The 288,358-nt window shown below is 36.5% G+C and overlaps 7 protein-coding genes and 3 long non-coding RNA genes across 12 annotated transcripts in view; 2 read left to right on the forward strand and 8 right to left on the reverse strand.

The window, feature by feature from the left end:
* Window positions 1-8,898: 8,898 nt before the first annotated feature.
* LOC137404584 (uncharacterized) lies at window positions 8,899-14,934 on the reverse strand. The gene is made up of 3 exons (XR_010979711.1): window positions 14,822-14,934; window positions 10,087-10,230; window positions 8,899-9,696 (listed from the first exon to the last, which is right to left on the reverse strand). It is a non-coding gene; the product is annotated as an uncharacterized lncRNA (long non-coding RNA).
* A 6,692-nt stretch (window positions 14,935-21,626) lies between these two features.
* LOC137404585 (uncharacterized) lies at window positions 21,627-26,036 on the reverse strand. Its single transcript, XR_010979712.1, has 3 exons — window positions 25,920-26,036; window positions 21,963-22,037; window positions 21,627-21,734 (listed from the first exon to the last, which is right to left on the reverse strand). It is a non-coding gene; the product is annotated as an uncharacterized lncRNA (long non-coding RNA).
* Window positions 26,037-29,924: 3,888 nt separating this feature from the next.
* Window positions 29,925-33,065, reverse strand: LOC137404882 (uncharacterized). Its single transcript, XR_010979743.1, has 3 exons — window positions 32,967-33,065; window positions 30,440-30,509; window positions 29,925-30,022 (listed from the first exon to the last, which is right to left on the reverse strand). It is a non-coding gene; the product is annotated as an uncharacterized lncRNA (long non-coding RNA).
* A 24,457-nt stretch (window positions 33,066-57,522) lies between these two features.
* On the forward strand, window positions 57,523-76,739 carry LOC137404348 (peptidyl-prolyl cis-trans isomerase-like). The gene is made up of 5 exons (XM_068090542.1): window positions 57,523-57,650; window positions 58,323-58,447; window positions 61,256-61,417; window positions 71,825-72,013; window positions 76,390-76,739. Exons 2-5 carry the CDS (start codon window positions 58,327-58,329, stop codon window positions 76,488-76,490), a joined length of 573 nt encoding a protein of 190 aa, XP_067946643.1. The 5' UTR covers window positions 57,523-57,650; window positions 58,323-58,326; the 3' UTR covers window positions 76,491-76,739.
* A 369-nt stretch (window positions 76,740-77,108) lies between these two features.
* Window positions 77,109-107,349, reverse strand: LOC137404346 (microtubule-associated tyrosine carboxypeptidase 1-like). Its single transcript, XM_068090541.1, has 13 exons — window positions 107,316-107,349; window positions 104,574-104,680; window positions 103,935-104,052; window positions 98,639-98,742; window positions 96,512-96,647; window positions 94,776-94,926; window positions 93,453-93,621; window positions 92,393-92,560; window positions 83,971-84,192; window positions 82,541-82,692; window positions 81,653-81,820; window positions 78,500-78,675; window positions 77,109-77,301 (listed from the first exon to the last, which is right to left on the reverse strand). Exons 2-13 carry the CDS (start codon window positions 104,644-104,646, stop codon window positions 77,109-77,111), a joined length of 1,830 nt encoding a protein of 609 aa, XP_067946642.1. The 5' UTR covers window positions 104,647-104,680; window positions 107,316-107,349.
* Window positions 107,350-123,912: 16,563 nt separating this feature from the next.
* Window positions 123,913-209,788, forward strand: LOC137403720 (pleckstrin homology domain-containing family G member 5-like). Of its 3 annotated transcripts, XM_068089735.1 has the most exons (20): window positions 123,913-124,010; window positions 125,143-125,243; window positions 126,641-126,780; window positions 129,274-129,518; window positions 149,795-149,986; window positions 152,962-152,982; window positions 156,678-156,815; window positions 161,640-161,795; window positions 164,365-164,460; window positions 170,311-170,508; window positions 172,774-172,884; window positions 177,463-177,612; window positions 178,216-178,359; window positions 183,040-183,286; window positions 186,112-186,218; window positions 189,053-189,277; window positions 193,890-194,110; window positions 194,929-195,040; window positions 198,639-198,910; window positions 209,193-209,788. In XM_068089735.1, exons 1-20 carry the CDS (start codon window positions 123,984-123,986, stop codon window positions 209,206-209,208), a joined length of 2,919 nt encoding a protein of 972 aa, XP_067945836.1. In that variant the 5' UTR covers window positions 123,913-123,983; the 3' UTR covers window positions 209,209-209,788. The 3 variants fall into 3 exon arrangements, with proteins under 3 accessions (XP_067945836.1, XP_067945837.1, XP_067945838.1); XM_068089736.1 differs by lacking the exon at window positions 152,962-152,982; XM_068089737.1 differs by lacking the exons at window positions 123,913-124,010; window positions 126,641-126,780.
* A 26,209-nt stretch (window positions 209,789-235,997) lies between these two features.
* On the reverse strand, window positions 235,998-240,872 carry LOC137404986 (integumentary mucin A.1-like; the record flags this gene model as incomplete). The annotated part of the gene is given in 4 exon segments (XM_068091214.1): window positions 235,998-236,137; window positions 239,352-239,461; window positions 240,247-240,613; window positions 240,734-240,872. Coding segments are annotated over 4 exon segments (756 nt in total), but the record flags the coding sequence as incomplete, so codon positions are not given.
* Window positions 240,873-244,329: 3,457 nt separating this feature from the next.
* Window positions 244,330-262,557, reverse strand: LOC137404192 (fibrillin-1-like). Its single transcript, XM_068090355.1, has 18 exons — window positions 262,428-262,557; window positions 259,453-259,608; window positions 259,153-259,301; window positions 258,729-258,895; window positions 258,416-258,599; window positions 258,026-258,248; window positions 256,175-256,366; window positions 255,918-256,002; window positions 255,518-255,725; window positions 255,214-255,419; window positions 254,012-254,539; window positions 253,424-253,540; window positions 253,198-253,322; window positions 253,014-253,078; window positions 252,634-252,866; window positions 252,354-252,466; window positions 247,360-247,562; window positions 244,330-244,887 (listed from the first exon to the last, which is right to left on the reverse strand). The coding sequence occupies exons 1-18, from the start codon at window positions 262,485-262,487 to the stop codon at window positions 244,851-244,853; spliced, it is 3,051 nt and encodes a 1,016-aa protein (XP_067946456.1). The 5' UTR covers window positions 262,488-262,557; the 3' UTR covers window positions 244,330-244,850.
* A 1,532-nt stretch (window positions 262,558-264,089) lies between these two features.
* LOC137404987 (mucin-like protein) lies at window positions 264,090-280,570 on the reverse strand. The gene is made up of 11 exons (XM_068091215.1): window positions 280,453-280,570; window positions 279,946-280,067; window positions 279,263-279,380; window positions 278,518-278,727; window positions 278,275-278,415; window positions 277,782-277,963; window positions 274,510-274,629; window positions 274,081-274,321; window positions 273,712-273,863; window positions 264,470-264,609; window positions 264,090-264,333 (listed from the first exon to the last, which is right to left on the reverse strand). The coding sequence occupies exons 1-11, from the start codon at window positions 280,568-280,570 to the stop codon at window positions 264,090-264,092; spliced, it is 1,788 nt and encodes a 595-aa protein (XP_067947316.1).
* Window positions 280,571-285,024: 4,454 nt separating this feature from the next.
* Window positions 285,025-288,358, reverse strand: part of LOC137404988 (mucin-2-like) — a 32,972-nt gene continuing 29,638 nt past the window's right edge. The window contains exons 7-9 of the mRNA XM_068091216.1: window positions 286,029-286,287; window positions 285,158-285,370; window positions 285,025-285,048 (exon numbers count right to left, since the gene is read on the reverse strand). Coding sequence (XP_067947317.1) covers window positions 285,025-285,048; window positions 285,158-285,370; window positions 286,029-286,287 — 496 coding nt within the window. The remainder of the gene's footprint in view (window positions 285,049-285,157; window positions 285,371-286,028; window positions 286,288-288,358) is intronic.

Raw genomic sequence — 288,358 nt, forward strand, 5'->3', positions numbered from 1 at the left:
TCTCATAAAATATTTGAAATCTAAAAGCTAAAGAAGATCTCAAACAAGATTGGTAACTAACAGCATGTGCCATAAGTTAGATTGGTAACTAACAGCATGTGCCATAAGTTAAATTTAATTTTAGTCTAGTTTTTGAAATATACAGCAATTGCCATCTTCTTAAATAAAAAAGCCATAAAACACGATAAGGACAATATTGGTCATGCAAGAGTATCATACGATATGATAGAAATAATGTTGGTCATGTGTGAGTATCGTACGATATGATAGAAATAATGTTGGTCATGTGTGAGCATCTTAAAGTCTGTGTGTATTTAATTCAGTCTGTCCAGCTATAGCTATTGAAATATTGGAATAAAGAATCCGTACCGCAGAAGATTTGATCTCAGAAGCTCTGATTCACCAGGCAAATGCCTTACCAGTTTGGCTACACGAGATTGATGGTTCCATTGAGCAATATATGTCCCTTGCTGTGAGAGCAAGTGGTTAGCTCTTATTAGTAAGCTTACTCAAATTATCCATTGGCAATGTGCCACGTTAATGGCAAGTGGCAGGCAACTCTCATTACCTTTCATGGTTTATAAGCTGATTATTGATACCCATGCAATGCCAAGCATTCCCCTAGTCATAAGATATGATAGAGATAATGTTAGTCATGTGTGAGTATCATACGATATGATAGAGACAATGTTGGTCATGTGTGAGTATCATACGATATGATAGAGATAATGTTAGTCATGTATGAGTATCATACGATATGATAGAGATAATGTCGGTCAAGTGTGAGTATCATACGATATGATAGAGATAATGTTAGTCATGTGTGAGTATCATACGATATGTTATAATAGAGTTGTAAGTCTCTAAAACTAAAGCACCTTTCAAAGTACTTCTCAGGGACTCAAAATAGCTCATGTAGAACTACAGATGTCTTCTAAACAAAAACAAGAACTGGAAATAAGAAGAATGGGATGAAAGAAATCCACCTAACACTGGAAACTTTGATTAAAATTAGGAAACCAATCTTTTGCAAAATTTAAATTTATAGTTCTTTACAACAAGAGGTAAACTTGCCTTGAGGAACTTCAGTCTTGAATACTGCTTCAGCTCTTACCATAATCAATCTACCGGTTTCAGGTTATTCCTTATGAATACATAAAGAGCACCTCAGGAAGTCATCAGGAAAATCTTTAGGAATCCGTTAAGTGCACTTGATATGATTCAGATTCGATGAGACTTGCATCATATGGTACTATATATAACACTGTACATAACGCAAGCACTGTATACAACACCATATATAAAACTTACCACTTTAGGGTCCAAAGTCACCCTAAAAATCTTTTATTTTTGAGCTTGTGGGGAATAAGTTCTACAATCTCACCGCAGTAACCAGCTGTAGCGACCAGCCGTAGTGACCAGCCGTAGTGACCAGCCGTAGTGACTAGCTATAATGAACAGCTGTAGTGACCAGCCGTAATGACCAGCCGTAATGACCAGCCATAGTCACCAGTCGCAGTGACTATGGCTGGTCGCAGTGACCAGCTGTAGTGACCAGTCGCAGTGACTATGGCTGGTCGCAGTGACCAGCTGTAGTGATCAGCCGTAGTGACCAGCCGTAGTGACCAGCCGTAGTGACTAGCCATAGTGACCAGCCGTAGTGACTAGTTGTAGTGACCAGTCGTACTGACCAGCTGTAGTGACCAGCCGTAGTGACAAGCCGTAGGGACCAGCTGTGGGGACCAGCCGTAGTGACCAGCCGTAGTAACAAGTCTTAGTGACTAGCCATAGTGACCAGCCGTAGTGACCAGCTGTAGTGACCAGTCGCAGTGACTATGGCTAGTCACAGTGACCAGCTGTAGTGACCAGCCGTAGTGACCAGCCGTAGTGACTAGCCATAGTGACCAGCCGTAGTGACTAGTTGTAGTGACCAGTCGTACTGACCAGCTGTAGTGACCAGCCGTAGTGACAAGCCGTAGGGACCAGCTGTGGGGACCAGCCGTAGTGACCAGCCGTAGTAACAAGTCTTAGTGACTAGCCATAGTGACCAGCCGTAGTGACCAGCTGTAGTGACCAGTCGCAGTGACTATGGCTAGTCACAGTGACCAGCTGTAGTGACCAGCTGTAGTGACAAGCCGTAGTGACCAGCCGTAGTGACTAGTTGTAGTGACCAGTCGTACTGACCAGCTGTAGTGACCAGCCGTAGTGACAAGCCGTAGTGACTAGTTGTAGTGACCAGCTAAATTTGAGACAACTAAAAATGTCTTTAAAATCAAAACCGGAGCAATTGAACTAAGCTGGAGTGAAAGGCCTAAGTTTGTTCGTCTTCCAGTCATGTGTTTTACAGACGCTGCTATGTACTGAAACACCCCATGTGTTTCACAGACGCTGTTATGTACTGAGACACCTCATGTGTTTCACAGACACTGCTATGTACTGAGACACTCCATGTGTTTCACAGACGCTGTTATGTACTGAAACACCCCATGTGTTTCACAGACACTGCTATGTACTGAGACACCTCATGTGTTTCACAGACACTGCTATGTACTGAGACACTGCATGTGTTTCACAGACACTGCTATGTACTGAGACACTCCATGTGTTTCACAGACGCTGTTATGTACTGAGACACCCCATGTGTTTCACAGACACTGCTATGTACTGAGACACCTCATGTGTTTCACAGACACTGCTATGTACTGAGACACTCCATGTGTTTCACAGACGCTGCTATGTACTGAGACACCTCATGTGTTTCACAGATGCTGCTATGTACTGAGACATCACATGTGTTTCACAGACGATACTATGTACTGAGACACCCCATGTGTTTCACTCAAACTGCTATGTACTGAGACACCTCATGTGTTTCACAGACACTGCTATGTACTGAGACACCTCATGTGTTTCACTGACACTGCTATGCGCAAAGATTGTCCATGTGTTTAAACTCTAGCAAATACATAGGAAAAGCTTACACCTATAACAAGCTTTTAAGAGGTTTCTATTTGTATATGTAAACTAGTGCTTCCACATGTGGTTTGAATTACAAGCTCTGCCAGGATGGTAAGACGTCCATCAGATTGTAAAAGTCGTAAATCGTGTGACAGGTTGTTCAAAGATGATGTTATCGAGTAAGATTCATTCTTGGCAAAATATGCGATAGTTCTGTGATAGCATGTAGTATTGCTTTGTAAAAGCGGAAAGGATTGTTCTACGGCTAATTTCATATATAGGATTGTTCATAAACTTAATTTCACCTTTGACACAGGAAGCTGCTAAAAAGGTTTCTGATTAGCTAAACTTTGAATTGCGGATTTAGTAATTTAATAGTAAAAACTTTGGGCCTGTCTGGTTATAATGTATATAGATAATATATATTCAGGTAGGTGTGACTCATTGTAAAGGAGTATTAATAGCTTCGACTGGTCAAGTTTTACGTACGATACCGTACGCAAAACTTGAAATTAGAGCACGAGCTTACAGTTTTAAATATCATTTGAAACAGCTCTTAAATGTAACTATTAATATAAATTAGAAAATCTAATATAATATATATCTAATATAAATCTAATATGCGCGTCACACTATAGCTACAAAAAAAGTTGAATCTTCAAATTTCGTCACAATTCACACTATTGCAAGCAACCTAAGACATGACATGTCACTATAAACTGATCATCTCTACTGGCATAATAATGATATGACTAATTCTGCACCTCTATAGGAGTAAAAGTAAAGATGCTGACATGACTTCAGTTAGAGAGCCTTCAAGTAAACAATTTTTGGCACAACTCAAGGACATATGCTGGGGATCAAGTTCATACAGACTTATAGGTTGACTTGCAACAAAATTCACATTACAGTTATTTGGTATCAAAAGGTTTACCATGTCTTACTCTGTTGTGTTGTAGGTGCAAAATATGTGGAAATGTGATAACAAGTGCTTAAATGCTCCAAATCAAGCAGTTAACAAAACGGCCGCAAGTTGGAATCCCTTTATTTTGATGACGTACTCAACTCGATGTAGTTATTGTTTGGACACGTGATGTTATCACGTGAAATTAAAGGCCAATAGAAGGCTCAATATAAAACGTTTTGTAGCACTAGTTTATGACAAACACTTCGAGTTTTACAGAAAAGCCCGTATCAAATATAGATGCTCGCTACTTTACAGTTTCATTTCAGCTTGGTCTAATCATCTAGTCATAATCTGATCATGTGACCCATATTGTCTGCCAAATGGCGCGAACAACTTCTGCAGCATTTTTGAACCATCACAGGTGACCAACTGGCTCCTCATCTTCATCAGAAGATGATATGCACCCCTTCGAGCTAAGGTTGAAAAATTGAACTAATCTTTCGGCTAGGTTTTGAGAAATCGGTGCTCAAAGTGACAGCAATAAAATGATGATGAAATAGAAATATTTCATAAGACATGGTGAACCTTTTGATACCGAATAACTGTAATGTGAATTTTGCTGCAAGTCAATCTTTAAGGAACTACTGAGACCCTCAATTGCTTGATATTATGTGAGATAACATATTTGGTGTAGCGGAAATGTGTAGGCTTGCCTAGCTTAAGCCTAGCTTATGGAGATATAGATAACGTATAGATAATGTATTGTGGCCCTGATAGGACACTGCTGACTAAGGACCTGCACCACTCAACTGGCTCTGTGTTGACACGAAAGTAACAGCGATTACTACATACCATGAATCCCAAAAAGGTAGCCAACTGAACGCTCCATTAAAGTATGTTCTAGTTTGTTGCTATGGAAACCATCCAAATGCAATAAAGTGTGTAAGCCTAATGGTATTGCTCGTAGATAAAGAATTTCATTATTACTAACATTTCAGCTACACAACAAATAGTAACCTATTCATACAGTATGTACAAAATAGAGATAACCTATTCATACAGTATGTACAAAATAGAGATAACCTAGTCATACAGTATGTACAAAGATAGAGATAACCTAGTCATACAGTATGTACAAAGATAGAGATAACCTAGTCATACAGTATGTACAAAATAGAGATAACCTATTCATACAGTATGTACAAAATAGAGATAACCTATTCATACAGTATGTACAAAGATAGAGATAACCTATTCATACAGTATGTACAAAATAGGGATAACCTAGTCATACAGTATGTACAAAGTAGAGATAACCTATTCATACAGTATGTACAAAATAGAGATAACCTATTCATACAGTATGTACAAAGATAGAGATAACCTATTCATACAGTATGTACAAAATAGAGATAACCTATTCATACAGTATGTACAAAGTAGAGATAACCTATTCATACAGTATGTACAAAGTAGAGATAACCTATTCATACAGTATGTACAAAATAGAGATAACCTATTCATACAGTATGTACAAAGTAGAGATAACCTATTCATACAGTATGTACAAAATAGAGATAACCTATTCATACAGTATGTACAAAATAGAGATAACCTAGTCATACAGTATGTACAAAGATAGAGATAACCTAGTCATACAGTATGTACAAAATAGAGATAACCTAGTCATACAGTATGTACAAAGTAGAGATAACCTATTCATACAGTATGTACAAAATAGAGATAACCTAGTCATACAGTATGTACAAAGTAGAGATAACCTAATCATAGAGTATACACCAGATAAAGATAACCTAGCCATAGAGTATACACCAGATGAAGGCAACCTAGCCATACAGTATGTACAAAATAGAGATAACCTAGCCTCAGAGTATACACCAGATAAAGATAACTTAGCCATAGAGTATGTACAAAATAGAGATAACCTAGCCTCAGAGTATACACCAGATAAAGATAACCTAGTCATAGAGTAAACACCAGATACAGATAACCTAGTCATAGAGTTTAACCAGATAAAGATAGCCTAGACATAGAGTATGTACAAAACAGAGATAACCAAGCCTCAGAGTATACACCAGATAAAGATAACCTAGCCATAAATTATGTACTCATAGTATATAAGTACATCAAATACAGAAGTACATTGTAGTATGTTATTGTAGTTCTGTATACTTGATGTTTAAACATAACTTATATATGTATATATATACACTCATACCGGTATATGTATGTATATATATACACTTATACATATGTATACATGCTACAGACAGTACCGTTTTGGTTATTTCTGCCTCATCAAATCAATGCAGATCAGAGTTGGTAAGGGAGACAAACCCCAATGCCAATGAGAGTCAACTTTCTCCTATGAAACAACTAAGTTGCCTCATAGACTTAAAGGTTGACTTGCAAAAAAATTCACATTACAGTTATTTGGTATCAAAAGATTTACCATGTTTTACTCCGCTGTGTTGTAGGGGCAAAATATGTGGAAATGTGATTCCAAGCTCTCAAAAGCTCAAAAACGAACAGTTAATAGCAACCATTACGAAAACGCCGTAGATTGGAATCCATTTCCAAAACGGCTCAAATTGGACGTAGTTGAATACGATGGCTTCTGGTTACACATTCATGCAACTTCATTCGCTGAAATATTTTCACAAATATGCTTCACGGATTCAATAAAACCATGTCTATTGTCCTTACGCGTCTATTTCATCGTCAGCGTAATGCGGTCACTTTCAGCACTGATATCTCAAAACCTACCATAAAAATTTGTTTAATTTTTAACCTTAGCTCGTAGGAGTGCATATCATATTTTAATAAAAATGACAATCCTGTTGGCCACCTTTGATAGTCGAAAAATGCTGCAGAAATTATTCGCGCTGTTTGGCAGGAAGTATGGGTCACATGATCAGATTACGACTAGAAGATTAGACCAAGCTGAAACGAAACTGTAAAGTAGCGAGCATCTAGATTTGATAAGGGCTTTCCGGTAGAACCCGAAGTGTTTGTCATAAACTAGTCCTACGAGACGTTTTATATTGAGCTTTTTATTGGCCTTTCAATTCATGTGACAACATAACGTGTCAAAACAACACCACAATGTTTGAGAACGTCATCAAAATAAAGAAATTCCAAAGTACGACGTTTTCGGGATGGCTGCGATTAACTGTCTGTATTTGAGATTTTTAGAATTTGCAATCACATTTCCACATATTTTGCACCTACAACACAGCAGAGTGAACATAGTGAACGTTTTGATACCAAATAACTGTAATGCGAATTTTGTTGCAAGTCAACCTTTAAAGAAAAGTTAATCTATATTTATATTTTTTAAAGATTGTCTTTGTATTCGTCGTTGTGTTTGTCCAGCTATAGTTATTAAAATCTTGGAATTTAAAATTTCGCATTATGATGCAATCAAAAGATTTCAATCCACGCGCTCTAATAATCAGCTAGATAAGGCATAAGGATCAAAAACGTTATCATATACCGCATAGCGTATGCACACACTAAATGATGTATTATTTTAGCATTGCGCCCATGCATTACAAACCTGCTGTTATGAAACATTCTTTGTCTAACTATAGAAAACACGATACTTTTTTGTTTAGGCAAATTTTTCTGCTGAATGATATCAACAATAATTTCTCTCGAAATTAAAATTTGACGATTTGTGTACTGATTATATACGTTATTAAGAGATATACGTTGCTCGCCATGGCCAGTTCAGCGTTATCTGCTGTCATATACAGTATATGACAGAATGCACGGTACATGAATGACGGTACATGAATTACATGACGGTACATGAATGCACGGTACATGAATGCACGGTACATGAATGACGGTACATGAATTACATGACGGTACATGAATGACGGTACATGAATGACGGTACATGAATTACATGACGGTACATGAATGACGGTACATGAATTACATGACGGTACATGAATTACATGACGGTACATGAATTACATGACGGTACATGAATGACGGTACATGAATGACGGTACATGAATGACGGTACATGAATGACGGTACATGAATGACGGTACATGAATACGGTACATGAATGACGGTACATGAATGACGGTACATGAATGCGTATAACGTATGCACACACTGAATTACGTATTATTTGAAACTCTATGAATTCTATTAACTCTATAAAACATGATGTTTTTTCGTGTTTTATAGAACTTCCATTTTCGGTTTTTTGTAAGGTTCTATTACTATATCTGGAGTCAAGGCCAATTCTTCTCACACGGACAATTATATTATTACCGTGGGAAGAGCCTCCGCATTCTCTCTCCGTTCGATCAAACAAAAACATTATGATATCTCATTTTTACATTTGTACCAGTATCGAGAGGTACCAGTATCGTTGTGTTCAAAGTTTTGATGAATAGCTTCTGGTGGAACAGTAACCTTTTTTACACACACACACTTCTATGCAGGAATTGTTATTATTAATTTAACATATTCAGGATTTTTATTCTGTTTCTCAATTCGTATTAATTGTACCATTACAGAATCGTCTTCTATTGTAATCATAGCAAAACAGACACAATTTAGCTATTACTTGCTAATTATTTCACATTTACATCTAAACCATTTTATAGTTGTTTTATTTTTTAACATTTGTTTGACTTGCAAGAAAAACTTTCCTCATGATGAAAAGGACATGATCTATGCATAAAACATGAGCCAGTGCTCGGATGCTAATACAATGTCTCATAGCATTATATATAAAAAGTATATAACAAATTAAACTACTAAATGCCTTCGAACTGCACAAATTGTATGCATATATAAAGTAATCTATAAATCTTAATTACAATATACTTGAACATCCAATTTGTTTGTAATTCAAAAAATAAATTAGCCAGATGCTTTGATGATCCTAATATAATATCTAATAGCATTATAGTATATACAAATTATATAATAAATTGAACCACTACATGCTTGCAAACTGTACAATTTGTATGCATATATAAAGAGAAGTCTTAAAGATAAATACTAACTTAAACCGGCTATAGACAATTTATGTCACAGCAACATAACAGTTCACTGTCCTCCAAATAATATGTTTTTTGTAGCATTATGCCTGATGTTCACTTTATGTAAATCTAGGTTTCTTAAGTTGGCAAAGTGGTGCTGTCTTAAATCAAAGTATGTTTCAACAACTAAAGCTAGTAGTGAGAAGGGATGATTATCAATTCCTACAGAAGTGTCAACACAATGTTGCTTTAATTCAAATATATCATAGCGTGCAATCTCTTCTTTTACACACTTCAGAATCTTGGGATATTTCAAACATTGATTTGCTGATGTAGCCGCCTTCAGATACTTTTCGGTGCAAAGAACAGTTGTTACAACACTATCAGAAGGAGAAACCAAGCCACCGTTGTTTTTAACTCTTAACAGAACATGAATATCATCATATTTGCTAACTTCCTTAGACCGAATTAGGGAGGGCCTACATGGCTCACAACGTCCCATTTTAAGCAGTTTTCTGACAAGCCAACCAGATAAATATACAGCATTGTTACCAAGAACAGGATGTGATGTAATGTTTAGCATTCCTTCGGGAAGCATAGTTTGTCTGTCAATAACATCTTCAACATAATCTTCACTACCAACAGTTGGTGGCACATAGGTAGTAGAAGCTTGTAACAATGCAGTGTCATCCTTAGATCTGACATTACCAGTAGCTCCTGGTGTAACACCACATCTTGTAACCAAGCGCCTAAAGATATGCTGGAAATGCTCTGCTGATGGGTTGTTGTTCCAGCCTCCTAAAATAATAACAGTTATCCTTTGTTGCATTTGGAAATAAAATGGAAATGGTGCTAAAATAGGGACTGAATAATAATGATTTTTAAAAGAAAATTATTAGGCAGTTGAGGTATCAGCCAAAATGTCTCCATTACAATCAAACATAGCAAGAAAATAGATGGCACTATATGAATTGATTATATTTAGGTTTTGGCGCCCATTATCTTGAAGCTTGGTGATATCATTTTTTGTATCATCCTTGATTTGGCCCACTTGATCTATTTTGCTTGAAAGCAGTGTGTGGTCTGAAAAGCGATATCCAACAGGTGAAATCACATACTGCAAAGCACAGGATGTGGGTTGTCAGCTATACTTGAACGAAATGAATTAACAAGCACTGTACTACATACCACACAGCATTAAAGAACAACTCTAGATGGTATTGTAAGAACTTGGACATCAGCAGGTAATCTAAATGACGGGGCATCAGTAGCTTTTCAACTAAACCGAGCACTACATCAACAACACACACCAATCCAGTAATGCAAACATGCCTACAAACAAACCACCAAAATATGTCAATACATAAACATTGTTCATTTTTTTACTGTAGAGGAGAGCTGGGATACATGGGCCAATAAAAGTGCCGTTTTTTTGTTTTCTAAGCCACATACAAATTATTGCTCTCAGTTACTTCCAACCCATATAAAAACAATGTATAGACCTGCTCTAACATAATATGCTCTTGAAATTACCAACACCTTAACATGGCGGCGGTAATTAGAGTTATATGATGTTGGCCCATGTATCCTTCAGCTTGGGATACTTGGGCCGGGGTGAAGGATACACGGGCCAAGAAGAAAGTATCAATTAAAACAGTATCGTGAGGTTTTAATAAACTTTTATTACCAACATCTATCAGAAACAACAAAAGGAATAAATTTAAGTTCCATAAATCATGAAAAACCCCAAAAACAAGCTAATAGTGTGCTACTGAGTTAGTTCATTTGACATTTAATGCGAGTTCAATCCCAAAGTTCAGGGTGTTTTGCAGACGAGCGGTGCCTCCGCTCTGGGTGGGGTGTGGGAGAACCATCAGAACTTGGTTACAATCGACAGTGGAAATGTCAGGCTGTGGTGGACTCACCCACACATCACCAGACCTTCGGCAGAAATCTACAGATAGAGTTGTTTCGTCAGAGTCTTTAGCTAGAACTTTTCCAACGTACAACACCTTAGTCCTCTTCGTCGTAAACTCCACCAGGCAAAAGTCTTCAACCGCCACTTCCACATCTCCCGACTCAATGCAACTTGGCTTATCAGCATCACTCAGTGGCTCAGAGGAATTGCTGTCCAGTTGTACCACCACATCTGAGTCACTAGACTCACTTGATTCAACCGCTGCTAATCGCCGGCAAACTGTCGATTTCTTGGCTCGTTTAGGTTTAGGCTGAGGTTTTCTTCTTTCAATTTCAGGTGTTCGTGTTAGATATCCTGTCACCGCTTTCTTTCATCGTGTCATCACACTTGAATTTGATTGAGCCCTAGCTAATGTTGGAAATGGTCGACATTCAGATGGCTGGACTGTGAAAGCTGTCGTTGATGGGTTGCCTGAAGTTGAAGGATTGTCTGCCGCTGACTGACGAGAGATGAAAGCGATAGGCTCATCTGTAACTGGCTCGGTGGTGGTTGTCGGCTCGGCAGTGGTTGTCGGCTCAGCGGTGGAAGTTGACTCGGTGGTGGTTGTCTGTCCAGTGTTGACCATCGGCCTTTCTGAAACAGTTGCTGGTAAATACCAATCATCTGTAAATATGTTTCTGTCATATGGCCATATTCCTGCCGATTGAAATCCAGATATGATATTTTCTGGAGTGCAGGCTCTCAGATAACTTTTAGTTATGAGCTCTGGCATTTGGTAAATGGTAATAGGCTTTCCTGGATTCTACAACATTCATGAATTTGAAAAATTCGAATAGCATCTTTCCATAGGACCGAAGACGGTCTTGTCCAGGGGCTGGGTTTTGTTGCTCGCGTGGGCCAGAAGAGTTACGATGTGTATGCCACACTCCTTGGCTTTCTTCAGCCCTTCATATGCTACATGACTTTCGTGATTGTCCATGATTAAGACAATAGGTTTTTCAGCTGATGATTGAGTACGCTGCACTATGTGGTCTATGGTTTTTGCGAATAACTCTCTACACATCCATGCCGAGCCAGTGCTAGGGTTTGTGAGGACCAGAGTGTTTTCTATTCGGCATCCTGCCTGAAAGCCAGGTTGGTTTTTTTCCTCGGCATTATTAACACCGGCGGAAGAGCCACACCTGTAGCTGACATTATTGCAGCACAAGTAACTAGCACTCCTTGATCCGTGCTCATTATCTGGCCAACTTGTTTGTGGCCTCGTGGAGAGATAACCTTTGGCAGGCGAGTAACAGTGTTAAAACCTGTTTCATCCAGGTTATAAATTCTGCCCTCGGTGAATCCAGTTGCCTTCAAGGCACACTCAAGCTCATCAAAGAAATGAGCGATATTTGGCCGGTTGAACACTGTGGCCCTCGCAATGCTTGTGGCTTCTGGGACTTTAATGGAGATTTGAGAATTTCTCTTCATGAAACCCTGAAGCCATGATTTGCCTGCTGACTCAAGAATTACCCACTGACTATGCATACTAATGTTGTTCGCTTTAGCTAAATCATATGAATACTGCCCAGCTTCCACTGTAGTTAGACCATAGAATCGTTTGGAAAAGTCACAGAGGTAGGCAGTTAACTCGGTCTCCTGCTCTGTAGTAAAACCTTGGCAGTTGCGGTAGCTTGGTTCGAGGGAAGCATCTTCGTCCGCTGAATGTTTTTTCAGATACCTGCTGAGAGTGTTTCGAGGGACATTGTACAGGCCTGCTGCTTGACGCACAGATTGATGATCCTTCTTCACAGCTTCTACAGCCTTCAGCATGACATCATGTGACACCACCTCTCTGCTAGTCCTTCTTTTGTAATTCTGCGGCATTCTGAATACCTGAAAAAATATTTCTATTTTGTAACATAACATCAAAAAAACATAACATGATTCTTAAATATCAAGGATAACTGGTAAGCGGCCAATATCCGTTCTAAAACACTAAATTTGCATTTAGTAACTATTTTAAATGTATAAGGATACATGGGCCAGTGGGCCATGTATCCCTGGCCCATGTATCCCTGGCCCATGTATCCCTGGTCCATGTAACCTACAGACACATGTTTCACAAAAATTACCCAGCACAAAATTTAAGTTGAAATTTCAGATTAACCTTTAGCTGCTATAAAGTCAATCAGTCAAAGCACAAAATAGCACAGGATTTAAATTGATTATCACAATTACTTACCAAGTGGCTTAACTCACAGAATCATCAAACAATGGAAAATTTCTACAAGCATACAAACATGTGTCAGACTTCACAATTCTCATTGTTCAAAATGGCTGAAAGTATGTCAAGGACAAGACAAAGGTCACAGTTCTTTCATATGGAAATCCAGAAAAGAAAATACAACTCCTTCAGTTGAAAAATTGATGTGGCCCATGTATCCCTCTGGCCCATGTATCCCAACTCTCCCCTACATGAGGGATGCTCAAATAGCGGCCTGTGGTGGCCCACTATCAAATTTAACGTGGCCCACCTTACAAGATATAAAAAAAATTACTTTTTGCACATATTTGGAATGCAACCCAGTTTAGGCTGGTTTGTAAAGCTTTATGTAGAGTATTTCTCTATACAAATGGCGCGCATAATCTGTACTCCATAATCACTAAAGACAATTAAACATAATTTGTTATTGACACGTGGATGTAATGTAAAGTAATATAATATATATAGTTACAAAAATACAATAATGTTTTTAAACTCATATACAACTTCAGTTCATATAATCATACATCTTGTGGCCTTCCAAAATTCTCAAATATTAAATATTGGCCCTCAATTAAAGACATGTGGGCACCCCTGCTGTACATCAATATAAGGTAAGGCAGGCTTATAACAATTATGCACTAATATCGCATCAGACTACATGATGCAGCTGCTAGTATAGAAAACTAAAAAGCAGAACAATCCACACACAAAGATCATAAACTAAAAAAGGGAACAATAAATGAACAATATTTAACCATAGAAATAAACTGAGATATTGTGAATAAATAACAGACTATATCAAGTCACCAAACAATAGATCATTACCAGAATAATACGTGTGAACTTCTGATTCAATCCAAAATTTGAATTAGTATTTCAGTCTAGTATTTCGACCATAGCGGAGAGATAGGAAGCGAATAGCAAAACAAGCAACAATTTCAACAACAAAAACATAGTGCCGCCTAGTCTATATATATATATATTTCTCAAAATCTGTGTGTCCGTCAAAAATCCGGCTATAGATCTTAAAATCTTGGAATAAATATTCCGTACCGAAGAGAACTCGAACTCGGACCGAGCCATTCACCAGTCTGACGCCTTGACCGCAAGACTACAGAAGTCGAAATGCTAGCCTGCCAATTAGTCATTATATCAGAGCAAAACCTAACTGCTTTGCGTGTGATGCGGGTCATAGCATAACGTCACGAGAAGCTGTTCGCTCACATTATTAAACTGGCTAATAGCAAAACTCTCACTACTTCTCATTTTCTCATGATATGTAGTTTGAAAGTTGGAATGGCAAATGTTGTTATATGTTAAATACAAATCAATTTTCTGTCCAAATACTTTTCTATTACACGGGCAAATACTTTTCTATTACGCCGAGTGGCACAGCTAGTCTGTATAAAGGTGTATCATCCATTGTTCTCAAACTCATAAGATATGTCTTTGTGTCTAGCCAAAACGGAGTTAGACTTTCCATACTAGACAACCGTATAGGCCGTTTATAGCCACGAACTGCAACTGACCGACTATTGAGTATATCAAATAGTCTATCAACTTTCTGCAGAAACACAACAAAAAACCACATTTACTAGCATTGGCTAAATTTTAATAGATCTACAACTTATATAAGTTAACCTACATTATTCCAACTGTGATCACACTGCCATGCATGACATCAAAATTTCCAATAACAAGTCTTTGCAATATCAAATTGCAGTTACACATGGGAAAATAGATTCACACGCACTAACCTGAATGAACTCAACTGTGGCATCACAGTCTTGAAACTGGCAGATTTAACTCTTTCACGGTAATTAGAGAATCAGCCACTGATGCAGATAACACCTGGGTAGCAAGAGCAACCTATAAAAGTTATAAACATGCAGATAGGCACACTAGCTAAGCTAATTTGGCTAACCAGCTGCTAGCAAGCTTCTTCTAAACAGCTACTGCTGTACTAGTGCTACTAATGCAAGAATAAAACCCTAAACTCACTTGTGAAATGATATATCATTAACCCTCCATGTTTTAAGGTTGTCGTAGTGGTAGCAATTAATGGCAAAACACTGATTTCCAGCTGCCCAGCAGATAAATGAGTTTTTTTGGATAACTATGATCCACCATTTCATTAACTAAAGCCGGAAGCCCATGTAGCAGTAATCAAGATGGCGCTCAAATTGTCGCACGTAAGTTCATTGGTTTAGATAGGCCAATGTCATTCCAGGGGTAGTATAATTCAGTGCTACGAACTACCCTACAGGATGAAAATATTCGCGGAGTTGCGTGCAAATCTGCAAATCAAGTTTCGTGCAAATCGCCTTTTTCATGCATATTCGCTGACTAATTTGTTCGCGGATGAACGCAATCACTCTCTATTAAGAGTTAACTCTATTGCAGCTAGCAATAGAGTTAACCCTTTGCATGTTTAGGTTGTTTAGATATTTAGGCATGCACCTATACACACCACCGCGTCTTTAGGTTTCCATTTAGTTGCCAACTGCGAGTCGATTATGCTAAGCTATAAATTTCTTGCTGCGTCCAGAGGTTTTCACGAATATTCATCACTTTGGAGGCTTTTGATCAACCAACAACTTGTGGTAAGTAATGAGTTTTTTCAAAACCATTTATTAAATTAATAATCGAATTTTACTTTGGTTTTTTGGTAAAACGCAATATGTATTTCACTGATTAGTAAGCATCCAAACTATGGTAGAAGTGGTTTAATGCTATACACTATGTTTCCAGGACTCACATAATTAGCATGATTCAAATATTTCAAATGATTCGCAAGTTGAGTTACTTTGCAATCAAGCAAACGAGCACACAAACTAACAACTACATGTATGTAGAAGAAAAATATTAAAAGCTAACAGAAACAAAACAATCGAACGTCGTCCCCTACCTCACAACAGCAGTTATGCTTCGCAATTTGGCTTCCCTAGTTAATGCATATTGTTCATATTTGAGGAATATGTTGAATCTTGTTTACAAAACTATCTGTCAGTAAAACAATTCTCACTAGGAGTAGGCTATACAGGCAGAGTTTCTTTTAAGACTATATTCTATTTGACGCAACGTGTGCCAATTTCCTTTGTTTCTGATTTATATTATTCTGCTGTTTTAAAGCACATAAATTACATAATTTTTTTATTATATATTTCAATACATCAGACTCTTGGCTTTCGAATGAGCCTATATTCAACACACAAAGAATAACAGAACTATGAAAAACGGGGTGTCAAAAGTACGTCCTGAAAAAAACACTTGGTTCAGGTACTCAAAATGCGGCGTCACAATTCTCATTTAGCCTTAGGCCGTCGATCCCTTTCGTTTTTCTGTGACAATCGGTGCTGTTAAACCCGGAGAGCGCTAATAATAAACTAAGATTCTAGATAATCAACAATGCCCGGGATCGTGCTAACGCCCGACCAATACAAACACATGTTCTGGGTTAATTAATTATGCTTCAATAAATGCACTGTCGTTAATAAAGGTAATGAAATCACATCTTTTAAATTATGACCTGCGGTTGCGTGGCCCTAGGACTAAATGTCAATCGCACTTTCGCGAGATCACGCAATGCTTGAAATTGATTAGTCTCAGTCGTCACCCTTAACATCGCATTAAAAATAAAGAGCTAGTGCATAATATCATCGGTAAAATATAATATGGTTTTTGGAGTCTGAAGTACTTATCATAGAAATAATATGTACATGGAGAACTAATGACACTGATTCCTTTGCCATCTTCATTCGTTCTCTGGAGTTGTCCTACCTTCGCCTGCCACTAGCGTCATTATCGTCACTTTTGTAGTTGATAAGTAAGTGGTAAGAGCACACAACAACGAATATGAGAATTGTGACGTCACAATTTTCGAGACTATGCCAATAAACTTTTTCGCGGTAGAGCTCTGGGGAAATCCTATAAACACCAACCAATGTCTGTCTCACCATGGCAAACAATAGTTCATTCGAAAGCCAAGACTCTGATGTATTGAAATATACAAAAAAAAACTATGTAATTTATGTGCTTTCACATATTGAAAACCAGCAAAGTTTATTGACATTCAATTTATAATTTTGTCTTTCTCAAAGTAATCCAATAAAAAAGAGAAGCATTCAAAAAGCGCGCATCCACTGCCTTCACTACAAATTTTAAGTATTTTACTGCATTGTGCATATAAAATATTATGTAGATGACAGTGAGAATGTGCAGTCCCACTATTTAGGCTAAGAGCCTAAAAGGCTAACAAGCTAACAGCAATCTGCTATAAATCAAAAATAAGCTTCCACAAGGTTAAAATAAAAAACTGTATGTGATTTTCATTCAAACTTTAGGGAACAAGTTGAACTCAAATTGTGGATAAAAAAGAAGATAATTCTTCTAGCCTGATTATATTACTAGAAATTCCCCTGTCATACCCTGTCATACAGCCCACGACCAAAGTGATATTGGAAAAAAGAAAGGGTACTTCTGGTTGAGAAATGCAATACCGGTATTAGCAGTTAAATGGCACTGCATTGCAATAGGAGAACTGCAATGGTAGCTGTAATGTACTGGGTGTGGGTGTTATTATGTACAACAAACAGTAATAATGAAAGGAAAAGATTCTATGTTTATATCTCTCCCCTGCAATAGGAGAAATGCAATATTAGAAGAAAAATGGCAAGCTGCTGTTTAATATACATAGTTTGAAAGTTGGTTGTGTTGAATGTAGAATGGTTTTGACAGCGATCTGTGATCTGTGTCATGATCACAGAAACCATGGTTAAGTCGAGTGTGTGAGATTTAGAGTTATCTACACTAGCAGAAGGAGAAAATTATCAGTTATTTTGCAAAAAAATGTCATTCCAGCTTAATTACAGCAGATTTTATGGTCAATAAACTGAATGCATGTTTACCATTAGTGCGAAAACATAGTTATGAGAAAACTGGTGTTAAAGTTTGAGAAACAAAAGCCCATTAATGAAATGTTAACACTTTTATTTACATTTCAAAACACCATAGCAACCAATAAAAAGAAGTTGTGATATTTATCTAGATTTCTGAATTTATATCCAAAAAATTATGCTGAGTTTAAAAATCTAAACAGATTTTAGTTGGTTGTCATAGAAATAGCTGTATATCTATAAGAAAATGTAGGCCTATTACTTAATTTTGCAGATATTAAAAACGGCTTGGCAGTACCGCGATATTGGGCACAGCCGTAATATCATCAACAAAATCTTTAGAAAAATAATAACAGTAACATATTGCACACCATCGACCACTATATATTTCGATCTTGTAAATTTGAATGATTATTCTTATAATTAAATCTTATAATAATCTTATAAAATCGAATAATGAAATCGACTAATAAAATAGAAAAAAAAAGAAACGGTTCTTTCAGTACTTCTACATTAATTCCAGAAACCTTTGGCAATTGGACAATGCCATAGACTGGTGAAATATGCACGTTTTTCTCATGAAATGCGCACGGCTTAATAGTTCTACTCTCGGTCGCACAGCTTTGTTGGCGTTTTGTTTGCCGGTTTTAATTTTGATTAAAAAAGGCTTGTCAGGTTTTAATGGTGATTTTAGGTCAAATTAATCTGTCTAGTCATGTATTATCCGATCAGATGGGTAAGTTTTAGGGTATTATCTCAACTTTTCAAAGACTTGGTAACATATTTAAATAGGTTTGTATGTGTTTTGTATCATTATTATACTTAAATGACTATACAAAAATGGTTAAATTTTTTGATTGTATTTCGGTACAAAGGTTTGGTTACAGCCGTTGATGGATAATTTTTGGGAGTTGTATGCACATATGCATTTATCATAAAGCTCATAAACACTCGCTTTGCTCGTGTTTGGTTGTGGGATAAATCAATATAGATATTTCTCAAGGATTTTTACAGATATTTATATAGAGATATTTTTATGTATAAATATATTATAATTACTGTACTTGTCGAACTATTAGTGGCTACTTTTTTCTGATGATTTGAGCCGATTGTAGATGCAGATTATATAAGGGTGCGGCTATTCTGTGGCTTTTTCTTTCATCGTTAGGGCGCATTACCGGAATCACCGAGTAGTGCGCCTTTAGCAGTTAAAGAAAATACGAAACCATGCCTCACGGTACTGTTCCATTAGGCACTAGGTTAAAAAAGCGTCGGTTAATATGAAATAGTACCGTTAGGCACTGTTCCGTTTTAAACAGGAAAGTTGCTGCCGTGTTAAAAAGCACCATTCTAAGTTCTGCGGCCTATACAAAAGGTGCGGCTTATGTATTGTTTTATTATCATTTTTTTGGAAAATAAAGCAGATGCAGCTTATATAGGGGTGCGGTTTGTAGTCCGAAAAGTATGGTAACTACAAACTTTAGTGTACAAATACAATATTTCAAATACAAATAAAATTTTACAAACAATGAATGAAGTAAATATAAACAGTTTAGTCTATATGGCGGTTGTCTGCCAATAAAATTAAACTGATACTCTTGATAAGTAAATACTAGCGTGTAATGGTGCTCTCTGACTGGTTATTTTAGTAATAGCAGCGCTATATCGCTGTCACTGTCTTGGGTAGATATTAAATGCGATTCTCTCACTACTACATGGCTGGTAAAACAGTTATCATCAGAAACCTCCTCGTGGCTTATTATTGCACCGTTCTGCCGGTTGACCAAAATTTTGTGACCGTAAAGGCGTTCTTGTTCCTTTTTTAAAACAGATATATTCTCCTTGTTAGCAGCTGCGGTCACTTCTTCCTCAATTTCAAGACGTCCCCGAATGATTGGTGATTTTCTAGGAATGACATCCACCACCCTTGCAGTAGTGGTGCCTCTGTGAATGATGAAAAAGCTGCTAACTCTACTTATTTCACGGGGTGGATGACCAACCGTTGTACAGACTGCGTTTATTAGCTTTACTGTAAATGGGTCGTGTAGATTATTGGGCTCTCTGTCAGACTAAAACGAATAACAATGCGGTAGGGATGGAAAAAATAAATATTGCACTTTACCATTTAGTAAAATTCAATTGATCCCACGACCAAACATGAGCGAAGCGAGCCTTTGGGAGCTTTATGAAAAATGCATATGTGCACACGACTCCCAAAAAGTATCCATCATCGGCCATACCCAAACTCTTGTACCGAACTCCCATCAAAAAATTTAACCATTTTTCTGTGGAGTCGTCTAAGTATAATAATGATACTAAACACATATAAACCTATTTAAATATGCTACCAAGTCTTTGAAAAGTGTCGACAATATCCTAAAACTTACCCATCTGATTGAATTAACATAACTAGAAAGATTAATTTGGCCTAAAATTTCCATTAAAACCTGACAAGCCTTTTTAACCAAAATTAAGATCAGCCAACAAAATGCCCGTAAAGCCGTACGACAGATAGTGGAACCATAAAGCCATGCGCATTTCACGAGAAAAACGTGCACATTTCACCAGTCTATAGCCGAAATTACCGCTGGAATATCGATTGATGCTTTCTCTCTCTCTCGGAAGAGTATAGGTAGCTCATATTGGAAAAAGTTTGTTTCCTGTTACAACGGTAAAATATTGAGAATAGTAACCTTAAGATCTTGAGATTAGATTTTACTGAACTATACTTTTCCCTATTACTAAGGAAACTGAAAAATTTGCGCACCCTCAGTAAAATCCAATTTCAAGATTTTAAAGTTACTATTCATTGGCTCACACAAACCAACTCTCAATATTTTACCAGGAAACGAACTTAACTGTAACAGGAAACGAACTTTTTTCAATATGAACTATACCCTTCCCTCTCACGAGTTCGAAACATTAATGACTTAGGCCCTACTTGTTAACAACTTCGCTAGGGGGCGCACCACTCGATTAGCTATCAATGACCAAATCCTACAATGCAAAAGAGAGGAGACTAGTCTGCGCAACCTTTAACAGAACACTGCACTTATCTAACAAACTATTTTTATTATTTTCTATATGAACTTTTTCTAAACACTTTATGTCTCCTTTTCTATATTTCTATTATTATAAAGTTCCTTGCTATTAGTTCGTATACTTTACATATACTTATATAAGGCCTACATATAAATCTATTTACAACATTATTCTATATCAAAAACCATCATTCCATTGCTATTACTTTATATACAACTTTACATTCCCCATATACTTTCCATTCACAACATTCCTAACATTTTTCTATACTTACACTTCTAAAATAAAAATTTTTTACCTTTATATATCTGTTTATATTACACTACCAAATACAACTGTAATATCAACAATTAACCAATTACTCATATACCTGGTTTTAACCCAACTTTACCTCCAAAATAAGTTGTTAGTTGCATATTTTTTGGAGTTGTGCTCCCTCAAATTAATTTTATTTAACTCTCATTTACACTACACTCTGTCAATTCCTGCGGACAACTACATTTTCAACAACCAGCACTACCATTTCTTTTTTCCATTTTCACTTTGGTCGTGGCCTGTATGACAGGAGAATTTCTAGTTTAGTAAATGGTGTTGAAAAAATTCATTAGTTACCACAAGTTGTTGGCTCATCAAAGGCCTCCAAAGCGATGAATATTCATGAAAACCTCTGGACGCAGCAAGAAGTTTATACCGGAAGCTTAGCACAATCAACTCGTAGTTGTCAGCTAAATACCTAAAAACATAAACATGCGTTGTATGCAGTAAGAAATTTATACCAGTTTAGCATGATCGACTCTTAGTTGGCAACTGCCGGTAAATGGAAACCTAAAAATGTGGTGTACGTATGCGGAGGGTTAACTCTGTTGCTAGCCACAATAGAATTAACTCTTCATAGAGAGTGATTACGTCCATTCCCGAACAAATTCATCCTGTAGGGAATATATATTTGACCTGCACTCACCCTAGTCAGTCTAGCTTTGCTCTGAAGAACATCTTCAGTCCATCCTCACCCTGTATATGGACCATGTAATGAGCACTGTAACGAAAACCATAAACTTTATCCAAGCTTAAGGGTTAAATCACCGGCAGTTTCTGTCCTTCATGCAGGAGATAGATTCAGGGTTTGCCAACCTTCCGTATTATACTGATGTGCATTGGCTGTTCTCAACAGGATTTTTGAGCAACGAAATCTGTCAGTTTGTTGACAGTAAAGGAAAAGACTCCACCGTTCTGGCTGACATAGCAGGTCATTTTAACGCCTCAAGTTTGCAGCTCTAGGAATCTGACCGCATGATTACTGACATGTATGAAAAATGCCTTCACTTGAAATGCCGCCACAGTGAAGGCATTTCAAGTGAAACTGCTTTTATGGGAGTGACTGACAAATGCAACTTGTCTCACTTTACCTGTTGCTAAGTATTTTTGAATAAAGTCAGCACAATTGTGTTTCCTTAAGCGGACTTTGCCGACAAACGCGCTACATTCGCGCGACGTTTCAGTGACTTTGAAGCACAAAAAAGAGTTTTGAATCGTTTCGCAACTCATTTTCCGTCAATTTTGAAACTGTACCTGCACAGATTCATATGAAACTGTACCTGCACAGATTCAGATGGAACTGTACCTGCACAGATTCAGATGGAACTGTACCTGCACAGATTCAGATGGAACTGTACCTGCACAGATTCAGATGGAACTGTACCTGCACAGATTCAGATGAAACTGTACCTGCACAGATTCAGATGGAACTGTACCTGCACAGATTCAGATGGAACTGTACCTGCACAGATTTAGATGGAACTGTACCTGCACAGATTCAGATGAAACTCTACCTGCACAGATTCATATGAAACTGTACCTGCACAGATTCAGATGGAACTCTACCTGCACAGATTCATATGAAACTGTACCTGCACAGATTCAGATGGAACTCTACCTGCACAGATTCATATGAAACTGTACCTGCACAGATTCAGACGGAACTGTACCTGCACAGATTCAGATGGAACTCTACCTGCACAGATTCAGATGGAACTGTACCTGCACGGATTCAGATGGAACTGTACCTGCACAGATTCAGATGGAACTGTACCTGCACAGATTCAGACGGAACTCTACCTGCACAGATTCAGATGGAACTCTACCTGCACAGATTCATATGAAACTGTACCTGCACAGATTCAGACGGAACTGTACCTGCACAGATTCAGATAGAACTCTACCTGCACAGATTCAGATGGAACTGTACCTGCACAGATTCAGATGGAACTGCACCTGCACAGATTCAGATGGAACTGTACCTGCACAGATTCAGATGAAACTGTACCTGCACAGATTCAGATGGAACTGTACCTGCACAGATTCAGATGGAACTGTACCTGCACGGATTCAGATGGAACTGATTGAGCTTTAGTGTACTAAAAAACTGAAGGCAATGTACGACACCGCAGGGTTCGTTCATTCAGTCCGCACAGTTCAGTCAGTCCATCCCTACATCAATGCCTCAGTTTTGTCATCATGGTGTCACCTGGTGCATGTTTGAGAGCACATCTCTGCGTGAGAAGCTCTTCTCACTGACGAAGATCAACAAAAAGCCCACAGAAATCGTCTGACTGACACCCGCTGACGAGCACTTGCTGATGAGCACCCGCTGATGAGCACTCACTGACGAGCACCCGCTGTCCATACTGAGAACTTCTCTAACGTAAAGCTTTACACCAAATGTAAATGAACTGGGTTGTCAAGAAAATATGTTAGGTATCCGGCTGCAGTCAGAGCTTATAATCAGATCAGAGACATAGGAGCAAAGAAAAACTGACTTATTTACATTATTATTGCTGATAAGCACGCATTTTATTTCTAGGTTTTGTGGAATGTTCATATTTTCAACTTGTATAACTTGGACAGGAGATATTTTTAAAGAGAGCAAATCTTATGGGATATTTAAGTTTTTTTTTATATAAATTGATATTGGAGCAAAGGATGCATTTAACAGAATATTTCTAAGAAGAGCAAAAAATTAAATATAAGTAGCTTAAGGTTAAAATTTGTTTTAGAATAATATTCCTGTCTGTTTTGACTTCCTATTCATGTTCCAAAATTATTTAGTTTTAGTGTGTAAATAAATGTTCATCCTGTTCGGCCTGCGACCTAGATTGTGTTGGGAAATTTGGCCCCTTGTACAATCTACATCCCTGATCTAGAGCCAGCTCGCATGCTCCTATTTCAAAGATCGCTAATAGAAGCAACAATCCGAACGCATTTGGCCTGCAAACAATGCTAATACATGTATTTATGTTTTAAAAGTTTTGATATTTGTTTTAAAATGTTAATTTTGAAATCGCTCTTATAATCGCTTTTCTCTTATGTCAAGAATTATACACCAGCAATCGCTTTTAAGAGGTCTCCTTCGATAACAAGCTGCTCAAGTGTGAGAGCTTTCCATCTTTACTTCCTACTTCTTTACTTCATAAATCGAGCAGGCAGGTTTGAAAGACGTGAAACATTCTAAAATCTTTTACGATTTTTTTATTTTGGTTTCCTTGTGTAGGCGTATTGTAAACATTGATTGTTTAGGTATATAAAAGTATGACTATTTCGATACAACGAAAATGATAAGAACTAGCGAATGACATGAGCTACGACACCAACTTACCGAGATATAGTCCCTGATAGCCAAAAGACTGTTAAACAGTCTTGGTCGATCTACATTAAAAAATTATCTCCAAAATGTCGGATGGTAGCTTAATACTTTTAGAAATCTAGTCATTACTTAACCTACCGCTATTTTAGTTGATAAGCTAAGAGTATTTGGCCATTAAATGGTGAGTAGTAATACAAAAATAAAATTTTTCTTACACCGTGTGCAATCAGTCGAACTAGCTAATCATACCCATAGACACACTGAGTTATACTACCCCTGGAATGGCCAAGGTCATTTATCAGTGAAACAATTTGAGCGCTATCTTGAACCATGCTACATGGTCACGCCCCCTTTATAGTAACCTAGCAACATTGTGCAACATTTAATCTCAATGAGCTTGTGGGTGCTTTTATCCATCCCCAACCTTAATCAACCTATATATCAGAGTCAAGATAAAGATCTACATATTCATTCAACCTATATATCAAAGTCAAGCTAGCTAAGCGAAGCTAAAGTGAATCTACAGATTCATAGACTATAAGTTTTTGTTGTTGATGGCTATTGGCATGGTTTCAACAAAAGGCAGACAACTCTATATGGGCTCTATATAATTTGAATTTATCAACATATGTTTCCACTGGGTATCATTGACATCGCTCGCCTTACCAGCCCAGTGAATTTTAACTGTGAAACTTATTGACTATCTAATAAGAGATCACAATAGTTGTTTACATCCCCAAGAGCAGAAAAATGGCCAAAATTGTTCCGATATCAGGTCACCAAACAATATATCACTGCCAGAATATTACGTGTGCAACTCTGATTCAATCCAAAATTTGAATTAGTATTTCAGTCTATTTCGACCATAGCAAAGAGAACGGAAGCGAATAGCAACATTTTCAACAACAAAAATGTAGTAGCACCTAGTGTTGTATAAAAGTGTATCATCCATTGTTCTCAAACTCATAAGATATGTCTTTGTGTCTAGTAAAAACAGAGTTAGACTTTCCATACTAGACAACCGTATAGGCCGTTTATAGCCACGAACTGCAACTGACCGACTATTGAGTATATCAAATAGTCTATCAACTTTCTGCAGAAACACAACAAAAAACCACATTTAATAGCATTGGCCAAATTTTAATTTAGATCTACCACTTATATAAGTTAACCTACATTATTCCAACAATGATCACACTGCCATGCATGACATTAAAATTTCCAATGACAAGTATTTGCAGTATTAAATTGCAGTTACACATGGGAAAATAGACTAACCTGAATGAACTCAACTGTGGCATCACAGTCTTGAAACTTGCAGATTTAACTCTCTCAGGGTAATTAGAGAATCAGCCACTGATGCAGATAACACCTGGGTAGCAAGAGCAATCTATAAAAGTTATAAGCATACAGATAAGCACACTAGCTAAGCTAAATTGGCTAAACCCATATTGGTGAATTAGCCTGCCTTGGCATGCCTACAATGATGTATGAGAACAGTGACTGTTGCTATTTGAATTTAGCAGCACCAGTACTGACCTACTTTGTCTCCAACACCAGCCAAGATGAATCAACCAGCAGCACAAATTAATTCTAGTAAAACAGTCAACGATAGTGATGTGTATAATAATAAAATCAGGTAAAGGTTCACTAAAGGCTGGCTGTGAGTAGTAACAGAAGCAAGCTACTAACCAGCTATTAGCAAGCTACTACTAACCAGTTGCTAGCAAGCTACCACTAACCAGTTGCTAGCAAGCTACCACTAACCAGTTGCTAGCAAGCTACCACTAACCAGTTGCTAGCAAGCTACCACTAACCAGTTGCTAGCAAGCTACCACTAACCAGTTGCTAGCAAGATACTAACCAGCTACTACTATAATCCTATAACACAATTCAATGCAACACTGCATACAAATACAACATAATACAGTTATTATAGTACAATACACCAGAATATAATGTAACAACACAATAATACAGTATAGCCTAAGTTCTGCATGACACAGTATAATAGTTTAAAACTAACCAAACCATCAGTTTGGTTAGTTTTAAATTAATAACAGTATAATAATTTAAAACTAACCAAACCATCAGGTAAATAATAATCATACAGTTGCATGAAGGTTATACACTTTGTGTTGAAATTTGTTTGACGTTTCAAACATCAATACAGTCTCCAATTTTGTAAATAGGCAAATTAAGTTTTAATAATGATCAACAGAGGCATGCTATACTATTAAACAAATTGTCCAATATTACTGGTTTATAAAAAAAATATAGAATAGTTATTCTATTTATGAAGCCCAATAGTATACGTAGCTTAAGCAGTGCTACCGTCTTAGCCTAAAAAATTAAACAAAGTGAATTAAGCCATGGAGTGTATGAAACACCGAGTGTCTATACCTATGACAGAAAATATTGTTGTATAACCAATATGCAAAATATGGACTGAGATGTTTGACAATGTTTCTTTGTCACCACCTATCACTCATTGACCCAGCTGACTACAGTAAACACCAACAAACAATACTCAATCAAGAAGCTCCTTTGTTTTAGAAAATGCATAATTAAGTGAAGAAAACGCAAGATTTTCATTTTTCAATGAAGATCTCTAATTAGATCTATTAATTATTAAATGCATTGAGATTCAATCATTAAATTCATGCAAAGACTAAATGCATTTAATCTTTGATTGAAGAATCGCTTGAATGGATTACAGAGGTTACGCCTACAAGAGGATTCGGCTACAAGGTTTTGCCTACAATGCTGGAGGTTACGTCTACACTTCCTGGAGGTTACGTTTACACTTCCTGGAGATTACGTCTACAGTTATGGAGATGGTGCCTACCATTGATTGTTGAAGAGAAAATGGTAAGAAATAATGCAATAGTAGCGTTTTCACTTAACATTGATTGAAAAATATACTATACTACGGATTAAAGTCATCTATTAATCAAAACGAAAATTGTGGAAATGTAAAATAAAAACAATTTATTATCTCCGTTCCTTTCCTATTGCCGCTGCTACTATTACTACTGGTGGCTCCTCGGAACCACAAAAATGCTAAGATGTGTGCTTAAAATTCCAAAGCTTTGGTAGTCCTACCATTTTATATGTAAGTAGCATTGTATGCAACATCTAAATTACAAGTCCCAGGTAGCGAATTTCAGAGATTTTCACTCTTTTCCGTTTATATTTTGTGGTTGCCATTCCCTTCTGTTGGGTGTTGTTGTTGAGACGCCATCTTTAGCTAGCTGGCCGTTGACTTGCAAAGAAGCTGCTCTGCGGCGGGTTTTGTTTTTAGTCCTGCAGGGTTGCTCACCTCACTCTCCATGCACACTGGAGTGCAGATGGAAGAGCCAGTTTAGACGCTTTGTCATACATAAAAAACAGTATGACAAAGTTTAACTCATGTCTTTCAATGGTTCAAAAAATTTCTCATAGTTGAATAAAACTAACTCTGCCTCCATACAAAAATTTCAGTGCAACATTTTGAGCTCACTCTAGCAAAGTAGTATATTTTTATGTAAGGGTCCCAAACTGTGCAGTCCAAACCATACTCAGGACCTGGTTTAACTCGTGAAGTAACAGCTATCTTTCTTGTCTTTTGATCTGCATCTCTGAGAACCCTCGTAAGCATGCTAATTACTTTCTTTCCCTTCGATTCAATTTTACAAATATGTTTATTAAATTTCAGATCATTCTGCAACTCTACCCCAGAATAAGGATTAGAAGTCACGCTTTGAAGACAATGATCAAAATTATTTGTATTTTTCAGCAGAGAAGACTTGCCAACGGAGAGATGGTGACACTTTTGTGCATTAAATTTCATGTGCCAAAGTTTAGCCTAAGAGTCAAGAGAGTATAAATCTTGTTGCACCATGGTGGCTTTGTCTCGTATAGCTAGAGCATCATCAGCAAAATGTCTATACAAATGGGAATTAATGTTGTCAACAAAGTCATTGATAAAAGTAAAAGCACAAAAATCATATTGAATATCTTTATCAAGATGTTATATTTATTAAGATGTGTACTTATGTAAGAATGAACAGAATGAAAAATATGCTCAAACAGCTTACAGCAAACGCTACTCAAGGACACATGTCTATAGTTACTCAAGGACACATGTCTATAGTTACTCAAGGACACAGGTCTATAGTTACTCAAGGACACAGGTCTATAGTTACTCAATGACACAGGTCTATAGTTACTCAAGGACACAGGTCTATAGTTACTCAAGGACACATGTCTATAGTTACTCAAGGACACAGGTCTATAGTTACTCAAGGACACAGGTCTATAGTTACTCAAGGACACAGGTCTATAGTTACTCAATGACACAGGTCTATAGTTACTCAAGGACACAGGTCTATAGTTACTCAAGGACACAGGTCTATAGTTACTCAATGACACAGGTCTATAGTTACTCAAGGACACAGGTCTATAGTTACTCAAGGACACAGGTCTATAGTTACTCAAGGACACAGGTCTATAGTTACTCAAGGACACGGGTCTATAGTTACTCAAGGACACGGGTCTATAGTTACTCAAGAACACGGGTCTATAGCTACTCAAGGACACGGGTCTATAGCTACTCAAGGACACGGGTCTATAGCTACTCAAAGACACGGGTCTATAGTTACTCAAGGACACAGGTCTATAGTTAACTAGATCATGTTTAGAACCATTTTTATATATTAGAACAACGTTGGCATGTTTCCACTATAATGAGAGTCTTGCAGTTTTTATGGAGACCAAAAACAAAAATCAACCAAAAGACATGCAGTTGTTACCAACAAGGTGACTACATGCTTTTAGCGGGCTTGAAGTTTTCAAGTCACCTTCATTGTAATCTCTCCACAGCTGCATCAGCTTTCCCTGAAGCGTTGCGGATGACTTTTTTACCCTTTTTGTAAGTTTTTTTTAGCAAAAATGAGTGTCATTTATCAGTGTCAATTTCGATTCTCTGTACAGTTCTGTAATTAGTTGATACAAGTTTGGGGCACCATTTCTAAATGCCCTGGTGTTGAATCGTTGGTGCCAACCTTCCACATCGTTGTCTGTTCTTGTAGGCCTCATAAACTGAGACCATGAAGTGGGTGGCCATTTAGTCGATGTGATCAAGGTGGATCTGATATATTCAGCTAAAGCTGTCAGTCTATCATCGGTTTGTGCCTATCTGATTTAACATTCCTCAATATGTTGAGCAGGCAGCATAGGTAAGGCTAACAATCTTTTGATAATTTTTTCTATCTTACTGTCATTTTTTAACAGAGTCACCAAGCCTAGTGCCTGTATTTTTCTGTAGACAGCTTGGATCCAGTAGAAGTGACATCCATGTACGAGTACGCCATAAATGTCTTTGACGGCTTTCCATAAACCTGTTGAACAAGTAAATAATTAGTTTTTGTTGTCGTATTGCAAAAACATCAGTCTTGTTTATTAAAGCCAAAAGGTTTGTTCATTTTCATTTTGCTTGCAGCTTCTTGAAAATTCACAATAATATTATGCTGTGTTTTCCGCCGCACTTGCTTGTCAAAATAACCTTCGATATTGCGTTATATGTGTTCCTAATTTTTCCACAAGCAAACCCTGTCAAGCTCTGTTGGAATATGAATAATGATAATATTCACAGGTACAGTGAATGTACATATTTCAGGCTTTATAGCACATCTTAATGAAATAGATATTCATCTATTTATAGACCAGATCATATTATTAGATTAGATTATACTAGATCAGCAGACCAGAAATAGTAGGTGACATATAATAGATGTACTAGTTATTGAAGTACTGACCTTTCTCGCAATCTGCCACAACCTCTTTCACGTTACAGGCACCTAGAACATCCTGCACTTCTTGTAATACCTGATAGAATATACGATTCAATTGCTGGAAATCATACAACATTACAATGTAACACAACCGTGACATATACGATAGTAAAACTTCATTGCTCTTTAAAAACAAAATAATTTACTGTGTCTAATTTACGCTTTAATGAATGCGATGTTTCTAAAACTCAGGTTATGCAAGTGTGGATGTACATGTAGAGGGGATGAAAACATGTTGCAAAAATTTAAATATATGTAATTAGTTGACATTTAAATAAAAATCCCTGCTTTTTTATCACTTTGCTAACAATAACTATTTAAAAAGTTTTTCGAAAAATTTATGGTCATCTAACACATACAACCTGCATGCAACCTGTTGCACTCACGAAAATATGTAAAGCGATTGCATTTGCTTTTCATTTTGATAAAACCAATTTTTCTACTGTTTTTATCAATGAAAAAACTCAGAAGCTTTGGATTGTTGTGGAGAGTTTGTTCTTTATTCCTGGGTTAAGCAGAATAGTCAATCAATCATACCAAGTTGTGGTATGTTAAAGGGTTTTTAGGAAGAGCGTGCCTTCCAAAAAATGCTCTTCTTAAAAACCGTGTCTAGCAAATATGACTCATTGTTTACCTAGCAGTAATACAAACTTGGAATATTTTAGACTATATCTACCCTCTTGTAGTCTGAAGTTTTCCTGCGTGACTGCGAAGAGCAAAGGAATCGATTTTATTGCATCTCCTTTTTGCGCATATCCGTGGATGCTGAATAGTTGGTAAAACGGATCTTTTACTGCCTTGAAAGTCCCATCCAAATACCAGGTTTTGCATTGTTGTAGAAGTTTGATTTGGATTTCCGTTGCGAAAATCAACGGAATTTGGCCATCATTACAAATATCAGCAATCAAGTAATACTGTGGCAATGAACAGCGAGATAGCTAAAAATATTGGCATAGTACATTAAGGTTACATTGTAAATAGCGGCATATTCATGGCTGAATTGAAATGCAAAAATAGGTACATTGGATTTCATTGTTACCCAATAGATTATATGTTCTTGACTGATTATTATGCAATGCGAATAATTCTTCCTTTACCGTCGTAAAATTTGCTACCGGCTTGACTAGACACATTAGTGCAAGAGAACCTGAAAATGCAATCCTATTGGGGGAGTTATCCCAAATTATTAGGCCAAAAGATTCCTTTCAAAGTTGTTTGTTCATTGCAGTAGTTACCAGCACACAGCTTTGGAGAAAATTCGAATTTGTGGGAGACAATAATAATGACAATAATAATAATGGTGTTGTTTCCTATGAAGGATGCAACTTAAATTGCGCTTCTTCAAGAATCGTACAGCATTTTTTCAAGTAAAGAATTTTAGCTTTTCAAATGAGCTTTTATGATGACCCGACCAGTTCAACCAAGGAAACAGTCGTAGCGATGTGAAGAAAAACAAGGGCTTGTTTTTTGTTTACAGTATTAAATCAGTCTTAACCTAGCAAAAAATTTGATGCTCATCTTGAATAAAGCAATATATGGAGCCTTATAGTGCCCCGTGTTCATGTTCTCAAACCGAGTTGTTGAACTTGGGTTGCTGTTCAAAGAACTCGGGCTGGGTTTTGATGAACTCGAGCTGTGTCGCGCAAAACTAACACGGGTTTGTAAAAAAAAAGCAATAGTGAGTAATTGGGGTGTTTCATTTACAGAACCGCATTTGTGCATGTTATATTTAATCATAATTTAATAATAATAATTTAATAATTCAAATATACAGTATATATTTAAATTATATTTATTGGCGATATTTGCGCGTAAATATTTATATAAATAATTGAATTGTAGAAAAACAATTGTAAAATGTAAAAAGTGAACTAAAACAATCTATGAAGGGGCCGAGCCTCTTCTTTTTGAAATTTAAAAAAAGAGACTTCTCTTTCTAGAACCTGACAAGAAACTGAATGAACACCGGAAATGAACAAACATAAAAAGTATATCAAGGACGTTTAATGATGCACCCAAAAAGAATTCCATATAAAATATAGCTAGGGAAAATCATTAAAAAAGAGATGATGAGATCAATTGAGTTGTTTAGAGCGAGTTGGATCATTGCCAATTCGGAAACAGTAACTCGGGTCTTTCAACTTGCTTTTGAGCAATTTTCCCCGGTTTGCAGAAGCCGAGTTCTTCAAAATTGGTTTATAACTTGTGCGTTGTAAACTCGAGTTCCTGGTGAAAGCAATAAGTTTTAGTTTTACAGTACATACATAATTTAATTTCTTTTAGCCAACGGGTGCCTGTCGGTGTATCATTGTTAATATAATGTTAATATATCTACGGTTATGCTATCGTGATACCAGTATATTGCACCTTATTTTTACAAACTCGAGTTTGTAAATATAACTCGGTTTATGCAAACCCAGGGCACTCTAATCCGCCATAGCAATAAGCTTTTATTGTATTTACTCTACTCTAATGGCAAAAAATAACTTACTTCAAACTGTAAGTCGGACTGGTGTTGTGGACGGAGTTTCTGACGGTGGTAATTTACTGCTCTCGCTATATTCTCCGGGTTTGGTAGCTGTTGAGGTTCAGTGTCATCCGATAAATTTATCAGCTCATCTTTGACCACTTTCTTGGCACTAGCATGGAGTTCATTTATACCTCGTTTCTTAGCCTACCGAGCATCATTTTATGCAATATGTAGCACGCACATAACTAGCTCGACTCTCTCAACAAGCTGTTTGAGAATTGTCTGTTAGAATTTTGCTGTTGTTGAACACACAACTCCTTCATAAAGCTAGTCAAAACAGGCTAAACTTGGGTTCATTAGTTCTCCAGTTCACTAAATTAGTTCATACAACGATTAGCGGTGTTTTCAGTTCACAAAATATAAAGCTAAATTTTATCTTTATATTATTGTTTGAGCATTTTAGAATATGTATCTGTATTATTTGTTTTGTATCTTGCAAAAATCACTAAAATGTTATTACGATAGGTCGCTTTTTAGTTTCATAATATGTTATTCTTTTTTGCAGATAAAGATGTGTTCTCAGTAATGGCTATTTCATTTTTTCCGAAACTGCTGTTAACCTGAACTAGTAACTGCGCAATAATTGCTATTATGTAATTATACAGTATTAAAAAAAGCTCGGTGATTAAAATAATAATAAAAAGATGATATAGATAATAACGAATATGCTCAATACAGAAATAAAACTGTACCTTAGTACAACTCTTGTTATGGCGATAGAAGGGTCACAGGGTCTCATTGTGTCGACTGTTTGCCACGAAATTCGCACCTTCTTGGATAACTGTCGAAGGACAGCTCCTTCGGCTGCCATCGCCGATAGATCTTCGTTAGCCCTTGTCTGGTCATTGCGAAGCGATGACCAGACATTCTGTGCTGCTCACAAGAAAATCCTTACCTCTCCGACTCCCTTCTGTTACGACTTGAAAATTTTCTCTACAAAATTGAAAGTGAGCTATAGTAGTTTTTATCATTAAGGTTAATTTAACTGATGAATTCACATTATTTGGCACCTGATGAATATATATACATTTATATATAATGTATACGACACGTCATGCCTAGCGTTTACTTACTGTTCACTCATAATGATATCTTCTTGAATTTCTGGCACAGGTGTGGTTGTGGTACCAGTAAGTAATGATCTGCAAACATTAAATTGATTAACTGCTGTTTTGAACAAAAAGTGAAAAAATACTAGATAAAACTGAAATATGACAATGCATATGTAAAATGTTAAATGGCACTCGCTACCAATTCTCAATATGAATATGTGGTCTTTGGAAGCTTCTTTCTGCCAAAAAACTGTCCATGGTACTTTCTAGGCCATCTGATTCTCCTAAATGCGCCCTACATTATCATCGGTTAATAGATTTGACATAAATACTGTATTCATTGTCATTTGTAGTTTCACCAGTGTGGGCACAAATTTATGCTTGCAGATACGCGATGCTTTTAAGAGTTGCTGTATTAAGTCAAGTACAGGCATATAAAAAACTAGTCAAGTACATGTATATATAAATAATATTTCATAAATGTTCCAGGAATTAATCTCTCCTACCAAAGATGGTTGTAAGATAGAAACTAAAAAATGTTTTTATACCTCTCAGAGATATCTTGATGGATGCTATGTGCTCTATCTTGCTCCATCCGGGATGGAGCAAAATAGAAACGTTGCATCTGGGACGTTGTCAATGAGCGGTGCAGCAGTGGCTATCATTCCAGCGACAGGTGACTCTGCCAAAGGTATGGGTATACAATTTTTCTTTCTGCAGTATAAAATTATATTCTCAATGCGGGTGATTGACATAATAAACAAAAAGTAGTGCGTTATCATTACAGCGACATAAATATTGAATGAAAAAGATTGGGAACTCCTGATATAAACCATAGTATTCTCAACAACATAACAGCGCTACTCTAAACAGACATCACCCATGACAGTGATGGTGTACGAGTGCTTGGTAATTTTATCTCTTTAACATCGGTATAGAGCTACTAATATTATTTGAGCATTACACAGCTTGCAGGAAAATAGTGACCACTTTGGGCCTGCCTTTCCGTTATGCGAAATCAACAGAAGTAATCTGCTCGTGTTTACTCATCAATCTTCATTGCGTGTCATTTTCATCCAAACTGCTTCATCCACACATCCTTGGATTACGGTCGCAACTAATACACTTCGCATGATTTGTTTTTAAATATACTGCTGGCTCATTGAATGGAGGTTTTACTCCATTTCGTATAATATCGTCAAACCGTATTCGTACATGAATTGTCAATAGCAAATTTTGACAAAAATATAACAGATTTTTATTTGAGTTATTACGCTTCATTTTTTTCATGCAATTACAAAATAATTTAATCACTAACGATCACACTGCATCAACACAAGTCTGAAAAAATCTAATCATTAGTATTCCAAATTGCTTGTCAAGGTGTATCGAACTTACTTGGTATATACTTTGATGCAGCTTATGCTAGGTGCTCTCCCCTTGTCACTGCAGGGCGGGTTGTCTAATTTCCTGTCATCAAAAATATGTTTGATGTACATCATGTAAATAAATTGACATTCCCAATTATAGAAAATGTTTTGGTGATCCCACCACTATACAACTCCTCTATAAATGTAATATTTTTGAAAAAATGATATTCCATAAATCTCTGTATTCAAATAATCAATCACCAAGTAGGTAGGATTATTGGCTAATTTTTTTGCACTGCGGATGTATATTGCTTTACTGGAAATACATGTACATACATATATTCACTTTTAAGATCATGTAAATTACAAAACAGTCATACATAGGTTTAGATAATCAGTAGATGGTTTGTTGGCTTGGGAGTTACCCACCCCCTGATCTAGCCTATGATTTCATGATTATCATGATATAGTATCGTCACACTCACTATCAAACGGCAGTAAACCACACTGACAATTTTTTTTGCTGTGCTTTCACTTTTAACATATTACACAACCAATCTTTAGAGAACCAGCTGAGCAACTCATACTCTAGTACTTATACTCTACCGTTAAGGTTCTGTTGAGAGAATTTTGTCAAATTTATATTTACCAAAGATACCAACTTTACAAATTGTTTTTATTACATATACTTATACATAACTTATTGATTTATGGTGAGCCAAAACACTTACAATACATGTTTATAATTGCTGCCATTTTTCTCCTCATCACTCTGTGCAAATCCTCTTATCCCGTGCTCAGTGTTGGGCTCCTGATGTATCGATCTAGAGAAAGTGAATTACATGATGATACTTTCCTAAATTCTCAAAAAGATTGCTTTATCATGTCCTCCTACATTTGTAGAACATCGAAAGAGCAGTCGATTGAGAAAGAATGAAAACAGCCAGATGAGAGTAACACCCGTTAACTTCGAAAACGGAAATGACGTCACGAATGAATGTACTAGTGGCGTCTTATTCGGTAAATTAAAAAAACCAAAAGCGACATCACGATTGAGTGTACTAGTGACGTCATATCCGGTAACTTCGAAAACGGAAATGACATCACGAATGGTTAAACTAGTGACGTTATACCCGGTTTTTTTTAAAACAGAAATGACGTCACCAATGGTCGTACTAGTGACGCCATGTCCCGTAACTTCGAAAACGGAAATGACGTCACGAATGAGTATACTATTGACGTCATATCCGGTAATTTCGGAAACAGAAATGACGTCACAAATGAGTATACTAGTGATGTCATATCCGGTAATTTTGAAAACGGAAATGACGTCACTAATGGTTAAACTAGTGACGTCATATCTGGTAATTTTGAAAACGGATATGACATCACGAATGGTCGTACTAGTGACGTCATGTCCCATAATTTCGGCTCATCGTAATGGCTCATTAAAGGCTCATCGTATTTAACGTTGGCTGTATTTCGGGAGTAGTTTTTTTCCAATTTTCCCACTTTCAAACACAATTTTATTTCCATTGCAATTGAGTGACGTGAATATGGCGCCACACAACTACTTGAATAGTCCAATTTTCAATTCCTATCAAATTTATCATCATTTAGCAAAATATTTGGATAATAAATTCTGGCATTATAGTATTTCCCAGTAGCTCCCATTTTTTTCAGGTTGTTCCCGGTTTTTATCAGTTTTCTCAGGAAAAATGCCAACCCTGGTTTAAAATAAATTCCAGTTAAGCCTCCTATAACATAGAGAATTTATGTAAAGTTTTTGCTTTTTACTACATAAAAATTTCAGTTAAGGTAAAGCGTGAAGTTCCCATTTAGCGTAAATTAAATGGGAACAGATTAATTTGTATTTGATCACTTTATGTAGGAAATTTTATTTGAGATACAAGAACGTTGACATACAAGCTCAGCTCTAGTACACATTAAAGTTAATATAATAATTATAGTTGTAGTTAATAGTTGTATAGTTAATAGGTCTATGTCCATCAGTGAGAAAATGGCGAAACCTGGTTCAGGGTACGATAAAGACGGATTGCCCTGCCAGATCAACGAGAAGAATAGTCAGAATCGTGCTCTTCAAAATTTACGGATGAAATATTGCAGCCCATAATCCAAACAACAGTTTCAGTGAGCACCGGGGACCTATGATATCATTATCAACATCTGCATCTTCTTACCGTACAGTATCTACAAATGTGTTTTTTTTGTTTGTTGCACATATGCGAAATCGATTACCTTGAAATAGAATATGCATGTTAGGCCAGCGTAACTGATACAAGGTCTGTGTTATATTCACATTGTCTTAGATATCAAGAAGAAGGGCTTGTTTGCTACCGTACTCATAGAAAAGCTCAAAATGTGATAATATATTTTAACATATGTACAGTAGAAAAATATGAACAATATTAAACATACCACGCTGATGGCTTCCGGTGCTAATCGACCATGATGGAAACAGAAAAAAGCACCTTTTTATCATACAAATGAGATGTTACAAAATATAAACAGAAAACAACACCCGTTGACGCAAGCAGATTTTAAACTTCATCATGACAGTATAGAACAAGTTTATACACCTTCATACATACGCCATAACCTAAGTCTTGCATAATGTACATGTATGTAAATAAAAACCTGACCTAAAAGATCACACCTTCTACGTCGACATTCATGATCCACAGCACCAGCGAAAGGGTCCAAATCTGTGCATTTTATAGGTGGATAAGGCGCCTTTCCTAGTAGATGAATAAATAAAGTGGCAATCTCGAGTGACCACACCAGGCCACCGTTTGCTGATGTGCTCGAGGCAAGGGTAAACATCATTTTCTCGCAAACGGTAATTCGGGCCCAGGATCCAGTCTGGAGTTAGTCTAACTCCAGTCTGGAGTTAGCTGTAAACATAAAACGAAATCCAAACATGTCGAAAAAAGATTCACATCTACTATATAAGCGCTTTAACATAAAATTTCCCTACGCAGGCAGTATACTCTGTTTATCGATATAATACTCTGAGCCATAATCGAACTAAAATAACTAAAGGTATAGACAGCTACGCGTACAGTACATACAAGCAAATGTACATTTATACGCTAAATATCAAGGCGTTGTTATGACGATGAACCTCAAATAGTTACTAGTATGTAAATACAAGTGTAAATACGTTAAAATATGCAAGACGATCAATTAACTCCAACTGGTTTAAACCAGTGGAACCGCGATTCTTGAACATAATCCGTTCTGGAAGATTGTTTGAGATCCGAAACAATTATTCCCATTAGAATAAATGTAAGTAAATTTTAATTCATGCCAAGACGAAAAAACAAATTCGGCAAAGCATTTTTTCAACATTTTACATCATAAACTGTACTGTGTAGTACATACTATAAATATAAACGAGTAGATACAGATCGATAGTGAAAAAAGAAACAGAAAAGTAAAAATTTCGTGTTTTACTCTTAAAACATCGAAAACATTCTAGGTTAAGATACGATACCAAAATTTGCGGGAAATTGATAATGAAACAGCAAAAATGCAATTGACCAGTTACATCAGAAATCATGTGAAAACAAAATATGAACAACAATGGCACTTTTATTTCACATCTTTAAAAGAGAATCTTCTAAAACAATTTAGGGTAACTCGACTGGAGGAGTCGTCTCTCTAGCAAATCTCTTCGGTAGAGACACGTCATCCCAGACAGTTTGTTCTTTTTTGTAAAGAACTTATGAAGCGTAACTTGCTTCGCCCTGTGTAAAAGAATGATCCCGTGCTGTTTCCACAGCTGTTCCGAACGTTTAATTCTAATGCGCATGCTCCGGTTTGGTCCAGAACCGAATTTATGTTCGAGATCCGAAACAAACAAATCTCAATAACTTTGGTCGAACACCGAACTGGTCGACAACCGAAGCATTCGAAAACCGAAGTTCCACTGTATATACACTCCGCTAAAATCACAGAAATATAACGTAAAAATATTCTGCTCACCAGGCTAACCTATTGGCAACAACTTCCTCCATTTCGATGGCTGAGTCGACTTCTAGTCATCTCTCGATATCTGTAAAGACTAAAGAGAAAAACGCGAAATATCAAGTTGAAAAGGGAATTTGAAAAATGAAGGGGTTTTAAACCGCATATTGTTCTTGTAATCGCTTACCTCTTAGGAGTAAACAAATACATATACACAGGCGATCGCTTTCAAAAGGTTCCCTTTGACGACTAGACTCTCCCGCCGGAGAGCTTTCCATCCTTTCTTCCCTATAAAGAGAGCAAAAAGGTTTGAGGTTAGAAGATATTGTTAAAGGTATTGCACGGCCAGAAGAATATGAAATGGTTCCAAACAGAAGCGACAATCAGAACGCAACTGGCCGAGAAAATGATGCTAATATTTCTGTTTTAAAAATGTCAATATTTGTTTTAAAATTTTAATTTTTGATGCCGCTTGTCCCACGACCAAACGAGCGGATGCGAAGTTTGAGAGTGTTTATGATAAATGCATGTGCACACAACTTACGAAAATTATTCATCAACAATGAGACGAGCCCTTGTCTTGAAATGGCATCAACAAATTTAACCTTCGTTTTGTAGAGCCGTTAAAGTATAATAACGATACAAAACACATATAAACCTATTTAAATATATTACTAAGTCTTTGTATACCGTCGGCATTATCTTAAAACTTACCCATCTGATCTGATTATACACAAGTAGACAAATTAATTTGGCTGAAATTCTTCACAAAACGCTTGACAAGCTTGGTTTAATAAAAGTTAAGACAGGAAATTGAAATGCCGAGCAACAGAGAATAGAATGATTAAGTCATGCGCATTTCACGAAAAAATAACGTGCACATTTCACCAGTCTATAGCATTGTCGAATTGCCGAAGGTTTCTGTAATTAACGTAGGAGTACTGAAATCATTTCATGAAAGATTCGTTTTTGCCGATTTCAAAGTAACTGACATTTTAGACACTCTTGAGTGCTTTGGTATTCTAACTGATGTCCAACGCAGTGTATGTAAAGGAAATGACAATGATTTTTTTTTCTAACGATCCTTATGAGGTTATTACAATATTTAATTATAAGTTTGGATGACTACAGAACTACAGATTTTCTAAAAATCTATATAAATATCACAACTTCTTGATATTGCTAGCTATGACGTTTTGAAATGTAAACAAAATTGTGCATTGGTTTTATATTATTACTATACCCTACCGGATGCAAATATTCGTTGGTTATAAAAATTCGCGATTTCGCGAACAGTCAATTCCGCGAGTTATTAAATTCCGTGAATAATTAGTTCTATTTTTAATCACAAGGGAGAATAACTATTGCATCAAATTAAAAACTAGCTGCTAGGCTAGTTTTTAATATAAATACTAACCGTAATTGAGTTCTAAACATTTTTTAAATCATTGCCTGGGCTTTGAGCTAACACCAATGCCAATGCATCACATTTCTTTACAAAATTATTCAAGGTTGTCACAAGATATGTAGAATGGCGTCATCGCAAAAATAGCCGCTAGGCAGAAGTACTAAACGTAGCCGAGTTCCAAAACTTCTTTAAAATCATCGCTGGGCTTCGAGTTTTATTGCCATTGCATCAAACTTTACAAAATTATTCAAGGTGTTCACAAGTTATTCGGCATGGCTTCGTCATCACAAAAAATTTCTCCTAGTCTTTTTACATTGAAATCAACTCCATCAATCTCTAATACCGAAGTTGAGGACGATCATGATTCTGATCTGGACATTATGGTATGTATTTGATTTGCAGTGCAGATACGTTTTTCCATAATTAACTGCATTAGTTAATTCTTTTGTTTAAAAACTGATCGCTTTCATTAAATACTTCAGCTATTGTTTTTGCACGTCTGCACTACAGCACGTTTTTGCACTTATTAATATGTTTTCTTTTTTGTGTTTACTGCAGATTGAGAATGAAACAACCTACTCCGATTACAAAAGCTAGAGACAAGTAGTAATATTCATCAAGGCAAGAATATTGGCAGAGAAGCAACCAGTGAACCTAGACCCCTTCATCGACAACAACTCCTTGATATCGCTGCAGCAAACATGATTAAATTACATATTTTATTTCATGTATAGATATATTATAATTTATTACAAACTTGAGTGTACAAATAAAATATTTCAAATACAAATAAAATTTTACAAACGATAAATGGAGTAAATATAAACAGTTTAGTCTATATGGCGGTTGTCTAGAGCAATAAAATTAAACTGATACTCTTGATAAGTGAATACTAGCGTGTAATGGTGCTCTATGACTAGTTATTTTGGTAATAGCAGCTCTGTCGCGGTCACCGTCTTGGGTAGATGTCAAAGGCGATTCTCTTGCTACTACATGACTAGTAAGGAAGTAATCATCAGAACTCTCCTCGTGGCTTACTTTTGCAAAGTTTTGCCGGTTGGCCAAAGATTTGTGCTCGTAAAGGTGTTTTTGTTCCTTTGCTAAAACAGATATATTTTCCTTGTAAGTAGCTGCGGTCGCTTCTACCTCAATTTCCAGACCTCCCTGAATGATTGGTGATCTTCTAAGAATGACATATACCACCCTTGCCGTCATTGTGCTTGCGAGTATGATGAAAAATCTCTCTCTCTCACACTAAAACAAATAGTGAAGCGGTAGGGATGGAAAAAATAAATATTGCGTTTTACCGAAGAACCAAAGTAAAATTCAACTAATTTAGTAAATGGTTTTGAAAAAACTCATTACTTACCACAAATTGTTGGTTCATCAAAGGCCTGCAAATCTATGAATATTCGTAAAAACCTCTGAACGCAGCAAAAAATTTATAGCTTATCACTATCCACCCGTAGTTGTAAGCTAAATAGAAAGCGAAACACGCAATGCGCGCATGCGTAGGGTTAACTCTATTGGTCGACGTAATAGAGTTAACTCTTCATAGAGAGTGACAGTTTTCAGCCGCGAATAAAATTAATCTGCGAATATGCGTGAAATGACAATTTTCGCGAAATATAACTCCGCGAATAAATTCATCCTGTACGGTATTAGTAATATTGTTTATTTTAATAATATCAGTGCATTTCACTTCTAATATTGGCCAATATTGCATTTCTCCTATTGCAGGGGGAGAGATATAAACATATAATCTTTTCCTTTCATTATTGCTGTATGTTGTACATAATAACACCCAGTACATTACAGCTACCATTGCAGTTATCCTATTGCACTGCAGTGCCATTTGACTGCTAATATTGCATTTCTCAACCATCAGTACCCTTTCTTTTTCCAATATCACTTTGTCGTGGGCTGTATGACAGTGGAATTTCTAGTATTATTATTATGTCACTCGATTTTGAACATATATATATATATACCTGATATATATACCTGTGGCATTTGATATATTTACATTATAAAATTTATAAATTTCCAGATTTATAGCGTATTATGTTTGATAGCATGATTGCGGAAATCTGAACTCAGTTTACAACAAATCGATGCCAGTACCTCCAGCGTTCTATTGCGCAAAAAAGCCAGTTTTAACTGCAAACTGTAGCGAGTGTATCGATGAGTGCGACGAACTTTAACACGACATCGTTAAGAATCGTTATACGGCCGTACCTCTACATAGGAGCCTAAGCGTTCCGAGACTGAGCTCGTATGTCAATATACTCGTTTCCTAAGGCACTATTTATTATATAAAACAACTAAATACGAATTGATCCGTTACTACACTATGAAAAAATCCCATATGAAACAAGATATTACGGTGGAAAAAACGTTCTTTATTTGCTGTAATTTAGTGCTTACGCTAAAAAAGTAACAAAAACGTACTTGGTCACTAAAATATAAAATAAAAAACATTATTATGCACATTATTGCAAGATTTTACTTTAGAGACAGACATAGTGGCCAACCGCGGTCTGATAAAGACACAGCGACGCATTCGGTACACTAAACTTTTGTGACGCTCAGTAAGAGAAACTTTGAATTTAACCCGAAATAATTCAGCTCACTAAACACACCCTTAAAGCTAAGTTTTAATCTTTTACTAGACTTACTGTAACTAAATTTTCTATTGTTTGACGGTATTAATACATGTAGATATAAGGTAAGGCGACTGCCTAGCCAGTAGACTGCTAGCAGCTACTGGCAGCTCATTACTCCGAAATGATGAGTCGTAAAAAGTCAACCATTGGACGAAGCATAACATCGCTCAAGGTAACACATACTTGGACCATATAACAGTGGCCATCTAGAGCCAGCTCCTATCTCAAAGATTACTCGTATCTCGAGAAGACAATTTGCTCAAAAGTCAGCTCGTATCTCAAGTTTCTCGCAAGTTGTGGCACTCGAATGTAGAAGTCTGACTGTAAAATGAAAATATGCTTTCGTATTTAAAACAAAATAAAAACTTGAAAGCTTCGACAAGTTGATAGGCGAGCTATAAGATCGTCGTAAGTTAATCATGAGCGATAGATATCAACTGGTAGAGAGAGACGTGCAGCGGTTTTAGCGTGTGTATTCATTTAAAGATCTACGACGAGTCGGCGATAAGATACATTTTTCAATTCGAACGTCACCTCTAATAAAATGCCACTCTAAGGGAAGGGTTGAAAAATTGAGCGCCACAGCATTCTCATAAAGGGTTTACGGTAATTCGCTCGAAAACGCGACATAACGAATGAATGTTTTCAAAAGCTCGATTACTTTACCGCGCAAGGCCAGTATACGTACATGTATTCCTACATACATTCCGTGAAACCGATAATCCGATGTGGACGATATACCCTCTCAATAGCGGATATACACGGCCGCTTTCCGATGAGTCTCGTACGCTATACAATAAACTACCTGATGACAGTAACTTAAAAACGGCTTATAACTTGCGAATCATAGCGAGCTTTTCGATCAACTTGTCATGTCCGTGGACTGACACGAGACAAAACAACTTCCTCCATTCCGATGGCCGAGTCGACTTGTAATAATTTCTCGATATCTGTAAAGAGCAAAATGTGAAAATCAATGGACAGCATATTGTTCTTGTAATCGCTTACCTCTTAGGAGTAAACAAATACATATACACAGGCGATCGCTTTCAAAAGGTTCCCTTCGACAACTAGACTCTCCCGCCGGAGAGCTTTCCATCCTTTCTTCCCTATAAAGAGAGCAAAAAGGTTTGAGGTTAGAAGATATTGTTAAAAGTATTGCACAGCCAGAAGAATATGAAATGGTTCCAAACAGAAGCGACAATCAGAACGCAACTGGCCAAGAAAATGATGCTAATATTTCTGTTTTAAAAATGTTAATATTTGTTTTAAAATTTTAATTTTTGATGCCACTTGTATTGGAATTACTGTTTATGTCACTCAATTTTGAACATATATATATATATACTTGTAGCATTTGATTGATTATTATCATTATATAACTTATAACTATATTATAAACATAACTATATTATAAACTCGCAGGTTTATACCATATTATTTTATAGCGTCATCGCGATTATATCTACTCGGCTTACTATGTATCGACGCTAATAACTCTCCTCTTAGACATAAAAAACCAGTTTTGGCTGCAAACTGTGGCAAACATATCAGAGACTGCGAGGAGCTTTAATGAAACATGCATGTAGTTCTATAATAAAACGAAACCTTCAAATTTAGAATGAAATAAAAGATCGAAAGCTTCAGCGAATTTCAAAGCAGGCTGTAAGATCAGGGTAGGTTAATTGCAAGCAACAGTAAGCAACTGATAGAGACATTTCTCAACTTTTAAAATTGTCAAGTTTTTTATTTGCTTTCTGCATGTATCATAAACATGGTTTGCTCCAGTCCCAGGGTTGATACCCTGAAAGAAACACCCACCTGGCTAGGCCCATATTTGGATATTGTACCCCCAATCACCTGGTTGGTCAATTTGAAATACACCTCCAAAACACTGGGAGTTCCCTAAGGGGCGCCCAGGTTCCACGCCCCGCTAAACATGCAATGTGCTTAAAAAACTACAAAAATAATTTCCACTAGGTCTATAGCATATGTATACCCTATGTATCTAGGGGAACAGCTAATCAGGCCAATCCACTGAATTATACTACCACTGGAATGACATTGGCCTATCTAAACAAATGAACTTCCGTGCGACAATTTGAGCGCCATCTTGAACACTACTACATGGGCTTCCAGCTTTAGTTAGTGAAATGGTGGATCATAGTTATCCCAAGAAAAAAACTCATTTATCTGCTGGGTAGCTGGAAATCAGTGTTTTGCCATTAATTGCTACCACTACGACAACCCTGAAACACGAAGATTAATGATAGGCCTATATAATTTCACAAGTGAGTTTAGCGTTTTTTTCCTGCATCAGTAGCACTAGTACAGCAGTAGCTGTTTAGAATAAGCTTGCTAGTAGCTGGTTAGAAGCTTGCCAGTAGCTGGTTGGAAGCTTGCTGGCAGCTGGTTAGTAGAAGCTTGCTAGCAGCTGGTTAGTAGTAGCTTGCTAGCAGCTGGTTAGTAGTAGCTTGCTAGCTCTTTGGTTAGTAGTAGCTTGCTAGCAGCTGGTTAGTAGTAGCTTGCTAGCTCTTTGGTTAGTAGTCGCTTGCTAGTAGTAGCTAGTTAGTATCTTGTCAGTAGCTGGTTAATAGCTTGCTAACAGCTGGTTAGCCAATTTAGCTTAGCTAGTGTGCTTATCTGTATGCTTATAACTTTTATTGGTTGCTCTTGCTACCCAGATGTTATCTGCATCAGTGGCTGATTCTGTAATTACCCTGAAAACTTGAGTTATATTTACCACAGTTTCAAGACTGATGCCACAGTTGACTTCATTCAGGTTCGTGCTAGTCTATTTTCCCATTTTTGCAATATCAAATTGCGAGTGTAACTGCAATTTGATATTGCAAACTTGTTATTGGAAATTTTGATGCCATGCATGGCAGTGTGATCACAGTTGGAATAATGTAGGTTAACTTATATAAGTTGTAGATATTAAAGTTCGGCCAATGTTAGTAATTGTGGTTTCTTGTGTTTCTGCAGACAGAAAGTTGATAGACTACCGGTATTTGATATACTCAATAGTCGGTCAGTTGCAGGCCGTGGCTATAAACGGCCTATACGGTTGTCTAGTATGGAGTGTCTAACTCTGTTTTTACTAGACCCAAAGACATATCTTATGAGTTTGAGAACAATGGATGATACACCTTTATACAACACTAAGCGGTACTACATTTTTTGGTTGAAATTGTTGCTTGTTTTACTGTTCGCTTCCGTTCTCTTCGCTATGGTCGAAATAGACTAAAATACCAATTCAAATGTTGGATTGAATCAGAACTGCACACGTGATATTCTGGTAATGATCTATTGTTTAGTGACCTGTTATAGTCTGTTTTTCCCCAATATTTCAGTTTGTTTTTAAGGTTAAATATTCTTCATTTATTGTTCCCTTTTCTAGTTTATGATCTTTGTGTGTGTATTGTTCTGCTTTTTAGTTTTCTAGACTAGCAGCTGCATCATGTAGTGTGGTGCGATTATTAGTACATAATTGTTATAAGCCTGCATTAACTTATATTGATGTACAGCAGGGGTGCCCAAATGTTTTTATTTGAGGTCCAGTATTTAAAATTTGAGGATTTTGGTAGGCCAGAAGATGTATGATGATATGAACTGAAGTTGTATATGAGTTTAAGAACATTATTGTATTTCTATAACTATTTATATTATATTACTTTAAATTACATCCATGTGCCAATAACAAATTGTTTAGCTGTCTTTAGTGAATATGAAATACATAATTTGTATAGAGAAATACTCTACATAAAGCTTTACAAACCAGCCTAAACTGGGTTGCATTCCAAATATGTGCAAAAAGTAATTTTTTTGGAGTCCTTGTAAAATGGGCTACATTAAATTTGATAGTGGGCCACCACAGGCCGATATTTGATCATCCTACATGTACAGTAAAAAATGAACAATGTTTATGTATTGAGATATTTTGGTGGTTTGTTTGTAGGCATGTTAGCATTAGTGAATTGGTGTGTGCTGTTGATGTAGTGCTCGCATTAGCTAAAAAAATACTGAAGCCTAGTCATTTAGATTACCTGCTGATGTACAAGTTCTCACAAGACCATCTAAAGTTATTCTTTAATGCTGTGCGGAGGTGTGGTACGTAGTACAGTGCTTGTTAATTCATCTCATTCAAGTATAGCTGAAAATGCACATATTATGCTTTGCAGGATGTGATTTCACCTGCTGGATATAGCTTTTCAAACCACACGCTGATTTCAAGCAAAATAGATCAAGTGGGCCAAATCAAGGATGATACAAAAATGATATCAATAAGCTTCAAGATAATGGGCACCAAAACCTAAATATAATCGATTCATATAATGCCATCTATTTTCTTGGTATGTTTGATTGTAATGGAGACATTTTGGCTGATACATTAACTGCCTAACAATTTTCTTTTAAAATCATTGTTCAGTCCATATTTTAGCACAATTTCCATTTTATTTCCAATTGCAACAAAGGATAACTGCTATTATTTCAGGAGGCTAGAACAACAACTTATCAGTAGAGCAGTTCCAGCATATTTTTAGGCGCTTGGTTACAAGATGTGGTGCTACACCAGGATCTACTGGTAATGTCAGATCTATGGATGACACTGCATTGTTACATTTGGTAGTGAAGATTATGTTGAAGATGTTATTGACAGACAAACTATGCTTCCCGAAGGAATGCTAAACATTACATCACATCCCGTTCTTGGTAACATTGCTGTATATTTATCTGGTTGGCTTGTCAGAAAACTGCTTAAAATGGGACGTTGTGAGCCATGTAGACCCTCCCTAATTCGGTCTAAGGAAGTTAGCAAATATGATGATATTCATGTTCTGTTAAGAGTTAAGAAAATCGGTGGCTTGATTTCTCCTTCTGATGGTGTTGTAACAACTGTTCTTTGCACCGAAAAGTATCTGATGGCGGCTACATCAGCAAATCAACGTTTGAAATATTCCAAGATTCTGAAGTGTGTAAAAGAAGAGATTACACGCTATGATATATTTGAATTAAATCAACATTGTACTGACACTTCTGTAGGAATTGATAATCATCACATCTCACTACTAGCTTTAGTGGTTGAAACATACTTTGATTTAAGACAGCACCACTTTGCCAACTTAAGAAACCTAGATTTACATAAAGTGAGCATCAGACATAATGCTACAAAAAACATATTATTTAGAGGACAGTGAACTGTTATGTCACTGTGACATAAGTTGTCTATAGCCGGTTTAAGTTTTAAGTATTTTTAAGACTTCTCTTTATATATGCATACAAATTGTACGGTTTGCAGGCATGTAGTAGTTCAATTTATTATATAGTTTATATATACTATAATGCTATTAGACGTTATATTAGGATCATCAGAGCATCTGGCTCATTAATTCTTATGCATAGATCACTTTTTTCTGAATCACAAACAAATTTGATAGTCAAGTATAATGTAATTAAGATTTATAGTTTGCTTTATATATGCATACAATTTGTACTGTTTGAAGGCATTTAGTTGTTTAATTTATTATATATTTTTTATATATAGTGCTATGAGACATTGTATTAGCATCCAAGCATCTTGCTCATTTTCTATGCATAAATTATTTATTTCCTAAATCACAAATAACTTTTGTGGTCAAGCATACCGTAGTTAAGATTAATAGTTTGCTTTTGGTCTATTTCAACGAATAACACATATAAATAATGTATAACACAAATCAAGATATATTGAGTGTTGGGACCTACTGGTGCAATAGCTAAAGCTAATCTAGGTTCGAGGTCAATCCAACCACTTTTCAAACAAAGCAATGTAGGTTGCAAGATTTTAGTCAAATGTATACAACGGTTTTGGCAAGTTTCCTGCTCTTGGTGATGTAAACAACTATTGTGATCTCTTATTAGATAGTCAATAAGTTTTAAAGCTAAAGTTCACTGAGCTGGTGAGGCGAGCAATGCCAATGATACCCTTAAATCCAGTGGAAACATCTGTTGATAAGAAATGCAAATTATATAGAGCCCAAATAGAGTTGTCTGCCTATTGTTGAAACCATGCCAATAGCCATCTACAACAAAAAACTTAGGTATCTGTAATTGTGCCTGAGTAAAACCTAGCAAAATCCTTTTACCATATATCATCATATGGCAATGGATGACGTCTTTTAATTATTTTACTTATTTACCAATGAATTCCATATAGTTTTGTGCTCATTTCGTTTGAAATGAAGGACCAAATATTGTAAATGACGCCATCTTTTTGATGTAGTCCGGGTGAGCCTTGTCTTAAATTGCTTCATGTTGTTTAATTAACGAAATAAAAAGATCATCCCATTTCTTTTTTAACTTTGCTCACACACGTAAGGAAAAATGTGACGCATGCTCGCTAGAATTTTAACCAGCCAATAAGAGCAGGGGATCGGCCACGAAATTTCAAGCAGGACCGAAATGGTTCCTTTCGGCCAAAAACGTCTTCGGCCGAACAGTTTACAACCTACACCGACGTCGTATTGCGTCGTTTAGTTCGTTTTGGCTCTCGTGTGGCCACCTCTTAACAGAGCACGATCATTAAACCCTGCCCATATGATAGCCGTCGCCCATCCTTGGGGGGCCTGTATATCATTGCTCTGATGATCCTAATATAATAGCTAATAGCATTATAGTATATATAAATTATATAACAAATTGAACTACTACATGCCAGCAAACTGTACAATTTGTATGCATATATAAAGAGAAGTCTTAATAATAAATAATAACTTAAACCGGCTATAGACAACTTATGTCACAGCGACATAACAGTTCACTGTCCTCTAAATAATATGTTTTTGTAGCATTATGTCTGATGTTCACTTTATGTAAATCTAGGTTTCTTAAGTTGGCAAAGTGGTGCTGTCTTAATTCAAAGTATGTTTCAACCACTAAAGCTAGTAGTGAGAAGTGATGATGATCAATTCCTACAGAAATGTCAGTACAATGTTGCTTTAATTCAAATATATCATAGCGTGCAATCTCTTCTTTTACACACTTCAAAATCTTGGAATATTTCAAACATTGATTTGCTGATGTAGCCGCCGTCAGATACTTTTCGGTGCATAGAACAGTTGTTACAACACATGAATATCATCATATTTGCTAACTTCCTTAGACTGAATTAGGGAGAGTCTACGTGGCTCACAACGCAACTTTTTAAGCAGTTTTCTGACAAGCCAAACAGATAGATATACAGCAATGTTACCAAGAACGGGATGTGATGTAATGTTTAGCATTCCTTCGGGAAGCATAGTTTGTCCGTCAATAACATCTTCAACATAATCTTCACTACCAACACTTGGTGGCACATAGGTAGTAGAAGCTTATAACAATGCAGTGTCATCCATAGATCTGACATTACCAGTAGCTCCTGGTGTAACACCACATCTTGTAACCAAGCGCCTAAAGATATGCTGGAACTGCTGTACTGATGGGTTGTTGTTCCAGCCTCCCAAAATAATAACAGTTATCCTTTGATGCAATTGGGAATAAAATGGAAATGGTGCTAAAATATAGGCTGAATAATAGTGATTTATCAGTTTTATCGATCATAGACTCATTGAAGTGGGTTACATAAAATTTCATTTTTGCTGGGAATCTCCTGCCGCCTGGAAACAGTCCACCAAATATGCCATCTTTCTGGCTCTTTCTCTATACTCGGAAACCTGATGATAAGAAAACTAGGTAATCAAATTATTAAACAAACATACAGATTAGGATTTGTGGTCTTATAGTCAGTTATAATCAGGGGAAACTTTTATTGACAAAGAAAAAAACTGAAAGATTGACTTTCAACCTTTTAGAAAAATGTACCAGATGCTCAGAATGTTTTCTGCGTTTCAAAGCGTTAACAGCAGTTTGCTCTAGTGATAATGATAAGGATTGCAGTTACTAACAGAGTTTGTTCCATGTAACTGGCACTCCTGATCTATGAGAACAGTGACTTCTGTTATTTGAATTTAGCAGCACCAGTACTGACGTACTTTGTCTCCAACACCAGCCAAATGGAATCAACCAGCAGCCCAAATTAATTATAGTAAAAACAGTGAACGATAGTGATGTGTAAAATAATAAAATCAGGTAAAGGTTCACTCAAGGCTGGTTGTGAGTAACAGAAGCAAGCTACTAACCAGCTATTAGCAAGCTACTACTAACCAGTTGCTAGCAAGCTACTACTAACCAGCTACTAGCAAGCATATATAACCAGATACTACTAGAAGCTACTAACTAGCTACTAGCAAGATACTAACCAGCTACTACTAGCAAGCTACTACTAACCAGCTATTAGCAAGCTACTACTAACCAGCTATTAGCAAGCTACTACTAACCAGCTACTAGCAAGCTTCTAACCAGCTACTAGCAAGCTTCTAACCAGCTATTGCTGTACTAGTGCTACTAATGCAGGAATAAAACGCTAAACTCACTTGTGAAATGATATATCTTTTAACCCTCCGTGCTTCAGGGTTGTCGTAGTGGTAGCAATTAATGGCAAAACACTGATTTCCAGCAGATAAATGAGTGTTTCTTAGGATAACTATAATCTGCCATTTTTCAATTACAATATTATTGTAGCATTGTTCAGGATGGCGCTCAATTATCACCCTGGTTTAGATAGGCTGATGCCTTTCCAGGGGTAGTATAATTCAGTGATTGAAACTTTGTAAATTTGCTCGGTGAGGGGGCGTTATTTTGCTCTTTGCATTTTGAGCTAATGATTTCTCCCTGATCTCTTTATTAGAAACTGACTGTTGTGTATCAAAGACTGGTGCGCCATTTACTAGTATTTGCCAATCGCCGGGGAGATACCGGTAATAAAAAATGGAAAAGTATAGTTCGTATTGGAAAAAAGCTCGTTTCTTGTTACAACGGTTCCTTAGTTGACTCGCCGGGCATAATAGTTGTTATATATAGCTGTAAACACTATCACCGCAAAAACGCGAGCTGAATTGAAATTCGCTGTTACTAATATTGTCTTATGGTGTTAATTGATTGTTGTTTTTCTTATAGCAGACACTACTCTTGTTACGACTTCCAATTTAGGAAAAATATGTTTGAAAATTGAACCAAAAATGTGTGCCTGGTTCCATGTACTGGGCTAAACAATAAGTTAAACAGGTTTACTGAAAGCAAAGGAGCTCACTTTTTGTTGTAACACTAAACTAATATGTATGTTGTGCTTACTGCAGTAGTTGGTAACTCATTAGTAAACATTAATAGGTGTAAAACAATACAAAGTATTGTTATATTCCTGCTGGTCACTTACCAGTACGAAGAATCACGAATGAAAGCCCTCGTCTGCGGTCCCAATAAATATATCGTGGGATCTCCCTTTTACGCCACGTGACGTCCTAATACTGGTTAAGGTTCTAGCGAGTCACTCGTAACCCTGGAACCTATAACGTGCAAAGACGCATATATAACATGCCCCTTTTTTCCTTTGGGCCCTGAACCTAGACGCGGTAACTATGGGGTTCAAACACAGGTTTGACCACCACTAGGAATCATGTTAAGAAGCAACAAGCTTCAGACATGGTGTTTGACATGCATGTTTACTATCTGCTAGCACACTAGTAAGGCCTGCAGTTATCCTGAGCTCACCAAGTGTTAGTCACAATGGGTGTGGGATAAGTTAGCAAGCTTACCCAAGGTGTTATATGGATGACTGGTAAACATACATGAGCATAGAGCTAGCCTGTGGACCAGATGTCAACCTTGTACTAAAATCGAAATTGGTCTTACCTGTATGGGTTGGGTCTTCCTCTTCCCATACTTACCTTTCGGGTCATAGGAGCTCTCGCTAGCCAAAACTGTTGTCTTGGGTTCGAACCTGCGAGTTCCAAGTACATACATGCCCCTGTTTTTACCTGCTCCCGTGCCTTGACTAGGCATTCAGATTATTCTCTCCTCCTACGGACTTCTTTGGGTCATCCGAGCCAAACAGAGGATGGATCCTGAACTCCTCAGAGAGTGGCTTACCTTCTATCATGGCCTTTTGTGTCTCCATCCTTTCAGCCCAAGAAGTCCTTTATTGGGTTACCACGCAACCTGTTTTGGTATGGCAAATACAAGTTGCTGCCGAGACAGTACCCTCTGCACCTCCCTGATTTGAGGTGTGGGGAGCCAAAAGAGCTTCCCCGCCGACAGACAGTTGTCTGTAGCTGACTTTACCTTAGCCTGAATAGCAGGTAGCCTAACATTTTCCAGAACATTATCTTTCCCATCTCTGAGACCTTTACTTTTTTTATCAGAATGATTTGTCAAGTTTTTCAACTAGCCATCATCTGAAAGATGCCAGCATAGACCAGCAGTAATAGGTCTAGGAGGCAATGATGTAACTGGCTTAAAACCTTTCGTACACAATGCATTTGAAACAGCCAACAATTTCAGCTGCCTCAACTCCTTTATGCCCAAGAAGTTTTTGCTCAATCCTTTTATAACATGAACCTCAGTGACCATAGACCTGTGTCTACTCTTCTCAACTGAACGTCTGTTTTATTCACTACCTTTAACTAGGAACTGTCTATGGCAGTCAAAGCAGTTGAGAAGTAGACACAGGACCACACCTCAAATCAGGGAGGTGCAGAGGGTGCTGTATCAGCAGCAACCTGTACTAGCCGTGAGACTAGCCATGCCGAAACAGGTGGCATTGTAACCCAATAAAGGACTTCTTGGGCTGAAGGGATAGAAACACAGAAAGCCATGATAGAAGGTAAGCCACTCTCTGAGGAGGAGTTCAGGATCCATCCTCTGTTTGGCTCGGATGACTCGAAGAAGTCCGTAGGAGGAGAGAATAATCTGGATGCCTAGTCAAGGCACGGGAGAGGGTAAAAACAAGGGCAAGTATTTACTTGGAACTCGCAGGTTCAAGCCCAAGACAACAGGTTAGGCTAGCGAGAGCTGCTGACCCGATGGGTAAGTATGGGAAGAGGAAGACCCAACCCATACAGGTAAGACCAATTTCGATAACTATTCACAACTTTGTTTCAACACACAAAAGCAACATTTTGTAACGCAAAAAGACTATGTGATACTCATTAATAACAGTAGGCGTACAACAAAACAGAGTATGTGATATATGTTCATTGTCCGTATACAACGCAACGTAGCACTGTATGTGTAACGCAAAGTAATACTTGTAGCAACTGACAGTATGTCTACAACACAGGGTATCTGATACGTGTTCACAATTGGTGTGCATGCACAACACAGAGTATGTCATTACCATCTACAGTAGACATAGAACACAATGTAAACTTATTATCAGTGGGGATATAAGACAGAGTATATGTAATCTGTTTCAACAAAAAGACAAGCATAAAAGTATAGATTATAAATAACGACATGAAATCTGCCAAATGAAATTAAAATGGCTACTGCAAGCACCTGTCCTTGTCAATATGATTATACATCTCCTGTGGTATCACTTGTTGCAAGTACTGCACTGAACCATAGATATGTTATTCTATGATAGTCATTCTCAAGCTGATGCTTGTTGCATGGTCAGTGATACACAGTCAATCTACAACAAACCAGGCATAAAATATATGAACCACAATAAATAATCTTTCCATCCGGGTGTTTCCAAATAGATGTCATTGTGAGGTAAACGACATGCACACAATGGAAAAAAAACTGAGCAAAGGCAAACTTGTTAACAGAAATCTAGCCTCTTACAGTAAAGAAGGAGTAAGAAAAAATCTTGCAAAATAGATAGTCCTTTCAGTCTCCAATTGTGTTTTATGAAGTATGCCACCTTGACCGAGGGCTGTGCTTATGTCACCAAAAGGGTGCTGTGATTATTCACTATGATTTATACAATGACGCCTTACCTTGTCACTGATAGTGCGAGCTCTAATATGTCTGACCTTTGGTCTATGAGCGGCAAATTCAAAACGGATAACTATAAATTATATCCTCAAGAGAAGGCTGCATTCTTCTTTACCTCACAACAAACTACTTCCTCAAACTGTTTGAGAATGTCTCTGAACATTTACAAATGTGCTCAACTAGTAAACGGGAGAATTTTAGGATAAAACTGGTTGTCTATGTTATGTTCCTGAGGGGTAGCCCCATATACTAAGTTTGCTGCAAAATTTCTTTAAAGGTTGACTTGCAACAAAATTCACATTACCGTTATTTGATATGAAAAGATTCACCATGTCTTACTCTATTGTGTTGTAGGTGCAAAATATGTGGAAAGGTGATTACAAGCTCTTAAAAGCTCAAAAACGAACAGAAAATCGCAGCCACACGAGATCGCCGTAGTTTGGATTCCCTTCCCAAAACGGCTCAAATGTGATGTAGTTGTGAGAGATTGTTTCTGTTTACACTTTCTCGCAACCTCATTCGTCGAAATATTTTCACAAATATACTTCACGCATTCAATAAAACTATGTCTATTGTTCTTACGGGTCTGTTTTATCGTCATTGTAATGCTGTTACTTTTAGCACTGATATCTTATAACTTACTGTAAAAAATCGTTCAACTTTTTAACCTTAGCTCGAAGGAGTACATACCATTGTCTGATAATCATGACGAGCATGTTGGTCACCTGTGATAATCGAAAAGTGCTGCAAAAATTATTTGCGAAGTATTGGGTCACATGATCAGATTACGACTTGCCAATTAGACCAAACCGAAACAAAACTGTAAAGTAGCGAGCATCTATATTTGATACGGGGTCTTCGGTAAAACCAGAAGTGGTTGTCCGTCATAAACTAGAATGTACTACGATAAGTTTTATATTGAGCTTTTTATTGGCCTTTCAATTCACGTGAGAACATACGTGACAAGACGATAACCTAATTTCGTGGTTACGTCATCGAAATAAAGAGATTCCAATCTACGGCGGTTTTTAAGCTTTTAAGAGCTTGTAATCACATTTCCACATATTTGGCACTTACAACACAACAGAGTAAGACATGGTGAATCTTTTGATACCAAATAACTGTAATGTGATTTTTGTTGCAAGTCAATCTTTAAGAGATATGATAATAAATGTAGTTCCCTCATAAGTCAAACATTTAATAATAAAACATAATAACACTATTAGCTGATTGATTGTTATATTAAGCATACGATATCACGCCATATTTTTAAACTTTACTAGGTTTATAAACAATACTGTTCAGGACTTCCATGCCACCCTTTTTTGACCTTCAAAGACGCTTCCTTTCCAGCTAAGTGAACTGCTTATTTGGTATTTGCTTGCCTATAATAGATACCCGTCAGAAATATGGTACCCTGATCTAAAATACATGTACTTAGTTAATTAGATCATTACAGAAAATTAATCATAAGGCTTTTCTATAAACATATATGGCTTTAGTAGACTTAATTATATTTCCTTCAAATGATAAGTAGCAACTGCCAATCCTTTGAACACAGACAAGAGTTGAAATACTTGCACACCTTCAGTAAAATCAATGATATACAGCCCCCACAGCTGTATATCATTGGTAAATTCCAATCTCAAGACCTTAAACGTTACTATTCATCGGCTAATACAAACCAACTCTCAATATTTTAACAGATACAACAACATATGGAATACTATAAATACTAATACAATAAAAATTTATTTTTGATCGTTTCACAATTTGCTGAACTTTTTCCTCTATTTTTCTAAAATTGAAACATTTTGTTTACACAAGCTAACAACGCCACCGGAGATACTGGAGATAGACAAACTTCTAGTATGTAAAACACTATTGCCTGCCAGACTTTTTTCATCACCACTCATTCTGTTGAAAGATTATACCAGGTTTCTATTCGACCTATAGTTCCCAGATATTCCGACGGTAACTTACATGTAGGTTCACTACTCACGCGAATATCTTATATTTTGCGGCAATCAGCGAGTCAACTAAGGAACCGTTGTAACAGGAAACGAGCTTTTTCCATTACGAAGTGTACATGGTATACGCTTCTATTTTTCATTATCTCCCCTGTTATTGGCAAATCACAAATAGCAAATACTGGCAAATGGCGAACGATAATTGCTACGGTTAAACAGGTTAAGACGTTTACGAATGACGAACACATTTCCAACCTTTTAACGCACATGCGCCTTCTTTTTTTATACCGGTGTTAGTTGATAAAATTCAAGTCTCGTAATAGCTTTTATCTTCTGGTAGGTTTGGCCCACAAAGCGATCTGAAAAAATGTTTTTTTATGAAAAGCTTGACAATAAGAATTTTTGTTCTCTTTGCAACAAGAGTGTTGAGTTCAATTAGCACGCATTGTATCGTTCTCTGATTGTGAATCTGTAGCTATGCTTTTGTTGTCTTCCAGCACTTTGTTAAGGGATTTTAGTTACCTTATGAGGCAATATATACCTTAGATGCTCTTTTGTGTACTACATGTGTACTTGTACACGCGGAGTTACATATAGCAATATATGACAACATCGCATACATACGGTATTATATAAGCCTATAACATTACATGTAGTATTACATGTATACATACCTGCCAACTCTCACGCATTGGGCGTGAGACTCACGCAATTACCCCAAAGAAAAAATGAAAATGCGTGAGATTTTTGCCCCAGTTTCCACAATTTTATATATACTATCATTGATACATCAATTGCCCCAAAACCAAATCTCACGCATTGCCCCACTTTTGGGTTGGCAGGCCTGCATGTATACAACAATACATACAGCATTGCATATAATAGCACTGAATATAGTGATAAATGCTTAAAATTACAAATACATTTTTAATGTGTGATATTTGGTTGCTTATTATATTGATTGGTTAACTCTTATTCGTATACATGTAACTACCTTGTGATCGTTAGTTGGATGCACTCAATGAAGATGAGATTTCAGCTTATCTATACATCTATGGGTCGACGATGCTACACAACATCTGCTAGCAATCCTAGAGTTTTCTTTGAAATGGAAGCTAATGGAGACAAACTAGGTGAGCGCTCCAATCTATTTGGCAATAACCAATTGGTTATTCATTGCTCATTTGTTGCCGAAAACGTCATTGCTTTTCTGGTGTTGTCTTAACCCTGTAGAACCCAACCATAGAACAGATGATAGGAAAAATACCTCCAACAGTTTCCTGAGCAAGAGGAACAACTAGAACACTATTCCATTGGATTTTGTTTTAAAGAATAGAGAAAGCATATTATTATTATGCTTTATTATTTATCTTGAGGTGTTGACTGATGTTCTAAAAAAGAATCAAGGAGATTGACCCAATAGACCCACTGAGATATAGCCAGCCAAACACAGGTCTACCTAATAACGAATCAGAAGAAAAACCCTTCGAAAATCCCGAGAATTGTGACGTATGAAATGGACTTATTGGAGAGTGCCGGAGTTGCGCACCCTTACCGCCATTACGTATACTGATTGTTTTAGGCTACGAGATGTGAAACGCTTCTCGCGATAGTAAAGAATTTACTGGCTAGCTCTGGTTTCTCAGGAAAACCAAGCAAACATTGTGTGGTAAAGGCATTTGCCCACAACCCCTTGCCATGATTTTTCAAAACAGAAGAGCAGATTTCCACTATTGTGCCTCAAATTTTAACTCGATCTTCACGGATCTGCTCCGAAGATCCTCTGTTCAACGAACGGCGCGTGTATAGTCTATGTTATACGATATCCGTGATTTGCAGTTTGTTTAGAATAAGAAATGGGAATGTGAATTTTTGTTCATTCATCATCTTTCTACTGTGTACCTACTGCAGCATTCAGTTGATTTGCATGATTATCGTCACTATTAACAGACTGTAAGTTCACTACAGCCATAATTTTAAAAAGAATAACTTGAACGTGCTGCTCTTGCTGTAAGAAAAGAAAACGATAACTTTTGATTTGATTCTTCTATTTATCTATTATCTTATCTATGATTATTTTTTATGATTAAATTAAAAAATTATTTTTTATGATTAATATAATGATCATAATGCATATTATACAAAATAACAATATGACTGTGTATAGAATAAATGATGTAACTAATATAACTTGTAGAAAATTCCAAATGATAACCGAAATTGATGATTGATTTAATTGATTTCATTTATTAGCTATAGATAAAAAAAATCTGAACAGCGCTAAAGATGAGTCTGAATAGAAAAGCTAAGTGAGAGAACAACAAAACTGAGCTGAACTAGCAATATAGCGAAATATTGCGAAATAATAGATGCGTGTAATTATTTCATGATAAAACTAATCTACACGTCCGAGGGGCTGGTTCGGAATTCTCAGAGCAATGATTGTTAGGCCCAATTTGATTGTTCTATACTTCCAGGGATTAAACCAATTAAAACGCCGTGATTGTTATAGGAGAGCGCATTAGTTGGCTTAATTGACCAATGGCTCACAAGTCGATTTCATATATCATATATTGATGCTAATATGAGGATTACCAAAACACATGTCTTTTGGTAGACCTGTGTTTGGCTGGCTATATCTCGGCTTCTGGTTGGTCGATCTCCTTGTCAATCTCCAATCTCCAATTCTTTTTCAGAACATCAGTCAACACCTCAAGATAAATAATAAAGCATAATAATACTATGCTTTCTCTATTCTTTAGAATATGATTTTTAGGGTAGTTGCAACATGTTGCACATGCGAAACATTGGGCGGCAGATGGCAGACATATAATACTGCACACAAAACAATTTTTCCAACAGACATTCACAACAATTTTAAAGATAATTTATTATTTATACAATGAGATTTACACCATTATTACACAAAAAACTTAGTAAGTAGTATCCAAGACCAGCATTGAAAAATAATGAGTTATATTTTGCATGCAAAATCTAGATAAAGTCATCACTATATGTGATACTCTGTGAAACAGTTACGGCCCTCCGTGAAGCAAAGCCGAACATCGCATTTCACACAAATTGTTGTTGTAAAAACTGACAAATGTCTTTGCCTTTGGTTACGTCGACTACTACTACTAGCCATAGTTGTTCTGTATAACATGAATAAAAAACTTGAACCCAACAATAAGCTCTACAATCATTGCATCAGCTCAAGCTACAAGCAGCATGAGTAGCCTACATGTATGAGAAATACTATGATAAACCGCACCACCACAGATACAGTAGTAGAAAATGATAGGTATATTATTATAATTATGGTATCCTGTTGGTTGGTAGGGCCATAGTAAGGTAGGCCTACATTGTAGTTTGAAAATGGCAATAAGGCCACCAGTATTACTGCTGAAGGTCATAATTAGCAGCAATTTATATTAGGCCAATAAGTAATGCCAGTAACTAACAATTACATAACCAAACTAATTATTTAAAAAAAACACAAACCAATGAAAAGTATCAACAGCGCCCATTGTAACATATATGCTATGCACCTCAATTGATACCTACAAAATCACCAAGCTTGGATATTACCCACTTCCCAACACATCAAAATGAATCAGAAATATATTCTTTTCATAAAACAAGTAAATGTCTAAGCAAACTTACCTTCTTCTATGTAGAAATAAGAGCAGGGAAATAACCAAGATACTAGTTGAACATTTTTGGGGCAGCGCTTACAGGAAATGGAAGTCACATGACCAAACTAGTCACATGATAGCAAATCTGCCATTTCATGTAGCATATATCCAACATTGGGCATTGGTCATGACTTTCAAAACTATGATTTTTTCTAAATTATAGGAATTATGACCAGTCAAAGTACATGTAGCATATACGCTACGAGGGGTTATACCGGGTTAAGATTGCTTAGCTCTTCCTTTTAGGCAAGATTGTATTTGAGCTGAGAGCAGATGTTGCACCCAAGACAGCAAAGAACTTCAGGGCCCTTTGCACCGGAGAGCATGGATTCGGATACAAACAAAGTCATTTTCACAGAGTTATTCCAGGTTTTATGTGTCAAGGAGGCGATTTTACTCGTCACAACGGTATGTGCATGTGAACAATGTTGCAAAATGTACACAGTGTGCACATTGTACATTGTGTGCACATTGTACATTGTGTGCACATTGTACATTGTGTGCACATTGTACATTGTGTGCACATTGTACACTGTGTTGTGAATCACAACGCAGTAATATTCAGGAACAGTTAGCCTAGTTTTCGATCCCTATTGGATTATTAATTGTATGACTGATTATACATTTTAAGGGAACTGTTGTTTATTATGTATCCACAGTCCAGTCACAGAACTGCAATCTCCATGTTGGGCCTTCAATGAATGGGTGAAGAAATTGTTTTCTGTAATTTGAAAACATCTAATCAAGCAAATGTAGAAATCAAGCAAATGTTTTAGTAAATACAACATTAACTGTTATTTTATGCCATTTCTATGTTTATATGTTTAAACTTTTAGCAATAACTATCCCACAATACTTTGTGTGGCTAAAGTTGGCTCATTCAATGATAAAACTGCAACTTTAGTAGTGCCTGATTCATATTGAATGATAGTGAACTTCCATATATCAAGTAAATTCAAAGTAAATTTTGTTAAAATCAACATTTGTTATCCATAACTACTATAAGCAACCAAAACGTGTAATGCAGGGTTGAGACACATTAGAACTACACAGCTTCATTGCAGTGCAGTACGCAGTAAATTCACAGTGCATTCAATACAAATTTCTAACACACTGTAGACATTTACTGCTTCTGCAACTGCATTTCTACTACACATTACCTACTGCGATCTACTGCACATTTACTTCCATGACGCTTTACTTAAAGAGCATCAATTACATAAGTACTTTTATCATATATTTCAGTACAACGGAGTCTTGGCTTTCGAATGACCCTATATTCAATACACAAAGAATAATAGAACTATGAAATACAGGGTGTCAAAAGTATATCATGCAATAAAAAACCACTTGGTTGTGGTTCCCACAATGTGATGTCATAGTTATCATTTAGCCTGAAATCGTCAATCCCTTTTGCTGCCATTGAGGCTGCGCTTTTCTGTTACAATTGTTGCTCTTAAACCCAGAGAGCGCTAATAATAAACTAGCATTATAGATAATTAACAGTGCCCGGGGATCGTGTTAACGCCCAACCAATATTTACAAACACATGTTCGGGGTTAATAGATTTCGGGTGATTGTTAGAGTTTACTTTTTTCATTCTTTCGATCATTTTAAACTTTTATAGTAATTGTTATCACATTGTTTTATATGATGGCGTTGTTTCTCCCATACATAAATGATTAATAATTTGATTAATTATTAATTAAATATAAAAAAAAATATAACAATTACAATATTGATACTATATTCGAATAAGTTATAGTATATGGAAAATGGAAAACAGATGTATTGGACAGTTAAATTAATCACTTTGTGTATGATATTAGCTTATAGGCAGATTAAGTTGTTTACAGTAGGCTTCTCTATTTTGAACAATCCCGGAGTGCAGTGAGTCTACCCCGACGATTGATTTATTTCAAATGACTTCTACAACAAAATTAAACAAAAACAGAAATGACTACTAACTACATATCTGGTTATTAACCACCCATGGCGGTAAAGGTAATGAAATCACATCGATTAGATTGTGACCTTCAGCTGCGTGGCCCTAGGACTATATGTCAATCGCACTTGCTCGAGATCACGCAATGCTTAAAATTAATTAGTCTCAGTCGTGCCCCTCAACATCACAATAAAATGAGAGGGCTAATATCATCGGGAAAACATAGTATGGTGCTTGGAATCTGGGTTATTTATCATAGAAATAATCTGTACATGGAGAGCTAATGACACTGATTCCTTTGTCCTCTGCATTGGTTCTCTGGAGTTGTCCTACCTTTGCCTGCTACTAGCGTCATTATCGTAGTTGATAAATATAAGCGGTAAGCAATAAAATAAGCGGTAAGAGCACACAACGCCGAACATGAAAATTGTGCCGTCACAATTTTCGAGCCTATACCATTGAACATTTCTGCGGTAGAGCTCTGGGAAAATTCTATAAACACCATTCAATGTCTGTCTCACCATGTCAAACAATGGCTCATTCGAAAGCCAAGACTCTGATGTATTGAAATATATGATAAAAAAATTATGTAATTTGTGTGCTGTAAAGACTCATTCCGAAAATTCCACATGTTTTCTCTCTTTTTTTCCAGAACAACTCCCACAGTACCATCTTTAATAGATGGTTCTACATATGCATGTTCAATACTCAATCATGCAGCTATAGTAAGTGACGTTAATTTGACTTAAAATTGCAAAAACCTTGGTAAAATTATAAAAACCGGTTTAAACCATTAAAACCGGTTTAAACCAAACAAGAACCTTGCTTTTTCATAAACTGTGGTTTTTCCAACCCTGCATTTACATCGTAAATGTAAACCGATTTTCACATACGTCACAGTATCAAAACCGCGTTAAACAATGAACTACTATTATCCTGATACAGTTACCATACTTTTCGGACTATAAGCTCCACCCCTATATAAGCCAAATCTGCTTTATTTTCCTAAAAACGATAATAAAACAATACATAGGCCACATCTTTGTATAGGCCGCAGAACTCAGGACAGTGCTTTTTAACACGATAGCAACTTTGCTGTTTAAAACGGAACAGTGCTTAATGGCACTGTTTCGTAGTAATCGACGCTTTTTAACCCATTGCCTAACGGAACAGTACCGTTAGGCGTTGTTTCATTTTTTCTTTCACCACTAAAGGCGCACTAACCGGAGATTCCGGTTAATGCCCCTTCACGGTGAAAGAAAAAGCCACAGAATAGCCACACCTTTATATAAGCCGCATGACTCAAATCATCAGAAAAAAGCAGCGGCTAAAAGTCCGAAAGGTACGGTACTAATTATTTCTATGGTGTTGCTTTCAAAGGTACGGTACTAATTATTTCTATGGTGTTGCTTTCAAAGTTACAACGGAAAAAAACAAAAAGTTTTGGAGTTGGAAAATGGACATCGATATGAACAGAAACGGCGAAAGAATTAGTTGTTATAAATTTAGCCGAGTCATTATTAGTCCAGTTTTGTGGGCACTTTTCTACTAATTACTCGCTGTTATGCGTTCGGAAAGATTGTCAAAATGATTGTCAAATGGGCATGGCGTTTAAAGGGTGGCACTCTATTTTTCAACCCTTCTGTCGTGTCGGTCACATAGAGGTATTGATTAAATAAAGATGGTGTTCAATTAGAGGTTTTATGGTAGATTATAAGGATTCCACATTATACGAACAGTAAAATACATGTAAATTACCTAATCCATTCCAATATCTTCCCAAACTCAACCTTTTAGCTCTTCAAAGAGGAAAAAGGTAAAAATAACTTTTTAATTTAATCGCTGTACAGTAGCTGTAGTATTATTGGTTTGTATCGGCAACTTTTAACTTTCACGCTGGATATGTATTAGCAATGCGTACATTATCGCATGAATAAGGCATGCATTTGGATCAGACAGTCCTTGATGTGAAAGCCTCTTAACAACGAGCCAGTTGATAAAAGTAGCTCGAGACCACTTTTCAGCTGAAATGAATTGGGTGAAAAAAACTAGGATGATGATAATTGCTAAAAAAAAACTTTTGCCCCTCACAATTACATTGAAGACAAATAAACAGAGGCATAGCCATGGCGATTGAAGATGTGCATAAGTTAAAGTTTTAATTGTAGAGGAAAGTATTGCCTCTTTTTTTCTTTATTACCCCTCATACTAGTCTTTTTAAGGACTCTGATTTTAAAGATATAAAAGGATGATATAAAGCTCTGTATAATATTCGCTGAACACCGCAGAACCATGTATAAAATACCTCATGCAAGTACATATAGCATTATAACAAAAACGTTTTACGAAATAATGCCAAAAACTTGATGTATGGCTACATTGAAAAAAGTCATTAGTGTTGCTCCACCTTAGAAAGATGTGTGAATGGAAGGAAGTATATGTTTGACAATGTGTAAGTTGGGTGTTTGAGTGAGTTATAGAAATATGTTTACACTCAATATAATCCTTATTAGCATAATTCATATCTCCATATATTAACTAGCTGTGCATTCCGGCGTTGCCCGGGTATTAAAAATCAGCTTATAAACAATGCGAAGGGATAAGATTTTTACCACTTACTGGCAGGCAACTCTCCAGCAAGTGACAGGCCATTGCCAAGTGGTCTGGCACATTGCCAATGGAAAATTCCACTAGCCTAGTTAGCAAGCTTCAAATGCCGGTAGGCAATGATATTGTGTCAGCGTTGTTGCCCAGCAAGGCTATTCTAATAATAGCTATAGCCGGAATGCAGACAGACATACGACACACGAACATACTTTGAGAAATATATACAGTGAAACTCGGATAACTCAAACTTCAAGAGACCGAGCAAAAGTGTTCGAGTTATTAGAGCATTCAAGTCATCAGGACAGTCATAAGTGCACGTATTTTTCAGTAGATAGCTGTACATATACAAACTATATACAAATCAGGGATCGCTTAACATATTATGGAAATGTTTACTTTTCCATAAACATAAATATTTCCATAATTTTATGGAAATGGATATGGTAATTTTATTTTAGAACTATGGAAATGTTATGGAAATGGAAATAATATGGAAATGAATTATGGAAATGTTATGGAAATGGAAAAAATATGGAAATGAATTATGGAAATGTTATGGAAATAGAAATGAATTATGGAAATATTATGGAAATGGAAATAATATGGAAGTTAATTATGGAAATGTTATGGAAATGGAAATAATATGGAAATAAATTATGGAAATGTTATGTAAATTTAAAAAACTATAAAAATGAATTATGGAAATGTTATGGAAATAGAAATAATATGGAAATAAATTATGGGAATGTTATGGAAATGGAAAAAAATATGGAAATGATATGGAAATGGAAATAATATGGAAATAAATTATGGAAATGTTATGGAAATGGAAATAATATGGAAATGAATTATGGAAATGTTATGGAAATGGAAATAATATAGAAATGTTATGGAAATGGAAATAAATTATGGAAATGGAAATAATATGGAAATGAATTATGGAAATGTTATGGAAATGGCAATTGTGACAAACACGTAATCCCTGATATAAATCAAAAGCATAGATTGCTTGTTGCAAGTTAAAGGGTCTCTCGTGTGAAGTGTTAAATATTTTTAATCAGAAAGTATAGATATTTTTCTATCACTTAAGATTTGTTTGTTGTTTTAGGTGATGTGACTGCCAGGACGTTCTCAGATTAAAATTGGCAAAACTTGATCGCGGTTAAAACGCTCAGAAAAAATACATACGTATTTTTCTACCAGGCGTTTTAACCAAGATCAATTTTGCAGTAAGTCAGTTATTACAAAACTGCTTTACTACTAAAAACCCATTATCAATTTTGCCGATTTTACTTTAAATTTATCCGAATTTTACTTCGCTTTTCTTGCTTTCAGATGGTTATCGCTAAGCGGATGTTTGGTAAAATTTGATTTTTGAAAACCTTTAGAAAAGTCGTTAATGAAAATATTTTGCCGATGTTGGTAATAACGAGGTTGGTAATATCCGTATCTCGCATACATAGCATAGCGCTCACTGGAAATTACATTATAGCCTCAAACAGGGAAATATAATCTGAATGTAAACAACAGTATATCTATAGGTGACTCAAATTAAAAGGTAAATTTACCTCCATTCTCCTATCTTCCTCTGTAGCATAACGCTGCTGCCGCCTGTCAGCTCTAACTATAAGCTGTTTGTCACAAACGCTGACCACTTGATGCTCAGAAAACTCAGAGTCACCTTCGCAAGAACTGGAAGCATTTTTACAATTCTGTTGTTTGTCACTAAAATGTGTCGATCGAGTAATTCATTAAAGTAACGATGTTAATTAATTTAGTAAATATTGATGTTGATGCGATCTAACAATCGAGTAAAATTCCTAAATTTGAGATCACCGGCAACGCGTTTTACGAGTGACAACATATTATGACCTATATAAAAACCTACAGTAGATAAAAACTTTGTGCTGATGATTGGCTAATAAAGCGATCTTATATTTATCGCTCGTGGACTTTTTTCAGATGTTTGTTTGGTTGCTTTATTTCATCAATAATATATGAATACATACAAAAAAGAAAACTAGACGAGCATCGAGAGAAGGCGATGATGAGGCTATGTGCGTGATAGCAAAAGCTAATATTTAGCGGGGACCTAGATGGCAGATTACAGGCAAAAATTAATTAAGCATTATAGTTAAAAATATTATCCCCGATAGCCATGCCCTTAAGCTCCTCTTAAAACCTAGTTTTCCAGAGTGTTCCAACCTAGTGTTCCAGAATATTAAAACCAGAGTGTTCCATAAAACAGCTTCTTGCTAAATTGTTCTTTTGTGACCAGCAGCGGAAGATGATTTAGGTAGAGGTAAATTGAACTTAGAATTTCGAGTGTAATAGTGCTGTGAGGGATGAGAATATGTTGAGTAGAAAGATATATGAGCTCTAAGCAAAGTCCGAAATTTAAACAACTGACTAACATTCAAAATGTTGCATTTTTTAATTAGAGTCGAGAAATCAAAAGGTTTCTTGTTAATAATGCGAACTACTCTTTTTTGATAAATAAATAATTTTTCAAGATAAATTAATGGAGCTTCAATACAATATAAAAATTTTGAATTGATCAATGAGTTATAAAGTAAAATTAGAATATTTCGTGGTAAGTGAAAAGATAATTGGCACAATAGGCCACTAAGTGGACGTAATTGTTTTAATAAGCTTTCTATATGTAATTTCTAATTTAAATTGTTGTCAATAGTTATTCCAAGAAATTTAACGCTGTCTGTTTTCTTAATTGTATCACCATTTAAAAAAAGAGAATTTTCATTTAATTTAAAATTGTTCTGGTAGTTCTTTAAACAATGTAATTTGTCTTCTTAATGTTAATAGTTAATTTGTTTTGTTGACACCATCTTGTAAGTTCTATCAAATCAGTGTTTATAAGGTTAATGTCATCATTTAAGTTTTTTGATTTGTAAAATTAGCTAGTATCATCAGCATACAATAAAGGCGTTAAGAATTTTAGGTTAGAGCAGTCAATATATAAGTCCTCAATATATATTAGAAATAGCGTTGCACCTAAAGTTGAACCCTGTGGTACAATATAAGTTATATTGCTAAAATTTGAATAAGTAGAATTGTAGGATCAATGTAGTTTGGGAGTGATATGGCAGATAACTGTTTATCCATGGAATGCAACTTTTGCCAAAACCCAACAATTTCATCTCGGACAGTAAAATGTTATGATGAATAGTATCGAAAGCTTTACTAAAATCAATAAAAATTCCGAGTACAATATATCCTTGGTTAAAAGCTTCAAGAGTTTGATTTTTGAAATTTACAACTGCATCTGTAGTACTATTTTTTAAAGCCAAATTGATAGATTGTAAGCAATTTACGCGTCTCTAAGTAGTTTAAAATCTGCTGGTTCATCAATTTCTCTAAAACTTTACTAAAGACTGGAAGAATTGAAATTGGTCTAAAGGTTTCACATTTCTCGTGAGAACCACTTTTGAAAAGAGGTAAAACTTTGGCATTTTTCATTAAAGTTGGAACGGTGTTTGTCTTGATAGATTCGTTAATAAAATTGCATAGTGTAACTGTTATTTGGCAATCACAGTTTTTTAGCAGTTTAGGAGAAAACCTATCCAAACCAGCCGACCTCTTACAGTTTATGGTTTTTATTACTTCTAATACATTATCTGGAGTAACTTCAGCAAACTCAAACAGGGGTTGATTGTTTGTCAAAAATTCTAATTGAGGTTCAGTGGAGGGTTGAAATTTAGAAGCAAGGTTTGCTCCTACCGATGCAGAGTAATTATTCATTTCATTAGCTATTTCTAACTCCTCGGTTAAAATTCTGTTTTCTTTAGAATAAAGACGCTCAGACATAATTCTAGAGTTTATTTTCTTTGTTTTTCCTAATTCATTGTTTATGAGTTGCCATAAATGAGAAGTTTGAACAGCGTTTGAACAGCTATTGATTGTCTGCTTAAAGTAGTTAAATTTAGCTATTTTTAAATCACTAGTTAATTGGTTTCTAAAGTTGTTAAATTTAGCTCTCAGTTTTGTGATTAAGGGCGAAGCTAGGCTCTGTCTATATAATGAATATTTTTTCTTAATCTGCTGTAAAAGCTTTGCTGTTAGCCAAGGTTTAGAAAGCTTTTTGGCAAAATTTGTTGAAGATTTCTTACTTAAACTACGGTCTAAGCATTCGTTTAGTTTACATATGAAAGCATTATAATTTTGTTCCATGTTATTAAAGATGCAAACATCTTTCCAGTTTAATTGTGAAACTGATGAATAAAGTTTGGAGTAGTTTAAGTAAGTTATGTTGGAAGGCGTGTGACTTTCATCACCCAGTTCGTTTGTCAGCTCTGGGCATTTAATTTTCATAAAAATAAGCAAATGATCAGTGATAAAACTTGATATAGTTCCTGATTAGATGGGGTTGTTTGATGTGGAATTAATGAGCAAATTGTCTAAGCAACTGTTTCGTGTAGAACATAAGCGAGTGGGAATATTTATTAAATTCTGAAAATTGTACGCTGCAATTATAGTACAATAGTCATTGTTTAATTTATCGTCAAGGAAGTCAATATATCACTAGTTACGTAACGAATAAAGCCCCTGCTGGAATCTGAGCTTTTTAAAAGATGGCCTCATTCAAACGCACATATCTCTGGACAGGGTTAGTCTACAAAGACAAAAATTACATCAAATTGTAGCTGAGGTTTAGCCTTTTATTGGTCTTAATTTCATTAAATCGACCTTTTTGACGCAACCACATCTTTATTAGCAGTCACCGACAGTTAATCGCTCATGATGACGTCAAAACAGCTAGTCGCTGTGGTCTGTCGCGCAGCTAAACATTGACTTGAGCGATAGTGTGCTCGAGCCGTTACAATGTGATCATAGAGTACGATTCTTGCTTATATCACCTCTATAGGCAAATTTCATGATATAGCCTATAGTTTTAGCAATTATTTCTTTTGATATACAGAGGTAAGAAATTTTTATTGTATGACATCCGAAATTTCTCGAAACATTTCAGTTCCGTGGGTAAATCTAAACAAGATTGTAAAAATAAGCAAGTAATAAGAGTAAATTAATTATGGTAGGTTATACTTGCTCCAAGTTTGAGAAATTTCTATAAATGTATCTATCACTCAGTCTACTATTAAACTCTACGCATGTATCTATCACCGATCTAGTACAGAGCTGCAGTATCGAGCTATAGTATCGAGCCGCAGTATCGAGCTACAGTATCGAGCTGCAGTACCGAGCTGCAGTATCGAGCTGCAGTTGCAGTATCGAGCTGCAGTATCGAGCTGCAGTATCGAGCGGCAGTATCGAGCTGCTGTATCGAGCTGCAGTATCGAGCTGCAGTATCGAGCTATAGTATCGAGCTGCAGTATCGAGCTATAGTATCGAGCTATAGTATCGAGCTACAGTATCGAGCGGCAGTATCGAGCTGCAGTATCGAGCTATAGTGTCGAGCTGCAGTATCGAGCTGCCGTATCGAGCTATAGTATCGAGCTACAGTATCGAGCTGCAGTGTCGAGCTATAGTGTCGAGCTGCTGTATCGAGCTGCAGTATCGAGCTGCCGTATCGAGCTATAGTATCGAGCTACAGTACCGAGCGGCAGTATCGAGCTGCAGTATCGAGCTGCAGTATCGAGCGGCAGTATCGAGCTGCTGTATCGAGCTGCAGTATCGAGCTGCAGTATCGAGCTATAGTATCGAGCTGCAGTATCGAGCTATAGTATCGAGCTATAGTATCGAGCTACAGTATCGAGCGGCAGTATCGAGCGGCAGTATCGAGCTGCAGTATCGAGCTATAGTGTCGAGCTGCAGTATCGAGCTGCCGTATCGAGCTATAGTATCGAGCTACAGTATCGAGCTGCAGTGTCGAGCTATAGTGTCGAGCTGCTGTATCGAGCTGCAGTATCGAGCTGCCGTATCGAGCTATAGTATCGAGCTACAGTACCGAGCGGCAGTATCGAGCTGCAGTATCGAGCTATAGTGTCGAGCTGCAGTATCGAGCTGCCGTATCGAGCTATAGTATCGAGCTGCTGTATCGAGCTGCAGTGTCGAGCTATAGTATCGAGCTGCTGTATCGAGCCATAGTATCGAGCTATAGTACCGAGCTATAGTATCGAGCTGCAGTATCGAGCTATAGTATCGAGCTATAGTATCAAGCTGCTGTATCGAGCTATAGTATCGAGCTGCTGTATCGAGCTATAGTATCGAGCTAGTACAGTCTAGTTAGTGGGTTAATTTATTAATTCCTCAACCTGAAAATTTCTCAATGTTTTTTGATGCTGCAGGGACTGGGGGCAAGAGCATTTATGGAGCCAAATTTGATGATGAAAACTTCATTCTGAAACATTCAGAGCCAGGCATGCTATCTATGGCAAACGCTGGTCCAAATACAAATGGGTCGCAATTCTTCATAACGACTGCCGTTACAGAGTGGCTAGATGGGAAGCATACAGTATTTGGCAAGGTTGTTGAAGGTAAACATTCAGTCAGTTGTCAATTCCTTCGCATCATGGTTATCTTGTGATCTCTACTGAGCCATTCGGAGGAAGTTGCAACCATAGAGTTATCTCCCCCTAAAGTAATAACTACATGAGCGTTTCCGATGCCAACAAGGAGCGTTAAGGCCACGCCCCTTTTTTGTGCTAGTCTGTCGTAGTGATTGACTAGATCAATAACATCAGCCATGAGAAGAGTTAAACAAGGATCATGAATTTCCACTTAAGATAGTAATTAATGCTCATATTAAAGAAATGATGATTATAGTTTATTACTCTAATATATGCTTATTATTTAAAGCAATTCAATACCTAGTTCAGGGATCGCTAAACATATTATGGAAATGTTTACTTTTCCATATCCATTTCCATAAACATAAATATTTTCATAATTTCAGGGAAATGGATATGGAAATTTTATTTTAGAAATATGGAAATGGTATGGAAATGGAAATAATATGGAAATGAATTATGGAAATGCTATGGAAATGGAAATGAATTATGGAAATACTATGGAAATGAAGTAGGGAAATGTTATGGAAATGGAAATGAATTATGGAAATGGAATTAATATGGAAATGAATTATGGAAATGGAAATAATATGGAAATGAATTATGGAAATGTTGTGGAAATGGAATTAATATGGAAATAAATTATGGAAATTTTATGGAAATGGAAGTAATATGGAAATGAATTATGGAAATGTTATGGAAATAACATGGAAATGAAGTAGGAAAATGTTATGGAAATGGAAGTAATACGAAAATGAATTATGGAAATAATATGGAAATGAAGTAGGGAAATGAATTATGGAAATGGAAATAATATGGGAATGAAGTAAGGGAATATTATGGAAATGAATTATGGAAATGTTATGGAAATGGAAATAATATAGAAATGAATTATGGAAATGGAGTTTATATGGAAATAAATTATGGGAGTTTTATGGAAATGGAAGTAATATGGAAATGTTATGGAAATGGAAATAATATGGTAATGAAGTAGGGAAATGTTATGGAAACGGGAATAATATGGAAATGAATTATAGAAATGTTATGGAAATGGAAATAATATGGAAATGAATTATGGAAATGTTATAGAAATGGAAATAATATGGAAATGAATTATGGAAATGGAAATAATATGGAAATGGAGTAGGGATATGTTATGAAAATGGAAATAATATGGAAATTTTATGGAAATGTTATGGAAATGGAATTAATATGGAAATAAATTATGGAAATGGAAGTAATATTGAAATGAATTATGGAAATATTATGGAAATGGAAATGAATTATGGAAATGCTATGAAAATGGAAATAATATATGGAAATGGAAATAATATGGAAATGAATTATGAAAATGGTATTAATATGGAATTAAATTATGGAAATTTTATGGAAATGGAAATGAATTATGGAAATGGAAATTGTGACATACACGTAATCCCTGATACCTACATGACTTGCAAAGGCACTAAATAGATAGTGTTAAGTAAGTGAGTTAATGCAATCAGTTACTCATAGATAAGATAGATAGTCATACTGGGGTTGTATTACATTAGTGGGATGGGAAGCTAATCGATTGCCATCAACTATGAGCTGTACTGCCCGAGTAATAAAAAAGTCTTTGGACAATAAATTTATTTTTATATAACATTTACCATTCTAACTTTTAAACTTCATATCATGAGAAAATATTTTTAAGCAGTTCAAATGAATTAAGAGGAAAAAGAAAACAATCGTAAAGGTTTGCAAGCTTTTTCAAACAACTACAACTTTTAAATTTCATATCATGAAAGAAGTGTTTTGTTGAAATAAATTAGGAAAAAAAAACTGTAAATGTGTTTAAACGTAAAATAATTAGCAAGTAATGGCTAAGTATAATCTGTTTAACTATGATTACAATGAAAAATTATTTTATAAATAAGGTAATAAAAAGTCTATTTTATTTTTATATAATTGTAATTTAGTATAATTAAGTGCAATTTATTTTTATTTAACATATAACAACATTTGCCACTTTAACTTTCAAACTACATATTATGAAAAGTGTTTTGTGTAATTGAAATAAATGAAGAGAAGAGAGAAAATAAAAACAACTGTAAATGTTTTCAAGCTTTTTCAAACAACTACAACTTTTAAATTTCATATTATGAAAGAAGTTTTTTTGTTAAAATGAATTAGGAAGAAAAATGAAACTGCAAATGTGTTTAAATGTAAATGTGAAATAATTAGCAAGTAATGACTAAATATAATCTGTTTAGCTATGATTACAATAAAAATTATTTAATAAATAAAGTAATAAAAAAGTCTATTTTATTTTTAAATAATTATAATTTACTATAATTAAGTATAATTTATTTTTATTTAACATATAACAACATTTGCCACTCTAACTTTCAAACTTTTTGCTTGCTTACATCAAGCAAGGATGTCCACTAACTAGTGGACATCTTTGCTTCCAGCTAGTCTATGTATTTGATTGATATGTATTGAAATCATTACATGCAAGGGCTGTTTGTGAACTGTGGTGTCAATGAATCACCATACAATGTCAATACTTTCAGTTGATGGCAGTCGATTAGCTTCCCATCTCACCAATGTAATGCAACCCCAGTATGACTATCTATCTTATCTATGAATAACCAATGATATACAGCCCCACATGTGTGGGGGTTGTATATCATTGGAGTAACTGATTGCATTACCTCACTTACTTAACACTATCTATTCAGTGCCTTTGCAAGGCATGTAGGTATTGAATTGCTTCAAATAATAAGCATATATTAGAGTAATAAACTATTATCATCATTTCTTTAATATGAGCAATAATTACTATCTTAACTGTGGAAATTCATGTTTCTGTGGAAACATTCATGTAACTGTGGAAAAGCAGTTTCTGTGTAACAGCTTAAACCAATCCAGATTAATTCTTGCACAGGATGTTTGACCAGAAATGTCTCATCCATTTGTAACATTTTTCAAATATCTGCACTTCCTTCGATTTAATAATAAATTTTATTAGAACGGTATCACGAAAAAATTGATACAACTCATTTGTTGGTAGGTCATAAAATGATTGTGATGCAAATAAAGAATTTTATGATACTAACTATAATTTTTCACTATATTTTGAGTCATGAAATGAAGATGAACATGTGCTCAATGGATATGATGCTACTATAAATGTTTTTACGAGTTTTTTAAAATCGTACGAACTTTTATAGTTTTAACCCGAATAATGGTGACACTGTTTTTTTCTGTTTGATGACATTTGCTGTGGGTTGCTCGACCTTTTTACTAATGTTTTACCAAATATCATTGCATGATGAGCATGTTTCGTTATATTTAATAAAAGTTTAAAAACTTAAAATTGCTGGACAGATTGCTGAGGGTTACTGACACCACTGACAAAAACGACCAGGGTTCAAAGGGTGAATAAGATGGGCAGAGGCTCTGTTACCTGCGTGTTAAACATTTAAAAATCCAATCAACATTTATAGTTACTGTCATATCTTAAATAAGCCCTGCATTTGTTGATATGCATATTACTTGTTCATTTTTTTGTAAATGTGTATAAAAATTCTACAAATATTAAACTGCCATAGTGAGATATTGTTTCACGTGGTCAGCTATTACAAAAAAGTTGGTGAAAAAAAGTGAAGTTAAGTGATTATTAAATTTCAGTTATAATGTCAATGCAATTTTATGTTTGTTTCAAACGAACCAAAACACAAGCTTAAGATAGCTGAAATTAAACTAAAAAAAGCAAATATGAACCATAAATTGGCTCGGTAAAATTTATTCAAATTAATTGCTGTTATATGTAAAAAATGTCTGCCAAGGTTGGCCCCCTAAATTTTTACCACGCCAAATCTGGCCCCTTTGCAAAAAGTTTGGACACCCCTGCCTTAGAGGGTTAGGTGCGACAAAATGTAGAAATAATCTAGGAATAGGGCACACTATAAGCATTCATTTAGAGCTATGCAGATTCATAAAGTTAGAGTTATGTTCTCCACGCCATGTTTAATTACATTCCGATGAAATACATTACTTCTGAACATTACATGACCAATTCGGTAATTCTCAATCGGGACCTGCGAATGTATCTAATAAAACATTTTAGCTTGCACTGAGTTTGGTGTAAGGTGCGTGTTCAGCTCTTGAAGACTAAATAAATTAAATAGTTATACAATTTATAAATCTCTCATGCGCCCCAATAAAAGACCCCTTACTCGTAGGTTATTCAAAAGTGCCTGAATTACCAAATATAGGGCATTGACTACAGATCGTTGTTCAATCCATTTATCATCACATTGCGTTTCTGTTACCTGACTTATTTACTGCTTTAGGCATGGATGTCATCAAAAAAATAGAAGGATATGGCAGCAAAGCTGGTCGAACTAGTAAAACCATAACAATAGCTGACTGCGGGGAGGTTGCTGAAGTCTGAAGTGGTAGGCTGAAAGAAGACAACTTCATTTGATGCCTAAGGACTAAATGTATCCCCTCTAAGGGGTATGAGTGTGACAAATACTTTGTATCAAGTTGTTTTTATACACTGTGTAAGTAATGGATGAGCAAGGTTATTCGACTGGCTGAATATTGATATTGGAACAAGTTGTGTGTCGATGTGGTGCCTAGGGCGCATTATATATTATCAAATATATGCATCGAACACTAACAGAAACATCAGTGTCACATGTACTGTATGTTGAGCAAATAGCCACCATTTGACAAAAGGAAAGGTGAAAAAGTCATTTCTTGAGCAATAAAAACAGCCAATGTCTATGGCATGAAAAACTTAGCTATTCCTTAAACTAATAAGTGTCTAAAAAAGTGATGAGGATTGTATATTCAGGTGCAGGGAGCAACATAACAGCCTGTATCTACAACCTTCCATTTAGATCTAAAATTTCATCTTATCAGCTCTAAAATGTTTTTCAATAAACTCTATAACTTATCTAGTGAGTGCCGACCGATTAGCCATGGTTGAAACCTTGGCTTCTACTTGTCTTCGAGCGTGGCAGGTTCTTTGTTACTGGTTAACTAATACGGTTTAAACATAAGGCTACAGGTTTGTGAGATTCCGCCGGAGCAGCAACGGTTTCTCGCTCGGTCTCTTTGTTATTTGTGGTCGCCTGTCTCTTATTTCCTTCTCTACCCGATAGGTCAAGAGTTCACTGTCAGTTTTAGCCTCATTGGTCTCATGCTGGGTTGGAGGTCTGCTCTGCACTGAGAAACTACCTTCATCCCTCTCCACGCTAATGGATATATGAAATATTTTCATTAGGCTTTAAATTTGTTACATTTAATGTGCCAGTTTAGTAAAACACACTATGCATAACACTGATGAAGTTGTACTCCTTATATGCTTAACACTGATGGAATTTCACTCCTATGCCAACACTTATGGAGTTGTATTCCCTCTATACATAACACTGACGGAGTCGTACTCTCTCTCTATGCATAACACTGATGGTGGAGCACTTCGTATAATTATACATAACACTGATGAAGTTGTACTCCTTATATGTATCTAACTGATGGAGTTGCCCACTCTCTATGCATAACATTGATGATGTTGTACTCCTTATATGCATAAAACTGAGATAAAAAAGGGAAAATAGGCATTGGACGAAATAACACTTGACCATAATGTCACAAATGCACTAAATTAGAGGTTTTTAAATTATTTTATAAGTTTTAATGAAAATTGCCCTTGTAGATAATGGCACATAGTCATACCTCGACAAAAGTGCCTCAACTTATGAGAAAATCAAGATAAAAGAATATTGAAGCAAGTTTCTACCTTTAGATGCAAAGCCAGTACGAGCCAGTTTTCTATACAGTCACTGAATGGCCAAGTATGCGAGATGCCGTTTTCGAGAAAAGCATCAATCGTTCTTTCTCATCAAATTTGAAAAAAATTTTAAAAAGCCGGCTAAAAGGTGTATACTAGTGAAAGTGAGGAAAAAGAGCCAAACCGAACAAATATAGTAAAAGATTAAAACAAAGAAAAGATTAGAGTCAAGTTTAGCAACTAAGTAAAACTTAGCTTCAAGTGTGTGTTTAGTAAGCTAAATTCTTCCAAGTTAAATTCACACACATTAAATGTGTTAAATTCACGTAGCGTCACATGTCTAGTGTACCGAGGGTGTTGCTGTCAAGCCACTACGTCAGTCTTGAAGGTAAGAACTTCATACAGCACTGCACATGGTAATGTTACATTTTTGTTGCAGATCATAACCACTTAATAGGTATTCGCTACTTCGTGAGCGTAGGAACTTAATTACAACAAATTAAAACATGCTTTTTCATCATAATATGAACATAGTCATAACATAGAGGCCCAGAGCTCAGTGCCAGGCCCAGAGCTCAGTGCCAGAATGCATTAAGTTTGTATATCGAGGTATAACTGTATTCTAAAGGACAGTTTGCATGAAAATGACCTGTACAAACCTGTGCTTGCCAGTCTTGGATGGTATAACAGGAACTGGACTGGCTGTAGTTCTGGCTGTAGTTGGTAATGCTGCTGGCAGCTCTGTTGCCAAGCCACTTTTTCCTTCCAGTCCATTGAACATTATTTTTTCACTCTGCTTGAGTGAGAGGGATGCACAAGATAGTCTTGTCTCTACCTTTAATAATACAAATAAGAAACATCTACACGTAAGTTAAACCATCCTTCGCACAGGATGCTTTCATTTACTCCACAAGACCCTCCAAAACCCTTTCTTCCCCTCTCTTATGCTCTAAAGACTTCCATTCTAATGAGAAACTGGCTGTTAAAGAAACTTTGAATCTTCACCTTCATGCAACTGGTTTTGAGAATGATAGCCAGCTGCTACATTACTCTTAACCATTTTTCATTGAGGGTGTTTTATATTTAGGGTCTTAAGTTGACACGTCGGTTATATTAATGACTGGTTACTATATCGATTGCGAGACCCGGCGGTAATCTTGCGCAGCAAAACACTTGCGACGCTAGGCTCGGCGACTTTTGTTCACATAAAGCTGCCTCGCTAATAATCGCATACATAATGTTCGCTCACCATGCTGTTTCGATAATGCTGACCTTCACCTGTACAGTGCATTTCAGGAAGGTTTTGCCTGCGGTTCTTCACAAAAGTTGAACGACGCTGAACTCTTGCGTTGACCGCCGGCAACTACCGGCGGTACCCTGCGCATAGGTTCCCATTTCACTGCTGATAGCCCTGCGGTGCTGTCGCTGGTGCTTGCGACGTATATGGGAACCAGGCTTTAGGGTCTTGAGTTTACATGTCAGTTATATTTAAGGCTATGAGTTGTCACTTTGGTTTTACTTAAGTCTTTGAGTTGACACGTCAGTTATACTTAGTGTGGTTATAATTATATACATACATGTATGTATATATATATATATATATATATATATATATATATATATATATATATATATATATATATGTATCTGGTGTATATATATATATATATATGTATCTGGCTATATATGTATATAAGCTCCTGGTAAGGTCAATGAAAATGACCGCGCTAAGATCCTCTGGGACTTCTACATCCAAACTGACAAGCATGTCCTAGCAAACCAACCAGATATAGTGGTGGTAGACAAGGAGAACAAGAGGGCTACTATAATAGATATAGCAGTACCCAATGACTACAATATAGCCAGCAAAGAAAAAGAAAAGGTAGAAAAATATCTCCCTCTTGGAGAAGAAATTGAAAAATGCTGGAATGTAAGAACAACCGTAATCCCAGTAGTGATTGGGGCACTGGGCGCAATAACACCGGCGCATAAAATGTGGCTTGCCCAAATACCAACAACAATCAACTCAGGTGAGTTGCAGAAAAGTGCGCTATTGGGAACAGCTAAGATCTTGAGACGAGTGCTCAAACTCCCAGGTCTCTGGTAGGAGACCCGAGTTAGAGCAGAATTTACCACCCATATGGGGTATTCGGGGTGAGGAAACAATTTTTTTTATGTATGTATGTATGTATATATATATACATACATGTATATATACATACATACATTTATATATATGCATACACTAGATGAAATGAATGCCCAGTGTGGCACAGGTAATAAAAGAATTACCCAATGAATTTGAGTAACTTAAACCATAACTGCCACGTATAACGTTTATTGTTGTTTCTAGGTAAATCAGACACGCTGATTCCGATGTTGTACTCAAAATAAAGATTGGTCCACTAACTTTCAGAGTAATGAAGGCTTTTTTACAGCGTTTTAATATTGGTCTCGAAATCAACATGATCGGCACAACGAGCTCCACCCATAAATATGTGGCGTACGCTAGCTTTCTAGGAACGGAAATTGGGAATGTTGATATCAATTTAGAATGATAGAGACGGGTGTCTTAAAACCCATTACTATCTAAATTCAGCCTTCAAAATAATCTGTCTTTTCTGAAAGGTAGATAAGCTATTTTGAGCATATTTAAAAACGAGCTCAAAAAAGCGCGATAAAAACGCCAGCTTGTAAAAAAATTGCGCTTTTTTTAATTCATTTTTCTCGGTTTTCAGCCTATTAAACATCCTGTACCAAGCTACAAGCAATTTTAAATAGTTCACCTAACTTTCATAAAAGACTGAGATTATTTTACAGGCTGATTTTAAATAATAATGGATTTTAAAACACCCATCTCTATCATTCTAAATCGGACTAAACATCCCCAACTTGCATTCCTAAAAAAATAGGCTACGTCACATATTTATGGGCGGAGCTTGTTCTGCTGATTGTGTTGTTATCGAGACGGATATTGAAACGCTTAAAAAAGCCTTCATGGCTTTAAAAGTTAGTGGACCAATACAGTGCAAAGCAGATTTTTCGTTCCTAAAACTTTATCGCTGTAACCGGACATACGGATGACAAATACTAGATGAACACCCAACTTTACACGGGTAATAGAAAGGTACTTGCACCGAAAAATTATTTTTTATTCAACAAACAACATTTATCATTCTAACATTTAAATGAACGCATTTATTTATAAAATCGATTGTTTTTATATTTGGTCAGTGTCTTTGAGCTGGCTGACACCTACTTTTGTAATTTCCACACCATCAGGAGATAGACAAATGATGCATTACACATTTTTAGGGCAGGCATTGCCTAAGCCTGCGCATTTCATGCGCAGAGTGATTGCCTAACGTCACCGAGAGGGTAGCTCTTATTAGTACGCTTAGCAGGCTTATAGCAAGTGGCAGGCAACTCTCATTACTTCTCACTGTTTATAAGCTGATTTTTAATACCCAGGCAACACCGGGTAGAACAGCTAGTATGTATATATTTTCAAAGTCTTTTCAGTACACTGCTACATTAAATAGGGAAGAACAATATAAACTTGGGCAAACCCAGAAATATATGTACAGTTTCAATTGTAGGTAATGTTTCATGTTCCACTGGGTTTAATACTAGTATCCCTCTGAAAAGATAGGCAAGGGATTTGTATGCAATGATATTCCAAACAGCTTCTTATGTTAAAGGAATAAGTCAATGTCTTTGCAACACAGGAACTCCCTTTTTCGCTATCAGCTGCCAGCAGTGTGATTAGTTTTATTCTTTGGATGCCGCTGTCAGTCCTAAATTATACTCACCCTTTTTATCAGGTCATCATGAAATGTCAGCCGAGAAGATATCTTTTCTAGAATGCACCCATAATCGTTTGTGATTTGATGTTTTGTTGCAGAAACAGGAAGCGAAGTGGTAGTTTTTGCGTCAATTGGAGATGACGCATGCTCAACATCATTGTCATCTTGCCGTGACTAGAATAGTATACAAGATTATCTGAAGGATATGGAGCCTGTGTGTTGGCATAATAAAGGATGATTGGAAATATATAGTACAAGAGCAAGCTAACTTGGGTATGGTATGGTAAGGTATGTATTTGAGCACATTAAGTTATACGACTATTAGGTTATACGACTATTAGGTTATATGACTATTAGGTTATACGACTATTAGGTTATACGACTATTAGGTTATACGACTATTAGGTTATACGACTATTGGGTTATACGACTATTGGGTTATACGACTATTGGGTTATACGACTATTAGGTTATACGACTATTAGGTTATACGACTATTGGGTTATACGACTATTGGGTTATACGACTATTAGGTTATACGACTATTAGGCAATACAACTATTAGGTTATACGACTATTAGGTTATACGACTATTAGGTTATACGACTATTAGGTTATATGACTATTAGGTTATACGACTATTAGGTTATACGACTATTCGGTTATACGAATATTAGGTTATACGACTATTAGGCAATGCAACTATTAGGCAATACGACTATTAGGTTATACAACTATTAGGCAATACGACTATTAGGCAATACGATTATTAGGCAATACGATTATTAGGTTATACAACTATTAGGTTATACGACTATTAGGTTATACGTTTATTAGGTTATATGACAAACTGGAAAAATGAGTTAGCAAATTGAGAACAACTGCAGTTATCACCTGTGCGCTGTTCCTTTCATTGATGAGCACCATATTGCTTGGAGCACGCTCAAGGTGGTAGACTGGTGAATTCTGTTTAGATTTCTGATTTTTATTAGGATTGTCTCGGCCATACGCTATGCCTTGCTGCAACTTGCCCAGGGATTTCCCTTCTGTATGGAATGTATAATCATTACAACCCATGAGGAACCTATGACTCATACTAGAGTGACTAATAGCAATGATATAAAACCCCTACAGGATAGGCGACGGCTATCATATAGGCGGGGTTTCATAATCGAGCTCTGTTGGGATGAACCCGAACATAGCACCAGAACACAAAACATGCTGAATAAAACCCCTTGTAAATTTACAAATATTATGAACAACTGTGGTTATTTTACTGATCTGTTGGTTTCATTTTGTCAAATAAATATAGTTGCCCAATATTGTCACCGTTATGATCAATCAGTTGTCATTAGGTTTTATATTTAGATTTTGAGTATGAAAACTACACTGCACAGCTTTGCCTGCTGTCCCATCTTACTGGCCGGGTCAAACAATGTGACAACGATGAAAGACTTTGTCATTTCATATCAGGTGTGGTAAAATATTAATCAAAAACTAGAGAAAAAAGGACGTTGTTCAGGTGATTTCGGGTAAATTATATTTAACTTTTTAACTTTAGGCATATATTACGACTCCTACCAATCTCAAAATTGGTAAAAATAGGTAATTTGAAATGTTTTATTTTCCATAGATCTATTTTTTTGTTTAGGTATTACCCCTACACTGTAGAAATTCAAGGTTTGCTGATTCATGTTTTGTTATTCGCGATTGACACATATACTGCAATAAAATCCTATACTCAAAAACCTAACAAAGAAACGCGACCGCGAAAACTGTGTTAGCCCCGAAACCCAGGTTAGCACAATCCCAACAGAGCTCGATCATTAAACCCCGCCCATATGATAGCCGTCGCCTATCCTGTGGAGGTTTTATATCATTGCTAATAGTAAGGCCCATACCACAGTGATTAATAGTTAGGATGACTCATACCAGAGTGATTAATAGTTAGTATGGCCCATACCAGAGTGACTAATAGTTAGTATGACTCATACCAGAGTGACTAATAGTTAGTATAACTCATACCAGAGTGACTAATAGTTAGTATGGCCCATACCAGAGTGAATAATAGTTAGTATGACTCATTCCAGAGTGACTAATAGTTAGTATGACACATACCAGAGTGACTAATAGTTAGTATGACTCATACCAGGGTGACTAATAGTTAGTATGACCAAAAACAATGATGTATGTTGATTAATTGAATGTGTTCACTTTCAGGCTGATGTAGCACATATTGTATAAACAGTACATGGTATGAATAATGACATGTTCCATAGTTATTTACCAGACAAAAGATTTCCAAGAATAGGAAGCAGACATACTTTTAAACCGCCTAGGAGAAGGTTTCGGTAAAATTCCATTTATATATCCAATCCAACGCAGTTGGTGGCGATACGATTCAAGGTCATCCATGAACTGAGGTAGCTTCAAACAATCAAGTCTAGCTAGACGCCTCACTCGACTAGTCTCATCTGTGCACAAAGTCCCGCTGTATATGAGAGGCAACTCCAAATTGTCTATGTCCTGAAGAATTTCCATAGCACCTGCAACCATTTCAGTTTTCACCATTCTTACATTAAAATCATATCTGACAAGGCAGTAGATGTCTTTTGCTTATTTCAAGTCATACGCAGACATATGACTAGAAATAATCAATTAAGTATATACAGTATATGGAAAGACCATAACTGTACATATTGCCTTTAACCAGCAAAAGAATGAAACATTTAGAATTTGACCTATATAATTATTTAAAAACATAATTTTAGAACAGTTTACCTTACAATTTGAAATCGAAACAAAAACGAAAATTAATTTAATATATAATTTATGGCTGTTAACCGAATTCGCAATGGATGGCAATGGTGTAAATGTGAATTTCAGTTTTCTAACAAATGGCTCCTGTTTATTTCGCACCCCACTCTATTGGAGAGGTCCTGTTTATTTCACACACCACTCTATTTAAGAGGTCCTATTTATTTCACACCCCACTCTATTTAAGAGGTCCTGTTTATTTCACACCCCACTCTATTTAAGAGGTCCTGTTTATTTCACACACCACTCTATTTAAGAGGTCCTGTTTATTTCACACACCACTCTATTTAAGAGGTCCTGTTTATTTCACCCACCACTCTATTTAAGAGGTCCTGTTTATTACACACCCCACTCTATTTAAGAGGTCCTGTTTATTTCACACACCACTCTATTTAAGAGGTCCTGTTTATTACGCACCCTACTCTATTTAAGAGGTCCTGTTTATTTTGCACCCCACTCTATTTAGGAGGTCCTGTTTATTTCACACACCACTCTATTTAAGAGGTCCTGTTTATTACACACCCCACTCTATTTAAGAGGTCCTGTTTATTTCACACACCACTCTATTTAAAAGGTCCTGTTTATTTCACACACCACTCTATTTAAGAGGTCCTGTTTATTACACACCACTATATTTAAGAGGTCCTGTTTATTTCACACACCACTCTATTTAAGAGGTCCTGTTTATTTCGCACACCACTCTATTTAAGAGGTCCTGTTTATTTCACACACCACTCTATTTAAAAGGTCCTGTTTATTTCACACACCACTCTATTTAAGAGGTCCTGTTTATTACACACCACTATATTTAAGAGGTCCTGTTTATTTCACACACCACTCTATTTAAGAGGTCCTGTTTATTTCGCACACCACTCTATTTAAGAGGTCCTGTTTATTTCGCACACCACTCTATTTAAGAGGTCCTGTTTATTTCACACACCACTCTATTTAAGAGGTCCTGTTTATTTCACACCCCACTCTATTTAAGAGGTCCTGTTTATTACGCACCCCACTCTATTTAAGAGGTCCTGTTTATTTCACACACCACTCTATTTAAGAGGTCCTGTTTATTTCACACACCACTCCATTTAAGAGGTCCTGTTTATTACGCACCCCACTCTATTTAAGAGGTCCTGTTTATTTCGCACCCCACTCTATTTAGGAGGTTCTGTTTATTTCACACACCACTATATTTAAGAGGTCCTGTTTATTTCACACCCCACTCTATTTAAGAGGTCCTGTTTTTTTCACACCCCACTCTATTTAAGAGGTCCTGTTTATTTCGCACCCCACTCTATTTAAGAGGTCCTGTTTATTTCACACCCCACTCTGTTTAAGAGGTCCTGTTTACTTCACACCCCACTCTATTTAAGAGGTCTTGTTTATTTCGCACACTACTCTATTTGAAAGTTTGGTCCACAGCTTAAGTTCTGTTGAGCTGGCCTGGAGGTAGTCTACAGTAGTGCCGGGCATGGGTAATTCTTGGCCAACGGGTTCAGACTCGTCTCCCTCCGTTCAGGTTTTTTGAATATCGGGTAGTTAGTAGTGCTGCCCACGAGTACTTTTTGCTTACGGGTTTTTCGGGTATCGGGTTTGTTTATATGGATTTTATGTCTACTGCTTACCGTACTAGTTTTTCGGCTAAAGGGGACAACTCCATACATATGATATATCATCTTTTATGGGCACAAGCTAGGAGCAAAAACCTGTAAACTATCCATGTAGCTAAAATGTGTGCTGTTCATTATATGCGGTGTACCTTACTTTCAGGCTAATCTTGTTCTATATACTTAATTTGCGATTATTAGTGAAAAAAACTTGCTTTTATTTCATAACCACAAAGATTTTGATGGTATACGCCAAAACTTCAAACAAACAATGAAGGGTAAGAATGTATAAAATCTACACTACTCTACACCATATTCAGTTGGGCAATTGACATTGACGAAATTATAATACCTGCACAGACACGATTGCAAAGTATTTAACTTCAAAATCTTCTACTATGTACGAGTAATGAACAATTACTTTATAGACAAAGCATGCGTTATAATTTTACTAACATTTAAAAAAACCTAAACCCCATAAAAATCTCAGCTATGGGAGTTGTTTGACAGAGATGCCAGGTTTGTGGATAAAAAACATAGTTGATTGACTTTGGCAGGCTTTAGGCTATTTCGTCTGACTGTGATAATGTTCCCAGCGGTTGAAAACAGCCTTTCACAAATGCACAAATATTTCTTAGCAAACTTTGTGAGGCAAGGAAAGGAAGTTTCATGCTGGCTCCACCAAGTCAAAGGGTCAGAGTCTCTTTCAGCCACTGTCGGTAGACTTGTATATAATGAAACTTCTTTGCTAAGCCGGTCAACGCTGGCAGTAGTGAGAGCCGGCGGAGTAGTGAGAGCATTAAGATACGCTCCCCAGCTTTTGCGTTTTGCTGAAGCAGTACAGCTGGTGGTGGCAGACTCTAGTGTTATCGTTTCTCATACATCTGGAGCCAGCGCTTCACACTCACGAAGTATAATATCTGTCACACTCTCATTGTGGGTAGCTTTGAATCTAAAATTTCCGAAAGAAACCTTCGCAACATTTTATATTACAATGCTGTGTTTTCTACTAATGATTAAAGTATCAGTGGAAAAATGTTATTTTCATCCTGTAGAGTATTATACAACATTGTTTCAAAAGCTTCGTACCTGCAGTGTAGCCTATGCTATGTATCTTGTAGCTATGTCACACTAAAGTGCCAGTAGAAATTGTTCACCTTGGATCTAAAAAGCTACATTCTGAAAGCAGCCGCCAATAATCAGCATCGTGCTGATGGTGCTTGTTGATGTACTCTACGATGGAGGACTTGATCTGTCAGGTCAAAGCAACGTCACTCTCTTCCGGCACTAGAAGTTTATTAAACAGTATGACCATCGGTTGAACAAGTGATATTGTGACTGCGTCTTCACCTACAAGTAAAGCATTTAGCATATGACTATCACGGTATGGCATCAATATGGCTAACCTAAAAGACCACTTACTAATATATCTCCAATAGCAGTATAGGGGATAGAGTAAGCATAGTCATGCCCTTCCCAACTCCACATCACTAAAAGGTTTCAATTTTATTTTTCCTGAAATAATGGTTAAATATTATTTTTGACCACAAAGTTTAAACGTCTAACTTTTAATAAAAGGCCCTCCAAATAGTATGATGGCAGAGTATATGTTTAATTTACATTTGGTCATATAAGTTATAGTAATTTTTAAAACACATTCATAGTAGGTGCTTAGGATTGTAGTGGTAATCTTCATATTAACAGTACAAGTTTACAAAACCTACCTGATAGCATGTCAGTAAAAGGCGCCACATGTTCTAAAGCACTTCTGATGGCTTCTAAGGTAGCCAAATATTCTCCTGTTGGTATTAAATGGGTGTGCTTTTTATCGGCTGAAAGCACTTTCCTCACAGCACACTCTTGCTCAAGAAAGCGATTGATCATCGCAAACTTTGAGCCCCATCTCGTAGGGTATTCGTTTAGCAAATGGTGTTTTGGCAGATGGAGTTCTTCTTGAGCAGCCTCTAGAAGACGACTCTTCTTATGCGAGTGAGCAAAGTGTGTCGCCACCTTTTGACAGCTTAAAATGGCTTTATCTATTGCCTTGTTGCCCTTCTTCAGTGCATTTACAACTGCTAGGTTAAGGCGGTGACCAAAACATGATATTCTGGTCTAACCTGTAATGCATTGCAAACAATCACAACTAGGTATACTAGTCAGCATTCACTGTACTCGTGTGCTTATCAAGGATTGAATGTGAACCAATTTACTTACCATACTTTTCAGACTATTAACCGCACCTCTATATAAGCCGCATCTGCTTTATTTTAAAAAAAAAGATAATAAAACAATACATAGGCCGCACCTTTGTATAGGCCGCAGAACTCAGGACGGTGCTTTTTAACACAGCAGCAACTTTGCTAATTAAAACGGGACAGTGTCGTTAGGCACTGTTCCGTAAAAACCCACGCTTTTTAACCCAGCGCCTAACGGAACAGTACCGTTAGGCATTGTTTCGTCTTTTCTTTCACTGCTAAAAGCGCAATAACTGGCGATTCTGGTTAATGCGCTCTAGCGGTGAAAGAAAACCCCACAGAATAGCCGCACCCTTATATAAGCCGCATGGCTCAAAACATAAAAAAAGTAGCGGCTAATAGTCCAAAAAGTACGGTATAAATGGAAATAGCAGACTAAACATGAACAAAAGGCTGCGTTTTGTCAATCTATATATATAGCAGCTATAATTGTTCAACTGCTATTACAAGAAAATGTTGACAATCAAGAGGGCGAGTTCGGGGGTCACAAACAATAAAATTTAGTGTGAAATTAGTTACCTCCATCTCTGCATGCTTTGATGATGCTAGCAACATTATCAGTGGAAATAGCAGTCAACTTAGCCTCATCCAGCCCCCAGTCTTCAATTACCCCGATGATACCAGCTTTTAGGTTTTCAGAGGTATGATCTTCAGGGGCATGTAAAACCTAGCAAAATATAATAATTTACGATGTGTTCTTTAAATTATGGGATTGCCACTTTTAGTCATTTGATTTGAAAGTGTAACACTTTTCACTCGAGCTTTTCTTGCTAACTAATTACAAAACAATAGCATAATGCATCACTCTATTGTTGAGATAAAATTTGTTGTTGAGTAGGATTAAAATTTACTAAAAGTTACTTTGTTCAGCTAAACTACTAAAAATACACCGAACCAATACAAGAAACATCACTAAAAATTAATTTTTATTAGCAATGAAATCCGAAATTCCTTAGTAAATGCATATCCCAATTATAGCTAACACGTCTAAAATTTTGTTACTTGGTTTGCGATAGGCGCTTTATTGAGGTTTGTTCTAAAAAACTCATTTTTAATAACGTTACAAATTCGCAATGTGATGCCGCATATTGGTGTTGAAACATACCTGCAAGCACCTTGACTTAAGCTTCCAGTCAGATATAAAATGAATGGTAAACCCACAGTAAGGTGCCCTAGCGCGCGAGCTCCACATGTCCGTAGTAGCAGCATAAAACTGAGCAGTGGCAACCTCTTGTTTAATGGTGCCATACACATTGTCATACAACTCAGGGATGGCTGAGCGACTGAAGTGATGTCGACTTGGAATGGAATACCTAGCAAACATGGAAAATCAAGACTAATTGCAAACAACATGGCATTCACTGGTGTGAACTAATAATGATAAATGTAAGGCCAAAACACATTTCCTGATTTCTATATTGAACCTAATATTATGTAACTGCAAATTTACATCGGCAGAGAAAAGCAACAATTAAATAAAAAATACATTATGGCTGCAAACATTCCCATATCAAGTAGTATTTATATTATTATAATATGCCACATTTCATGAAAAGTGGTCACACACAAAAACAGTTTTATCAATCTATAAATATCACACGTATAGCTACCAAACACTAATGTTCACACAACTGGCATGTGTTGGAACTACAAGAAGCCTAACATATTATATTTTACTTTCATACCTTCTATCAAACTCAGTAATCATTGCTTTGAAACCTTTTTCAACAGCATATGCTGGAACACCATCTTTATAAATATAGTGAGTTATTGCAGAAGTCAGCTTCCGATGTTGAGCACTGTTTCTTCCGTAGGGTTCCGTGAAGGATGATAAGATAGATCGCTGGCTTTTTGCTTTTTCACAGGCACCACTAGAACTAGGTTTGGCTCCTTTGCAAATAATAGGAGTTTGAAATATAGCTAGATCTGAGTAGTCATCATCATCATCATCGATGAGAATAGGTGCAGCTATAACAAATTTGAACTTACTAACAGGAAAGGTTTAACAAAAACGGTATAAATGAAATGCGAGAAAATTTTACAATTTTATCCATTTATCTACACTCGCTATTAAATGAGTTTTAAATATCAAAATAGTATACGACAAACCTTGTGAAGTGGTAGCAACAACCTTGTGAAGTGGTAGCAACAACCTTGTGAAGTGGTAGCAACAACCTTGTGAAGTGGTAGCAACAACCTTGTGAAGTGGTAGCAACAACCTTGTGCAGTGGTAGCAACAACTAAGGAAGTTGTCGTTGGCTGGCTGCTAAAGCTTTCATCGTCATCAATTGTTGACTGAGATGTATGCACAAATTTTTTTAGTTTGGAGGCAGCAGATTTCTTAGCTGCTTTGAAGTTTAATTGACGGTTTTTAACGGTACCAACAACATCTTGCCACTCAAGCCACTGTTTAAGATGAATTTTTTGCATATGCCTTCTCATGGAACTCGTAGAGCCATAACTATGCTTCATAGTTGAATAGCACAAAAGGCATCTAACCGTCTCCATGCCATCAGCAATAGCAATGCTATCTTTCGCGAAAAATTTCCAAATATTGGACATATCTTAAAATTTACAATAATTCTATTCAATTTATTGATTATTATTATTATTTTCTATCGATCGTTACTCAAGCGATTAATCTTAGCAGGCGCAATAGACCGGGTTTTTGTTCACACTACTCGTCGGACCCGTGTACTGAAACCCGAACCCGGAAAACCGAATTACTCGAAATTGCTATTACCCGATACTCGGGAGAAGACAAACCCGCGAGTTCAACGGGTATTCGTACCCGCGCCCAGCACTAGTCTACAGTCATCAATGAATGTACGAGTTGAGAGTAAAAAGAAAAGCTTGATACTATCATGCTTCAGGTATGGTAGACATATAAAATTATTACACCACTTTAAAGCAACTTTTCAAAGTGACGACTAAAATTATGAATGCGGTAACACAGGTAAAGTTACAAATACTATAAAACTGCTTTTAAACAAGAGAAGACAACTAATAAAGATAACTTAATGGAACTTAATTAACTCTGAACCTAGTGACATCGGGTCAGTTGAGGTCACCTCTCAGGGCTCATGATGATGAAGTTCGATTGAGAACGTAAAACATACATTTCTGTTGTTTATAACGACAACAGAACTTGACCGCGTACCGACTGGACTACTATAGTATGTGTGGAATATACTATCGCTAAGTTTTTATACAGCGATAGTGTACCGACACCTGTGTGCCGACATGCTGAAGCGCTACACTGGATTGACGAGCAGATCATGTTTCCATAGGGCACTATAGTAAAGTGATGGTTGTACGACGCTCCAGGCATGTCGAGGCGTATGAAGCAACAGGAAACAATACCTATGCACACGCACTGGCGCGACCTTATTGGTCACCAAGGCCGTTTTCATGGCACAAGATTGTGCATCACACGGGTGTCCCATTTCCTAGCAGCGACACTGAATCACGACAGAGTGAGAGCGACATGGCTGTTTCGACGATGGCATTGCAGCGCCATACAGAGATGCATCACTACGCTCTATCACTGTATGGAAACTTATATATATTTATCTCCAACAAGAACATGCTAGTTATTTTCATTGCATGAAATTGGAGCTCGCAGTTTACAGAGAAACAAAAATTGTCAACTTAAGGTAGAACAGCGGCATAGACAACTACTAGAGAAGACAACTACTAATCATTTTGGAAATCTCTGAATAGATCATACAAAGAGTAGCCACACTCTTGGTTTAATGAGTTTGGAAATATGTCCATGAATTTACAAAATTTAATTTACGGTAAATATTAATCTCACTCATATTTTTTTAAACATACTAGTATGAGAAAGTTTGCACAATATTTGAGTATAGATATCAGGAATTTTTAATGATCATCAAGCTGTGCACGTAGAAGAAAGAATCGTATCATTATTTGAAAGTTGCAGTTGAAGAAAACTATTTTTTCCATGTCAAGTAGGGGATTCTTATTGCTGTGTGATTGGCTACGGAGAACATTGGGTATTATAAACAAGCGAGGAAAGGCTCGCACCTTTTTTATCTACCAACCTTCAAAATAGCACTGATCTTTACCAAGACCGCCAAGGTCATTCGGGTCTGGCAAATGTCTCTTCACTCTCATGACGTAATGCCACCTCCGCTCAGGGTCCTGCACATATTCCTCAAGGTGTTGGAACAGCTCTTTAAATGTCATTGTCTCCGCCATGCACGCTATGTCTGCAGAGAACAGGTGAAAATAACTTCTCATAACTGGATCATATATACATGTAGGTTAGTGTCGCTATTTAATTTTTCCAAAACTGGGTAAAATTAAGGAGATGGCATGAGGCGCATTTTGTAAGCAGTTTCAATAAAACAGAAAATGCTAGTAAAAGTATGAAGGTTTTATAAAGAAGAGGACACGTCTCTCAACCAAGGTAGGTTAACTGTCTTTAAGAAAAATACACCATTGTTATATGACTCAAAATAACCATTCTATGCAAAAATATTATAATAATATATATTCCTATATATATCATAAGATAATCATTCATAATTCACCTATTTACCAATAACCTGAAAACATTGACGAGATTTAATTTCATTCATAAGCGCCGAAAATGGAAAAATGAGCATTTAACGAGGAAAGCAAATAAGACCAGAATATTTTGACTAAAGACTAAAATAGATTCGCCTAAAATAGCTTGATAAACTTATTAAACAATTGGGAATATGTGAATTGCTAAAATAATATACGAGTGACAAATGACTAAGCTGTTTTTTGTCAGGAAGTTCACACCCGATTTATAATACGTATAGAGAAATTCATTGAAACAAGAGCATATATACAACAGCTTGTTGAATAAGAAGCACCAACTAGTATACATAATCTTAAACTTTGAGCATATCTTAACTTTGTAACTGTCATCCACAGACTGAACTAAAACTGACTTTATGTATGAGTGTATTTATTTATAAATCTAGGTAACCCTTCAAAGTATTTAGAAAAGCATTTAAAGTTAGAAACCAACAGATAATGTTACAGGGTTATACCCTGCCATCAAAACCTTTCCTAACCCACAACTCAATCCAGGCAATGTAACTATCTTATATCATAGGAACAACTCACAATATACGAGAGCTGAGCCATACAGAAATTTTGACTTGGCTTGAAGAATTGTATTTAGGGCAGCAAGACCTTCCTCCGTTTTTCTGAAGTGATAACCTCTTGTCGACCTGAGGCCGAACATCTTACGATCGGCATACCAGGGTTGAAGGCCGTCGTTCAGAGAACGCAACTTTTTCATGTGTTGAGATAAAATATTTGTTCACTGAACTGGCAGGCCAGTATTACATAGCAAACCCGTGATATGTAAGTATTACATAACAAACTAATGATATGTAAGTATTGCATAAGAAACTCATGATATGTAAGTATTACATAACAAACTAATGATATGTAGTATTACATAACAAACTCGTGATATGTAAGCATTAAATAAAAAACTCACGATATGTAAGTATTACATAACAAACTCACGATATGTCAGAATTACATAACAAACTCGTGATATGTAAGTACTACATAACAAACTCGTAGTATGTAAGGATTACGTAACAGACTCATGATATGTAAGTATTACATAACAAACTCGTGATAGATAAGTATTACATAGCAAACCCGTGATATGTAAGTATTACATAACAAACTCGTGATATGTAAGAATTACATAACAAATTCGTGATATGTAAGAATTACATATCAAACTCGTGATATGTAAGTATTACCTAACAAACTCATGATATGTAAGTATTACATAAAAAACTCGTGATATGTAAGTATTACATAACAAACTCATGATATGTAAGAATTACATAACAAACTCGTGATATGTAAGTATTACATAACAAACTCGTGATATGTAAGTATTACATAACAAATTCGTGATATGTAAGAATTACATAACAAATTCGTGATATGTAAGTATTACATAACAAACTCATGATATGTAAGAATTACATAACAAACTCGTGATATGTAAGAATTACATAACAAACTCGTGATATGTAAGTACTACATAACAAACTCGTGATATGTAAGAATTACATAACAAACTCGTGATATGTAAGTATTACATAACAAACTCATGACATGTAAGTATTACATAAGAAACTCACGATATGTAAGTATTACATAGGGAAGCACAGCCATCTGTCATTATAGTCTATTACTTGAACTATTAATCATTAGTAACTTCTCTTTAAAATATGTTTTGCGATTAACCAACCCACTAACTAACCCACCAACTACTTCACTAACTAACACACGAATTAACCAACTAACCAACCCACTAACTAACACATTAACCAACCCACTAACTAATCGATAGATAATACGAGTTTCTAGAATCATCCAAGCTCAGCTAAAATTTAAAATGTTTTACAAGGATACATAGTGAGTTCCTATCTCATGATTAGCCAAACAGATGATGCCCTGTTCTCTGAGGTAGAAGTTGTCGGGAGAGTTTTTTATTATTAACGTATGCTTCCTAGCCTCAGGTCTATTCTGTTTAACATGCGGGCCGTGCCACATCATTCGAGCACTGCAATATTAAATATACGGAGCAGTCAGTAATGAACCAATTTAATGTTCGACTGCTGATGATGAAGCCAAGTCCTACTCAGCCTTTCTAAGTTATATCTATTGTATCGGGATGTTTCTATGTTATATCTATCATATGGTATTTAGGTATCAAATATAACATCAGTGGATAGCTATACTGTACTCCATTTAGGTATCAAATATAACATCAGTGGATAGCTATACTGTACTCTATTTAGGTATCATATATAACATCAGTGGATAACTATACTGTACTCTATTTACGTGTCATATATAACATCAGTGGATAGCTATACTGTACTTCATTTAGGTATCATATATAACATCAGTGGATAGCTATACTGTACTCCATTTACGTGTCATATATAACATCAGTGGATAGCTATACTGTACTCTATTTAGGTATCATATATAACATCAGTGGATAGCTATACTGTACTCCATTTACATATCATATATAACATCAGTGGATAGCTATACTGTACTCTATTTAGGGATCATATATAACATCAGTGGGTAGCTATACTGTACTCCATTTACATATCATATATAACATCAGTGGATAGCTATACTGTACTCCATTTACGTATCATATATAACATCAGTGGATAGCTATACTGTACTCTATTTAGGGATCATATATAACATCAGTGGATAGCTATACTGTACTCCATTTAGGTATCATATATAACATCAGTGGGTAGCTATACTGTACTCTATTTAGGGATCATATATAACATCAGTGGATAGCTATACTGTACTCTATTTAGGGATCATATATAACATCAGTGGGTAGCTATACTGTGCTCTATTTAGGTATCATATATAACATCAGTGGATAGCTATACTGTACTCCATTTATGTATCATATATAATATCAGTGGATAGCTATATTGTTTCAATATGTTGTAACTTTTATGTTTCTATATATAAACGGTGAAAACACAACTAAGCAATCACTAAATACCATGTAGGTTGGTGAGTCTAGGTAAGTCTCATTCTTTATTCTCAATTGTCTAAGCTATCAAGAAGACAACTCCTTAAGGGGCCTTTTTAAGATTCGCTGGCTGGTAATGAAATGAGTGGAATTAGGGAAATTTTTTATCTCTCTCTATATTTTAACCCCACTGCTAGGTTAGAGCATATCTAGTTATGCTGCGCTATATAAAACAGCGACTATGAATAGCCGTTGATTCGCTAAGCCAGTTGTTTGCTCAGGTAATTGAGTATATCTCAGTTTAACAATAGATGAATGCTCTTGCAATGTAAATGCATTTAGAGTTGACAATGGTCAGAGCCAGACACTGCCCCAGACTGCATGGAATGTTTAAGCTTCAATGAACCTACTGGTGAGATGCATAGTGTGCTGTTGATATACCAGAGTCATTTAACTAATAATGTACCCTCAGATTCAAATAGGAGATCTGAACAAAGTTAACTAGCGTGTTTTCTTACCCGCAATACTATGCTAATACTATGCCTAAATGCTACCTGTAATACAAGAGTAATTAGAAGAACTATTACCCGCAATACAGAGCAATACAGAGCAGTAGCGGTAATAATACCTGCAGTCTAGATCAGATGAGAAGACAATATTCATGTGCCCATCTAAGCCACTGCAGTTTAAGTACTGAGTTAGACAGGATGAAGCTGTTTTGATATCTATTTTTGGGCCAAATGCGTGCTCGAAGTATTCGTCCCCTGGAAAGAGCAAGAGAGCCTATCTATCAAATACGTTACTAGTTGAATCGAGTTGTAACTAGTCCATTACAATATATCTCTTACAAATAGGCAGTTTTTCAATATTTCCTAACAAGTGTTTGGATCAAAATTGACAATTCAATAAATGGAAAAGAGAGACAGTGCAAGAGCCCCGTTGCAGCCACATACATACACACACGCGCACGCACACACACACATGTATATATACATATATATATATATATACAGCGCGCACACACACACACATATACAGCATACACCTTGAAAGAGTATCATTTAAAAAGTAAGTTTTTCTCTTTTATATTTCTCATTTGGTGAATGGAATTTACAAGTATGTTTTATGTACAATAATGTCAATGTCGATATAAATAGAAAAGACAAGCGAAGGTAAAGCATGTGTCAATTTAGCTGAAGCAACAACAATACTTCATGTAAAGATCGTCTCATTCAACGGATGGCTAAATTGAAATGTGCACTTAGAGAGACGGATTCTGGTTTGAATACTTTACCGGAATGAATGTTAAAGGCGTAAAATGTTAAGAGAGATGAGAGTGCAGGGAAAGAGGAAGGAAGAGGCTAAGGCCAAGAAAGAAGTGGAACGATATGACAAAGAACGGTCTAATAGAGCTGTAGGGCTGTCAGTCAACAGTACAGCATCTAATAGAGCTGTAGGGCTGTCAGTCATCAGCACAGCATCTAATAGAGCTGTAGGGCTGTCAGTCATCAGTACAGCGTCTAATAGAGCTGTAGGGCTGTCAGTCAACAGCACAGCTTCTAATAGAGCTGTAGGGCTGTCAGTCATCAGCACAGCATCTAATAGAGCTGTAGGGCTGTCAGTCAACAGTACAGCATCTAATAGAGCTGTAGGGCTGTCAGTCATCAGCACAGCATCTAATAGAGCTGTAGGGCTGTCAGTCATCAGTACAGCGTCTAATAGAGCTGTAGGGCTGTCAGTCAACAGTACAGCATCTAATAGAGCTGTAGGGCTGTCAGTCAACAGCACAGCTTCTAATAGAGCTGTAGGGCTGTCAGTCATCAGCACAGCATCTAATAGAGCTGTAGGGCTGTCAGTCAACAGTACAGCATCTAATAGAGCTGTAGGGCTGTCAGTCATCAGTACAGCTTCTAATAGAGCTGTAGGGCTGTCAGTCAACAGTACAGCATCTAATAGAGCTGTAGGGCTGTCAGTCATCAGCACAGCATCTAATAGAGCTGTAGGGCTGTCAGTCATCAGCACAGCATCTAATAGAGCTGTAGGGCTGTCAGTCATCAGTACAGCGTCTAATAGAGCTGTAGGGCTGTCAGTCAACAGCACAGCTTCTAATAGAGCTGTAGGGCTGTCAGTCATCAGCACAGCATCTAATAGAGCTGTAGGGCTGTCAGTCATCAGTACAGCGTCTAATAGAGCTGTAGGGCTGTCAGTCAACAGCACAGCTTCTAATAGAGCTGTAGGGCTGTCAGTCATCAGCACAGCATCTAATAGAGCTGTAGGGCTGTCAGTCATCAGTACAGCGTCTAATAGAGCTGTAGGGCTGTCAGTCAACAGCACAGCTTCTAATAGAGCTGTAGGGCTGTCAGTCATCAGCACAGCATCTAATAGAGCTGTAGGGCTGTCAGTCATCAGTACAGCGTCTAATAGAGCTGTAGGGCTGTCAGTCAACAGCACAGCTTCTAATAGAGCTGTAGGGCTGTCAGTCATCAGCACAGCATCTAATAGAGCTGTAGGGCTGTCAGTCATCAGCACAGCAGCGGGTTTAGTGAGAAATTTTTGCAACATAAAAATACGCCTTTAGGTAGACTTGAAAAACAACTAAGACAAAAAGCCATTCGCTATGGGTTCTTCACAAACTCGAATCAGATATACGTATTATGAGAAGTAGGACCAAAATCAGCCGAGGCGTAATAGTATAAGTTCTAGTTGAGTAAGTGACATCTACGCTTCAGAACGTATGACGTTGAGAATTACTTACCTGATATATATTTTGCCTTTACAAGTTGGAGAATCTTGAGAGCCTGCTGCAAGTACTGAGTGGACACTTTTCCTAAAGGCTTGTTCGACAGGACTTCGAGTTGACTGTAAAATAAATGTATATACATTAGCATGAAGCATGTTAACATGAAGCCTGTTAGCATGAAGCATGTTAGCATGAAGCCTGTTAGCATGAAGCCTGTTAACATGAAGCATGTTAACATGAAGCCTGTTAGCATGAAGCATGTTAACATGAAGCCTGTTAGAATGAAGCATGTTAGCATGAAGCATGTTAGCATGAAGCCTGTTAACATGAAGCATGTTAACATGAAGCCTGTTAGCATGAAGCATGTTAGCATGAAGCCTGTTAGCATGAAGCATGTTAACATGAAGCCTGTTAGAATGAAGCATGTTAGCATGAAGCCTGACAATGTCCGCGATTTCTTTCATTTTCAATCAGCCCACAGGTGGTTGTTGACGACCCTAGCTTCATCTAGTTTTTAAAACTAGATGAAGCTTTGAGACCAAATGTTTTTACAAAGTACAGAAAGTACAGACTAACTGACGGTAAGTACGGAGCATAAGTGAGGACAACTTTGGTGCAATTAACTGACACACACAATGACAAGTGCAATTACTTAATCTACAATATACCTATACATATATACTGTATATCCATATATACTATATATACATATATACTATATATACTGTATATACATATAAACTATATATACATATATACTGTATATACATATATATTATATATACATATATACTGTATATACTGTATATACATATATACTATATACACATATATACTATATATACATATATAGTATATATGTATATATTACTATATATACATATATACTGTATATACATATATACTATATATACCGTATATACATATATAATATATATACATACAGTGAAACTCGGATAACTCAAACCTCAAGGGACCGAGCAAAAGTGTTCGAATTATCAGAGTGTTCAAGTTATCAGAGCACTGTCACAAGTCCATGTATTTACTTATTTATTAGTAGATACATGAACATATACAAACTATAATATAAATCAAAAGCACAAATGGCTTGTTTCAAATTAAATGCTTCTAATGTAAAGTTTAAAACATTTTTATCAAAAAGTATAGAGATTTTTCTATCACTTGAGATTGGTTTGTTGTTTGAGGTGATGTTATTGCCAGGACGTTTTTTAGATTGACATTGGCAAAACTTGATCGTTGCTGAAATGCTCAAAAGAAAAGACATCTTTTTCTTTTGAGCGTTTTACCCACGATCAATTTTGCCGATTTTTCTTGAAGTTTATCCAAAGATTACCTTACTTTACCTGGCATTCGTTAAGAGCAACACTCCGAGGCAGTTCAATTAAAAGTTTTACGAGGTTTAACGGTACATTGTATATCACTAACGTTTTTTGAATGGATACTTATTGAATGTACACACGTATTCTGTGTTTAGGTCAAACGATGAATAGTTTTTTTTAGCTAAGACAACGTATACGTTTAATCACAACAATTTTTAAGACGTTTTAAACATTCAACACTCCGACGTTGATTCAACTCGGAATCCACGTCGGAAAACTATTCATCGCGGGCTAGCCGGGTCACGCACTCAAGGATTTTCGCCACGCAAATACAAAACAAAAACAACATGCTGTTTTTGTTTTGTATGTGCGTGGCAAAAATCCTTGCGCCCGTGACCCGGCTAGCCCGTGCTATTCATCGTATAGCAGTACGTATAAATCAAATTTCACCAAACCTTTCGAACAGTCGTTGACAAAAATATTTTGCCGATGGAGGTAGTAACGACGTTTATGAATTACGAAAAGTTGAGGTTTACCTCTATGGCTTGGAATAAAGTGATTTTCTAAAGCGATAGCAACCGTTTCGGTAGCCGTTGGGCACAAAACAGTTCGAATTAACAGTGTTGAGTTCGAGTTATATAGAGCCATTTATCATTGCGTGGGAACGGACCAAGCAAATCCAGTCGAGTTAACCAAGTGTTCGTGATAAAATTTTACATTTTATCCGAAGGCGAGTTCTTCTAGTTTGACTGTACTTAACCGCCAAAAATTCCTTAAAAGTTGGGGCAGTTCAGCCGGCCAGCCGCCCCAGGGAATACGGGTCTGTGTTTACAAGCCGTTTTTACTCATAACATTAGTTATGAGTTAACATCATAAGTTATCCATGTTTCACTGTATATACTATATATACATATATACTATATACCCATATATACTATATATACATATATACTTTATATACATATATACTGTATATCCATATATACTATATATACTGTATATACGTATATACTATATATACATATATACTATATATACATATATACTATATATACACATATACTATATATACATATATACTATATATACACATATACTATATATACATATATACTATATATACATATATACTATATATACATATATACTATATATACATATATACTATATATACACATATACTATATATACACATATACTATATATACATATATACTATATATACATATATACTATATATACACATATACTATATATACATATATACTATATATAAATCTGTGTTTGAGGATTGTCTGTTGGTCTGTCTGTCCAGTGTTCAGTTATAGCAATTAAGTTTTAGCAACAAAAAATGCGCTTCGCACTGGATCTGAACTTGGCACCTCCAGTTCTGAAGGCAGGCGAGCTAACCCATTAAGTCACATTGGCTACTTGCAAGACAATGAATTAATCGTGATCATAGTCATTACATCGGTTAAAATACGCCTAATGACGTTGTGTGAAGCGTAGCTAGAACTAGCTTCACCGTTTAATGCATTCACGTTTAATGCATTCACGTTTAATGCATTCACGGCTATGACCATCAAAGTAAGTTTAGCAATATACTAGCTTAATCAAATTAGCTAATTTGAGAAGAAATGGTAAAACTTGGCCAATGGCACGACTTACTTGCAACTGTTTACACAGGCCTGTATTCCCTGGTTGCAAATTGGGGCAGCTAATGTTAGGCGACTAGTTATGAGCATCTGGGGGTTTGGAGGGGCGGTATCAGCCCCCTCAACAGGTTTATTTCATGTAGGGCCTCAACCGGGCATCTCACGTAAAGTTTTAAAAGATTTTATCGGAAAGTATAAACATTTTTCTATTATTTGATATTTGTTTGTTTTAGGTGATGTGACTGCTAGAACGTTTTCAGATTAAAATAGGCTAATCTTGACCGCAGTTGAAATGCTCAGAAAAAGACATCTTTTTTTCTTTTGAGCGTTTCAACAAAGATCAATTTTGCCGATTTTCTTTTTAGTTCATCCTTAGGTTTTTACGCTTTCGTTGGGCCATTGCCAAACGGATGTTTGGTAAAACTTGACCTTTTGCAAACCTTTATAACAGTCATTAACAAAAATATTTTGCCGATCATGATAATAATGACGCCCAAGAACTATTAAAAGTTAACGTTTATCTCTCTGGCTTGGAATAAAGCGATATTCTACAGCGATAAAAACCGTTCCCGTAGCCGTTGGGCAACTGTTCGAGTTAATGATGTTGAGGTCGAGTTATCTAAAGCAGTTTATCATTACGTGGGAACGGACCAAACAAATCCGTTCGAGTTAACCAAGTGTTCGTGATAAAATTTTACATTTTATCCGAAGGCGAGTTCTTCTAGTTTGACTGTACTTAACCGCCAAAAATTCCTTAAAAGTTGGGGCAGTTCAGCCGGCCAGCCGCCCCAGGGAATACGGGTCTGTGTTTACAAGCCGTTTTTACTCATAACATTACTAGCCGTTCAGTAGTATTTATATACATGTACTACTGAAGTAAATAATTATTGAAAAAACAATTAACCAAGTAAAGCTAGTAAAGAGTGCTCAACACAAAGTATGGAGCTAAATCTATAATGAGTTTAAAGAATAGTTTGTAGATAGCTTTTAGCTACTGTGTCGGCTACTGTGTCGGCTACTGTGTCGGCTACTGTGTCGGCTACTGTGTCGGCTACTGTGTCGGCTACTGTGTCGGCTACTGTGTCGGCTACTGTGTCGGCTACTGTGTCGGCTACTGTGTCGGCTACTGTGTCGGCTACTGTGTCGGCTACTGTTTCGCTACTGTGTCGGCTACTGTTTCACTACTGTGTCGGTACTGTTTCAGCTACTGTGCCAGCTATTGTTTCGCTACTGTGTCGGCTACTGTTTCGCTACTGTGCCGGCTACTGTTTCGGTACTGTGTTGGCTACAGTTTCACTACTGTGTCAGCTACTGTTTCACTACTGTGTTGGCTATTGTTTCGCTACTGTGTCGGCTATTGTTTCGCTACTGTGTCGGCAACTGTTTCACTACTGTGTTGGCTACTGTTTCACTACTGTGTCAGCTACTGTTTCACTACTGTGTCGGCTACTGTTTTGGCTGCAGTCAGTTGCAAGGATGAAGTCTATCCTCTCACCAGGCTTTACATTGAAAGCACTAAAACCTAACTACAAGCTATTCTTTAAGGTATTTATATATTTAGTTCAAGGAAGAGTTATATTATGAAGTGATAATACACGATAAAAAGCAGACAACCATATATTAAGTTGTCACATCCTTCCATGTAGGACTTTTGAGGTTTACTCATGGAGTAGCGCTGCAAGAGGTTCGTATCATCAGTCCAAGTCCATTTAATCCATTTTGAACCAGTAGCCCTTTGTCGCTGTCTTGGTTTAGCTAAAGGCAGTGTGAACCTTGTTTGAGCCGACATGGCATTGGTTTTTGCATTCATCATAGCAGTTGCAGACACTGAATAATTAAGTCTTGTATAAGGACCGGCGAAAAGTTAGCAGTAAGTTGGGATCAAACCTGGGACCTAATGATCACCAGCAGACATTCTCTGTAATTGTGCTCTCTGTCCTACATATACAAAAGTCGGTTTTTTATCATGATGCCCAGGCTTTCTTTTATTTTCATTCAGATAACATGCAGGTGTATGTTTAAAATGCTGGTTCTTAAAAACCAGAGAGAGTTTAGAGACCAACTATTTTAGCGACTTGGCGAAAACGACGGAGTATATGAATGTGAAGTCTGGATGAAATCGGCCCAAATCTCCGAAAATGCATAAAGTTTACGTGGGCTAACTGATACAGACGCATAGATGCACGCCCACACACGCACCAACAATGACAAAGTGGTATTTATTAATATAGATAAGTGCATATATATAACGCACAATTTGAAGTTAGTTCCATACACAGTAATAATGATTCAAACAAAGATTGCAACAAATTATACCTGACAGATGCTCTTAACACAAACTGGGGCAAAATCCCATATCTCAAGAATCGTTCCTTCTGCTGTACCAGATTTGTTGGGCAGATTGAGGCAGTAAATTTTCGAGGAGTTTCGTCCACTGCAAGCATCAAACAGTGCAACAAAAATAAAAACTACTATTTGTAAAAAGTTAATATATTATCTAGTGCATATAACCATATGCTTTATACATTACTTGCAAAAACCTCTATTTATAGGCACAAGAAATTCACAGACTTCGTAGCTCAAATTAAGCTGGAACTAGTGCATTTGATTAGACCGTGTTAGATTTTTGTTTGTACCGAATGACTTGTTACTCGCAACATCGGCTTAACGACTGTACAAACACATGCGTTTGTTTGCACTTATCAAGTTTAAACAAATGGTAATTCTCAGGAGGTAGATATTAGCAACGAACACAACTTTCTTATTACCATTTGATAGGAATATTTTAATGCATTTATTCCCAACCTATGCATAAAGTTAACTGATGTAAAATTGTTTAAAAGTTTGTTTACCAAAAATTCTCATCCCTGAAAAGCCAACAAAATGTGAATGTAAACTACAATAAATACAACCAACATACAAAAAACTGTCCACTTTCAATTTGGCATTCCTTACCAACTCTTATAGTGTTGTCCTTTTGTTTCCTTCTTCTTGACGGAAGTCTACTACTCGACTGGGTTGCTGCCATGGTAGCAGAGTAGCTATATTTCCTACATGGCCTCCTACAACACTCAAGAAAAGAAGTAGCTGAGCATTCGCAAAATGCAAAAAGTAGTCAACATAATATTTCATAAATAAATAAAATTCAATATAATTCAAAAGCGGTTTATAGTCCGAACCTCGACTGGTTTGAAACTCGACGAGTTTGTATATCGACAACGGTTGGCCCAATCTCGACAGCAGTTTTGCTATTTTACCATCTACTATTTTCATAGTAAATGAGCGATTTATATGTAAAAGATTTATTTGCGCAAAAATATCTTGTGATCCATTTGATGCAGCACTCCCCAGCTTATGTAGGCCGAACAATATTTTGCCTAACCTAAATATAGAACGAATGCTAAAACAAGTAACAATCATAAATATGGTTGACTGTTATGCTAGCAAAATGTTTTATTTGAAATCTAAACTTCAGTGAGTAGCTTGGATTTTTAGTTTTTGAAGTGAGGATAGAACAGCAAAAAGACATTTATTATTTGTTGATTAAATTATTGTAAAACTGCATCAGCCTTTGTCGATGTTCGGACCAACCTTTGTCTAGATTCGGACCAACCTCTGTCGAGATTGGGACTTGTCTAGGTTCGGACTTGTCGATGTTGGGACTGTTTCCCTTCAAAAGCTAACGTGGCACAGGTCTTTTAAATTCTGCTACATTTAAACTTTGTTACAAAAAAATTCTGCCAGTGCAATGACTAAAATGTGAAAAGTTCGACAATCTATCTATCTCGATAAAATATCTCTTGTGGCCCGATAAGCCTTTAGAGATAAGATGCGACTATAACGATAAAAGAGATCAGATATTCTTGTAAAATCGAGAGTTAAATAAAATCTGCTATTGAGCTTGTTCCATATATATATATCAAAACTTCATGACTCGGTTAAAAAATGAGAACTTCATGGCATCTGTATTAATAGTGTGCCTAATATTAGACCCACGAGTAAAATAGGCGGAGTTGCACAGTGTAAACTTTTTAAAATCGACCATAAGGTCTTGATTTAAAATTTTCAGTAAAGTGTTTTTATCCTTAGTGCATCTTCTCTCTTCAAGAGTGGGCCAAGACATGTTTTCCATTGAAGATGTAATACTGTCATACTTTCTATAACCGTTTGCCCATCTGAACGCTCTTCTGTTTATGGCTTCTAAATCCCTAATGATGTACATAAAATGTGGATTCCACACCTCTGAAGCATACTCCAGTAAAGGACGACATACACTAAAATAAGCCGTTCTCTTAACAGCATGGGAAGTTTCTTTGAGAGTTCGCATAAGCATGTAAAGGGTGGCATTAGCCTTACGCATAATAAAATTTATATGATCACTAAAATTGAGCGATTTAGAAACCTGTATACCCAGGTATACAAAGGAATGGGATGAAATAAGCGGAGTGCGTCCATAACTGTATGTATGCAAAAATTTAACCGGCTCCATTGACGTGGATGTGCATTTAGCTACATTAAATTTTAGCTGCCAAGATCCGGCCCACGCAGCAACTCTGCTCAACTGGTCCTGCAATGCTTGGCTGTCGGACACGCAACTAACAGGCCTGTAAAGGATGGCATCATCGGCAAATAAGCGTATAGATGTTGATGGACAGTTTAAAGCATCTGGCAGGTCATTGATGTAAATGAGAAAAAGTAGTGGTCCGAGCACTGAACCCTGAGGCACACCCGAGGTCACCTGGGTCGACTGAGAAAGACAACCATTAACGATGACCCTGAATGTTCGACCCGAGAGCCAGTCTCGGATCCATGCCACTATGTTTGGATTTAGGCCATAGTATATAAGTTTATGCAATAATTTATTGTGAGGGACCGTATCAAAGGCTTTACTAAAATCTAGAACTAAAACGTCTACTTGAGTATTGTGATTGTTATAAGAAGCTAAATCTGATATTGTATGAATAAGCTGTGATTCACAGCTGTGTTATTTGCGGAAACCATGTTGAGTTTCACTTAGGATGTTGTTATGATCGAGAAAGTTGCGTATGCTGTGAGCAATAATATGCTCAATTAACTTCGACGGGACGCTAGTCAGAGAAATTGGCCTGTAGTTAAGCGGTGCTTTTCTGTCGACAATCATTTGATTCTCCATAAAAATAATTAATATAAAATGTTAAATAAAATATGAATTAGATTTTTCTATGTATCCATTGCTTGTCCAAGTTCCTGCTGAATAAAATGTACCTATATAAAAATGTTAACGCAAATACCTACACCTAAAGTTGAAATACAAAAAAACGCTCAGCTAAAAATGATTAACTTAAGATTATGTAGGAAAGGCACAAATTAAAACACAAATCTACAACACACTTTTCCAATTCACTCGTGAGACGGAGTAAAATAAAATAAATAAGTAATTTTAAAGAACGAGAGCTATTTTAATCGTTTTGTACTATTGCTTAATAACCACTTATAGTTGAGGTATTCCAAGCCTTCTCTTCCTAACTCTAGCTAATATTGCTAGACATATATTTTAAAAGCTAATTGATGCGTAACGTTCACATACTAAGACTGAGTAGTAACCGCAAAAAACACTTATATATTCCTATGTATGTACAATTTGAATGGCAAAAACGTCCACAAAATTGTTTAAATCTCAGAACACTTCAATGATGCGTGTAAACCATAATAACTAACCAAATAAATCTGACGCGATTGCGACAATCTTCGCCCGATAAGCGTTTTTTAAATAAAAAGCAAATAATTGGATCAATTGCTTGTTGCTACAAGTAACCAACAAAATTGCGGGAGTTCTTTGCGCGTGTTGTAGCGCAAGGGACAGGCTCGGTAATTTCACGTCATACATCATAGGCCGTAGGCCAAGGCAGTTTATCTTGCATTTCCGTTGGCACCTCTTTTCAGTGGCAATTTCTGCAGTGATTTAGAGTTTTTAGACTAATTTTGGTACATGAAAAATTCAAAACTGATAATTTGCCGCAGCTGCCATTCCCACTTTTATGAAAAGTTTTGTTGAAAATGATATTTTAGGACTTATCTCCCCTGTAAATAAGATTCCTCCCATAGAAGCATCAGATTTGCAACTTTTTATCATAATTACTTTGCAGTAATTTAGGATGTTAGCGCTGAAGTCAAAATGCATTTTATATCTATTTTTGAACATGTCATATCCTACGATCGTTGCACGCACATGTAAACTATATACATGTATATACGTACATGTACATTTTACAAAATAATTCAAAGCTCTATAATTATGTTTTATAACTATTAGAGTTTATAGATTATTTTATAACTATTGATGAGTTTCCTATGACTCTGTTTTCCTTTGCCTGCAAAGGGTGAAGCTGCATCACAGCTAGAGAAACCGTGCAAACCTTTGAGATTTTCACACTGGAAGTTTATCTCCGAGCTTAGTAGCCTTAGTAGCTCTATTCTTACAATAGTTTTTGATCACAAAATCCACTCAAGCAGCCTTGTACTCCTTAGCATGAGCAATCAGCACATCAAGAATGGTATTAGCAAGTTGGCAGAATGTTGAAGGAATGACACTGGCAGGCAGGGCTTGGATAAGCCTCATGGCATCTACAAGGATGGCCCCACATCCTCAATAGCTTGGAGTCACTGCATTTATGGTAGTTTGATCGTGTCTGCCATAGATATTAACTAGTCCTCTGAAAAGGTTTCTAACTCAGTTGCCTTCTGGAAACCTGGGCCGTAATATCCACAAGCTCAGTTAGAGGCACAGGTCTCTGCTAGTCCCCTTACATAGAAAGTTCCAAGATACCATTGGTAAGTAGTGACCAAACTTAATTGATTCTATTGAGGCAAGATTTATCAACATTTTCACCACTTAACGCAGTTGTGTATTGAGCATTACGCGGATATACGCATCATAGCACTTGTTATGAGAGGCCATCTCTAATGTAACCACATCTTGATCAAAGTTCTACAAAGTACACGCTCTTCCTGTTTGATGGTAGCAGCATTTTTCAATCTATGTAGACAGGTGCACCGCGAGCAAAATTAGCAAGTTGTTTACGCGAAACCATGCTTGAAGATGTCAATAGGAGTTTAAATCCGTTGTGAGGACCATGATAGTTGCTTGTAGGACGACATGATGCCAATCATTAGTGCCATACCAGTACAAGTTGGTCTGCAAAACAATACGGGCACTGCTTATCAATTACTTAATCATAGTCAAAGCAACTGAAGAAGTCATATCCTAGGGTAATCTGCAGGATAGATGGACATACTAGCAGACACAGTTTTGACCACGTGAAGGACAGCTTTGCAAGTAGTTGATTTGTGTGAGTAGTACCACACCTTCTTTTCACAAATCATGCATATATGTTTAAATGTAGGTCTTGATGCATATCAGTGGACAGCAGAATTGGGTCTTGTGATTTTCTTTAGTGGCTTGTCTTCATCTTGACAAGGTGTATCGTGAGTAGCAGGTTTCCGACTTTTTTTATATGGCTAAATTAATGCCAGGACAACATTGACTGGAGAAATCACTATCACTTGGACCAATAAACTAGAGTGAATACATGCATGATTTGTTCATTTGATAAACAAGGGCAAGACTAATGGTTAATGGTTTAGTTATTTTTCAAACTGAATACAAGCATTTTGATCAGTAGCCACCACTACTGGTTTGTACAAATTACAATGTCAGCATTCCTTCCATCTTAATAATGATTATTAATTATGTAATTAAATTACATAATAATTATTTTATAGAATAATTAAAAATCCCGTTATCTTCCCTTAAATGTTTGAGTGACAAAGTATCACAAGTCTAAAAACATACTCACTCACCTCACTGTGTTTTTTCCTAGCAAGCTCAATTTGCTTTTGTTAGTCAGTCTCTGATAGCGTGTTCTGTGAATCTGGGAGCCCTTCCAGACCAGTTGAAGGCATACACCATTAGAAAAAGACCTTTCAGGCTCTTTAAAAAGTGTTTTTCCAGCTATCTAGACAGTGACTAAGTGTTTTACCTGTGTGCTTAGTCAATGTTTATCAAATTAATTTCTTGAGAGTCATGTATGTGGGCTACACAAGTCATGTCAAGGCTCAAACCATGAATGCACTTATCTTTTATCTTATTATTTTCTATGATTCATCAGTGTCAGGTTATTAAACATAATTATAGTGTTTTGAATTTGTTCTGTTAAATAAAGCTATTAAACCATACAATTATATACACATGTACATATACGTATATACATGTATATAGTTTACATGTGAGTGTAACAATCGTAGAATATGAAATGTTCGAAAATAGATAGAAAATGCATTTTGACTTTACCACTAACATCCTAAATTACTGCAAAATAATTATGATAAAAAGTTGCAAATCTGATGCTTCTATGGAAGGAGTCTTATTTACAGAGGAGATAAATCCTAAAATCTCATTTTTATCAAATTTATCATAGAAGTGGGAATGGCAGCTGCGGCAACTCTTCAGTTTTGAATTCTCCGTACCAAAATTAGTCTAAATCACTGCAGAAATCGCCACTGAAAGGAGGTGCCAACGGAACTTCATTTCTAGAGCTCTTTTGCCTGCTCGGCCCACAGCCTATCATTATTAGCCCTTTTCAAACAAACATGATTTGATAATTACGGTTGTCCACAAAACGATTTTCCGTAGAAAATAATCAGTGAACATAGCAAACGGTAATTGAAAACCAAAAAATGTATGAACATCATACTGGTTTGGGTAACAAAGCGCAAACAATAGTTTCAGCATGAATAGTAATATCTAGTCGAGTTGTTGAAGAACTAACAAACACAAGTCTCAAAATAGCTTTTCTTAGAAGGGCAGAACCTTTAGTGCTCCTTAATTTTCTAGACAAATAGATTGGAGTTTTATCATATACTGTACCTTCAAATAGAGTGGAAGTCAAGGGCTCATTATTGGCTCCTTTTAAAATAAGCAGTTAGCCTCACCAATCGGAGAAGTAAATAAAGCTGATGGCTGCTCAAATAGAAAACTTTAGACTGTCCAGTGTCTAAATTTATTTAATCAATTCTTATTTAATGAAATTCATTCTTTTTTAAACTATGCAGCAAAATGTTAGGAATGATTTCAAAACATTTCAACCATACATAGCAATTTAAAACATTACACAGCAAACTTTGCGCTTTTGTAGATTTTGGTAGTAAGACCTAATTCATTAAAGCCTGCTGTTTGAAATGGCCATTTTGGTAGTAAGACCTAATTCATGAAAGCCTGCTGTTTGAAATGGCCATTTTGGTAGTAAGACCTAATTCATGAAAGCCTGATGTTTGAAATGGCCATTTTGGTAGTAAGACCTAATTCATGAAAGCCTGATGTTTGAAATGGCCATTTTGGTAGTAAGACCTAATTCATGAAAGCCTGCTGTTTGAAATGGCCATTTTGCTAGTGCTATCTTTTTTATTTCTACATACGTCATATGATACTATAGGCAATTATAGTATATAGACACTATATATGATACTATAGGCAATTATAGTATATAGACACTTTATATGATACTATAGGCAATTATAGTATATAAACACTTTATATGATACTATAGGCAATTATAGTATATAGACACTATATATGATACTATAGGCAATTATAGTATATAGACACTACATATGATACTATAGGCAATTATAGTATATAAACACTTTATATGATACTATAGGCAATTATAGTATATAGACACTTTATATGATACTATAGGCAATTATAGTATATAAACACTATATATGATACTATAGGCAATTATAGTATATAGACACTACATATGATACTATAGGCAATTATAGTATATAGACACTATATATGATACTATAGGCAATTATAGTATATAGACACTATATATGATACTATAGGCAATTATAGTACATAGACACTTTATATGATACTATAGGCAATTATAGTATATAAACACTTTATATGATACTATAGGCAATTATAGTATATAGACACTTTATATGATACTATAGGCAATTATAGTATATAAACACTATATATGATACTATAGGCAATTATAGTATATAGACACTACATATGATACCATAGGCAATTATAGTATATAGACACTATATATGATACTATAGGCAATTATAGTATATAGACACTACATATGATACTATAGGCAATTATGACTAGTTGAGAGCATCAACGCATACTGTATTTGAGATTCCAGATAACAAGAAACCTGATGCGCAGTATAAGAGGCAATGTTGAAGGTACAATTGCACGAACTATCCAATGGAAACGAGATGTAAAATTAGTTCTGTATTCATAACTTGAAATAAACCCTACTAGGCTAGGCAACTCCCAACTCAATAGCGAGTCCACACAGACTCGATGGTAAGTCGGTAAGCAGACTCAAGGGTGAGCCGATAAACAGAGTCGTGGGCGAGCCGATAAACAGACTCAGAGGTAAGCCGATAAACAGACTCGAAGGCAAGCCGATAAACAGACTCATGGGCGAGCCAATAAACAGACTCGATAGTGAGCCGATAAACAGACTCGAGGGTGAGCCAATAAACGAATCGAGGGTGAGCCGATAAACAGACTCGAGGGTGAGCCAATAAACAGACTCAAGCGCGAGCTGATAAACAGACTCGATGGTGAGCCGATAAACAGACTCCAGTGGTGAGCCGATAAACAGACTCGAGGGCGAGCCAATAAACAGACTCGATAATGAGCCAATAAACAGACTCGATAGTGAGCCGATAAACAGACTCGTGGGTGAGCCAATAAACGACTCGAGGGTGAGCCAATAAACGACTCGAGGGTGAGCCGATAAACAAACTCGTGGATGCCTTCTCACAACTGTTACACTCTAGTAAGCCAATTGCAATAATTCTTGATGTTCGGCCAATAGCACTTATAGTAAATGCAGCTATCATACGCTGGATTATATCACAATGCTAAAGACAGATACAGTGACAATAACTTTATAAGCTATTTGCCTTGGGAAACTAAGCATAGCTATATTTAAAGAACACAGTATCTTTACTGGTGTCATATCTCTCAGCGCAAAGCAGTAACACAACAGCGATGACAAAACTGAAAGGTTATATAGCAAACCAAGGGAAAAATCCACAGTTGATTGGCTGCACAATAATTAGGTCAACTGTTGCCACAATAAAATATTTCAAATACAAAAACGATAACATTTGTCACTAACTAATCCCGTAATACAAGTATTAATAATTTCTTGAGTATTTATATAGTAACATGCAAGTCTTAAAACAATATGGTAACGAATGGCTAACATGAAAATTTGCTAGTATAAAACATACATATACGCTACATTGGACAGGTGTTAAGCGTGCGCCTTGTAAATGATTATATTCAAATTAGAATGAACAGTGATAAATCACATTAAACGTAATAGAGATACATTGAGTCAGCAATTTGAAGCTGCCAAATTATAGACTTAGAGAACAGGTTACCATCCCTATTATAGACTTAGAGAACAGGTCACCATCCCTATTACGCATGCTGGCAGCTTATAGACTTAGAGAACAGATCACCATCCCTATTATAGAGTTAGAGAACAGGTCACCATCCCTATTACGCATGCTGGCAGCTTATAGACTTAAAGAACAGATCACCATCCCTATTATAGAGTTAGAGAACAGGTCACCATCCCTATTATAGACTTAGAGAACAGGTCACCATCCCTAATATAGAGTTAGAGAACAGGTCGCCATCCCTATTATAGACTTAGAGAACAGGTCACCATCCCTATTATAGACTTAGAGAACAGGTCACCATCCCTATTATAGACTTAGAAAACAGGTCACCATCCCTATTACGCATGCTGGCAGCTTATAAATACCGATACAAACTGATTGTCATTTCATTCATTCCATAAGCATGAAAAATTGTTGTACTTTCTGCGACGACAATGGTGGAAACTCAGTGTCGTACTCATTGTCCACTTTTTTGTTACAAACCCTGCATTAACATCCTGAGTTACATCTTATAGATTATTAGTCTTGTAGATCAGTCAGCAGTAGCAACCAAGGCAGCATTACTCAAAAAGTCTGCTTTGTGAGTAGGGGTAACGCGGGCACCGTGGGGCACCATATACATTACACCGTCATAGGCATGTATGTGTTAATGTGAATAAAGATAGGCATAAATGATCTTTTCTTTTTTCAATATTCAACATATACAATGGATGGAAGCTGTGAAAATTTCAGCTCAATTTTTCTCACATGGTATGGTTGGGGCACAGTGAACAATTCGAGGAGGGACACAGTGAACATGGTCCACTATACCCCGCTTTATTCTCAATACTCCTACACCAAAACCAGGGTAATAAAAAGGCAATTTTAAGCTAAAATACAAATAGGCTAACATTGAAAAGCTCTCCCCTCAGATATCCAAAGCTATTTGTACCAATAGTAATCTCCTCAACCCACTAGGTTTAGTTGCTTAAACTTACTTTCCCTCATATTTGAGACCGGCTTTAAAAGGCATTTGTTTATATATTATTTTTAAATAAAAGGATCAAGATTGATACTGACACTAAAAAAAGAGAGATGGTGTGTACATATAAGAAAATAACTGATGGCCATGAAAAAAATCGAACCCCTGCTGCTGAAATTAGGACTGCCGTAAAGATGGTGCTTGAGGAAGGCCTTGCGGCGCGCAGGGTCGCTGTGAACCTGAATATCTTGAGAACTATCATGACTCGTTATGTAAACAAAGCAAAATACAAAGGAATAAATAATGTTGAGTCCTTTTCCAAAAAAAGCATATAGAACAATTTTTACAGTTCATCAGGAACTGCTACTGAAAGAATATCTGATCACAGCCTTAAGGCATCGACACGGGCTGACCTGACAGAGAGACAACTAAGAAAGTTAGCACGGTACTATGCTAAACAAAATCTTTGTAGCTATCTTCCCAGATGGGATGATAACGAATGTGCTGGAGAAGATTGAATAAGCTGGTCACTTGAAAAGACACAAAGAGTGACATTTAGCTGAATACATTGGTTTTTCTTGTCACGCGTTTGCTTGTTGTCCAGTAAATAATAAATACATGTAGAATTCCATATAACTCACAAAGATAAATAAATCACATCAAAATTACTTTGATTTGAGAACATTATGATGGAATATAAGTGATGTCCAGTGTGCCCCATGTCATGGACCACTGTACCCCAGCCATGGGGCACAGTGGTCCAAAATTTTCCACTTATGTAACACGCAATATTTTTCATCAGGATTGGCATAGAGCCAGAAGACTTTCAGATGTGTTAGAGAACATATTGCTTTTGCTTTCCTATTAATTTAAAGTTAGTTGATTGAGTATGAGCGGAGAAATCTTAAATAAAGTCAAAAACGGCCCACTGTGCCCCGTTACTCCTAATGCTTCCCTTGTGTTGCCATGGAATAGACACTACCGTTGATGGCTTAGACCAATGGTACAGGCTATAGATCTTAGATGAGACCAATGGTACAGGCTATAGATCCTAGATGAGACCAATGAAACAGGCTATAGATCCTAGATGAGACCAATGGTACAGGCTATAGATCCTAGATGAGACCAATGAAACAGGCTATAGATCCTAGATGAGACCAATGGTACAGGCTATAGATCCTAGATGAGACCGATGGTACAGGCTATAGATCCTAGATGAGACCAATGGTACAGGCTATAGATCCTAGATGAGACCAATGGTACAGGCTATAGATCCTAGATGAGACCAATGGTACAGGCTATAGATCTTAGATGAGACCAATGGTACAGGCTATAGATCCTAGATGAGACCAATGAAACAGGCTATAGATCCTAGATGAGACCAATGGTACAGGCTATAGATCGAGTAGTAGAACATGGTAGTAGCCGTAACAGTAGTAGAGCATGGTAGTAGCTGTAACAGTAGTAGAACATGGTAGTAGCTGTAACAGTAGTAGAACATGGTAGCAGCTGTAACAGTAATAGAACATGGTAGTAGCTGTAACAGTAGTAGAACATGGTAGTAGCTGTAACAGTAGTAGAACATGGTAGCAGCTGTAACAGTAATAGAACATGGTAGTAGCTGTAACAGTAATAGAACATGGTAGTAGCTGTAACAGTAATAGAACATGGTAGTAGCTGTAACAGTAGTAGAACATGGTAGTAGCTGTAACAGTAATAGAACATGGTAGTAGCTGTAACAGTAATAGAACATGGTAGTAGCTGTAACAGTAATAGAACATGGTAGTAGCTGTAACAGTAATAGAACATGGTAGTAGCTGTAACAGTAGTAGAACATGGTAGTAGCTGTAACAGTAATAGAACATGGTAGTAGCTGTAACAGTAATAGAACATGGTAGTAGCTGTAACAATAGTAGAACATGGTAGTAGCTGTAACGGTAATAGAACATGGTAGTAGCTGTAACAGTAGTAGAACATGGTAGCAGCTGTAACAGTAATAGAACATGGTAGTAGCTGTAACAGTAGTAGAATATGATAGTAGAATATGATAGTAGAATATGATAATAGCTGTAACAGTAGTAGAATATGATAGTAGCAGTTTTAATGCAATAACTATGTTGTCCTTCAAAAAACTAGTAACTGTAACCAGCAAACAAGAACGAACTGTGACTGAAAATATAATGGAATCTTTCATCTTATCTCATATCTAGGGTTTATTATATCCATGATTTCATCTTATCTCATATCTACGGTTTATTATATCCATGCTTTCATCTTATCTCATATCTAGGGTTTATTATATCCATGCTTTCATCTTATCTCATATCTACGGTTTATTATATCCATGCTTTCATCTTATCTCATATCTATGGTTTATTATATCCATGCTTTCATCTTATCTCATATCTACGGTTTATTATATCCATGCTTTCATCTTATCTCATATCTAGGGTTTATTATATTTATGCTTCCATCATATTTAATATCTAGGGTTTATTATATCTATGCTTTCATCTTATCTCATATCTAGAGTTTATTATATCCATGCTTTCATCTTATCTCATATCTACGGTTTATTATATCTATGCTTTCATCTTATCTCATATCTACGGTTTATTATATCCATGCTTTCATCTTATCTCATATCTACGGTTTATTATATCTATGCTTCCATCATATTTAATATCTAGGGTTTATTATATCTATGCTTTCATCTTATCTCATATCTAGGGTTTATTATATCCATGCTTTCATCTTATCTCATATCTACGGTTTATTATATCCATGCTTTCATCTTATCTCATATCTACAGTTTATTATATCCATGCTTTCATCTTATCTCATATCTACGGTTTATTATATCCATGCTTTCATCTTATCTCATATCTACGGTTTATTATATCTATGCTTTCATCTTATCTCATATCTACGGTTTATTATATCCATGCTTTCATCTTATCTCATATCTACGGTTTATTATATCCATGCTTTCATCTTATCTCATATCTAGGGTTTATTATATCCATGCTTCCATCTTATATCATATCTAGGGTTTATTATATCTATGCTTCCATCTTATTTAAAATCTAGGGTTTATTATATCTATGCTTTCATCTTATCTCATATCTACGGTTTATTATATCTATGCTTTCATCTTATCTCATATCTACGGTTTATTATATCTATGCTTCCATCTTATCTCATATCTACGGTTTATTATATCCATGCTTTCATCTTATCTCATATCTACGGTTTATTATATCCATGATTTCATCTTATCTCATATCTAGGGTTTATTATATCCATGCTTTCATCTTATCTCATATCTACGGTTTATTATATCTATGCTTTCATCTTATCTCATATCTACGGTTTATTATATCTATGCTTCCATCTTATCTCATATCTACGGTTTATTATATCCATGCTTCCATCTTATCTCATATCTACGGTTTATTATATCCATGCTTTCATCTTATCTCATATCTACGGTTTATTATATCCATGCTTTCATCTTATCTCATATCTAGGGTTTATTATATCCATGCTTTCATCTTATCTCATATCTACGGTTTATTATATCCATGCTTCCATCTTATATCATATCTAGGGTTTATTATATCTATGCTTCCATCTTATTTAATATCTACGGTTTATTATATCCATGCTTTCATCTTATCTCATATCTAGGGTTTATTATATCCATGCTTTCATCTTATCTCATATCTAGGGTTTATTATATCCATGCTTTCATCTTATCTCATATCTAGGGTTTATTATATCCATGCTTTCATCTTATCTCATATCTACGGTTTATTATATCCATGATTTCATCTTATCTCATATCTACGGTTTATTATATCCATGCTTTCATCTTACCTCATATCTACGGTTTATTATATCCATGCTTTCATCTTATCTCATATCTAGGGTTTATTATATCCATGCTTTCATCTTATCTCATATCTAGGGTTTATTATATCCATGCTTTCATCTTATCTCATATCTACGGTTTATTATATCCATGATTTCATCTTATCTCATATCTACGGTTTATTATATCCATGCTTTCATCTTACCTCATATCTACGGTTTATTATATCCATGCTTTCATCTTATCTCATATCTAGGGTTTATTATATCCATGCTTTCATCTTATCTCATATCTAGGGTTTATTATATCTAAGCTTTCATCTTATCTCTGTGAATCTTCACAAAATCTTTACTTATTCCTACAGACACGCAATACCTTACTAAGCTATAAAGAGATGCTCTTTGTATACAGCTTTTCAAAATTTCTAAAAGAAGTCTCATGAGATTTACTGAAACTCTCTAAGGTAACATTTGTTATCTATTTGTTATGTGTGTATTAATATATATATATATATATATATATATATATATATATATATATATATATATATATATATATATATATATATATATATATATATATATATATATATATATATATATGTATATATATATATAAATATCAAAGTTCATGTGTATGTAGTTCAGTTTGTCCAGCTACAGCTATTAAAATATTCGAATAAAGAATCCATATCGCAGAAGATTTCATTTCAGACTTCCCTTCACCGAGCAAATGCCTTACCAGTTTAGCTACACGAGATTGATGGATTCATTGGGGGATATATGTCGCTATATGGGTGAAAATAAGTTTCTGTTCTCCGAGATGGTGCAGCGTAATTTTATGTCTGCTCTCTCATGAAAGCAAGTAGTTAGCTCTCCTTATTAAGTTTACTCAGCTTAGCCATTTGCAATGTGCCAGGCTAATAGGAAGCGGCAGGCAACTGTATTACCTCTCACTGTCTAAGTTGATTTTTAATATCAGTACATATCAATAATGCCGGAAATTCCAATAGCACAGCTATATAACTCTCCATTTGCTATACAGCTAAACAGTTCTCTATTTGCTATACAACTCTATTTGCTATGCAGCTATATAGCAATCTATTTGCCAAGAGATTTGTATTAGTCAAGTACCACGTATCAAAGCTTTTGCTGTCATATCACATTAATGATGAAAAACAAAAGAGCAAAATAAAATTACTTTATTGAAATATTTGTTGTTTCATAACTCGTCACATTAAATAACCTGAGTAAACAAAATTTTACTCAGCCTCAGTGTGATCCATTGTGTGAAACTGAATAAATATGCAAATACTTGAAAATAGGGCTAAAAGTTGATATTTAAAGGAGTCACTCATAATTCCTACTCATGTATGATTCGAGATATTGAAAATCTTTGATTGAAGAACTGAGTCTTAAGTTAGAAAGAACTTGAGACCTTTTAAGCAAGCGAAAGGCTTCCATTCTTAAAAATTGTACCCTCAACTAGTGACCTGTTGATGTACAGTTCTGTGCAACCGTATCTGTGCCCTAAAAATGCAGTTACATATAACACTAAGCATATGACTCAAGGCAGCAACAATGCTTTTACTGCAAGCGTCATTGTGTCATCGCATCTCAATGCGCGATGGGAAACCAGTTATATCTGGTTTCTACAGAAAACACACCAGCTGATGTTACTTTTCAGGTAAGATATGAACAGCGACTACTCTTCTGTTAGCAATCGTGATTTGCTGCCATTGATTATGTTATACTTCTTACCGCTCATTACCACTAAGTTGATAACCTCTCAATAATCTGTAAACAAGTTACTTTAAATTTTAATTGCGATTTTAAATATTTAGTGTTTACATTCGCTTCCGCGAAGTAAAATTGCTTGTATAAAATCTATAGGAGCAGTTTAATAAGTGACATGGTCACTTATTGCCTTTGCCATGCGCATGCTCAAACCAAAGAGTGATATTTTATGTGAGCTTGAGAACTTTTCATAGATATGTTGGTTAAATGCAGACACGACAGAAAGAAACTATAGTAGACTTTAAAACTTTGAAGATTGTGTGTGAGGCCAAACAGCTAGCATTGGCTAAAAACAGAGGAGATTGGGTTATCATGGGAGACTTGTTGATGAAAACTGTTGCCTTTTCTCCTATAGAAGCTCAGGTAGGCTTATTGAAAATGTTTCATCTCTTTCATGAGTGAGTTTGTATCCACTTGTTGCAATTGGATACAAGTACATGTAGCGACTCGAGTATAATAATATAAGTTATAATTCCACTGATTACATACTATCTAAATTGTGATAACTTGACTAGATATGAACTTACTATATATATTATTAGGGTTATTGCCAAACCTTTGTAGGCTTATTGTGTAAATATACGGTAATTGCACAGTTATCCATTGCAAACCTAAAATGTCCTCTCTGTTTAGAATCTTATGGCATATCCTGTTCTCTGTTGCTTGTTTTATGCTGTTGTAAATACCTTAGTCCTACAATATTGCACTGATTAGCAAAATAAAACTGTTTTGATACTTTTTTAACTTTTTATTTAATAAATTGAAAATTTGCTGTATAAATATCAACTGATTCTGAGTTGTCTTATCTTACTTAGATGAGAAAACTTCAAGAAGAAAATGCTCTGCTCATGGAAGAGATAAAGGAGCTGTCCTCTCAGCACAGGTCTGAGCTACGGGAACAGTACTTGAAAATTCATGGAGAGCTGCATGAAGAAATTCTCTCGTTAAAACTGAACCACAAAGTTGAAGTTGAAAAATGGCAGGTACACAGATTAGATCAAACAATAGCTAATAGAGCATTTGTAGAAAGGGTTGCATTATCTACCATATAGCTAGTAGAGCATTTGTAGAAAGGGTTGCATTATCTACCATATAGCTAGGAGACCATTTGTAGACAGGGTTAAATTATCTACTGTATAGCTAATAAAACAGATTTTGTAGACAGGGTTACATTATCTACCATATAGCTAGTAGAGCATTTGTAGACAGGGTTGCATTATCTACCATATAGCTAGGAGACCATTTGTAGAAAGGGTTGCATTATCTACCATATAGCTAGGAGACCATTTGTAGACAGGGTTACATTATCTACCAAATAGCTAGTAGAACATTTGTTGACAAGATTACATTATCTACCATATAGCTAATAGAGCACTTGTAGACAGAGTTACATTATCTACTGTATAGCTAATAGAACAGATTTTGTAGACAGGGTTACATTATCTACCATATAGCTAGTAGAGCATTTGTAGACAGGGTTACATTGTCTGCCATATAGCTAATAGAGCATTTGTAGACAGGGTTGCATTATCTACTATATAGCTAGTAGACCATTTGTAGACAGGGTTGCATTATCTACCATATAGCTAATAGAGCATTTGTAGACAGGGTTGCATTATCTACTATATAGCTAGTAGACCATTTGTAGACAGGGTTGCATTATCTACCATATAGCTAATAAAGCATTTGTATACAGGGTTGCATTATCTAATATATAGCTAGTAGACCATTTGTAGACAGGGTTACATTATCTACCATATAGCTAATATACATTTGTAGACAGGGTTACATTATCTACCATATAGCTAGTAGACCATTTGTAGACAGGATTACATTATCTACCATATAGCTAATAGAGCATTTGTAGACAGGGTTGCATTATCCACCATTTACCTTGTTCTATTTGAACATGATACAATGACACATTAACCTAATAGAGATACTTGCTTCTTTAAAAATTGAACACCTTATAAAAATTTGGGCAATCTTGTGTCGACCTTACAAAATTAATCAGTAATTTATAACATAAATAATAATCATTCATAGCAAATTTAATAGCATAACTTTACATATAATTTGAACTGGTACAAAGACAAGTGGTGTAAAACATAATAGGCATTGTAAGATCATACATAAGTCTATCCTAAATTTACCTTAAACATACCTTAAGCATCCATTAAACATACCTTAATATGTTATAAATTAACCTTAACACACCTTGAACGAACCTTAAACATACCTTAAATATACATTGAACAAAGATAAATATACCTATACGCATTGACTCATCCGCTAGCCAGCAGCTGTTTCTTCCAATATAAATGTTTATTGAGGGTCTGGCAACATCTCATAACTAGAGTTTTCTGACAAACAGTTGGCTGACTGTAGGAAGAGTTGGCTAGTGAGAAACTCTTGAGGCAAAACTACATACAAACAATGGAGGCTATGACACAGCAGTTTACTTATCACAGAAAAATACATTTCTGCATCAGCCTGCAATCCAAGAGGTCCAAGTACTCGCTGCTCTCTAACATGGATAGATTTTTTAACTGGGCCTTGGAACTCTGCAATCTTTCTTATGGCATTCTATGAAAGATATGTGTTGAAAATCATTGTATAAAACAGTTTACTTTATATATTTAATAAATCTAATTTAATTTCTAATCGATTATTAAGAGACTTCTTATTAATAGTTAGGAAGTGTGAGTGGAAAAATGGTTAATGGTTTGTAGTTTTGTGAAGCTGTCTAGAGATTGAGAGTATAGAACTGCTCCGGAGAGAGGGGGCAACTCTGTCTTTACTCAACTAAGAAACTACATGCACCCCTTGCATCTTGGCCGTCTCTACTATTATTGTATCAACACCTATTAAAGCCGTTTCAACACAATGCAAGGTGGTATCGGCCAAACAAAACTCGCTGTTGTCACCTCTTGACCAACTTTAATTTTCGGAAGCAAAACAACCACACTCGACTCTTCTTTTCCTCATGACTATCTGTTTTTTTGTTTTTTCTCTCCCCTCCTCTCTCTCTCACTTTCTCTTCCTCCTCTCATACTCTCTTTCTTCCTCCCTTCTTCTCTCTTTCCTTCTTTATCCCTCTCCGCTATCTCTCCCTCTCTCTTTCTCTCTCTAACTTTTTTGAATGGCTTTTTTTCAATCTTGCTCTTATATTTCACCAACTTATCTTAATTGTCTGAACACACCTTTCTCCCCACTAGAGAAAAAGAGGGAAAACAGGGAACACAACGGCCAGGCCTGCCAATCCAAGAGTGGGGCAATGCTTGAGATTTGGTTTTGGGACAATTAATGTATCAATGATAGTACATGTATATACAAAATTGTGGAAATTGAGGCAAAAATCTCAAGCATTTCCATTTTTTCTTTGGGGTGATTGCGTGAGTCTCACGCCCAATGCGTGAGAGCTGGCAGGTATGAAAACGGCCTCAACGGCCAGAAGGCCGTTGCGGCCAATGGCAAAACATCTCTCAATGGCCTCCTGGCCATTTTCAGAGCTACTCAATCTATAAAAGCTGCTTTGCTAATCTCTTTACACTATATTGATGTTCAGTATATACATTTACTGATTTTCGTTTGTATTTTGAGAAAGTGATACCATTGATATACAGCCCTCTGGGCTGATAGCAATGATGTACAGGAACTGTATATCATTGGTGATAAAAGGAAACAGGCCAAGGGTATAGTAGTATACAGAAATCATTAAATAGCAGGGCATTTAGAACGACTACTGAACATTTACATTCCAAGATTACAAAACACAAATATTTTTTAATTGGCAATTGAAAGCATATTTACAAAATTTATATTTACAACAACACTTGTAAACAGTTCTCAACTTTATCTGCAACATGTGTTACATGTTTAATTACTTTAATTAAAATAATAACGCACCTAATTCTATTGTTGCCCATAACGTCAAAGAGTTGTCTTATCTAGATAAAGTTATCACATATACGCAGTTTTGTTAGAAACGTTTTTGAAGTCTTGAAACATAGTCTATAATCTGCGCTAAGACACAGTAAATTAAAACAGCAGTTCCGCGAGTATAAAAAGGAGAGTGAGTGGAAATATAGGTCAACAATAAAGGTTTTACCCTTGATAAACTTTGGGCTAAATCGAGATCACTAAATATTATCGGTGCTATCGCATGCGTAGTGAAGAGAGTGATCTAAAATACGTATGTCAACACAGTTATAGGCTCTCTACCTCATGTGCAATGAAGTAAAATGTTTGCAAGTAGTCAAACAGTCAATGTAAGCTGAACATTTCCTATTATTGTTTGTTTTGGATCCATTTATTCAAATGTTATCTAATAGCCGTTATCAGTACCTTAACCTCATGAACAAATATTTTTGATCTATGTATTATCTTTAATTCTTTATAAGTCTCGATTTATTTTTAACTTCTATGACCATACTTTTATAGCGTAATCTTGGTATTTACGTATGACTGCTTTGTTTTATGCATTATCCATTTCTCGGTTTATATTAATATTCCTAATACAAATATGTACTCATAGATAAAACCACCAAAAATCCTAGTATCTTACAATGTTCTGCTGTAATCTTACGTTATCTTCTAAACGCAGACATTAAACTTGTTAATGCTTCACTCTACATGACGTTTTTGTACGTAACGCGAGCGACACGCATCGAAATTCAAGAGAGTAGTCTATTTAGTGATTGTGTTTGGAAGTCTTATACTCTGTTATTTGAAAAGATCTTCAAGCCTTTTCAAGACAAGATTTCGGAAAAATAGAAGGACGCAAGATGATTGTGAAAAATTCGCTTCGAGTGAATGTGTAAGGCTAAAGAATCGGGAGCAGCTCTGTTCGAATAAGTTTAGATCAAATGTCAAGTTTCTAAGATATTCTAAAATTACACTGCTTTGATCACAATGGTTTACAGAGTGCCAGTATCGAGTGCAGTGCAAAATATTTATTAAGAATGTCTTTTAAAATATATAATTGTTATTTTTGGAAGTTTTCAATAGGTCCTAACACTTTGAAGCAAAAGTTAATAATCGAAATCATGACGATAACCTCTATTGAGCTGTTTAATGTTTTATATTGTAATAGTCTTACTTATGCTCTTGTAATATCTAGTTGCCTCCTTAACTGCTCTGATTACATGTGCACTGCTAGACCTGCTCTCTGAAGGCATAATTCAAGTTGTTGGAAAATTCCTCCAAAAAATTTCAGATTGTCATTTCTTAGTTGTTTTTGAAGTGCACTAAAGCCAAAATGAGTAAAGCCATTCTTAATTGGTGGTGACACGGCTCGCTGGTGTCAATTAGTTACAGCCTACATCATGCAGAAAAGTGATATGACAGTTGTTTTGAGGACAGCTACCTGGTGATATTGATAGCTAACATTGGCATGCGCAGGAAAACAGGCACGGAGTACAGGTGATTGAGATACAGATAACGGTTGATAGTGAGACAAGCGTACACAAGATATTCACCAGAGATAGAGGACATACTTTAAGGTAGGTCGTATTCTCAAGCATTCCATTACATAATCTCTCTTATTGATTAGATACTCACAAAGTATGTAATCACCTCCTTCTGTTGAGGTGATTTTGTTGAATGCATTTGGTTTATGGATTTGTATTCTTATCTGATAGTACATTCATGTGAAATACAAGAGGAGCTCTTAGGTTCGGTTAGGCTGGTTGCTTCATCAGATGGCTTTGTGTACGGCCTTGTTTGTTTGAAGAGAAAGGATAGTTGTGTTAACATGTCTTAATGAATGACAATATAGGTTATTCATCGATCTTATCAGACAACTAGAGACTATAAAAATTGCTTGGATAGTCCAAGTTGAATGTTCAGAATTGCTTGACCGTTCCTGACTCGTGTAATATTGGCAATGGGCACCACGCATAACTTTCAGTTGAGAGAAAATACGGGTCATGCCCATAGTTTCATGCCCCATTGCCATTGCCGTTGTCATAGCAACAGTTTAGCATAGGAATTCTGATGGGCTGCATTGATAGTAGTCAAATTTAGATTAGTTAGTGACGTAAGTGCTAGTAGTATCGGCAGTCTATTCCGGTTTACATATCCTGCAGCCTTGCCACTCAAGTTTTCATTTCTTACGAGTCTTCAATGTGTACAAGCTTGCTCTGCAAATTTCATTTGAGATCAGTCCTTTCTCTAAAGTTATAGGACTCAAACACATCATGATCATATGATCTGTCTCGTCTCTCTAATAAGGGCAAAAAGAGTTATAGAAATGTTTAACTCGCTGTCATACATGTAAATGCCTTGACTAGAGGACTGTAAAATTAGTCCTTTTCACCTAGCAGGATAACCAAATGCTTTGAGGCATATGTTATTGTTTCGGTGGTAATGATTTAACCACAGTATTTAGTAGTGAGTGACTAAGCTCCGTCTCCACTATACTGATACTACTATACCACACCATACTATGCTCTCTAAGGTCTACATCAGTCTTTATACCACACAGGATTCATCACACTACGTTAGTCTTTGTACCACACAGGATGCTTCAACTATATCACTTGTAGAACTATAGTCGTGGCAAACGGTGTCTGAATCAATTCCTGGGATATTTGGTAGATCCCTGCGATTACCTATCATCGTATGTTTATACATGGTCATAGAGGAGGCGCACTTGTTGGTACAGGGAGACTTCATGGGTTAAATACTCTTGACCTCCACAAAATTAACTCAGAGTAACCCGACGGTTGTATTGATCATCATTTACCTCCAATGCAGCTAAGACGGATGGACTGTTAGCCTTTGAGTCTGGGGTCGGAAGACCCTCCCTAATTTGTTATTCTTGTAATTAATACCAAAGTGCAAAACATAATCCACTTTTCAGTAGTCTATTCAAGCTATGTCATTCATGTGATTGCAGAGACACGGTTGAACCGATTTGTCGTTTAAAGAACATAGACCTAGACTCACTGGGTATATACTTGGATGACGATAGGTCTGCCGCATTACCCTTAGATTATGATATTCATTCCCTGAGCGGACATGTATTGCATGTCATGGGTAAGATGAAAGTTGCTGTGTCCAGTCTGGACACCTCTTGCATTAGAACCTCTCTGTCTTTATAACAATCTCTATTCTATTGATTGTCATTGCTCATCGCGTCTCTCTAGCGCTATTGATGATTGTCGGGATATGCTGGCTACCTGCGGGATAACTTCTCCCTTTGCAGCGCCTTAACTCCTGTGCTAGTGGCGCCTGCATTGCGCTTTCTCCTCTCAATCCGCTCTCGCTTCTTCTTGTATAATGCTCAGGTTGTGGTATGCTCGGTATCAACTGTAACACCCCTGCTCATCAGTCTCTTCAGTCGTGATTTCAGACTTGTTAACTCCTCGTGAATTCTGGTGGTGACATTCTTGACAGCGCTTCTTACACAACTGTCTCACGCATTCAAGTGTCTGACAGTTGATCTTTATACTTTATGGACAGCTTATATATTTATTCATCAAGAATACGACATCTTCTAGACAACTAGTTGTCATAGATGTGAATCCAGCTGCCAACCGACTGGTGATAATTTTTTGTCTATGGAATTTGTTAAATCGCATTCACATACAGTCGAGAGCTTACCGTAGGATACACCATAGCATACACCGTAGCATACACTGTAGTATACACCATAACATACACCATAGCATACACCGTAGCATACACCGCAGCATACACCATAGCATACACTGTAGCATACACTGCAGTATACACCATAGCATACACCATAGCATACACCATAGCATACACCGTAGCATACATCGTAGCATACACCGTAGCATACACCGTAGCATATACCGTAGCATACACTGTAGCATACACTGTAGCATACACTGCAGTATACACCATAGCATACACCATAGCATACACCATAGCATACACCATAGCATACGCCGTAGCATACACCGTAGCATACACCGTAGCATACACCGTAGTATACACTGTAGCATACACCGTAGTATACCCCGTAGCATATACCGTAGTTGACACCGTAGTTGTACCATAGTGTACACCATAGCGTTCACCGTAACGTACAACTTAGCATACACTTTAACGTACACTGTAGCATACACCGTAGCATATACCTTAGCACACATCGTAGTATACATCGTAGCATACACCATAGTGGACAGTTGTTTAATTGCTAGCGCATTCCTTGAACAGTTCCATTCCTTGAACAGTTCCATCCACTCAAGTATCCTAAAAAGAGATGCAACCTTTTAAATTATATGATTAGATTCGAGCTGACTGACTTTTATTGCAACAAATCCGCAAAAATATCGCAAGTGCAATCACCTTTCATAAGGAGTTTTCACTGGTTTTACGAGTCTGGGCTGGCCGATAATGTGCATTTGTAACTGAATGAGATTGCTCGTCGGAAAAAAAATCCAGCAGTGTATTAATAACAAATTGCCTTATAACCTACGGAGCAGCTAGGCATCTCGCCTGTCTTCTCTCGTGTGTCGCGTGCTTGGGACGATCCCGCCGGCAGCACTCTTGTCGAGCTCTCCCGAGAACATTCCTTCAGGTCCGGCACTGTGGGGCGATATGAACACTAATACCATCGTTAAACATTCTTTGAGCTTCCAGTGCATGTATGGAAGTGCAAAAAATGTTTATACGTAGGCCATGTCTAAGTTGTTTATTTGATGATGGTCGGCAAGTTGCGAGTGATAAGAAAACATCTTCAGTGGTTAGCTCAATTTTAGCTTGTTTTAAAACTGTGATTCACCCACTTCAGGTCTAATACCTTGCATTGCCCATCTGTTTGCTCGGTTCCAATGCTCACTCTTACTTTCACTCACACTCTCACTTGTACTCGTACTCACTCTTACTCTCACTCACACTTTCACTTGTACTCGTACTCCCTCTTACTTTCACTCACACTCTCACTTGTAATCGTACTCACTCTTACTCTTACTCTCACTCACACTCTCACTTGTACTCGTACTCACTCTTACTCTTACTTTCACTCACACTCTCACTTGTACTCTTACTCTCACTCACACTCTCACTTGTACTCGTACTCACTCTAACTCACACTCTCACTTGTACTCGCACTCACTCTTACTCTCACTCACTCTTACTCTCACTCACACTCTCACTTGTACTCTCTCTTACTCTCACTTGTACTCGTACTCACTCTTACTCTCACGTGTACTCGTACTCACTCTTACTCACACTCTCACTTGTACTCTCACCCGTACTTTTACCTTCACTTTTACTCTCACTCACATTCTCTCTTACTCTCACTCGCACTCTCTCTTGTACTCTCACTCACAGTCGCACGTTCACTTTCAGTCGCACATTCACTCTCAGTAGTCTCAGTAGTTCACTCGTAGTCTCAATCGCCCTGTCAACCTTCCGCACTCCCTCACTGCTCTGTAAGAGATCATAGGAATTAAGTTAACTGCTAATAACTTTAGTTTTACAATTTCATTAAGTTAGTTGTTGCTGTGGGAGGTTAGGTTGCCACCTTCGCATCATCAGTGCTCTGTATCTCCATAGAATATAAGGCACCTACACTCTCGGCTGACCAAGTTGATGGAAAGCTATTGTTCTCCAAGAAGGTTGACAACAACAGCAATCTGACCAGCCTAAATCCCCAAAGAAAGCTTGCAACTGCCAGTCGTGCCTCATCGTTTGCTGGCAAAAATCGGGAAGCAGTCGCATTTCAGACGACGAAGTCGAAGACTCCTGTGATCGGTAGAAAGTCTGCTCCGCTCAGAGACAAGCTTCACCCACCCGAAGAAGTAAGTAATTTGTCTATTTGTCCAATATCCTAGATGGTATTTGATCACAGCTGATTAGTTTTACTGCAAAAATGTTGCTCGATCTCTGTATGTTCTTGCTCTTTGCCTCCCCGTGGGTGTTTGTATGCTTAGTTGTAACTAAAACTCACATATACAAAAATGGAAGTTTCTGCATCAGTTTGGGGTTGGTAAACTCTGTGAGACTTGTATTCATTGATCATCTAAACATTCTGGGATGGTTCTGGCTGCATTCTAGGATGGTGAGTGTATGCATGTGCTTGTGTGCTAAACATAGCTGCATTCTAGGATGGTGAGTGTATGCATGTGCTTGTGTGCTAAACATAGCTGCATTCTAGGATGGTGAGTGTATGCATGTGTTTGTGTGCTAAAACAAACAATATACTGGAGTGTGTTACCTACGAAGGTGGTGCCAGCGTATTCTTTATTATACAAGGTCAAATCTGCTGAAGTTTCTGTAGGTCTGTAGATATTAGCTAATTAATTATTGCTGGTTTGCAGAGCAAGCTTTTCTTGGGCGTTTGGGGTGGGGCGGCAGGACACCTCTAGCACTCCTTAATTGTCTTGTCTCTGAAGAGATATGAATCAAAATCATTGATTAGATTATTCGTGCAGAGGTCAATGAATTAGCGAGTGTAATTAGCACTAGACTGAACTAGGCAGTCTGAAGGGATTCATGTCTCTGAGATAAGATGACAGATCTGTGCAACTCTAATAACAACTGTAATATAACACCTAAAACATGCTATTTGAAATTGATCTTCAAATCGGTCTTTAGCCTTGTTCACAGGTAATTGCCTCATTGTAGCCACCGCTATCCCAATATGGATAGGTTTTTGCCTAGCTCGCAGGCAACCATAGATGTTTTAGGATATTCGGTGGAGCATTGCTTTGCCCCGATTTTGATGTGGCTTTTAATGGACTCCGGAGACCATGGGATGACTGCATTTTTATATGTCCCTTTATCTGTGCTACTATGACCTGTATGGTTAGAGAATAAATCTGAGTCATTTATTGAGACCTCATTGTGTGGGCTTATTGTAACTCTTATGTTGACATATCAGCTAATGTCACTGTTAATATCACTCTTAACCTGACTGTTAACATGAATGATAACATGACTGTTAACAGTTGTGTTAACACAGCTGTTAACAGTCATGTTAACACGACTGTTAACTGATTGAAAATTTCAAGATTGAACCATGAATATTTTTTGTATGATCAGATGAGAACATATTTAAAGGTTGACTTGCAACAAAATTCACATTACAGTTATTTGGTATGAAAAGATTCACCATGTCTTACTCTGTTGTGTTGTAGGTGCAAAATATGTGGGAATGTGATTACAAGCTCTTAAAAGCTCAAAAACGAACAGTTAATCTCAGCCACACCAGACCGCTGTAGTTTGGATTCGCTTTCCAAAACGGCTCAAATATGACGTAGCTGTGTTAGATGGTTTCTGTTTACACTTTCATGCAACCTTATTCGTCGAAATATTTCACAAATATACTTCACGCATTCAATAAAACCATGTCTATTGTTCTTACGCGTCTGTTTTAGCGTCATTTTAGTGCTGTCACTTTTAGCTGTGGTATCTTATAACTTACCGTAAAAATTTGTTTAAATTTTTAGCCTTAGCTTGAAGGAGTACATATCATTGTCTAATAATCATGACGAGCCTGTTGGTCATTTGTGATGATCGAAAAGTGCTGCAGAAATTATTTGCAAAGTATTGGGTCACATGATCAGATTAAGACTTGCCGATAAGACCAAACCGAAACAAAACTAATGTAGTGAGCATCTATATTTGATACGGGGTCTTCGATAAAACCCGAAGTGTTTGTCATAAACTAGTGCTACGATAAGTTTTATATTGAGCTTTTTATTGGCTTTTCAATTCACGGGAGAACATCACGTGACAAGATGATAACCAAATTTCATGGCTACGTCAGGGAAATAAAGAGATTCCAATCTACGGCGGTTTTTCGTTTTTGAGCTTTTAAGAGCTTGTAATCATATTTCCACATATTTTGCACCTACCACACCGCAGAGTAAGATATGGTGAATCTTTTGATACCAAATAACTGTAATGTGAATTTTGTTGCAAGTCAACCTTTAATCAGGGAAAACAACAGGAGGAAAGTCAGCCCATTCTATCATACTTTTCTCTGCAGGTCATTGTCATGTATTAGTCTAAACGATGATGATAAGATGTTTTTACTTTTCTGCTGTATCTGTCTATTTTTCACTCTATACTATGAAATGTTGCATGCTTTTTATGAGTGAGCAAAAGGTTGTAGTTAGCAACAATTCACTACAACTTGATAGTGTGTGTGTAGGTATGAACCCAGTCTCCGTGTCGCGTAGCTTCCCCAACTCCGCCTATGACAATAGGCGCAATAAAATGTTATTATAGCTGCTGTAAGATTCACCACTAGTACTAGAACTAGCAGTACAAGATATAGTATGAACTAACTATTAATCTATTAATAGTTAGTAATAATTAATTAGTTATTAATTATAATTAGTCTAGTTATTAATCTATTACTATAGTAATACTAACTATTATATCAAGTAATTATATGAGTTACTAAGTACTACTAGCAATTATACTGCCACTACTATTCGTTATTACAGTAGCTAGCGGTACAAGCAATAGTAGTAACTACATGTACTATATCAAGTTGCAAGCACGACCTGTTCGCAGACAGGGTGGAGCAGTAGAATGCCCACTTGTTGTGACCAGCTGACAGCGCTAGTAGCTGTGTGCGCCATATACGGATATCTGGTAGCAACTAACAGTGCCGTTACAAGGATTGTTAGGCTCTGCTGGCAAATATCTCAGGAGCTATCAATTCCATGTAGTACAATCTTACATGGAATAGGCTGCTATTAAATTTTAAACAAGTTGTGTGATTGACTGTGACAGGCCTCCAGGACCAGCGTGCGATGGCCTTTGAAATGCTTTAGCATTGTTCCCCTCACCAGCTTTTTCTGTTGCTGACAAGTTCCATTGGGGTAATTATTTTCATAAGTAATGTAAATGAAACAAATATTAAAATATCTTCTGATGTCAAACTTCACTGGACAATGTATTGTTAGCACTGGTAGTACTGGAATTAGTGAGAATAAAATATTAGAAATAAAGTGTTGACGTCTATGATTACTCTTTATCGACATCTATGATCACTCTTTATAGAGGTCTATGATCACTGCATAACCACTGGGCTACCAGTATGATACCCCAACATTCTTAAAAATTGGTATCTGTCTGATTTAGTCATTTATAAGCGTTCATGTTGCTGTGTGTGAGGCGATGCCCGTGTATAGATACTTTCTGATGAATGTTCTTGAGCCTTGGAGCCAATGCTGATAGCACACGAGTAGGGGAGGCCATCTCAAAATAACTGTCTATCTCCGCTGTTCACCTCAACATAGATATGGTTTGATATACTTGGACCATGTTACATTTGTTAGATGTCAGCACATCCTTCACACTCGATATACTTGTCATTCGTATTGAACTCTAGCGTATATAGACAAGCTATTTCATCACTCCCTCAGTTGAAGCCTCGTCAAGTTGCGTGGCAGCAGCTGGGTAGATCAGTCTCACGGCTGAGCAGCATGAGCTAATAAATCCATTGAGTAATTAACAAACGATCTTGTGAGAGCGTTCCTTATGAATAGACTATTACACTGGTCCTAACAAAAGCTGTTTTTATCACGCATTGTCATGCGCGCTATTGATAGTCCTTGTCCAGTGACTTGTCCGAGTCGATGACTCCATTAAGGAATGTGAATTGCTGAATTTCCCCATGTTCTCATATTTACATAGGAAATATGCTGTAGAGGGTTAGCCGTTGTTAATAAGAAGGTAGATGATGATTGAGTTATTTCTTAGTACTTGAAATTGTTCTTGCATGTGTCATCAGTTAGTACATGATACTGTTCTGGCATGTGTCATCAGTTAGTGCATGATGCCGTTCTGGCATTTGTCATCAGTTAGTACATGATACTGTTTTGGCATGTGTCATCAGTTAGTACATGATACTGTTCTGGCATGTGTCGTCAGTTAGTACATGATCCTGTTCTGGCATGTGTCATCAGTTAGTACATGATACTGTTCTGGCATGTGTCATCAGTTAGTACATGATATTGTCAGCGAAGGCATTTTTCTACCTTGAAACTACTCAATGATTTCATAGATGCTCAATTCTGGATTATTTTTTGTTAGCTGCTGTCGAACCGATTGCATTGAACTAAATGTATTAAACTAAATGTATCGAACTAAATGCATCGAATTAAATGTATCGAGCAAACTGCGTAGAACTAAATGTGTCGAACTAAATGTATCGAACTAAATGTATCGAACTAAATGTATCGAACTAAATGTATCGAACTAAATGTATCGAACTAAATGTATCGAACTAAATGTATCGAACTAAATGTATCGAACTAAATGTATCGAACTAAATGTATCGAACTAAATGTATCGAACTAAATGTATTAAACTAAATGTATCAAACTAAATGTATCGAACTAAATGTATCGAACTAAATGTATCGAACTAAATGTATCGAGCAAACTGCGTAGAACTAAATGTGTCGAACTGAATGTATTGAACTAAATGTATCGAGCAAACTGCGTAGAACTAAATGTATCAAACTAAATGTATCGAGCAAACTGCGTAGAACTAAATGTGTCGAACTGAATGTATTGAACTAAATGTATCAAACTAAATGTATCGAGCTAAATGTATCGAACTAAATGTATCGAACTGAATGCATCGAACTAAATGTATCGAACTAAATGCATCAAACTAAATGTATCGAATTAAATGTATCGAACTAAATGTATCGAACTAAATATATCGAACTAAATGCATCGAATTAAATGTATTGAATTAAATGCATCAAATTAAAGATGTAGTTGCGTCAAAAATGAAATTAGGACCCATAAAAGGCTAAAACATCAGCTACAATTTGATGCCATTTTTGTCTTTGTAGACCAACCCTGTCCAGAGATATATGCGTTTGAATGAGGCCCTCTTTTAAAAAGCTCACGTTCCAGCGGGTGCCAATTTCGTGACGTAACTAGTTTGTTTTCTGAAACGAAACCACGAGCGATAAATATGAGGTCGCTTCGTTAGCCAATCACGATCGCGAAGTTTTTATATAGACCGTAATAAATGTTATCACTCGTAAAACGCGTTGTCTGTGATCTCGAAGATTCTCATCGCTAGAGAATTCATGCTCATCGTTACTGATTCAACGCGTTTCAACAATTACTAAGTTATACATAGTTTTAAAATGGCTTCAAGTTCGAGCGACCGCTACTCAGAGTTATCTGAGCAACGTTTAGTAAAAGATTAGAGTAGACAGCCTATGGCCAAAGCTGACAGGCGTCAGCAGCGTTTTGCTGCAGAAGAAGACAGAATGGAGGTAAATTAACTTAGAGTCTTCTATACTTTAGTAAATGTAATATTTTTTAGTCATAAATACATATACTAATTAATAAAATGATCATTCTTTGCTATCTCCAATCATCGTTTCATAGCTTATCTGCCGTTTTACCTAGCTATAATATTTTTTCGAATTTTCTTTGGTAAATTAGAGTCATGATTACAAATTATTTTCACACGTAGGAAGTGGGTAAAATCGATTGATCATTGCAAATCTTTAATTTCCAGAACCAAAGCTTCGAATCGTTGGCTTGGCGTACTTGTGCCTTTATTAAATGTTTATTCGTTTTTATAATTACACTCGCAATTTATTTAACTCCCAATTTGGAAGCTGTCAATAGATACGCTTTAGAATGACATATCTATGAATGACATATTTATTGCATCTTCTTTGTTTACATTTACTTGTTTTACTGATTACAGAATGTTTATGTCGTCCCACCAGCCGAAGAAGCTTTGTCAGTGTGGAAACTGCTATAAAGGAGAAAGCAAGACTTGAATGCGTGCTGGATGATGTTTTGTTTGAGTTTGTTGCAGTAGATGAATTTGTCATATTGTATCAGCTAATACTATGTGAGTGGCCACGACTTGATGAAGATTTTTAATAAAAGCTTTATGCCGAGATGAAAATATTTTTGCTTGTAAAAATTATATAATAAAATAATATTGTTGAAGATAATGCAAAACATGATTTGCAGAATATTGTAGTGAATCGGATATGGTATATGGGTGTCCGCAGAATATTGTAGTGAATCGGATATGGTATATGGGTGTCCGCAGAACTGGAGAATGTGAGTTCAAATCTAGTTTGCAGCAGACTTCTCATCCTTAAAACTCTATCCCTGTCTATATTCTTTTCAAAGAGGTGGCTTGCTTATTTCAATTATTTAGCATTCGGTAAGAATACTAGTGAGAAACTAGTACGTAGGTAATAGGTGACATAATGTGGGCGGGGCTTATGGGAGGCTGTATATCGTTTATATGGGTAGCTGCAGAACTGTGCTGATACAAAGACCGCGTTCTACATAAAGTGACTAGACAGCATTACCGTAGACCGGTAGAATTGGTAGTCGGTACCCAAATGTTTACACAACATTTGGAGAAAGTGAGTAGAACAAACTTTCAATTTTCGTTATTTGAGGCCTTTTAAACATTCATAATAATGCATCTGTAGCAGGATTTAAAATTTTATTCTAGCCAACACGAGCAAATACAAAATAAGATATATGCCAATAGAGCCGCGTAAGACTAGACTTTTATCGCAAATAGCCGATGTGAATACGAGAGATAGAGAGAGGTTGCCAAACGCGTGACATCATTTTTGGCGAGGCTGGGCACGTTTTTGTGGCCTGAGCGTTTTTACGGTGATCAGATTTTTTCGGTTTTAATCTTCAAATATCTTGGCAATGCGATCGCGTAACACAACAAACAACATATCAACTGATAGAGAAAAAAAAATGCTTTCTTTTAAGATCAACTTAAATTTTGACGCAACTACATCTTTAAATGTATTGAATTAAATGTATCGAACTAAATGTATCGAACTAAATGTATCGAACTAAGTGTATTGCAATAACTGGACTATCCAATAAAAGCTTTTAATAGAGTATCTTATGTTATATATATCTCATATCTCATCATTATTAGATGTAACACTAGAAGGACTAGCAGTTCTCTGCCCAAGTCTGTAATTGACAAAGTCCTAAGTACCCTAGTATTGAGCTGTACGCATCACAAATGTGCCTTTGCTTTCGTCTTGCATGTGGGTATTGCCATGCAAGGTTTCTTTACTATGGCAATAGAAATGCTACCCTATGTGAAGACTTTGTTACCTTTGTTCATAAACGAAGCTTTTAATTACGAATATGAACAAAATTCTATATTTAGCTCAAAGCAGGGTGATCAGTAGTAGTACCAGTTCATTCCATATCGCAATGCCAAACATGATTACTTGATTTTTGCTCAAACCTGCTGGCTGTTGAGATCCGTCGCTGTTTCTGCTTCCTGCTTCGTCAGGTTCCGTCTGTGACATTCTGCTTTCATTGGAGCTCTTCACTAGCGTTACATTGATCATAAAAGGGAGAAAAGTTGTTGATGCAAACCAATAATACTGCAGTTACGATACAGCCCACAAATAAAAAAGTTACGTCAAGTTTTTGTTTTTGTATGGACAAAAGGGTGCGTTTGGAAAGATCTTGGAACGGATGAGGCAATTAACATGTATTTTACTATTCGTATAACGTAAAATCCTTATAACGTAAATGTTTCTGGAATGGATTGTTTACGTTGGAACGGAGCGCCCATTGTACTAAGGCTTTTTTAGTAGCTGCTATAGTGTCAAGATATGCTAGGCAAAAAAGGTGTTTTTTTTCACCTTCTTAGACAGAGAGGCGAGCTAGTAATGACAATTTTTGGTGGACAGAAACACTGGTGAATACCTAAAATGACAGAAAATTTCTCACTACTTGAAGTCAATGTGCTCAATGATGTCAAGAGTTACTTTGATGATGTATGGCGAAAGGCAGATTTGGCAGGTTGGGCATGTTCAATTCCTACAGTACGGGTAAAGGTGCAGATTACTACTGGACTGGTACGTACTAGTACCGTGCTTGTATGGTGTAGGTACAATACGGGTATAGTGCGGGTACAGTACATGTACAGTACATGTACTGTACATGTACAGTATAGGTATAGTATGGGTGCAGCAAAGGTCCAGCGGGAAAATGGTTGATGGTAAATGGCAAACAAATGGTTGTATGATGTTTGCAAAGGATTCATGCATTAATAGTATTCTCTACAACAGCATACCGTCTCTAACCTGGTCATATTTTAAAGGTTGATTTGCAACAAAATTCACATTACAGTTATTTGGTATCAAAAGATTCACCATGTTTTACTCTGCTGTGTTGAAGGTGCAAAATATGTGGAAACGTGATTACAAGCTTTTAAAAGCTTAAAAACTAGACCTTTAATCGCAGCCATCACGAAACCGTCGTAGGTTGAAATCCCTTCATTTCGTCGACGTATTCAACTCGACGTGGTTATCGTTTTGACACGTGATGTTATCACGGAAATGAAAGGCCAATAAAAGGCTCAACATAAAAGGTCTTGTAGCACTAGTTTATGACAAACACTTCGGATACTTCTGGAAAGCCCTTATCAAATATAGATGCTGGCTACTTTACAGTTTCATTTCACCTTGGTCTAATCATCTAATCTGATCATGTGACCCATACTTCCTGTTAAATGGAGCGAACAATTTCTGCAGCATTTTTCGACTATCACAGGTGACTACAGGCTTGTCATGTTTATCAGAGGATGATATGCACTCCTTAGAGCTAAGGTTAAAAAATTGAACAAATTTTTTTGGTAGGTTTTGAGATATCAGTGCTGAAAGTGACAGTATTACAATGATGATGAAACAGACGCATAAGAACAATAGACATCGTTTTATTGAATGCGTGAAGTATATTTGTGAAAATATTTCGACGAATGAGGTTGTGTGAAAGTGTACACAGAAGCCATCTTGTTCAACTTGTCCCATTTGAGCCGTTTTGGAAATGGATTCCAATTTACGGCGCTTTCGTGATGGCGGCGATTAACTGTTCGTTTTTGAACTTTTAAGATCTTGTAATCAGATTTCCACGTATTTGGCACTTACAACACATCAGAGTAAAACATGTTGAATCTTTTGATACCAAATAATTGTAATGTGAATTCTGTTGCAAGTCAACCTTTAAAAACGTGGTGAATGTTATGCGTAGAAAGTATCAGAGGTGCCCTTTTATATGAAGAAAATTAGAGAGTATGCAACTCCTGTACAAGCCCTTTATTTCACACTTCCTTTTATATTGGGCGAGCAGTTTTGAGTTAATGGCTTACAATTACTGTCATTGCGAGGGCCCAACTGGCATGGATGACTGTTAGCTTTACACTTTTATATTCATAATCCGTTTATTCTCTGGTCTGCGAAAGTTGCCTAATCTATTTTTTTCTTTTCGGCAGTTAGCTGATTGCCTTATCATTGTCCCTGATAGCTACTAAAGTACCATAAAACATTTATATTACTTAAACAACCTCAGCTAGCAATGATCTGCGTACTACTACCCTCTCCTACTACAATAGGTTCGCCGTTAGTATGACTTACTTTGTCAGATGGGGTTAACAGCTTCATCGCTTTCACTACATAATTGTCAGTCCAACATTGCTAAAGCTAGACTCCTTACTCTTAAATATGACCTCCTCAATCTACTATATAAACGCTTACATTCATCACTGATAAAAGTGACCAGAATTGCTTCTGCTATGTACAAGTGCTGTCTGCCATGTACAAGTGCTGTCTGCCATGTACAAGTGCTGTCTGTCATGTACAAGTGCTGTCTGCTATGTACAAGTGCTGTCTGCCATGTACAAGTGCTGTCTGCCATGTACAAGTGCTGTCTGTCATGTACAAGTGCTGTCTGTCATGTAAAAGTGCTGTCTGCCATGTACAAGTGCTGTCTGTCATGTACATGTGCTGTCTGCCATGTACAATTCTGTCTGCCAGGTATACTGTCTGTCTGTACAGTAACACTGCTACTAACTTGGTGCAAATCATCCTGAATGTAAGAATGTCTGAATGTAAGAAAAATATCTCTTATTGACTTGTTGTGGACACCCGATGAGCAATCGTTGCGGCATCATATAAATTCGTAGCTGTCCTTCACACTCTGTTTACAGGGAACGAAACATCATAGAAACAGCATAAAAACTGTCACAGCATAGAAACATTAAATTTACATGATGATCTCATGTCATGTTGTTTATGATATTTTCTAGAAGTACTTACATGTACATGTAGACGTTCAATCAACCACCGTCCATGACATAAATTCGACCAAAAATTGACTTTAAAAGAAAAAGTTGTTACAAGATTGACAGAAATTAATTCGTTACACTTTGAAAGGTTTCGTCCAGTCAAAAAAATGTTGTCCATGGAATAATTTCAACCCTAAATCATCAATCCGATTGCGTCCATAGTAGCCACAATGTTGTAAAGCAATAAATATGGCTGTAGCCGCACAAGGCTGGGTTGGTTGTCTATTGGCTTTACTGACTTTAACAAACATTTCGGTGACGATCACAGTCGTCACTTTGCTTTCATCAAAGCACTGGACGAGGCTGTAAAAATTAACATACCGACAAATATCGCAACATGCATGTTACAAAAATCTTTCTTCAAAAGGATCAATCAAATTTTGGTGAGGAGCTCTATGACTCCATGACTAGACTCCTGTAAACTATTATAAGCCTTTAAACCATAACTGTCACGTACAACTTTTATCGTAGTTGCTAGGTAAATCAGCCACGCTGATTCCGATTTTGTACTCAAAATAAAGATTGGTCCACTAACCTTCAAAGTCATTTAAGCTTTTTTAAAGCGTTTCAATATCCGTTTCGAAAACAACACAATCGGCATTACAAGGTCCGCCCATAAATATGTGACAAAACCTAGCTTTTTCAGGAACGGAAGTTGGGAATGTTTAGTCCGATTTAGAAGAATAGAGATGAGTGTCGTAAAACCCATTATTATCTAAATCCAGCCTGTAAAATAATTGCAGTCTTTTATGAAAGGTATATAAACTATTTAAAATTGCTCGTAGCTTGTTACGTGATGTTTAAATAGGCTGGACGCCGAGAAAAATGAGCTCAAAAAGCGCGGTTTTATCACAAGCTGGCGTTGTTATCGCGCTTTTTTAAATATGCAATGTTAAATAGCTAATCTACCTTTCAGAAAAGGCTGAGATTATTTTTAAGGCTGGATTTAGATATTATTGGATTTTAAAACACTCATCTCTATTATTCTAAATCGGTCTTACATCCCTACTAACTTCTGTTCCTAAGAAGCTAGGTTACGTCACGTATTTATGGGCGGAGCTTGTTGTGCCGATCGTGTTGTTTTCGAGACCGATATTAAAACGCTGTAAAAAAGCCTTCATTACTCTGAAAGTTAGTGGACTAATCTTTATTTTGAGTATAAAATCGGAATCAGCGTGTCTGACTTACCTAGTAAATACGATAAAAGTTGTACGTGACAGATATGGTTTAATTGCATGGGAATCGCACAATTAAGTTGATGACACTTTATGAACACGATGAGTGCGTCATGGTAAATTCACTCTCAAAGCGCGATCTCCCAGGTTTCTATAAAGCGATGGCACGTCCAAGATTATCAATCGATGTATGAAGTAAGTCGGTACAGTCAAACCTTGACATACCATCACATCTGAATGCTTATTTTTCAAAATACAAATTAAATGCAATTAAATATGACCTGTCTTGTGAAACTGATTAGTCAATGTACTTTGAACATGCCTTCTATTATTTGTGCCAATCTCCATGGTTGATGTGGCTTCAAGTCGTACATGCAACATGTAGCAACATGTAGCAACATGTAGCAACATGTAGCAACATGTAGCTTTTAATCAAATGATTCAAGATTTGATGTTGGGATTAAATACTTTTATTGCATTCGTTGACTTCTTCGGCTTTGAGTGTTTTCATAATGATAAAATTACACTCATTTTTTAGGTTGATGGAGTTATCAACTCTTGCACGCGTAACTCGACAGCATGCAAAAGTTGATAACAGGGTTATCAACTCTTGGATGCTAATTTTGCCAATTGCTCTGAAAAGTGATTGCTCTGCAAATCACCTTTCAGAGCAATTGTTTTCGCTCTCCATGTCTACTTGGTTTATCGATCAATGTTTTCATTTCGCTAGAGACTTTTAAGTTTAATAATTGTTTTTCACTTCATCTTCAGCATGTCATGTTCTCCTGTGGTCGTCATATAGTTGGCAGTATTTCCTTGTTCAGCATATTTCCTTGCTGAGTGATCTGCCATACTTTTCGGACTACTAGCCGCTACTTTTTTCTGACGATTTGAGCCATGCGGCAAATATAAGGGTGCGGCTATTCTGTGGCTTTTTCTTTCACCGCTAGGGAGCATTAGTCAGAATCTCCGATTAGTGCGCCTGTAGCGGTGAAAGAAAATACGAAACAATGCCTAACGGTACTGTTCCGTTAGGCACTAGGTTAAAAAGCGTCAGTTAATACGGAACAGTGCCGTTAGGCACTGTTCCGTTTTAAACAGCGAAGTTGCCGCCGCGTTAAAAAGCACCGTCCTGAGTTCTGCGACCTATACAAAGGTGTGGCCTATGTATTGTTTTATTATGGTTTTTTTTTTGGAAAATAAAGCAGATGCGGCTTATATAGGGGTGTGGTTTATAGTCCGAAAAGTACGGTAATCATTTAGCCAAAGTGGCTTGAGATGATAACTCTTAAATTGCAAGCAATTTTCTAATTTTTGTTCCCTTAGGGAAACAGCTGCAATATTCAATGTTTCTCACTCTCCTTTGGGTAGGAGCTTTGAATATTGAGTGGTTATTCACTGCCAGGTTAGATATGCTTACTAACCATGTAGTAGGAGGCTATCCTTTGGATTGTTATCATAGCCGCAGCTAGTATTTGTTATTGTGTTGTACGGCAGCAGTAATTGTTTATTTATTTGACACTGATTGCCATGCTGATTGGCAGCTAGGAAGATACCTTTAGTTGGACAGCGTAGTAAGGGCTGCTGAAGGTCCTATTTGTTGAGACTGCTGAAGGTCCTATTTGTTGAGACTGCTGAAGGTCCTATTTGTTGACTGGTACGAACAAAACTGAAGGTGTTGGTATTATACAATAAAGATAATTGATGTTTAATGTATTGGAAGACCTTGAACAGCTGTGAATCCTCCTTGGGAGTCTTTAAGGTGTGTATCGATGTGAAGACTAGTTTGCCTTCCGTTTCTATTCAACTGAAGGGTTTCCTTGGTGGCAGTTCATGTGACATACCTTAAGTCATCAGCATCTACCATCGACATCTGTTCATGTGACATACCTTAAGTCATCAACATCTACCATCGACATCTGTTCATGTGACATACCTTAAAGGTTGACTTGCAACAAAATTCACATTACAGTTATTAGGTATCAAAAGATTCGCCATGTCTTACTCTATTGTGTTGTAGGTGCCAAATATGTGGGAATGTGATTAAAAGCTCGTAAAAGCTAAAAACGAACAGAAAATCGCAGCCACACGAGATCGCCCTAGTTTGGATTCGTTTTCCAAAACGGCTAAAATGTGACGTATGTGTGCTAAAACGGCTAAAATGTGTGCGAGATAGTTTATGTTTACACTTTCATGCATCCTTATTCGTCGAACTATTTTCACAAATATACTTCACGCTTGCGATAAAAACCATGTCTATTGTTCTTACGCGTCTATTTTATCGGCATCGTAATGCTGCAACTTTGAGCACTGATATCTCAAAACGTAGCATAAAAATATGTTTAATTTTTTAAGCTTATCTTGAACGATTGCATATCATCCTCTGATAAAAATGATGAGCCTTTTGGTCCGCTATGATGGTTGAAAAATGCTGTAGAAATTTTTCGCGCCATATAGCGGGAATTGTAAGTCACATGATCAAATAATGTTAGTTTCAGTTCAAGTTTGATCTATCGCAAATAGCAAACACGCTTTCTCATATTAAACTTGTTTATTTCAATTCGTCATCATGACTAACGCGCCCCATAGTGTTTGTGCAGCTGCCAAGCTGAGAAGCACCTTTTTTTGGCCAAGAGCTGAGAAAAGACCAGACCTTCACCGGGCGTGGAGCAACTGGGTGAAGCTGGATGTGACAAACTTTATTTATTCGCCTGCTTACTCTTACCTTTGTTTTCGTCAGTTCAAAGACGACATGTTTTCTAACCTGTTTGAATACTCCACATATCACCAAAGCACGTGAGTAATTTATTTTATGAACTACTTGTATTAGTAGTTGTAACTCGGGTTATTTTCTAGTATTCTCCTAATAGTACTGTATTAATCTATATTTAATATAACAATATTAATGTCATTTAATTGTAATATTATATTATTAGTATTTTATCTTTTTAATTACGTGTATTATTCTTATTATAATAACAAAACTAATTCATACTGCATATCTATCTGTAAAACGTAATATATTAATATATAATTGATAAAATAATGTTGTTTCACGATTAATTTCGCCAAATTTCTTAACCCCCACTCACTTATAGATATGTTATATAAAATAGTTATTGTCATTTTCTGGTATCATCGTTAATAGCATATTAATATTATTAGTTGATTATTATTAGTATTAGATGAAGAGTTTGTGCCAACCACTGAAGACTGGGAAGAGTTTGAGCGCTATGTTGGCCAGCGTCAAACGCTCTCCAATTACATGTAAGATAGAGCTGAACTAAACCAAACTTGACAAAATATAAAAAATATCCATAGAGTTATTACTCACATTTTATGTTTACAATATCATGGATTCTGATAGGGTTTTGTAAAATCTGTGTCATGATTGCATGGCTATATATTTATTCTTTTTCTGATCAAGCAAATATGATATAATAACAGGAAATGATGTTGTACAAATCTTATTGCAAGTCAACTATTGTGTTGTGATTTCAGACCCGAATCCTCCTTCAAAGAGGAGAAAATAATAGTAAGTGTGACAGCACTCCAGCGACTATTTCACTGTCACACCTGCGCCCTCCCCTGCTCATTCACGATGGTGCGAGAAGGCGGATGGGTAGAGTTCAAGGTTACATGTGCCTCCTGTCACCGATCGTACACTCGGGAAACAACTGCCAGGGTGAACAGAGCTTACGTCATCAACCCCCTGCTGGCAGCTGCATCACTCTTTTCTGGCGGATGCCTTACGCAGAACCTCCGTTTTCTGTCGCTCCTGAACATCGCAATACCAAGCCACAGCGTTTGCCTCTACCAACAAAGTGAATACTTACATGGTGTGAGTGTTAATATTTACTCATAAACTTGGAAAATGTGAGTAAAAGCTTGGCACACTAATTGAATAACAACATTTAGAAACAATTTTTTTCTTGAAATGAAAATATGTCATCCTTCAAGCAAAATATATTATAATTCAAAATTCTGATTCTTCATCATAATATAGCACAAAAAGGGGGAAGAGGATTCTACATTCTTAGACTAATGATAATGATACAAATTAATCTTGTATAATGAAGTTTTACAATATTTTACAGTGTATTGCTGAGCAGTACACCCTGCATAACGAGGGATTGATGGCAGCAATCGATTGGGAGCTTGATTTGGCAGGTGACGGTAGATGCGATAGTCCGGGGCATTGCGCACTATACAGAGCCTACACTATGATGGATCAGAGCTGCGGTTTAATAGTCAGCAGCCATCTTGTCAAGGTAAAACTTTGACAGTTTTTACTTCACAGCCTGACAAAAACCCAAATTTTTTAGTAGTTATCAATACATAAACATGAAGTTGCTCATCTAGCTAAATAGTTCATTCAAATAATGTGAAAGTAATTGTTGGTCGTAACTTTCTTTACTTTGCAGTCAACAGAGACCACCAGCTCGAACACCATGGAGCTGGAAGGCTTCAAGCGATGCCAGTCCGATCTAATTTCCCACGGCCTGAGAGTGAGGTCCATTACAACGGATGTTGTTACAAAGGTTGTGTGCATACTGCAAGCTTGTGTTTTGGCTTATGCCGCAAATTTGTCGCCGTGAGCGACGGCCTCTACCTGCATGCTTGGTGTCTAAGATTCGGGCTCTTTTCCCACCAACGGATGATGAAGAAGAGTTTGCAGACTTGCAAACAAGATTTGCGGCATAAACCAAAACACAAGATTGCGGTATGCACACAACCTTTTCCGAGCATTTGGCGATGGCTCTCCAAATGGGAATAGATTATCTACCAAAACAACTATTGAAAAACAATAATTGCTGATCATCAAAATAATCTCGATCTTTATATAATAAAATCATAAAACTAATACACGCTCTACTGTAGTAAGTGTACAAGCCAAATATACCAGTTCTCCTTGTGTTCCACGAGTTCAGAATATGTGTGTTCAACTGATGCATTAAATGTGTAACTCAAGAATTGTAGATAATGCTTGACACATTAGCATAGCCTTGGTGTTGTTGGCATTAAATGAATATCCAACTCACTATGATATCGCAGGTAATTATTCCACCTCAACTCAAGGGGTGCAGACGCCACAAATTCGTTTACACCAGGATGCATACGCAGGCATTCATGCTCCCCTCGGTCAAGGAGACAATGCGCAAACTCAGCATAATGGCAGCACAAACATTCAGGAAGAGATGGCATGTCTTGACAACACTCGCAGGCACACCACTCTGTAGCCGGTGGTATTAGCTCCTAAAGAAATGAACAGATATGTCTATGCAACCATAGCTAATACATCAGGTCGATGTTATCCAACAGTATATCAGTGCAGCACTAGATTTAAATATTAAAATTGTTAACGTTGTCATTGGAGAAAAATCTGTAATTATTTTTTCGCAATATTGAAGCGATAATTATCATCATTAAAATCATATATAATAATATTCGTTCTATCACTCTCAAGCTAAAACTATTACTACTAGCTAGCTTGGCACATAAGAGCTGGCTAGTGGCGGTGCTTACTTGCTGAGAGGTTTGATTCTGTTGAGGATCTTCTTCAGATAGAGCGTCAGGCTCGAAACGCCAGGGTCTTAACTCTTCAGAATTTGACATTTTTTATGATCGCAACTCAGACATGAGTAGTCGAACGGAATGGCCAAGCCGAAACTGTAAAGTAGCGAGCATCTATATTTGATACGGGGTCTTAGGTAAAACCCGAAGTGATTATCATAAACTATTGCTACGATAAATTTGATATTGAGCTTTTTATTGGCCTTTCAATTCACGCGAGAACATCACGTGACAAGACAATAACCATACAGCGCGGATACGTCATCGAAATCAAGAGATTCCAATCTACGGCGGCTTTTTGTTTTTGAGCTTTTAAGAGCTTTTAATCACATTTCCACATATTTGGCACCTACCACACAACAGAGTAAAACATGGCGAATCTTTTGATACCAAATAACTGTAGTGTGAATTTTGTTGCAAGTCAACCTTTAAGTCATCAGCATCTACCATCGACATTTGTTCATGTGACATACCTTAAGTCATCAACATCTACCATCGACATTTGTTCATGTGACATACCTTAAGTCATCAGCATCTACCATCTTTGCTTTGTGTATTACCTTAAAGGTTGACTTGCAACAAAATTCACATTACAGTTATTTGATATGAAAAGATTCACCATGTCTTACTCTGTTGTGTTGCAGGTACAAAATATGTGGAATTGTGATTACAAGCTCTTAAAAGCTCAAAAACGAACAGCTAATCGCAGCCACACGAGACCGCCGTAGTTTGGATTCTTTTTTCAAAACGGCTCAAATGTGACGTAGCTGTGTTAGATGGTTTCTGTTTACACTTTCATGCAACCTTATTCGTCGAAATATTTCCACAAATATACTTCACGCATTCAATAAGACCATGTTTATTTTTCTTACGCGTCTGTTTTATCGTCATTGTAATGCTTTCACTTTTAGCAGTGATATCTTATAATTTACTGTAAAAATTTGTTTAATTTTTTAGCCTTAGCTTGAAGGAGTACATATCATTGTCTGATGATCATGACGAGCCTGTTGGTCACTTGTGATAATCGAAAAGTGCTGCAGAAATTATTTGCGAAGTATTGGGTCACATGATCAGAATACGACTTGCCGATAAGACCAAACCGAAACAAAACTGTCAAGTAGTGAGCATCTATATTTGTTACGGGGTCTTCAGTAAAACCCGAAGTGTTTGTCATAAACTAGTGCAACGATACGTTTTATATTGAGCATTTTAATGGCCTTTCAATTCACGTGATAACATCACGTGACAAGACAATCAATAAATTTCATGACTACGTCAGAGAAATAAAGAGATTCCAATCTACGGCGGCTTTTCGTTTTTGTGCTTTTAAGAGCTTGTAATCACATTTCCACATATTTGGCACCTTCAACACAACAGAGTATAGCCTGTCTTGACAAACTTGCTTTTGCGGAGTTGTTCCCCCGTCGAGCGGGCGAGCAACACAACAGCTTGTCACAAGACGTACTGCACCTGATGCATCAGCTGCATGGAAAGGGAGTTGTTCTCTTCCGTCTATGCGGCTTGGCTGCGATGTTATGGCGGTCGCTCCATTGGTAATCACAACGGATTTCGCGCAAAAATTTATATAGAAAAAATAAGATAGCAACGTTTAACCAAAGACCAGTCTCTGTTGTAAACATTAGTAGAATTTAAGAATAAAATAAATTGAAAATAAAATCCATAAGAACAAATAAAACTGACTGATACAAAAATATAAACAAAACTGACTGAGCGCACAAATAACAACAATTTTAGTCGCTGTTGTTGCCTAAGTTCTCAAGTTCTACTAACGTTTACCACAAAACTGACTGAGCGCACAAATAACGCAATGTTTAGTCGCTGTTGTTGCCTAAGTTCTCAAGTTCTACTAAAGTTTACCGCAGAGACTGGTCGCTGGTTAAACGTTGTAATCTTATTTTTTCTACATAAATTTTTGTACGAAATTCGCTATGATTACCAATGGAGCGGCCGACATAACATCGCAACTGAGCCGCATAGACGGAAGAGAACAACTCCCTATAAGTGCAGCTGATGCATCAGGTGCAGTACGTATTGTGACAAGCTGTTGTGTTGCTCGCCCGCTAGATGGGGGAACAACTCCGCAAAAACAACAGTTTGTCAAAACAGGCTAAACAGAGTAAGACTTGGTGAATCTTTTGATACCAAATAACTGTAATGTGAATTTTGTTGCAAGTCAACCTTTAAGTCATCAACATCTACCATTAGCCTCTCCAGGCATTATTCTTAGAAGGAAGCATCTTTGTTTTTAAAAAGCTTGGTGAAAGCTGGGTTGTAGCATAAAGCATTGTTATGTTGGCTTACTTGCTTTTCACACTCATCTGCTGTTGGTCACAGATGTTCTATTGGTATTTCGATAGGTTTTGGCAGTAGTCGCAAAAAATGTGGCTTACCGGCTTTGCTCAATTATTATATGTATTATATTATTATAATTATTGTAGTGTTCTGAATGTTGTTGATTATTAACTCCAATGAGTTCGGAACCGCGTATACCAGTTTTAGTACATGATATTGATAATCAAGGGGTGAGATTTAGAGAGGAAGGATAACATCAAATAAGTCAAGGCTTGGGTAGGTAGTGAGTTCAAAGAGTAATCAGCTGAAGACACAATGTAATTAGTCACCTTTCTGGTCGAAGTCACTGATTGGTTAGGCTACCACACTACACCTTTATTATTTGATGGAAGTCTGCATGATGCGCAGCTAGTCACACCTATAGATCAATCGTGTGTTTGCGCATGCTTGAGGTGAACTAGCGCATGGACTCTGTGTTTATTCAGATTTGGTCAAATTGTTTACAGTTAGCCTGAGTGTAAACCACAGATGTGGCCATCTTTGGAACCGTCAGCGCTTACCTCCAAAGGAACATGTTGGCAACACGCCCCTGCTTTCCTGCGTTGATTACGTTCTTCTCTTAGTCATTTTCATGCCTAAACCATGAACTTTGAACATCTATGGCAGCCTGCTGCCAAAACTTGTCGTTAGTGTATACAAACCTTTCTCATTTCTTCTGTTTTTTTGATTGGCACTAGTCAGCTCTTTCCATCGCTCTGCACTCTATACAAAAGATGCTGACGCTGGTAAGTCCAATGTCTTTGCCATCCTTAGGCTAACTGTGTAGAATCGAATCTCTGTTAGGGGAGTAGTACTTGGCGTCATCTCCCATGCTTTAGATGTACCCGCAGCGGATATCGAGTGGCTCAGGGCCATTACCTAGAGATGCCAGCGCAACCAGCATCATTACTCAACCTGGGGGTCGTCGAAGTCGACAGTCAGACATTGTAGCGCCGATGAATATGACGTCGAGGCTTCTTGGACTCAGTGAAGGTCATAGTAAAGTCAATGAGGATAGTAATGCTAACGAGGTAAGAAACAAATTTTCTTTCGATACATTTTCTTGCTGCTGGCCACGAAGCTTGGTATTTCTCTGTGACTGAGGGCCAGATAGGCTGCAGTTTTATTATAGCCCAAGTTATTATGAGTAATCATTTGCGCTTTCTTGATGCTTATAGGTAGCGACTAACTCACATAATGTATGCATGAGCTGCGCGTGTAGTCATATGAAAAGCCATGATAGCCTCTGGTCATATGGTCATTACGTGCTAACTTGGTTTAAACTAAATACATTATAGCAAGGGGAAGGAAGGGGAGCACAGAAGACTTGGACATTATTTTGCATGTTGTCCATACTAGGCATCTCTACTTACAACATGCCCTACGATTATTAGCAGAAATCTCAACAATACAGTAGACTCTCCTATAATGTCTACCTCCTATAATGTAAATTCCAGATAACGTAAAAAAATTATGGGAAGTTTTTGCTTCGTACTATGTAAGCCATATAGCGTAAAGTGTCAAGTCAGGGCAAGTTCTCAAATTTGATTTCAAATGGTAACACATCTCGCCGCACTTGTGAGATAAAACGGTGTATGCATAACGTTAAATCTATTATATGTATATACAACTACCATGACATTTTAGTTTGTCGTGATAGATCGTCAGATGTGTCGACAAACCAGAGAATAGGGTAGCTGCGCAATTGTTCACAAGTATTTAGAGGCGATCGATTGGTGCAGGTGTTACAGCGTCGGTCTACCAATATGAATGTCACGGGTTGGGGTATTGTCGAAAGAAATCTTTTATACTAACCTTGACCCCAGGATACAGGTAGACGACAAACAGTTTGTCCCTGCTCTTTTTATAGTAAAAATAAATTATTGGGTTGCTTTATTGTAGATGTATAAAACATTTGTTATTAGTTTTACTCACCAGAAAAGACTGCTGTCTAGAATAAATAAACAAATCGTTGTAAATGGATGTTGAAGATGTACGGTCTCCATCAACTTATTGTAAAATTACCGCAGTCATAATTTATGGGACGGGGAGATTAATCAGAAAAAGGAAAAAAGTCTGGTGCTTATATTATATTAGTCTCCTATTGGAGACAGAAGTCTGGTACTTGTATATGTCTCTTATTAGAGATAGAAGTCTGGTACTTGTATAAGTCTCCTATTAGAGACAGAAGTCTGGTACTTGTATAAGTCTCTTATTGGAGACAGAAGTCTGCTGCTTGTATAAGTCTCCTATTAGAGACAGAAGTCTGGTACTTGTATATGTCTCTTATTAGAGATAGAAGTCTGGTACTTGTATAGGTCTCCTATTGGAGACAGAAGTCTGGTACTTGTATAAGTCTCTTATTGGAGACAGAAGTCTGCTGCTTGTATAAGTCTCTTATTGGAGACAGAAGTATAGTGCTTGTATAAGTCTCCTATTGGAGACAGAAGTATGGTACTTGTATATGTCTCTTATTAGAGACAGAAGTCTGGTACTTGTATATGTCTCTTATTAGAGATAGAAGTCTGGCACTTGTATAAGTCTCCTATTGGAGACAGAAGTCTGGTACTTGTATAAGTCTCTTATTGGAGACAGAAGTCTGCTGCTTATATAAGTCTCTTATTAGATACAGAAGTATGGTGCTTTTATATGTCTCTCATTAGAGACAGAAGTATGGTACTTATATAAGTCTCCTATTAGAGACAGAAGTCTGGTACTTGTATAAGTATCTTATTGGAGACAGAAGTAGCCTATAGTGCTTGTATAAGTCTCCTATTAGAGACAGAAGTATGGTACTTGTATATGTCTCCTATTAGAGACAGAAGTATGATACTTGTATATGTCTCCTATTAGAGACAGAAGTCTGGTACTTGTATAAGTCTCCTATTAGAGACAGAAGTCTGGTACTTGTATAAGTCTCTTATTAGAGATATAAGTCTGGTGCTTGTATAAGTCTCCTATTAAAGACAGAAGTCTGGTGCTTGTATTAGTCTCCTATTAGAGACAGAAGTCTGGTACTTGTATAAGTCTCTTATTAGAGACAGAAGTATGGTACTTGTATATGTCTCCTATTGGAGACAGACGTATGGTACTCGTATATGTCTCCTATTAGAGACAGAAGTCTGGTACTTGTATAAGTCTCCTATTAGAGACAGAAGTCTGGTGCTTGTATTTGTCTCCTATTAGAGACAGAAGTCTGGTGCTTGTATATGTCTCCTATTAGAGACAGAAGTATGGTGCTTGTATAAGTCTCCTATTAGAGACAGAAGTCTGGTACTTGTATAAGTCTCCTATTAGAGACAGAAGTATGGTGCTTGTATAAGTTCTGTATTAGAGACAAAAGTATGTTCAGAATAATTGTATGGTTTTCTTAGATTGCCACCGTGTAAGAATACACGTGTAAAGTATTCATCTTTGTTAGTTTAACATTTAGTTTAGTTAGTATATGAATATATACAGGGTGGAGTGTTGATAATGAGTGGCTTAAGTGACCTTTGGACCCGAATACTTGACATTCCAATTGAAATCAACGGTCAATCAGCTGCCGACCTCAAAAGAACAATATCAACATCAACCAGTGGATATATTGTGATTAATAGTAGATTAATACACTGTAGTAGGTTAATCCTAGTAGGTTCAGAGATGGTAATTCTCTTACTGTGAATTGAATTGACTGCGACCTAGATCAGGCCTGCGTAAAGTGATCATAACTTGGATCAGCCTCACATTGATTAATCATAACCTAGCTCAGGCTTACATAGAGTGATCATAACTTAAATCAGGCTCACATAGAGTGACCATAACCTAGATCACGTCCACATAGAGTGACCATTACTTAGATCAGGCTCTTATAGAGTTATCATAACCTAGATCACACTTACGTCGAATGACTATATTAATATTCTAGATCAGACGCGCATAGTCTAACCATAGCCCAGGTGGTCATCTAGCTAGGGTGTAGTGTCTAGTACCAGTCACTGCTGCATTACCTTCTACATCTGTGTAGGTGGTTCTCAGATCAAACCAGGTTCGTACAGATAATTCAATCATAGAAGCATGTATTTAGTTATTCCTTCTTGCACGTGTTCAACTCCGCAGCTAGCCCTGTCATATACTAATCCTTTCTAGCAATCTTGTTTAGTAGAAAACCTCTGGGTAATGTTACATAAAAGTTGTTTTAGAATAGACAGTCTGTCATTGTTGTACATGTACCTACACACCCTCCGCTTTTGGTTCATGATCGCACTGGCTCACGCGATGGATGGGATATTCGACCCTTGGTGTGCGGCAGGCAAACAAAGTGTACTTTAAATAATATTGTTGGATGCAGTTGAGTCAACTTTAGCTTACCTCTTAGACAACCCCTAACCAACCGATGTAGAGACAATGCTTACCCATTCTTGTGTATTTACTTTTCACTTCTACACTTTGCGTAAGTCTTTCCTGATGGTGTCACATAGGGGAACCTCGGTTTCAGTAGAAGATGATGGCTCCATTATTAATAGAAATATAAACTTAATGTCTAGCAGACTGGTGAAGAGCAACTCCATATCTCACAGTAATAATACTTTAATAATACCTTCATATGGCTACCGCTACATACCTGGCTATGAGTTAAATGGGCAATGCATATTCACTTTTATTATGTTCTGACACTTAGTTCTTAAGTAAGGCTTGACACACAGAGTGTTCTTAAGTAATACTTGACACACAGAAAGAGTGTTCTTAAGTAATACTTGACACACAGAAAGAGTGTTCTTAAGTAATACTTGACACACAGAAAGAGTGTTCTTAAGTAAGACTTGACACACAGAAAAAGTGTTCTTAAGTAAGACTTAACACACAGAAAGAGTGTTCTTAAGTAAGACTTGACACACAGAAAGAGTGTTCTTAAGTAAGACTTGACACACAGAAAGAGTGTTCTTAAGTAAGACTTAACACATAGAAAGAGTGTTCTTAAGTAAGATTTGACACACAGAAAGAGTGTGCTCATTATCTGTTTTAAAATCAAGTATATTAATCTAGAAATTATTTTGTTTTTTGTTGATTTGCATTATTTGTTCGTGCATTGCTTGTCCATAAACCCAATCTATCATGCGCATGACCATAGAGCATACTCAGAGAACAGCTTAAAGGCGTGGTCACACGAGTGCCCAACCGATTTAGGTTTGGAGGTTGTTTTACATGTACTTTGGTTCAGCTAAGTCGCATGTCACACGGCATCCGAAGTCACTTCATCTCCTAGATACCGTACGCATGGAGAAAGGACACTGTTTCATTGGTAGTTTTTTATGTATTTGAGCTAAATATTTCTATTGTAAACAAAAAACTTTGAAGAACAATTATCAGTTATAATTACGCATCAGATTGATCAGAAGATCGTTCAGCTGCTCAAAATAAATCACTCGATACAAAGATTTTGCCAACCCTTCCCATCAACATAATTAAATTTTTATAAACATATGAATGTTTTTCTATGCTGATTACATAACAAACAAAAACAGTCTTTATCATAGTACTGTGGTTTTACATAAATAAATCAGTCAACGATACTTCATCAGGATGAGTATGACACATTCACTATGTTTCCATGGTGCGCAGTACTGCGAAGCAGCCCCCTTCGAAGTCGAGGGGATTGTACGTTTCCATGCTGCGCAGTGGTTTTCAGCAAATACCGCAAATTAGCCAGAGAAGAGAAATTGTATATATCGAATCGCCTGATGGAGAAATAGAATCGATCACGGATACCGAACATCATAAACGGTCTTTTTATGATTCTGTCGTCATTATACTTTTATTTACAATACACATTCACAAGGTTTTACAAACCTTAACACACTTTTTACAGAGTAATATATTTTTAATAAGTATTTTTTAAGTAATATATTATTTAAACGTTAATTTAGGACTTGCCACCTATTTTTCGAAAAGTGTTGGCATCGATAACAATGTCCAGGAAAGTAATCACCTCATCATCCTCGTGAATGCAAACCATAATTAAATTTAGGTGAAAGAAGATCGGAAGAATAGTAAAAAAAACAAGATTAGCAGGACACCCTTTATACTAGTTTATGGACCTCGAAGAATCCGTCTCCACGGCAGGAGAGTTATGCGCAGCCACTGCGCAGTCGCTGTTTCCTTGCTGCGAATTTGCACTGGCTTCGCACTGATCAGTGCGCAGTGATTTCAGTGCGAAGACGCCGTTTCCATGATTCGGAGATGGCGCAACTCCGAAGCACTGCGCATCATGGAAACATAGTGATTACTTATATTCTACACGGAAGAAAATCACAACCATTCTCTTACATTTATGCAAAACTTAGGTGGAACATCTTACATTGATGCAACACAATCACAAGTCCGGGTGAGCCTTGTCGTAAATTGCTTCATGTTGTTTATTTAACGAAATAAACGTATCGTTCCATTTCTTTTTTAACTTTGCTCACACGCACTTAATGCACATAAATTACATAATCTTTTCATTATTTATTTCAATACATCAAAGTCGTGGCTTTCGAATGAGCCTACATTCAATACACAAAGAATAATAGAACTATGAAAAACAGGGTGTCAAAAGTATGTCCTGCAAAAAAACCACTTGGTTCACGTTGTCAAACTGTGATGTCACAATTATTATTTAGCCTTAGGTAGTCCATCTCTTTCGCTGCCATTGAGGCTGCGCTTTTCTGTGACAATTGGCGCTGTTAAACCCAGTGAGCGCTAATAATAAACTAAGATTTTAGATAATCAACAATGCCCGGGATCGTGCTAACGCCTGACCAACTCAAACGCATGTTCTAGCTTAATTAATTATGCTTCAATAAATGTCCTGTCGTTGATTAAGGTAATGAAACCACATCGATTAAATTATGACCTGTGGTTGCGTAGCCCTAGGACTATATGTCAATCGCACTTTCGCGAGATCACGCAATGCTTGAAATTAATTAGTCTCAGTCGTGACCCTCAACATCACAATAAAATGAGAGGGCTAGTGCATATCATGGGGAAAACATAGTATGGTTCTTGGAATCTGAGTTATTTATCATAGAAATAATATGTACATGGAGAACTAATGACACTGATTCTTTTGTCATCTTCTTTGGTTCTCTAGAGTTGTCCTATCTTCCCCTGACACTAGCGTCATTATCGTAGTTGATAAATATAAGCGGTAAGCAATAAAATAGGCGGTAAGAGCACGCAACACCTCATATGAAAATTGTGATGTCACAATTTCCGAGTCTATGCCAGTAAACATTTCTGCGGTAGAGCTCTGGGGAAATCCTATAAACACCAACCAATGTCTGTCTTCCCATGGCAAACAATAGCTCATTCGAAAGCCAAGACTTTGATGTATTGAAATATACAATAAAAAAAGTATGTAATTTATGTGCTTTAAGGAGAAATGTGGCGCGAGCTCGCCAGAATTTTAATCAACCAATAAGGGCAAGGGTTCGGCCACAAAATTTCGAGCAGGACCGAAATGGTTCGTTTCGGCCAGAAATGTCTTCAGCCGAACAGTTTACAACTGACAGCAACGTCTTTTTGCGTCGTTCAGTTCGTTTCGGCTCTCGTGTGACCACCCCTTTAGCCTGCAGTGCACCTTGGCTTAGCTATATATATATCACTGTTAATTGCGTCAGCATTTGCTCTGCTGGTTATCATTTATCACTGACCAGATAGCTAGCAGTTCTGTTACCCACTCATTAAATCATCGGGTTGCAGAGACGATCGAAAGGAGCGAGTCAGTCTATGGAAGGACCAACATCTGGAGAGATTAGTCCTGGAGGAACACTTCACAAGAGCAAAAGCGCTTCTGCCAAGCTCAGTTTGTTTTCGTCTATGCAGCCACAGAACAGCAAGGTGAAATATAATCTTCACTAAATGTTTTGTTACTTAGTTTTGGAGTTGTCTCGAAGTGTTTTAGGTGCTGGGAACTCCTCAACATGAGTAGCCTGTATATAATCGCTTTAATGTTATTGGAGGAGGCTCATGAAAGCCCCAAAACATCTATTGTGTGTATTTCTGTATCAAACGATTTGGGTTGACCATGGCTAGTTCATATCAGTATGGTGATCTCGTCAACTACCTCCTATGACTTTTGACATCATGGAGCCATTAAAATACCTGAAGATTAGGAGAAGCTTCTGATGTTAGGAAGAAACAGCGAAACTTACTGAAATGTAAAAGTTTTTACCGAAGGGTTTCAGAACAGGAATAATTTAAGCCTGCATTTGATTGGACATCGTGTTGTTAGCCAATTTCTTATATGCTTCATTTCTTTACAAATGGCTGATTATATGATTCGGAATAGAGTTAGATTGGCTTAACACGTGAAAAAGCAAGAATGATGTTAATTTCCTGACCTTATTTCTTACCAATGTGCTTGTTCCTTACAAATTTCGCTAGGTTCATGCATACACACTTGAGCATTTTAGTTCTGTTGCCATGCAGTCATTGCTGGCAACATTTTCCTTTCTTCTTTCTGTTATTGTTTGGTAATACAGTACACCCGCAGGATACGATTTTAATCCGTTCCGGGGTGGCATCCAATGGTGAAAAAATTATATGGAGGGGTATAGAAAGCATAAAAACTATATAATGCAAACATCCCCTAGTAAAAATCCTTAACATTTTATACCAATACTGTACAAATTAAAAATTAATAACAAAATAGTATGTTAATCTTATTAACTATAGTTACCTACAGCAACTTTAGTATATTTAGTGTATTTATTAGTTGTGATCTGCATTAAAAGGTAATGTTACAATGTGCTATGCGTGGTACGTGCCATCGAGAGCTCTTACCTTCAAGACAGATGTACGTATAACATAAACATTGAATTCACTTCAAATAAGTTTAGCTTACTAAACACACTTGAAGCTAAGTTTTAGTATGAATTTTAACTATTTTCCTGAGTTTCAAGTTTCCATCATTAAAATTTCATCACCTATTTCTGTTTTTCTAAGTTTCTGGCTTCGTTTTCAGTATAAGTTTAGTGATTTTATTAATACCTTTTTCAACCTTATTCGGCAAGAAAGATCGAACGATGATGTTCTCGTGATGAAGTAGATTTTTGACACCTGGTTAAAAGAAGTTGTTTGACCATTGTCATATTTGAAGGGATCGCAACTTCAACTTAGCTACTAGTTTTCAAGGGAAACATACCATTTTACACACGAAAATGGCTGAACTGAGAGAAATCGATCATCGTATCTCTGAATTTCGACGTCTTTATTATTTTGATGTATGTAATAAGCACACCGACTGCCAAATTCGAACCCGGACGAAAGTTTTGTTGAATTAGCATGGTGAAATAATACTGGTATGGTGAGGTGAAAAAAATCATCATGTTCCACTTCGCAAGTTGAAAAAATCGTATATCAGGGTAATCGTATTTTGAGGGTGCACTCTATATATGATCAGCCAAAAGACTTCTTTATGCATTTTGGTGTACTGTGATGGGCTGACATGGCTGAGTTTTTACTATAATAAACGATTGTTATAGCAAATTGTTTTCCTTCTAATTTGTGCTTCACATATTTTCTAAAACTAAGATCTGTCATTTTACATCTTTGTACTTGTACATCTTTGTTGATAGTCGGCATGCCGTGCTTTAACTTTTATTCCTCACCAACTCATCTTCCACAGTATTAGTTAAGAGCTATGGCAATTTCGTTATACAAGTTTTGGCGAAGTGTATTGGGGTTGCTTAGGACTCAGGATTGGAGATGGCTTTGAAAATGGCTTACAAACTGTTTATAAAGATCTTTGTGGTAAGGCAAATAGACAAAGATAAGTAGTAACTACCTGGTTATTAATCAGACAGGTGCGGAGTAGAGCAGTTGAAGGTGAGAGATGATAAGGGCGTATCACTCGTCGAGGTCCAACACTGGCCATGCGTCACATCGCTCTTCGTCAGTCACATGTCATGCTCGTGTGTTCTTTTGTCTTTGCTAAAACTTACTTCGGTCATTCGAGAACTGGCACTTGACTATTATGTCTAAGCCAACGTCACGTCGGACTTCCTGCACTGAAGTTCAGGTAGAGTTTTGCTATTTTTACCAGGAATATAGAGTGCTGGCTACATATCGAGATCGGTGACTAGCATCGCTGCCATGTGAGCACTCTGCGGTCTCTTTCTGGTCTCTATCTGCATGCATGTATTTTCAGAGATGGGGAGTGCTGCAGTGGTTGATTACTATAGGCATGACCATAGGCATTACCATAATTGTAGTTTTAGTTGAACTGCAAGCAGCTCTGGCATGTTATGCAAGTAGGTCTTCTTGATGATAGAGTATACACTGAAATTGTTCCTATAGCCCGCTACACTCGCTCTCCCCTTTATACTGTCTCGTTACACTCTCTCTCCCCTTCATACTGTCTCTTTACACTCGCTCTCCCCTTCATACTGTCTCTTTACACTCCCTCTCTCCTTCATGCTGTCTCTTAACACTCTCTCTCCTCTTCATGCTGTCTCTTTACACTCGCTCTCCCCTTCATACTGTCTCTTTACAATCCCTCTCCCCTTCATACTGTCTCTTTACACTCCCTCTCCCCTTCATACTGTCTCTATACACTCCCTCTTCCCTTCATAATGCCTCTTTACACTCCCACCCCTTCATACTGTCTCTTTACACTCCCTCTCCCCTTCATACTGTCTCTATACACTCCCTCTTCCCTTCATAATGCCTCTTTACACTCCCTCCCCTTCATACTGCCTCTTTACACTCCCTCTCCCCTTCATACTGTCTCTTTACACTCCCTGTTCCCTTCATACTGTCTATTTACACTCCCTCCCCTTCATACTGTCTCTTTACACTCGCTCTCCCCTTCATACTGTCTCTTTACACTCCCGGTTCCTTCCTACTGTCTCTTTACGCTCCCTGTTCCTTTTATACTGTCTCTTTACACTCCCCGTTCCCTTCATAATGCCTCTTTATGCTCCCTCTTCCTTTCACAACACCTCTTTACACTCCACCTCCTCTTCATAACACCTCTTTACACTCCCTCTCCCCTTCACAACATCTCTATACATTCCCTCTCCCCTTCACAAGATCTATACATTCCCTCTCCCCTTCACAAGATCTCTATACACTCCCGCTCCCCTTCACAACATCTCTATACACTCCCTGTCTCCTTTACAACTCAGGTTTTATTATTAATAACATGACATGATTCAATTGCTTTAGGACTGCCTTAGAGCTTTATCTATAGATTCTTTTCTATTTTATGTCTCTGATGAATGCAACTGTATATGTATATATTTCACATACTATATTTATTATTTAATTATTTATTATACATCTTTAAGATCTCTTTGCATTAAAAATGTATCACATTTGTGTTTAAACGTCACCTTCGTATTTTAATGCTATTACTAAATGTCGTTTCTAATATCAGTTGTACTTTTCTATACGAACCATGTCTTAAAGCTGCCTGGCAGATAACGATAATAAAATACATGTAGAGATTAGAACTGCTGTCTAGGCTATATCATACTTGGAGTTGTCTACCTTGGCTGTTTAGGCTAAATTGTATAGCCTTTGTTCTTTTGTCCATTAATTTATTTGTAATGCTCTGGTGAATGCCATGCCTTGTTAATTTCTAGCCAAATTTTTCCTTATTTTTTCCAAATTTTTAGAGCTAAAAACAAACAGTACTGGCTTATCGTCCTAGTCAGGCTACGTGCATTGTGATTCCTTCCTTTAGCCTGTGTCACATAGTTTTGTGTTGAGGTGCTTGTTGTAATGGAGTGAATGAAAAGCTAGCCGGAACCTCCCACTAGTCACACCAATTTGTACTGCTCAGCTTATTGTTCCTGCATGCTTGTTTTCACCTGTCCATCTTTTGTCAATTGCTTCTTGCAGTCACACTCTAGCAGCAATATTGCTGGTGTCATCAGCTCCCAGCATCTACTTGTAAGTCTCATTCATCCGTCTGCAGGCGAGACAATTTCTGTTCGTAAACGCTTGCAGTCGGCCAATAGCGATCACAACCTAAAGGTGCGCTACTTTCTTTTCTTTCAATGCACAAGAGCACTATAACTAATACGTGTGTAAATCGGTGTTGCTTGTGCAAAATTGGTGTTGCTTGTGCATGCTGCTTGCGCATGCTCCAGAGTAATGCTCCAGAGTAATGCTAGTGTCTAACGCACACAGCACACACGGATATATATCTAACCTTAGTGCAGTATTCAAAAGACTTTATTTGTAAGGCTAGGACCAGAGACTATTTATTCATTTATATTGAGATATACTCAATTTAGAAACACTAAATGCGTCAGCTACTGTAAGCTACGCAAGCATGTCGCATCTGTTACTTTGAGTGACAATTACCATATCACTACTCTGCATGTTTTCTCAGTATCTTGAAACTTCTTATCTTTTTCACAGCATTTGTCGGTACGCTCACTCATTTCCTTTTTACTCTAGTTGCACAGATTTTATTAGTCTGTCGTGATAGAATGTATGCCACTAGTTATCATTTAATCTCGTGAAGCCGCACTCGGTGTTCAGTGTCTGTTTAGTTCTTCACAGCCTCCTCTGATATTTGGCCAAATTATGTTTCTGTAGTCAGTTGTACACATCGCTCAAGCTTTGTCGTTATACGAGGCACCTATGTACCTATGTACTCGCCAGACACTTGACTAAGCTACAACTGAATAGCGCTTCGCATTCTCTCAGGACAAAGAGAAGATGGATATACTTTTGGATCTGCTCGAGCAGTGGGAAAAGACAGGCCCTCCTGGTTTACCTCCCCTCGTTGATTTTGGATTACCCAAGTTTGACAGCGTTAAATTCGAACTGGAGAATCATTGGACAGAGTTTGTAGACAAGACGGTGAGTAGAGGCTAAATTGTCCTGGGTAGAAGCTGATTCGCTGTCTGTAGTTTCCTTACTACGTAGTGAGGAAATCTGAATGCTAGTTTGACATGATGAGGATGAAGACGTCGGCGTGAGGCAACATTGGCATCAGTATTCACTGAGTTTCCTGTGAAAATTATTTTTATATAGGTCTATCTATAGGCATTATGGAAATGTGCGAAGTGATAAATATTTGATGTGATGGATACTTCTCCTGTCCGGTAGATTCGCAAAGCTGCGCCTTACAAGTATCAAAAACTATGTAACTCAAAAAATTAGAGGAAAATTTGCAAATTCGGTTACCATAAACGGATGTTGTTGAGCACTCACTGTGTTAACCTGTTTACTTAGAGGTTAGCTGAATGCGTAAGGTTTTATTTTATAAATAACAAATTAGTATATAGCATATAACAATGCATATGTTAAGCAGGAATAATATTTTGTTCAATAAGACCAAAATCCAGGCTTCATTTATACTTTCAAGTTTTGAAAATATACAGAATGATTCGTGATTTTTGTAAAATATCAACCAGAAACAGATGCGATGCTATATAATTACATCGAGATCATTTTTGAACTATATTATCTAAAAATTGTTCATTCAAAATCCTTATTCCTGAAAGCAGAACATGCGTTTTTGATTAAAGATATAAACTAATAACTTTGGAAACGAGCTAACTTTACAGACACTCCTATTTGTGAAGGAAGAATTTTTTTGCTAGCGCACCACGTAAGATGCACGCACACGCCGATTTATGTTATTCAATAAAGACCGCTCAAAAGTTAATGTGGTACATATTACTACGGTGCGGACTATTTTAGTATTTGTAGATCTTGCATTATAATTATCTGCGGTGTTGGCTAATCATAATGTGTAGTGCTGCAACTAGACGAGAAAGATGTATCAGAATTGTGGTGAGCAGAAGCATTTTTGTCTCATGTTCACGCCTTGGCTAATCGTCGACATTGACATAGTGTATCATATGTCAAAATTTGGCTAAAAAATTGATCTTATGTCACATCTTCGAGCAACAGGAAATGTTTATAGGAGAAAACACCACAACTGTTTTCACCTATAAATCTGTTTTTAACATCAAAATCATTGCTTAAAAACGGCATATCCTGATTACATCTGTATAAATAGCTGTAGTTTAAATATGCTCTCATGTAACCTTCGACACTCACGTATAAGACCCTCAGCCAGTTATAGAAATTAGAAAACTTGGTTATATATGATCTTCTCTAGCTCTATGGAAGTCCACCTACAATAACATATTCGAAAGAATAATTACTCCTCAGAAAGATATTTTTCAAGTGTGGCAATGCAGTGAATCCAGTTGGAGAGACAAAATTATTGAGCAGATTAACTGTCACGCTTTGGCTTTTGCATCAGGTATTGGCAAATCCTCAAGTTATTTTGTTTGTTTAGTAATAAAAGATATGCCTTTTTATCACGCTCTGTACTATAGTATTGTGGCGCTGTTTGGAAGGTGTGCTACTAAAAATATCACACTTTTCAATTGGACAAGTGTAAGAATACAAGTGTATTGCCAATAGCCTGCCTTAACCTTGTAGCAGATTCTTTTTGTTATCAAGCTAAGTTCAGTCATCTGCCTTTATATATTCCTCATATTCTCTATTTATCCTCTATATCCCTCATACCCTCTATATCACTCATATTCCTCTATATCCCTCTATTTTCCTCTATATCCCTCATATTCCTCTATATCCCTTATATTCCTCTATATCCCTTATATTCCTCTATATCCCTCATATCCTCTATATCACTCATATTCCTCTATATCACTCATATTCCTCTATATCACTCATATTCCTCTATATCACTCATATTCCTCTATATTCCTCATATTCCTCTATATCCCTCATATTCTCTATATTCCTCTATATCCCTCATATCCCTTATATTCCTCTATATTCCTCTATATCCCTCATATTCCTCTATATCCCTCTATATCCTCTATATTCCTCATATTCCTCTATATCCCTCATATTCCTCTATATCCCTCATATTCCTCTATATCCCTCATATTCCTCTATATCCCTCATATCCTCTATATCCCTCATATCCTCTATATCGCTAATATCCTCTTTATCACTCATGTCCTCTATATCCCTCATATTCCTCTATATCCCTCTATATCCTCTATATCCCTCATATTCCTCTATATCCCTCATATCCTCTATATCCCTCATATTCCTCTATATCCCTCATATCCTCTATATCCCTCATATTCCTCTATATCCCTCATATCCTCTATATCCCTCATATCCTCTATATCCCTCATATCCTCTATATCCCTCATATCCTCTATATCCCTCATATCCTCTATATCCCTCATATCCTCTATATCCCTTATATTCCTCTATATCCCTCATATTCTCTATATCCCTCTATATCCTCTATATCCCTCATATTCCTCTATATCCCTCATATTCCTCTATATCCCTCATATTCCTCTATATCCCTCATATCCTCTATATCCCTCATATTCCTCTATATCACACATATTCCTCTATATCCTAGGGTTTGACGCAGAAGCGTAAAGACCAGCAGGAGGCCCTGTGGGAACTACTATACACAGAGGCTGAATACATCAAGGCTCTCTATGTTATACACGACGTGAGTACCGCTAGTCATTCCCCAATTTCAGAAGTGAACTAGGCATGATTGCTATGGGTCAGCTACCAGAGCTCTCCAGGCAGACTGTGTACAATCCTTGATTAAGATAATCGAAGAAATATAACTGCCTCATGTCTTTGATGGCCCACTGCTCGGATTCAAAAGAAATATTAAAGGCCTTTACGCCTGGAATGAGCCAAACAATGCCGCTCTTCTCATATCTTGTATTACATTTAAAGACTTCCTTTTTTCTGTTTAATATATCCACACATTTTTATATAGGTGTTAGTAACTATTGCAGGCATTCACTGCTTTTATGTTTTTCACGGGTATGCAGCGATAGGTATTGTAACGGAATCTTTATCTGGCTCTCACACTGATTTCTCCTGCTAATGCTATTGCAACCTAGAATTGAGTAAATGCATTACAAATCCAAATTACAAATCCATCGCCGAATGCAAGGCTTATATATGTATAGGTTATTGAATGTAGAATAGATGGAGCTGAGAAGGTTAGCCCCATGAAAAATAGCCATTTTTTGATAGAGCATGTAAAGCTGGAAATAATCGCGGCTTATGATTACCCCTTATATGATTGTATGACATATCATGTCAAATTTGAGCAAATATTGGTGGTCTCTACATATGAAGTAACTCCCAATGAGTTACAAGTGAAGTATTTCGAAACCTTGTATCACTGAGATTACAAATCCATCTGCCTGTTTTTAACGTAAAGGTGCCGTGAATATTCAAACCCTATTATCTATTACTCCATTTATTTTCTACATAAAATTTAGTGTTTGCAATCTAGTTTGATTTAATGCTTTACTAGCCGCATGCCCGATATTGCACTTGATCTTATATATGTATGTACTAGCTGAGCTACCCGGCGTTGCCCTGGTAATAAAAAAGTCTTTAGACAGAAAATTCATTTGTATTTAACGTATAACAACATTTGCCATTCTACCTTTCAAACTACATATTATGAGAAGTGTTTTGTGTAGTTGAAATAAATTGAGAGAGAAAATCAAAGCAACTGTAAGGGTTTTCAAACTTTGTCAAACAACTATAACTTTCAAGTGGAAGCGGAAACTTATCATGAGGAAAAAGTTTTGTGCAGGACAACTAAATTAAAAGTAAATAAAACAACTGTAAAGGTTTTCAAACAACTGTAAGTTTAAAATTTCATAACTTGAAAGGAATGTTTCGTTAAAATAAATCAGAAGGCAAAATAAAAATGTTAAGGTGTTTAAATATAAATGTGAACTCATGAGAGAGTAACGGCTAAATATAGTCTATTTCGCTATGATTACAATAAAAAATTAGTTGGTATACAATTATATGATTTCAGTTCGTTTCAGTGTTGACATGCGGAAATTGGCATGCGAAAATATCGTAGGCTATAGACGTATATAGAGTGGTATAGAAACCCATAGTTATTATCTAATGCAATCACCTCCTGGTAAAAATCATCATCATTAAAAATAGTACCAAAATACTACCCTAGAACACTTATGTATTCGCATCATCTAACTTTCGCGTTTTCACGGTCATCCTTTCGCGAAAATTTCATGAGCGAAACTAAACTATCATAACGAACGAGCGAAAACGCGAAATTAAATAGCTTTGGTCATTGATATTCACAATAAAATCGTCATATTAGAAATGCAGGCATTTTTCGTGTGTGGTCGGCTCATTGGGCAATTTCTGCTAAACTCATTATAGCTAATACACCGGCTGAGCAGCATGGCAAAGCAAATTAAGATAACAGGTTTTTTTGAAAAAGCCAAGACAAATGAGGAAGATGATGATATTAGTTTAGTCACTGAATTTGTAACTGATGAGGATGAAAGTCTGGTAGGAAAAGTCATAAAATTGAATAATAATTATTGTAGTGATGAATTTTATTACCAACCAAAAACAATAACAACCCGGAGCCATGGCCACCGTGCTATAAATACTTGAGATCTCATATTGGTACTGCATCAGTCACGGCGGGTGGGACCTTGGCATCATTGATAGTCCAAGAAACAAATGACAGTAAGCGATCAAATTGCATTATCGATCTCGTCAACACATTTCTACCTACGGTTTACAAATACAAACTAGTCCCAAATTGAAAACAATTTCGTAACAGTGAACTGGACCTGAGGAATCTAATTATGTTTGTTCCGCTGCATTTATTTTCACATCACTATATTTTCGCACTCATCAGAGCTGCGAAATTAAGTTGCAGCGAAATTTTACTCTGTATGCCACTCACGAAACTAAATACTAGCGAAATATGTATAATAACCTTGGTAACTATAGGTACCTACAATGACTTAAGTGCATTTTGTGGTTATGATCTGCAAGATAATATAACATTACAATGTACTACGTGGAGAGTTCTTACCTTCAAGACAGACGTGTAACATAAACGCTGAGTCTAACTTAAATGAATTTAATTTACTAAACACATACTTGAAGGAAGTTTTAATATGTATTTTAGTGAACTTCCTATTTTTTAACAAAAATTTTATCGTTTATTCGTTTGTGAATCGTGTTTATTATAACGGATGCCGGATATACCAGGTACACTAATCGCCAAATTTCAAGTTTTAGATAAATTATTGTTGATTTCGTGGGCCGAACAAAAAAGACAAAAAAGCATCATGTTGTATATGCTATAGGTATATGTATATGCTTAGGTCTCAAGATATTTCAATATAATTGTCCGCAGGGGAATAATTGGCCTGTGTGTCTGTCTAATAGTGTGTCTGTCTGTGTATGTCCAGCAATAGGCATTAAAATTTAGGAATTAAAATTTCACACTATAATGGATTTGAACTAATGGAGATATCAACCGCAAGTTTTAAATTCATGCTCTCTACTACTGAGCTATATAAGCTACATTATCATATACTGTATAGCGTATGCGCACGCTAAATGACGTACTATTTAAAACTATGAATTCTATTAATTCTATGAAACAAGATGCTTTTTTGTGTTTTCTTAAAGGTTGATTTGCAACAAAATTCACATTACAGTTATTTGGTATCAAAAGATTCACCATGTCTTACTCTGTTGTGTTGTAGGTGCAAAATATGTGGAAATGTGATTACAAGCTCTTAAAAGCTAAAAAACGAACAGTTAATCGCAGCCACATGAGACCGCCGTAGTTTGGATTCACTTTCCAAAACGGCTCAGATGGGACGTAGTTGTTACAGGATGGTTTCTGTTTACACTTTCATGCAACCTCATCCGTCAAAATATTTTCACAAATATACTTCACGCATTCAATAAAACCATGTCTATTGTTCTTACTTGTCTGTTTTATCGTCATTGTAATGCTGTTACTTTTAGCACTGATATCTTATAACTTACCGTAAAAAATCGTTAAACTTTTTAACCTTAGCTCGAAGGAGTACATATCATTGTCTGATAATTATGACGAGCCTGTTGGTCACCTGTGATAATCAAAAAGTACTGCAAAAATTATTTGTGAAGTATTGGGTCACGTGATCAGATTACGACTTGACGATTGAATAATGCCGATACAAAACTGTAAAGTTGCGAGCATCTATATTTGATACGGGGTCTTCGGTAAAACCCGAAGTGTTTGTCATAAACTAGTGCTACGATAAGTTTTACATTGAGCTTTTTATTGGCCTTTCAATTCACGTGATAACATCACGTGACAAGACGATAACCAAACTGTAATGACTACGTCATCGAAATAAAGAGATTCCAATCTACGGTGGCTTTTCGTTTTTGAGCTTTTAAGAGCTTGTAATCACATTTCCACATATTTTTAACCTACAACACAACAGAGTAAGACATGGTGAGCCTTTTGATACCAAATAACTGTAATGTGAATTTTGTTGCAAGTCAACCTTTAATTATCTACTTTCGGTTTTTCGTAAGGTTCAATTGCGATCAAGGCCAATTCTTTTCACGCGGACAGAATGTTGTGTTGTTCACGCCTCTACATTCTCTCTCCATTCGGTCAGACAAAGACACTATGATATCTCATTTTTCTCAGTATCGAGAGGTACCAGTATCGAGAGGTACCAGTATCGTCGTATTCAAAGTTTCGATCGATGGCTTCAGCTGGAACAGTAACCTTTTTTATAAACACACTTCTATGCAAGAATTGTTATTAATAATTCACATATTCAGGATCTTTATTTTTTTTTCTCAGTTCGTATTAATTGTATCATTACCAAATCATCTTTTATTGTAATTGTAGCAAAACCAGCTTAATTTAGCTAATACTTGCTAATTATATCACGTCTACATCTAAACCCTTTTATAGTTGTTTTTGTTTTAATTTATTTGACCTGCACAAAACATTTTTCTCATGATATGAAGTCTGAAAGTGACAGTTGTTTGACAAAGTTTGAAAACCTTTACAGTTATTTTTATTTTCTCTCTTAATTTAGTTCAATTACACAAAACACTTCTCTCATGATATGTAGTTTGAAATTTAGAATGGCAAATGTTGTTATATATTAAATACAAATAAATTTTCTGTCCAAAGACCTTTTTATTACTCGGGCAACTCTGGGTAGTACAGCTAATATATATATGTATATATTCGCTGTATTACCCGGAGTTGCCCGGGTAATAAAAAAGGTCTTTGAACAGAAAATGTGTATGTATACATACATACACATACATATGTGTACGTATATGTGTATATATATATGTATATATATGCACAGATAGTTACATTGAGTGTTTTCAGCTGTGGGGTGGCTTGAATGAAACAGTTGTTACAGTGCATTATTATATTAATATTTGAAGCATTTGATGGTTTTGGCATACAAAGCAAATATTGGAACAGACCAACTTTGTATTTCGTGGTTTGAATCAGTGTCGTATAGTTTCAGAGTCCTGTGACCAAAAACCGGAAACAAAAACGTCCGATTCCAAACAAACCCGATCGACATACTGATCTCTAATGGAATATTCAAACCTCGCTCTCAATACCGCTCTTTTTTGCATCTACTTTACGTTTTTACAAAACGTTATTAGTAGCTTTATGTAGGAAATTTTGTTTTCTTTGAAATGGTTCATGATACAACCATCAATTTTAAAGCGACTGCTAATGGGAGTAGGTTTTGTTGATTAATGTTGCGGCCTCTCTATTATAACTTATATAAAAATAGTAGGCGTGGCCTGTTTGTTTGAAATCGAGCGAGCTCCCGTATACGCTTCTGTTGGTCGCGGGACTCAGTGAAACTATACGACTCTGGTTTGACTGTATTTATAACCATTTCCTGTCTGGTCTAGAAGTATGTCAGTCACTTTCTTGTGGCTGCGTGATTCAGACTGCATGGATTGGTCAGTTGAACTTTATATGAGCATGTGACCTTGACATCTCTTCTTTCCTTTAAAAGAGGTATTTTTTTGTTTAACAGTAGGTTCAAGTTGTCACATACGAAGCAGGGTCATCTTGTGTTTTATTTAAATTGTTAAATTATTGCTTGTCCTCCATCTGTTTGTTAATATATCTGTTACATATATCTAAATGAAATGAGCTATCGACTCCAGTCATCGCTCGTCCTCCATCTGTTTGTTAATATATCTGTTACATATATCTAAATGAAATGAGCTATCGACTCCAGTCATCGCTCGTCCTCCATCTGTTTGTTAATATATCTGTTACATATATCTGAATTAAATGAGCTATCGACTCCAGTCATCGCTCGTCCTCCATCTGTTTGTTAATATATCTAAATGAAATGAACTATCGACTCCAGTCATCACTTGTCTTCCATCTGTTTGTTAATATATCTAAATGAAACGAACTATTGACTCCAGTCATCACTAGTTTGAGGCACTAAACACACTCTTTTCTTTTTAGCTTTTCACATGCTGCCTATTGAACATACAGAGTGCTGGAGTGCTCAATGACATTGTCATCGAACATATGTTCTCCAACATTCACACTCTTGCTCTAACCAACCTGCACTTCTGGTCAGAACTCATTGTAGTCTTAGAGCATTCCCGTAAACGCAAGTGCCTCCTCAATCCATCCTTACTCAAACCTGCATTTACCAATGTAAGTATGTAGACCTGCATTTACCAGTGTAAGTAATGTGTGAGTGTAAGCATTTACTGATGTAAAGACCAAAAACAGCCTTTACTCACGTACATCTATTAGGGCTTTATAAACTCCTTACAGACATATGTTAGTAACTATTTACTCACGTACATCTGTAAAGGCTTTATAAACTCCTTACAGACATATGTTAGTAACTATTTACTCACGTACATCTATTAGGGCTTTATAAACTCCTTACAGACATATGTTAGTAACTATTCACTCACGTACATCTGTAAAGGCTTTATAAACTCCTTACAGACATATGTTAGTAACTATTTACTCACGTACATCTGTAAAGGCTTTATAAACTCCTTACAGACATATGTTAGTAACTATTTACTCACATACATCTATTAGGGCTTTATAAACTCCTTACAGACATATGTTAGTAACAATGTTAGTAACTATGTTAGTAACTATGTTAGTAAAGGCTGTTGTACCCCCAACCCTGCACACACGTGCAGCTCCGCAATGAGATCTCTCACCTCCAGTTCACCTAACAAATATTAAGGTGATTCCCAAAAATTGAACAACTTGACCTGCCTGAAATCCATGAGCCAACCGGACTTCGGCAATCATATTAGAATGTAACTTTGTATGTTAGTTGTCAGTTTGCATCCTTTAGCTTTAAGTTTAAGGTTTAGGGCTCAAATTACCGTGATATCCTTAGTATGATAGGCTCCAGCAGGTAATATCCTTAGTATGATAGGCTCTAGCAGGTGATATCCTTAGGATGATAGGCTCCAGCAGGTGGTATCCTTAGTATGATAGGCTCCAGCAGGTGGTATCCTTAGTATGATAGGCTCCAGCAGGTGGTATCCTTAGCATGATAGGCTCCAGAAGGTGCTATCTTTAGTATGATAAGCTCCAGCAGGTGGTATCCTTAGTATAATAGGCTCCAGCAGGCAGTATCCTTAGTATGATAGGCTCCAGCAGGTAGTATCCTTAGTATGATAGGCTCCAGCAGGTGATATCCTTATTATGATAGGCTCCAGCAGTGGGTATCCTTAGTATGATAGGCTCCAGCAGGTAGTATCCTTAGTATGATAGGCTCCAGCAGGTGATATCCTTAGTATGATAGGCTCCAGCAGGTGGTATCCTTAGTATGATAGGCTCCAGCAGTTGGTATCCTTAGTATGATAGGCTCCAGCAGGTAGTATCCTTAGTATGATAGGCTCCAGCAGGTGATATCCTTAGTATGATAGGCTCCAGCAGTTGGTATATTTAGTATGATAGGCTCCAGCAGCGCGAAGTTAGGTCCTTCCCTCCAATTGCTTGAAACACATGTTGTCACTAAGCGCTGTTTGTCTTAAAGCTTACCCGCCGGTCACTGTCTCTTTTTTGTTTACCAAGTCATGGCAATCGAATGATGTTTCGAATTCCAAGCTCATCGACTGTAGGTTTGTGAAACCTCACCTAGAACAATTCCTTTGAAATGTCAGTTAGAAAGTTACATTGACCGGATACTAGATTTCGTAGAACTATTTGGACTTTGAGAGAAACCGCTGAGAAGCCATAGTTGTCAGAGTGGTAAACTTTGAGTTAGGGATCATCGAGTGTGTATATTTGTGATTAAGATAGGCTGGCCAGTCGTAGACATTCTTGGTGCTCAGTCGCCCTTCAATAGGAGCCTCGGCTCATTATTATTATCATTATTATTATCATTGTTTCATATTATGCCTCAAATACGTCTACTCAATCCTCTCATCAATATTCAGCCGTTTTTTGTAGTGCTTGTTTGACATGATTTGTCTGTAATGTAGCTGATTTAACAATAATTTTGAAAAAAATAAACAATTTGACAAGCTATTTTATAAAAATTATTGACAAATCTGATTATTAGCGATACAAAAACAGCCAACAGTAGGGCATATTATTTTTTAAGCCTTTAGTGTATGTTATGCATGAGTTGAACAGCTACATGGTTTAGTTTCCCTTGAGCAAAATGATTAGAGTCATCGGTAACCTCTTTACCCCAGAGTTGCCACTGCCTCAGAGTTTTTATCTTACAGGTCTAGTGCTACTATTCGGGTCTTATCGCTAGGGTTCCTTCATAGCCTTAGTACATATCATGTTTGGCAAGTGCCTATTTCTACTTATCATCTGTTTTGCTTTAAATAGTTATCGGTAGCCTTTGTTCCACAACCAGCTGGATGCTGGGTGGTTTCTATACCTGCTTTTATATTTGCTACACGATATTGTTGGATTTATCTTCTCTAGTTTGAAGACAAGTTCAAGCACTACACAAAGTACTGCGTGGAGCAAAAGGCCTGCTCAGAATATGTTAAAAAGACATCACATGATATGTCACTATTCAAATATTTTGTAGCGGTAAGTTTTGTGCGCTGCCTGTGTCCCGATTTTAAGCCAAAAATCGTACACATCACTTTAGGGTAGGCTGCATGGAGTTATCTTCACATGTACTATGTAATAGATCATTCTTTCAAACATAGAATTGATAAAACCTCCTTTGTATTGTTAACAAATGAAAAACTCATTATGTGCATTGAAGTGCTTTGGAAAATGAGAAGCCGAATTCTAAACAAACTTATCAAGAAGTTAAAAGGTATAGGTAATTGTTGAAAGCTTGCTCTAATGCGACACTTACTCTTATACATCACTTACTCTTATACATCACTTATTCTTATACATCACTTACTCTTATACATCACTTACTCTTATACATCACTTACTCTTGTACATCACTTACTCTTATACATCACTTACTCTTATACATCACTTACTCTTATACATCACTTACTCTTATACATCACTTACTCTTATACATCACTTACTCTTATACACCACTTACTCTTATACACCACTTACTCTTATACATCACTTACTCTTATACATCACTTACTCTTATACATCACTTACTCTTATACATCACTTACTCTTATACATCACTTACTCTTATACATCACTTACTCTTATACATCACTTACTCTTATACATCACTTACTCTTATACATCACTTACTCTTATACATCACTTACTCTTATACATCACTTACTCTTATACGTCACTTACTCTTATACATCACTTACTCTTATACATCACTTACTCTTATACATCACTTACTCTTATACATCATTTACTCTTATACATCACTTACTCTTATACACCACTTACTCTTATACATCACTTACTCTTATACATCACTTACTCTTATACATCACTTACTCTTATACATCACTTACTCTTATACATCACTTACTCTTATACATCACTTACTCTTATACATCACTTACTCTTATACATCACTTACTCTTATACATCACTTACTCTTATACACCACTTACTCTTATACACCACTTACTCTTATACATCACTTACTCTTATACATCACTTACTCTTATACGTCACTTACTCTTATACATCACTTACTCTTATATGTCACTTACTCTTACACGTCACTTACTCTTATACGTCACTTACTCTTGGGGGTCCTACCACACAAAGCTGTCGTCAGAATAGTCACTTTTAAAATCACTGTCGTCACTTTTAAAATCACTGTCGTCACTTTTAAAATCACTGTCACCTTTTTCAAATTGGTAACCAAAACAACCTCTTTCTTCACATTCGTTATTTTAATACAAATATCTATACTGGTGGCACTGGGTTGCGTTAAAAATCTGAAACTCGCTAGGTTTGAACTTCTGCTAACCAAAAGCATGGCTCAACCAGCGACCTTCACAAACATATTAGTGATGTTTGGGAGCATTGCTGATTACTCCGCGAAGAGTGACAGCCGTCTTAGGTTTTTAGAGCTATATTTCTTGTACTGAAAATAGACCGAGATTGCCTTTAATAATCACTGTCAGTCACAGACTTGGAAACGGATTTGCTGTCAATGTCGTGGCATTTCATTGCTTTAATTATTTGGCAGTCTATAAATGCTGGGCCAGATGCTTCAAACCAAAACTAGTGAAGTTTCGGTTGACCGTGGTGATTTATGAACAAATAATAAGTTAGTAACGGTACGGCAACATGTAACAAAATTTCTGTTGGTTCTAACCAAAATCACGAAACGATTGAAACACATAGAATTATTCTGCGCTGCTAGAATCGTGCTAACGAGCACGATCTCAGCAGCTTTTGCAATTAGTATAGTCAAAGAGACGTATAATGACACACAATAGTAAAAGTATAAGTGCAAATCAACATAGTACACACGATGCAACTGCTTAGATTGCGTTATTGAATGTAGTTATTGTTTGGACGTTATAGCTACAATTTGTATTTTTTAATTATATTTCCTTTTTAGCAGCAAAAGTTTTGTGGTAGAGAATGTCGACATCTCTAGCGCAAACAAGTCAGTTGCATCGTATTTACTATGATAACTTTCTGTAATAATTTTCTTGTGTGTCGCATTATGTTTTCGGACTACATATATCTTAAAATTTGCTAAAGTCGTGTTCGTTAACTAATAATAGCGCGACTTAGACAGTTACATCGTGTATTCTATGTTGAAATGCTTTCGTATTTTTATTGTGTGTCATGGTACATGTCTTGGACTATACTAATTGCTAAAGCTGCTAGAATCGTGCTCGCTAATAATTTGTTTAATCTGTTAAAAGCGTTCGTCGACGAACTCGGTGGGCATGCACAGCTCAAATAATTCTGTGAATTTTGACCGATTAATTTTGCGTTTTTCGTGATTTCGGCCAGAACTCCGAACCAACGAAAAATTCGTTACGTGCAGCCGTACCTTTAGTAATCCTATTTACGCAATCCTCGTCACCTACATTGGTAAATGTTCGTCTCGTCTGTCACTTTTTAAATATCCCTGTCGTCGGGTCGTCAGAATCGTCACAAAACATGGGAGGACCCCTACTCTTATACATCACTTACTCTTATACATCACTTACTCTTATACATCACTTACTCTTATACATCACTTACTCTTATACACCACTTACTCTTATACATCACTTACTCTTATACATCACTTACTCTTATACATCACTTACTCTTATACACCACTTACTCTTATACATCACTTACTCTTATACATCACTTACTCTTATACATCACTTACTCTTATACATCACTTACTCTTATACATCACTTACTCTTATACATCACTTACTCTTGTACATCACTTACTCTTATACATCACTTACTCTTATACGCCACTTACTCTTATACATCACTTACTCTTATACATCACTTACTCTTATACGTCACTTACTCTTATACGTCACTTACTCTTATACGTCACTTACTCTTATACGTCATTTACTCTTATACGTCACTTACTCTTATACGTCACTTACTCTTATACGTCACTTACTCTTATACGTCACTTACTCTTATACGTCACTTACTCTTATACGTCACTTACTCTTATACGCCACTTACTCTTATACGTCACTTACTCTTATACGTCATTTACTCTTATACGTCACTTATTCTTATACGTCACTTACTCTTATACATCACTTACTCTTATACATCACTTAATCTTATACGGCATTTAGTCTTATTTGTACGTCTTGATACGTAGTCTGTGGTTTACTCGCTACATTAATCTATTGATTTGTTATAAGGCAATATCGCTACAATACTTTGGAACATAAACGAGTGTTCATGTCTACGATGTCTTCCATTTGTATGATAGCATTTGTGTAGTTCGTTAAGTGAGGTTACTTTCTATATATCTAGTTTGATAATGTGAATGAGTTTCCTCGTATACTTAGCGGGTTTAGCTTTCACAGTGTGCTATCTTTCTTCCTCCAGTCTAATGTAAATATATCTTTATCTCTTAAGCGTAAACAAGACATTTAGTTGAAGCATTTCAACATATCGGTGTGGAGAAGGTGTGAAGAAGGTGTGGTAGATATGAAAAGATCTCTAACACGCACTTGAAATATAAGAGCTTTTCCGTGGCTGCAATGTTCACTAATTACGTTATACTCTCTGTATGGCATGCTATCTGCTCCACATACCTTCCCAAGTTGTCTGTCCCTGTATTTGTTTGTATTTGAAGTACATTTGGGGGAAACTCCTTTTATTTTTAGCATTTCCTCTTCTTATTTTTGTTTGACAAATGAAGTGCTCTGTTTAGATGAATGACTTTATAATTTTCTTCAAAGACTACAATCAAGTTTTGTTAGTTTTTAGTATTAGTTTATATGACATTTACAGGTTAGTTATATGACTTGTACAAGTTGGTTAGATGACTTGAAAAAGTTGGTTGTATGACTCATACAAGTCGATTATGACTTGCACAAGTGTATTATATGATTTGTACAAGTTGGTTGTATGACTTGTACAAGTGTATTATATGACTTGTACAAGTCGGTTAGATGACTTGTACAAGTTGGTTATATGATTCATACAAGTCGATTATATGACTTGTACAAGTGTGTTATATGACTTGTACAAGTGTGTTATATGACTTGTACAACTTGGTTGTATGACTTGTACAAGTGTATGATATGACTTTTACGAGTTGTTTATATGACTCATACAAGTCGATTATATGACTTGTACAAGTGTGTTATATGACTTGTACAAGTGTGTTATATGACTTGTACAACTTGGTTGTATGACTTGTACAAGTGTATGATATGACTTTTACGAGTTGTTTATATGACTCATACAAGTCGATTATATGACTTGTAAAAGTTCATCATATGACTTGTACAGGTTGTTGATATGACTTGTACAAGTTGATGATAAGACTTGTACAAGTGGGTTGTATAATTTTTACAAGTTGTTTATACCGGTATGTCCTGTACAAGTTGATGATATAACTTGTACAAGTTGGTTATATGACTTGTACAAGTTGATTTTATGGCATGTACATGTCGGTTATATGGCATGTACAAGTTATTTATATACATATAAAGTAGAATATTATTATGATGCAGTTTGCTTATTCAACGTCCTTTCTTCTAGTGGGCTGAACAACAAAAGCAATGTAACCGGCTCAACCTGCACGACCTGTTAGTAAAGCCGATGCAAAGGCTCACTCGCTATGGCCTACTCCTACGGGCTATTCACAAAAACACAGATGAGGAGGATGTCAGACAAGACCTCATGGAAATGGTAGGTAGCTTCCAGCTGTTTGGTGACCTATGGAATAGTGATGGTCAGTAGCTGGCAAAAGACTAGCATTATAACAGTTGTAGGGAGTGTATTGCAAGGATTGTAGGTGGTTACCTAATGGGTTATTTTAGGTAAAGTTATGTTATGTTGTTATGATGCGATGCGAAGGCCCTTACTTTTTATGTGTTATTTATCACAGAGTATTCATCGTATTATTTAAATCTTATTCTCTGTTGTAGTACATAGATGTAGTTCATAGAACAGGTTATTCTATGGTGTAGATCAAACATAGATGTAGTTCATAGAACAGGTTATTCTATGGTGTGGATCAAACATAGATGTAGTTCATAGAACAGGTTATTCTATGGTGTAGATCAAACATAGATGTAGTTCATAGAACAGGTTATTCTATGGTGTAGATCAAACATAGATGTAGTTCATAGAACAGGTTATTCTATGGTGTGGATCAAACATAGATGTAGTTCATAGAACAGGTTATTCTATGGTGTAGATCAAATATGGATGTAGTTCATAGAACAGGTTATTCTATGGTGTAGATCAAATATGGATGTAGTTCATAGAACAGGTTATCTTCTCATGTAGATAAATAACGTCAACAAGTTTGTGACAGATGTGGACCAAACGCTGACTCGAGCTGATGAGAAGGAGAAGCTGAAACTCACAGCTGCTCGCATTGAACCATATGAGGCAATAGAAGCTCCTCTCATCGACAGCGAGTGCAGCAAGGTATGGGAATATGTCCTTTCAGAACATAAAACTGTTTTGAAGTTATGTCTTGCTTTGGAGTTATGTTCTTTCTGTATTGGAGTTCTGTTCTGTATTGGAGTTATGTTTCGTATACGAGTCATGTCCTGTAATGGAGTTATTTTCCGTATGAGAGTTATGTTCTGTATGGGAGTTATGTTCTGTATGGGAGTTATGTTCTGTATGGGAGTTATGTTCTGTATGGGAGTTATGTTCTGTATGGGAGTTATGTTCTGTATGGGAGTTATGTTCTGTATGGGAGTTATGTTCTGTATGGGAGTTATGCTCTGCAGCGTTGGATGAACTAACTTGCTGCTCAAATTTGCTGTTGACGGGTGTGAAGCTCGTTATGTTTTTCGAACAGGTTTACATTCACTAGGATTCCAATTAGATAAATGGATAGATTGTTATGTACAACAAAGTATTTAGTATTGCTCATACTCAACTCTTATAACTGTGATAGGACAGATATTCTCACGAGCTTTATGATAAATGCATATGCGCACACAACTCCCAAAAATTATTTATCAATGTCGTACCCAAACCCTTGTACCAAAATCTCATCAAAAGGTTTAACTATTTTTGTGTGGCGTCGTTTAAGTATAATAATGATACAAAACACATATAAACCTATTTAAATATGTTACCGTCTTTGACAAGTGGAGACAATATCCTAAAACTCACCCATCTGATCGGATAATACATAACTAGACAGATTAATTTCGCCTAAAATCGCCATTAGAACCTGACAAGCCTTTTTTAATCAAAATTAAGACTAGCCAACAAAACGCCATAAAGCCGTGCGACAGATAGTAGAACCATGAAGCTGTGTGCATTTCACGAAAAAAAACATGCACGTTTCACCAGTCTATAGCATTGTCCAATTGCCGAAGGTTTCGGTAATTAACGTAGAAGTACTGAAAAGTAATCGTTTCTTTTTTACAGATTTTAAAGTTAACTCTGACATTTTGGACACTTATAATGAGTACTTTGGTATTCCAACTGATGTCCAAAGCAGTAAAAGTAAAGGAAATGACAATGATATTTTTCTAACGATTCTTATAAGATTATTACAATATTTAATTATAAGAATAATTATTTGAATTTACAAGATCGAAGTATATAGTGACCGATGGTGTGCAATATGTTACTGTTATTATTTTTCTAAATATTTTGTTGATGATTTTGTTGTATGGCTGTACCCAATATCGTGGTACTTCCAAGCTGTTTTTAATATCTGCCAAATTAAGTAATAGGCCTACATTTTTTATAGATATACAGCTATTTCTATGGCAACCAACTAAAATCTGTTTAGATTTTTAAATTCGGCCTAATTTTTGGCATAAAAATACAAAAATCTAGATAAATATCACAACTTCTTGATATTGGTTGCTATGACGTTTGAAATGTAAACAAAATTGTGCATTGGGTTTTGTTTCTCAAACTTTAACACCAGTTTTTTCAGAACTATATTTCCGCACTAATGGTAAACATGCATTCAGTTTATTGACCGTAAAATCTGCTGTAATTAAGCTAGAATCAAATTTTTTTTGCAAAATAACTGAGAATTTTCTCCTTTTGCTAGTGTAGATAACTTTAAATCACACACCCGATTTGACTATGGTTTCTGTGATCATGACCCATTTCTTCACTTTGGTTACAGATCGCTATCAAAACCATTCTACATTCAACACAATTAACTTTCAAACTGTGTATATTACACAGCAGCTTGCCATTTTATTTCTAATATTGCATTTCTCCTAGTGCAGGGAGAGATATAAACATATCATCTTTTCCTTTCATTATTGCTGTTTGTTGTACATAATAACACTCAGTAAATTACAGCTACCATTGCAGCTACCATTGCAGTTCTCCTATTGCAATGCAGTGCCATTTGACTGCTAATATTGCATTTCTCAACCAGCAACACCCTTTCTTTTTTCCAATATCACTTCGGTCATGGGCTGTATGACAGGGGAATTTCTAGTCTATAGCAGAACAGCTATTAACTGTTAGATCAGCTTTTTAACAGTATTTTGTAAAGCAAAAGTACAAAAACATTTAACTTAGTAATTGTACAACAACTCTTTATTATTGGAGTCAAAAACATTTAACTTAGTAATTGCACAATACCTCTTCATCATTGGATTCAAAAACATTTAACTTAGTAATTGTACCACACCTCTTCATCATTGGATTCAAAAACATTTAACTTAGTAATTGCACAACACCTCTTCATCATTGGATTCAAAAACATTTAACTTAGTAATTGCACAACACCTCTTCATCATTGGATTCAAAAACATTTAACTTAGTAATTGCACAACACCTCTTCATCATTGGATTCAAAAACATTTAACTTAGTAATTGTACATTACCTCTTCATCATTGGATTCAAAAACATTTAACTTAGTAATTGCACAACATCTCTTCATCATTGGATTCAAAAACATTTAACTTAGTAATTGCACAACATCTCTTCATCATTGGATTCAAAAACATTTAACTTAGTAATTGTACCACACCTCTTCATCATTGGATTCAAAAAGTTGACGCTCTCTTATGAACTGTAACAAATCTTACACATTAGTATTAGAACATAGAGAATGTCTCCAGTCTTGGCTTTAGTAAAGGAGCCATACCCTAAAGTTTTTATTAACCAGTATTAAAATGGAATCTTTGATTCACATGATGGCTGTTCAGTTTTGGCTTCAATTATTCTTATCAGTGTGAAAGACAATGTAAATGTTTTACGCTTACATAGAGCCAATGTCTGTGAACCATATCGAGCCTAGTTAGTAGTTTCCTGAGCGACTGTTATTCCCAGTATCAATGTGCCTATAATCTCATAGCTCTACCTTCTAGACCAGCTGCATCAGTGTTATTATGTACAGTCAAACATGGATAACTCGAACTTCAAGGGACCGAGCAAAAGTGTTCGAATTATCAGAGCGTTCAAGTTATCAGAGCACTGTCACAAGTCCATATATTTACTTATTTATTAGTAGATACATGTACATATACAAACTATAATATAAATCAAAAGCACAAATGGCTTGTTTCAAATTAAATGCTTCTAATGTAAAGTTTAAAACGTTTTCATGAAAAAGTATAGAGATTTTTCTATCACTTGAGATTGGTTTGTTGTTTGAGGTGATGTTATTGCCAGGACGTTTTTCAGATTGACATTGGCAAAACTTGATCGTTGTTGAAATGCTCAAAAGAAAAGACATTTTTTTCTTTTGGGGTTTTACCCACGATCACTTTTGCCGTTTTTTCTTGAAGTTTATGCAGATTACCTTACTTTACCTGGGATTCGTTAAGAGCAACACTCCGAGGCAGTTCAATTAGAAGTTTTACGAGGTTTTACGGTACATTCTATATCACTCACGCTTTTTTAATAGATACTTATTGAATGTACACACGTATTCTGTGTTTAGGTCAAACGATGAATAGTTTTTTGTAGCTCAGACAACGTATTACAACAATTTTAAGACGTTTTAAACATTCAACATTCCGACGTTGATTCAACACGGAATCAACGTCGGAAAACTATTCATCACGGGCTAGCCGGGTCACGCACTCAAGGATTTTCGCCACGCACATACAAAACAACATGCGATTTTTGTTTTGTATGTGCGTGGCGAAAATCCTTGCGCTCGTGACCCGGCTAGCCCGTGCTATTCATCGTATCGCAGTATAAATCAAATTTCACCAAACTTTTAGAAAAGTCGTTGACAAAAATATTTTGCCGATGGTGGTAATAACGACGCTTATGAATTACGATAAGATGAAGCTTACCTCTATGGCTTTGAATAAAGTGATTTTCTAAAGCGATAACAACCGTTTCGGTAGCCGTTGGGCAAAAAAACAGTTCGAATTACCAGTGTTGAGTTCGAGTTATCTATAGCAATTTATCATTACGTGGGAACGGACCAAAGGAAATGTTCGAATTAACCATGTGTTCGAGCTATCCGTGGACGAGTTATCCATGTTTGACTGTAGTTACTTTTGAAAGCTGATTTTTAAAAAACTATCTGTAATCTAGCACTACAGTTGCAGTGCTTGCAATTTATACTTGCAATTTATAGTTGCACTTTATACTTGCAATGAAATTTCAGCAATTTTGACTGGTGCACTAAAAGGCCAAGATAGTAGTGAGATGGCATTCATCCCACTAGACTTCTGCAGTTAATTGACTAGTTTGGCCTTATGAAATTTTTAGAGGTTTTGCTGATTTAATGGGTTTAGTTGAATGTACCCACTCGTAACTAACAACCAGTACTTGTTTAGTTGAATGTACTCACTCGTAACTAACAACCAGTACTTGTTTAGTTGAGTGTACCCACTCGTAACTAACAACCAGCACTCGTTGAATAAATTATAGCTTTATTTAGGTCGCCGAACAAATGGAAGCAGATTGACTCACTGCTATTTAGATTGTTGGATGATTGGGTATCATGAGTGATTCTATCTCTACAACTGCTCATTACCACACTTTTTGAGATTTTCTGCCTGTCTTGCGTCGGTTTAAGTGGGATCTTCCCCTGCTACTACTCAGCTGCACATTTGAGAGGCGCTCTTCAAGAGCACTCCTATGCTTTGAATATATTGTTGTTGTTCCTATGGAGTACTGTTATAACATTTCATTGTATTCTGTAGATATTATCACAGACATACATGAATTTAGACTTGCTCTCTCCGATGCCTTGGTGTGGGCAGCAGCTGAGATACAACCTAATGGAGGGAGCCTTAAGACTACGAGACATGAACAATAAGTTAGACGTACATTGTATACTTTTCACAGACATGCTGCTCTTTACTAAACCTTCCAAAAGAGATAAGCTCAGGATTATCAAGCCACCCATTCGCATTGATTCTCTCAGCATCCACGAAATGAAGGAGAATCGTATGTATAACTAAAGATGTCTTCTTGCGGGTTCAAATTTGCTGATTACCTATTTAGTGTGTATGACTGACTAGTGACCTTAGAGCTGGGTATTCCTTCGCTAGTGTCAAATGAATATCCCCTCGATGGGCATCGCTTATTTCTGATGAATGAAAGATCTGAGTGTCTTTTAGTTTTTGCTAATAAATTCCAATCTTAGTGAAGACTGCAAGACGTTCCTAATGCAGACTTCAACAAGAGGTCAGCTGACAGGGATCCTCATTCATATAGTTGAGTGGAAATGAAGAGACCCTACTTTGTAAAAAATAATTACCAGCTACTTTCTCTGTCAGCTTTGTGTCATGTGGCTGATGGCTAGCAAATCTGTGTATTGCTAGCAGTAACTTTTACAGCTCATGAAAATCATGACGCGAAACATTTTAAATACAGATCAGTTTAAGCAACCAACTGTTTCATCAAACAAGATATTACCTATGAATTGCAATAAGTAACAATATACAAGAACTACAACCAGTGCAAGCATACCATCAGTATATAACAACTTACGTGAACTACAACCAGTGCCAGCATATCATCAGTATATAACAACTTACGTGAACTACAACCAGTACAAGTATATTATCAGTATTTAACAACTTACATGAACTACACACAGTGCAAGTATATCACCAGTATATAATAACTTACATGAACTACACACAGTACAAGTATATCCTCAGTATATAACAACCTACATGAACTACACACAGTGCAAGTATATCACCAGTATATAAAAACCTACATGAACTACAACCAGTGCCAGCATATCATCAGTATATAACAACTTACATGAATTACACCCAGTGCAAGTATATCATCAGTATATACCAACTTACATGAACTGCAACCAGTACAAGTATATTATCAGTATATAACAACTTACATGAACTACACACAGTGCAAGTATATCACCAGTATATAATTACTTACATGAACTACACACAGTACAAGCATATCCTCAGTATATAACAACCTACATGAACTACACACAGTGCAAGTATATCACCAGTATATAACAACCTACATGAACTACAACCAGTGCTGGCATATCATCAGTATATAACAACTTACATGAATTACACCCAGTGCAAGTATATCATCAGTATATAACAACTTACATGAACTACACACAGTGCCAGCATATCATCAGTATATAACAACTTATGTGAACTACAACCAGTGCAAGTATATCACCAGTATATAACAACTTACATGACCTACAACCAGTAAAAGCATATCATCAGTGTATAACAACTTACATGAACTACACACAGTGCAAGTATATCACCAGTATATAACAACTTACATGAACTACACCCAGTGCAAGTATATCACCAGTATACAACAACTTACGTGAACTACAACCAGTGCAAGTATATCACCAGTATATAACAACTTACATGAACTACAACCAGTAGAAGCATATCATTAGTGTATAACAACTTACATGAACTACACACAGTGCAAGTATATCATCAATATATAACAACTTACGTGAACTACAACCAGTGCAAGTATATCACCAGTATATAACAACTTACATGAACTACAACCAGTAGAAGCATATCATCAGTGTATAACAACTTACATGAACTACACACAGTGCAAGTATATCATCAGTATATAACAACTTATGTGAACTACAACCAGTGCAAGTATATCACCAGTATATAACAACTTACATGAACTACAACCAGTAAAAGCATATCATCAGTGTATAACAACTTACATGAACTACACACAGTGCAAGTATATCACCAGTATATAACAACTTACATGAACTACACCCAGTGCAAGTATATCACCAGTATACAACAACTTACGTGAACTACAACCAGTGCAAGTATATCACCAGTATATAACAACTTACATGAACTACAACCAGTAGAAGCATATCATTAGTGTATAACAACTTACATGAACTACACACAGTGCAAGTATATCATCAGTATATAACAACTTATGTAAACTACAACCAGTGCAAGTATATCACCAGTATATAACAACTTACATAAACTACAACCAGTAAAAGCATATCATCAGTGTATAACAACTTACATGAACTACACACAGTGCAAGTATATCACCAGTATATAACAACTTACATGAACTACACACAGTGCAAGTATATCATCAGTATATATAACAACTCACATGAACTACACCCAGTGCAAGTATATCACCAGTATATAACAACTCACATGAACTACACACAGTGCAAGTATATCATCAGTATATAACAACTTACATGAACCACAACCAGTGCAAGTATATCACCAGTATATAACAACTCACATGAACTACACACAGTGCAAGTATATCATTAGTATATATAATAACTTACATGAACTACACCCAGTGCAAGTATATCATCAGTATATAACAACTTACATGAACTACAACCAGTGCAAGTATATCATCAGTATATAACAACTTACATGAACTACACCGAGTGCAAGTATATCACCAGTATATAATAACTTACATGAACTACACACAGTGCAAGTATATCACCAGTACATAACAACTTACATGAACTACACACAGTGCAAGTATATCATCAGTATATATAACAACTTACATGAAATACAACCAGGCAAGTATATCATCAGTATATAACAACTTAAATGAACTACACACAGTGCAAGTATATCACCAGTATATAACAACTTACATGAACTACAACCAGTGCAAGTATATCATCAGTATATAACAACTTACTCGAAATAAACCATCGCAAGTGTTCTGGGTTAGGCTTGTTCATTAGTTTCTCTCTGTTCATACAGCTCACCTTCTTCTTGTTCACCTGACTGACTTTGGAGTCGCGCAGGCTGCCTACACCCTACACGGCGACAATATATCCAAATGGGCAAAAACCTTCAAGAAGGCACAGGTGAGTACGTCCTGTTCTGTCTAACCCTTGAGGCTAATGCATAAGTTATCCGTGATGTCCCTGTATTAGAAAAGGAGGCTGCCAAGACTTGTCATTGTGGGTAGTGCTTTACCTCACGTCGGTTCGTATCTATCAAACAGGGTATGTTAGACTCACCACGAAATTTTATTGCATGCCAGTGATTCCTTCATGGCTGACAATATTGCAATGTCATCATTGGCCATTGGAATTACCTTCTCAAGGTCATTTAAAGTGATCAGTATTGTTAATATCACAAGAGGATTTGCAGTCTATAATCCTCCTTCGCTCAGTCCATGTTGGTGATAGACACTGCATGTTAACTTTACTTCTAAGGTGAATTAAGATGAACAACATAAATTAAACCCTCTCTATACCTACAACCTAGCTATCTAGGGTGAATAGGATGAACAACATAATTTAGATCCTCTCTATTATACCTACAACCTTGCTATCTAAGGTGAATAGGGATAAACAACATATTTTAGACCCTCTCTATACCTACAACCTAGCTATCTAGGGTGAATAGGATTAACGACATATTTTAGACCCTCTCTATACCTACAACCTAGCTATCTAGGGTGAATTGAGATGAACAACATATTTTAGACCCTCTTTATACCTACAACATAGCTATCTAGGGTGAATAAGATGAACAACATAGTTTAGACCATCTTGATACCTACAACCTTGCTATCTAGGGTGAATAGGGAAAAACAGAATATTTTAGACCCTTTCTATACCTACAACGGGCAGCTTACGATGATTAGATGCAGTCTACATGTAGCCACTCCATTTTTTATAATCTCTGTTATGTAGTAAGACCTAGTGTTTACATGTTTGTTCAGCATATTGGATCTGAACCTGGTCCTACCCCTGATTATTCAGGGTTCAGGGCTAGGTTCAGGGCCCTGATCATTAGTTCTTGCATCAGCGTATTTAACACAATTCCATAGTTTATTTTTATGGTTGTCACCTGAAGTCGTGTATCACCTCAAGTGCATCATCTTCCTAAGACAACCAGCAATACTTATTGTTTCCTTATATATACACTGTACATGTAAGTCAAGGACCTGTCTAAGACAACCAGCAATACTTATTGTTTCCTTATATATACACTGTACATGTAAGTCAAGGACCTGTCTAAGATAACCAGCAATACTTATTGTTTCCTTATATATACACTGTACATATAAGTCAAGGACCTGTCTAAGACAACCAGCAATACAGTCATACTTCAACTTACGAGCTTAATGCGTTCCGAGACTGAGCTCGTATGTCAATTTACTCGCATGTTGGTGCAATTTATTTATATATAGAACAATTAAATATATATTGATTAGTTTTCATACTCTAAAAAAAGCAAATAAAACACTCAAAACAAGATATTGTAACAGAAAGAACATGTTGGTTATTGTCCTTACGTACTACATGCTTTCAAAAAGCCACAAATAAAAAGTAATGCAAGAAAATGTGATTAATTAAAATGTAAAATTAAATACATATAATAGCAGTTAACACTCGCATTTGCCAGGGAGGGAGATATAAGTTATCCTTCGTTACAACATTTGACTTTGATAAATTTGGATTTTATCAAAGTGTTAAAAGACAAACTTAGAAGCAAACCTAAAAGCAAACTTTCATTTTCAACTAAACGTCATTAAAATTTCTTCGGCGTTCATAGTTTGAAGTTTCTCGCTGGTTAGCGAGAAATTTTTCCTTTTCTTTCGCTTTCACGACTAGCCGGCCGTTTTAAGATAAACCTAACTAAGGACGTTTGCCTTTGTCGCCCTTGCAACATGTTGCGATTGGGACGAACACAGGTGTCGTCACAAATGGTTAATGCACGACCACTAGCCAGCTTGTCCGAATGTCTATTAAACAGTTTGGATAAATAGCGCCGGCCTTTTCACATAGCATCGTTTCAGTTACGCTGTCACCGGCCAATTGTTTGTCCAATGCCATCAGCGGTCGTGAAAATCGCGACACCGTTTAGAAACTATGGTTAGTCCTTTTGCGAACTAAATGCCCTGAATATAATCCTTCTGTTTGATAATTATGAATTTCTGTATTTCTGTCATATTGCCGAGCTAGCTTAATCACGCATACACATTTCGCATATTTTTCAATATTTTTCCATTTAATATCAATTGTTATCATTTGCTTTTTCTTTGTATTATCTTTCATTTTACTGGCAAACTTTTTGTCTACGCACAGTACGTTTAATTCACATAATTCTGCACAGAAAATCGTGCACAAAAACACGGTACAACAGTATAACCTGAGCAGTTGAAAAATACAGAGTGATGCTGTTCTCATAAAACACCTCCGGCATACTTGGCAACTGACTCAAGTGCTCGTATCTCAAACATGGCTCGTATGTTAGTGCTAAAACTTGCTTAAAAGCTGGCTCGTATCTCAAGTTTCTCGTACGTTGGAGCACTCGTAAGTTGAAGTATTACTGTACTTATTGTTTCCTTATATATACACTGTACATGTAAGTCAAGGACCTGTCTAAGACAACCAGCAATACTTATTGTTTCCTTATATATACACTGTACATGTAAGTCAAGGACCTGTCTAAGACAACCAGCAATACTTATTGTTTCCTTATATATACATTGTACATGTAAGTCAAGGACCTATCTAAGACAACCAGCAATACTTATTGTTTCCTTATATATACACTGTACATGTAAGTCAAGGACCTGTCTAAGACAACCAGCAATACTTATTGTTTCCTTATATATACATTGTACATGTAAGTCAAGGACCTGTCTAAGATAACCAGCAATACTTATTGTTTCCGTGTATAGGCGCTGTACGGGAAAGCCAAGGACCAGGCCCGGAAGGATAGTGAGATCATTTCCATGACCGATTTAGATTTGGACGAGATCGGCTTTAGCGGTCCTCTAATGAATGGAGACAATGGCGACACCATTCCTGACTTGACAGAGAACGTTTTTTCGCCCGATCCTGCACCTTTTGAGTCACCGCAAGTCACAAGAGTTTCATCGTTTAATAGTCTTGCTGACTGTGAGGTGAGACTTGTTTTTGGTTATTGAATGCAAGACTATGAGCTGCATTTTGAGGGCGTCCACTTCTCCCCCTGGTTGTTTACATTTTCGATAGATTGGTGATTAAACTATATCGTCTTGCCTTTTCCTAGCATAAAATATCTGCACTACTCTATCTTTTTCCTTGAAATTTTAGCAATAAACTTGCCTCGGTTGTTTTTCAAAAGACTTGAGATGTCTCGTTGCATTTGGATTAAATGTCAGTGAGAAAATGCTGCAACTCTAAAGCTGCGTTCACACCAGCCAGTTTCATATCGATTCTCTGGATGATTTGACCTTCTGGCCAAGAATCGTCTCATTTCAAAGGAGTAAACGAGCCCAAGACCGATTTTGTCCAGTGAAAAATTTTATCGGGCAGTTCCCAATCGGCCGATGATTCTTGACTATTTTTCAATTTGAGTAACCAAAGAAATCACTGTGTATCACACATTGTCATAGCTCCACTTGTTAGCTTCACTTGCTAGCTCCACTTGCTAGCTCCACTTGCTAGCTCCACTTGCTAGCTCCACTTGCTAGTTCCACTTGCTAGCTCCACTTGCTAGCTCCACTTGCTAGTTCCACTTGCTAGCTCCACTTGCTAGCTCCACTTGCTAGCACCTCTGAAAGGTGCTATCAACAGAATTATCACTCACATTAAGTTATTGTAACAACAGCTGGATCCATTTTGGATTCAGTATTCAGGACATCATATTGGATCATTGAAACATCTGCTTCAATTAGAAAGCCGTTGCTATAATAGTTGAAGCAGATTATGGTAGCAAAAGATCATCTTCCTTATAGTTAATTATCCATTATTAGTGATGAACTTAGCAGTGCAAAATAATTGATAAACTTGCTAAAAATTCTAAACGTCGTAAAAAACAGTCAAATTAATTGAAGTTATTTGACACTGCAAATAAAAAATGTCAAAAAGCGCGTGCTTTTGATCCAAACACGTTCTGGTATGAACGCAGAAAATTGGGCTGATAATTCCCATAAAATCGCTCAGATATCGGCCACATAAACTTTGTTTGCAAATCGGCTGATGTGAACCCAGACCAGTCGATAAATTTGTCGATTAAGTAATAAAGGTCTAATAATATTGCAGTACCCTATTCAGTACTCAGTACTATATTACACCCATTGGATACGATTTTAATCCGTTCCAGGGTTGTCATATGGCAAAAATATCATATGGAGGGGTATAGAAACCATAGCAATTTTTATATAATGACAACATCTCTGGGTAAAAATCATTAAAAATTTATATGAATGCCGTACATATTAAAATTTAGTAACAAAATAGTATGTTAACCTTAGTAACTATAGTTACCTACAGTAACTTTAATGTATTTAGTGTGTTTATTGGTTATGATCTGCATTAAAATGGAACGTTACAATGTGCTATGTGCAGTACTGTAGGGAATTCTCACCTTCGAGACAGACGTGTGTATAACATAAACTTTGAATGGAACTTAAATGAATTTAGCTTACTAAACACACAATTGAAGAGCCCGGTGCTAAAAGTACTCGAGTCACAATTTTGGCCAACTGCAGTTTACACTGTAGAATGTTAAAGCGCACACACCCAAGTCCAACAACACTAAAAATAAGCATGAAAAAATTAAAGTTAGAAGTTCAGGAATAGCAGCTTTATCCACTTGCTCAGCCATTGTTGAATGCTCTGAACAGAGTCGTTTCATCACATGACCTAATAGCCTCAATCTGATTGGCTGCTCTAAGGACTTAAGTACTTTTAGTGCATCAGTATAGAAAATTTTGGGTAACCTTTGTAATTTTTACAAGATTTAAGTAGGTTTTCATGCTTATTTTTAGTGTTGTTGGACTTGGGTGCGTACGCTTTAACATTCTACAGTAAAAACTGCAGCTGGCCAAAAATTTTGACTTTAGTACTTTTAGCACTAGCAATGATATACAGCCCCCCCAAGGATAGGCGACGGCTATTATATGGGCGGGTTTAATGATCATTCTCTGTTAGGATTGTGCTAGCTTGGGTTTCGGAGCTAACACAATTCTCGCGGGGCGGTCGCGTTGTCTTGTTAGGTTTTGGAAAACACAACTCGCTGTTATCGTTTTATTAGCTCATTCAGTCAATAGGCCCCGCGGTTCACAATAGCACACCTTGAATTTCTACAATGTAGGGGTAACACCTAACCAAAATAATGGATCCACGCAAAATAAAACATTTCAAATTACCTACTTTTACTAATTTTGAAATTGGTAAAGGTCGTAGTATATGCTTATAGTTGAATATAATTTACCCAAAATCACTCGAACAACGGCCTTTTTTTCCTAGTTTTTGATTAATATTTTGCCACCCCTAATATAAAATGACAAAGTCGTTCATCGTTGTCACATTGTTTTACCTGGTCAATAAGATGGGACAGTAGGCAAAGCTGTGCAGTGTAGTTTTCATACTCAAAATCTAAATATAAAACTTAATTTGAGCGATTTTACGATTGCGACTATTAATATCGTGAATGCTGGTGAATAGCAACTGGCTGATCATAACTGTGACAAGATTGGGATACTATATTTATTTGACAACAAAATGAATTCAGCAGATAAGTAAAATAACCACTATAGTTCATAATATTTGTAAATTTACAAGGGGCTTTATTCAGCATATTTTTTTTTTGGGTGCCGTGTTCGGGTTCATCTCAACAGAGCTCCATCATTAAACCCCGCCCATATGAGAGCCGTCGGCTATCCTTGGGGGGCTGTATATCATTGGCACTAGGCCCTTCAATTGAAGCTAATTTTTAGTATGTACTTTTTATTATTCAAGTTAATTCACCAAGAACGCCCGAGCAATGCTGTTCTCGAAAATGTTCTGTTTAATACATAAGAGAGTAAATTCTTGTTAGCAGGTTAAGAGAAGTTGTCTGACCACTGACCTTCTGTTTGGAGGGATTGCAACTCCAGTTTTGCTTCTGCTTTCAGTGGAAAATTATTACCGATTTTTACACGAGAAATGTTGAGCTGACAAAAATCGGTCGTCGTGTCTCATTCAGGCATTGAGAAAATGTTATTGCATGCAGAATTTCGACGTCTTTGCTATTTCGGCGTCTTTGCTATTTCGCTTTACAATAAGCATTTAATTAATAATAATTAATAATAATTTACGTTTTTGCAATAAGCACACTGACTGCCAATTTTGAACTCGGACGAAAATTTTGTAATTTGTATGGCGAGGTGCAAAAATCATTGTGTTCCACTTCGATAGGCAAAAAAATCGTATAACAGGGTAATCGTATCCCGAGGATGCATTGTAAGGGGTTAGCGCACTAGACACTTTAGTACTGGGTTGTCTGAAAGCTTCTTTGTGAGCTCAACTAAACTCGGGAGGGAAGAGAGCAGATCTACACAACAGTTGTTAGAGCTGTGGGGGAGCAGAGCTACACAACAGTTGTTAGAGCTGGGAGGGAGCAGAGCTACACAACAGTTGTTAGAGCTGTAGGGGAGCAGATCTACACAACAGTTGTTAGAGCTGTGGGGGAGCAGAGCTACACAACAGTTGTTAGAGCTGGGAGGGAGCAGAGCTACACAACAGTTGTTAGAGCTGTAGGGGAGCAGAGCTACACAACAGTTGTTAGAGCTGTAGGGGAGCAGAGCTACACAACAGTTGTTAGAGCTGTAGGGGAGCAGAGCTACACAACAGTTGTTAGAGCTGTGGGGGAGCAGAGCTACACAACAGTTGTTAGAGCTGTGGGGGAGCAGAGCTATACAACAGTTGTTAGAGCTGTGGGGGAGCAGAGCTATACAACAATTGTTAGAGCTGTGGGGGAGCAGAGCTATACAACAATTGTTAGAGCTGTGGGGGAGCAGAGCTATACAACAGTTGTTAGAGCTTGGAGAGGCTTAGGGTTTGTTCTGTTATACCTTTACCAAAGACCTTTATTCTGTACCTTACTGTATTAATTTAACGTATTAGGTCTGGGCTATTCAAGTTTTCATAATCCATGAGTAGAGGCTTAATTCTTGAGATAAAATCAGCTTGTGAAGTTATTCTCTCTTCATAGATTTTTTCCAGTAAAAAGTTTACTTACAAAATTAATTTGTTCCAAAAGACGTTTTGAAAGCAGAAAATTTCATGAGAAAGACTGCATTTTACCCTATAAATGTCTTAATCTGTTGCCAGCCCTCACAAAACTCAGACATAATATTTGTATAAATTATAAACAATGGTTACAACCTGTAGGAAATGCATGTTATAATCAGATTACTGCACAATAAATGGATAAGGTAGGCGTGGAAGGAATGAAGAACAGGAAAATAAAGAATAGAAAGTATCAATCATGTTTGTTTACCTTTGTCTCTGCCTGACTAGGAAGGAAGCTGCTGGGCAGCAGCCAATAGTAGAGCTGCTTGGCTTTTTCGAACCAACCTGCCCATTCACTTAAATGGTCAGCACTGTCTTTTATATTTTCTGTTTTTTGCCTTTTATGTTTAAAAGCATTTTTCACTCTTCCGAGCAATTTTTTTTCATGAAAAGACGTTTCATAACTTTGAAATTTTATATTCCGTGTCTTTCCCCTTAGGGGAGGTTCTACAGTAGCCACTAATTTTCTGACAGGGTCATGAGGATAAGGCGAGTCCAGAAAAAGAGACACTGCCTCACAGTGTATCTAGTCCAGACATTGGCAGGAAACACCATACTCTTCCTTCCAGCTATAAGCACCCTCCGCGTGGCAGCGTTGAAAGGATGTCTTCATCCAGCAGTGGTGAAACTGCTGTTGTGAACAATGGACGCCGCCCTGCAGCGGAACGGAAACGCCGAGTTGGCCGCTCTCATAGGTCAGTCAACAATATGATATTGTTTAGTGATCTCTTACTACATTTAACATTTACCGGTGGTTAACAGTTTTCCTGTTATTCTTAGGAGCATGTAAAAATGATTTCTACTTCTCAAACCGTAAATCCGTTTCGTTACTTGTTTGTCATCCTCATTGTAATGGTTTGATTCAATGGAGGAAGTAAGATTTTATCACATCGGATGCTTGTCTTTGGACTCCAGATGGCCTTTTAGAATCGAGTTGGCTATCGTAGCTAATAAGTGTTTATGAAAAGGAGCATTTGTGAAAATTACAACAAGGCTGACAACTTTTTTCTATCAAAGATAATTTGCACATGAAACAATTTATAACTGTCGAGCACGACGAGTGACGCTAAGCACTATATTGTTATTATATTTGTATAGTTTACATTGTTATGATGTTTATGTAGTTAGCTATTTTTGTTTTGTTTTTACAAACTTCAATATTTCAACATATTTTCCATTTTTAGTTGCACTAGAAATATAAACACTACTCAATATTTTCAATTTGAGTATGAAGTGCATGCTTGCATGTATGAAGTATTAATTGCACAATTAAAATACATAGTTATCTGCGTTTTAACTGACCAAATGAGGCAAGTCTACTGTATTTTAGCTGACCAAACGAAGCAAGTCTTCTGTATTTTAACTGACCACACGAGGCCAGTCCATGGTTGTTTTACAGAAATCCATTCATGAAGAAGTTATCACAATGTAAAGTTGATAAAATTGTCATGTTGAACCACCTTTAAATTTTAAGTAACACCTTTGACCTCGCTGAGCTGACCTTCTTCTGTAGGTATAAAACTGCCGATGGTGCCATGGGCTCGGAGGCTATCTCACAAGGTCAAACAATTCCTTCGCAGCTGACCAATGGACAGGCAGTGCTAGACCAAAGAATCTCCGACAAGGTAGGGGTGAGAAGTAGCATATGTCATTTAGTGTAAAACACCTTAAATATATTACCTTAGCTACTGCTCTAATCTACTGTATGTAGCTCTCAAGTCATTCAGGGATAAATCAATTGAAGAGTCTCATTTTACCAGACGGACTCTTGCAGTGGACGAACCCAGTTCTCATGTCCAGTCGAACCTCTACATTGAACAGGCGAACTTCTACGTCGAACAGGCGAACCTCTACATCGAACTGTCGAACCTCTACGTCGAAATGTCGAACCTCTTCAAATATTTGTCTTGCAACTTCTAGAATTTAACAACATGTTACCATTTTTCTCAGGATAAGTAAAACTAATCCCACGACCAAACGAGCGGAGCGAAGTGTGGGAGTTTTTATGATAAATGCATGTACACACAACTTACGAAAATTATTCATCAACAATTAGACGAACCCTCGTCAAGAAATTTCATCAACAAATTTAAGCATCGTTATGTAAAGTCGTTAAAGTTTAATAACGATACAAAACACATTTAAACCTATTTAAATATGTTACCAAGTCTTTGTAAACCATCGGTATTATCTTAAAACTTACCCATCTAATCGGATTATACACAAATAGACAGATTAATTTCAACGAAAATCACTACAAAACACTTGAAAAGCTTGGTTTAATAAAAGTTAAGACCGAAAATTGAAACGCCGTGGGACAGATAATAAAACGATGAAGTCTTGCGCATTTCACGAAAAAATAACGTGCACTTTTCACCAGTCTATAGCATTGTCGAATTGCCGAAGGTTTTGGCAATAAACATAGGAGTACAGAAATCGTTTCATTTTTGCCGATTTCAATTTTTTCATTTTCATTTGCCGACACATTTGAATACTTTCCCATTCTAACTGATGCCCAACGCAGTATAAGTAAAGCAAATGACGATGATATTTTTTAACGTTTCTTATGAGATTATTACAATAATTAATTATAAGTTTGGATGACTACAGAACAATGACTACGTAGTACAGACTTTTTAAAAATCTAACGCAGTGTAAGTAAAGGCATGACGATGATATTTTTTCTAACGGTTCTAATGAGATTATTGCAATAATTAATTATAAGTTTGGATGACTACAGGGCAATGACTACGTAGTACAGATTTTCTAAAAATCTATATAAATATCACAACTTCGTGATATTGTTAGCTATGCCGTTTTGAAATGTAAACAAAATTGTGCATTGGTTTTTTATTATTACTATATAAATAATATTGGTTATTCTAATAATATCAGTGCATTTTACTTCTAATATTGGTCAATATTGCATTTCTTTTTTTGCAGGAGGAGAGATATAAACATATAATATTTTCCTTTCATTATTGCTATTTGTTGTATATAATAACACCCAGTACATTACAGCTACCATTGCAGTTATCCTATTTGACTGCTAATATTGCATTTCTCAACCATCAGTACCCTTTCTTTTTTCCAATATCACGTTGGTCGTGGGCTGTATGACAGTGGAATTTCTAGTAAAATTATATCAGATGAGTTAACAAAAGTAAGTTAATTTAAACTATGTTTATAGTAAGTTAGGGTAAGTTCCACTGCGTATTTCCATCACTCACTACCACTGAACTTGTGCATTCCTGATTCTACACTGGAGTTCAAATGTCTCTCTAAGACAGTGTTACAATATACAGTCAAACATGGATAACTCGAACTTCACGGAACGAGCAAAAGTGTTCGAGTTACCAGACCGTTCAAGTTATCAGAGCACTGTCTCAAGTCCATGTATTTGTTTATTTATTAGTAGATACATGTATATATAGAAACTGTAATATAAATCAAAAGCATAAATGGCTTGTTTCAAATTAAATGCTTCTAATGTAAAGTTTAAAACTTTTTATCAAAAAGTATAGAGATTTTGCTATCACTTGAGATTGATTTGTTGTTTGAGATGATGTTATTGCCAGGACGTTTTTTAGATTGACATTGGCAAAACTTGATCGTTGTTGAAATGCTCAGAAGAAAAGACATCTTTTTCTTTTGAGCGTTTTAACCAAGATCACTTTTGCCGATTTTTATTGAAGTTTATGCGAAGGTTACCTCACTTATCCTTGCTTCAGAAGGGCTATCCCTAAGCAGATGTTTGGTAAAAATCAAATTACACCAAACCTTTAAAAAAGTCGTTGACAAAAATATTTTGCCGATGGTGGTAATAACGACGACTATGAATTACGAAAAGATGAGGTTTACCTCTCTGGCTTGGAATAAAGTGATTTTATAAAGCGATAACAACCGTCTCGGTCGCGGTTGGGCAAAAAACTGTTCGAGTTAACAAAGTTGAGGTCGAGTTATCTAAAGCAATTTATTATTACGTGGGAACGGACCAAAGAAACCATACGAGTTAACCATGTGTTCGAGCTATCCGTGGGCGAGTTATCCATGTCTGACTGTATATATCTTTATTGATTAGTACTTTATTAATATAGTTTTACATATAAATAAGTTCTGTACATGTACAATGTATTCTATACTTTATAACTCATTGGTTTAGTGTAATATTTAATTACTTGCAATATTTATTGTTGTTTTTTATCTCCGTAACAATTACACTAATAGTATGCACTTATTAGTATATAAGAATATTTACTGCAACATAACATTACTTCACTATTCTTTATTTTATTTTTTTATCATTGTCTAATTTTCTGTAAACGGCCTTGACCGATGATAAAGTTATATCTATCTCTCTATCTAACATATTATAGTTATATCTATCTCTCTATCTAACATATTATAGTTATATCTATCTCGCTATCTAACATATTATAGTTATATCTATCTCTCTATCTAACATATTATAGTTATATCTATCTCTCTATCTAACATATTATAGTTATATCTATCTCTCTATCTAATATATTATAGTTTCAACATATGGATGATAAAGTTATATCTATCTAACATATTATAGTTTTAGCATATGGATGATAAAGTTATATCTATCTCTCTATCTAACATATTATAGTTTCAACATATGGATGATAAAGTTATATCTATCTCTCTATCTAACATATTATAGTTATATCTATCTCTCTATCTAATATATTATAGTTTCAACATATGGATGATAAAGTTATATCTATCTCTCTATCTAACATATTATAGTTTTAGCATATGGATGATAAAGTTATATCTATCTCTCTATCTAACATATTATAGTTTCAACATATGGATGATAAAGTTATATCTATCTCTCTATCTAACATATTATAGTTTCAACATATGGATGATAAAGTTATATCTATCTCTCTATCTAACATATTATAGTTTCAACATATGGAGAAAATATTTGCGTGGCAGAACTTGGTATTTCGAGGTTTGACTACTGAAGTAGTCAAAAGTGAAATAGTTTGTTGTAATAATGAAATGTCAAAGTTGAGACCACCTGCTTTGGAAATAGCTCACTGTCATGTTTTATAGGTCACTTATATTTATCACTGTCATGTTTTATAGGTCACTTATATTTATCACTGTCATGTTTTATAGGCCACTTATATTTATCACTGTCATGTTTTATAGGTAACTTATATTTATCACTGTCATGTTTTACAGGTCGCTTGCTCAGCCTCCGATGATGAACTTGACATGTCGTCTACATTAAACTGTGATATGGTAAACCATGGAGCCAATGCTATAGGCACTAGCGTGCAGATGCAACAGCTGTCGGGGTACAACCAACCTCTTGGTACTATCGGTGCAGAGCAACATCGGACTTCAAGCTCTTCAAAGTTGACCAGCGAAGAGCGGAGCAAGTCAAAGAAGCTGACACAGCAAGACATGATTCGATTGAAAAATTTTCAAGATTTCCTCAAGGACTCCTCTCCGTGAGTGCCCAACTGCTCTCTATATCTGTACAAAACTCCAAGCTTTCGCTTGACCTTTATGTGATATTTATCACATAACACAGAGCAGAGCTAGTGAACAGCTATCTATGATATCACAACATAAGTTAGCGAACAGCTATCTATGATATCACAACATGAGCTAGTGAACAGCTATCTATGATATCACAACATAAGCTAGCGAACAGCTATTTATGATATCACAACATGAGCTAGTGAACAGCTATTTATGATATCACAACATGAGCTAATGAACAGCTATCTATGATATCACAACATGAGCTAGTGAACAGCTATCTATGATATCACAACATGAGCTAGTGAACAGCTATCTATGATACCACAACATAAGCTAGTGAACAGCTATATATGATATCACAACATGAGCTAATGAACAGCTATCTATGATATCACAACATAAGCTAGTGAACAGCTATATATGATATCACAACATGAGCTAATGAACAGCTATCTATGATATCACAACATAAGCTAGTGAACAGCTATCTATGATATCACAACATAAGCTAGTGAACAGCTATATATGATATCACAACATGAGCTAATGAACAGCTATCTATGATATCACAACATAAGCTAGTGAACAGCTATCTATGATATCACAACATGAGCTAGTGAACAGCTATCTATGATATCACAACATGAGCTAGTGAACAGCTATCTATGATATCACAACATGAGCTAGTGAACAGCTATCTATGATATCACAACATGAGCTAGTGAACAGCTATCTATGATATCACAACATGAGCTAGTGAACAGCTATCTATGATATCACAACATGAGCTAGTGAACAGCTATCTATGATATCACAACATGAGCTAGTGAACAGCTATCTATGATATCACAACATGAGCTAGTGAACAGCTATCTATGATATCACAACATGAGCTAGTGAACAGCTATCTATGATATCACAACATGAGCTAGTGAACAGCTATCTATGATATCACAACAGGAGCTAGTGAACAGCTATCTATGATATCACAACATGAGCTAGTGAACAGCTATATATGATATCACAACATGAGCTAGTGAACAGCTATCTATGATATCACAACATGAGCTAGTGAACAGCTATCTATGATATCACAACATGAGCTAGTGAACAGCTATATATGATATCACAACATGAGCTAATGAACAGCTATCTATGATATCACAACATAAGCTAGTGAACAGCTATTTATGATATCACAACTACGACATGTTTCTAAACGCAAGTCTAATTTGGACACATTTTTTAAACATCTAAGCAAACCCTATAAAATATAAAAATAAAAGAAATTTCAGCCTGTTGAATATTTCAAGGCAAACGATTTTCTAAAACAACTGAGCAAACAATTCTTTTCACTTTGGAGTAATTTACCCATGAAATGGTTTCTAAGCAGTTTTCCGTGTGACCGCAATTTACATTGTATTACAAACAACATTGTATTGCTCTTGCAACTTGTTGGAACTCAGTAATATTACAGCGGTTTTGGTTGTTTATGCTCGTGGAGTTAGCTATTCTCTGCTAACCTAGGAATGCATAAAAACTTGATTTTTTTTATAATTTTGCTTACGGGTACATAAAATAGCAATTCAGCAGACTCTAATTTGTGACCTACAATCTAACACCTGTCAAAATCGACTGTCTTTGGGTATTTACCATAGGAGTCACTTGTGGTGTACCATAGAAGTCACTTGTGGTGTACCATGGGAGTCACTTGTGGCGTACCACAGGAGTCACTTGTGGTGTACCACAGGAATCACTTGTGGTGTACCATAGGAGTCACTTGTGGTGTACCGTAGAAGTCACTTGTGGTGTACCACAGGAATCACTTGTGGTGTACCATAGGAGTCACTTGTGGTGTACCATAGGAGTCACTTGTGGTGTACCATAGGAGTCACTTGTGGTGTACCATAGGAGTCACTTGTGGTGTACCATAGAAGTCACTTGTGGTGTACCATAGGTGTCACTTGTGGTGTACCACAGGAGTCATTTGTGGTGTACAATAGGAGTCACAGTCTGAAGGCATTAATTTGATTCATTTGCTCTCTATCTATGGTTGAATTAAAACCTTGAGCCTACATTTGGAGGAAGAGAAGTGCATATTATTACTATATTCCGAGTTTGAGGGCTGCTGTTATTATTATTATATTCCGAGTTTGAGGGCTGTTGTTATTATTATTATATTCCGAGTTTGAGGGCTGCTGTTATTATTATTATATTCTGAGTTTGAGGGCTGTTGTTATTATTATTATATTCCGAGCTTGAGGGCTGCTGTTATTATTATTATATTCCGAGTTTGAGGGCTGCTGTTATTATTATTATATTCCGAGTGTGAGGGATGCTGTTATTATTATTATATTCCGAGTTTGAGGGCTGCTGTTATTATTATTATACTCCGAGTTTGAGGGCTGCTGTTATTATTATTATATTCCGAGTTTGAGGGCTGCTGTTATTATTACTATATTCCGAGTTTGAGGGCTGTTATTATTATTATATTCCGAGCTTGAGGGCTGCTGTTATTATTATTATATTCTGAGTGTGAGGGTTGCTGTTATTATTATTATATTCTGAGTGTGAGGGCTGCTGTTATTATTATTATATTCTGAGTGTGAGGGCTGCTGTTATTATTATTATATTCTGAGTGTGAGGGTTGCTGTTATTATTATTATATTCTGAGTTTGAGGGCTGCTGTTATTATTATTATATTCCGAGTTTGAGGGCTGCTGTTATTATTATTATATTCCGAGTTTGAGGGCTGTTGTTATTATTATTATACTCCGAGTTTGAGGGCTGCTGTCATTATTATTATATTCTGAGTGTGAGGGCTGCTGTCATTATTATTATATTCCGAGTTTGAGGGCTGCTGTTATTATTATTATATTCCGAGTGTGAGGGATGCTGTTATTATTATTATATTCCGAGTTTGAGGGCTGCTGTTATTATTATTATACTCCGAGTTTGAGGGCTGCTGTCATTATTATTATATTCTGAGTGTGAGGGCTGCTGTCATTATTATTATATTCCGAGTTTGAGGGCTGCTGTTATTATTATTATATTCCGAGTGTGAGGGATGCTGTTATTATTATTATATTCCGAGTTTGAGGGCTGCTGTTATTATTATTATATTCCGAGTTTGAGGGCTGCTGTTATTATTATTATATTCCGAGTTTGAGGGCTGATGTTATTATTATTATATTCCGAGTTTGTGGGATGCTGTTATTATTATTATATTCCGAGTGTGAGGGATGCTGTTATTATTACTATATTCCGAGTTTGAGGGCTGCTGTTATTATTATTATATTCTGAGTGTGAGGGCTGCTGTTATTATTATTATATTCTGAGTGTGAGGGCTGCTGTTATTATTATTATATTCCGAGTTTGAGGGCTGCTGTTATTATTATTATATTCCGAGTTTGAGGGCTGCTGTTATTATTATTATACTCCGAGTTTGAGGGCTGCTGTTATTATTATTATATTCCGAGCGTGAGGGATGCTGTTATTATTATTATATTCCGAGTGTGAGGGATGCTGTTATTATTATTATATTCCGAGTTTGAGGGCTGCTGTTATTATTATTATATTCCGAGTTTGAGGGCTGCTGTTATTATTATTATATTCCGAGTGTGAGGGATGCTGTTATTATTATTATATTCCGAGTTTGAGGGCTGCTGTTATTATTATTATACTCCGAGTTTGAGGGCTGCTGTTATTATTATTATACTCCGAGTGTGAGGGATGCTGTTATTATTATTATATTCCGAGTGTGAGGGATGCTGTTATTATTATTATATTCCGAGTTTGAGGGCTGCTGTTATTATTATTATACTCCGAGTTTGAGGGCTGCTGTTATTATTATTATACTCCGAGTTTGAGAGCTGCTGTTATTATTATTATACTCCGAGTTTGAGGGCTGCTGTTATTATTACTATATTCCGAGTTTGAGGGCTGCTGTTATTATTACTATATTCCGAGTTTGAGGGCTGTTATTATTATTATATTCCGAGCTTGAGGGCTGCTGTTATTATTATTATATTCCGAGTTTGTGGGATGCTGTTATTATTATTATATTCCGAGTTTGAGGGCTGCTGTTATTATTATTATATTCCGAGTTTGAGGGCTGTTGTTATTATTATTATACTCCGAGTTTGAGGGCTGCTGTCATTATTATTATATTCTGAGTGTGAGGGCTGCTGTCATTATTATTATATTCCGAGTTTGAGGGCTGCTGTTATTATTATTATATTCCGAGTGTGAGGGATGCTGTTATTATTATTATATTCCGAGTTTGAGGGCTGCTGTTATTATTATTATACTCCGAGTTTGAGGGCTGCTGTCATTATTATTATATTCTGAGTGTGAGGGCTGCTGTCATTATTATTATATTCCGAGTTTGAGGGCTGCTGTTATTATTATTATATTCCGAGTGTGAGGGATGCTGTTATTATTATTATATTCCGAGTGTGAGGGATGCTGTTATTATTATTATATTCCGAGTTTGAGGGCTGCTGTTATTATTATTATATTCCGAGTTTGAGGGCTGCTGTTATTATTATTATATTCCGAGTTTGAGGGCTGATGTTATTATTATTATATTCCGAGTTTGTGGGATGCTGTTATTATTATTATATTCCGAGTGTGAGGGATGCTGTTATTATTACTATATTCCGAGTTTGAGGGCTGCTGTTATTATTATTATATTCTGAGTGTGAGGGCTGCTGTTATTATTATTATATTCTGAGTGTGAGGGCTGCTGTTATTATTATTATATTCTGAGTGTGAGGGCTGCTGTTATTATTATTATATTCCGAGTTTGAGGGCTGCTGTTATTATTATTATATTCCGAGTTTGAGGGCTGCTGTTATTATTATTATACTCCGAGTTTGAGGGCTGCTGTTATTATTATTATATTCCGAGCGTGAGGGATGCTGTTATTATTATTATATTCCGAGTGTGAGGGATGCTGTTATTATTATTATATTCCGAGTTTGAGGGCTGCTGTTATTATTATTATATTCCGAGTTTGAGGGCTGCTGTTATTATTATTATATTCCGAGTGTGAGGGATGCTGTTATTATTATTATATTCCGAGTTTGAGGGCTGCTGTTATTATTATTATACTCCGAGTTTGAGGGCTGCTGTTATTATTATTATACTCCGAGTGTGAGGGATGCTGTTATTATTATTATATTCCGAGTGTGAGGGATGCTGTTATTATTATTATATTCCGAGTTTGAGGGCTGCTGTTATTATTATTATACTCCGAGTTTGAGGGCTGCTGTTATTATTATTATACTCCGAGTTTGAGAGCTGCTGTTATTATTATTATACTCCGAGTTTGAGGGCTGCTGTTATTATTACTATATTCCGAGTTTGAGGGCTGCTGTTATTATTACTATATTCCGAGTTTGAGGGCTGTTATTATTATTATATTCCGAGTTTGAGGGATGCTGTTATTATTACTATATTCCGAGTTTGAGGGCTGCTGTTATTATTACTATATTCCGAGTTTGAGGGCTGTTATTATTATTATATTCCGAGCTTGAGGGCTGCTGTTATTATTATTATATTCCGAGTTTGTGGGATGCTGTTATTATTATTATATTCCGAGTTTGAGGGCTGCTGTTATTATTATTATATTCCGAGTTTGAGGGCTGTTGTTATTATTATTATACTCCGAGTTTGAGGGCTGCTGTCATTATTATTATATTCTGAGTGTGAGGGCTGCTGTCATTATTATTATATTCCGAGTTTGAGGGCTGCTGTTATTATTATTATATTCCGAGTGTGAGGGATGCTGTTATTATTATTATATTCCGAGTTTGAGGGCTGCTGTTATTATTATTATACTCCGAGTTTGAGGGCTGCTGTCATTATTATTATATTCTGAGTGTGAGGGCTGCTGTCATTATTATTATATTCCGAGTTTGAGGGCTGCTGTTATTATTATTATATTCCGAGTGTGAGGGATGCTGTTATTATTATTATATTCCGAGTGTGAGGGATGCTGTTATTATTATTATATTCCGAGTTTGAGGGCTGCTGTTATTATTATTATATTCCGAGTTTGAGGGCTGCTGTTATTATTATTATATTCCGAGTTTGAGGGCTGATGTTATTATTATTATATTCCGAGTTTGTGGGATGCTGTTATTATTATTATATTCCGAGTGTGAGGGATGCTGTTATTATTACTATATTCCGAGTTTGAGGGCTGCTGTTATTATTATTATATTCTGAGTGTGAGGGCTGCTGTTATTATTATTATATTCTGAGTGTGAGGGCTGCTGTTATTATTATTATATTCCGAGTTTGAGGGCTGCTGTTATTATTATTATATTCCGAGTTTGAGGGCTGCTGTTATTATTATTATACTCCGAGTTTGAGGGCTGCTGTTATTATTATTATATTCCGAGCGTGAGGGATGCTGTTATTATTATTATATTCCGAGTGTGAGGGATGCTGTTATTATTATTATATTCCGAGTTTGAGGGCTGCTGTTATTATTATTATATTCCGAGTTTGAGGGCTGCTGTTATTATTATTATATTCCGAGTGTGAGGGATGCTGTTATTATTATTATATTCCGAGTTTGAGGGCTGCTGTTATTATTATTATACTCCGAGTTTGAGGGCTGCTGTTATTATTATTATACTCCGAGTGTGAGGGATGCTGTTATTATTATTATATTCCGAGTGTGAGGGATGCTGTTATTATTATTATATTCCGAGTTTGAGGGCTGCTGTTATTATTATTATACTCCGAGTTTGAGGGCTGCTGTTATTATTATTATACTCCGAGTTTGAGAGCTGCTGTTATTATTATTATACTCCGAGTTTGAGGGCTGCTGTTATTATTACTATATTCCGAGTTTGAGGGCTGCTGTTATTATTACTATATTCCGAGTTTGAGGGCTGTTATTATTATTATATTCCGAGCTTGAGGGCTGCTGTTATTATTATTATATTCCGAGTTTGAGGGCTGCTGTTATTATTATTATATTCCGAGTGTGAGGGCTGCTGTTATTATTATTATATTCCGAGTTAGAGGGCTGCTGTTATTATTATTATATTACGAGTTTGAGGGCTGCTGTTATTATTATTATATTCCGAGTGTGAGGGCTGCTGTTATTATTATTATATTCCGAGTTAGAGGGCTGCTGTTATTATTATTATATTCCGAGTTTGAGGGCTGTTGTTATTATTATTATATTCTGAGTGTGAGGGATGCTGTTATTATTATTATATTCTGAGTTTGAGGGCTGCTGTTATTATTATTATACTCCGAGTGTGAGGGCTGCTGTTATTATTATTATATTCTGAGTTAGAGGGCTGCTGTTATTATTATTATATTCCGAGTTTGAGGGCTGTTATTATTATTATATTCCTAGTTTGAGGGCTGCTGTTATTATTACTATATTCCGAGTTTGAGGGCTGCTGTTATTATTACTATATTCCGAGTTTGAGGGCTGTTATTATTATTATATTCCGAGCTTGAGGGCTGCTGTTATTATTACTATATTCCGAGTTTGAGGGCTGCTGTTATTATTACTATATTCCGAGTTTGAGGGCTGTTATTATTATTATATTCCGAGCTTGAGGGCTGCTGTTATTATTATTATATTCTGAGTGTGAGGGTTGCTGTTATTATTATTATATTCTAAGTGTGAGGGCTGCTGTTATTATTATTATATTCCGAGTTTGAGGGTTGCTGTTATTATTATTATATTCTCAGTGTGAGGGATGCTGTTATTATTACTATATTCCGAGTTTGAGGGCTGCTGTTATTATTATTATATTTTGAGTGTGAGGGCTGCTGTTATTATTATTATATTCTGAGTGTGAGGGCTGCTGTTATTATTATTATATTCCGAGTTTGAGGGCTGCTGTCATTATTATTATATTCTGAGTGTGAGGGCTGCTGTCATTATTATTATATTCCGAGTTTGAGGGCTGCTGTTATTATTATTATATTCCGAGTGTGAGGGATGCTGTTATTATTATTATATTCCGAGTTTGAGGGCTGCTGTTATTATTATTATATTCCGAGTTTGAGGGCTGCTGTTATTATTACTATATTCCGAGTTTGAGGGCTGCTGTTATTATTATTATACTCCGAGTTTGAGGGCTGCTGTTATTATTACTATATTCCGAGTTTGAGGGCTGCTGTTATTATTATTATATTCCGAGTTTGAGGGCTGCTGTTATTATTACTATATTCCGAGTTTGAGGGCTGCTGTTATTATTATTATATTCCGAGCTTGAGGGCTGCTGTTATTATTATTATATTCTGAGTGTGAGGGATGCTGTTATTATTATTATATTCCGAGTTTGAGGGCTGCTGTTATTATTATTATATTCCGAGTTTGAGGGCTGCTGTTATTATTACTATATTCCGAGTTTGAGGGCTGCTGTTATTATTATTATATTTTGAGTGTGAGGGCTGCTGTTATTATTATTATATTCTGAGTGTGAGGGCTGCTGTTATTATTATTATATTCCGAGTTTGAGGGCTGCTGTCATTATTATTATATTCCGAGTTTGAGGGCTGCTGTTATTATTATTATATTCCGAGTGTGAGGGATGCTGTTATTATTATTATATTCCGAGTTTGAGGGCTGCTGTTATTATTATTATACTCCGAGTTTGAGGGCTGCTGTTATTATTACTATATTCCGAGTTTGAGGGCTGCTGTTATTATTACTATATTCCGAGTTTGAGGGCTGTTATTATTATTATATTCCGAGCTTGAGGGCTGCTGTTATTATTATTATATTCCGAGTTTGAGGGCTGCTGTTATTATTATTATATTCCGAGTTAGAGGGCTGCTGTTATTATTATTATATTCCGAGTTTGAGGGCTGCTGTTATTATTATTATATTTTGAGTGTGAGGGCTGCTGTTATTATTATTATATTCTGAGTGTGAGGGCTGCTGTCATTATTATTATATTCTGAGTGTGAGGGCTGCTGTTATTATTACTATATTCCGAGTTTGAGGGCTGCTGTTATTATTATTATATTTTGAGTGTGAGGGCTGCTGTTATTATTATTATATTCTGAGTGTGAGGGCTGCTGTTATTATTATTATATTCCGAGTTTGAGGGCTGCTGTTATTATTATTATATTCCGAGTTTGAGGGCTGCTGTTATTATTACTATATTCCGAGTTTGAGGGCTGCTGTTATTATTATTATACTCCGAGTTTGAGGGCTGCTGTTATTATTACTATATTCCGAGTTTGAGGGCTGCTGTTATTATTATTATATTCCGAGTTTGAGGGCTGCTGTTATTATTACTATATTCCGAGTTTGAGGGCTGCTGTTATTATTATTATATTCCGAGCTTGAGGGCTGCTGTTATTATTATTATATTCTGAGTGTGAGGGATGCTGTTATTATTATTATATTCCGAGTTTGAGGGCTGCTGTTATTATTATTATATTCCGAGTTTGAGGGCTGCTGTTATTATTACTATATTCCGAGTTTGAGGGCTGCTGTTATTATTATTATATTTTGAGTGTGAGGGCTGCTGTTATTATTATTATATTCTGAGTGTGAGGGCTGCTGTTATTATTATTATATTCCGAGTTTGAGGGCTGCTGTCATTATTATTATATTCCGAGTTTGAGGGCTGCTGTTATTATTATTATATTCCGAGTGTGAGGGATGCTGTTATTATTATTATATTCCGAGTTTGAGGGCTGCTGTTATTATTATTATACTCCGAGTTTGAGGGCTGCTGTTATTATTACTATATTCCGAGTTTGAGGGCTGCTGTTATTATTACTATATTCCGAGTTTGAGGGCTGTTATTATTATTATATTCCGAGCTTGAGGGCTGCTGTTATTATTATTATATTCCGAGTTTGAGGGCTGCTGTTATTATTATTATATTCCGAGTTAGAGGGCTGCTGTTATTATTATTATATTCCGAGTTTGAGGGCTGCTGTTATTATTATTATATTTTGAGTGTGAGGGCTGCTGTTATTATTATTATATTCTGAGTGTGAGGGCTGCTGTCATTATTATTATATTCTGAGTGTGAGGGCTGCTGTCATTATTATTATATTCTGAGTGTGAGGGCTGCTGTCAATGGCTGGCTATGTTCATTTTATTATTACATTACACATTATGTTACATCAAGTATCCAACTATGCTTAAAACTAAACAAAATAAATTTATCCGGTGCAAGTGGCGTAGGTTCAGGGACTGATTAGCGTTTATAAATTTAACCATGCATATTTTGGTTGCAGAGGAGTGGAGATATGAGTCTCAAAAAGAAAAACCAATGATGGCTTTGAACAAAGGCCAGGCTTGTACATATCTATCTATTCTTTGGTTGTGAGGGATTTGTAACCCACGATAAGTCCAATCTATTTCCAAGAAATTATTTGTATTTTTTTAGTGTACCGATGTGAGAGCTTGTAGGAATGTTTGTTCAGAAGAAACGATATTTTTGCGTGTACTATTACTGTTGACCAAAGCCTCTCATTGTGTGCCATTTTCAGCTATATCTAAGTTATATAACATGATTTTTTACTTGTAAGATGCTATTATTTAGCGTAACACAGATTTTTTGCCACATTGGCACTCATCTTGCATTTAACATAGATTTATTCATAGATTTATGTGTCTTTTAAAGCATTGTTTATATATGTGATTCAAGATATTATGGTATTCACAAATAAAAACATAGTTCTACAGACATTGCCGGGTGATGTCAACTAAGGCTAAAATATATTATCTGTAATTATATTGTGCAATCTAGTGCAGCCGTCTTTCGTATTTTTGATATCCTTCTTGCCAGTGAAATAATCTATATCAGAAATAAAATATTCTCTCACTTTCACCCCGGCTTCTGGCTGGTTTGCTGATGGTGCTATGTGAAAATAGAATTCATAGTTCTATTGTTGAATTGTTGAAATGCTATCAAGGCCAGCCTCTGAGTCTTCTACTAATCTCATCTGGACATGACTTCACTCTTTCCTACGGATCATGAATTCACCTAACATACATGGTGAGCAGACAAACCGAAGCATAGTATGCTCATCGACATCAATTCTGTCGATAGCTAATACGATTTTCTTACAGTAAATATGTTAGAACACAGCAGCAAATTATTCTCACCTTTCTTTTGTTCTACTATTATAGAGCAACCAGTGCAGGTGGCTGCAGCTATGGCTTGTTTACGTGTAGCTCAATAGTACGCTAGCTAGTTTTGCTCTCAGAGTTTCCTCTTTATTCGTTGTTACATAAAAACTATCAACCAATCTTTGTCTCTAATATATATTGTATTAACGGGAAGTACGTTTCAACCGAGTTTTAGTTATTTTGAGCATCAGCTTTATTAGTATTCGTTTTGTACTTTTACTCATAGCGAGTATTATTTTGTAGGCGCCACGCGCTTACCAAATGTCGTGCTGAATCAATTTGATCATAAGATTTTGCAACAGCAACGCTGGTATCGCTTATAAATGTTAACTAGCAGTTCCAAGCCCTTCCCAGCTTGCATGTTATGTCGAGTGATCCATCATTAACGCGCTTTATTTAAAATGTTCTCCAAATAAGGAGACTAGGGCAATTGTCATCTGTCATCGCCATGACAAATATAACCGTTCTTAGAAAAAAGCCAGAATCCAAATGGTCTGAAGCAGTTAGAACACTGTTATATACGCCGTTGCACAGTTAATTACATCGATAACTAAACCCGCATCATATTCCAGCATACCTTCCAACAAATGATCATTGCATCTTACTCTGCCTATGCTAAATGTTAATTTACTTCAATTATAGGTTTTATGACCTTTCATGGTTTGCGTCCTCGTTTTTTACATGACAATTACAGGGATTCAACTCATTTCAACTTATTTGATATGAACAAATTGCATTTCATCTTTAACAATTATTTTGAAAGTGGTACTGTTTGCTCCTTTAATAATGCTCTACTTGATATCAGTCTCTTAACGGAGAAAGGTACTTTGAACGCTATATGTCAAATCATTTACTTGATTTGATTCATTAACTGTTGCCTTTTTCTGATTCATGTATGGCATAATTTGGAGAAAAATGTTATTTGAATTTAAATTATTGCCAATAAAGTTATAGAAAAAATAAATGAGTTGGAGGGGAATATGACTGCAGTATTACATGACTACATTACATAGTAGTACAATATTTTCATCATACCACCAATTTTATACACTTTCTTCACTTGTAGAGGTACTAGAAGTCCCATCATCGTGGACCTTAGGTCAAGTACCTGTCCCGGGTTCTCTCTCAAAAGAACAGCAAGCGGTATGTGTACTGCTTCATAGCTATTAAAGTACTAAGGCTTCATAGCTCCTATAGCTCAGGATGTAGCTTTCATGTCAAATATTGTTTCCAATTTATAATGATACCTTAGGGTAATTACCTTGTGCTAGTAATGTGCCCAAATTACTAGCAGCATATGAGGTATTCTTATAGAGTTGTTACTGCTTTATAGCAACTACTGAAAGGGTTGAACGCCATACTAGCTTCATCATGTAGTATTATACATAAACTTAGTGGTGGTATGTATATGTTATATATATATATTACAACTAGTCATATAGAATATGTAATAAATTTAGTGGTAAGATGGCTATATGACCACATATGCATGTGATCCTTACATTCAGGGATGGTTATAAACCTGAGTGACTTACATTCAGGGTTGGTTATAAACTTGAGTGACTTACATTCAGGGATGGTTATAAACTTGAGTGACTTACATTCAGGGATGGTTATAAACTTGAGTGACTTACATTCAGGGATGGTTATAAACTTGAGTGACTAACATTCAGGGATGGTTATAAACTTGAGTGACTTACATTCAGGAATGGTTATAAACTTGAGTGACTTACAATCAGGGATGGTTGTAAACTTGAGTGACTTACATTCAGGGATGGTTATAAACTTGAGTAACTTACATTCAGAAATGGTTATAAACTTGAGTGACTCACATTCATTGATGGTTATAAACTTGAGTGACTTACAATCAGGGATGGTTGTAAACTTGAGTGACTTACATTCAGGGATGGTTATAAACTTGAGTAACTTACATTCAGGGATGGTTATAAACTTGAGTGACTAACCTTCAGGGATGGTTATAAACTTGAGTGACTTACATTCAGGAATGGTTATAAACTTGAGTGACTTACAATCAGGGATGGTTGTAAACTTGAGTGACTTACATTCAGGGATGGTTATAAACTTGAGTGACTTACAATCAGGGATGGTTGTAAACTTGAGTGACTTACATTCAGGGATGGTTATAAACTTGAGTAACTTACATTCAGGGATGGTTATAAACTTGAGTGACTAACCTTCAGGGATGGTTATAAACTTGAGTGACTTACATTCAGGAATGGTTATAAACTTGAGTGACTTACAATCAGGGATGGTTGTAAACTTGAGTGACTTACATTCAGGGATGGTTATAAACTTGAGTAACTTACATTCAGAGATGGTTATAAACTTGAGTGACTTACATTCATTGATGATTATAAACTTGAGTGACTTACAATCAGGGATGGTTGTAAACTTGAGTGACTTACATTCAGGGATGGTTATAAACTTGAGTAACTTACATTCAGGGATGGTTATAAACTTGAGTGACTTACATTCATTGATGGTTATAAACTTGAGTGACTTACAATCAGGGATGGTTGAAAACTTGAGTAAATTACATTCAGGGATGGTTATAAACTTGAGTGACTTGCATTCAAAGATGGTTATAAACTTGAGTGACTTACATTCAGGGATGGTTAAAAACTTGAGTAACTTACATTCAGGGATGGTTATAAACTTGAGTGACTTACATTCAGGGATGGTTATAAACTTGAGTGACTAGCATTCAATAAGCTTTTCTGTCAGTCAATATTTGTATGGGTTTCCTTCCAATCAGGAAGAGAAACAGCACATCCATACAGTCATCCATATGTTTCAATGCTCAGCTGTCCCACATTGACGACCTGTTTGGTGTTCATGAACTAGTATCTTATAGGAAACAGCCCTTTTCCTATTTCTGCTTTTACCATCGTTAGGTTGTGTTCATCTCTGTAAACATTAATAGAGGTGGATAGCGCTCAATTTAGGAATAGAGTGTAACGGAACTGTTAAACGTTGCATACATTCTTTATAATAATAGGATCACTATGCCAATACTAATAATAATAGGATCGCTATGCCAATACTAATAATAATAATAATAGGATCGTTATGCCAATAATAATAATAATAATAATAGGATCGCTATGCCAATACTAATAATAATAATAGGATCGCTATGCCAATACTAATAATAATAATAGGATCGCTATGCCAATACTAATAATAATAGGATCACTATGCTAATACTAATAATAATAATAGGATCGCTATGCCAATAATAATAATAATAATAGGATCGCTATGCCAATACTAATAATAATAATAGGATCGCTATGCCAATACTAATAATAATAATAATAGGATCGCTATGCCAATACTAATAATAATAATAGGATCGCTATGCTAATACTAATAATAATAATAGGATCCCTATGCCAATACTAATAATAATAATAGGATCGCTATGCCAATACTAATAATAATAATAGGATCGCTATGCCAATACTAATAATAATAATAGGATCACTATGCTAATACTAATAATAATAATAGGATCGCTATGCCAATGCTAATAATAATAATAGGATCGCTATGCCAATACTAATAATAATAATAGGATCGCTATGTTAATACTAATAATAATAATAGGATCGCTATGCCAATACTAATAATAATAATAGGATCGCTATGCTAATACTAATAATAATAATAGGATCGCTATGCCAATACTAATAATAATAATAGGATCACTATGCCAATACTAATAATAATAATAGGATCGCTATGTTAATACTAATAATAATAATAGGATCGTTATGCCAATACTAATAATAATAATAGGATCGCTATGCCAATACTAATAATAATAATAGGATCGCTATGCCAATACTAATAATAATAGGGTCACTATGTTAATACTAATAATAATAATAGGATCGCTATGCTAATACTAATAATAATAATAGGATCGCTATGCTAATACTAATAATAATAATAGGATTGCTATGCCAATACTAATAATAATAATAGGATCGCTATGCCAATACTAATAATAATAGGATCACTATGTTAATACTAATAATAATAATAGGATCGCTATGCTAATACTAATAATAATAATAGGATCGCTATGCTAATACTAATAATAATAATAGGATCCCTATGCCAATACTAATAATAATAATAGGATCGCTATGCCAATGCTAATAATAATAATAGGATCACTATGCCAATACTAATAATAATAATAGGATCGCTATGCCAGTACTAATAATAATAATAGGATCGCTATGCCAATACTAATAATAATAATAGGATCGCTATGTTAATACTAATAATAATAATAGGATCGTTATGCCAATACTAATAATAATAATAGGATCGCTATGCCAATACTAATAATAATAATAGGATCGCAATGCCAATACTAATAATAATAGGATCACTATGTTAATACTAATAATAATAATAGGATCGCTATGCTAATACTAATAATAATAATAGGATCGCTATGCTAATACTAATAATAATAATAGGATTGCTATGCCAATACTAATAATAATAATAGGATCGCTATGCCAATACTATTAATAATAATAGGATCGCTATGCCAATACTAATAATAATAATAGGATCGCTATGCTAATACTAATAATAATAATAGGATCCCTATGCCAATACTAATAATAATAATAGGATCGCTATGCTAATACTAATAATAATAATAGGATCGCTATGCCAATGCTAATAATAATAATAGGATCGCTATGCCAATACTAATAATAATAATAGGATCACTATGCCAATAATAATAATAATAATAGGATCGCTATGCCAATACTAATAATAATAATAGGATCACTATGCCAATACTAATAATAATAATAGGATCGTTATGCCAATACTAATAATAATAATAGGATCGCTATGCCAATACTAATAATAATTGGATCGCTATGCCAGTACTAATACACAATACCATTTTTCTTTCCTATGATTTTGTTTTAGTTTGTGAAATATCAGATCAAAAGATTAAATCAGAAGCTGTCAAGCGTTCAAGATCACAATAACAGGTTGTACAACCATTTGTATTTCTTTTTTAATTCTTGCAATGTCATCCATAGGAAATCTGCAAACAATTGACGCTAACTATCGTGTTCACTTTAGCCTAGTTTGAGCAATAAAGATACTTAACAGCTGATTCTCTGATTTTTTAAGAAGGTTTATGCCTCAAGTCATCGAGATCTTCAAGTCATTGAGCACCTCAAGTCTTTAAGCAGGGAATCAACTACAATACAGAAGGCCACCAATTGTAAGAAGCTTGCAGCTAATTGCTAATAGCCAAATATGTTGGTTGTTTTAGCCAAAAACACCGTGTACACCTGCATAACCCTCATCATCTTGAGAACCGTGAACCCTTTGAGAACCGTGAACACCTTGGCAATCATCCCAATAACTATGAGGTGTGTCTTCGAGCTACTTTTGCACAACCTTTACACAACTTTTACGCAACGTTTGCATGGCTTTTTCAATGATCTCTACAATGTTGCTAACTTTTTGTTTGCTTATCATGATATGCAGTCGTCAACATTCCAATATGGGACATTGTTGATTTATTAAAAATGGCCGTTGTTATTAGAAGGTTTGGTTGATGAGTTGTGATGTAGCTAGTGTACAGTTTGTTTAATTTCAATACAATCACTTAAAATATCAATTAAGTACAGCCTATATTTTATCATAACACGCGATCGTTCAATCATTCCAAAAGAAGTCATCAGAAAAACAACAAGCACTCTGTGTCATAGATCAAAGACATAAGTGATGTAATCTACGTTGTCAAACTGCTTTTGTCCAAGTGAAATCCTTGCTGAATTACTATATAATGCATTGGTATAGCTCCTGACATAAACGTAGAAGCCGAGTTAAAATTTAAAAACTTATTCAAACAAATGGGAGACTTAGGACTTTGAGTCAAACCTGTGGAAAGCATAATTATGGATAAAGGTTGTAGTACAGATATGAGTCAGTCACAGTTTAGGTGTGAGTGAGTGTTTAAAGTATGGATATGGGTCAGTTATGGTATAGATGTGAGTGTTCTGGTATGGATATTGGTCAGTTATGGTATAGAGGTGAGTGAATGTTATGGTATGGATATAGGTCAGTTATGGTATAGATATGAGTGAGTGGTATGGATATGGGTCAGTTATGGTATAGAAATGAGGGAGTGTTATGGTATGGATATAGGTCAGTTATGGTATAGATATGAGTGAGTGGTATGGATATGGGTCAGTTATGGTATAGATATGAGTGAGTGGTATGGATATGGGTCAGTTATGGTATAGAAATGAGGGAGTGTTATGGTATGGATATAGGTCAGTTATGGTATAGATGTGAGTGTTATGGATATGGGTCAGTTATGGTATAGAAATGAGGGAGTGTTATGGTATGGATATAGGTCAGTTATGGTATAGATATGAGTGTTATGGTATGGGTCAGTTATGGTATAGAAATGAGTGAGTGGTATGGATATGGGTCAGTTATGGTATAGATATGAGTGAGTGGTATGGATATGGGTCAGTTATGGTATAGATATGAGTGAGTGGTATGGATATGGGTCAGTTATGGTATAGATATGAGTGAGTGGTATGGATATGGGTCAGTTATGGTATAGAAATGAGGGAGTGTTATGGTATGGATATAGGTCAGTTATGGTATAGATATGAGTGAGTGGTATGGATATGGGTCAGTTATGGTATAGATATGAGTGAGTGGTATGGATATGGGTCAGTTATGGTATAGAAATGAGGGAGTGTTATGGTATGGATATAGGTCAGTTATGGTATAGATATGAGTGAGTGGTATGGATATGGGTCAGTTATGGTATAGAAATGAGGGAGTGTTATGGTATGGATATGGGTCAGTTATGGTATAGAAATGAGGGAGTGTTATGGTATAGGTCAGTTATGGTATAGAAATGAGGGAGTGTTATGGTATGGGTCAGTTATGGTATAGAAATGAGGGAGTGTTATGGTATGGATGTGGGATGCTGTGCTACAGATAAAGGTGAATGTTGTTACAGAACAATTAAAAGAAAGTAAAAGGCACATATGTACCTTTCATCTATGTTTACACTATCTTACAGACAGGAGATAGTAAAATTCAACGCTTTCGCAGTCGGAGTCCAGCATCAGCTGACCATGCACAAAATCAATCGGCTGTCAACTACAGCATTGTTAGAAACCCTTCTAAATCAGCACCCAGTCAGGGTAGACATCAAGTGACAAGGACTCCTCTGTATGACCTACACCAGCAGCAGAATGCATATGACCATGTAAGTAACAAGTTTCTCAGTGGGTAGTGTAGTGACTCAGGGCTAGTGTAGTGGCTCAGGACTAGCGTAGTGACTCAGGGCTAGTGTAGTGACTCAGGGCTAGTGTAGTGACTTAGAGCAAGTGTAGTGACTCAGAGCTAGTGTAGTGACTCAGGGCTAGTGTAGTGACCCAGAGCTAGTGTAGTGACTCAGGGCTAGTGTAGTGACTCAGGGCTAGTGTAGTGACTCAGGGCTAGTGTAGTGACTCAGAGCTAGTGTAGTGACTCAGAGCTAGTGTAGTGACTCAGGGCTAGTGTAGTGACTCAGGGCTAGTGTAGTGACACAGAGCTAGTGTAGTGACTCAGGGCTAGTGTAGTGGCTCAGGACTAGCGTAGTGACTCAGGGCTAGTGTAGTGACTCAGGGCTAGTGTAGTGACTCAGGGCTAGTGTAGTGACTCAGGGCTAGTGTAGTGACTCAGGGCTAGTGTAGTGACTCAGGGCTAGTGTAGTGACTCAGGGCTAGTGTAGTGACTCAGAGCTAGTGTAGTGACTCAGGGCTAGTGTAGTGAATCAGAGCTGGTGTGAAGATTTACACTAGCAGCCTACCAAACACTGGGTAAATACTAATGCTGTAACAACAGTTAATGTGCAAACTCACAGATAATTTTAACAACTGTTGATGCATTTTAGAAACTTGAAACATTTTAAGGTTTTGTCAGTTTGAACTGGACCACCTGTCAGTTTGAACCGGACCACCTGTCAGTTTGAACCGGACCACCTGTCAGTTTGAACTGGACCACCTGTCAGAAACTGGACCACCTGTCAGAAATATGCCATTCAAGAATTTACCATCTGATATTTTATGCAAAAATCATTGCCAGAGAGTCAGTGCAGCTACACTCTATTTCAACTTAAGAACTCATATGCAGCTTTCATTATTCCGCCACTCTCATACTTACACAGGTTACTTGTAGGTAGACAGATGATTAGCCTCAGTTCCTACACTCTCATACTTACAGAAGTTACTTGTAGGGAAACAGATGATTAGTCTCAGTTCTTACACTCTCATACTTACACAAGTTACTCGTAGGTAGACAGATGATTAGCCTCAGTTCCTACACTCTCATACATACACAGGTTACTCGTAGGTAGACGGATGATTAGCCTCAGTTCCTACACTCTCATACTTACACAAGTTACTCGTAGGTAAACAGATGATTAGCCTCAGTTCCTACACTCTCATCCTTAGACAAGTTACTTGTAAGTAGACAGATGATTAGCCTCAGTTCCTACACTCTCATACTTACACAGGTTACTCGTAGGGAGACAGATGATTAGTCTCAGTTCCTCCACTCTCATACTTAGACAAGTTACTCGTAGGTAGACAGATGTTTAGTCTCAGTTCCTAAACTCTCATACTTAGGCAAGTTACTTGTAGGTAGACAGATGATTAGCCTCAGTTCCTACTCTCATACTTACACAGGTTACTCGTAGGGCGACAGATGATTAGCCTCAGTTCCTACACTCTCATACTTACACAGGTTACTCGTAGGGAGACAGATGATTAGCCTCAGTTCCTACACTCTCATACTTACACAAGTTACTTGTAGGTAGACAGATGATTAGCCTCAGTTCCTACACTCTCATACTTACACAGGTTACTCGTAGGGCGACAGATGATTAGTCTCAGTTCCTCCACTCTCATACTTAGACAAGTTACTCTTAGGTAGACAGATGTTTAGTCTCAGTTCCTACACTCTCATACTTAGACAGGTTACTCGTAGGGACACAGATGATTAGTCTCAGTTCCTCCACTCTCATACTTAGACAAGTTACTCGTAGGTAGACAGATGTTTAGTCTCAGTTCCTACACTCTCATACTTAGACAAGTTACTCGTAGGGAGACAGATGTTTAGTCTCAGTTACTACACTCTCATACTTAGACAGGTTACTCGTAGGTAGACAGATGATTAGTCTCAGTTCCTGCACTCTCATACTTACACAAGTTACTCGTAGGTAGACAGATGATTAGTCTCAGTTCCTACACTCTCATACTTACAGAAGTTACTTGTAGGTAGACAGATGATTAGCCTCAGTTCCTACACTCTCATACTTACACAGGTTACTTGTAGGGAGACAGATGTTTAGTCTCAGTTCCTACACTCTCATACTTAGACAGGTTACTCGTAGGGAGACAGATGATTAGCCTCAGTTCCTACACTCTCATACTTACAGAAGTTACTTGTAGGTAGACAGATGATTAGCCTCAGTTCCTACACTCTCATACTTACACAGGTTACTCGTAAGTAGACAGATGATTAATCTCAGTTCCTACACTCTCATACTTACAGAAGTTACTTGTAGGTAGACAGATGATTAGCCTCAGTTCCTACACTCTCATACTTACACAGGTTACTTGTAGGGAGACAGATGCTTAGTCTCAGTTCCTACACTCTCATACTTAGACAAGTTACTCGTAGGGAGACAGATGATTAGCCTCAGTTCCTACACTCTCATACTTACACAGGTTACTTGTAGGGAGACAGATGCTTAGTCTCAGTTCCTACACTCTCATACTTAGACAAGTTACTCGTAGGGAGACAGATGATTAGCCTCAGTTCCTACACTCTCATACTTAGACAAGTTACTCGTAGGGAGACAGATGATTAGCCTTCTTGACCATGTTTAAAGTATCTGACTCGAAGGATTATTTACAAGGTTTGCTGTTTGAATGCAAACTTACAGTGAGACGTGAATACTCTCTCATATAGAGCTGTCTTTAATAAGGCTTTCAACATTTTTAAACTTGCATTCGTAAAATATCTTTCCACATCAAGCTATAAATCTCACGTTGTATTGTAGCTAGCATGGTGTAGAACAGAAGGGGGGGATGGCAAATTCTCATCAAAAAATATGGAACAAGGCCACAAACAGAGAGGGCATGAAATTGCTACACAGTCTCCGAGAAGATGGAGAGCTGCAGTTCCAGTACATATTTTATGCTTTTTTAGTATTGACTTGGCTTTCCCTTGTCTGAGAAGGCTATCTTTCTCTTTGGTTAAGAGGTGCTGACTGACTTTAATGTTGTGTGTGGTCATGTCAGCCCACTGAGCCTTTTGATACTACTAAGGTAAATATGGAAATTGTATACTTGAGTATGTAAGAATTAGAAGAAAGGGAACACAACAAAGGCAATGCTCCAATCAGCTAGTTGTAGTTGACAGATGCCCGTGTAAAACTGGTTCAAGCACAACACAATATTTGTATTGCAGCAAGTAAATAACATTGCCTCAACTTTGTGATGTCAACTCTTGAGTTGCAATGCCCTCTTGTCAATGCTGCCAGTGGATGAATGCCTTTCTATGGATTTAGTTGCTGGTTTTAGTAAAACTTATTTCAAAAATTAATTTATTTTGCTAACAAACATTCGATAGATTTAATGAATCAACTTACAAGTTATTCCACTCTACAATTGACACAAGATGAATGGGGGTTTGCTATTTGTCAATATGTTGATGCACTGATGTACGGGGAGTAGTGATAACCCTTTTGAAGTACTCACACCTGCTAATGTTTATGTTTGACAGTTGGAAGAATACCACTCACAAACTACTACAGACAACGAATATTTACAAGCTCCTCTTAGTCCTGCTCGCAGACGTGCCCGATCAAGTGAGCAGGCGAGATACCAGTTGAACAATGCCTTTGGTCCTGGAAGCATTCATATGCTACAAAAGCAGAGATCTAGGTCTAGTCAAAGTCCTCAATATAATTTGAGAGCAAATGGTGTTTCTGTTCCACAAACAGGAAATATTTTTGAAGTTATGTCCCAGAGAAAGGTTTTGAGTGATGAAAATTCTAGGCCTATTAAGAGAATAGACCGACCTCCATCATTCTTGACAGATAATATCTATAACATCTCTCCTAAATCAAAATCTCGTGTTAGCCAAAATTCTGCGCCAGCATTCATAGTTAGGAAAGCTTCAGATAGGTATGACAACTCGAAGGTTAATGACAAGTCCGTGCATCGGTTAAGAGTTACTCCATTCTCACCTCCTGACACCAATATCTACCGAGTCACCCCAGAGCAACCATCAACGTCTAATGGGACGCCTTTTCATCTACTAGAGAATGATAAAAGATCAATCGTTCAGCCTTCTGACAACTGGCAAATTTCATCCAAGCTCAGATCAAAATCTCAGCAACATCCAGCGTACACTGTGAGCTTAGATCAAGAGCAGGAGAACCATCTCCGGAATACTTATGAAATTTTACATAGGCAAAACAGGATCTCTGGTTCCAAACATACACATTCACCTCAAAACAACACATACATCGTTCAACCACCTTCTTATGAAATGCTAGATAACAACTTTCAAGCGGATCAGAATCAGAGGAACAGAACAAATGCTTTGCAATCTTCTGTTGCTCACGTGCTCAGCCCTCACCACATCTCCCCAAAACATCGATCCAGATTCTACCAAAACCCATCATACCAGTTAGAAACCGATCAGGTTTTGTTCCATCAACCAGTAGGTGATCATCAAAACTTAGTCCAGCATCGACCAAGGGTTAGCCAAAACTCACAAACTCAAGAAGATTCAGTTGGTCTAAACCAAAATGGCTTTGGGCTTTCAAGCCAACCAAAGTCTAAACGGTGTAACAAATTAGGGGAGAGCGATGTAGAGGACTACTGGCCATACAATGGTTATGAACAGTTTTATCAGCAACAGTTGATGCCTTTCCAGAACTCTGGATACAGGTCGAACATTTCGGGACTTGTTGGGTCTAAAAACCAAACAATAGTTAAAGTTAAATCAGATGAACTGCCATTATATACATCAGAATCAAACCAAGTTTTAGCGCATGAGCTGCCTAGCAAACATAGAGCGAGGATACCTGAAGTTCAAAGTCCTCTAAGGAATAATAGATATGAGACCACATCTCATTTGAATAATGTACTGCATCTCAAATCACCATATGCAGATAAATCCAATGGTGTTTTTGTTTGTCAGTCACACAATGATTATAGAAATCTTTCAAAAAATACTGCGAGATCGTCTCCGGATATTGAACACAGATCAAATCCTACAGTTTTAAACTCACAAAGCGGAAATATATATAATACACATTCACAACAGAATGCAAAACCTTATGTAAAACAACCAGATGTAATAAGAGAACAAGAGGGGTCAGGTCAATTAGCGCCGAATATATTTGTCTGTACGCCTGAGCAAATACTTGGCTCCAATAGAAACTCTGTTCAGAGAACAAGTAATAGTCGACGTCTCACTCATAATGCATTTAAAGAGCGAGAAAGCTTACCGGAGCGAAAGTCAAGTATTAGCTCAGAACATAATTCAAGAACTAATGCAGTTCCTGTTCATCAGACTCCAGGGTTTTATGAAGTTTCAGCTTTACAGCAAACTGAGACAGTGCGAGCTAAGCAGAGTTTTCCTGAGCTTACAATGAGTGAGACTAGTTCAAGATATACGAGTCCAGTTCCAGTGACAACAGTTCCTCAGCGTAGGTCAAGTGCTAGTGCAGTTCTAGCTCAGCGCATTTCAAAAAGTCATTTAGAAAAGAAGTCATCTTGCATTGAGCTGGTTCAAGAGCACCAAAAATCTAAAGATAATTTGGTTCGCATTGTGGCAGAGCTTCCAGAAGATTCTATGCCAATCTCTAAAGTCCAAGAGCAAACTTCTCAGCTTGTTCCTGAAACTTGTGAAAGTCTCTCTAAAGATTTTTCTATAACAAGCCAAAGTTCGACTCTTCAACTTCCAACTGCAATTGAGGTCTCTTCTTACGAAACGTCTAAGCCTCATTCACACCAGCAGCTTGTAGATGCTGGTTCAAATGATCCGTCAAAAAAAGGTCATTCTGCTCAATCTCTCAAACTTCCCAAAAAAGCTATTTTCATGCAAGAAAATCTCTCTGAATTACAAGAAAATACACAAAAGGCTAATTATTCGGAGGTAAAACTTAACAAACTTGTATTATGTTGTTGTTAAATCTTTACAAATCTTTACAAATAACTTACAGGATTTTATGTAACTATCTTCTACTTGAACTCTATATCTACTGTAGTTTTCCACCAATCAAGAACAGACAACTCAGCGACATATTCTGACTACTTCTAAAGAAGCAGATTTTAATGAAGTTTTAAGACAAAATTCAAACACTCAGCGACAGCAGTCACCAGCACTATCCACATCCAGTCTTGACAGCTATTATTTGCCCAGACCTATGGGAACACTTTCCAATCATAACACCAAACCGTTGTCTCTACAAGATGTAAGCGGATTAGGTGGATGATCAAAATCAGATTTGAACATGAATGACTGTGAACTTGAAGCTATTGTGTGTTTATGATCAAATCTGTTTATGATTGATTTAATGCATGAATGGTACACCCCGCGATGTTATCTCCTACAAATATTTTATTCTACAAGCAAAGTAATTTTCAGCGACATTGTTTCATGATTTACTTGAAGTACTGCAGTATTGTAAGTAAAAGTTAACAAACTTTTGAAAATTAACTGTTAAAATAGAGACAGTTTCAACAGAAACTTGTATCACTATCTCTATTTATGCGTAGCTAAGCCCACTCACTCTTCCACTTGAGCATTTCAAAGGGAAAATCATGATTAAAGTCTTTTTAGGGATTATTGCTCTATTACTTTGATCTTCAAATCTAGTTTTTTCACCTGGTTTTACACGTCTGTGTTTTAATGCCATGCAAAAGTACCTCGAATCTTATCAGGTTTGGGAGTGAATTAAATGAGTTAGAGCGAACCCATAAAGAATCGTCTGCACCAGCGTATGTAATTTTAACAGAAGAGACAGAGCTTAGAATGAATGAACTTTGTATGTAAAATCTTGAAAAAATAAAAAGCAAAGTTTAAACTGCGTGACTGCCTTACAGGCTCAGATCTCTGAGTTTAAACCGAGAAGAAGACGAGATCTAGAAATTGGTGAAGGTCCTCACAGTGAGCTTCACACGTCACCCAGAAGAGACATTAGAAAGAGGCAAATGAGTCCTACAATGGCTTCTCCAATTCAAAGAAGAGATGATCCTAGTTCAGTAAGTTAGTCCATAAGTTGCTAAACTAAGTCATTTTTGTTTTCATCATTAATAGTGTAGGTGGCGCTACCTGTGAGTATCACATAATGACACTACCTGTGGGTATCACATGACACTAGGTGTGAGTATCACACAATGACACTACCTGTGAGTATCACACAATAACACGAGGTGCGAGTATCACATGATACTACCTGTGAGTATCACAGGTAGTATTACATAATGACACTAGGTGTGAGTATCACATAATGACACTAGGTGTGAGTATCACATAATGACACTACCTGTGAGTATCACATAATAACACTACCTGTGAGTATCACACAATAACACGAGGGGCGAGTATCACATAATAACGCTACGTGTGGGTATCACATGACACTAGGTGTGAGTATCACATAATAACACTACGTGTGAGTATCACATAATGACACTAGGTGTGAGTATCACATAATGACAATAGGTGTGAGTATCACATAATAACACTACATGTGAGTATCACATAATGACACTAGGTGTGAGTATCACATAATGACAATAGGTGTGAGTATCACATAATAACACTACGTGTGAGTATCACATAATGACACTAGGTGCGAGTATCACATAATGACACTAGGTGTGAGTATCACATAATGACACGAGGTGCGAGTATCACATAATAACACTACGTGTGGGTATCACATGACGCTAGGTGTGAGTATCACATTATAACACTACGTGTAAGTATCACATAATGACACTAGGTGTGAGTATCACATAATAACACTACGTGTGGATATCACATGACACTAGGTGTGAGTATCACATAATAACACTATGTGTGAGTATCACATAATGACACTAGGTGTGAGTATCACATAATGACACTAGGTGTGAGTATCACATGACACTAGGTGTGAGTATCACATAATAACACTACGTGTGAGTATCATATAATAAAACTATGTGAAGGTATCACCAATGACGGTGAGTGTCAACCTATCAATGACCTCAAACTTTGTACCATATAAACAAATCATTTAAAACTTACAAATTTGCAGAACAACTATAGCAAAATTCGACATGAAAGACCAGCACTACCACTACCAGATGCTATCAAACATCGAGCACTGTCACCAGAGAGTAAAGCATAGAGTATTGTCAGTGAAAGTCTGAAACATAGAGTACCGTCAGTGAAAGTCTGAAACATAGAGTATTGTCAGTGAAAGTCTGAAACATAGAGTACTGTCAGTGAAAGTCTGAAACATAGAGTATTGTCAGTGAAAGTCTGAAACATAGAGTACTGTCAGTGAAAGTCTGAAACATAGAGTACTGTCAGTGAAAGTCTGAAACATAGAGTACTGTCAGTGAAAGTCTGAAACATAGAGTACTGTCAGTGAAAGTCTGAAACATAGAGTACTGTCAGTGAAAGTCTGAAACATAGAGTACCGTCAGTGAAAGTCTGAAACATAGAGTATTGTCAGTGAAAGTCTGAAACATAGAGTATTGTCAGTGAAAGTCTGAAACATAGAGTACTGTCAGTGAAAGTCTGAAACATAGAGTACCGTCAGTGAAAGTCTGAAACATAGAGTACCGTCAGTGAAAGACTGAAACATAGAGTACCGTCAGTGAAAGTCTGAAACATAGAGTATTGTCAGTGAAAGTCTGAAACATAGAGTATTGTCAGTGAAAGTCTGAAACATAGAGTATTGTCAGTGAAAGTCTGAAACATAGAGTGCTGTCAGTGAAAGTCTGAAACATAGAGTATTGTCAGTGAAAGTCTGAAACATAGAGTATTGTCAGTGAAAGTCTGAAACATAGAGTACCATCAGTGAAAGTCTGAAACATAGAGTACCGTCAGTGAAAGTCTGAAACATAGAGTACTGTCAGTGAAAGTCTGAAACATAGAGTATTGTCAGTGAAAGTCTGAAACATAGAGTACCGTCAGTGAAAGTCTGAAACATAGAGTACCGTCAGTGAAAGTCTGAAACATAGAGTACTGTCAGTGAAAGTCTGAAACATAGAGTACTGTCAGTGAAAGTCTGAAACATAGAGTACCGTCAGTGAAAGTCTAAAACATAGAGTATTGTCAGTGAAAGTCTGAAACATAGAGTGCTGTCAGTGAAAGACTCGAACATAGACTATTGTTTATGTCTATGTGAAAGTGCTCACAATGAAAGGTATAGCCTGCATGTTTTTACTATTTTCATTGGCTCTAGCGAGAACACTACAACTTCAGACATAAAACTTCAGAATCGCGGCTCCGCCAAGAGTTTCAACAAAACTTCGTTTCTGAGACTAAAGATAGGAGAGTACAGAGAGTACACCTGAACAGAAGACAGCAAAGTACTGAGAGGGTAAGATTGCATTTAGCTAGACGGACAGCTAGCTTTGCTATAAGGGTAGTTTCACTTCAGCATTGTCCGTTGGCAAATATTATATTTGGTTATATTTAATTTTACCATTGGGCTTATCTCAGAGTTTCAGACATGATTGCATGTTGGTTGCAAGGAGCAATAATAATTGTTTAAATGCACATCAAGAAGCTTCAAACAGGCTTGTACTCTAATAATAATTACTGGTAGCATGCTGCAAGTTTAAATCTACAACTACATTTTCTTAACATAACGTAGGTTTAGTAAAACAGGCGATGGTTTTCATGTTTTGCCTTAACCCAGAAGCTTAACTTTTTGAATAAAGCATGATATTGTAAAGGATTGACTCTAGTAGCTGAGTCAGCTTTACTTCCTAACAGGGGGCGTAACCTGAACTTCTGGTATGCCTTATCCGAGGCCTGCCTGACGCGCCCAAGGGTAGTCAGGTCAGTCCACGATAAGTACCTGGTAATCAGGCCTACTCCAAAACCAATTTAGCCTGCCCTCTAGGTCCCTATATCAGGCTAGTCTAGATTAGTGTTGAGCCGGTATTTTGTTATCCACTCTTACCGATACCGAAGGATTCTCGGTATCCGAGGAAACCAATCATTGTTGGTGACAGCTAGTTATCCGTGGCCGGTTTGATATGATCGGTATTTATTCGTAGAAGACTATCGGTAAATGGTTATCCGGATAGATTTTTAAAACGCCTCTTTGACAAACATGCTACTCTTAGCGCACATTGGCCAACGAATTCAACGAACATTTCCACGCTTACAGTATCTACTATTATATTACGTTACATTGATAATGCCACCAGCCTCGAAAGTTTGGGAGTTCTTCTTTAACGATGGGAGGATGTATAAAGACTCTAACGGGACTGGACTCTAATTGGACTGCTTATAATTATGTGATTACATTACCTGATTACAGTATGTGATAGTAAGATTTCTGTAAACTGTTTCAGTGTATTTAACAAAAAGAGCCCCTTGCCATTATCTATCTGTTCTCTATTATACATAACGTTTGTATCAATAATTATATTTTTTAATGGAATAAACAATAAAAACATCTATCATGAAACTTATATTTCCATCTTTCTTTTCTTTTTTAGCTTGCTAAAACAAGGAGTCTCCTTGCTGTAACAATATACCGCTGACCAAAGAATGTTTTTTGCGCAGGCTACTTTTTGCACAACGATAAAAGTTGTTCGAGACAGTTATGGTTTAAAGTTTAAACCATAACTGTCTCGAACAACGGTTTAATGGTCTAATGGTTTAAAGTTTAAACCATTAGACTTAAACCATTTAAAGACACACTGATAACCACATACCGAACGACAATACCAACAATACAGAACTTTATTAGTTGTCAAAGGATACTGAAGATGGTAAATACTGAGGATACCGATACTGGGAAAACCGATAAAAAAGTGCAAGGATATCCGATCCGGCATTAAATTAAATACCGGCCCAACACTAGTCTAGATCCACTAGCAGCTCTCTCTAGGACCTGATCTCTTATGTCATTGCATGCCCGATCAGGTCCAGTCAAAGCTGTGAATCAATCCCTAGCCCTATAGAGCCACCCTGGCAGTTTCGTCTAATGCTTACAATGAGCCTGCTTCTGCAACCTTTGAGCCAACCAGGCAAGCGTCAATGCCATCAGTTCTGCGAGTATAGTAGTTTATTATGATAGCTTAGAACATATGTGTTAGCAGTACACAAAAGTGATATCAAGCACACCAGTGCAGCTCGTGCACTGGCTTATATAATGGCATTGCTCCGCCCACTATTCCACTTATGTCCATAAAAGGAATGCACCATATTACAAAAGAGTATGCACGTATGGTATAAGATAAGGTTGCATAACACAGACAGTTTGAGCAATTCTATAAGGTCAGGCAAGTTCTATAATTAATACATATATAATAAGTATACACAGCAAACAATAGATATATAAGTCTCCGTCCTCCACAATATTTATCTCCAAAGCTCATACATTCAGTAAATTTAATCCCAATTTCTAACTTTGTCTATTTTTTATTCATATATCCCTAACATTTTTAAATAAACGTGTGGAATAGTAGCAAGACAGAGCTGTTGTAGATTTTCAACAGCGGAAATGGAGAAAGAATTAGAAATCAAGTAAGGTTTTCTTGTTGGGATAAGGAAACCAGTCATACATGTATATACATGTATATATGGGATAAGCTCATATATACATGTATATATGAGATAAGCTCATATATACATGTATATATGGGATAAGCTCATATATACATGTATATATGAGATAAGCTCATATATACATGTATATATGGGATAAGCTCATATATGCATGTATATATGAGATAAGCTCATATATGCATGTATATATGGGATATGCTCATATATGCATGTATATATGCATGTATATATAGGATATGCTCATATATGCATGTATATACCTATGCATGTATATATGGGATAAGCTCATATATGCATGTATATATGCATGTATATATGGGATATGCTCATATATGCATGTATATATGCATGTATATATGGGATATGCTCATATATGCATGTATATATGGGATATGCTCATATATGCATGTATATATGCATGTATAAATGGGATATGCTCATATATGCATGTATATACCTATGCATGTATATATGGGATAAGCTCATATATGCATGTATATATGCATGTATATATGGGATATGCTCATATATGCATGTATATATGGGATATGCTCATATATGCATGTATATATGCATGTATATATGGGATATGCTCATATATGCATGTATATACCTATGCATGTATATATGGGATAAGCTCATATATGCATGTATATATGCATGTACATTTATATATGCTGCATGACTGGCTCAGCTGTAACATGAACAACAATCTTGGTTTAAAAGCATCTATAAAAAGAGGCCTGTTAACTGTTAACATTGCTGTGTGTTTACAACATTATACATTAAGTTGGATATATAGCCATTGCTTTTTTAAACTCTTTGACCTAGAAAAATAAACATTTAAGTTGTGTTCTACAAGAAACAAGCAACTCCGGCTTTTGCTTGGCCTGTAACCTTGTTCAGCACTATTAATACTATGATGAAATTGTACTTCCTGTCTGCTTGTCTTAGGATTTAAAAAAATCTCTTGAATTCTATGTTGTCTGAAATTATTTGATGTAAACTGCTCGGAGATTATATTTAGTGTCTAAAGTTAATTTTGTTAATAATTAATTACTTGTTTTTGAGTTGCTATATTTTTAATACTAGCAAAACTGATAAACATTGACTTTGAAATTTAAAAAAAATAGGCAAATATAAACAATAGTATATTTGAATTCGTTTATCAATTAGAACGACAATGCTTCTTTTTTTGTGTTACCATTTGTATTGAGTAATGATATATTATAACATTTTTTTACAAATAAATTGTTGAATAAAAATCAACCATAATTTAAAAAAAATGCAAATAACTGCAGCGCATAAAAATTTAATTTGTATTTCATTAGTAATTGAGTGAAAAGCTGATTATCTGGTAACCTGTGATTTAGGCTATAATACACAACAGAGAGAAAACAGCTGTCAGTCATCCGAGGGGGCACAGAGACAGAAGCAGGTCAGAAAGTGTGATAAGCTCAGTTCTTGAGATGCCCACTAAACTGAGAATATCTCCAAATTCTTCCAAAAAAACCAACTACTATGAAAATAGATACGAGAAGGAAGTAAACCTTGGTCAATACTCGGAAGAGAGCACATCTGGTGGTGTGAAAGTAAAGTTTTATCATGCTTACAGATTATTAATAATCTCTTTTCATTGATGCAACATTTAACCAGAATTCTCTAATGTCTTTACTTTTGTTAGCGTTACTCACAACAGAGTTAGCGTTACTCACAACAGAGTTAGCATTACTCACAACAGAGTTAGCGTTACTCACAACAGAGTTAGCGTTACTCACAACAGAGTTAGCGTTACTCACAACAGAGTTAGCGTTACTCACAACAGAGTTAGCGTTACTCACAACAGAGTTAGCGTTACTCACAACAGAGTTAGCGTTACTCACAACAGAGTTAGCGTTACTCACAACAGAGTTAGCGTTACTCACAACAGAGTTAGCGTTACTCACAACAGAGTTAGCGTTACTCACAACAGAGTTAGCGTTACTCACAACAGAGTTAGCGTTACTCACAACAGAGTTAATGTTACTCACAACAGAGTTAGCGTTACTCACAACAGAGTTAGCATTACTCACAACAGAGTTAGCGTTACTCACAACAGAGTCAATATTACTCACAACAGAGTTAGCGTTACTTCACAACAGAGTTAGCGTTACTCACAACAGAGTTAGTGTTACTCACAACAGAGTTAGTGTTACTCACAACAGAGTTAGTGTTACTTCACAACCGAGTGTGTATAGAAACGTGAATAGATAAATATGAACTTTTAATGCATGACACATAAAAATTGTTTGTTTTTTCAGTTTTGACAGCCGGCACTGACAGCAAACAATCTTTCCCTCCTCTTTTAATATGCTATTACTTTTGCTTTTGACAATGTTTCTTATTCATACATGACTATAACCAAACTGTTGACTTCCACCAATGATGTGCAGCCCCCCCCCAACCACATGGCGACTGTACATCATTGCTTCCACAGAAAATGTCTTATTTGAATTCTATATGTGAACTACAAATCAGTTCTAATAGAGAAATAATGTTAATATAAAAGGACATATTCCAGTTCTGCTGTTAAAGCGGCCATTTTAGTTAAACTGTACAGAGCCAAAGCTTGTTTTGCAAATTTGAACAGTCAAAAATTAAAACTCTATTGAGCTGCTGATCAAATAAAACAACTGAGCTCTGATAACTTCACAGCTATGCCTTTTGAAAATTTGTCCTCTGAGGAGCAATTAGTTTAGTTTAATAGACTGAAGGATATTTTTACAATTTTTAACAACTAAATGTTTTTTTATTTTCTAGTTTATGTCATCGCTACTGAGTTTAGCTTCATTTCTCTTGACAGGCGTTTTACTTACCGGTATTTTTAAGTGTTTCTAAAGAAATGTGTAGCGAAAATAGATACTTTGGCTTTTATATTTTTGAGTAAAATTGTTAAGGATTTCAGACATTTATTTTGTATTTAATTTAAACATGTTGTACACCAAATTTAAAAAATTTACTTCATTACTGGTTCTGCAAAATTTTAAAAAGTGTTGAAGCGTTATAAATCTGATGAAATATAAATTCTGCATTTTAATAGCAAAGAATGCATAATTTGACTTTTTTGTAGCCCGTGAGATTTAAGAATGATAAAGTTATAGAAAAAGCTTATAACTCTTTAGCAAGTAAGACAACTCAAGGTGTATATGGAAAACAAACTAAATTATTTATTTGACGGTCTCAGTAACTAAATATTTTCTCATAGTTTGGCAGATTTTTGAAAAAAAGTGATTAGGTAATTTTGAGGCTGTAAAGTCAACTTTAATATTTACATCAACAATATATAAAAATAAATAGCTCGGATTTTTAAGTGAACACTGATTGTTAGGCTGGTTGCTTGAACTTCCTGCATCATATGACACAACTTGTAACAATAAGTGGAAGATAATTTTTTTATTTACATAAAAAGTAAAATGGTATGACATGTATTATCAAAGTATTAGTAGTTTTAATAGAATTGTGGTGTATATATAATCCCCCTACTGCTGTTAGCGTATTCACGATTAGATGCCAGTTCAGCATACACTTTCTCAATCTCTGCATTGTCTGTCACAGTTCTCAGTCTACAAAAAGTGCACCCCGTCAGGTTCAGAAGCGAATAGAAAGGAGAGCGTAGCAGGCCTGATGTCTGTTAATGAAGAAATGCGACGCTATAAGCCCACTTTGAAATCTTCTGACACACCCTACAGCTCTCGGAGATCTAATGTTCAGACTCTGCAAGCTGAACGGGAAATCGATGGCTACCGAATGAATAGAAATGTAAAACACTAAATATATTAACTATGACTGCTTATTCTACTGAATATTTCTTTTATTCCTTAATGTCCAGTCATTTTAGTGTTAATATATTAAAGTAACAAATTCTGTTATCGTAAATGACAAGAGTATGACATAATTATTCTGGTTCTGTTATTCGAGTTGACAAGTACAGAAACTCTTTATAGATGCGCAATTATTTTTCATAACTTCTGGCTTCTTGTTAAAAAACTTTGGTCAGAGGGCTCCTTATATTTGAAAATTTAATGTAAATGTTAATTGTATCATGGATGATGCAGATGTTTTATGGCTAGTGAAAGCGAAGATGACAATATTTATCCACTCACAAATTTAATCAAACAAAAGTAAATGTCGCTGTTTACATTATTATTATTAATTATTATTATAATTGTAATTACTAATCCTATTACTACACGCTGTCAGTACATAGCATAGTTGAATATGAAAATGTTAGGCATAAAAAGTTAGTAGGAAAAGATTGTGATACATAGAGATCCAAAAGGTTTTCAAGGCACCCAATCAATCAATCGAACTATGCTTATCATTGTCTCTTACTTTGTGACATATACGCTACCCATTCATTCCACACGGCAATCAATATAGTTACGCACCCTAGATTGGTAAACGCACAGCTGAGGGCTTTTCTTTCCTTGACAGACTCCGGCTTCAACTGCTGAGTTCATGAAAGAAGCTTTAAGAAGCGTGTCAGAGACTCCTAGAAGATCAAAAGAAACCCCTGACATTGAGAGACCCTCTTACAGCTCTTCTAGGCCAAGGTCATCAGCTTTTAAAACGCGAGTGAAAAAAAAGAACATTTCTCCAGAGCGTCTCACAAAGGTGATTAATGTTGGGTCATAACAAACTTGTCATAGACATAGATATAGCGGGTAGACTTTGCTAAAAACTAATAAACTGTAGAGATTGGTGGCTCATAATAACTTACCAATCAAACTTATCTTATCAACTTTACGGCTCAAGCTATGTTCATTGAATGGTGAAAAGGCTAAATGCATATATAAACAGTTACAGTCTCAACCGAGGTTCTTACCTTGACAGCTGTTTAGAAGCAAATCGTTTGAATCACAAAATTATTATTTTCCGTTACCAGTAATGCGTATAATTTTAATCTGTTGCAAAACCAGATCACGAGAAATATTATTTAAGGAAGGTTGCATCATTTTCTATCGTAAAAGTATTTAGGATATGGGATAATATATTATGGACATAATAATAATAATGAATTTATAACATGGGCATAATAATAATAATCATAGACATGGAACTTTTTGCAAATACTCAATTAATAGAGTATCAAAGTCTAGGAAATGCATTTCTGTATATTTAAAAGCTCTTTACATGAGACTCTTCTTAAATTTGTTTGTAAACAAAGAAAGTGCACCAGTTGAGCATTTTGTTTAATAAAAATAGAATTATGCAAAACATAAAAGTATACAAAACATAAAATGCAGTCTGTGTAAATTCAGTGTCAGTCACATGCCGGTATACATTCAGTGTCAGCCACATGTCTGTATACATTCAGTGTCAGTCACATGTCTGTATACATTCAGTGTCAGTCACATGTCTGTATATATTCAGTGTCAGTCACATGTCTGTATACATTCAGTGTCAGTCACATGTCTGTATACATTCAGTGTCAGTCGCATGTCTGTATACATTCAGTGTCAGTCACATGTTTGTGTACATTCAGTGTCAGTCACATGTCTGTATACATTCAGTGTTAGTCACATGTCTGTATACATTCAGTGTTAGTCACATGTCTGTATACATTCAGTGTTAGTCGCATGTCTGTATGCATTCAGTGTCAGTCACATGTATGTATACATTCAGTGTCAATCACATGTCTGTATATGTTGCGTGTCAGTCACATGTCTGTATACATTCAGTGTTAGTCACATGTCTGTATACATTCAGTGTCAGTCACATGTCTGTATACATTCAGTGTCAGTCGCATGTCTGCATACATTCAGTGTCAGTCACATGTCTGTATACATTAAGTGTCAGTTGCATGTCTGTATATATTCAGTGTCAGTCACATGTTTGTATAAATTCAGTGTCAGTCACATGTCTGCATATATTCAGTGTCAGTGACATGTCTGTATACATTCAGTGTTAGTCGCATGTCTGTATACATTCAGTGTTAGTCGCATGTCTGTATACATTCAGTGTCAGTCACATGTATGTATACATTCAGTGTCAATCACATGTCTGTATATGTTGAGTGTCAGTCACATGTCTGCATACATTCAGCCTCAGTCACATGTCTGTAAATATTCAGTGTCAGTTGCATGTCTGTATATTTTCAGAGTCAGTCACATGTCTGTATAAATTCAGTGTCAGTCACATATCCGTATACATTCAGCGTCAGTCACATGTCTGCATACATTTAGTGTTAGTCTCATATTTGTATACAATAAAAATAACTAGATAGTGCCTCATATCTGGGTTTTTTCGGCAACCATTCAGAGGTAAGTTTTGGTCAGCATAGAAGTATCAGTTTCTGAAATTTTTACTTTGAATCTTTAAATGTTTCAGATGTGAGATGCTTGAAAAGCAATTAAAGGTAGCGCATATTGTAGTGCTATTTATATTGCCTATTCAATCACCCACAGTAGGAATTAACCAATCAAGGTCTTGCATCAGGTCTTCTAATACTTGTTACTATATATTTTAGAGTTTCTCCAAACAGACTAGTCCAACCAAAAGCTCTCTTAATAGAAAAAACCTGGTTAGAAGCCCAAAATCATCTTTGATTCCTACACGAAACAAGAAGGCAATCAAAACCTTGTCTCAAAAGATTGTTAGTTCTAAGCAAAAAGGTGGAAAAGTTCATAAGTAAGTAAATTTGCTAATTATATTGAGCAAAGGTAAGTGAATTTGCTAGTTATATTAAGCAAAGCTAAGTGAGTTTGCTAGTTATTTCAAGCAAAGGTAAGTGAATTTGCTAATTATATCAAGCAAAAGTAAGCGAATTTGTTAATTACATCAATCAAGCAAAAACAAGTGAATTTGTTAGTTATATCAAGCAATCAGACAATATAAAATTCTGTTTCAAATGTCACTTCATTTGCATAAACTTGCAATTTTTCTGATCTTTTAATCTCATATGGCTGCTTGTGGTATTATCTAGCCCCCTCTGGCATCGTTCAACCTCATCTGACATCTTGAGAACTCATCTGGTCAGTTAAATTCATAAAACAATTGTGTACGATCATGGATGCATATCGGCTTAGCGCTGTAACCCACCATTTAAAAAATGCTGATAAAAACCCGGCATTTTCTGTGAGTTTTTCTGTAAGAACATAAGCGATTAGCATTGACAAGGTACTAAAGTAGCAATTGCTGCCTTACAAAGAAACAAATATGAAGTAAGGGAACATAAGAAGTGAACAGGTAGGACCGGAATAATGACTAATCGCTTTGCATCTTGATGAAATTATTTTAGATGCTCATGTCTAAGCAGACCTGATACATGAGTATCACATGATATGAATGGAGTACATTTGTGAGTCATGCAAAAAGTACACTAGTGAGTTATGCAAAGAGTACACTAGTGAGTCATGCAAAGAGTACACTAGTGAGTCATGCAAAGAGTACACTAGTGAGTCATGTAAAGAGTACACTAGTGAGTCATGCAAAGAGTACACTAGTGAGTCATGCAAAGAGTACACTAGTGAGTCATGTAAAGATTACACTAGTGAGTCATGTAAAGAGTACGCTAGTGAGTCATGCAAAGAGTACACTAGTGAGTCATGCAAAAAGTACACTAGTGAGTTATGCAAAGAGTACACTAGTGAGTCATGCAAAGATTACACTAGTGAGTCATGCAAAGAGTACACTAGTGAGTCATGTAAAGAGTACACTAGTGAGTCATGCAAAGAGTACACTAGTGAGTCATGCAAAGAGTACACTAGTGAGTCATGTAAAGATTACACTAGTGAGTCATGTAAAGAGTACACTAGTGAGTCATGCAAAGAGTACATATTACCAGACTAACAGACTTGGAAATAGAAAGCATACAACAAAACCTTTTTATTTTATTCAAGTAATCAATATCTTTTTAGTCCTTCAAAAAAGTATTAAATGATAAAAAGACAAATCGACCAAATACATAAATTGCTTTATTTAAAGCACTGGATAAATATCGACCAAACAGTCTATACAAAATATAGTTAAATAAAACAGTAAGTAACTTTTGCTGACTGATTGTATAGTCGCTATTCTGTTATAGAGCCTAACAAATGCATGAACTGATGAGAGCAACAAACGAAAGCATTGATCATAATGCACAGTCACAAACCGGAGACATCTCGCAATAGCTTCCAAAGATGACCAAGCAATAGTCTTGTATGTTGATGTCTACGTCGATAGAAACTATTGGGCAATCAAAGATGTTTTTGTGTATAAGTAGTGCTTATAGAGTATGGTTCTTATGTGCAGCTATGTTTAACTGTTTGTAACATGTTGACAACGCGTCACTTTTATGAAGCCAAATATATTTTGCAAAAGAAGGGAATGAGCAGAAATGTCAAACTATTTTTGTACTTAGATATACTCAATATCACAGTATAAATCCCTATTACCACTAAGTATTTTGAACTATCAACATACCTACAGGTACGGCATATCACAATTCTAATGTGTTGACATTGAGTATATTGAACTACATGTATCAACATACTTACACATACAGCATATCACAATGGTAGTGTGTGTTAACACTGAGTATATTGAGCTATCTACATACTTACATGTACTCTATATCACAATGTTATTGTATACTTACGCTAAGAATTTTGAGCTATCAACATTCCTACACGTACATAATATCACGATGCTAGTCTATATTAACACTAAATATATTGAACTATCCAAGTACCTACATACAACCTACCTCATCATATTTCATATCATAGTGGGGTCACATATTGTATTATCTACATGTACATCATTTGGTACAATTCGGTTTTCTCTTTAATAATAACTAACCATAGCTTTTTAAAGAGTGTTACTTTAGAGCAAGAAGACTGATTTTAAGCCATGTTCATGTTCTTACCTCCATCACACATACTCACATTCTATCTATTTACACATGCACTCATCTCTCCTCCATCACACATACTCACGTTCTATCTATTTACACATGAACTCATCTCTCTTCCATCACACATGATCACATTCTATCTATTTACACATGAACTCATCTCTCTTCCATCACACATACTCATGTTCTATCTATTTACACATGAACTCATCTTCCCTCCATCACACATGATCACATTCTATCTATTTACACATGAACTCATCTTCCCTCCATCACACATGATCACATTCTATCTATTTACACATGAACTCATCTTCCTTCCATCACACATACTCATGTTGTATCTATTTACACATGAACTCATTTTCCTTCCATCACACATACTCATGTTGTATCTATTTACACATGAACTCATCTTCCTTCCATCACACATACTCATGTTGTATCTATTTACACATAAACTCATCTTCCCTCCATCACACATACTCATGTTGTATCTATTTACACATGAACTCATCTCTCTTCCATCACACATACTCATGTTCTATCTATTTACACATGAACTCATCTTCCCTCCATCACACATGATCACATTCTATCTATTTACACATGAACTCATCTTCCCTCCATCACACATGATCACATTCTATCTATTTACACATGAACTCATCTTCCTTCCATCACACATACTCATGTTGTATCTATTTACACATGAACTCATTTTCCTTCCATCACACATACTCATGTTGTATCTATTTACACATGAACTCATCTTCCTTCCATCACACATACTCATGTTGTATCTATTTACACATGAACTCATCTTCCCTCCATCACACATGATCACATTCTATCTATTTACACATGAACTCATCTTTCTTCCATCACACATACTCATGTTGTATCTATTTACACATAAACTCATCTTCCCTCCATCACACATACTCATGTTCTATCTATTTACACATTTACATCTATTTACAAGTATCTATTGAATACGTTACATTTATTATGTGAGTATCTTACTTTGCATAATTGAGTAGCTTACGTCAGATACATAAAGGCTTTTAGTAAGCAATTAAATACTTGTCATCAGATAAATTGTATGGTACTATTACAGGAATAGGCGCCATCAGATATTCTCACAAAATTTCCATTGCATTGACACAATTGAATGCTGTTATATGCAGAGTTCTGCTTATACTCAGGGTCACAGGATTAATTGAACAGAACTCCTCTGAAAAAAAGTTACACAATTGACACAAAAATACAGTGTGCTGCAATCATAGTAGCAAAAAATACCAACTTCTTACTGAGAGCTCGTCTGTCAACTGCTCAACTCGCTTTATTAATCCTAATACTAAATACAACAAAAATGTATTGAATTGCTTATTACTGTCACATGCTGTTGCTCATAAAGAATATGAATATTAATAATACGAAATATAGCTAGTATAGGTACCTGTAGGAGCAAGCACTGATAATGAGACTGTTGTAGATGTTGTTGTTTCAGGAGTAGTTGTAGTTGTTGCTGGCTCAGGAGTAGTTGCAGATGTTGTTGGTTCAGGAGTAGTTATAGTTGTTGTTGGTTCAAGAGTAGTTGTAGTTGATTCAGGAGTAATGGTGGTTGTTGGTTCAGGAGTAGTTGTAGTGAGTTAAGGAGTAGTTGTCATTGTTGTTGTCCAAGAGTAGTTGTAGATGTTGTTGGTTCAGGAGTAGTTGTGGTTGTAGTAGGTTAAGGAGTAGTTGTTGTTGTTGGTTTAGGAGTGGATGTAGATGTTGTTGGTTCAGGAGTAGTTGCAGTAAATTGAGGAGTAGTTGTCATTGTTGTTGGTCCAAGAGTAGTTGCATATGTTGTTGATTCAGGAGTCGTTGTACATGTAGTTGTTGTTGGTTTAAGAGGAGTTGTAGACGTTGTTGGTTCAGGAGTAGTTTTAGTTGTTGGTTCAAGAGTAGTTGTTGTTGGTTCAGAAGTAGTTGTAGATAGTGTTGGTTTAGGAGTAGTTGTTGTTGTTGGTTCATTAGTAGTTACTGTTGGTTAAGGAGTAGTTGCTGTTGGTTCAGAAGTAGTTGTAGATGTTGTTGGTTCAGGAGGCATTATTGGTTCAAGAGTCGTTATAAATGTTGTTGGTTCAGGGTTAATTGTAGATGTTATTGGTTAAGGAGTAGTTGTAGATGTTGTTGGTTCAGGAGTAGTTGTAGTTGTTGTTGGTTCAGGAGTAGTTGTAGATGTTGTTGGTTCAAGAGGAGTTGTAGATGTTGTTGGTTCAAGAGGATTTGTTGGTTCAAGAGTCGTTATAGATGTTGTTGGTTCAGGGTTCAGGGATGTTCTTGGTTCAGAAGTAGTTTTAGTTGACGTTGGTTCAGGAGTAGTTGTAGATGTTGTTGGTTCAGGAGTAGTTGTAGTTGTTGTTGGCTCAGGAGTAGTTGTAAATGTTGTCGGTTCAGGAGTAGTTATAGTTGTTGTTGGTTCATTGGTAGTTGTAGTTGCTGTTGATTCAGGAGTAGTTGTAGTTGTTGTAAGTTCAGGAGTAGTTGTAGATGTTGTTGGTTCAGGAATAGTTATAGATGTTGTTGGTTCAGGAGTAGTTATAGTTGTTGTTTCAGGAGTAGTTGTAGATGTTGTTGGTTCTGGAGTAGTTGTGGTCGTTGTTGGATCAGGAGTAGTTGTAGATGTTGTTGGTTCAGGGGTAGTTGTAGTTGTTGTTGGTTCAGGAGTAGTTGCTGTTGGTTCAGGAGTAGATGTTGTTGTTTCAGGAGTAGTTGTAGATGTTGTTGGTTCAGGAGTAGTTGTAATTGTTGTTGGTTAAGGAGTAGTTTCAGCTGTTGTTGGTTCAGGAGCAGTTGTAGATGTTGTTGGTTCAGGAGTAGTTGTAGTTGTTGTTGGTTCAGGAGTAGTTGTGGTTGTAGTAGGTTAAGGAGTAGTTGTCATTGTTGTTGGTTCAGGAGTGGTTGTAGATGTTATTTGTTCAGGAGTAGTTGTAGTAGGTTAAGGAGTAGTTGTCGTTGTTGTTGGTCCAAGAGTAGTTGCATATGTTGTTGGTTCAGGAGTCGTTGTACATGTAGTTGTTGTTGGTTCAAGAGGGTTGTAGATGTTGTTGGTTCAGGAGTAGTTTTAGTTGTTGGTTCAGTTGTAGTTGGTACAAGAGTAGTTGTTGTTGGTTCAGAAGTAGTTGTAGATGATGTTGGTTCAGGAGTAGTTGTTATTGTTGGTTCAGGAGTAGTTGCTGTAGGTTCAGGAGTAGTTGTTGTTGTTGGTTCAGGAGTAGTTGCTGTTGGTTCAGGAGTAGTTGCTGTTGGTTGATAAGTAGTTGTAGATGTTGTTGGTTCATGAGGCGTTGTTGGTTCAAGAGTCGTTATAAATGTTGTTGGTTCAGGGTTAATTGTAGATGTTGTTGGTTCAGGAGTAGTTGTAGTTGTTGTTGGTTCAGGAGTAGTTGTAGATGTTGTTGGTTCAAGAGTAGACGTTGTTGGTTCAGGAGTAGTTGCTGTTGGTTCAGGAGTAGTTGCTGTTGTTGGTTCAGGAGTAGTTGTAGATATTGTTGGTTCAAGAGGAGTTGTTGGTTCAAGAGTCGTTATAGATGTTGCTGGTTCAGAATTAATTGTAGATGTTGTTGGTTCAAGAGTAGCTGCATATGTAGTAGGTTAAAGAGTAATTATCATTGTTCTTGGTCCAAGAGTAGTTGCATATGTTGTTGGTTCAGGGGTCGTTGTACATGTAGTTGATGTTGGTTCAAGAGGAGTTGTACAGTAGATGTTGTTGGTGCAGGAGTAGTTGTTGTTGTTGGTTCAGGAGTAGTTGTAGTTGGTTCAAGAGTAGCTGTAGTTGGTTCAGGAGTAGTTGCAGATGTTGTTGATTAAGGAGTAGTTGTTTTGGTTGCTGTAAAGGTTGTTTTAGTAGAGTTGTCTATACACGTGACATTGTCATCAGGGTTGATCCAATAATCTGGTTCACACGAACAAATAATATCCACTCCATTTTTCCTCCAACAATCATGGATGCCACAGAGAGTCGAGTTATTACATTCAACTTGAGGTATACAGGCAGTACCATTAACATAAAAAAGACCTTTTTCTACTGTAACCACCATTTAGTAGACTGAGTACTGTGCCATCTTTTTGAGAGTCCTATTTTCTCACAACCTGTTTCATTATCAGTAAAGTCTGCTGCGAGCATACCGGAGTTTTACCTAACAAATTCTAGTTAGCTCTTGTGGATGTTTATCTTGGTTCATTGGCCGGAAGCTCTACTGCTATAGGTAGGTAATTAGTAATGGGTATAGTTAGACAGATAGCCAGCAAATATACACAGATAGGAATTAGAGAGTAAACTCAGCAGATGGTTGCATCAAATCCCCTAAATTCTGGTGAAAAGCATAAAACCGAGAGAGCAGAAATGCTGCTTTTGGTTGAACAAAATAAATGAAAGCTTAGTTCCTACTTATTAAGGCATGATGGGACCTCAAGGCGCAGTAGCACTGCAGCTAGTCAAGGCGCTGGGCCCACAGGAATTGGCAAGCGCAAACAGCAGATCTGAATTAATCTAGGTTTAACAAATGGGTTTTAACATCGACTCTAAAACTAGTAAATGCAGAAGTTTTGCCTAAGTCTATTGGAAGGCTGTTCCAATGTGATGGTACTCTGTATTCAATTGTTTTCTGATCTGAAGCAGATAATTTTCTCCGTTACTCCAGACAGTAACTATTTTTTGAGTTAATAAATGCATTGTATATTAGTTTCATAATACTTCTGAGTAAAAATTTAGAACATCTACTTATTAGACCTTATTAGATCATATCCTCTTATTTAGCTTGTTGATGTGTTTGTCCCATATCAGGTGACTGTCCAAATGGATTTCTAAGAAATTGATCAAAGATGTCTGCTTTAACTCAGAATCAAATAATTTTGTTGATTTTTCTAATTTGATTATTTTTGATGATTTCTCATTACAATGCACAGTGGAACGGTTCTCGAACACAATCCGTTCCAGAAAGTTGTTCAAAAACCGAGTTGTTCAAGATCCGAAACAAGTTTTTCCAGTAGAATTAATGTATGCAAATTTTAGTCCGTTCCAAGGCAATTTAACAACTTTGGTAAAGTATTTTTTAACATTTTACCCCATAAAATGTACCGCATACTATAAATACAAACGGGTAGATATAGGTCGCGTTTAATTTTAATAAAAGTTTTTCTACCTATGATGATGAAAAAAGAAAAAACAAGTATACATTTCGTATGCTTTGCTCTTAAAACATCAAAAAAATTAAAGGCTACTATACAATACCAAAATTCGCAGAAGTTGATAATGAAACAGCAAAAAATGCAACAGATTAGTGACATCAAAAATCGTGTGAAAAAAATAGAAACAGCAATGGCACATTTACTTCACATCTTTGAAGAAGAATCTTTTTCAAAAATTTTTAAGGGTAACTTGACTGGAGGAGTTGTGTCCCGAGAAAGTCTCTTCGATAGAAGCGACGTCCTCCCAGATGGCTCTTTTTTGTAAAGAATTTATGACGCGAAACTTCTCCCTTTGTTTGAGAACCTTCTGAAAGTTGCTCATAACAATGTCGTTAAACGTATAAACATGCTGTTTCCGGAGCTGCTCCAAATGTTTAATTCAAATGCGCATGCTCCGATTTGGTCGAGAATCGAAATAATGGTCGAGATCCGAGACGAACAAATCATAATTTTTTTCGTCAAAAACCGAGTCGGTCGAAAACCAAAGCGTTCGAGAACCGAGGTTCCACTGTACATTGTTTTGTCCATGTTTACAGTTAATTTATTTGTATTACACCATTGTTCAATTTTCTCAAGTTCATTATTAACTATACCAATGTCAATATTCCAATTGTTAGACCGAACAAATAAATTTTGTATCGCCAGCATATAGAATAGGTTTTAAATGATTAGTAGATAATACAAGATCATTAATATGTATTTAGAATAAGGCAGGACCTAAGATAGAACCTTGAGGAACATCGCAATTTATACTCGAAAAGCTAGATTTATAGTTTTCTATAAAGGAAGATGGTCTGATGTAGAAGTAGTAATTGTTCCTGATGAAAGATAATTTTCCCAAAAATTTATATAGCGATTAGCTTTACATGTGAAATTAGTAGTACATGTGAGAGAAGTAGTACATGTGAGATTAGTAGTACATGTGACAGTAGTAGTACATATGAGGGTTGTAATACATGTGACAGTAGTAGTACATGTGACAGTAGTAGTACATGTGACAGTAGTAGTACATGTGAGAGTAGTAGTACATGTGAGATTAGTAGTACATGTGAGATTAGAAGTACATGTGACAGTAGTAGTACATGTGACAGTAGTAGGACATGTGAGAGTAGAAGTACCTCCGAGAGTAAAAAGCACTTCAAAAAGTAAAATAATTGCGAGTACAGAAGTGGTGACGATGACAATAGGTCTTCTCTAGTAGCAGGAGCTTTATTTATGAACAACAAAGCATGACATAAGATAATATAACATACGCAATGCATTATAAATATCAGAGATACATGTATTAAACTTATACAAAATTATTCTAAACACAAAATGTACTATGAAACAAAAAGGTCTATCTCTTTGCCTGGTATCTTCCAATTAGATAACAACTGACAAATGATACGGAGAAGAGTAAGTTAATATTTGAAATTATCCCAAAAATCTAGTATGTTGTTTTTCTGGAAATATCAAAAGACCACTTCTGCAACCGTTATATTCTTCTATAAAAAATATTAGTAGAGTAATATAAATATTATGACATAATAAAAGCATTAGATTAGCGAGTGGAGTTTTCCACATTATCATATCAATAGAAGGTGGCATAGTTGGTGTTCAGCATTAGATTGAAGTTTCATACGGCTTCCATGGTAAAATTGGTGAGTTCAAATGCATTTCAAAAGAAGGAGCTCATTTTTCATCTTTCAAACTGCTTTCATATGGATGGATTGATTTATTAGTAGTACTGTCTTGTGATGTTACCTGGCCTCGTGCTAAAAGAAACGATGTTCCTTTAAAATATCACATACAAGGGGAAACTTCTAATGAACTAGAAAAAAATAATGCTTGAATGTTAACGCAAACTCGAATGTGAATTTACAGCAAAACCTCTATTTGAATGTCACATCCATTTGACAGCCACTAAAAGCAAATGGTTGGAAAATAGAGCCGCCATTCTTTAGTTGAACGCAATCTCTTGTTGACCGCCAATTTGAGTAACTTTGATCTTTATGAAACCATAATATTGAGTGATCAATAGAAAAGTCTCCACAACATTGTATTAATAATGACTCGTTTATATTAATAATAATCAATTCTCTGGTTGTCACACTTCAAAGCTTTTCGCTTTGTTTCTTTACAACTTTGAAAGGAACACCGCAGAAATAATCAATAACGGCCTCAGACTAATTGTAGTTCCTTATTTAACACGGTCTTGGTACTTCAAAGTACTTCTATATAAAAAACCGTTTAAATTTACAACAGTAGATGAACTTTCAAAGCATTGCCATAGAAATAATTACTAACTCTCTCAGGATAATAGTAGTTCCTTGTTTAATGCGGTCTTGGTAATTCGAAGTACATGTACATATATAAACATGGTTTAAATGCACGAGGGTAGATGAACTTTAAAAACGATGCTAAGGCTCTAAACACAGTTGAACTAGAGTATAAGGCTCTTAACACAGTTGAACTAGAGTCTAAGGATCTTAACAAAGTTGAACTAGAGTCTAAGGTTCTTAGCACAGTTGAACCGGAGTCTAAGACTCTTAACATAGTTGAACTAGAGTCTAAGGCTCTTAACATAGTTGAACTAGAGTATAAGGCTCTTAACATAGTTGAACTAGAGTCTAAGGCTCTTAACACAGTTAAACTAGAGTCTAAGGCTCTTAACACAGTTGAACCGGAGTCTGAGACTCTTAACACAGTTGAACTAGAGTATAAGGCTCTTAACATAGTTGAACTAAAGTCTAAGGCTCTTAGTACAGTTGAACTACAGTCTAAGACTCTTAGCACAGTTGAACTAGAGTCTAAGACTCTTAACACAGTTGAACTAGAGTTTAAGGTTCTTAGCACAGTTGAACTAGAGTCTAAGGCTCCTAACATAGTTGAACTAGAGTCTAAGGATTTTAGCACAGTTGAACTAGAGTCTAAGGCTCTTAGTACAGTTGAACTAGAGTCTAAGAATCTTAACACTGTTGAACCGGAGTCTAAGACTCTTAACACAGTTGAACTAGAGTCTAAGGTTCTTAGCACAGTTGAACCGGAGTCTAAGACTCTTAACACAGTAGAACTAGAGTCTAAGGCTCTTAACATAGTTGAACTAGAGTATAAGAATCTTAGCTCAGTTGAACTAGAGTCTAAGGCTGTTAACACAGTTGAACTAGAGTCTAAGGATCTTAGCACAGTTGAACTAGAGTTTAAGACTCTTAACACAGTTGAACTAGAGTTTAAGGTTCTTAGCACAGTTGAACTAGAGTCTAAGGATCTTAGTACAGTTGAATTAGAGTTTTAAGACTCTTAATACAGTTGAACTAGAGTCTAAGGCTCTTAACACAGTTGAACTAGAGTCTAAGGATCTTAGTACAGTTGAACTAGAGTCTAAGACTCTTAACACAGTTGAACTAGAGTTTAAGGTTCTTAGCACAGTTGAACTAGAGTATAAGGCTGTTAACACAGTTGAACTAGAGTCTAAGGATCTTAGTACAGTTGAACTAGAGTTTAAGACTCTTAACACAGTTGAACTAGAGTTTAAGGTTCTTAGCACAGCTGAACTAGAGTCTAAGGCTCTTAACACAGTTGAACTAGAGTCTAAGACTCTTAACACAGTTGAACTAGAGTCTAAGGCTCTTAACACAGTTGAACTAGAGTCTAAGGATCTTAGTACAGTTGAACTAGAGTTTAAGGTTCTTAGCACAGTTGAACTAGAGTCTAAGGCTCTTAGTACAGTTGAACTAGAGTTTTAAGACTCTTAATACAGTTGAACTAGAGTCTAAGACTCTTAGCACAGTTGAACTAGTCTAAGGCTCTTAGGACAGTTGAAAGAAATAGAGTCTAGGGATCTTACCACAGTTGAACTAGAGTCTAAGGATCTTACCACACTTGAACTAAAGTCTAAGGCTCTTAACACAGTTGAACCAGAGTATAAGGATCTTAGCGCAGTTGAACTAGAATGTAAGGTTCTTAGCACAGTTGAAATAGAGTCTAAGGCTCTTAGCACAGTTAAACTAGAGTCTAAGGCTCTTAATACAGTTGAACTAAAGTCTAAGGCTATTAACACAGTTGAACTAGAGTTTACGCCTCTTAGCACAATTGAGCTAGAGCAGTCGAATAGCACAACGAAATAATGAAAATGGAATATAGGTATACTTTCAGGAGTTGATAAACAGCCGAAATCATGAATCTTTTTATAACTGATGAAATGAAGAATCAAAGTTGACCAAAGCCATAAGTCAGTTTAAACTTACTTGTCCAAAGCACCTCTCTTCCACCAGCTAGCAGTAATGCTACCAGATGTGCCCGAGTGACCTGAATTGCTTTCAGACATAGAGCCATCGCTTGCTTCATGCATTCGTGAGAAACCGTGACCAGCAGTGTAGTCTTTAGGCTGGAAGCGTAGTGCAGGATGCACATGTAGGAGGTCACGCCTCCACTCCACTTTAGACCGCTTCTTTATGAAAATAAACGGTTATTGAAACAGATTGTACAATATTACATAACATTAACACCCAATATCAAATATGACAAACTATTGGTTTGAAAGTATCTGATGCAGGCTAGTTTGTCATGGTATGTCTATATATTAGCTTTTTATTAGACACTGTATATATATATATATATATATATATATATATATAAACTATATTAAGAACTGAAAACTTTTAAAACATTTTACAACTTAAAGTTTCATGGTTGCTACCATTCATCAGGTAAAATTAAAATGAACTGAAGCTCATATGACTGTACGTAAAAACACATCGAGTAGCTTAACGATAAAGGCCAGCTACATATACGGTAATACAACAATTTAATTGGTTCATGTCACAGCATTGCAAATTAAATGCTTATTTGAATGTCTGCACTTTGACAAAAGCTCGTTTCTTGAGTTTAAGCTTGCAAGCTCAGGTTTGTATAAAATGAAGTAATTCTCCCAAATACACAAATTACAGCGTTTACTGGTCTTATTGTAACTACTCGCTTTTTTCAATACTCTCCACTTGATGTCGTACTGGATGGATCGATCTTTAAGCTGCCATATATAATTACTTAGTTCTGTTGAAGTTCGTTTTGATGGATTGTGGAAGCTGCTACGATGGTTGTAATATCTTTTCTTGAATGAGCCCTCTGTCAAGCCAACATATGTCTGTTTGGTAGCATTAGGTTCTTTGGTCATAACTGTAGCCTGATAGATGACGGAACTGGACAAACATGCATTTGGCAGTGGACATGTACTTTTATCTCGACAGTTGCATGTTGCTGTTGGCTTTTCGTTTGATAGCTGCGCTTTGTTGTTATTTGTAATAATCTGTCCAATATTCTTCATGCAGCTATAGCTAAGTCTTAAATTGTTTCTATTAAATATCGAATAAAGTTTGTGATCTTTGGGAAATTCTTCACTCAGAGCTCTGAAGAAAAGCTTTCCTATATTGGTGGCAACATTTTTAGAGAAAGGGGGGTTATACCAAAGTATATTTCTCCTGCGTTTGCTTCTGGTGTTATGCGATGCTATATTCTCACTAAATGTCAGTTTATGATGGTATCCACTTCTATTAAGGGCTTCTTGGTGCTCTTTTGTATTTTGTCTAAATATATCTTGATTTGATGATATTGCGGAGAGGCGCGGAGAGGCGCAGGTTGACTGATGCTGGAAAGTTTTTGATGATGGAAGGTGGATGGTTAGATCTTGTGTGCACGTATCTAGGCACATTATTAGGCTTGCTGAAGGGTCTATATAATTCATTCTGTAGATCTAACGATATATCCAAAAAGTCAACGGTGCTTTTATTTGCATCTACAGATATTTTCAGCCCATATCGATGGAATAATGTGCACAGATTTTTCTTGAGCTTCTTAGTCTGTTTAGGAGTTGCTCTCACTACGCCAAGTCCATCATCTCGGTATAATCCAAAAGTCTCTTTTGTGATTTGGTTTATCTGATGTAACATAAAGCAGCCAACCAGTTCACATACTTCTGCTCCATCATAGGAGCCCATAGCCACATCGAAGCAGTCTGCATGTCCTGATTTCCCCCATGCTTCATGATCACTATATAGCAGGGTCTTTTTGGTGTGCAAGATTATTCTGCGCTCATCAGATGTTATAGTCTCGTAGTTGGTAGCAAAGTCTAAAGCTAGAGATAGAAAGTCAATAGATATGGAGGGGTAGAACTCAAAAACATCAAAAGATAGAAATCTACACTCTTTCTTATTAGGAATAGCATTGAACCATGTGATTACGTCATGTGTGTTCTTCCATTGATTTATGCTGATGGCGCTATTTATTTTAAAGTTTATGCGTTCTACTATGTTCTTGCTTACGATGCCAAGTTCGTTCTTAGTAGGGTTGATTAGGCGGCAAGATGGTTTAGATGCAAAACTCGCCTTGTGGTCTTTTAAAGTGATAAAGGCATCATTGGTTGCCAATGAGTCTATCCTGTCACTGATGTTAAGAGAATCAGCTATCTCCATTGTTTCTCTCGTGATGGAGGATATCGTGGTATTATCGACCTTGCTATAAGACTTGGTGATACTGTTTTTGAGACGATCATTGTAAGTGTTGGTATCCAGCTTGTAGTAGTTAGTTGTTTTGTCTGCAGGTACTAGAATGGTATTGACATTCTTTGCATGTTGTTAAATGTCAGACTGCATCTTCCTTAAAAAATTATCCTTTAATTTCTTGAACTTGATGTGTTTGATTATGTATATATATATATATATATATATATATAGTCTATATATATATAGACTATATATATATAGACTATATATATATAGACTATATATATATAGACTATATATATATAGACTATATATATATAGACTATATATATATAGACTATATATATATAGACTATATATATATAGACTATATATATATAGACTATATATATATAGACTATATATATATAGACTATATATATATAGACTATATATATATAGACTATATATATATAGACTATATATATATAGACTATATATATATAGACTATATATATATAGACTATATATATATAGACTATATATATATAGACTATATATATATAGACTATATATATATAGACTATATATATATAGACTATATATATATAGACTATATATATATAGACTATATATATATAGACTATATATATATAGACTATATATATATAGACTATATATATATAGACTATATATATATAGACTATATATATATAGACTATATATATATAGACTATATATATATAGACTATATATATATAGACTATATATATATAGACTATATATATATAGACTATATATATATAGACTATATATATATAGACTATATATATATAGACTATATATATATAGACTATATATATATAGACTATATATATATAGACTATATATATATAGACTATATATATATAGACTATATATATATAGACTATATATATATAGACTATATATATATAGACTATATATATATAGACTATATATATATAGACTATATATATATAGACTATATATATATAGACTATATATATATAGACTATATATATATAGACTATATATATATAGACTATATATATATAGACTATATATATATAGACTATATATATATAGACTATATATATATAGACTATATATATATAGACTATATATATATAGACTATATATATATAGACTATATATATATAGACTATATATATATAGACTATATATATATAGACTATATATATATAGACTATATATATATAGACTATATATATATAGACTATATATATATAGACTATATATATATATAGACTATATATATATATAGACTATATATATATATAGACTATATATATATATAGACTATATATATATATAGACTATATATATATAGACTATATATATATAGACTATATATATATAGACTATATATATATAGACTATATATATATAGACTATATATATATAGACTATATATATATAGACTATATATATATAGACTATATATATATAGACTATATATATATAGACTATATATATATAGACTATATATATATAGACTATATATATATAGACTATATATATAGACTATATATATATAGACTATATATATATAGACTATATATATATAGACTATATATATATAGACTATATATATATAGACTATATATATATAGACTATATATATATAGACTATATATATATAGACTATATATATAGACTATATATATATAGACTATATATATAGACTATATATATATAGACTATATATATAGACTATATATATAGACTATATATATATAGACTATATATATAGACTATATATATATAGACTATATATATATAGACTATATATATATAGACTATATATAGACTATATATATATAGACTATATATAGACTATATATATATAGACTTTATATATTAGCTTTTTATTAGACACCGTATCTAAATGTTAGCTCTTTATTAGACACCGTATCTATATGTTAGCTCTTTATTAGACACCGTATCTATATGTTAGCTCTTTATTAGACACCGTATCTATATGTTAGCTCTTTATTAGACACCGTATCTATATGTTAGCTCTTTATTAGACACCGTATCTATATGTTAGCTCTTTATTAGACACCGTATCTATATGTTAGCTCTTTATTAGACACCGTATCTATATGTTAGCTCTTTATTAGACACCGTATCTATATGTTAGCTCTTTATTAGACACCGTATCTATATGTTAGCTCTTTATTAGACACCGTATCTATATGTTAGCTCTTTATTAGACACCGTATCTATATGTTAGCTCTTTATTAGACACCGTATCTATATGTTAGCTCTTTATTAGACACCGTATCTATATGTTAGCTCTTTATTAGACACCGTATTTATATGTTAGCTCTTTATTAGACACCGTATCTATATGTTAGCTCTTTATTAGACACCGTATCTATATGTTAGCTCTTTATTAGACACCGTATCTATATGTTAGCTCTTTATTAGACACCGTATCTATATATTAACTCTTTACTAGACACCGTATCTATATACTACCTTTTTATTAGACACTGTACTTATATACTACCTCTTTATTAGACACTATATCTATATATTAGCTCTTTATTAGACACTGTATCTATATATTAGCTCTTTATTAGACACTGTACCTATATATTAGCTCTTTATTAGACACTCTCAACTATATACTAGCACTATAGCTATACGTCATGCAATACATAGTATATATTTATATTGCACCTAGTAAATAGACTGATGTACTGTGACCAACTTACCATGCAGACTGTGACAGTGACAGTTATGACTCCTATGAGCACTATCGCTGCCACAATACCTGACACAGCAGGAACAATCCAATTACTTGCAGTAGTTATTTCCATGTTCGGCTCTGTAACAGTATTTTCACTAAATGTAAACAAGTATTTGTTAATTTATATTCTATTGTACTGAAAATAATAGGAAGGTTTTAAGAATCCAGAATTGTGAATATCATAACATATTCTGATCTGAAAAGGAAAAATGGTTTCAGTAGATGGTAGTACTTGTCTACATTACCTGTTATTAAAGTGACTTGTCCTGCCGTCCCATTGATCAGAAATCCATTTATGATGAGTCTTTGAGAAGCGAGTTGATGATTAGCAGACTCAACAAGACTCAGTGCTGCTGCTGCAGTTATGGCTGAAGCAGCGCCACCTGGTGATGGATTCACCACCACTTCATATGTCACTCGAGTTGAATCACTAGGATTGATAGCTCTTTTTCTTCTCCCAACTGAGTCTTGCACGCAGCTGGGTTAGGACAAAATTGTTTCATTGGTGTGGTGGAACACATGCTAATTACATATGTCTGAATATATATTGTTGGTAGGTCTAAACTGCCAACTATCATTGTCTAATTAGACCTTTTGAGCTTGCATAAATAGTTTTTCAACTCACCTAAATTCAACTTTAATGATACCGATAAAGTAGTTCCCAAGGCTGTCGTTGTAACTGTAATAGCCCTAAAATTGATAGCAGATATATATTGGTAGTTCTGGAAGGAACTACCAAGTTTCAAAGTCATCAGTGTTATATAAAGTGAAAGTGATGTATGAATATATTCGCTTAAAGAAACCCTTACAGCGGTTAGGAACTGCTGCCGCAACCTGAGATATGTAGTAGTACTATTATCCTCCACATCTGTGTTACATCCAGCAGGATCAGTGAACATTATCATTGCCGATATAGAGACATCTATAGCCAGGGCTGTAAGCATCAGTTAGCAGCGTTAGACATAACATCTGCTATTAAATATCTGCTACAGTTTCTTTGTCAGATCTGCTTATACTTGTCATAGCATTGCTCACCTGGGCAAGTACCATCAAGTATTCTCACAAAGCCTTCCTCACATTGACATACTTGAATACTGTTGCAAGTAGAATTCTCCTCACACTCAAGGCCGCATGATCGGTTGAACAGTCCTCCTACAGCAAACGTACATTGAGCATTGACTGCATTCTGTCAATAGTGGTGGAGAATTGTAGAAATTGTTTACACCATTTTAATCTAGATGCTATGTAACTCTTGTCTAAACACAGTCTAGCCTGCTATAGAGTGAGCAATTGTTCAAGTCAAATAATTCATAAACAAAAGTATTTTGCTTAGAAACATGGACTTGGCAAGCTGTGAAAGTCAAAATGTGTTTTGCTAATCAAGAGAAACAGACTGCATTCTGAACAGGTATAAAAAGAGGCTTTCATAAAACCACCGGATTCCCCATAAAACCACCGGATTCCCCAAAATACTGATCTAGAAAGTTGAAACAAACTCACACCAGCAGCTTTGGGGTGCAATCTACTTTGGATAAGGGTTGTTGTAAATGAGGGCATGATTACCATGAGTTGCCTTATAGACAATTTTACTAGATATACATTGAGGTATCTTTTATTGCTTACCAGTCGGTGCAAGAGTCGATGTAAAAATGTCACTGACAGAGGATGTTGTTGGCGACACTGTAGTTGAAGTTGTTGGTGAAATTGTAGATGTTGTCGTTGGTGCAAATGTAGATGTTGTCGTTGGTGCAAATGTAGATGTTGTTGTTGGTGCAACTGTAGATGTTGTCTTTGGTGCAACTGTAGATGTTGTTGTTAGTGCAACTGTAGACGTTGTTGTTGGTGTAAATGTAGATGTTGTTGTTGTTGCAACTGTAGATGTTGTTGTTGGAGCCAATGTAGTTGTAGTAGAGTTGTCTATACACGTAACATTGTCAGCAGGGTTGATCCAATAACCTGGTTCACATGAACAAATATCCACTCCATTTTTCCTCCAACAATCATGGATGCCACAGAGAGCCGAGTTGTTACATTCAACTTGCGGTATACAGACGGTACCATTGACATCCAACAGAAAACCTTCTCTGCAGTCACACCTGAAGGACCCAGGAGTATTGACGCACAGATGTGAGCAGAGGATGTTGTATACTTCTGTAAATATCCATAAGATAAAATGCTTGAGTTCGTGTGAACCGCCTTGAAGACAATTGAATGCCTTCCCAGTTGTTAGCTAGCACTCACACTGAATGGCTTGTCAAAAGATTGCGCTTCAATTAACATGCATTAATCTCTGGTAAATTAACATTTAGAATTTTAACACAACTACATTGGACAAAGAGGACGGTTTAGTTTACAGGCTTTCAGATGTTGTAAATGACTTGTATTACGAGCAAATTATTAAAACACTTGGAATAATTCACTGATTAGATGGGTTAGATTGACATAGTTTACTTTAGCAGTAAAAATTACTAAAATTCAGGACAAGCAATGGTAGTTTTGGCAAGTGATATACAAATCCATCAACTAAACATTGGTCAATTGTATCGGAGAAAAGCGTAAGATGAAACATTTAAGACTGGCAAGGCATAGCCTTTTACTATGACTCTATGTTAAGTCGTCACGAACTTATAGAGTCTAAACAACATCTAAAAACTGCTCAACTAAATAATGAGAGTGCAGCAGGATGATATGCAACAAGGTGTGGAAACAAAGAAAATGGACAGTAAGTGAAAGTAAAGAACCAGTGAATACAAAGGGTTGAATGATGAAAATGAGGCAGGTAAGGAAATGTCTAGCAAACATGGAAATGTTCAGAGATGCCCTACCTGGATGGAGACATTCATCAATATCATCGCATCTGTTTGAGCCGGTTAGAACGTATCCAGGAAAACAGCCACAAGTGTAGTTACCGATCTCGTTTATACAGAACCCCCTGTCACTTCTGTTGTCACAGTCATTGCCTCCGTCATTGCATTCATTTCTATCCTTACAGTCTATTCCATTTCCCTCATACCCATCTATACATTTACACCTATATTAACAGAAGAGTTCAGTGAATATATTAGCTAACTAAACTGCTTCCTTAGCCAGAATGAGTTGAAGTTGTTCAATTAGAAAGAGTAAACGTACTCATAACTGCCATTGATGTTCTTGCACACAGCCAGAGTACTGTTACAGATATTCGAGTCTCCTGAAGAACACTCATTCACATCTACACAGCTGCTATCATTATCAGACTCATAGCCTGGTAAACAACTGCAGTTGTAGCCATTTTCTTTGTTCACGCAGTAGCTATTGGGAGGGCACTCCGTATTACCCGCAGCACACTCGTCAACATCTGTATAAAAATAACAGAAAACTTCAAGCTTGAAAAGTAGAGATGATAGCTAGAAAAACACTAGAACTGATGGATATAACAAATACTGGAGGCACCGGAAAGGAACAGCAGTAGGGAGGTGCAACTCCGACAGGCTGGAAGTATATGAGGAGACAGCTAAATGTTATTATGATGATAACCTGATAAACTCACCAATACATTTGGCAGACTCTACTTGAATGTACATGTTAGAGATGCAACTGCAATCATAACCCCCTTCATAATTCTTACACTCAACCTAGAACAATGTACAGATAGATATGTTAGACTGAGATCTCAACATTTTAGTCTTCTGAGCAAGATAGGGTGTGATGTTGAAGTATGATATATACCAATTGTAATCAGTGACAAATACAATGACTTAACGAAAAGAATGTCTTCCAAAGATGCTTATTGTAAATGTGACTTACATTGTTCTCAATTCTGCAAACATGAGTACCATCAGTACATTCATTTATGTCAGTGCAAGATAATTGACCTGGATGTAGTTCATAGCCCTTTGGACACTGGCAGGTGTCCACTCCACCCACTACTGAGCAGCTCTCCGTACAGTTGTGGCCACTGTTGCATTTGTCTATTGACTCACATGAGTAGCCGTCTCCCTAAAGATTAGCGAAAAGTGGGACTGCTCTATGAGCTTCTGGTTGAGCACCGTTCTTTGAGATGGTAAGAACATAATAATACATATATATATATATATATACATACATATACACACAGTGCATATATATATATATATATATATATACATACACACAGTGCATATATATATATATATATACATACACACAGTGCATATATATATATATATATATACATACATATATGTGTATATATATACGTAGTATGTATGTATATATATATATTTACATATATATACATATATGTACATGTAGATACATATATGTATATATACATACATATATGTACATGTATATACATATATGTACATGTATATACATATATGTATATATATACATATGTACATATACATGCATATAAAAAATGTATATATACATGTATATACATATATATATATACATATATATATATGTACAAGTGACATAAATGAACAATAGTTATATTATATTACGAAACAAAAAATATCGTTTTTAAAACAAAAATATTTGCATCATTTGCTCGGATAGCTATGTTCTGATTGTTGCTTTTGATGGAACGAACATTTTCTAGCTGTCCAATACCTTCCACAATGTTTTCTGACCTGTTCTTCTATACCGCTGAACTAGTCGATATTAGCGTCCAACCAATTTTTTGTCAGAGCAAAACTTTTACGCTTTGCATTTAGCACAAATGCTAAATTGCACAATTGCTAAGCGTAAACTTTGGCCTAAAACTAGTCATTTATCTAAAATCATAAATTTAAACTGTTTTTATATTCATGTACTTTGAAGTATCAAGACCTCGTTAAATGAGGAACTATTACTAGCCTGAGACCGTTATTAATTATTTCTATGGTGCTGCTTTTAAAGTTTTAACGAAAAAAAGCGAAAAGCTTTGGAGTTGGACAACTAGAGAATTGATTGTTATTATTGTAAACTATTAATTATTAATACGGTTTGGTAGACACCTTTCTACTGATTACTTGACATTATGTGTTCATAGAGGTCAAAGAATGTCAAAGTGGCGGTCAAATGGAGGTGTCGTTCAAATAGAGAGTAACGTTCTATTTTTCAATTTTTCTCTCATATTGGCGGTCAAATGGATGTGACATTCAAATAGAGGCTGGCGTTCAATTAGAGTTGTTACGGTCTATGTATATGAATAAAAGAATAAAATCCGAGCGCTCTAATTCAAATCCCAACTCAGTCTCTATCCACCACGACTACTACTAAAATAGCCTTATTTAATACGCATAGTTCAAAACAGATATCCCACTAACTAACTCGCATACATCATGTGCATGTATTATAAACAGATAAGAGTGTGGAATTGTCTTTACATTTCTATAATTAGAAAGAGACAAATCTTGTTGTGCAACAATAGACATATAACCAACATATGGACATATAACCAACATATGGACACATAACTAACATATGGACATATAATCAACATATGGACATATAACCAACATACGGACATATAACCAACATATGGACATATAGCCAACATATGGACATATAGCCAACATGGACATATAACCAACATATGGCCATATAACCAACATATGGCCATATAACCAACATATGGCCATATAACCAACATACGGACATATAACCAACATATGGACATACACCTACCTTCAGTATGAACCCAGAGGAACAGTTGCATGCAAATCCTCCTTCTGTATCTGAACATAAGTCATCAGACTCACAGAGATGGAGACTGGAAGATGTACATTCATCAATATTGTCACACGTGGTGAGTGTAGTTGTGTTAAGAGAATACCCGATACCGCAGAAACACGAGTAACTACCTATGGTATTGCTACAGCCCTGGCTACATCCTCCACGATCTTCCCTCCTATAAATTAATACATAACAACGTTACATACTTGAGACAAGTTGTATATAGTGCAAACATTCTTCAAGGTAACAGAAATGTGTGAACTCTGCGCTATAGTAAAAACATTTCATGTAAGACAACATCGTAATATACAAGTTAATAATAGCTAGAAACAGGGTACTCACAGACACTCATTGCTGTCAATACACGTGACTTCATCCTCGCTCAGCTCATATCCTTCATGACATGAGCAAATGTAGCCGAGAGGGTAAGAGCTGTTCTTCGTCTTGTCCGTACAAATACCGTAGAGTAGATCACAGATATTGGTAAGTTGGGAGAGACACTCATTTACATTCTCACAGGAAGAACCTAAAGTTATACATACCATCTAGTTGATCAAGCAGCGGAAGTCTAACATCTAACATTATCTGTTGTCTCTCATCTCTTCCATAGAATTCCTACATCAGTTAGTATTAGAATAAACTGTCAAATACTCACCATCAGCAGCTAGTTTGAACCCAGAGGAACAGCCGCAAGAACGGGAGCCGATTGTGTTGGTACACTCATCATCACAACCACCATTATTCATGAGACATTCATTGACATCTTCACAGGTTACACCGTCCGCTGATGTCAGGAAGCCATCATTACAATCACAGATGTACCTGTTACAGATGTAACTAATTACAGGGGTGAAAGTGATACAATCTTTTCGATGGAAACTGACATATTATTGAGACATCCATAGACTGCCTCTTTGTAGCCAATGCTTTCAACACAAATGAGAGCAGATAAACACCAGTGTGAATTAAAACTGTAAGTTATTCTGCAAGCATATCAGCCCACATACCTACGCACAAAGATAACTTTGGTTATAAACAATAAAAGGCACAACGAAAACAACATTAAAATAAACTTTCACCCTTGACCATCCGGAAGGTTCTCACAGGTGCTAGTAGCAGTACTACAGGCATTATCTCCCGTGACACACTCGTCCACATCTTGACACATTCTATTGTTGTCTAAAGTGAAACCACTAGGACAGTAGCAGAGAGGTTCCCCAGCCAAGTCCTGTAGGAAAGTGAAAGAAACTTGTCTACCAATCATGTCTTTAGTTGTATGCTGGATCTCTTATAACGGTAGAACTGTTGATGACAAACATGAAAAAATGGGAAATAGCTCAGGCGCAGCATCTACCTACCGTAATTACAAAACTACTTACCTTGGCGCAGGTTGACCTGTTATTTCCACCATCACATTCCATGATGTCAGCTGGCGAGCAAACTGTGTCAGGAACACAAGAAATGAGGTCATCTTGGTTAAGAGAGAAGTTGTCATCACATATACAAGTATAGGTTCCTATACCATCTACACACTCCTACAATTTTAAATAAGAAACTTGTGTGAGACAGAAAACTACATACTAAATATTCAAATAATACCCTCCACATATTAAATATTCGGGTAATATCCTTAACATACTAAAAATTCAGATAATACCTTTCACATACCAAATATTCCGATAATAGCCTACCCTTCACATACTAAATATTCAGATAATACTATTTGCATGCTAGACATTCAAATAATGTCACTAAAATACTAAATTATCACATGAATAATCCCACGACCAAAAACGAGCGAAGCGAATGTTTGAGAGCTGTATGATAAATGCATATGCCCAAACAACTCCCGAAAAATTATCCGTCAACAGCCGTTACCAAACCCTTGTACAATAATCCCATCAAAAATTTAACCATTTTTGTGTAGAGTCGTTTAAGAATAATAATGATACAAAACACATAAACATATTTAAATATGTTACCAAGTCTTTGAAAAGTTTCTACAATATCCTAAAACTTACCCATATGATCGGATTATATGTGCATAAATAGACAGATTAATTTGGCCTAAAATCGCGATAAAAACTTGACAGGCTTTTTTAAGCAAAATTAAGACCGGCCAACGAAACGCCGATAAGGCCGTGCGACAAAGAGTAGAACCATTATGTCATGCGCATTTCACGAGTAAAACGTGCACATTTCACCAGTCTATGGCATTGTCCAATTGCCGAAGGTTTCTGTGATTAAAGCACATAAATTACATAATTTTTTTATCATATATTTCAATGCATCAGTCTTGGCTTTCGAATGAGCCATTGTTTGACATGGTGAGACAGACATTGGTTGGTGTTTATAGGATTTCCCCAGAGCTCTACCGCAAAAATGTTTAATGGCATAGACTCGAAAATTGTGATGTCACAATTTTCATATGCGGTGTTGTGTGCTCTTACCGCTTATTTTATTGCTTACCGCTTATATTTATCAACTATGATAATGACGCTAGTGTCAGGCAAAGGTAGGACAACTCCAGAGAACCAATGAAGATGACAAAGGAATCAGTGTCATTAGTTCTCCATGTACAGATTATTTCTATGATAAATAACTCAGATTCCAAGCACCATGCTATGTTTTCCCGATTATATTATGCACTAGCCCTCTCATTTTATTGTGATGAGTTGAGGGTCACGACTGAGACTAATTAATTTCAAGCATTGCGCGATCTCGCGAAAGTGCGATTGACATATAGTCCTAGTGACACGCAACCGCAGGTCACAATTTAATCGATGTGATTTTATTACCTTTATCAGCGACAGTATATTTATTGAAGCATAATTAATTAACCCAGAACATGTGTTTGTATTGGTCGGGCGTTAGCACGATCCCCGGACATTGTTGATTATCTAGAATCCTAGTTTATTATTAGCGCTCTCTGGGTTTAACAGCGCCGATTGTCACAGAAAAGCGCAGCGAAAGTGATAGCAGCTCAATAGCAGCGAAAGTGATCGACTACCTAAGGCTATATAATAATTGTGACATCAAATTTTGAGTACCTGAACCAAGTGTTTTTTTATTGCAGGACATATTTTGACACTCTCTTTTTCATAGTTCTATTATTCTTTGTGTATTGAATATAGGCTCATTCGAAAGCCAATACTCTTATGTATTGAACTATATAATACAAAAATTATGTAATTTATGTGCTTTAACGTAGAATTACTGAAAGGTAATCGTTTCTTTTTTGCCAATTCTACTGGACTCTGACATTTTTGAGACTTATAATGAGTACTTTGGTATTCCAACTGATGTCCAAAGCAGTGAAAGTAAAAATTAAACAATAGGCTTACATTTTCTTATTGATATACATCTATTTCTATGACAACCAGCTAAAATCTGTTTAGATTTTTAAATTCAGCATAATTTTTTACATATAAATAGTTAAATACAGAAATCTAGATAAATATCACAACTTCTTGATATTGGTTGCTATGAACAATGATATACAGCCCCCCCCAGCCTGTGTATATTACACAGCAGCTTGCCATTTTACTTCTAATACTGCATTTCTCCTATTGCAGGGGAGAGATATAAACATATAATAATTTCCTTTCATTATTGCTGTTTGTTGTACATAATAACACCCAGTACATTGCAGCTACCATTGCAGTTCTCCTATTGCAATGCAGTGCCATTTGACTGCTAATATTGCATTTCTCAACCGGCAGTACCCTTTCTTTTTCCATTATCACTTGGGTCGTGGGCTGTACGACAGGGGAAAATCTAGTTTATTAATTAGGATTGATCTGCAGTAAAAACTAAATTTCATCACCCTAGGACATTTACGTATTCGCCTCATCTAACTTTTGCGTTTTCGCGGAGTCATCCTCTCGCGAAAATTTCATGTGCAAAACTAAACTATCATAACGAACGAGCGAAAACTCGAAATTAAATAGCTTTGTTCATTGATAGTCCAAGAAACAAATGGCAGCAAGCGATCAAATTGCGTTATCGATCTCGCCCACACCATTCTACCTGCGGTTCACAATTACAAACTAGTCCCAAATGGAAATTTTTTTTATCGGTGAACTGAACCTGAGGAATCTAATTATGTTTGTTTCACTGAATTTATTTTCACATCACTATTTTTTCGCAATCATCAGAGCTGCGAAATTAAGTTGCAGCGAAATTTTATTCTGTATACTACTCACAAAACTAAATACTAGCGAAATATAAGCGTCTTAGAGTAACTATTATCCAAATAACTTCCTGGAAGTGCTATCAAAGAGCACGCAACTCCTTCAATTGTGAAGTAAATATGGTTTGATCGCTCTATTAGACCGACTCATGACTCACATACCTGATCACAGTCATTTCCTAAAACACACTCATCTATATTCTCACACAGATCCCCGTTCATCTCATAACCAAAGACGCAGTTACAGAAATATGAGCCATCAGTATCTACGCAGTAGGAGTTGTTTGCACATAGAAATATTCCTTCTGCACATTCATCTACATTGCTACATTGCCCTTCCGATCCTGTTCCCATAAAGCCTACAAAATAATTTGCACTTTGGATTGGGTTGTACATCAAGAGCACCATAGTCTTGAGGAAAAATGGCCAAGAAGTTGAAACACAGGCTAGGACGCATAGATATAACACTTTGATTAACAATAGGAGCCTCACAAAGGAAGACAGCCTAGCCAGCTCACTGATTAGACAAATTCCCATCTATGGAGTGAATAAGTTTGACTGGTCCTATCTATTAGTACTTCAGTGAAGACTGGCTCTGAAATAACTGAGTATGCCCATTGTATGCTAACAGAATCATACAAATATTATTGTAGGTTATAGCTTAATGGTTCGAAACAATTTAATTTTTAAACGAAGTAATCATTTTATTGTGATAAGAATTAGAGTTGCCCCGATTTTAATACCCGAATCGGTATCGGTGTCGATATGGGTGTTAAGTATATGAATCGGTATCGGCCGATCTTTGCTTAAAAAATCTGAAACTTCCGATACTTTTTACAGGTCAACTATTTAACACAAAACCGTATTTTAGCCTGCTATACTTATAAAAAATCATCAGCTGCAAGTTCCTTACTTTTACCTAATGAATTCCCGCCTGTCACACAATCTATTTCATGTCTATAGCCTAATAAACATCCACACAGCTGAGAAATCTTTTGGCTTTAGTCAGCACGTAATTACAAAGTGCGGCATTTCCCAATTACAGCGATACGATTTATTGCAGCCAATCACAAACAAGAGAACAATGATGAGAAACAAGAATGCGGTGTGATGTTCCTATTTACTAGCATTACGAAAGTAATTTGAGCAGTCGATGCATAAAGTTATCTATCTCTCTCTTGATCCTGATGATATGATGTATCGTTTGTATCGCATAAAATAACCTCAGTGGCTTATTGGTATTTAGCCTGTCCTCCATCATCTGTGGCAAGTGAGTCATTCCTCAGTACGACTGGCTACATCGATAGTGATTGAAGATAAAGACGTCTCACTGAGAGAATTGAAGCACTAATGGTAATTAAAAAAAACATTTATTTGCTCTAAACTGGTACAGGCGCAGCAGTTTGTTCAGCAATAGAAGAGAGACTTAATTATCACAGAGAAAGCTGTACCACTAACAGTAATTACCATTATTAATAACAGATTTCAAGAAACGTGGACTGTTTTGTTACTAGATGCATTGTATGTCAGTATGTGAATATATATTCATGCATATATTTTTTCCAAAAATACAAACAAATAAATACAACAATATTTATATTTTCTTTGCATTATATTTACATTTGCATAATAAAATTAACAACACAAAAGATCTGAATCGGTATCTGAATCGGATTATTTTTCAATAAGAATCGGTATATCGAATCGGTATCTGAATCGGAGGGTGGAATTAGAATCGGGGCATCTCTAATAAGAATGTCGCAAATATTTAGAGTCAAAATATTTAGATGGCAACACTTTCTTGATCGAAATAATGCATGTTTGCTAAAACTTCATATTTTTCACAAATTCTAAAATGTTCTCAGTCACATAACTCTCTCTTTTTCTACCTGTCCTATTATGCAAAGTTTTCTTAATTCTACCTTCATTGCAAGTACAGTTCCATCCTCCATCTGTGTTAGTGCAGCTAGCCAAGCTATCACAAGTGTCCAGGCCTAGAAGGCATTCATCAACATCGGTGCAGCTGCGTTTGTCTGCTGCCACGGCATATCCTTCTCTGCATGAGCACCTGGTAAGATATGTCAAGCTATGGACTCACTGTGAGGAAGATACAACTACTCTATTTGACGGTAAAAGAGAGAGAAGATAACTCCTCGCTTACAGCATTAAAACTGTAATAGACACACCATTATTAGATGACTTACACAAAAGAGGAAGCCGTGTTCTCACATATCTGATCACAAGGATCTTCAATACACTCATTAATGTCAAAGCATGACATTCCATCTCCTTCAAGACCGACAGGACAGGGGTCACACACAAACTCTGATCCTTGACTCTCCACCTGCAACAGGTGTCAACAGGTGTCATAACCTAAAGAAGAGCTTTATTAAACTACTAGGTGAATGCCCGGCGTTGCCCGGGTAATAAAAGTCTTTGCAAAGAAAATTTACTTTTATTAAACATATAACAATAGTTACCATTCCAACATTCAACCTTCATATCATGAAAAAAGTGTTTTGTGCAGTTTAAATAAACTAATAGACAAAATAAAAACAACTGTAAAGGTTTTCCAGCTTCATCAAAAAACTGTAACTTCCAAACTTCAAATCACAAGAAAAATGTTTTGCGCAGGCAAAATAAATTGAGAAACAAAATAAAACAACTGTAAAAAGATTTAAATGTAAATGGGAAATACTTAGCAAGTAATAGCTAAAGTAAGTCTGTTTTGCTACGATTACAATACAAGATGATTTGGTAATAATACAATTAATATAAGCTGAGAAAACAAAAGAAAAATCCTGAATATGTTGAATTAATAATAAAAGTTTGTGCCTAGAAGTGTGTGTGTATAAAAAAGGTTACTGTTCCAGCAGAGGCTATCCATCAAAACTTTGAATACGGCGATACTGGTACCTCTCGATACTGATGCAAATGTAAAAATGAGATATCGTACTGTCTTTGTCTGACTGAACGGAGAAAAAATGTAGGGACTATTCCTACTCGAGATAATACAATTGTCCGCGTGAAAAGAATTGGCCTTGACCACGGATTTAGCAATTGAACCTTATGAAGAACTGGAAATAAAAGTTCGCGAAAACACGAAAAAGCATCGCGTTTTATAGAGTTAACAGAGTTTCAATTAGTACGACATTTATCACGTACAATCGAGAAAAGGATGTATCTTTCTTTTTTTTATCTATATAGTATATATTTCTCAAAGTTTGTCTCTGTATATGTGTATGTGTCTAGTTCGGCATGTCCAGGTACAGCTATTAAAATGTTGGAACTAAAATCTCCCATCGGGCTGGATTTGAACTCACCAAGATTGTAACTGCAGGTTTGTAATCCAATTGTCTAACCACAAGCCTACGAATGCTCTTACTATTCATAGTTCTTACTACCAATATACCATATTGAAATGGATGTAGGTTAGTATGCTAAAAGGGATTGTCTGATCCCTGGCTCTATGTTTTAGAGGGATCACAGCTCCTAACTTGTTGCCGCTTTAGGTAAGGGAACAATACTCCTTTCTTTGGGTCCTGACAAGGGGCAATGACCAGAGAAATACAACTGTCCTGCTGGTACACTGTCATGCTGGTACAATCTGAGATGCTGGTGTAATCTGAGAGATTACCAGCCCAACTGTTAATTGAAGATGATGCTTACTAGTACACTTGTGTATGCTGGTGCAATGTGTATGCTGGTGCAATGTGTATGCTGGTGCAATGTGTATGCTGGTGCAATGTGTATGCTGGTGCAATGTGTGTGCTGGTGCAATGTGTGTGCTGGTGCAATGTGTTTGCTGGTGCAATGTGTGTGCTGGTGCAATGTGTATGCTGGTGCAATGTGTATGCTGGTGCAATGTGTGTGCTGGTGCAATGCGTATGCTGGTGCAATGTGTGTGCTGCTGCAATGTGTGTGCTGGTGCAAGGTGTATGCTGGTGCAATGTGTGTGCTGGTGCAAGGTGTGTGCTGGTGCAATGTGTATGCTGATGCAATGTGTGTGCTGGTGCAATGTGTATGCTGGTGCAATGTGTATGTAGGTGCAATGTGTATGCTGGTGCAATGTATATCCAGGTGCAATGTGTATGCAGGTGCAATGTGTATGCTGGTGTAATATGTATGCTGGTGAAATGTGTATGCTGGTGCAATGTGTATGCTGGTGCAATGTGTATGCTGGTGCAATGTGTATGCTGGTGCAATGTGTGTGCTGGTGCAATGTGTTTGCTGGTGCAATGTGTTTGCTGGTGCAATGTGTGTGCTGGTGCAATGTGTATGCTGGTGCAATGTGTGTGCTGGTGCAATGTGTATGCTGGTGCAATGTGTGTGCCGGTGCAATGCGTATGCTGGTGCAATGTGTGTGCTGCTGCAATGTGTGGGCTGGTGCAATGTGTATGCTGGTGCAATGTGTGTGCTGCTGCAATGTGTGTGCTGGTGCAATGTGTATGCAGGTGCAATGAGTATGCAGGTGCAATGTGTATGCTGATGCAATGTATATGCAGGTGCAATGTGTATGCTGGTGCAATGTGTATGCTGGTGCAACGTGTGTGCTGGTGCAATGTGTGTGCTGGTGCAACGTGTATGCTGTTGCAATGTGTATGCTGGTGCAATGTGTATGCTGGTGCAATGTGTGTGCCGGTGCAATGCGTATGCTGGTGCAATGTGTGTGCCCGTGCAATGCGTATGCTGGTGCAATGTGTGTGCTGCTGCAATGTGTGTGCTGGTGCAATGTGTATGCAGGTGCAATGTGTATGCTGGTGCAATGTGTATGCTGGTGCAATGTGTATGCTGGTGCAATGTGTGTGCTGGTGCAATGTGTTTGCTGGTGCAATGTGTTTGCTGGTGCAATGTGTGTGCTGGTGCAATGTGTATGCTGGTGCAATGTGTGTGCTGGTGCAATGTGTATGCTGGTGCAATGTGTGTGCCGGTGCAATGCGTATGCTGGTGCAATGTGTGTGCTGCTGCAATGTGTGGGCTGGTGCAATGTGTATGCTGGTGCAATGTGTGTGCTGCTGCAATGTGTGTGCTGGTGCAATGTGTATGCAGGTGCAATGAGTATGCAGGTGCAATGTGTATGCTGATGCAATGTATATGCAGGTGCAATGTGTATGCTGGTGCAATGTGTATGCTGGTGCAACGTGTGTGCTGGTGCAATGTGTGTGCTGGTGCAACGTGTATGCTGTTGCAATGTGTATGCTGGTGCAATGTGTATGCTGGTGCAATGTGTGTGCCGGTGCAATGCGTATGCTGGTGCAATGTGTGTGCCCGTGCAATGCGTATGCTGGTGCAATGTGTGTGCTGCTGCAATGTGTGTGCTGGTGCAATGTGTATGCTGGTGCAATGTGTGTGCTGCTGCAATGTGTGTGCTGGTGCAATGTGTATGCAGGTGCAATGTGTATGCAGGTGCAATGTGTACGCTGATGCAATGTATATGCAGGTGCAATGTGTATGCTGATGCAATGTGTATGCTGGTGCAATGTGTATGCTGGTGCAATGTGTATGCAGGTGCAATGTGTATGCTGATGCAATGTATATGCAGGTGCAATGTGGATGCTGATGCAATGTGTATGCTGTGACAATGTGTGTGCTGGTGCAATGTGTAAGCTGGTGCAATGTGTGTGCTGCTGCAATGTGTGTGCTGGTGCAATGTGTATGCAGGTGCAATGTGTATGCTGATGCAATGTGTATGCTGGTGCAATGTGTATGCCGGAGCAATGTGTATGCTGGTGCAATGTGTATGCTGGTGCAATGTGTATGCTGATGCAATGTGTGTGCTGATGCAATGTGTATGCTGGTGCAATGTGTATGCTGGTGCAATGTGTATGCTGCTGCAATGTGTGTGCTGGTGCAATGTGTATGCTGATGCAATGTATATGCAGGTGCAATGTGTATGCTGATGCAACGTGTATGCTGGTGCAATGTGTATGCAGGTGCAATGTGTATGCTGATGCAATGTATATGCAGGTGCAATGTGTATGCTGATGCAATGTGTATGCTGGTGCAATGTGTATGCAGGTGCAATGTGTATGCTGATGCAATGTATATGCAGGTGCAATGTGTATGCTGATGCAATGTGTATGCTGGTGCAATGTGTGTGCTGGTGCAATGTGTATGCTGGTGCAATGTGTGTGCTGCTGCAATGTGTGTGCTGGTGCAATGTGTATGCAGGTGCAATGTGTATGCTGATGCAATGTGTATGCTGGTGCAATGTGTGTGCTGGTGCAATGTGTATGCTGTTGCAATGTGTATGCTGTTGCAATGTGTGTGCTGGTGCAATGTGTTTGCTGGTGCAATGTGTTTGCTGGTGCAACGTGTGTGCTGATGCAATGTGTATGCTGGTGCAACGTGTGTGCTGGTGCAATGTGTGTGCTGGTGCAATGTGTTTGCTGGTGCAATGTGTTTGCTGGTGCAATGAGTGTGTGCTGGTGCAATGTGTATGCTGGTGCAATGTGTATGCTGGTGCAATGTGTATACTGATGCAATGTGTATGCTGGTGCAATGTGTGTGCTGCTGCAATGTGTGTGCTGGTGCAATGTGTATGCAGGTGCAATGTGTATGCTGGTGCAATGTGTGTGCTGGTGCAATGTGTATGCTGGTGCAATGTGTGTGCTGGTGCAATGTGTATGCTGGTGCAATGTGTGTGCTGGTGCAATGTGTATTCTGATGCAATGTATATGCAGGTGCAATGTGTATGCTGATGCAATGTGTATGCTGGTGCAATGTGTATGCAGGTGCAATGTGTATGCTGATGCAATGTATATGCAGGTGCAATGTGTATGCTGATGCAATGTGTATGCTGGTGCAATGTGTATGCAGGTGCAATGTGTATGCTGATGCAATGTATATGCAGGTGCAATGTGTATGCTGATGCAATGTGTATGCTGGTGCAATGTGTGTTCTGGTGCAATGTGTATGCTGGTGCAATGTGTATGCTGGTGCAATGTGTGTGCTGGTGCAATGTGTTTGCTGGTGCAATGTGTTTGCTGGTGCAATGTGTGTGCTGGTGCAATGTGTATGCTGGTGCAATGTGTATGCAGGTGCAATGTGTATGCTGATGCAATGTATATGCAGGTGCAATGTGTATGCTGATGCAATGTGTATGCTGGTGCAATGTGTATGCAGGTGCAATGTGTATGCTGATGCAATGTATATGCAGGTGCAATGTGTATGCTGATGCAATGTGTATGCTGGTGCAATGTGTGTTCTGGTGCAATGTGTATGCTGGTGCAACGTGTATGCTGGTGCAATGTGTGTGCTGGTGCAATGTGTTTGCTGGTGCAATGTGTTTGCTGGTGCAATGTGTGTGCTGGTGCAATGTGTATGCTGGTGCAATGTGTATGCTGGTGCAATGTGTATACTGATGCAATGTGTATGCTGGTGCAATGTGTGTGCTGCTGCAATGTGTGTGCTGGTGCAATGTGTATGCAGGTGCAATGTGTATGCTGGTGCAATGTGTGTGCTGGTGCAATGTGTATGCTGGTGCAATGTGTGTGCTGGTGCAATGTGTATGCTGGTGCAATGTGTGTGCTGGTGCAATGTGTATTCTGATGCAATGTATATGCAGGTGCAATGTGTATGCTGATGCAATGTGTATGCTGGTGCAATGTGTATGCAGGTGCAATGTGTATGCTGATGCAATGTATATGCAGGTGCAATGTGTATGCTGATGCAATGTGTATGCTGGTGCAATGTGTATGCAGGTGCAATGTGTATGCTGATGCAATGTATATGCAGGTGCAATGTGTATGCTGATGCAATGTGTATGCTGGTGCAATGTGTGTTCTGGTGCAATGTGTATGCTGGTGCAATGTGTGTGCTGCTGCAATGTGTGTGCTGGTGCAATGTGTATGCAGGTGCAATGTGTATGCTGATGCAATGTGTATGCTGGTGCAATGTGTATGCAGGTGCAATGTGTATGCTGGTGCAATGTATATGCTGGTGCAATGCGTATGCTGGTGCAATGTGTATGCTGGTGTAATATGTATGCTGGTGAAATGTGTATGCTGGTGCAATGTGTATGCTGGTGCAATGTGTATGCTGCTGCAATGTGTGTGCTGGTGCAATGTGTATGCAGGTGCAATGTGTATGCTGGTGCAATGTGTGTGCTGGTGCAATGTGTATGCTCGTGCAATGTGTGTGCTGGTGCAATGTGTATGCTGGTGCAATGTGTGTGCTGGTGCAATGTGTATGCTGATGCAATGTATATGCAGGTGCAATGTTTATGCTGATGCAATGTGTATGCTGGTGCAATGTGTATGCAGGTGCAATGTGTATGCTGATGCAATGTATATGCAGGTGCAATGTGTATGCTGATGCAATGTGTATGCTGGTGCAATGTGTATGCTGGTGCAATGTGTGTGCTGCTGCAATGTGTGTGCTGGTGCAATGTGTATGCAGGTGCAATGTGTATGCTGATGCAATGTGTATGCTGGTGCAATGTGTATGCAGGTGCAATGTGTATGCTGGTGCAATGTATATACTGGTGCAATGCGTATGCTGGTGCAATGTGTATGCTGGTGTAATATGTATGCTGGTGAAATGTGTATGCTGGTGCAATGTGTATGTTGGTGCAATGTGTATGCTGGTGCAATGTGTGTGCTGGTGCAATGTGTATGTTGGTGCAATGTGTATGCTGGTGCAATGTATATGCTGGTGCAATGCAGGTGAAGTCGAGCTAGTTGATGTTCGTAAAAAGATCCAGTGAAGGTTGCAGCATGTCTTGTACTGTGCACAAGAATGAACATATCCATACAGGCAGGGTATTTATACCTTAGAGGACAAGCCTTACCAAGTTCAACCAGATTAAAGAGAATAGCTAGGTACATGAGAGTTTAATGAAAAACAGGCCTGCCCTCAACACGTTTGGATAATGGCTAAACATATAATGACTGTGCAAACAGAAACAAGGAAAACTATGGTTATTGTATTATTATGTATAATTGGTTATTTGTATCAGTCCAAATCAGTATACGCCCTTTTCCCAATTTCAAACGCTAAATGACGTATTAATTATAAAACTCTATGAACCCTATTAACTCTATGAAACACGATGCTTTTCCGTCCTCGCCGTACTAGGGCTAAATTGTTTTTTCGAAAAATGATATTAACAATAATTTCTCTGGAAATTAAAATTTGGCAATTGTATCTCAGTTCAGCATCATCCGTTATGGTAAAAAATGGTTCGCAAACAGTTAAGTGATAAACTTTTTGGCTAAAAGTTTACTAAAATGCATACTAAACTTTCATCAAGTATGTGTTTAGCAAGCTAATTACATATAAGCTAGGTTCAGCGTTTATGCCACGCGTCTGTCTTGAAAGTAAGAACTCTGCACGTAGTACATTGTAATGTAACATTTGTTTTGCAGATCATAACCACAAAATGCACTAAAGTTTTTGTAAGCAAATACAGTTACTAAGGTTAACATATAGTTTTGTTACTATTTTTAATGATAATGATTTTGATAATTTTCATCACGCAGTGATTTTAATCATTGCATTAGATAATTACTATGGTTTTTTATAGGACTCTATACTTCTATATGATATTTTCGCCTTATGATGCCAACATTGAAACGAACTAAAATCATATAATCGTATACCAAATAATTATTATTGTAATTTTAGCAAAACAGACTATATTTAGCCATTACTTGCTAATAATTTCTCATTTAGATTTACACATCTTTACAGTTTTATTTTTCTTCCTAATTTATTTCAACCAAAACACTTTTTTCATGATACCCTAGGACACTTATATTTCGCTAGTATTTAGTTTCGTGAGTAGCATACAGAGTAAAATTTCGCTGCAACTTAATTTCGCAGCTCTGATGAGTGCGAAAATATAGTGATGTGAAAATAAATGCAGTGGAACAAACATCATTAGACGCCTCAGGTCTAGTTGACTGGTATGAAATATTTTTCAATTTGGGACTACCGTACTTTTCGGACTATAAACTGCACCTCTATATAAGCTGCATCTGCTTTATTTTCCAAAAAATGATAATGAAACAATACATAAGCCGCACTTTTGCATAGGCCGCAGAACTAAGGACTGTGCTTTTTAACGTGGCAGCAACTTTGCCGTTTAAAACGGAACAGTGCAGAACGGCACAGTTTCGTATTATCCGACGCTTTTTAACTTAGTGTCTAACGGGGCAGTACCGTGAGGCATTGTTTCATATTTTCTTTCACCGCTAGAGCGCACTAATTGGAGATTCCCGTTAGTGCACCCTAGCGGTGAAAGAAAAAACCACAGATTAGCCGCACCCTTATATAAGCTGCATGGCTCAAATCATCAGAAAAAAGTAGCGGCTAAAAGTCCGAAAAGTACGGTAGTTTGTATTTTCGAACCGCAGGTAGAAATGTGTAGGCGAGATCAATAATGCAATTTGATTGTTTGCTGCCATTTGTTTCCTGGACTATCAATGACGTCAAGGTCCCTGCCGCAGTGACTGATGTGGTACCAATATTAGAATTCAAGTATTTATAGCACGCAGTGCCGCGGTGGCCATGGCTCCAGGTTGTAATTGCTTTTGGTTGGTAATAAAATTCATTACCACAATAATTATTATTCAATTTTATGACTTTCCTTACCAGACTGCCATCCTCATCAGTTACAAATTCAATGACTAAACTAATATCATCATCTTCCTCATTTGTCTAGGCTTTTCCAAAAAAACTTATTATCTTAATTTGTTTTGCCGTGCTGCTCAGTCGGTGTATTAGCTATAATGAGTTTAGCAAAAATTGCCCAATGAGCCAACCACACACGAAATTGCCTGCATTTCTAATATGACGATTTAATTGTGAATATCAATGAACAAAGCCATTTAATTTCGCGTTTTCACTCGTTCGTTATGATAGTTTAGTTTCACTCATGAAATTTTCGCGAGAGGATGTTGCCGCGAAAATGTGAAAGTTAGATACCGCGAATACATAAGTGTCCTAGGGTATGAAATCTAAAAGTTGTAGTTGTTTGAAAAAGTTTTAAAACCTTTACAGTTGTTTTATTTTTTCTCTTAATTAATTTGAACTGCACCGAAAACACTTTTCTCATGATATGAAGTTTACAAGTTATTATGACAAATGTAGTATATGTTAAATAAAAATAAGTTTTCTGTTCAAAGAATCTTTTATTACCCGGGCAACGCCGAGCATTCCGTCTTACAGTATATAGTAAGAGCTGTAAACCGTGAGAGCCTTTGTAGACTCGTGGTTAGACAGTTCGATTTCCAACCTGCGGTTGTGATCTTCATGAGTTCAAATCCAGCAGAATGCTTTTAAATCCAAAATTTTAACAGCTGTAGCTGGACATACCGAAGTACATACTAAAGAACACATATACAGACAAACTTTGAGATTTATATAGATAGACACAGTGATGATGTCACTCCATATGTTTATATTACCTAGTGAACAGAGCGTATACTAATGATTCACACACCCGATTGGCTGCTACATCGGAACAAGTAGTGAAGCAGGGCTGACCCGCGCATCCATCAAAGTCTGTTTCACAAAAATCCCCTGTCCATCCGATGGCGCATCGGCACATTTCAGTGTACCAACTAGAAGAACTGTCAGTAGGCTGGCATTCACCTGTCAACACATGTCCAACTATAGTGCACAAAGTATACATAGTGAAACCTACAGATGCACAGAGCCCGTTTTATATACAAAGCACCAGCTACTTGTAGTCGTACTTAGAAGAATAACTACAAATATTAAAAGTTAAGAGCTTTGCAGTTGTAGTGATTTCTATCAGCACTGATAAACTCACTCCTAATGTGCTCTCATTCAGGGCTCACATATTTACCTCCATTCAAGCAGTAGCAAAGAGCTACTTGTGGTGTGAAGGTGGAATTGGTTAAACCATCGGATACAGTGATCACTATAGAACCATTGGGTGAATACTCGATGCTAGTCCAAGAAATCACACCAGCTGATGACACGCTGAGACTTTCTGGACCAGACTCCTTGGTAAATGTGATGTTATCTCCATTTCTATCGGTAGCATTAATGGTGAATAACTCAGCTACTGACTCTCCCACTGTAACCTGTGTAAATAGGACATTATACTTGACTTATACAGTGATAGCTGCTGATAAAACTATGATGTAACGCTTAAATATGTATCCTTATTAAAGGTTGAATACAGAATATTCACAAGAGAAATGTGAAGCAAGCGGTTAAACACTCAACGCAGAGTCATGGGTTAGTCTTTTATGATATAGAGGGTTCTTACTCTGAGGGTAGCATTCATATTGTGAATATCAGGAGGGTAGTTACTGAGAATCAGAATCTCTGAAGCGAGTTCATCAGCTGCAGCAGCGGTTGAAAGAGCAGCGTCAGCATTTTCAGTCACCTGAAAGTGTCAATAGATAACATTAACTATTCATTAGTATCATTATTGTCATAAGTTTTATCAGTATTAAAGATGTGGTTGCGTCAAAAAATTTGATTTAATGAAATTAAGACACATTAAAGGCTAAAAAATCAGCTACAATTTGATGCCATTTTTGTCTTTGTAGACCAACCCTGTCCCGAAATATATGCGTTTGAATGAGGCCCTCTTTTAAAAAGCTCACGTTCTGGCGAGTGCTTCTTTCGTGACATCACTAGTAATACATCTGAAAAGAAACCACGAGCGATAAATAGAAGGTCGCTTCATTAGCCAATCATCAACGCGAAATTTTTATATAGGTCGTAAAAAATGTTATCACTTGTAAAACGCGTTGTCTGTTATCTCAAATTTAGGGATTTTACTATTATTAAATCGCATGGACATCGATATTTACTGAATTAATTAATACCGTTACTTTGATGAATTACTCGATCGACACATTTGATTGGCGAACAACATAATTGTAAAAATTGCTGTGAAGTTACTGCGAATGTGACTCCGAGTTTTCTGGGCACAGGTGTCCTTTAGCGGGATATTGCCGAAGCCGGGCCGTAGTCTATACACACAAAAAAACAACAAAGGTCCACGTAGTTACGAGCAAAAACTAAAGTATCCACCCAAATATCTCACTATTCCGATGAGCAGCACACACAAAAACTAAACCAATCGACAGAGCCATCCACCATGTCAAAATATTTCAAGTTTCAAGTCATGTATTGCACAACTCGCCTTATGGTTTCTCAAAACTTGTCCCAAAGTCCCTATTATTGAGACTGTCCGATTGCTGTTTTAGAATTGGTCGCCGCTAGCCTAACCTAACGTCCTGATTCAACATCTCACTAATTATCGGGGCATTGCTAAAAGGAATCAAAAAGTTCGGGAGCACTCAGCAATGCCCCGATAGTTATTGAGATGTTGAATTAGGACATTATGTTAGGCTAGCGACGACTATTTCTAAAACAGCAATCGGACAGTCTCAAATTAATAGGGACTTTGGGGACAAGTTTTGATAAACCATAAGGTGAGTTGTGCAAGACATGACTTGAAACTTGGAATATTTTGACATGGTGGATGGCTCTGTCGATTGGTTTTATTTTTGTGTGTGCTGCACATCAGATTGGTGAGATATTTGGGTGGATACTTTTGTTTTTGCTCATAACTACGTGGACCTTTGTTGTTGTTTTGTGTGTGTAGACTACGGCCCGGCCTCGGCAATATTCCGCTAAAGGACACCTGTGTTTCTGGGCATCAGGTGGTTAAAGTTCTACGGAAGAAGATCGGAGAATGGAGGTAAATTTATCGTTTACTTTGAGTCTCCTATAGAGTTTCCTGTTGAGTTTACATTCAGATTAATCTCCCTGTTTGAGGCTAAAATGTAATTTCCTGCGCATGCGAGATATGTATGTACAGTGAGTTCTTGACGGCTTCTCTTTAATCCATAGCATCTAGCAATACAATGGCTTAGATTGATGAATATCCTAAAGGTAATATTTTAGTAGTCATTAATACATGTACTAATTAATAAAATTATAACTTTTTGCTATCCCTAATCCTCGTTTTATATTTTTTTATCGGTTCACCTAGCTAAATTTACTTCAAATTTTCTGTGGCAGTTTTATCTAGTAAATTAGATTTATGATTTGACTTTAGGTGTTCACTTCTCACCTGTAGAAAGTGAAGAAAATCGATTGATCAATGCAAATTTTTAACTTACAGAACCAAAGCTTCGAATCGTTGGCTTGGAAGTACTTGTGCCTTTGTTAAACATTTATTCGTTTTTAAAATTACACTCGCAATCTATCAAACTCCCAATTTGAAAGCTTTCAGTAGATACGCTTGAGAATGAATAATCTATGAATGACATATATTTATTGCATCTGTTTAACAGATTACAGGATATTTATGTCGTCCCAACAGCCGAAGCAGCTTTGTCAGTGTGGAAACTGCCATAAAGGGGAAAGAGAGACTTGAATGTGTGCTGCATAAACCATGATGTTTTGTTTAAGTTTGCTGCAGTAGATGAATTTGTCTTACTGTATCAGCTAAAACTATGTGAGTGGCCACGACTTGATGAATATTTTTAATAAAAAATTTATGCCAAGATGAAAATTTTTTGCTTGTAAAAATTATATAATAAAATAATATTGTTGAAGATAATGCAAAACATGATTTGCAGAATATTGTAGTGAATTGGATACGGTATATGGATGTCCGCAGAACTGGAGAATGTGAGTTCAAATCCAGTTTGCAGTAGACTTCTCATCCTTAAAACTCTATCCCTATGTATATTCTTTTCAAAGACGCAGCTTGCTTATTTTACTTACGGTAGTAAGAAACTAGTTTTCGATGTGGGCACTGATATACAGCCCCGCCCCAAGGATAGGCTACGGGCATAATGTGGGCGGAGCTTTTGGGAGGCTGTATATCGTTAGTGTGGGTAGCAGCGGTACTGTGCCGATACAAAGACCTTATTCTACATAGTTTACTTGACAGAATTACCGTAGATCGGTAGAATTGGTAGTCGGTACTCAAATGTTTACACAGCATTTGGAGAAAGTAAGACAAATTTTCCATTTTCGGTATTTGAGGCCTTTGAAACATTCATAATAATGTAACTGTAGCGGGATTTAAAGTTTTATTTTAACCAACATGAGCAAATACAAAATAAAATATATGCCAATAGAGCCACATAGGACTAGACTTTTATCGCAAATAGTCGATGTGAATACGAAATATATTGACAGATATATCACGCGTGACATCATTTTGGGCAAGCCTGGGCATGTTTTTTTTGCCTGAGCGTTTTTACCGCGATCAGATTTTTTTGATTTTAATCTTCAAATATCTTGGCAATAAAATCGCCTAACACAAAAAACAATATATCAACTGATAGAGAAAAAAAATGCTTTCTTTTAAGATCAACTCAAATTTGACGCAACCACATCTTTAATAATACAATTTTTGTAAGATATGAGGAAGTTTGAGGTCGGGTAGATATTGGAGAAAATGATATTTTATGAAATGACAACTCCATTTGAAGTGATAAAAAATAAATTATGTTCAAACAAAAAAGAACTTCAAAAGAGAACCACAGAGAAGTGAAGAAGACACACCAGATAGTCAAAATAGCACTCTCGCCTTTCCTCTGGACTCTCATCTGCGCTCTGTCTTCCATTACAGACAGAAATAGCTGTCTGCCTTTTAATTGCATCAGGAAACATTACTGTCAAGTCGGGGTTGAAGAAAACAGGCTTGAAATCAAGATCATTGTAGTTTTCCCAGGATTCACTGGCCGCTGTAAGCATGAAATGCAAATAACCTGTAGCAATAAAAACAGGTGAGTTGTCTTCTCTGAAACCGATGCACCGAGTTTAATAAAGAATAATAACAACAATAATAACTCTTATAGAAAATAGGCTGATAACCAACATAGAAGGAGGCTATTAACTACTATGATATGTATGCTAACAAACATGGAGTATCAGATTGTTAATTTTAGCCCTGGGACCAGATATGAGTTTACTCTGTGTTTGAGAATACACCTCTATAAGGAATGATGCTATATGCCAACTATGAGTCAGCTAGCCCTAACCTATTCAAACTTACAGTATGTAAAAAGGCTGGTTTCTGGAGTTGTCATCCATGACAGTCCCCAAGGGTAAACTTCTTCCTCTGTAGCGGAGGAATTAAAGAGAACGGTTCCGTTTGGGAAAGTGAACTCATCCTCTTTATCCCCGTTAAAGTTACCTATAATCATAAACTTACAGTTCAACTCGTCAGTTAGATTCAGATTAGATTCAGAAATAACAATAAACATGGATTCATGAAAGGAAATAATGGTAATCTTACCCAGAAGTCCCTCAATTTTTCCCCCCATATTAGGCTCCATAACAATTGTTACAGTCATGAGCTGCAAGTCAAAGCTAGCCGTAACCTTGACGACGACATTGTTGGAAAAGGCAAGAGTGTAAGGTCCTGAATCGTTGAATACTCTGACATCACCATAGGACTCGATGTTAGTCCAATCATTTAGTGTAAGTGAGCCATTCACATAGAACTCTGTAACCAATATCAACCAGTCATTTCAAATATGCGATTATATCAAGAGCATCTCTTACATAGCTTGGTTGGTCAACTCAGGAACACCTTTTTCAATGGCTCTATAAAACCATGAGTGCTACATTTTAGGTAGTATCCAGCTAGTATTCACCTAGTATTTAGCTAGTACTTAGCAAGTGTTTAACTAGTGCTTCACTAGTATGGCTAACAACTCACCAGTTTATTTACAATGTAAAATAAGATATTGTGGTAAATATAAAACTGTTGCTCCTAATTCTTGCCGACCAGTCAAGGCTTTATTTGTTTAAAAACTTATTCTTACAGAAATACAATTTTAAGAACAGTCCAAAGGTAGCTATTATGCAAATGCACAGTTAGTATCTACACATAATTTAAATATAAATACTGTTTATACTATACTATGCATAAGTAAAGACATAGAGAGTTTGACACTGATAGCAGGTGCTCTGAGACGCGTCTAAACCTTTCCACTACATAAACAATTTATGTACAAATATACATGGGACTCTCTTACCAACATTAGAGAAATCTCTATTGAAGCTGAGCTGTACTCTAGTGCCTGTATCCCTCTGACCTGCAAACCCTGTAAAGATTGTAGCCATGCCAGTTCCATTAACCCTGGCAGTCCTTCCCTGCAAATGACAATCAGCAAGGTGACAAAATACTTACACGATAAAATATTATGAACAATGGTGGTTGATAATTGAAATGATGAAAAGTCCAACAGTTGTAGTTGTCTGCACTTGACTATCTATAGACACTAAGAATCCATTCTGTGTGCGCTATCACAGAATAGCAGTGATACCAGAGTGAGAATAACAGAAAATGGAGGGATTGAAAAAGGCCAGTTACAAAAGTATTCAGCCTACATTTTTAATGCAAACAACAAACGATCATCAATAAATGCTATGTCCAAGGCAAAATGATTGTAAAACCTTATATGCCGAGAATGGCCTCATAAGTTACTCTAGGAGTTGTCAGGTCACAATAAGCTGGAGAAAAGTATATCCATACAAAGTGGCACTCAAACAAATTAAGAAAATATAATTCACTAAAAGGCTCCACTTACGCACTTCTGAACATGGAAAAGTGGAACTGTAGTTAGGCTCTAGCAATAAAAAAGTGAAGACGTCTACACGTGACATTGTTTTTCACTTCAAAACATCTGTTAAAACTTGAGCGCCCTTGTAAGCTCACCTGCAACAGGAAGTTGCTGCCATCTAAACTACGAGTCATAATAAACTCCCCGTGACCATTGAATGTGTAGGAGACATCATCCAAGGTCGTTATGTGAGGGTCTCCTCTAAACTGAGCCAAGACTAAAAGCAAAGATCAGAATTCAGGAACAACATCTTCTCTAGAATGCATACAATGTATATGTACACGATTATTAAAAATTGAGAAACTGTCAGTGTACTCGATAAAATCAATGATATACAGCCCCCCCCCAAGGACAATGGGGGGCTGTATATCATTGATAAAATGAAAATAGAGTTGGAATGATGCGCAAAGATTATTTACAATGAGTTATCAGCTCTTGTACATAAGACCAACTTAACTGTAAGTGATAAAGTCACAGGTGGATTGACTGGCCTATGGCGGTGAGATTAAATGAATGAGTCACCAAGTGACAGCTAAGACAATGAGCTGATCTCAGTTTGTCAACTATTATAAATACTAGGAGACTAGGTGAAGGTCACTAACCGAGTGCTATGAATATATTAGAAGTACAGGCGGGTCGGTAACTCAAGTACAAGTCACACATAGTCCGAGGAGTCTCTCCAGATGCTAGCTTATCTCGGCCGCAGCAGGCGTTGTACATTTCCGCCTCATTAACATCATCAGATCGATATACGAGAGAAAGTCCATTGACTTCAGCAACAGAGCTTGGATCTGGACTAACTAAGGCATTCCAGGAATCGTAGCAACACCTAAATTATATGACTCATCTTGATAACTCATCTAACATCACCTAAATTATATGACTCATCTTGACAGCTCATCTAACAACACCTAAATTATATGACTCATCTTGACAGATCATCTAACAACACTTAAATTATATGACTCATCTTGACAGCTCATCTAGCAACACCTAAATTATATGACTCATCTTGACAGCCCATCTAACAACACCTAAATTATATGACTCATCTTGACAACTTATCTAACATCACCTAAATTATATGACTTATCTTGACAACCCATCTAGCAACACCTAAAGTATATGACTCATCTTGACAACTCATCTAACATCACCTAAATTATATGACTCATCTTGACAGCTCATCTAACAACACCTAAATTATATGACTCATCTTGACAGATCATCCAACAACACCTAAATTATACGACTCATCTTGCCGGCTCATCCAGCAACACCTAAATTATTTGACTTATCTCATCAGCCTTAGAACCCTGATATAGCAGACTGACCTTGGGGCTGTGAAATACTCGCGGGTGAAGAAAATTGAATTGAAAGGAATGTAGCATCTGTATCCTTCAAAGACTCCTATTGGGTAGTATAGTGCTCTTAGTACCCACCAGATTTGAGATAGTGACCCTGCACATGTCTGTGATACAAACTTGAAATCCCAGTCTAAAAGGATAGTGACCTGCACATGTCTGTGATACAAACTTGAAATCCCAGTCTAAAAGGATAGTGACCTGCACATGTCTGTGATACAAACTTGAAATCCCAGTCTAAAAGGTGGAACACGCTAGTGTAAATATTTTAACTACAACATATCAACAAATCATAAGCAAGTAGTAATATGAAGTGGAATAACTCCACACAAATAAAATCTGATATTACAAATGAGGTGGTTGACTATCCACATACAGTCAGTTGACAAGCTTTATATCCATATACTGAAGAAACCTGATAAGAGTCTACAATATCTCACACTTGCTAGGCTGGCAATTATTAACAAACTCAGTGTATATAATCTATTACAAAGCATATCTATACCTTGTTGCTGATACTTTGAGCATTAGCGTGTTAAAAACAGAAAAACTGGTAATATGGTCCGTTTTGTTGTTAGAGGATGAGTAGAAGTTTGTTTGTAGAGGATGAGTAGATGTTTGTTAGTAGAGGATGAGTAGATGTTTGTTAGTAGAGGATGAGTAGAGGTTTGTTAGTAAAAGATGAGTAGAGGTTTGTTAGTAAAGGATGAGTAGAGGGTTGTTAGTAGAGGATGAGTAGAGGTTTGTTAGTAGTGGATGAGTAGAGGTTTGTTAGTAAAGGATGAGTAGAGGTTTGTTAGTAGTGGATGAGTAGAGGTTTGTTAGTAGAGGGTGAGTAGAGGTTTGTTAGTAGAGGATGAGTAGAGGTTTGTTAGTAGAGGATGAGTAGAGGTTTGTTAGTAGAGGATGAGTAGAGGTTTGTTAGTAGATGATGAGTACAGGTTTGTTAGTAGAGGGTGAGTAGAGGTTGGTTAGTAGAGGAGGAGTAGAGGTTTGTTAGTAGATGATGAGTAGAGGTTTGTTAGTAGAGGGTGAGTACAGGTTTGTTAGTAGAGGGTGAGTAGAGGTTTGTTAGTAGAGGATGAGTAGAGGGTTGTTAGTAGAGGATGAGTAGAGGTTTGTTAGTAGATGATGAGTAGAGGTTTGTTAGTAGAGGGTGAGTAGAGGTTTGTTAGTAGAGGATGAGTACAGGTTTGTTAGTAAAGGATGAGTAAATGTTTGTTAGTAGATGATGAGTAGAGGTTTGTTAGTAGATGATGAGTAGAGGTTTGTTAGTAGAGGATGAGTAGAGGTTTGTTAGTAGAGGATGAGTAGAGGTTTGTTAGTAGATGATGAGTAGAGGTTTGTTAGTAGAGGATGAGTAGAGGTTTGTTAGTAGAGGATGAGTACAGGTTTGTTAGTAAAGGATGAGTAAATGTTTGTTAGTAGAGGATGAGTAGAGGTTTGTTAGTAGAGGATGAGTACAGGTTTGTTAGTAAAGGATGTGTAAATGTTTGTTAGTAGAGGATGAGTAAAGGTTTGTTAGTAGAGGATGAGTAGAGGTTTGTTAGTAGAAGATGAGTCCAGGTTTGTTAGTAGATGATGAGTACAGGTTTTTTAGTAGAGGATGAGTAGAGGTTTGTTAGTAGAGGATGAGTAGATTTTTGTTAGTAGAGGATGAGTAGAGGTTTGTTAGCAGAGGATGAGTACAGGTTTGTTAGTAGAGGGTGAGTAGAGGTTTGTTAGTAGAGGATGAGTAGAGGTTTGTTAGTAGAGGATGAGTAGAGGTTTGTTAGTAGAAGATGAGTCCAGGTTTGTTAGTAGATGATGAGTAGAGGTTTGTTAATAGAGGATGAGTAGATGTTTGTTAGTAGAGGATGAGTAGAGGTTTGTTAGTAGAGGATGAGTAGAGGTTTGTTAGTAGAGGATAAGTACAGGTTTGTTAGTAAAGGATGAGTAAATGTTTGTTAGTAGAGGATGAGTAAAGGTTTGTAAGTAGAGGATGAGTAGAGGTTTGTTAGTAGAGGATGAGTAGAGGTTTGTTAGTAGAGGATGCGTAGAGGTTTGTTAGTAGAGGATGAGTACAGGTTTGTTAGTAAAGGATGAGTAAATGTTTGTTAGTAGAGGATGGGTAAAGGTTTGTTAGTAGAGGATGAGTAGAGGTTTGTTAGTAGAAGATGAGTCCAGGTTTGTTAGTAGATGATGAGTAGAGGTTTGTTAATAGAGGATGAGTAGATGTTTGTTAGTAGAGGATGAGTAGAGGTTTGTTAGTAGAGGATGAGTAGAGGTTTGTTAGTAGAGGATAAGTACAGGTTTGTTAGTAAAGGATGAGTAAATGTTTGTTAGTAGAGGATGAGTAAAGGTTTGTAAGTAGAGGATGAGTAGAGGTTTGTTAGTAGAGGATGAGTAGAGGTTTGTTAGTAGAGGATGCGTAGAGGTTTGTTAGTAGAGGATGAGTACAGGTTTGTTAGTAAAGGATGAGTAAATGTTTGTTAGTAGAGGATGAGTATAGGTTTGTTAGTAGAGGATGAGTAGAGGTTTGTTAGTAGAGGGTGAGTAGAGGTTTGTTAGTAGAGGATGAGTAGAGGTTTGTTAGTAGATGATGAGTAGAGGTTTGTTAATAGAGGATGAGTAGAGGTTTGTTAGTAGAGGGTGAGTAGAGGTTTGTTAGTAGAGGATGAGTAGAGGTTTGTTAGTAAAGGATGAGTAGAGGTTTGTTAGTAGAGGATGAGTAGAGGTTTGTTAGTAAAGGATGAGTAGAGGTTTGTTAGTAGAGGATGAGTAGATGTTTGTTAGTAGAGGATGAGTAGAGGTTTGTTAGTAGAAGATGAGTCCAGGTTTGTTAGTAGATGATGAGTAGAGGTTTGTTAATAGAGGATGAGTAGATGTTTGTTAGTAGAGGATGAGTAGAGGTTTGTTAGTAGAGGATGAGTAGATGTTTGTTAGTAGAGGATGAGTAGAGGTTTGTTAGTAGAGGGTGAGTAGAGGTTTGTTAGTAAAGGATGAGTAGAAGTTTGTTGTTAGAGAATGAGTAGAGGTTTGTTAGTAAAGGATGAGTAAATGTTTGTTAGTAGAGGATGAGTAGAGGTTTGTTAGTAGAGGATGAGTAGAGGTTTGTTAGTACAATATGAGTCATAAGTTTTCTTAAGCATATGGTAGGTTTAATCACCCATGGTTTGTTAACAAAGACAACAAGCACCTGTTGTTGCTGGTTGAGAGTCCAACCAGTTACTACAAACAACACTAGAGGGTGAAAAAGGCTGAGTGGTAATCCGGTAATCAAACACTCCTGATTGGCTGACAGGCACTAACTCTCCATTCTGTGAGTGTAAATCTGGCTTGGCAATCATAGGTTGAACTGAACCAAGCCACTCGGAAAAGCTGAACTCCTACAAATGTTATAAAATACGTTTAATACAACTCACTTTGATACAAAAAATTATAAAAAGTTGATGAGCTGAGTTTAAGAAAATTCAAATCCTTGCGGTGTTAAATCATCTTCATCATATGCCATCATATGCCATCATATACCATCATACACCATCATATGCCATTATATATCATGAAATACCATCATAAACCATCATATACCACCATATACCATCATATACACTTCTGCAGTCTACACTTAATCACTCTTAAACTTCCAGAAATTCTTTAACATAAAGTCAAGTTTGCTATAAGTAATATGGTTCGTTAAAGTCTCGACAGTAAAAAAAAACTTTACGCAGAAGGAGAATGGGAATACATAGTTCACCTCAGATAACAGTTTTGCAAATAAAAATACCTGTAAGTATTTTCAAGCATCCTCATACATTTTAATAAGTTCAACTAAATAGAAGTTTCAGTTACTAACTGCAGACCAACAACAAATCTAACAGTCTCAGAACATCTAAATCTATGTCAGATAATGGTGTACAGTTTAATATGCAGTGCAGCACGAATGTATATATCAAATACTTACGTTGGGTTGGACTCCAGAAGCCACATACTCTTCTGATACACCATATCCTCCAAGCGCATTAAACGCGGTTCCAATTCTAGCAGGGTAGTATTTAAACTCTGTTCCTCCATACAAGTATAGGATCCAATTCATTGCTCTATCTTGGTAGATGTACCGAACTACTATATTCCGTTTGGCTTTATCTCCGACGACAATAGCTTGGTAGCTGTTCAACTGAAAAATAAGTTTTTTCAAATACTTTCATACATCAATATCATAAAACAAATACAAAGGCAAATGAAGTGGTGAGTTAGGATAGCTTGCTAGATGAAGGCTGCATGCATTGTTTGACATTGAAAGGTATAATGTCAAGTGAATTGGATTTTTAAATAATTTGTGACATACAGAAGCAGAACTTACTGGAAGCATTTGCAATGTTACAGATTTACGATTATCTTTGCCTGCTTATAACAAACACAAAATATTTTCATTGCTCACATTTACATCACCATTGTTACCTAAACACCATTGTTACGTAATTACAATCTCTACATAAGCATCATTGTTACATAATCACCATCGTTACAAACTAATATACCAAAACAGTACTTTGATATAAGATTTTCACAATCTTAATAAACTTGTGATTGGACACTGAAACATGCTGAGATAATGAACACAAACAAACACTCATAACCAGTAGCAGGTTATGAGTGTTTGTTTGTACAAGACTTTACCATAGTATAAAACTGCTTTGATTGATTGTATGTCTGTACAAATAGAAATAAAACATGTACATAAGAACAAGAGATGAAACAATGAAGTCTTGTGTTCAACTTTTACTAGAAAATGATAATGAGGTTCCAGCAGACATTATGATGAGTCAAATTACCTCAGTTGGGTAACTGCTGTTGCTCCGGGGTTTCATAGCATGCCATGTTACTATGTAGGCCCATGCTGGGTCAGCAAGAATGGAACTAATGGAAGTCTTCAGAGTGTTACTGACTCCATTTGCCTGCAAGTCTGGAATCCACTTAGTATAGAGACCACCATAGTTGGAGATCTGATTGTTTGCCCAGTAAACGGCAGCAATTTTTACAATATGGTTGTCTACCGTGTTGAGAGTGCTGGACGAGCTCCAGTCTGACAAACTGAAAGCATAGCAATTGTCTATCTGAAACATCTCTGAGAGATTAATTTAACATTTTAGCATCTTTGAAATGAAGGTACGAATATCTTGGTTTGTATGTCAATATTTATGTAATAGTTGTTTGCTATTGACATCGCAGTTTTTGAGGTAATATAATTTATATTGTGAAAAAGATAGACAACTCCTCAACTGCCAACATAAAGTGCACAGAATGTTCAATCAAGCAGTCTGTATATCTGAAGCTAGGAAAGTACCGAGTAATCACTAAAGTGGTTACACTAGAACAGCTCCGGATCCACTGTTTTTTTTCTGCAAGACTCAAACGTCAACTTGTTCGCTTATTGTGTAAACGAATACATAGGCTTAGGGTAACTCTCCTATGTGTAAACCAATACATAGGCTAAGGACCATAAACCAATACAAAGGCTATGGACCATAAGCCAATACATAGGCTAAGAGTAACTCTCCTTTGTGTAAACTGTAAACCAATACATAGGCTAAGGACCATAAACCAATACATACGCTAAGGACCATAAACCTATTCATAGGCTTAGGACCATAAACCTATTCATAGGCTAAGGGTAACTCTCCTTTGTGTAAACCAATACATAGGCTAAGGGTAACTCTCTTTATGTAAACCAATAAATAGGCTAAGGGTAACTCTCTTTGTGTAAACCAATACATAGGCTAAGGGTAACTCTCTTTGTGTAAACCAATACATAGGCTAAGGGTAACTCTCTTTGTGTAAACCAATACATAGGCTAAGGGTAACTCTCTTTGTGTAAACCAATACATAGGCTAAGGGTAACTCTCTTTGTGTAAACCAATACATAGGCTAAGGGTAACTCTCTTTGTGTAAACCAATACATAGGCTAAGGGAAACTCTCCTTTGGGTAAACCAATACATAGGCTAAGGACCATAAAAAATTACATAGGCTAAGGGTAACTCTCTCATAGTATAACTTTGGAAACTTTCCAGCTCTTGAGACAAGTTTCGGTTATAGAAGCTACTAGCTGCATTACCCGTGTTCAGGAACAGATTTACGTAAAGCAAGTTTTATTGAGTTGTCTTTCATACTGTAAAACAATTCCAAATATGCAATCTACTGAAATTTTTGCGCCGATCAGACTGCATACACATGTGCAGTCGTACATGTCAATAATGTTGGAGAGAACAATGGAAATATGCAATGTGTTTTACAGCTAGTCTACAATGCATCAGTCTCGAACCACTCAAATCAGAGTTTCCTAATTCTGTACACAGAACTGATTATAAAATTGACATTGCTAGGCAAACTGAAGTTCTTCAAACTGGCAGTATTTAAAAGTTTTACATATTTTAAGATATTCTACAAAAATTGTTTGCTATTGCACCGCTAAGCTATCGCCAGCATTTATTGAATTTGAGACTTCTACTTGAAACACTAATCATGACTCGCCAGTTCTTCGTCTATAGCCTGTGTTTTGACATGGTATATACAAACTGTGCAGCAGTAATGTAGTTGTGTTGATAAAATTTATTATCAATGAAATCTACTATGTAAACTACATACATGGCCTCTCGCCTTTCCAACATAAAGCATTAGATCTGGGGCATTTTTGAACATTCGTCCTATAGAAAAATTTGGCCCTATACTGCGTTGCAGGACTGTAGTCAAGTGTGAAGTTTTCCGCCCATACACAGCGCCTGGTAGCAGCTGCTGTAGTTAGTGCATCTTGCTCTTGTCGCCGTTTCATCTGCTCTAAAAATTCAGCTCGCCGAGCAGCTGTTGTAGCTAGTGCATCATGTTCATGTCGCCGCTGCATCTGCTCGGAGGTTTCTGCACGCCTGGCCGCTGTAGCGGCTGCTCTGAGCCGTTTGAGTCACTGCTGGGTCGGCTCAGCAGTCTCTGCACATCTAGCAGTGGCAGCATCTATTCTGGCCTGATCTCGATGTACCTGTGTTTTTTCAGCTGTTTCTGCTCTTCTAGCAGCTGCTATTCTGTTTCGTTGTAGGCGTAACTGTGTTTGCTCTGCAGTTTCTGCACTTCTAGCAGATGCAGTAGCTATTCTGTTTCGTTGTAGGCGTAGCT

This window comes from Watersipora subatra, chromosome 9, assembly GCF_963576615.1.
Source record: "Watersipora subatra chromosome 9, tzWatSuba1.1, whole genome shotgun sequence".
Taxonomy (NCBI): Eukaryota; Metazoa; Bryozoa; class Gymnolaemata; order Cheilostomatida; family Watersiporidae; genus Watersipora; species Watersipora subatra.

Coding starts and splice junctions, on each gene's coding strand:
- LOC137404348 (XM_068090542.1), top strand. CDS start 58,327: ATGCACTCAATGAAGATGAGATTTCAGCTTATCTATACATCTATGGGT. Junction 61,418..71,824: donor CGATTTTACTCGTCACAACG/GTATGTGCATGT, acceptor TTGATGCTGCAG/GGACTGGGGGCAAGAGCATT. Junction 72,014..76,389: donor ATTTGGCAAGGTTGTTGAAG/GTAAACATTCAG, acceptor TTACTGCTTTAG/GCATGGATGTCATCAAAAAA.
- LOC137404346 (XM_068090541.1), bottom strand. CDS start 104,646: ATGGCAGCAACCCAGTCGAGTAGTAGACTTCCGTCAAGAAGAAGGAAA. Junction 98,743..103,934: donor GTGTTAAGAGCATCTGTCAG/GTATAATTTGTT, acceptor TTTATTTTACAG/TCAACTCGAAGTCCTGTCGA. Junction 96,648..98,638: donor AAAGGCAAAATATATATCAG/GTAAGTAATTCT, acceptor TGCTCTTTCCAG/GGGACGAATACTTCGAGCAC.
- LOC137403720 (XM_068089735.1), top strand. CDS start 123,984: ATGTTTGCAAGTAGTCAAACAGTCAAT. Junction 152,983..156,677: donor TGGTTCTCAGATCAAACCAG/GTTCGTACAGAT, acceptor ATCGGGTTGCAG/AGACGATCGAAAGGAGCGAG. Junction 178,360..183,039: donor TCGACAGCGAGTGCAGCAAG/GTATGGGAATAT, acceptor TGTATTCTGTAG/ATATTATCACAGACATACAT.
- LOC137404192 (XM_068090355.1), bottom strand. CDS start 262,487: ATGAACGGGGATCTGTGTGAGAATATAGATGAGTGTGTTTTAGGAAAT. Junction 259,302..259,452: donor ACAGGTCAACCTGCGCCAAG/GTAAGTAGTTTT, acceptor ACTTTCCTACAG/GACTTGGCTGGGGAACCTCT. Junction 244,888..247,359: donor AAGAGAGGTGCTTTGGACAA/GTAAGTTTAAAC, acceptor CGTTTCTTTTAG/CACGAGGCCAGGTAACATCA.
- LOC137404987 (XM_068091215.1), bottom strand. CDS start 280,570: ATGTACAACGCCTGCTGCGGCCGAGATAAGCTAGCATCTGGAGAGACT. Junction 274,322..274,509: donor ATATGAATGCTACCCTCAGA/GTAAGAACCCTC, acceptor CTATTTACACAG/GTTACAGTGGGAGAGTCAGT. Junction 273,864..274,080: donor TTGCTACTGCTTGAATGGAG/GTAAATATGTGA, acceptor ATGTGTTGACAG/GTGAATGCCAGCCTACTGAC.